The following is a 288,358-nucleotide window of genomic DNA, read 5'->3' as shown; positions in this document are numbered from 1 at the left end:
GAAGCCCCAGCTCTTGTGGCCCAGGACGAAGAGTACGATGATTTATAGCGATATTTGAGGTGCATTTATGAGCCAAGTTCTTAATGCTCTAACGTTCTCCTAAGCAAATAAAACTGAAAATTGTGATAATTTTGATAATGCTTTATGGAGCTAACACTACCAGGACGTGGTAAATAAACAAAAAATAAATTCTTTGATAAAGGCCTGTACGCTGCACTTGTGCTGCTCATTTATTTCATGCTGTCCATTTTCTCAGTGCAGTGTCTTCTTTGATATGCATATTTCTGGCTCATTACATACTTTGCTTCGGTTCACAATTCTTCTTTTAGCTATATTTCATCCACTTTCCTGCCATAATCTCTATTCAAACGTAATTTGTGTAATTTTGCTTTGTCCGGGCTCCTGCAATGTTCTTTTTATTTTTATTTAGAACATACTGCAGGCCTACAGTAGGCCCAAGCAGGAGGGGCGAATACATAATATATGCAAAAAAGAACAGGTTTAGCAAAATTGAAAAATGTTAAATACAAGTTGTAACACAAAATACAGCAATAAATACAAGGCTCAGATGCAAAAGTATATATGAATGATGTGAAGACCTGTTTCAAGCTGTTGCACTATAATTCAGTCTAACCTCCTCGATCACGATCACCTAAGCCTTTCCTTATCTGTTGCCATACTTTTTTATGGAAACACTTAAAAACAAAGCACCATGATCTATTTCAGTATTGTTTTATTTGCCGATCTAATTTTTTCGAAGATAACATGGGATACCAACTCCCCTTTAATGTCCCCGTTCTCGTCTCGAAGTCGCGAATTTTTAGATGTGCGCTCAGTATTCTCGTTAGTGCATTTGTGCTCACAAGGGACTATAACAGCCAACGCGGCTAATACGCTAGATTTAATCCTGACAAATCGATCTGACATAGTCTCACCTATTACATACCTGCCAGGCATCAGCGACCACTTGCTAATGCACTATGGCATTAATCTAGCCACTCCGAACACTAACAAAAAGAAAAAAAATAATAATACGAGACTACAATGGAGCAAATTTTCAGGCGATAAATAATGAACTATTTTTTTTATCGATGCTTTCCCATAGCTTTGGTGTCCGCAGCATTCAAACCAACTGGAGCATGTTCACAGCTATAATCACCCAACTCACAGAACAATACACTCCTGAACGCACTGCTACCACCCACTCAATAGCTCCCTAGTGTAATAATCACATTAAACGTTTATCTAACAAAAAGAAAGCCTCTACCGCATCGCAAAGTTCTCGCCAACTAGTGAGCGATCGGACTTCGTATTCAGCGGCTTCCAACATGTATGTTCAGGCGCTCAAAAGCGCTAAAAGCACTTCCACTCACATGTAACCACCAATGTCAAAAATTCTGGCGGGTCATTAATCCTTCCACCGACGATAGTTTTGCGTTATCTGACCCGTTAGGCGACCTCATCCCTTCCGACGTTCGCGTCACGATTCTTAACCGCGTAATCACTGACAACTTTACACCCATATCTGATGTATACATATGCCTACAACTCACCACTTCAACTATGTTTTCATGCCACCTATAACTGTTGCTCCTACTGGTGTGAATAAGCTTATTGATGGACTCAGTGTTCATTCCGCTCCGGGTTATGACTGCGTTACTTAAAAAGCACTGCAGCTTATTCGCCCATTATACTAACCAAACTTTTCCAGCATTGACCAGTCAACGCTGCTACTGAGTGGAAGATCGGAAAGGTGGTTACAGTCTACAAATCCGGCAGCAAATCATCCCCTATTAATTATCGTCCCATATCCCTTACCAATACTTGACCCAAAATGTTCAAACATATAATATTCACCAACCTTGTTAACTTCCTTTCATTGAACAACTTTTTATGTCAGCGCAACATTGTTTTCGAAAACTTTACTCTTGCGAAACACAGTTAATATAGTTTACACATGCATTGCACTGTATTCTAGACCTATCATCACTAACTGGCTGTATATTTCTGAATTTTTCAAAGGCTTTCGACGATGTATGTCACAACCTTTTGGCTCACAAACTAAAACATCTTAATATTGACTGTAACTTATTGAAATGGATTGAATGTCTACTTAATCGCTCACAATTAGTTATTGCTTACGGTTATAACACCTGTTTTACAGAGGTGTCTTCCGGAGTTCCACAAGGTTCAGTTCTTGGACCCTAGCTACTGTTCCTGATCTAACATTAATGATCCCCGCTCTCTTATGGATTCTCATATTCACCTATTCGCTGATGTTTGCGTCATTTTTAGAGAAATAACCAACACTAACAACCTTACATTACTTCAGTCAGTGGCGGTCACAGAGAGTGGTTTTAGGGGGAGCGGACAGACTGCTGTATATAAAAAAAGAAAAAATAGAAACAACGATTTTTCATTTTATTTGCACAAAATTTTTTTTGCGCTTTGTTATTGAAAAATAAATGGCGAAACGTATAGACGTTATACCATTACTCAATCTTTGAATGTTAACGTTTACGCGAGCAATATTCATTTCGATACCAGGGGAAACGAGTCGACGTCTGAGATAATTGCCACGACATGTCCACTAAGGTCAAAGCACCTGCCCGGCCATTTCACCAGTGGGGTTAGCGGCCTTCATTTATCAGTTCTGGGAAGTGGCTTAATTTGTTCTGCCCTCAGTCCCCAAGGCGGCTGGTCGGCGCTCCTTGTCAAGCCAGAAAGGGATGGTCCCCTCGCTTGCGTCGCTGTGTCCCTGGTGGGATAAAGACATGAATGGGTGGCTCCCCCCCCCCCCCCCCCCCCTCCTCCCGCCGACGAGGTTGTTGGCCACCGCAACCGCAGGTAAATGGCACCGCCGTCGCCGCCGCGCCGGCGGCATGGCAAGACAACGGTGGCGGGAACTTGATTACTTTTGTATTTTGTAAACAGTGTACAAAGCTCTCCCCTGTCCTTTCTTGCTGTCGCTCCCCTCTATACTTCTCCTTACTATCCTCTCCCTTTCCCTGTCGTTTCCGCCGGCTGCAGCTCGGCTGCTTAAGATATTAGATAGCAATTGCCGCAGCCGGCAACACTCTTTTGCTTCCTTTTTTTTTTAAATAAACCACTACCACCAAGGCAGGAACACGATACCTATCAACGTGTAGAACGTGGAATTGTGTGAAATAAGACAGCCGCTAACAAGGTGAACGTACAAAGCAGGGGACTACTTGACGAGACCGCCACTGACTTCAGTGCGAAGAATGGTGAATGCAGCTATATATGAACAAATGCAAAGTCATGCGTGTATCTAGAAAAACTTCCGTCCCACCTCACTACTACATCGATAACATTTCGTTGGAATCAGCCTCATCATATAAGTGCATCGGCGTCCACATTACTTATCTTAACTGGTCTCTTCATACCGAGAACATAATTGAAAATGCTAATCGCATGCTTTGCTACTTACGTCGCAACTTCTTTAACGTTCCTTCCAATTTGAAACTACTGCTTTATCAAACACTAATACGATAAAAACTCGAGCATGCAACACGTGTATGGCGCCCTGCTCATGACTTCATTAATGATCTTGAGCTGGTGCAAAATAACTCTGTGCGTTTAATCCTTGTTAACTACAACCGCACAGCTATGAAGTCTAATATCTGCCTCCCATAACTGACATCGCGTAGAAAAGTGTTTCGTATCACCCTGTTCCACAAGCTGTACCATCATCCCGCTCTTCGTGATCACCTCATCCCCCGTACAATTTCTGTATCCCGCCGCATTGATCATGATCACAAAGTTGGAAGTATGTCATGCAACAGAAAATGCTGCTCGCAGTCATTCCTGCCGCGAACCTCATGCGACTGGAACCACCTTACCGCAGAAGTTGCCGGCACTGAAAATTACGAGCAGTTCCGCGTAGCACTAGCTAACATTGTATATTCAGGCGCTGTTTAATGTTCATGTAATCAACTGTATTTTTCTCTCAGTTTTCGTATATTTACCATTCCCCCTGTGTAATGCCACTAGCCCGTTGTGCTCTAAGCGGTGCGGGCCGGGCTCTATTATTTTACTTTCCTTTTAGACAAGCCCACCCTAACATCTGTGTAATACCACTGGCCTTGAGGGGTAAATAAATAAATAAACAAACAGAGTAATATGCAAGCCTCTCACACAACATTCACTAATATTTCTTTCTTTCTGTAATAACAATTTGTAGACAGCCTAAAGGCTCATATTTCACTGACGTGAAGGTTCATTTTTCAGTCACAGTTCCATACTGTAGAGCGCAGGATAGCGCTTGTGCTGCATAGTTATTCTTCTGTGTGTGTCATTGTAGGCGCTATTGTTTGTTTTCTCAAGTACTATGCACCGTGTATCCCAAACTGAAGTTCTTCTAAATCTTCTTTGATATTAGCAGTTGCAAATTCAAGCCTTCTGTAGGATTTGAAGGAGGCCCAAGGAGACGAGGACTAATTTTATGCATATGCAAATGTAAACAGCTAATCTATCTGTACTATTGTAACTTGCATTCTCTTTTTTGCTTTATGTGCTGTTCTTATATTTCGTGCCATAATGCTGAATGTCGTGATTTTTGTATGTATTATAGTGTAAATTGATACTGTATGTCTGCTGTCAAAGTGTTTTCTTTTTCTTTACTGTAATGCGCGATTGTAATGTTTATCTCTTATATTGTTTGGTGTACTTTCCATGTTCTTTTAAAGTACCAACTTGTTTTTCCTACGTTCAAAACTGTCATCTAATGGTCCCCTGGGCCTTGTCAAGCTGTGTGCACAGCTTTTAGCCCAGGGTGACCAGCCAGATTTTTCTGGTAAATAAAGTGCATTGACTGATTTATTAATTCATTGATATGCAACTTACAAATGATTGGAAATGAGGGGAACATGTGCACAGGGCGGAAAGCGCGTGGTCTGCCAGGAAACACTGAGGTGGCCCCGAGAAGGGCCTTTAGTAAGGACGACATCCGTTTTGTGCCTCTTCACTAAGCAGCGACGACACGGCGTGCGCAGTCCTCGTTTTGCACGAGCTGTCGAAGCAATCCTTGGTAAAAAAAAACACGAGGGAACAAAGTCGTGCTGTGTATGCAGATGCGATCGCCTCGTGGTTCCATTCACGGCGAACAACCATCCGGCAAGCCTGGCTCTTTCGACGGATTCAGGAAACGACTGAAAAGAACAAAAGTAAGGAGCGAAGAAAGGTGCACTGCTTACAGGTTAGAACACAAAAACAAAGCTAGGCGCTGCACTCGGTTAACCCATTCAACGAGGCGTGGCGTGAGCTTTAAATCCGATTTCGACAAGGCGTGAGAAGTCGCTAAAGAAGCAAAGGCACACTGCACTGAATGAATGATATAGATAGACTAAGCGCAAGTCATAACTTCTCTAAAGCCACACTGCACTCGTTTAACCCTGCAACGAGGTTTAGCGCGGGTTCTGATGTCTGGCGCCGATTTCGACAAAGAGAGGGAACACGGCCGCGAGATTGATGCCCGCAATCTTCCAGGAAGCAATGAAGCGGCCCTGAAAAGGGCCGTTTGGAGCAGCTCTTCAACGTCAACCTACAGCGGCGTGGCGGCGAGCAGTAGGCCCAGCGTCCGCGGCGAACAATGACATCGGCTTCCGAGAAGCATATCCAGGGAACGACGCTGCAAAAAAAAAAAAAAAAGTTTCGTTACAAGCACCGCAATTTGGTGAGTCCTCAATGCACGAGAAAACTTGCGACAATGTAGTTCAGTCCTTACCTCAGGGTTGAGAATGCGCACCCCCGACAAGCGCGTCAGCGTAGCTGTCAAACGGCGGTCCTCAAAGCGCGCCTGATGCGGATCCTTGTAGTGCCGCGGCAAAAACTTTAAATACGAGCACGACACTAGCCACGTGCTCCTGGGGAAACGGCGAAAGCCGCAAGCAAAAACTGCACAGAAATTTCAGCTGGCTGTCGCCGCCGAGCGCACCACGCACGAACGCCATAGCTGCACACGCCTCGAAACGAGCGCGCCGAGGATCACGAAACGAATGCAGCATGCCCGCTCACCACGCACGCGCGGCGGGTGCACCTAGCGATTCCCCAGGCGCTCTAGGGAGAGGTCGAGAAAGGCGCGCTGACGCCACGTCCGGTTGAGAACGAGGGCGAAGTCAAAAAACGTCACGGAGAAGCGCATCCCATCGACCAATCAGCGTTTCCAGCCTGCCGTCCCGCAAACGCTTCTCTGCGGAAACGTAGCGCCCTCGTGCGGTGGCGTTGGCAGCTTCTCGCAGAGTAGGACGATGTGCTCCGTTGTTTCGTCGTGCTCTCCGCAGGCTCTGCACTGGGTGCATTCGACTGTAGTGTCGAAGCGCTTGCGGTACACAAGCGTTGGCATGGCACCCGCGCGTGCCTCAAACAACAGGCGGCTGCCTAGCGTAAGGCTAAATGGAGGAAGACGATCCTCATGTCACGTGACTTTTAATGACGTCATTCCAAAATGGCGTTTGTTTAGGTACATTTCTGGGTACTTTTTGTTGCAAAATTAGGTAAAAATGGCGTCGCAAAATTTTGAAACGTCCCTAGCCATAGTTCCTAGGTCGCTGGCGTCTCCACGGTTGCCACGGTGACCATCGCTGTCATCGCCAACGCCACGGTGGTTTGTTGACATGGCTGCGATGGCTGTTTACCGCGCGGTGCATTGACGTGTGGAGTAAGTGCTGCCGTGAAAGTCATCAACAAAGGTTGGTGCAATGGCGAGTAATATTGACCGCGCTAACGTCCGGACTTGTACCCCAGTGCCCTAGTGTTGTCTTTATTATGGAAGTTTGCAGTGCGACCCAGCCGTGGTATGATATCGGAAGCCCCTAGAGACGTTTTGCAAGGCGGTGCTTGACTGAATTTGAGGTCACTTCAGTTCTCTTCGGCACCTTTCGGTATTGTATCTCATGTTTGAACATTGCCTCCTCTAGAAGGAGGCAATGGTTTGAAGCATTGGATGAGTGTCGAAAATTATGTTTCCTTGTGTTGCGCGTAACTGATTCTGACCTGTACGTACTGATAGGATGAGCTCGTATGCATAAAAATGGTGGGTACTGCGAGCCATTTGGCAGTTGCGGTGCATATATGCTATGTTCCTGGAGTCCTGCATGTGTGCCCACCGGCGACAAGCTATGCTAAAAAAAAAAAATTAAATGCGGAAGGAAGGCGGACTGGACGTACACGCTAGCCATTGAAAGGACAACACATCTTCCATCTTAATGTTTAATATGCCTGCAGTGTCTACCCACAAACTAGCCAAGCTGTAATGGATTACTTCGCGTTGACACCCATGTTGCGCAAAGCACGCGATAGGCCACAGCTGCTTTGTACGACGCCGTAGCGTTGCTCACGACGCATCGTGCCACATGAACTATGGTACGCCGCTTTCTTCGCTGATAGGCGTTTAGCAAATGTCGTAGTATGGTCACACCACCGAACCTTTGAATATCTGGAAAGCTGCTTTTCTTTTATCTAATTGGTGAAGTGTTTTTATACTCATCAAGTAGAACGTGTGCTTCTTGGTGTATTTCTTTTAACGTTCAGCATTGGAATAAAGCCAGACAAGGCCGAAACTTGTTTTGCTTGCTCTGTCATTTCTGTAATGGTTTGTGATGAAGTGGGAGGCTTGACTTAGGCTTTCAGCATCCGCGTAGCCAGTGTGGCCCTTGGGTTTGTTTGGGAACGATGTTGGGTTATTGCAGGGTAAGTAAAACACAACACAAAGAGAAACGTAAACACTCCGGATGATCAGTTTCTTGCACTTTCTGTGTGTTACATTTTCTGAGCTTCAATTTCTAGACGCCATGAATGCATTCCAAATTTCACAGCTGTTTTTTCTGCTGCAGCAGTTAGTAAAAACATTGACTGATAGGCAAGTTGGTATGACATAATAAGGCAAAAACAGCAGACCTGCATAAGGAAGATGCTGTGTCTTGTCTCATCTTCCTTGATCCTTGTGCAGGTGCAGTGTTTTAGCCTTATTAGTAAAAGTATGTTGTACAGGGACGTTGGATGCCATGCATGCCGTAATGCGCTGCGTTAACTTTGTGCTAGCATTTGTAGCTAGAAGGGTTTCTTTTTGACATTAGCATTGTATAAGTGAATATAATTTGTGCGCATACATGAATAGCATGCTGGCTTGGCCTTATGTAGGCGACTGCATCATTACGAAGTGTATGAGGTGTCACATTAATTGCACGCCTGCTTTTACTGCACGTTGCCAGTTTTGAGGGGAACATCTGTTTTGTGTGGAGTCAGCAGTGACTAGGCAAGCGACCTTTAAATGCAAATAAGCTTGCTCCATAGATGGCAGCTCTGTGGGGCAATGGACACACACAAAAAAAAAAGAGTAGCCATGACCTTTCAATATAAAGTGAAGAAGCAGCATAAACCAAACATCAACACGCCATGCATGTGACATGCTTCTCTGCATACAGTGAAGAGCTTAAAAATGCATGAAATGTAAACATGGCTTGTCTGCTTATATTTGGTTGTTCCTTTTAGAGGGAAGCATTTTGACAAATTTTTCTCTGGTTTATGGCAAACAACGTCTAAAGGAGTGTGGGATTTCAGTAAGGAAACATTTACAGTTGGCCACATAAGTTTGAAGTATTCAAATTAGAAGGTCTGAAAAAGCTCTGTGCCTTTTCTTTCTAGCTGCATTCTAATTTTCATTCTTCGCTTGCCATGCTGCTGAATGGGTGGGTCTGCTGGTTCCTGAATTACTGTTTTTGTAATGTGCACAGTCAGAACATGTGTATATCACGAGTATGAGGCAACATATTTAAAAGCACAATGTGAAAAGAGCTTGTGGATGCATTTTTGAAGGTTGGCAGCTCAGTTCGCTGATATGTATAGGTAATTTTTATATTGTCAAGGCCCAGTAGGTATTAAAGGAGTAGAGACAACAAAATTTTAGTTGTTTCTTTCGGTTAGAATGATGCACAGTACAGCTGCATGGATTGCGACGACAAGAGGCGATATATTTATAATTGCATTTTTTCTCTCGCACTGCTTTAGCTTAAACAACCGAAAGACGACTGTGATGTCAGGAATGTGTTCAGGTCATGTGAGGCATACAAAGACAGCAGTATTGTTGCAGCTTTGTTCATTGTTATTTGCATCAACTCGTACACAAACCTGTCTAAGAGTTGGAGTCACATAAAGTGAACAGGCAGCGATTATATCTCTTTTTGCATGCCTCATGTGACCTGAACATGTATCTGACTTCAGAGCAGTCATTCGGCTGTTAAAAACCGAAACCAGATGACACGAGAAAAAAAAATTAAATTGTAAATTATTTAGCTGACAAAGTTAAAATCCTTGTGTACAGCATTGCCTAGTGCATCACTGTAAAGAGAAATGTGTATCCAAAAATTTGGTTTCTCTACTCCATTAAATATGTGGCCCATGACATGTTTGTGGCAGACCTTTGAGTTCATCATTCTTTTATGAGAGTTGTGAAACTGGCTCACTAGAGTGTAGCATATCAGGAGTCAGAGTGTTACTGGAGTACTCTGACCTCATGGTGATTAAAATAGAAGAAAACTAGTTGAGTCCACAAAGAATGAGGTGCTCCTTTCAGAAGCAGAGCTGCTGTGAAGAATGTTGTATGAAAAGACAACCATCAGCTCTTTGCTACATTTCAGTTTATTATTTTCTTGAAGACCTAGTAATGGGTATTACAGAAATGATAAGAGGTACGTTACAGAAATAATTGGTACCTGCATATTAGCACGACAAGGGGTGACTAATAAAATTTTTGTAGGGGTCTATAGAATTTTGTCTCCATCGAAATGCGACCGCCACAGCCGGGATCGAACCCACGTCTTTCGGGTCAGCAGCCAAGCACCATAACCTCTGAGGCACCGCGGCGGCCAGTGATTTTCTATTACTGGCCCTCGGTACGGTGGGTTCACGGTTTTGCGGTAGAAATGTTATTGGTGTATGCCTGTTGTGTGTATATTGGCTGAATATTTTTGTTCAAAGTAGTGCAAAATTTGTGAGTTCTTTTTTCTCTTAGAATCCACAATTCATACTTTGGCAGCTGTTACACTTCTATGACACGTTGATAAAACTAGCCAAAAATTATAAGCTTAAGCGTGTAGCAAACCAAGAAGGGCATGGGACTATTATAGTAATTTAGATGGAGTGGAGAAGTTGTCTATCGTTAATTTTTAGATTGCAGATATAGTAAAAGTAGACGATACCTAGGCAACATGTAAGACATGAAGCAGAGACCTGGACTTTTGGTTGCTTATAATGTGGTCAGCCGTTGCCCCGCTGCAATGGCTGAGTGGTTCCCGCTGCTGTTCCCAAGGACGGGTTCGATCCCAGTTGCGGCAGCTGCCTATCAGTGGAGGCGAAATGCTAGGCGCCTGTGTACTGAGTGACATCAGTGCTCGATAAAGAGCCCCATGTGGTCAAAATTAATCCGTAGCGCTGCACTATGGCGTTCCTCATAACCCATGTTGCCTTCGGACATTAAACCCCATATTCTATACCATACCATAGCTTTGACGTGTTCTGTGTGCTTGACCATTTAAGCTGCAGTAATTGCTGAGCATTTGTTAAGTTTTCATGAGTATTTTTATGTGCAAATGCACAATGTGTGACGGGGTGCATATCGATAATTACGTATGCATGGCACTCATGCTAAGACTGGCGTGCATGTGAATATTTGTGTCCATCGTGTAAATAAACGGAAGTTGCATAAATAGTGAACTAAATGTAGTGTCAAAATGTCTGTGAAGAAAAAATTCTCATGTTTGCATGTGCTGTTGAGTCATTTTGATTGTAATGGCAAGCGTGGTTACGTTCAAGATTGCAGCAATATCTCGGCACATTATGACTTTGAATGGTAAAATTTTGTCTGTCTTGCATCCGTTGCAGTTTCAAGTAAGGTGGACGCACACAGTTTCAACATTGCTGCCAACATGATTTGTGTGAATGGCTTTATTGTACACTGTTGGGAGTAAGGCTTCTAGTCCATCTGAAGTGCTCTGATGAAAAATACCTTTTATAATGGTACTTGTGGTTCTTTCATGTCATTAAAACTAAACTCAAATAATAAATAATGTGAGTTTGAGCTGCATAAGTGAAGTTATGTGACCGCTTTGTTCATGACAGTACATTTGGTTCGGTTCAATCCGCTACAATGATAGAAGACCATTCTGCTTTGAAACAGCAAATTGACATGCATTCAAGCTTGGGATGAGCAACAAGAGAGAAAGCGTGCATATTGTTGACGATGCAATGTTGACCCTTAAGTGCCCCTGTTACGTTTTCAGTTTTCTTGCCTTAATTTTCTTATGGTCGCACTGGTATAGAAAACTGCCAAAAAATAGTCGCACGTCCTAGCTTTAGTCAGAACTAGAGATGTAAAATTTCAAGAAATTTTGAACGGCATGAAAAAAACCATTCTTTTCAGGGTTTTTTTCATGAAAAATTGGAAATTTTGAAAAACGTGTTAAAAACAGATTTATTTGCAACAGCACAACGATCAATAATAATGCTCCGAAGTTCAGTCGAATATGCTATTATAAATGCCATATTCTGAAACGAACTTCTTGTTCTATTGCACCGAAAAGATAAATAATTATTTGCACTCCAGGCGAATATGGAGATATAAATATCGTATTTGTGGAACGAACTTCTTGTTCCATTGCACCGACAAAGGGAACATGAAAACTGATCTATAAGACACTCCATATCGAATTCAGAGTCACTGCCGCTGGATGCGGCACTACGCGAAGCAGCGTGGATTGAAGTTGTGTCCACAGCTAGGTTCGACTGCACATACACGAGCTTTCGAACGCGGTCTCCTGAAAGCCTGTTGCGAATCCTTGTATGGACGTTTCCGAAACGTGACCAGTTTCGTTCGCAGCTGGCGGATGATGGTGGTATCTGCAGCAGTGGGCAAGCCAGAGGAGTTAGCGGCTGGTTGGTGCAAAGGCCTTGCCACCAGGTAGATGGGGCCACGTGCTTCGCTGAGCCCCAGACCCCTGTACTGGATCAAATTCCTGCGGATGTCCTGTACTCTGCTACGTTGGAAATCAAGAAGCTAGGCTTGTATTTGGCTGGAACGGCTTACGTGCACAGCAGCCTATGCTATTTATGCCGTGTGTGTCGCGCTGTAGAATTTGCAGTCATTTTGTTCTACTTCAGCCGTGAGTTCAAGCATTAGTGTTTTTAAGTCAAGCCTGGATCTTATGTGTCACCTGGCCTCCAACCCGCGTACTCGCAGCACGAACGTTTTAAAAGCTCTACCTGGCACCGGCGATGACGACTGCTCTCCAATCGTTCAACGATGCAAACTGTTATGGTTTTCAAAGCAAAAACAAAAACCTAAACTGAAAGCAAGAAATCATAGAACCTTAAAATTGCATTGTGAAATTTACGATGTTTTTTTCCATTTTTTTTCGTCTGAAAAAAACGAAAAAAACCGGTTTTTTTTCCAAAATTGCAGTGTTTTTTCAGGCCTTCACATCTCTAGTCAAAACCAAGGAGAAGAAAACATGCATATTTATATTTTTGTTTTATTTTTATGAATCAATTTTATTGGCGTTTCCTTTGAATGAGTGTGTTGATTTTCGTCAACTGCATAAACGACTTTCTTATTTATGTTGCAATTTTTAACGTCTAATGCTTTTTTTTTCTAGTTTATTGCTGGTTTCGGCTATTTGTATTTACTTTTCTTTGAGGGAACGCGCGATGATGATGATGCTAGCGCTCTTACAGCGCCTCCTACAGTCAGTTAGCAAAGAAGGCAAAGAAGAAAAAAACAACATGGCGGTTGTTTACGTACGTTCGAATCGCGGTCCGCGGCTGTTGCAAGTGAAGTATTCGTCGGTGTCTCGTCTTTGTGGCGTGTGTAGTTCTTTAAATTTGCCCCTATTTTGTTTGTGACCAGTAGACCGCCTATGGAATGCGTGTTTACCTCCCATGCGTCCCTAAAGGTGAGTGAGCAGGACGCAAGCCCGCGCCGTCCAGTACTGGCGTCCCTGATCTGGGTGTTTCCAGCTCATTCTGGAAAATATCTGTGCATATAACTCTTGTTATAATCATCACGATGCAGTGCGTGGGCTGTGATATGTCGTCACATTGACTTTCTCGTGATGCAAGGGTTGGAGAACATTGCAGCATGTCGTTTCCAGACCACCTTCGATCCTTCAAGACACTGATCTGGACACCGAATAGTGACAGTACCAGTTGACGACTGTTGTGGGTGCGAGGTGGCGTAGATCTGCTAGATCACAGAGAGAAGCAATTGCCGGCAGAATAATCGCAAGACTAACCCACCTGTGGCTCGCAACCACCTCAGTGGACTGAAAAATGCTCGGGACAGAGCGAAGCAATAAAGCTGCACGGTGCGAACGCTATAGATACGTTGCTTACGTCTCATGTAGTACCTATCTGAATTAAATGTTCTGGAATGCACTTGCAGTGTGTACTTCTGCTCTTGGGGCCGAGTCGTCCTTCATGGCGCAGAAAGAGTGCACTGAACGCATGTGCATACGCTGGGCGGCGCACCTTAAAAATAAAATTGTTTCCATGTTCACTGCATGTTTTCAAAGGCACATGAGTTCTAAGGTAATCCTCTGAGTTCTCGTTCTGCTGGTATAGTCATATTTGGTTTTTGCAATCAATGACTCTGTGCCCACATACTGTCAAAAAGAAAGATTTGTCAGATCTTTCTCAGCCAGAGATGATGTGCTGGCATGCATAAATTGATATATAGCATCGTAATAGTGTGACACTGAACACTTTATTAAGATGTAATAGCAAGTAATTTCGATGTTTGTGTAAGCCAGTGTATTTGCCTTCATTGAAAAAGATATTCAAGAAAGTGTTTTGGTGTTCGTATGAGGCGGGACAGAACTTGTCTATACAAAGTATGTGATAGCCAAGTGCTCAGGGCCAAATGTCACCTATCACTGCCTCTCGCTGGGGCAGGTGGCTCTCTGGAATTCTTTACTTCAGCATACTGCAAAACTAAAATATGTGAAGAGCTGTGCTCAAATTTTGCTTTACCGACTGTAGTTATTGGCTGTTGATTTTTTTTTTTTTGCACGTGGTTTACTGCTGATACAATAACACACATGGCTCAGTCTGTGCATTGTACTGCGTGCTACTTACTGCATGCAATGTGCAATGCTTCAAAAGCAAAGGTTCGGGCAAGTTGTTTGTTCTAGTTAAGGTTGGTCGCCGAACAGAAAGGGACGACACGGGAACCGGACACACAGCACCGACTGTCGAGATTTCTGTCAGTGCTGTGTGTCCGGTTCTCATGTTCATGCTGTCTTTATTTCTTTGCAATGTGACCAACCTTAGCTTCAAAAGCAGTCTTCGCACTATGTATAGGGAGGGTGCACAGAGAGGGCCTGGTAATAAGCGTGTTCATTTCGTGCTCGTGTCTGTGTACAGCACCTGGTGCTAACTGCTCGCTATACTGCACATTTCAATTTAGGTGCCAAATATACTTCCTTGTGATGCAGTGTGTGCACACCAGGGAATGATCTCGCATGTTGCATGGTACAGCGAGTACTCTTTTCCTTAACATGTAACAAACTGTAGCTGTCTTTCAAAAATATCATTTTAGTGCATCAGCATCAGAACCCCCCATGTTGGAATAATCCGTCGGTCTGAAGCCTCAGGTGACAGAGTGGAGGGAGTGAAATCCACCTTCACGAAATTGCAGGGAAGAGGGAAGAAGAGAGGGCGGGAGGAGGCGGTTGGCAAGCGGTTGCAAATCTGAGTCGAAGGGTGGAGAGAGTGGATGTGTCACTGATGGATGGGATTTCATCGGGTGAGTGGAGTGGGGGTGTCACGTAGTGATTGATGGTACCCATTCGTACAGTCTGACCCTGTCAGCGGCTGCTTGGTCCGGCAGGAACATAATGCTAACTTTGGCTTATGGGGTTTAACGTCCCAAAGCGACTCGGGCTATGAGGGGCGCCACAGTGGAGGGATCCAGTAATTTCAACCAACAGTGGCCCTTAACGTGCTCCGACATCGCACAGCATGTGGGCCTGTTGTGTGTCACCATCGGAATACAACTGCCGCAGGCGGGGTCATACCAGCGTCTAATGGAATTTGTTTAATTTTGTCGTTACACTCACAGTAAGATTAGTCTTTCCCAAGTACAAGTTGTATTTAATGTCAGAGTCCAAGGAAGGGCAGCTTTCCAAAGCCACAGCTGGGCTTGTACAGCGTAATTAAGCAGCATTAACATCCTTTAGAATCAATTAACGTGTTTGTACTATGATTACACAATGGACACAGTATTTATCAAGGCAAACAATGGCAGCGTATATATGCCTGCAAATGTTTAAATCAAGAATAGTATCTGCTAGCTTATTAAAAATATATCATTTATAAAATGACCGTCCAACTTCTCAGAAGTACCAAATCTGTGGAGAAATACAAATTGCAGATTGCCAATATGCCTAGGAAAATACATTTTGACTGTCAAAAAAGGATTAGGAGCACTTTATTATTAACTACGCGAGGATTGTGGAAAGATGGGTCGGGTCACACCCAATAGTGCAAAACATGAACCCTTGGAAAAGATGCGAAGTTGTGGCGCCTATGCACTCATATGCTGTGCATAATGGGCTGCCTTGCATTACCATAACCTGTCCAGGTAGACTGCCACAAGTCAATAAAAATCTCCGATATATACAACCGCAGTTTTCAGTTAGGTAGACATTTTATTTGTGACATTCTTAATCTAGCTGGCAGGCTATCACCAGCCCGAGGTGAATGTGACGTGCAGGATGAAACGGGTGCCATATGTGGATACTGGAGTAAATGTGATGTGATGAGCCTTGGGAGCATTCCTCTTCACATGGCGCCAGGCAGTCTTGCGGCCACATAATACAGCTGACAGTGCTTCATTCTGTAACCTGTAATACCGCAGTTACTTGCATCATGGATGCAGTTTCTTGTGGGAAAAAATTAGAATGGTAAGTTTGGTGCATTTATTACATGGTGTAAAACATGGTGTGGTCAGTTGAACTTTCCCCAGATTTTGATGATTGATGTAGGGAAAGCATTTATTATGCAAATGCATCCATTATTTAAGTAAATATGGTGTACAAAAACCTGGAATGGAAACAGAAATCAGCATCTGCAGGATTGAAACAGATTCCTAACAACTTTGGCGCAGCACCATACCCATGACTGCCAAGCCACATTTTAGCCCCTAGCCTTTCACTCTACACTGTCCTTAATCTGTTCATTCCCAATGGGCCAGACATGAGGCCGTATGGCACTCGGGTATCCGTATCTGCCTATATGGACATGCCACGTTGTCTACACAGCTTTTTAAACACTTGTAGCAACAGTGTCAGTTTTCTCAGAAGCATGAAACTTTGTTACGATTAGTTTTATGACGCACCCAGCACATTAACAGGCATTCTAGCCAAATTATAATTTCGTTGCAGTTGGGCTTTGAAGCATTTTTCATTAATGAGTAAAAAGGAAATGACATTAACTGGGCACTATATGTTTCATCTAAGCTGCCTTCTCGACAAATAGGGGCATTTTAGAATTTCTAGGCAACAAAGTTGGCACAGTGTTCCCATCACACAACAGAAGGCTCATTGCTTGGAAGGCTGGTGGAGAGACACTGTGTAAGAGCCAAGCAAGTTCATTTATGAAGTGCTTTATCATGTGAGGGAAGGCTATTCACGGCTGTTTCTACCATGGCAATATAAGTTCGTGTCACAAATTGCACCAGCAATGTTCTGAAAAATGAGTAATACTGTTTTTCTGTTGCAGCAGTATTCTCTTTGCAAAATAAGATGAATAGTAGTTTTGCGCTGCAGCTTTCAGTGTGCAAGATGACAGCTACGGCTTAGCCTTTTGTCAAGAATACTTTTTCTCATATGCATTGCAGAACTGTAGAACCACATATTGTCAACTGTCCTAAAAGGCAAGGTGTGTTGCTGGGCGAGTTGGTTGGGGTACATCTTGAGAAAAACAGCACTTGCAGACAAAGGAAACGAGAAGGACACACAACTGCGCTGTTTTTTTTTTTGTGTCCTTCTTGTTCTGGTCCTTTGTCTGCAAGCGCTGTTTTTCTCAAGATGTCCTAAAAGGGCGGTGCACTGTGACAGCACGACGCAACAAAGAGGAATGCAGCATGGAGCGACACTTCATACTAATTTTATTGAAGAGCGCATGCCTCTATGAGTGCATCACATGCAGACAAAATGAAATCAAGCAGGGATGACGAAGAAATAAAATTATAGTGAATGCAAGGCAGGTATGAACAAGAAAATGAGTGCACTAATTTCCCAAAGATGAAAAATGTTTGCCAATTGTCAGAAGTTCTCTGTTGAGCAGTGCCAGAGAGGGCGTACTCACACAAGCAGATTCTGAGTAGGGAATGAGGGGCCTGAAATATCTCAATTTCTTAATTGTCGGGTTTAACATTCGGGAGCGGCACATGGGCTATGAGGGACACCATAATGGAGGTCTCTGGATTAATTTACACCACCTGGGGGCCTTTAATGCACGCTGACTTTGCACAGCACATGGCCATCTTTGTATTTTGCCTCCACTGAAATGTGGCCGCTATGGCTGGATCAAACCCACAGCCTTCGTGTAAGCAGTCTAAGAACGCCAGAGCCACTGAGGCGCCGTGGCGGGATGAGTTCTCCATTCCTAGGAGGAAAGTTTCGGGAAAAAGGAATGACTAGAAAAGAAATACCAGAGGCCTGTAGTGCACCCTCAATGGTGCTGCTTGATATGGGATATGATGGCGCACCTTTCTCATGACCATGTGGGCTTCAAGAAAATTAGCAAATGACACTCCTCTTCCTTGCTGTGTCTTGAGCTTGCTATGCTAAAGCACTTTGTCAGAATAGCCCGCCAACTAGCTCATAACATAATCCTAATCCCTCACCTGAAATCTGCCATCTTCAGCTGGCAGGGCCTACAAATGCCAGCACAGTCAAATGCTACTTTCTGGCTGCTCTGCATCTGGCACGAGTGTAGCTCCATTATAGCAACAGCATGCATGTGCTTGCACATGTGCACATGCGTTGCATGGTCAACACGTACTGTACTTGTGTACACGTTGTGGCAAGCCTCGCACTGCTCACAATGAATCTCACAGCCACTGCACGATTTGCTAGTTCTTTCCACTGTGTGCTTGAAGTTCACCAAACTTTGTGACTTTACATGCCACTGGCCATCTCCCACTCTCTCAGTACTGGACTTAGAAAGCTCAATCCCCACTTTATGCTTCCTAAATAGGGCAGATTTGCGGTGGTCTGCTCCTCCTTTGACACCTGTTGTAAAGTTTTTCGGATGTGAAATTGAAGAGTACTTTGATTAATGTATCCAATCACCCATTTACCTTGCCACCAAAGTGAGAGTACTTCAGTGCCTTGTGCATTGACTCCAAGTGATTATTTGTTGTTAATCCAATGTACTGCCGATAGCAGTAAGCCCACTGACATGCCCTCTTTGCGTATGTTTTCTCAAAATTTCTGACAAAGCCAAAGGCAATTAAGCTGATGCTCTTTGGAGTGGATACCAAGAAGTGCAGGGAGCAACTGTTGAGAGTCAGTCTCATCTGTCCACTTCATCAGAGTGTGCAGCATGTCCCTTGTTGTACTCCTGCAGTCCTTGTTTGCGACTGTATTCAGGTGCGTGCTCCAGTTGTGTAGCACCTGCCAGCTGCAAAGCAGTCGACTCCTCAAGGGACCCATCACCTGCTCCCATGCACTGCCATAAACAGGGGCATCATCAGACATAAATGCCTGACACTGTATTGTGTTTTTTTTCTTTGATGGCCTCGCAAAACCTCACCACAGTGCCCGTGTTCACCCTTTTTGAAATCAAGTAGGCACACGGGATACCAAAGGCATCTTGAGAAATTGTGAGCAGGGTTGTCAGTTGGAGTTAGTACTTATTTATGCCATGGGTGGAGTCAGTGCACAGTTTCGCTGCCCCCAATTCATAAAGGAGCTCTCGTTGTGGGAACGTCATTAATGCTAGCTCAAAGTCACCATCATGACTGTTGGGGTCACCCTTCTTCCTGTAATACAACAGTGGCGACGACTCATTTTTTGCCCTCATTTCTTCGACCCATAATTCAACACTCTTAAAATCGTCTGGATCTCTCTGCTCTGTTTTTCCAATCCTAAACTTATCTGCAATGTTACGAAGGTCCTTAGTGGTCACAAGTTGCATCCGTGGGCTTGATCCACTTGTACCTGCTCGGATGTTTGTGCACAATGGTTTTTTCTGGCATTCCTTCTGCTAACCGGCCTGAAAATGGTACAGAAAAAAACTGTTAACATCTCTGGCTCATCTGCCTACAGCCATGTAATAAAGTGACAAATACTTCTGGTCGGATTCCTTCGTCTTCCACTTTGTTCCTTTTCACAGGTGACACACAGTTCATCTTACTTTCATTTCACTTTTGTGGCACTGCAAAGCACACAACAAAATGGTTGTTTCAAAGCCAGATGGACTTTATTTTTATGAGCTTGAGTGTTTAAACTTGCATACTGCAATGCAAAACAGGGAAGTTATATACAGCGTGTTATAAATGCAGAATATAACAGCACTGAAAATGTGGACAAGAAAAGAATAAGGACATGTGCTTCTCATCCTGTCCCATTTCATTCTGCATATTCAAAAAATGCACCGATTCGCCTGACAGCAACCTTTAAAGGAGTAGAGACACCAAATTTTTGAACGCGAACTTTGTTTCTTTGGACTTGTGCACAAGACAATAGTGTGCACGAGTCACAATGTAGAATTCACTTACGCCAGGTGAATAATTTCTAAGTGAATATTTTTCTCATGCTGTTTCAGTTTCAACACCTGAATGACTGCTGCTAAGTCAGAGACAATTGGAGGGCATGCCAGTCATACATAAACTGAAATATAAATGCTGCTTGTTCATTTTTTTTTTTTGCGATTTCAACTCTTGTGCAGGCTTGTGTTTTATGTTAGTGGTTTTTGAGGAAAGGAAATGGTGCAGTAACTGCCTCAACCATGCCATGAAGGAAAGGAGTGAAAGAAGCAAGAGAGAAAGGTGCTGTAGTGGAGGGCTCCGTAATAATTTCGACCGCCTGGGGATCTTTGGGCACTGCACAGCACGTGGGCACCTCTTGCCTCCATCGAAACTCAGCTGCCGCAACCGGGTTCTAACCCGGGTACTCCAGCTTAGTAGCTGAACACTCAAACCACAGCCGTTCCTGCGAGCGTTACTGATGAAGTGCCAAAACAGCCAAATAATTCTAATTAATGAAAGTTCACTGCAGACGATCTGTCTTATGAGAAAAAACATGGCCCTTATACAACCATTAGACTGGTGGCGTTGCTTTGATCAGCAACAAAATGCCTACGCTTTTGACAGGCAGCCAAAAAAAGAGGCTAGCATCGAGTGCAACTGTCAGTCATTCAAGACACGTTTCATAGAGCTCAAGCCGACTTCTTACGGATAAAGTTCAACGTCAGCCGATTGAGCGACAGACCTAGGATAGTCAATGAAACCAGCAGAAAAACAAAAGAACAAGACATTGGAGTAGTTCAGTGCTAGACGACATTCCTAATTATGTTCAGTTCGAAAGACTGGACCCCTTCCACAAAGCATCTCTAAACTAAACGGCATGAAGTTCGTACAGACTGTGCTGTGCATGCAATGTGCCGTGGATCAATTGTTTTTCACCCTTCGATGCGACCAAGTAGGCTCAAGTGAATTGCACTACAGTCAGATACAACTCGAGAACGAAGTGGCAGATGGCCCTTAAAGAAGACCCCCCCAGTCAATGGCGTCAGCTGATTTTCATCAGTTAACCCAATTAAAGCCATAACTAATCCCCTTTCATCTGCCACCCTCCTGCAGTGCTACCCCCTAGGATTAACCATGACATCATGAGAATCGGTCGACGCCATTGGATGGCAGGCTTCCTTTGAGGGGCATTGGCCACTGGGTTCTTAAGCTGTGCCCTACTATAACTTCTTCCGCCCCCTCGTTTTGTGGGACATGCCTTCTCCCACTTTACAATAGGCATTTTCGTGTTGTCCCACCTCTTTTGTGCCATAGATGCATCGCAGAAGAATAAAAATCATTGAAATGATCACTCGAGTTAATGAGCAATATCTTCCCCCTAAAATACATTTCTATTGCACTTTCGTCTCCCATTTATGAAAGGTTGGTGGAGTGTAGCTTCTAAACGTTTTCACATTCCGGTACAGTCAACACAGCATGCACAAATGCTTTGTACAAGAGGAGTGGCTAACCTGCAAGCCCTCTGGCATCATCCTGGGATAGCCTTTGGTGGCAGGCCTCATTGAAGTGTCCGTAGTGTTTCTTTTGAAACACTACATATACCTTGCCCTCTTTCTCCATGACCTCTAGAGTAGCAAAGCAGTGTTTGCTGATTTTGCAGCTTCCTTGCCACTTTTCCTGCCTTTGGCGCTGTTCTATAGGAAGCTCTTCGTACGAGCCGGAACGGTGGCAGTGCAGGTAGCGTTTAAAAACCCTTGGTGCACATTCCTTCTTTCCTGTAGAAGCTATAAAATGGCAGCAAGTTTTGCTTTCTTCTCCGTCTTTCCAGGCGCAAAATCCTGAAACAGAAAGATTGTAAACATAACTAAGCACTCCACATAGTATTAGTTAATTATTAGTGTGAAAGCACAATTCCGAACGGTCAACCCCGAGCAAGATCCTGCGATGTGTATGTGGGTTTGTGCCAAGAGCATAGCAACGGCGACATAGCAACCACAGCCTCACAGCAGCATTGCAACATAGTTATGACACGATGCCAACATATGATGTTAAGTCCATGACCACTCATGACTAAAAAAAAATTTTTAAAAATTGAGGCGTGAACAAAGGTGGGCTCCATTTTGATAAAAACGTGTACACAATGATAGCACATGAATAACGGCATAAGGCATCCTTAGAAAGTCAACAGTAAAGTAACAAGACAAGGCAATGTTCATGAAATTCTGCTTTTGCACGTTTATAAAATTTTGGCAAAACTTCTCTGTCAATTTTTTGTGTATCACACTACTTTCATTTTTTGAAAAGCAAGGCCAAATTAAAGTTTGTACTTTTTACATACACTAATGAAAAATGCATGTGCTATGGAGTGGGCACATATGCAGTACTCTCGCACTACTACTGGCGCTCTGCCTCTGCCAAGTGCGCATGACAATCACAGATTTAGCTTCAAATTTTTAGCCTTTTGCCTGCAGTGCAGAACTGCATTTCCCAGCTTTTTTATTGTTAAAAATTTATCAGTCATTCGCTTACTGTTTTTTCCTGCTATAGCGCATGGGGAACAATTTTTGGAGAAAATTATTAAGTTCAGGTTAAGTTATTACACGGACTGTTACATGGAAGTATTTCAATTTTACTACACCCTGCAAAAACTCATTCCTGCACAGCAACCTTTTACATGGCCCTGTCCTTTGACCACATATTCAGGTCAGCGCTGTTAACTTCTAAAGGCAGAACAATGCTGGGCATTCTTCCTACACACTTCTGCGTGTTGCGATTGCCATGGCTTCAGCGCTGCTAAGCCAGTGCATGCCGCGACAATGTTGTGTGTCCTGTCGAGACATTGCAGGTGCCTGCAACAAAGCATAAGCAAGGCCTGTAGCAGCGAGTCTGCTGCAAGGACCAGTTTTTTTCCTACAGTGGCCACTTTAAATATGAAAGAGAGTGCACTGCTTGTCACTTGCTTGTCAAGTGACAAGCAAGCTTGTCACAGCTTGTCAGGACACCAAAAAAAAATTCTGCAGACACACATAAGACTGCTTACCAGCGAGAATGCCAAAGCATTAAAGTGCACAGTCATGCTATGTTGCAGAATGACGAGTCATGAGTGCAAGGCATGACTACGCAACTTTGTACAAACTCTGCACACCTTATGTTACTAGTAAAGTGCTGAGTCATGCTACACTTCAGAATGATTAGGAGTCAAAACTATGACTACCTAAACTTTGTACAAACTATACACCTTACATTACAAATAAGTGCAAAATGACTATGACAAGTCATGGCTTTCAAAGGTTATAGTACTACGTTACGTTTCACATTTCACTCGAATGCCCGCAAAGGCTACCTCTGCAGATCTGTTGCACTAGACTAAGCCCATTGAAATCTTCATGGTTCCTTTAAAAAACGTGCATGTCATCGCTAAGTTTTTGTGCACAAAACCACGTGCAAGTTTCCCCAGGTGAGTGTAAGCCCGTAAATAAAAAAAAAAGAACGCGCTTTGTGTTTACAAAGTTAAAATGCGCGCACTCGAAAAGTCAATAAACTGCAACTTTTCAATCGGTAATCTAAGCGCGCGACTGCATCCCGCTTTGGCCCTTTATTGCTTTAATCACAGCGTGCGTGCATGCAGACTTCGTTTCTTACCTTTATTAGAGTCGAAGACTAGATTCTCCACCTCTTCCTCGAAGTCGTGGTGCCGTCGCAGGTCACGAAGGGCGACAAAATGCTTCGGACGTAAGTCGCACAAGAACGGCCGTGCCTTACTACATGTTGTTGTTGTGACTGGGAGAAGGATGCATGGGCCTGCCTACAGGCTCCCAAAGCATCGCCGGGTGGCGCTGCTGCGCCTGATGTGCAGCGCCATCTATGGGAGAAAAGTAGAAACTGGGGCGCTGCTCGCTGCTCGCGCTGCTTTCACCACGCTTCTTTGCACGCGCGCTTCCTTGCACGTGCGCGCGCCCGCGCTGTCGCGATGTGTCGCCTGCATGAGCCCCAATAAGATCGTTCAGACTGACGCGCAGTACTGCAATGCAAACTTAATTAAAGGGGGGAAACTGATTAGTCGCGTCTACTGTGTGGAGCAGACGGTCGACGATGAGGAGGCCCATTTGACTGTAAAATGCGTTTCTCGAGTGAGTATTAACGTCGTACTGTATGACATGTAACTAGAGGTAAGTCCACGGTATAATTATATGCTCGAAATATGCGAAGTACTATCAGCTGTGAGAAATAAAGCGAGACACTTGTTGATCGTAGTTGTCAGTTGTTGCATGCGATGCGCAGGGCGATCCACTTACGTGCGAGTCGAAAGGACATGCGACCAGGCAACAGTTCGTCAACATTCTACTCCACCTTGGGGGAACCCCCTAAACATTTGACCACCATTGTTCACACTTGCAAGTGCGACCTGCGGGTCGCCTTCTTGCTTGAAACGAAAACTCTCCGGAATAACATTGCTTGCGCGCTTTCGAGAATTTCGTCTGCTTTGACCGCGTCTCCTGCACTCGCGCTCGGTGCGATTCTCAATGCACTACGGTGACCAGGAGGATGTCGTGACGGTATTGATGTGCACCGCAGTCGTATAAGCGTCATGATGACAGCGACAGCGGCGCGCTTTTTAGGGCCGGCCTGCCGACCTGTTTGCCTGCCGCCGCCGTCAGAAAAATACGCCAATATTGTTTGTTCGCGTTCATACCAAACCCTGGAGTAGAGCAACGTCAAAAATGAATCATTTTTGAGGATCGTTGGCCAATACCGAGCTGCTGGTAGAAGCGATAACTGCGATACAAGCATATTTCTTTTCCAAAGCCGCTTTGCTGATGCCCAGTGCTGCTCGCCTGTTGTTACCTGGCTCCGCAGTTAAAGGCATCACGGAAATCGGTCACGTCTTTGTTTTATTATGTGACGGTGAACATAGTAAAACGGTGACGCGAGTAGCACCTTTATTACAGCGCTGGCCAGTTCCGAAGTGCCCTCAGCTACAGCATCGGTGCGAAATGATTAGGCTTAGCGACGACTACGGCAGCGAGGGAGCAGCGCAGCTCGTCGCCCGGCGTGGCCGCGGGCGACGTCGTTGCCGAAAGCTCTACTGTCCGCGGACGGCGTCATTGCCAAAAGCTCCACTGTCTCGCCGATTAGTTCAGCGGCTTGCGACTCCCAGTCGCAAGGCTGGAAAATCGAGCAGCGAGCGACTTGCCTGCGCGTCGTCTGTCACTTTTTTCGTGCATGGTAGGGACAGACTCACTGGCTCTCCGAAGAGCGCGGCCGCATACTCGCGTGTTCGCGGTAAGAGTGGATCACCGTGTACATACTCTTTGGTTTTTACATTACGGCCTTCGTACTACCTCCTTTTTGCTTCGCTGAGACCGCGTCTGTCAGCGCGAAGATTGCGCCAAGCGCGACTCTCCCGTCGCACGTGCACACAAAGCTAGCAGGGCGTCTGCTACGGCGCCGCCCCGAGTTTCCGCTGCTCGCCGCTGCGGCGCTGGCGTCGCGCTCCCAAACTTGAGCTTGGGTTCCCTACTGGCTGGTGCCGAGCCACCACCGCTGCCGCGTGCAGATAGAGGAGAGATCAGAGGAAAGAGAAAAAGAAAAGACGCGTCGCAGCAACAACCGCGTCCTTCCCCATGAATATCCTTGATGGGTGTTTTTAAATTACTAGTATTGAAGAACGCCTTGTCGCAAACCGCTGAAGCAAGGCCATCGCACGTGTCCGTCTGCATGCTCAAGGCAAAAAAAATAAAAAAAAAACAAGCGAGCAAGAAATGCACCTTGGGATACCTTGGGATATTGAGCAAGGATTTTCAAGAAGAGTTGAGATTTTCCCTGTCGGTTGAAGCGCAGTGTTCCCCAAAAGTCCCCACAGAGTGACGTAGAGTAGAGCAGTGACGTCTGTTCTCGGTTGGCCAATCGCAACGAGGATCACCTTCCTCTGAATACGCCCTCCGGGCTGCCTACACTGTTGTCGTAGAAGTTCTCAACGCAGATGTCCTGCTTGGCTGCCCGGTACACTTCCAGTGTCGACTTCCCCTCCATGGCAGCCCTCCACGCCTCTCGCTCCTGCGCATGCACTTGGGTATTAACTGCCTTGGCCCATTTCCTCGCGTTGTCGGCTTGTACTTCATTTCTGAAGAAGCCGAACTTGCGACGAAGGTGTTGGAGCCGCTTCACCCATGTAGTCCGCAGGCAGTATTGACTTACATAGTCAAAGACTCTGCGCGCCCATCGATTTTTGTGCATCAGGCGCAGCCGGCCGTCGTAGGCTATTTTGCTTCTTGCCTCGCGAGCCTCGAAGGTAGACCAACCGAGGTCTCCCTGCACTGCCTCGTTAGCCACCCGCCCATGACACCCCGGCGCCAGACGTCCCACCGCTCGCTGACCACGCTCGAGCCATTCCCTTGTGGGCGCTGTCACGCAGATAACTGAGTTTGCAAATGACAATGCGGGCACATGAACTGCCTTCCACAGCTCGCGGACCATAACAAATCGATTGCAGCCCCATAGGCACCGCCTTCTCAATATGTTTCCCGCTCGCTGCGAAGCTTGTTTCAAGTGTTCCTCATGTTTTGCAGCATATTCTGGCTGCGTGCTGAACCTAATGCCTAGGTATCGGTATTCAGTTGCCATCTCGAGGACGTCCCCGTTTGGTAGGTGGACCGGCTGCTCGGCGTCCAGCGGCGCTGAAAAACACAGCACCGCCGACTTCTTTGAGTTGAAGCTCAGGCCAAGTGGCGCCATGGTCTCAGCGCATATGTTGATGAGAGCCTGGAGGTCCGCATTGGTTTCTGCCATTAATACTACATCATCGGCAAAGACTAGGCCCGCGGTAATATCCATCGGTCCTTTACACCACCGTGAAGCCGCTCATAGCCGCTCCCTCCCGCGGCGACGGGAAACCAAAACCGAAAAGCTTTGCAGCAGTGGTACCCGTCGCGCCATCTCGTACCGACCGGAGAAACCCAGCTGTGCTGAGCAAATCATCTTTGCTTGGTGCTGTCTGCTGCGAAGCAGCGCAGGACATCAACGAAAGTGTGGTCGTACAGCGATCAAAAGAAGGCCATGGCCGTGACTTGGCTATGCGAGCCTAAGTCCTCCTACGCCGCAGCTCTATGTGCTCCACCCTCCCCGGTAAAGGGCTCGTTCACGGAGGAAGGAAAAATCCTTCCTCCATGGGCTCGTTTCTCCGGTAAGTGCAAGATGGCGCCACGGGTACCAGTGCCGCGAAGTCTCTCTGTTTTGGTTTTGAAGCGAAAAGCTTCACTAGGCTCGTCAACATGGAGGAAAAAAAAACTAAGGAGGGAGCATGACGTCACGCGGCCAGCGTTCGCAAGCCGAGTGTTTTGAAGTCGTTTTCTCCCTCAGTTTTTCGCTCCCCGAGCCGGTCCTTTATGTTTTGATTCCGGTATGTTTTAGTGCGCGCGTATGCGCGACCTGCGGCGCGGGCGTCTACAGCAAGGAAGTTGATCTACAGTTAGTCTGCCGCGCTAATCGGCGCATGCGCGCGCGTAGCGGGGCTAGACTTTACCGCACGCTATCACGTGGTGCGATCACGGGGGGGGGGGACACACACTCTTTTTTTTTTTGCTATATCTTTACTTGTTAATTATCGCCGGACGCTCCCTCCTCAGTTTTTTTTCCTCCATGCTCGTCAACAACGCGCTTCGCGTGAGCCACTCCTCGGCGCCGCCGCGGCGCGCTATAGCTACGTCGCCACTTCTCTCTCCTCGCCACCGGCTTACCCCTGGCCGCTGCCACGCGGTCGCCGCCGCCGTCCCAAGACGAGAAGGTTCTTTCTCAAGGCGTTGCGAGAACGCGTGAGCGGCAGCGGCGGCCATAAAAGAGGCCGCGCGCTACGTCGCCACTTCTCCTCCTCGCCACCGTTTTACCCTTCGCCGCTGCCGCATGGTCGCCGCCGCCGTCCCAAGAGGATAAGGTTCTTTCGCAAGGCTAGCAAGGCTGCAAGGCGTTGCGAGAACGCGTGAGCGGCGGCGGCGGCCGTAGAAGAGGCGCAGACATTCGCCATGGAATGAAGAAAAGAAGACCCAGAAGTGGTAGCAAGGGAGTTGGCTACTGCGCGCTCGCCTCCTCGCCACCGTTTTGCCCTTTCGTTGCAGCCGCGTGCTTACCACAGTTGCCACGCATGCGGACGGAGGGCTAATAACGCGCTTGCCTACACCGTTATCGTGGTGCTCCCAGTGCATTAATTGTGCGCGAACTGCGACAGCCATGACGTCAAACAAAGCATAACTGCAGCTTTTCGCTTGTATATCCAGGCTTAACCAGAGCTAAGCCACTGCCAAATTTTTTTTCCGTCGCCGCAGACAATAGGGATTTCCAAATAATTTTGACCGAATCAGGCAAGTACCCCACCTAAATGTAGTATAAAACAAAACTGACCGCCAAATGCAACCTCTGTGCGAAATTTGAGCCCGAGCAAACGTGCGATTAGGTTGAGATAATTTTTTTCCCCGATTTTTCTGCATGCCCAAACCATGTGGAAGGTGTCGGCCACCTCCCCACAGAATGAGCAGCTGCCGTCAAAAGAAGGTTTGGTTTGGTTTGTTCAGATTTAACGTCCCGAAGCATCTCTATGAGAGACGCCGAAGGGCTCCGGAAATTTCGACCACCTGGGATTCTTTAACGTGCACTGACATCGCACAGTACACGGGCCTCTAGAATTTCGCCTTCATCGAAATTCAGCCGCCGCGGACGGGATCGAACCCTCGTCTTTTGGGTCAGCAGCCGAGCGCCGAAACCACTGAGCCACCGCGGCGGGGCAATCAAAAGAAGGATTAAAGTGCTTGAGAACCGCCGGGCACAGCAGGGTGTTTGTAAAGAGCCTGAGGAGAATTCGTTCATCAGCTTTACCCAGTCCTTTCATAGGAACTGGGTATCGCCGGTGTTCGACACGATAGTGCTCAGTAATGTCTTTAAAAGAAAGGAGAAGGCTGTGATATCTGGGTTAAGCTCCTCCCAAGGGACGCCTGGTGCCCGGTGAGTGAGAGTCCGGCTAAAGCCTTGAATGCTGGTCATAAAGAGTAAAAATATAGTAAAAAGGAGAGAGTCGGTGCAGTGATCCATAGAGTTTCTTAACCAAGACCTAGTGAACTACAACCAGCCCAGATGCAAGCGCGCATGTTCTAGTTCATGCACTGATCTCCACTGCGAGTTCATGCCCTTTGCCGAAGAGCAGCGTGATGGCCTCCATCATTATTTTGTTTCAAACAAGGCAAGTGTATCGTCTATCCACGTCATCATTATCAGCCATTACGTTTCTTACCAGAGCCATTTTTTTTTAACTACACTGGTTACACTAGTGTAGCAAGCATCTTTTTTTTTGGCAAGTGTAGCTTGGAGGAAGCATAGAGTTATTATATACCAATTATACCAACCAAGATCCGCCCACCGACATGAACGCATTTTTTTACGCGTAGCACGAGAACCACACTTTCTACACCGCTTTCTTTGGAGGTGTAGGCTAACAGACGAAAAAAGAAGGCGCGCACTTCAAACGCACAACGACATTTTATGACGCTAAATGCCGCCAGCGGTTGTAGCGCAGCCATGAAGGAAAATGAGCGCAGCCTCGCAAATCTGTGAAGTTCGTCCGCGCAGCATTATGGCGGTGCACCCACGCGACAAACAGTGGCAACCTTACCTTCTACGAAGATGAAATCACACGACCAAAAGAGCGTATTTTAGTCTGCTGAACGCTACTTCGCGTTTAGGTAAGCCGCGTTCGTTCGGTTGGTATCTGCGTTGAGCCACCCACGTGAAAAATGTATTTTGCATACATTATACCGTACTGTGCGTTTTTATCGTAAAGACTTGCAAAAATTTTGCCGCCTCAACCGCTCGATCATTTGCGGTGAAACTGCACACAGAGCTTGCGCAATAAGGTAACTTTTGTATCGTAGCAAGTTTTACAACGGTACTTACTTAGTTGAGCCGTGCATGATACGAAATCGTAGTTGTCTGCGTAGAGATCGTCGAACCAAAACCCGCAGACGCCGGTTTTTCGCTGAAAGGCGGCAGTGGCGCCATCTGTTTTGAGCAGTGAAAAGCGTCACGACAAGGTGCCGCGGCGATTTTGCAAATAATATCATCTGAAAGGTAAAGCCTCGTTAAATCAGTTGTTCTGATATTTCTTTTCTCTCAGTTAGCCGAAAAAAAAAACGGCATATTCAAAGGGCACGGTACAGTGTAGGCACGCGCTTCATGCAACGCTCACCTCGGCTACCTCGGCCCCTTGTCGTGACGCTTTTCACTGTATGGCGTCAAGGCTGCCAGAACCGAGGCCCTCGCTAAGCAATTAAGCAAACAAGAGAAGGGGATGAGGGGCTCATAATAAATATGAAAGAAGCCAACAGCCACAGAAACCAAGGGGCACAGGGGATTTTTTTTTAATTTATTTATTTTGTGGTGTTGATCAATTTAGAATATTACTGAATATGTTATCGCTGGCAGCCTTGACGCCATTGGAGGCATAAGAGGGTTCTCACGCAGCTTCCACCCTCTCCGTTCAATGACGTTCTACGTCACACCTGCGGTAACTCAGGACGTTCCACGTCCGCCGCTTATGAACTTGGGTGGTGCTGATGAACACTCTCAAGGTTAGGTTACTTGTAAACATAAATACCCCCGAAGGCAGAAGAACTGACAGCCGTCGCCATAGCTCAGAGGTAGAGCACCGGACGCGTAATTCGGAAGTCGTGGGTTCGGATCCCAACGGCGGCATGTGGTTGTTTTTTCTTCTGCTTTTCCAATCAATTAGCTTTAAGCGATAACATATTCAGTAATATTCTAAATTTATCAACACCACAAAATAAATTAATTAAAAAAAAATCCCCTGTGCCCCTTGGTTTCTGTGGCTGTTGGGTTCTTTCATATTTATAACGAGCCCCTCATCCCCTTCTCTTGTTTGCTTAATTGCTTACCGAGGGCCTCGGTTCTGGCAGCCTTGACGCCATAGGAGGCATAAGAGGGTTCTCACGCAGCTTCCACCCTCTCCGTTCGATGACGTTCTACGTCACACCTGCGGTAACTAAGACGTTCCACGCCCGCCGCTTATGAACTTGGGTAGCGCTGATGAACACTCTCAAGGTTAGGTTACTTGTAAACATAAATACCCCCGAAGGCAGAAGAATTGACAGCCGTCGTCGTAGCTCAGAGGTAGAGCACCGGACGCGTAATTCGGAGGTCGTCGGTTCGGATCCCACCGGCGGCATGTGGTTGTTTTTTCTTCTGTTTTTCCAATCAATTAGCTTTAAGCGATAACATATTCAGTAATATTCTAAATTGATCAACACCACAAAATAAATAAATTAAAAAAAAATCCCCTGTGCCCCTTGGTTTCTGTGGCTGTTGGCTTCTTTCATATTTATAACGAGCCCCTCATCCCCTTCTCTTGTTTGCTTAATTGCTTAGCGAGGGCCTCGGTTCTGGCAGCCTTGACGCCATAGGAGGCATAAGAGGGTTCTCACGCAGCTTCCACCCTCTCCGTTCGATGACGTTCTACGTCACACCTGCGGTAACTAAGACGTTCCACGCCCGCCGCTTATGAACTTGGGTAGCGCTGATGAACACTCTCAAGGTTAGGTTACTTGTAAACATAAATACCCCCGAAGGCAGAAGAATTGACAGCCGTCGTCGTAGCTCAGAGGTAGAGCACCGGTCGCGTAATTCGGAGGTCGTCGGTTCGGATCCCACCGGCGGCATGTGGTTGTTTTTTCTTCTGTTTTTCCAATCAAGTAGCTTTAAGCGATAACATATTCAGTAATATTCTAAATTGATCAACACCACAAAATAAATAAATTAAAAAAAAATCCCCTGTGCCCCTTGGTTTCTGTGGCTGTTGGCTTCTTTCAATTGATGCCTGTGGTTATGTTGAAAAATAATTTGATGCATTCATTACATACACTAGATAGAACACAGCATTAAAATGATGCACGACACTGTGAAACTTGTACTGCAGCCACTGGGTACTCCTAAACTTCTAGAAGTCTGAAAAGCTACAGTCATATTTATTTTGCACAATACTAGATCTGTGGATGTGAAACATGGTATGTTGCCATGCTACAAAGGGTGGATTTATGGAGGGGAGCAGTCACATTTTAAACATGTATTTCTTGGACTTTTTTCATTGAGAAAAAGCTGTTCAGAATGGTTATCCTATGTAAAATTTCACTCTTTTGGAGGAGGGCGATACCGTACAAATATTTCCGATGTCTCCAGTACATGAACAACGGTGAGAAACCAAGCGCCACTCGCACTGGAGTCTCTTTGGGCCAGCTCCTTCGCTGGGTTTGAAACTTGCGCGGAGAAATGTTTGCAAACAAGAGCTCTTTTCCGGCTTCAAACAATGTCACGTGACGGCCTCTCTATTTTTTTCATAGAGGAAGGACCCTGCACTCGTGCCTTCTGCATTTGTTCGATAATGGTTTTTTTATCTTGTCACGGATTATTTCTCTTTGTGCCCCCCCTCTTTGTATATAATAATACATGTTCGTGGAATAAACCTCAGTTGAAGTCCGGCGTTCGTCCTGTCTCGTCTACCTTCGTCCGTGTCTTTTTTAGCCGCTGGAATGTCTCAGAATGGATTGGACAGTTATTACTTCGACTAATATATGCAGATGATATAGTGCTAATGGCTGACAATAAGGAAGGCTTGCAGAGGTTGATGGACATCTGTGGTACAGAGGGAGATAGATTAGGTTTCAAGTTTAGTAAGGAAAAGTCTGCAGTCATGGCATCTAACAATGAGGGCGGCAAGCATAGGATACAGGAGATAATGCTAGAGGTAGTGGATAAGTACAAGTATCTTGTGGTGTGGATAAATAAATAACGGTGCTGAGTATCTGATGGAGCATGAAAAATATGCAATGACGAAAGGTAGTAGGAACACAGCTGTCATAAAAAATGGAGCATTGTGGAATTACAATAGGCATGAAGAAGTGAAAGGAATCTGGAAAGGAGTGACGGTCCCTAGTCTGACTTTTGGCAATGCGGTCCTGTGCATGAGACCAGAGGTTCAAGCAAGGTTAGAAATCATCAAGCAGCATGGGTCGGGAGGCTTGCTTTGGGAGCACATGGCAATACACTGAATCAGCAGGTACAGGTGATATGGGATGGGCGTCATTTGAGAGCAGAGAAGCTAGCAGCAAGATAGAATCTAGGACCAACTTAGAGAAATGGTGGAAAAGCAGTGGGCTAGGAAAGTTTTCAGTTACTTGTACAAGAGGAATGTCGACACAAAATGGAGAAAGTGAACCAGAAAACTGACAGCAGTTGGGGGAAAATCAGGAATTACCAGTTAAGAAAAAGGTTAAAGAAACAGAGAGGGCTCAGAGGAAAACAGGGATGCTGACGAATTCAGCATTGGGAACACACAGAATGTTTAAAGAGGAAATTGTCAAATAAAATATCTACGAAATGTTTAAACAGGAAATGGACAAAGAAAGTATCTACGATAATCCTACGGGAAACTCTTCTTTGTTTGCGGCCCGGAGAGGAGTATTGCAGCCTAAGACATATCAAGTCAGGTTCCATGAGATAGACATGCTATGCAGTGTGTGTGGAGAGGAGGAGGAAACGGCTGGACACTTGACACTTTTTCTGTAAAGGGCTTCGCCCTACACTTGAAAGCAGCCGGGCTGATTTATTCAAAGCATTGGGGTTTAAGGACAGTGAGAAAAAATAAGATTTCAAGCATGTAGAAATAGCCAAGCAAGGCTACCTGATTGGTGGTTAAAATCAAGATGAGTGAAATTTCAGGAGTCATGGCTAGGTGGCATGAGTCACCGCCTAATTTAAAGGGTTAAGCAAGCATGCATCCGTCCGTCAGTCGTAGTCAACCAATCACATGAGAAGGGCCGGCATACAAAAGAATAAAAACCAGTTGGCACCGAGACTCCGAGCCACGTGCATCGTCTGTTTTCCTTGCACATGCCACCAGCACTCTTGGGAGACTGCACACCCAACAACGTTGATCATTAAAGCCCCTACTCCGAGGATGCTTGATGGGCGCACATGCCAGAGCCAGTCTGCGCATCGATGAAGTGCAAGATGTGTGCAGGGGTGAGTGCAGTGCCCACTCAAAGTGGCACACCGGTTACAACAATCAAAGGACCGCACAGTGCTGGGGCGAGTGCGAACTGTTCTTTTCTTCACAGATCAAGGGTGCTGGAGCGAGAGGGGGGAGCAAACCAGCACCAGGCACATGGAGATGCGTGCCCCTTTTCGATGCCTGCAGCGGTGCGGACAGCCTGCAAATTTCCATCGAGGCACCAAGCCATGTGCGAAATGTTTTAAATGTTTTCGGTGAGCTTTTTTGACTCGCATTATACACAGATGAGTTGTTTATTTTTGGTTTTTGCTCTCTGGAAACCAGGTCAAAGCATTTGAAGCTTTCACGTGCAGCGCTCTCAAGATCAGTACTACTGTCTCGTAAGAATGACGCTGTACTGCGATCTTGTCACAGCCATAAAAAAAGTCATAAAATGAAGCCAAAGGATCGAAATAAAAGCCAGTCATGTGCGCAATATATTTACAGGTTTGACAGCCAGCAATAAAACGAATCTCTAGTATTATCCACACATATATAAATGTTCACCTGTCTTTCTTTTCCAGGGGTTTGTTATGAGGCAGTCTTCTTCTTGCCATATATCAGCTGCTTCTGGACCTTCTTGGGGTTGAGGCCATAGGCTTTGAGCCTGTTGGCAGAAACCTTGAAGGCTGGTGCCAGGCTGCTCGGTTTATTGGTGGGCCCTGAAGTGCCATTTGCCTTCTTCCTTTTCCGCTTCTTCCTGCTTGCTGGCAATGGACAACTGGCTGTTGTCCGCGTAATCCCATCCTTATCCGTTCCACTACCAGTGCCACACATCTCCAACGGTGCTGAGCCTTGACTGAGCATGGCAGATGAATCTGGATTTACGCTTTGTGTTGAACTGCTGAGCGCATTCTTTCTGCCCACTGCCTTCAACTTCCTTGGAGGTTCAGAGGAATCGCTGGTGGCAGTGCTCGTTCCAGGCTGTAAATCACCACCAGATGTAGAGTAATCACAAGGGGAGGTCTTCCTTTTGCCCTTCCTTTGGCCAGAGGTCGTAGTGTTCGACACAGCTGGGTTGAGAGTTGCTGTTTCTGACAAGCTTTCAGAGGCCTCCGCATGTTCTGAAGAATTCTCACTGGTGCCATTAGCCAGTCCCAGTTTCTTCTTTCTCCGTCTCCTCTTTCTGCCCCCTTCCTGCTCCTCAGATGGCGTTGCTTGGTTTGTGTCAGTGCTGAAAGAGGAATTATGTTGTGCTGAACTTGAGTCATCACAAGGGGGTGCTAATCACTTAGACGATGATGGTGCAACAATCACACAGGACATAATGTGAAAAGTTGTTGCAGCTAACATGAGGCTGGCAAGTGCAGGTTACAAAGCGCGTCAAAATTATGACACAGCAGGAATCCTGACTTCTGAGACAGCAGGGTACCTGGCTGTGATGCCATCTTTGCCTCCTCCAGTACCAACAGGGTACTGCACAAAGTCCTTCAGCAAAAAAATGGCTAGATTAATGTACCCCTGTCACTTCCACAATATAAAGTTGTACTTTGTAAAAATGCACATCCCTTTGCCATCTGGTCAATAACTTTGGCTGCATGAACTAAAATAATAATAGGAATGAATGGTTTCAGGCTCCTAGTACTTACGTCTCAGCTCCGTACAAACTGGGAAAGATCTTGCACTTCAGGTACAAGTTGGAGGCTCGCTCCTGGAATGTGCGGTAGTCCTGCATCTCTTCATTTTCAGTCCTACCCCGAGAGGCAAAAAAAGAACAGGCTACGCTGAAGAAACTGCAACTTTCATACAGCTGTAACACCAAGTGGACTCAAACCGGTATAAAACAAGTATGAAATGTTTGCAAGTAAAAAAAAGACAATTGTTCAAAGTGTGGATATGAGACTTCACACCTCTCACTTGTTGGCCTCTTCTGGCAAAGATGAAAAGAACGTGGCAAACTGCACTTTTCACCTATCAACCAGCTTTTTTTTTCTTCCATATTTAAGCGATAATACTCTTGTACAAAAGTTTGCATTCAGCACCCCCGCCATTATATAATACTACCCTCCAAATTGTCGGCCTCCAAGCAATGCGCGGTGAGTAACTATGTTGAAATCCTGTGTACTTGCAAGCACCAGAATATAAATAAAGCACATGCATGATCACATTACACAAGGCAGGCTCAGTTCTCTTATGTGAGCTGAAACATTGCAACAGAAAAGAGGCTGGCTTTGTGGACAGAATGCTGCTATTGTCTCACCTGTACTGGCAGGTTTTCTTCACAGAACACCATCGATTCAGCTCCTTGTCCTTAGCTGAAAGAATCTGCAATGGTAGAGACAAGACTGCTTACGTGTGAGAAAACATAAGCCCGCTCACTCTGTGAACGTAGTCGCCGCGCGCTCCCACGTGATGTAACCCAGTGCCACACAGCTGGCAATTATACCTCTGCATGGCTCCAAGTAACTGCCGCTATGCCGCCGCCGCACTCCTTCTGATCAGCGCGCTGATTCGCCTTACGGATATGAAGCGAGAGCTAATGGGTTAACGTCCATATATGCAGAACTGGTCTTTCTCTACTTAACATTCATAGATCCCTGGGAGTCCTGATACCATTCCTGGCGCAGTGGTACAGTGGTTAAGCAGTGCACCACTGCCGCCGGAATTTGTGCAATCCAGGTTGCTCTTCCCGAGCAAACTCGCATGACCATACCTTGACCATCAACTGCCAGGTTGCATAAGTAAGGCTTACGCCTTAAAACAAGGTCACCCTTTGGTTTGTATCTCCCAGCAAGCATGTCTGAAAACGATAGTACCCAGCAAGAAGCATGGCGCATGCATTTACCTCTTCAACAGTCAGGCCAAAATCGTTGGGTACAACAGGACGGTACCGAAAACGGGTCGGCATTCCACCAACAATGTCCTCAAAGTCCAGTTTGTAGTACTCGTCAAAATACTCCTCAAATGACTTGGTCGCTGCAAGGAAATCAAACAAATACCAGGGTCCAGTGTCCACTTAATTCTGGCAGTCACAGATTAAGAAAAAGCTTAGCCGCACATCCTGCACAGCAAAAGTCATCGGCTGCTCTTGTAACAATGAGGTTTACAATGAAAAGGATCACGGGAAAGTATGGTCCTCGTTTCAGAAACCTTGATTCTATTTGAATACTCACCTGCCCTCAATGAAATATGCGGCACTGGGATGCCAGCTATAGCACTCTTCGTGCATATGCTAGTAAGTAGAAGTGTTTGTGATCTGCCCTAGAATGCAGGCCACGGCTCCACGTGGCCTCTTTCATACTCAACACAAATTGGGCTTTTTTGGTGCTTCGTTTTCCTCGCTCCTAACTGCTTTCTCCAGGATGTCTTGCTAGTGACTTTTGTCTAGGAGTCATGACTCAAAACAAAGAAAAAAGTGCATCCCTTTCATGTAAAAATGCTCTGCACATAACACTACCAACATTTTTGCCAAACATAATTTGTTATCTGGCAGTCCTGAAAGGGTGCTTTTGAAAGCTAGCTTTTGCATCCACACAAACTTAAGGTTTGGTAAATCAATGTCGTATGGGTTGCAAAAAGCTTTAAATCCACACCAATAGCTTAATGAACATCCACCAAAAACCTGGTCTGCTTTAGCTTCTGCTGGACAAATGAAACAGCAACTTGGACATTACCAGTCAATGCATAAATGTTGGCAGTGCAATGGCAGCCAGCAAAACCCATGGCAAAATGGTACATATTTTTTGAATTCCCAATGCAAGTGTAGATAGGAATACACAGTAAATTAAAAGGACACAAAGGTGTGGCTGAAGAAAATTTTCACCACTCTTCCAATTTAACCTTGTACCTGGACATCAGAGACATTTAGTAGAGCCTACGCAGACATACGCAAAGGCATAGAGAACGCTATAAAATAGCGTCCTTCGTACTGCGCATGCGCCGAATGCTATTTCAAATCCAGGTTTTACGTTCGCATTACATACCCTGTTTTTCGAATTTAGTGTGCGAGCTCTTGCTTACGCTAGGAAAAATAGCCTTGTCAACATGGCGGCACCCACGTCTCCTGCTTTGTAGAGAATTCGTCAATGTTATTGGGTTTTTAGGCATATTCACTGCCCTTAAATCGTTTGCGTGATATTCGCTTTGCCTCCTCTCGCCGACAGCAGAATGAATGAGGGATAAGGAGAGGGCTGAGTCGGGCTGGTTGGTTCATGTTGAATGGTACGGCAAAACAGCGCTGACGGACAGGACGGAAGAAGATGAGACACACACATGCGCTGTCTGTCTCATCTTCTTCCGTCCCGTCCGTCAGCGCTGTTTTGCCGTACCATTCAAAATGAGGGATAAACTTGCCCTATTTTTGGTTCTGTGTAAATGGTTCAGTCGTTCTTAACCCTAATACGGGCACTTTCGATCGCGATCGAGTCGATCGAAATCGAACTCGATGCAGATCCGGCGTTGCTACACGGCGAATTCAATCGCGATCGACCGCGATCCTGCTCAACCGCATGGAGCACGATCGAGGGTTGCGGGATGCGTTGACAAGATGGCGGCGCCCTGCTCGCCCGCTTCGGAATAAATACATGTGACCACTGGATTCTTCGCCGTGACAGCTCGCTCAAATGGTAGCGGTTCGCTTTTATTTTGCACACTCTCGCCCACGCGTAGAGGTTTAAGCGATAACTAGCCCCTGTTTTTCAGATAATCTGGAGATTTTCAAGCTCTTAGGCCTAACTAAATGCAGTGTGTTTACCTCGCAAGAGCGACACCTGGTGAAGCAGTTGTCTTGCTTTTAGTCAGTTGTTACATTTTCTACCATTTGCAGTTTTTCTTCTTGGAACGAAAAAAAGGCTTGCAATGCACAGACCCTAGCTACCAGTAATTACGGAAGAAAACTTCTTCATCACAGAGTTGATGTGCTTTGGCGCCTTGTCACTAGATGGCGCTACCGTTCACGCGTGCACCGAGCGTTGTTTTGCTGCTGTTCGCTATCGAGTCCACTGCTGGTTGCAGCAGAAAGTAATTAAGCTGCTTTTTCTGCTCATAGTTTGAAATTTTCAGAATAAAATTTTTTTAACGATTGTTATTTTTAATTTATCAGAAATCGATAGCGATGATGACAGTAGGCGCAGCGCCATCTTGTATGTAGCAATCTAACTAGTTGATCGGAATCGAGTGGATACGTGTAGCAGCTGTCCGCCTCGATCGCACTTGAAACTTCAACCACGTTCGAGACCGATCGCGATCCGAAGTGCCCGTGTGACAGGGGTATAACAAGACACCGCCGAATGTGGATTGGCTTGATTTGGATTTTTATGCCAAGGTAGTCATAGCCTTGCCAAATGTAATTATTTCGGCAGTAGGCAGAAGGGTCCGAAAGAACTCAATATGATGTTTTTAAAAACCTTGCTCGGTTCAGTTACCTAAAAGAAATTAGGCCCTGGCTTTACTGAAATCGCCGTGGAACTGGCTATCCACACAATAAGACTTGGATAACCTTGGCTAAGTGCAAAAAATGTGTCACAAAATATTTTCACATTTTAACACCAGATGGCGCTACTGCAGCCTGCGTTATCGTTGCATTTGGGTCGGCACACGATAAACTAAAAGTGCTCATGCGATTTACACTCTAGCCTCCAACTAAATGCTTGCGTATAACGCTATACTAGAAGTCTCTATCACAAGCCAGGCATCTGATTGTACGGCCTATTTAGGTTTCACAATTGGCATGGGAGATGCAGGAGCACACATTTTTAACACAGTAGCATTAAGGCTCCCGTTTAGCCAGGAACCCAGCAGCATACAAAAAAACAGAGACTGGTCGAAAAGGTAGTGATGTTACAAATGGAGCAGTGGGTTTGTAAAGTGCTTCAAACACCACATAAATTGTGAGTGTAAGATTGCAACACGACTCAAACGTCATTATGACATGCAAGAATCTCAGGTAAATTAAATGCGAACTGATGCGAACTGAACCTATCAGACACGATACCCCCAGGCCATTGAGGCCTGTTCGTTCGACTTGGTTAAAGGAAGGCCTGGTGCGCCTGGTACAACAGTGTCCGTGTCTGCGAAATGATATGCAAAAAGGACCCCAGGCCCCTGAAGAGAGCCAGTAACGCTATCGCTCATACCCTCATAGGGGTCATGATATCATTTTTCAGGCTCAAGCTGTTTATTGCATTTTGTTCGCTATGCATCTCAAAATAACTGGGCAAAATATGAGCTCGTTTGGTGCAGCGAGTAATTTGTAAATAAGTTCTCCTGAATTGTGTGACAGTCAGGCAATACTGGCGCACTCGCAATCCATGACGACATTAACTGATGGCCACGTGCTTGTTCAAGACTGAACGACTGAACTGCGTGAGGTGAGCGTTGGGGAGTGGGTTGTCCGGGCAAGGGGTGCGGGGGGGGGGGGGGGGGGGGGGAGTCACGACGGGGGCACAAAGGCCTGTGTCCTTCCCTTTTCTGTCTTGCTTCTGCCCAATCTTAGCGACTTCATCACAATGTGCCACAGCCGGACTCGTGTAGCTGTGCTCTGCTCTGCACCGACCATGCATGCGGCAGTTTTGCAACAAACGACTGCACATGATGTCACCCAGCTGCTTCAATATGGCCGCTGTAACCAGTGGGAGAGGCTTAGAGTCGATAACTTTGAATAGCAGTTTCTAGCTCGAATGCATGCGTAGAGCCCTACTTCCTTTTTAAGTACACATAACGTTATGGCCAGTACCTGCAACAAAAAACCACGATAGGCCACGATAGGCCGCGTAATGACCCCTTTAAGGGGGGCTTAACAGTTAGCTGCATCATGGGTCACTGGTGGGTCACATTGTGTACTCATTCTGTGCGGCAATGAATACCGAGTCGCGCAATGAATCCGTGCATCAGCTGATTCAGCCTGCGAAAAGCACACATGCCATGTCACCGTTTCCATTCGCTGGCTGTTCCAAGGAGTGTGGCTCCCTGTGCATTGTAGCTGTGCACTGTCATGATGCAGCCAAGAAAATTAAAGGCGGCCCACCTTAAGTGTCCCTCAAATTTTTAAACAAGCCCGTGGAATAGTAATATGAGCTTACTTACAGGGATCGAAGACTGGTTTTTTCTTGCTTACAGCCTTGGCAAAATGGGACTTTTTGCGGCGCTTTTCTTTCATTTCACTCGTCCACTCTGATTCCTGGAAGAATGAGACTGTCTTAGTACGCTACGCAGACAGCTAAAAATGCAAAATGACAAAGTCAGCTTGCAACATATGACTGTGGAGCTTGATTTCATTTTTAACTCTTTCGTTACCACGCCACTGTGCTTCGATCACCGGCGATCGAAAAATTCGAAGCGCTACGGCAGCGCGACCGCGGCCGCTACGGACTTGCTGAGTCATTTGGTTTGTTGTTCGCACATTGAACTTCAACTTCGTGTTTAGTTTATACTTTTGCCAAAAAGCGGCAATTTTTGAGACGTGCTTGAAGTTGGGGGTGCGGCGTTGGGCGCTCCGAACAAGCCGTCATCATCGGGAATGGCGCTCGCTTGAAAAAACCCCGTTCCACTCAATTCCGCTGCGTTTGCACCACATATTTTTGATGTATCAATTAGCACAGACGCTGACGATGATGCTGTATCGTCAGGTATTGTTTCGAAGCTCAAACTGGCCAACGAGAGCCCAGAACGCTCGCCTGTGCGTTCAGATTCCTCGTTCCGGTCTGTTTGTGCGAACCGAAGCTCCTCATTATAGCCGTTACGGTGATGTGGCGCCATCTAAGTTGTTCTTCAGAGACTGCAGTTTCGGTTTCTGCGTAGAGTGCAATTTTCCCATGACGCGCAAATTTTTGAAACGCCCTTGAAGCGGAGGGTACGGCGCGGACGCTCCGTGCATGGCGTCGGGTGCGCGGACGGCGCGCGCTCGGAAAAACCTTGCTGCGCGCAATTCTACTGCGTTGACTGCAATTATTATCTATGCTACGAGTAGCAGAGTCTCTGGTGACGATGTTGCATTGTCGGATTTTGGTTCAGACGCTGTAACTGCGCAAACCAATCCCGCAACGTTGGACTGATAGTTTCGCTTTCTTTTTCCTGTCCGCTTGTGCGGGCGCATCTGGTTTGTTGCTCAGACGGTTAGTTCCATTTTCGGCCTAGTTTGTAATTTCCCCGCCGGTCGTGCATTTTTGAGTGCCCTTGGAGCATAGGCTTATTGCAACATAATACGCGGTGAGGATGGCGTCACATCGAGGTCGGGCGCTTCGCGCACTCGGCAAGAGTCCCGCTACACATGATTCTTCAGCCTCTGCAGCTGATTTTCAAGATCCTCCGAGCAGCAGTGACTCGGACGAAGATGTTGCAACGTTGGATTTCGATTCTGCAGCTACATCGCAGCTATGCTTATCGCATACTATATATTGCAATATCGCACCTATACTTTGTTGAGTTTTATTTTATTTTATTTTCAATTTTTGATGTAAATTAAATAAGTTTTGATTTGTATTTTTTAAACCACGCTTACCAAGCTTTCGTTTGGCGCATAACATTACACTTCCAATTTTTTTTTTGATGGACTGTAAAAATCATATCAAGGGCACTCTCAAATGAGCCTTTTCAAGAGGCATAAAGAAAAAAAATTCTAGCTCGAAAACTATTCAAGTTATCATTTTCAAACTTTAATGCCATGTTTTAGAAAGAATTTGAATTGTTTTGTAATTTCTAGAATTTTTTTAGTACAAGTGTTTGGAAAGTTATTGTCATATAAACACAAAACTTTTGTTCTTTTTTATTTTTTGTTGTGTTTACTGATTTTTTTTTCACAGCATTTCAAGCAAAATATGCGTTCAAATAAATTTCATTATAAAGCGCATTCTATCTCAATTATTGTTATGCATTTTATATAATTTTATCTATCACACTTTTTCTAAAAAAAAATTTTTGTCTGAGACACAGCAAACATAAACAGCAGACATGAAAAAGGGTTTGTTACGAGTGACCCCTGTGCCAAGCTCAGAGTGGAAACATTTTGGCAACTTATAAAAATGCACACATGCACACAGTAGCGTGCAGCTCAACAGCGGCACTGGTACCAGTTTGCAAGCTCATTAAGGAAACCCACTTGAACCTCAACATAAGTAACATGGATATCTTTAATTATTGGTTGAATTGAACACTTCTTAAATATTCTTAACAAACACATTCAATGCCAAACACGGTTGGCCAGAAAATGATATACAGAACTGCCCAATCCCAAGCGACGTCCAACCGAATGGCAGGCAGCAGGCTTCTCTGCATTACATAAGTGACTGGTGGTGAAGCGGCAAGCGGTCATGCCAATTTTTTCCCTTTTATTGCTCGCTAGTGTTCTGATCTCAAACTCGTCTACAGCCACAACGGAAAGGGTTGGCAGCCAGATGGTCAGCCTATGCTCATGCCTCTTGCACCTGTTGTAGCCTGGCAGAATAACTATCCTGTGCTCACATCAGCTGTCACAGAGGTGGTGAGAACGGAGACAGCTGTCACTCTGATGCACCATCTTCCACAAGGCATGGCTGTTAAGCAAGGAAACCAGTCTAGCTGGCACTCAACCTGACAGCGCTGTGCAGAAAAGTGAACCTAATTGGTGCCTTGTTTTTCGCGGCCTCCCTCTCCTCTTATCTTCCTTCACTGATTTAACTGCACTGCTTGAGTGTGTCTTTCACTGCATTTTACACAACAAACTTGGCTACAGTTAAACCTGAATATAAAGAAAAAACACCAATGTTTTCATTATATGCAGTTTTCGCAAGCAGACCAAGGGTACAATGCAGAACAGAAACCAAAATAATAAATAAATGTAGGTTAAGTCACATTGCAAATGTTTACAGAAAACCCCATTACTTGAAGTCATAAACGCAGAGCAACAATTTGATGCAGCAGCAACTGCAATTACCCGCCGCAGCTCACATAACGACAAGTGGGGGAGGCTGAGGCAGAGTGCATGCATTCGCACGTGTGCAGTGACTACTACTATGTTATGGGAGTGGCTGGTGGATGATGGAATAGGATTCAAAGGACAACAGAGGAGAGGAGGGTGTCAGTTGGGTAAGAGAGAAAGGGAAGGAGCAAGGAAACAATGCTCTCCTTCCTCCATGCCCGTCTCAGTCTACCCACCACTGTTGTCCCAATGGATGCGTGAGAGCTATCAACACGCAGTGATGGGCGTGCAATACTCGTGGCGTGTGTTTTTCGCTGCTTTTGAGCACAAACAGATGCGTCGACGGTGCTGGATCATGGCGCGTTTTGTCGTTTGTTGCAATCGCAGGCGTTCCTCCCGAGTCAATTTGTGGCTTATCGTCATGAACCTTTTCCGTCAAATTTCGTAACTCAGCACAAACAGATAATCGGCGTAGCGAGTTTGTTGGATCAGGTCAACCGCCGCAAAACCTTCATCACATGGAGGTCTCAAATACACACGCACTTCAATGGGCTGGCACTGGGGAATCGAAAAACTTACTAATATCAAGGAATTCACTATATGGAGGTTTGTTAAATCCAGGTGTAACTGTATCCAACTATCTTATGGTTTTTAACGTTTTAGGTAGAACTAGGTTCAACTCTACCCCATAAATGCTTCATCTTAAATGCGAATGGTGCCCTGATGCCCAATTGTGGCCCTTTTCTCCAAGAATTTCACCCCAAAGAAAGCCGAGCACCAGGCCAGGGGAATGCTTGTACCCACTGAAAAACCAGTGGGCATCCGGCAGCACTGAGGATTGAACCCTGCACCTCCCACATGCTAGGTGGATGCCTCACCACAAGGCCATTCGATGGAGGCAAAATTCGAGAGGCCCGTGTAGTACTGTGCGATGTCAGCGCACGTTCAAGAATCCCCAGGTGGTCAAAATTTCCGGAGCCCTTCTCTACGGCATCCCTCATAACCTGAATCGCTTTGGGACGCTAGCCCCCATTAACCAAACCAAACGTAAATGCTGAAGCTGGCATCTGTATGTTGAAACCAATTTACTTGCACACCAGTAGCTCAAGGACACTAAGAACAAAATAATGAAAGAAAGTGCCAGTACCAGCCCTGCATCCACAGGGCTGGTGGAGACCACTGAGCAACTCCTTTCCTCCCCAAGTGCTTATTGCAAAGAGCATCCGCACCCGAACAGCCAATGCTCTTTTTTTTTGTTGTTGCTGTTGTTCAATGCAGTGCCATGCGGAAAAGAAGCTCAAGAATGGAAGGTGGTAACTTTCTGTCGTACATAACTGTATGTCATGGATACAGCTATTCAGCAGACGGGGGACGGAAAGAGGTGCTCGTTATGACATGCATGACGGAAGCCAACAGTGATAGAAAGTGATAAGGGTTTTTTTTTGTAATATGTGGTTTTTCATCAACGGGATATTAATAAAACCAGAAGAAAAAAACAACCACATACCGCCGATGGGATCCAAACCCACGACTTCCAAATTTTGGGTTCGGTGCTCTACCAACAGAGCTACGGCGATGGCTGTCGGGGGCATTTATGTGCAGTACAACCGAATCTTGAGAGTGTTCACCAGCGCCACGCTCGTCCATAGCAGCGGGCGTAGTGCGCCCTGTGTTACCGGATGCAAGAGCACTGGACGTGAAATTTGGAAGTCGTGGGTTCGGATCCCACCGGCGGCATGTGGTTGTTTTCTCTTCAGCTCTTGTGAATCAAAAATTTAAAAAAAAGGAGACATCCCCTATGCTCCTTGGTTTCAGTGACTACTGGCTTCCGTCATGTATGGATGTAGCTAATTGAGTAAACGACTATAGTCGGATACAACTTAAGAAGGCAGCGGCTTTTCCCCGTCAAAGGACCCCCCTCAAGCCAATGGCGTCGGCCGATTCTCATGACCCTGCTGGGGTGACAATGCAGGGAGCGGTGCCACAATGGAGAGAGGGGTCTATCCCCGACTATGGAGGGAGGGGACCATCCCCTTTTATCTGCCACTACCTGCTTTGTGACACTAGCACGGTAAGAATCGGCAGACGCCACTGGCTGGAAGGGGCTCCTTTGACGGGGAAAAGCCGCCTCACTCTTAAGTTGTATCCAACTATAGGTAAGCAGAGAAGCCAATGGGAGCAAGCATGGCCCGCTAGCGTACTCACATCCTCGTCGTCCCCAGCTTCAGCAAAATCACCGGGGTAAGAGTCATCGACGTTTTCCGTCCACTTCTGTTCGCCCTCAGCACATTCGTCCTCCTCACCACCTTGCCACTGGTCCCAATCTTCCACTGTAATACACCCCCAATTAAACAGCTGAGTAAAGAATACCTCAGCGAAGCAGCACTACAGTCAAGTATGTTTCAAAAACGACTGTTTTTAAACACCACTGTAGGGGGGGGGGCACAGGCTCTGTCAGGCATTTTGCCTTTACCTCTGCCCCCTACATGGAGAGAATCCATGAAACAATAAACATTCAAACTTGAAATGCACAGTGTCCACTACTGCTCGGTCAGCATCCTACCATAATTTACAGTTAGATGTCAAACTAGAAACTTCAAAAAACCTGAAATTACTTCATGGCAGAAATGTTGGTGAATCAACCAAACAAACGGTACCACTACGACTCAATTCTGGTGCAACAAAGCAAAACGTCAATTTTACCAAATTATGCCAATGTTTGCTTGCATACGTTATTTATGAAGAGATGTATAGGAGCTTATCTGCATTATGTTTGGCCACATACTGCTGGCTTTCATGTGAACCTGTTCCCTCCAAGTGGCATAAAAATGTTTTCCATTGAAAGTGCAACAATATGCTGCATTTCAATTTCATGTCTCAAAACTGTGTCAACAACCATGGGCGTAAGACAAAAAATTTCGTTGTGGGAACACAGTACCTTTACTGGACGACCTTTGCGATTACTGTATAGTATTGCCATGTAAAAGACGAATGACCACCTATATAGCCCCTGCTGGCCAAAAAGAAAGCTGACTCCAAATATAAGTGGACGAGAAATTACTACCCTACAGAAGTCCTTCAAATTATCCAAGTTCGAATTATCGAGGCTTTAGTGTATATCACAATGAAAGGCCGGAACCGCGGCTTCTACCAACAGACACAACACAACGCTGCACTGAAGATAAACAAAAGAAAATGCAGCAAGTTTTGGAGTGGCAGTTTTTTCAAAAGCCACATCAGCCCACCCAAATCTTTTAATGAAATATGCTGATCATCAGAACTCAGATTATTAAGGCACTCACAGTCAGCATGTTGTCAATCAGGCAATGAAACAAATTACACGACACACTGAACACTGTTTATTGGTGACGAAGGTTTTCCCATATTATAAAGAAACGGCAAGTGCTGCACAGCTAGAGCCACAGTAGTAAATTATAAAAACTGAGATTGCTAAAAAGATAAAGGAATGACAGAAAGAGGATAAAACAAACCCAACCCAAAAGAAGCCAAACGCTGATGATGTAAACCATCCACCACAGGATGGGTCCCACAGAATCAGCAGTTCCAGTTCACTATCTGACAATGACAGTGAAACATTGCTTACACATTTCTTCGAACCTGCAGATGTAATCATTCAGGCTTCAATGATTTCTCTTTTTTTTGATTTTTGCACTGACTATGGATGAGGTTCTATCAAACAGAGGCCTACAGCCTTTGCAACGAACACAATGCGTTGCCAGCTCGCACGGGTGATTAATTAGACAGCACTTGTTTTCAAGCTCCCCATATCTCAAATATCTCTCTGTATGACCACCCTACAGCATTCCGCATGCCAGTGGGATGCAGTATACGAATACAACTTCGCAGTCACACTCGACAAAGCGCTTCTGGCGCTTGACGACACAGGTGGAACCTCTGACGGCTTCGCCTTCACTATTCCCTTCAGCACACAATCCTGAAAGTTTTTTACTTGCTGGGAAGACGACTAGTACATCATGTCTAACTGCAATTTTCTATAGGCCGTGGAAAACAATATGTATATATGTATGTACGATGTACAACCAACTAGGTCCGGTTCTCGCACTTTTATGTTATCAATGTTTTTCTCATTGAAAAACATTGCTATCAATAATGGTCCCACAACCCAGTATTGCTATAATAGTTGACCCAAAATTCGGGCGGCTGATTTTCGGACATGCTTGATTATTCAGACTATTCTGCGGCACTGCAACATAGCCCATAGAGCCCATGTATAAAAGCGCCTGAAATTTCGGACGCACCACAATTGACTGCTCGATTTTTTGGACCTCGTTCGCACTCACTGCCATATAATGTGTACAGTGGAACCTCATTAATTCAAACTGCAGGCGAGATTGAAAACTTGAATCAACAAAATGAAATTCAAGCTTAAAGAGACCCCGCAGTGATTTTGATCGGCATATTCTAGTGCAACAGATCTACAGAGGTGGCCTTTGCGGGTATTCGAGTCAAGTTTGAAAGCTCTGCGTGGGCCCTATAATTTAGAAATAATTTTTTAAAATCTATGTTTGCAACAGCTCGCAACCGATTAGGGCGACACCTCACCACACCGCGTCGCCCACCCCGATGATGTCAGTGGGCAGACCGGCCAGCTTCAAGACTCGCCCATGTTATAGCGTGTGGTCGCGTTATCAGTCGCGGAAGCATTGCCCGCCTTTTGAGTGCATGACGTCAAGGTCGGCGATATATATATCTGTACTGCGTCGTGAATAAACATTCAGTTGTTTCCAGGATGCCCTTGTGATAAGTTATATCATTTGGCGACGAGGGTGTCTACGTCCCGCGTAGGCATGCAGCAACAGGCGCCGGGTTGGCAGTGCAGGCACAGAAACGAACGGCAAGAGCAGCTTTTGTCTGGCACTCGAAGCCATTAGCGAAGTACGTACTCCGGGACATCGTTCCTGACCACTGACCGACGCCTGGGATTACCGACGGGTGGCAGCGTCAAACGACCACTGAAAAAGGACGGAGAAGCGCCGACCAAAGCGGACTACGCAAAGGAAGGAGCCAAGCTGATGAGTACTGCGTTTTCTTTTCGGCTACGGAATGTCACACGTAGGAAGGATAGCAGAGTTCGACCCCAAAACACAGAACATTGAATCATACCTCGAAAGATTTGAGCAGTTCATATTGGCGAACGACATAACCGACGAAAAAGAGTTACCAGTATTTTTAACAGTAATCGGCCCGGAAGCGTACGAAGTCTTGAAGAGCTTGGTTGTGCCGGCGTCGCCAAGCGAGAAGCCTTACGCCGAGGTTTCCAAGTTGTTGAAAGACCATTACAGCCCCAAGAGCTCAGTGATAGCAGAGCGCTGCAAATTTAACCGGAGTGTTCAGAATGAGCATGAAAGCGTGGAAGACTTCATAGTCGAGTTGAAGCATTTGGCGAGGAAGTGCGAATACGGCGAATTTTTGCAACATGCCCTGCGCGACCGGCTAGTTGCAGGCATATGCAATGAAGAGAGTCAGCGTGCCTTATTCGCCGTGGATAACCTGACGTTTGAAGGCGCCTGCAAAGTCGCACTCGATAGAGAACTAGCAAAACGGAACACGGCGCTAATGCAAGCGAGAGACCAAGAGGCGTCGCTAAACGCGGTCAGCAGACATTCGCTAGGGAGGTCTAAAGAAGTGCAACGTGACCAAGGTCAGAAGAGAGAGAAATGTGGAAGGTGTGGCAAAGGACATTCATCTGACGCGAGTTGGTACAAAAACTTTGTTTGCCGGAAATGCTCAAGAGAAGGACATCTGAAAAAAAAACGTGTCCGAACGGGGAAAGTCGTTACCGGAGAACGAATACCCTAAAGTGTTCTGACGAAGACGATGAACAGGAAGTCTATCATATCATAAACTCCAACCATTTAGGTTACGAAGTGAATGTGCAAGTTGAAGGGAAAGACTTAAGCATGCAGATTGACACTAGGGCGGCTGTCACAATTATCCCTGAGAGTGTATACAAGTCTCTTTTTCCGCATGTAAAGTGCCAACCCTCTAAAATGTCTCTCCGCACGTACACTCGAGAACAAATACGTCTTAAGGGGCAGTGTGAGGTATCTGTTCGGTACAAGAACCAAAGAGCCACTTTACCATTGATAATTTTCAAGAACAACGGAAGGAAACTTCCAGCGCTCCTGGGGCAAAATTGGTTGGAATACCTAAAGCTCGACTGGCCTGAAATTGGTCAAATTACGTCTGAAGATAGGGTGCGAGCACTAGAGAAGAAGTATCCTTCCGTTTTTACCGACGCCCTAGGTACCATACAGAAGTTTGAGGCGCAGGTAGTGTTGCGAACAGGCTGCGATCCAGTTTCCTGCCGCGCAAGACCCGTTCCTTTCGCTCTTCGAGAGAAGGTAACAGACCAGCTGAACAGCATGGTGGAAAAAGGAATTCTTCGCCAAGTCGTGCACAGTGACTGGGCAACGCCGTTAGTTATTGTTCCGAAACAAGACGGCAGTCTCCGATTGTGTGGCGATTACAAAATGACCATGAACCCGGTCATGAAAACCGATCATTATTCCTTACCCAGGCCAGAGGATCTGTATTGGCAAATCACAGGAGGCAAGGTGTTTTGTGTCCTTGACCTATCTACCATGTATCAGCAGGTTCCTCTTAAACCAGAGTCACGACCACTTTTGACCATTATTACCAGCTTGGGACTTTTCCGAGTTTCAGCGCCTTCCCTATGATGTGGCCAGTGCACTAGCGATTTTTCAATCCATGATGGACGTGGTTTTGAAAGACATTCCGCACGTCGGATGCTACATTGATGATGTAATCACGGCGCGGTCAGACACGGCGGACTGCCAAAAGACCCTTGAACGTGTCCTGGATAGGTTGCAAGAGCACGGTATCACGCTGAAAATAGCGAAGTGCCGTTTCTTTCAAAATGCCGTGACATACTTGGGCCACACGGTAAACTCACAGGGAATTTATCCCACAGACGCAAAGAAGACGCCAATTTTGGAGGCACCGGAACCCACCACCGTGACAGAACTAAGGGCTTACTTAGGCATGCTGAACTTCTATTCTAAATTCCTAAAGAATGGTTCCACCGTCGCAGAGCCGCTGTATCGGCTATTAAGGAAAGGTCAAAAATGGTCATGGACAGAGGAATGCCATCAGGCTTTTACCGCAACAAAAGAGCTGCTCGCTAGCAGCCAGGTACTGACGTTCTACGATGTAGATAAGCCGATAGCGATGCTTTGTGACGCGTCAGCGTATGGCTTGGGGGCGGTTGTCTTCCATGAAACGGCTGCCGGCGATGAAAGGCCGATAGCATTCGCGTCCAGAACGCTCACAGCAGCCGAGCAAAAGTACGCGCAGTGCGAGCGCGAAGCATTAGCTTTGATCTTTGGGCTTAGAAGATTTCATCGCTGCCTGTACGGTAGGATTTTCACGATCTACACAGACCACCAACCACTACTAGGCATTTTAGGGCAGGAGAAGCCAACGCCTACGTTAGCCGCAGCGCGAATGCAGCGATGGGCTAAGATACTGGCAGCATACAAGTACCGCCTCCGGTACCGCCGGGGGAAAGATGTACAAGTGGCCGACGCACTTTCCAGATTACCACTGTCAGTCAAAGCTGAGGAAGTTCCAAGGGAGTGTCTCACAGTGCTCCAATGCCTGTCGATAACGGCCGCTGACATTGCTAAAGCGACAAGGCGAAACTGGGCTTTGTCTCGTGTAAAAGAGTTCACCCTGAACGGTTGGCCTAGGCAGTATGCAGATCAACTTGGAGCCTATTACAGGCGTCGCGATGAACTTTCACTGGAACAGGGTTGTGTAACCTGGGGTGCTAGAGTGGTGATTCCGGAAGAAATGACGGATCACGTGATGAACTTGCTGCATGAGGAGCATCCAGGCACCAGTCGCATGAAGATGCTGGCTAGGAGTTTCGTTTGGTGGCCTGGCATTGATCTGGCCATCGAGTAGCACATAGTAAGGTGTAAAATCTGCCAGGCGGTTCAACCCGCCGCTCAGCCTGTACCACTGCAGCCGTGGAACTATCGAGCAAAGTGTTGGGGCCGCGTGCATGCAGATTTTGCCTCCAAAGGCTCTCATGTGTTTCTTGTCTTAGTGGATGCATTTTCCAAGTGGGTCGAAGCGTGCCTGATGTCCTCAACATCCACCTCGAAAACTATTGACAAACTCCGCAGTATCTTTGCAGCGTACGGCTTGCCTGATGTCCTAGTCAGCGATAACGGTCCCCAGTTGATGTCCTCAGAGTTTGCCGAATTCTTGTCTCGGAATGGAATCAAACACATCCGTTCTCCTCCTTACCATGCTGCGTCAAACGGCACTGCGGAACGCACAGTGCAAACGCTAAAGAAAGCATTGCTCAAGCAGGTGCTCGAATGTGAGGTTTCTGGTGCGCCCTGTTCACTCCAGGAGGGACTTGACAGTTTCCTAATGAGCTACCGCAACACTCCAAGCAGCGTGTCTGGCCGCACACCCGCCGAGCTGTTCCTGAAGCGCCATCCCCGCACAAAGCTGTCGCTACTCAAACCAGACTTTCACAATGCTATGCAAAATAAGCAGGCACATTTGAAGGAACAGCGTGAGTGACGCGAGGAACTGAGCGGGTGTTTGATGTGGGGGACCCTGTGTTCGTGAAATCAGTGCGTGGTGAGCGTGTATCGTGGGAAGAAGGCATCGTGTGTCAAGTGGTGAGTGCGGTGACCTACATGGTGAAAGTGTGGAACCAGCTTCGCTTTGTGCACGCCGACCACTTGTGTCCTCGGCATGCAGATCCCATCTCGAGTCCTGCGTGTCCAGTGCTGCCGGAGCAACGACCATCGCCATGTACTGACGTCCCCGCGGAAGTGCCGTTAACCGCGACTGTCCCGGAAGAGCTTGTGACTGCACCGCCAAACACAGAGCCAGTACAAGACGCGACGGGTGCAACGCCTGACATAGAATCGGCGGTTCCTGCGGCAGACCTGAGTTTCAAGTCTCCACGAGCTGCCGAGACGGCACTTCCGCCAGTCACAACGGGAAATGTTATAGCGTGTGGTCGCGTTATCAGTCGCGGAAGCATTGCCCGCCTTTTGAGTGCATGACGTCAAGGTCGGCGATATATATATATCTGTACTGCGTCGTGAATAAACGTACAGTTTTCCAGGATGCCCTTGTGATAAGTGATATCAGCCCAGGCATCCCCCACCGGCGTCTTCAGGGTGAGGGAAGCAGCACGGTGAGGTGCTGCCCTAATCGATTGCAAGCTGTTGTGAACATAAATTTTTAAAAATTATTTCTAAATTATGGGGTCCACGCAGAGCTTTCAAGCTTGACTCGAATACCAGCAAAGGCCACATATGCAAATCTGTTGCACTAGAATACGCCCATCGGAATCCTTTCAGGCTCCCATTAAAAGGATCCTCTTAGATCTCGAGGCAGAAATTCTGCGCGAGTCTGAACATTGCACCCGTGTGGTTTTGAATTCATACTGTTCTTGAACATCGTCTGCCGCACAATCTTGAACAACAGTCAGAGCAGAGTTAGCAAAACTCATCTGTGCCGAGTCTTTCATTGCGAATACGGGAAGAGGTAGCAGCGAAACACATAGGAGGCGTATGGCTTCATGGAGATGGTGAGTGCAGAAGAAAATGGTGGTACATTTCAAAGAGAGTTCAACATACCCGCGGCAAAACGCACCGCAACCCTGACTTTTCTATTGGAAAACCGTAAACAATTGTGGCTTCGATGACAGGCAGGACACCTCTCAGTATATGCAGGCCACCGCAGAGTGCATATTGCCAGATATGATGCCTATTTTGGCTCTAGTCACTAGGCCTAATAACGAGGGCCAGCACTGACAGTGCTTTCTTCGACCGTTTATTGGTTCTTATCGTTTCACCATCTTTGTGTTCTCGTTCCAAGCCCTTCTTGCTTCAAGTACAGCACAGTTCCTGCAGCAGCGAATTCACTTTCGCATCGAGACTTTGTCCCAACCCATGCGTTCATCGGCGGCACACCGAGGGCAGCACAACCAGGCTGAGCTCGCAAAAGCGTCCGCTGCCCAACTGACCTCTGTGCACATGAAGCGAGGCGAAGTTTAGTCACAAGGATCTTCAGAATGCACACAACCCCTCCCTCCCTTCCTCCGCCATATTGGCAATAAGTTTATTATTTTTTCGATAAAATTTGATTTTCCGGACTGCCCAATTTTTCGGTCGTTTTCATGGACCCTAGAGTGTCCGAAACATCGGTCATCGATGTATATGTTTTAAAAACTAAATATATTCTAAAAACAGTAGTTGTGCATGAAGCACAACTACAGTGCAAGTTCATTAACAGCAGCAAAGAACAATGGAAATTACAAAGTATAGTATGAAATCGTCACCCGCTCACTTACATCCTAGTTCTTCATCCACAGGGTCCTCTGGTTTCACTTCTTCAGCTTCCTGCTCATAGTACTCATTGTTGAAGATAGCCTGGACACAAGAAGAATGAGCGTAAGAATGTGCTGTTGCACAATCAACCACACTGTAATCTATGTACTCTGTTGGGTCACCTCCAAAAAAAAAGCGTGAGGGAAGCGGGTATTATGGACAATGAAACAAGCTATGGAAAGAAAAATGATAGGTGTAACGTTAAGAGATCGGAAGCGGGCGGATTGAATGAAAGAACAAACACGCGTTAATGATATCCTAGTTGAAATCGAGAGGAAGAAGTGGGCTGGGGCAGGGCATGTAATGCGAAGGTAAGATAACCGATGGTCGTTAAGGGTGAAGGACTGGATTTCAAGAAAACAGCGTAGCAGGGGGCGGCAGGCAGTTAGGGGATGGATGACGGTTTAGTTGGTTGGTTTATGGGGTTTAACATCCCAAAGTGACTCAGCTATGGGGGACACCTCAGTGAAGGGCTCTGGATAATTTCGGCCACCTGGGGTTCTTTAATTGCACTCACATTGCACAGTACACTGGCCTCTTAACATTCTGACACCATCGAAATGCGACGGCTGCGGCCAGGATCAAACCTGCGCATTTCAAATCAGCAGGCGGGCATCGTAACCACTGAGCCTCATCGGCAGCTAGGCGGGCGGATGAGATAAAGAGGTTTGAGGGGGATAACGTGGTCACCGCTGGCACAGGACAGGCTTAAGTTGAGAGATATGGGAGAGGCCTTTTCCCTGCAGTGGGCGTAGGCAAGATGATGATGATGATCTCCCCCCGACAGGTAATCCGAACAGCTGTTCGTGCAATAGTCAATTCTTCAAACTTAGCAGGACCCAAGAAATAGTCCGAATAATCTAAGAGTCCGAAAAATCCACAAACATAAAAGAATCACCTTGCTGAAAAAAAAAAAAAAAAGCGCGGCTTGAAAAATCCTTCATTTTGCCATTACCCATGTTCCACTTTCCAAGCAATAATGTTAACAAAAATTTGAACCAGTTATACTTTTGTTATGTCTGCAGTGTACTTGGCTGCTCCATGCCTCATGTCATTGACACTGAAATGTGTGATAAGCACAAACAGATTCTGTACCAGCGCACTGCAATGCATGCCCACACGAGGCAAGGACAGAGCCTGTTTCCTAGGGCAACAATAGTTATAAAGACTGAAAGGGGGAACAGCGTGGGTAAATCCAGCTTTACTGTAAGAAGAATCTCTACCTGCTCCCCATGCCCACACCGTGGATGGCAGTGTCCGAGCCGCGGAGGACAGTTCTGCTGCCCCATTATGAATGTGAACGTGCGCTTAGGCAAACACGCTCGTTGTGGGCCACTTCAAAGGGGTTGAAGACTGTGCCACTAATGAGTGGCAACAATTAGGAACAGGCTCTGCCACGTCTATCCAAACCAATCTGTCAGAGTGAATCCGCTTGAATCTAAGATGGCACCTTTCAAGGTGGCAAACAGTCAACTGGCCACAGCATCAATGCTACGTTCAGACAAAAATCAGCTGGCGACTGTAGCAACAACCTCAAGGCTGAATCCACAATTCACAATTTCTTTAGAACGTTCAATGCGGCAGTGATTCTCACAGCCTTTATTCTTGCGCATCATGACACAACCGTGAGCCTCCGGCGAAGTCAACTTAGTGCAACAGATGGCGACAGCAACCTAGCATGCATGCTTTTCACAGGCTGTTCGAAAAATCTGGGCTCTCCCCCAGCTTCATTGTGTATTTGTGCCACACAGCAGGAATACAAGGCGTGACCTATGACACAGTGAACGTTCAGTGATGAAATTTGAGTGGCCATGTAAAACCACATGGACATGGCATGTATTGAGGGGCAAAAAAAAATTCACCTCAAGGAAGTGACTGATGGCACTAGACAAACAAATTCTTTTTATTGTACACAAACTTATGTTCTTTTCCTTTTTCCAATGCCTGTAACAGATTCAGAGTGAAGTTACTGAGAAAGCGTGGAATGCCAGATCCTATCAAGATCGTCTTGTAACCAGCTTCAGTGACTGCTACAAAAAGCGCAGCATCATTATCTAGCCATAAATAAAGTGAAACTAACATGCTGCTGAAACAAGGCACAGAATGATAAGAATGAAATCCAAACTAAGTCTCATGAAGCTACCAATGAATGCGCCATCACTTTCCTGTTGTTCACTTGAACACGCATCTTGAACAATCCCGAAAACTGTGCAAAGCTGTGAGCACTTATCACTCACATTCATGCGTCGGTCGTACTCCTGGGGGTCAAAGTCTCCCTCAATGTCAGCATCTGCAAAGCCGACCTGTTCGTTTCCTGTGACCTCCTTGAGCCTCTCAAGCTTCTCAAGGATCTCCTTCTTCTTGAGGGCTTTCAACCGATTGATTTCTTCTCTTTTCTGCTCTTTTTCCTGCAAAAAAGGCCAAAAAGATGCGCCAAACTCTTGCAAACACTAAAACTAAGACTAATGGGAAACAGAGCCATTTGTTTCTGCACAAATTCAGCATCCAGCCTACTGATGTTTCACCAATATTTTGCCTGGTAACAACATTGGTAAAATATAATGCTGTATGAAAATTTCAACGAAAATCTGGCTCCAGTCCAACTAGAAGCCGCAGTAACGGACAGCAGAAACACTCATAGGCAATCCTCGGTGGATTGTTTGAATGCATTAGCAGAAAAATGTTTGTTATAGCTGAGGCTGGCACAGCACAGCGTATTATAGCCACTGTGGTACACTTAGGTTCATTATATCCGAGGTCCATGCACCAAGTTCGTTACGTCCGAAGTCCACACATGAAAGATCATTATATCCGAGGTGGCATACTTAGGTTTGTTATATCTGAGGTGGCAAACAGTAAAACCTCGTTAATTCGAAGTCAATGGGACCGCGAAAAATATTTCAACAAATCAGGTTTCTGAATTACCCGACAGAGCAAAAAAAAATGTGACTAAGGCAAAAAAATTGTGTTGTGGGAACGCACTGCCAGATAATAGTTCACCGTCCAATTCGTAGCTCTTGCTGGCCAAAAAGAGTTGAGTGCAATTACAGGCTCCCCCGCTTCATCCCACTGCCTCACTTTGTTCTTAGGGCAGGCCCGTGTTTTGGTGGTCCACAAGCTGTAGCTTAGATGGCTTTCATGCTGGCAGTACTAGGGCTTCGGCACTTTGCATATCAAGCATCAGCGCCACATCGCTTCACCAGTTTACGGTGAAATTGGGGTAAGGCATAACACCCCCCATCTTTTAATGCATCATAATTAAGGGACAGCAGAAATTCTTTAAATTATCTGGGATTTCGAATTATCAAAGTTTTGCTGTACTTAGGTTTGGTATATCTGAGGTTAGCTCACTGAAGTTCGCTATATCAGAGGTGGCACAATACGGTTTGTTATATCCGAGGTGGCATAATAAAGTTTGTTAAATCCAAGGTAGTGTACTCAGTTCGTATAGGTAGTATATCGTATAAATGCGTGTAAGGGACACACCTATGTATGAGCCGCACCCTGTTTTCCGAAGAAAATATTAAAAAATATATATATATGTGTAAGGTCTGCACCCAAACTTTCCACAACCCAAGTGGGAATAGCCTTCAAAATGCATGCGCCGTGGCCTTCGCGATCAGCTCCAGCTGCGAGCAATGGTGCGCTTGATTGCGGAGGCCACGTGAGCGCATAGAGCTTTCAGGTGCCACCAACGGATGGTGCCCAAGACTGCAGCTCATCATCATCATCCTAAACTTTTTCCTCTGCCACAAGTTCCCGCTATCCACACTGGCATCAGTATCACCACCTCCAGCTGCCAAAGGCATGGGAATTGCGATAGCATGTCAGTTGATTGTATAGTTGTGGCTTTTGCGTGCTGCCGCCAAGCGTTGCAGTTTCAGCACGATGGGCAAGCACCTTAATAGCTACGCAGCTGGGAGTTAGCTCTCAAACACAGCAAGCTTGTGACAGGCAGGAAATTCGACGTGGCCAAGAAGTGCGTCCGATGACAGTGCAGTTAAAAGGATGCATTGAGAAACACAAGCTGCAAAAAATGCACTTCAAGAGACAAGCTGTGCGAGATTCGCGAACTGGAAGAAGAGCTGCTCTATTATGTGATGGAAGTGCAGAACTACAGTGACGTGCTGACAGTGGACATGATGTGTGGCTTCTTGTGGGATGAGCGTGCATCAGAGCACAGCACCAGCTCGGAGTTCAAATACTCCGCGAGTGACAACTCGACATAGAATAAATGCCGCTGATTCCCTGATTAGTATGTTTTTACTCTAAAAAAAAAAAATTTTTTTTGCACGTTGCATGTATGGGCCGCACCCCAAAAATTGGCCCTCAAATCTGGGAAAAAAAAAAGTGCGACCATTACATGCGTTTCTACCTGCCACTGACAGATGGTGGTCACCATTTCCACTTGCACAGACCCTTGTAATGCTAACGCAATAAAACAAGCACAGCAAAGATTTGCGGAGACGCTGGCCATGAGGGTGGCCAGCGCCTGAAACCACTCTGGGCAGCCCAGCTGATTACTATGGAGACAACCACTGCTTACCTGCAGTTTCCTCTCCCTCACTTCCTGCCTCTTGATTTTCCGCCGGTCGTCTTTCCGCCGCATGGAGTCCTGCATTGTTCTGGGGTACTTCTTGATCTGCCAACAAAACATGATGAGAAAACGGCAATTGCCCAGATGATCGTAACAGAAGAGGCAAGTGTCAATACAGCCAGGACACTGCCCTACTGCGTACACACACACTGATATGCCCATCTGTCCACAACATTGTGCAGCTTCATTAAAATTCATTTTCCACAGCTCTGCATCCCAAGGTCACATCAGGAAGACTACTCTGTCAGCAGCAGATATGAGCACATGTGTAAAGGGTGCACGATTCTGCTACAGTACCACATGCCATTTTTGGCAGGGGCACTTTTACAGTTCCTCAAGAGAGAGAAGACGATCATTCAGTGCAAAATTACCAGCCTTGTGTGCAGATACAATTGTGCTGTTGAACTTCAATATCACTCAGAGAGGCCTAGAAAAAGCCCCAGAAAAAGCAAACGATACAACTTCACCACCCCTGGACTAGATGGTTGACAAAGACGCTTCTAGTCACTTGACGAGCTGAACCTTTTCCCTGTTCACAATCAGCTTACCAATACAATAACAGGCTGTTATAATCAAGCCATGACTGGTGTGACACTGCACCTGCAATACAGCAACTCCAGCATGAAACGAAATTTAATGTGCAGAATGCGCCATGCTTGTCGAGAGCCATCTGGCCGCAGTCTCCGGCCACAAGAACTCCACATCTTGAACCCGGCAATTGCTGCCAAATAAACCTTCCTTGCACTGCAGCATTTCACAAAGCTTAAGGGGGGAGGCTACCCTTGAGCATCAACTTTTTTATTTCTTGAGATATCTGGATGAAATTTTCAGGGTAAGCTTGTAGCACAAACATTTGAAGAACTACCAAGTTTCATGGAGCTGTGCCCACTGGTTCTCAAGTTACATGAGTATATCAAGGTGGTTTACATGGGTTCCTTGGGACATGCCTGGAAAATCTGCAAAATGTGCTGGCACTTTGAAATTCAGCACAGTCATTCCTGGATAGGTACCCCAGGGCAAGACAAGGCCCTTTTTGTAAATTTCTTTGCTGAAAAGTTTTAGCACAGCCCTGAATTTAGTGTTACTTATTAGACCTTCATTAACCAAATTTTAATTGTTTATTACAAATTCCAGAGACAATATCTTAAAAAAACGGGCTTGTCTTGCCCTCAGAAATTTATTCAGGTATGGTGCAAAAGAAACCCCATGAAATTCTGATAAGTGGTTCCCAAGATATGGCTTTCCCTAGCAGCCACGCCAGGCAAAATATTGATTCTGAGAAAATGGCCTTAGAAGATTGAGAGAACACCAACTTTTTTGTTTCTTGAGATATCTTGATGAAATTTTCAGGGTAGGCTCACAGCATAAACACCTGAAGAATTACTAAGTTTCACAGAGTTGCGCCCTCTGGTTCTGAAGTTACAGGAGTATATCGAGGTGGTTTACAAGGGTTCTTTGGGACAGGCCAGGAGAATATGCAGAATGTGTTGGCACTATGAAGTTAATTTATGATAATTCCTGAATAGGCACCTCAGGCAACAACAAGGCCCTGCGAAAATTCTTTGCTAAAAAATTTTAGCACATCACTGAATTTAATTACTACTTAGACATGCACTAATTAACCAAATTTTATTTATCAACAATTCCAAACACAATATTTCAATAAATTGGCTTTTCTTGCCCCCAAAATTTATTTATGTATAGGGTAAAAAGACCACACAGAAATCCGATGAGTGGTTTATGAGATATGCTGGGGTGAGCAGCCATACAAGGAAAAAAATAAAAAATTCACAGAAAATGACCCTCAAAAGTTGTGACATTTCCAGGTCTAAAACGATCCCGCTGAATAGCTGGAGCTGTCTCCGTGCTTTCTTTTTTTTTTTTTTGCCGCCTCTGAGTTGTCATTTCATTCTGTTCCTCAGCCTTGCCCATGCGCAGGGCGTCTTTCTCCGCCGCCGACTGACCCGTACATATCTAGAACGCTGGACGCGTCGATGCAGTCGTCGGCAGCGCGCTTCGCCATGCGGATAGACCTCATAGAATGCGTCCGTGCACCGAACGCGTGTCGCGTCTTGAATTTCGTTGTAGGCATCGTGACCGACCGTGCAACGATCAACAAGCTACACGACACTGTTCAAAGGGCGTGGCGACAGACTGTAAAGACGGCGATCGCAGAAATGGCGAAAGGCGAACACACCGCACAAAGGAGAGCGAGCAGCCGGAGCAGACGACGCGCAGGGAGCAGCCGGCGGAGACCATCGCGTCAGCGCGCGCAGCAGCCAATAGCAGCCGCCCGTTCCCCCGCGTTCTCGAGGAGCGCGCGCTTGGTCCAATCGTAGCCTCGGATTTCGGACGCGGGAAACTCGAAAGCAGCCGCGAGGCCCCCAATCAAAAGCTAGCCACGCCTCGAGCACGCAGCCGCCGTCGCCGCCGCCGGCAGTAAAGAAAAGCGCAAGGATTCACGAACAAAACAAGACCAAAATGGTGGCGCTCGGTTCAGCGTGTGAGGAATGGCACCTGCGCGAAGTTGGGGCATTTTCGGCGCTTGCTCGCGGCTCAGGGGCCGCCGTGGCTTGTTATATTTCTAATTTTCAATATTTCTACGGCAAATTAGGCATTGATAATTACAGAAAAGGTAGTTTATAACATATACAAACGGACTATATACTTTTCCAAAAATTGACTTTTTCGCGATTTTTCGGTTTTCAAAGGTAGCGTCCCCCCATAAAGGACAACACACATAAGATGCTGTATCCCCCAAACACCGTATTACACAGGAGGTGGCCAGCAATGGAATGGGTGACTCACGAACTCCGAGTCTGGCTCTTCGAAGCGGTAGTTGAACTTGTGCTCAAACACCTCCTGCTCCTCCAGGGTCGCCTCATCCGCACTCAGGTCTTCCTGGTCGTCCAGCTGGGCCGGGGGGGCCAACTGGTTCTGCCCCAGGTAGCGCTTGTTGAGGATGTAGTCCCGGAGGAACTCCTCCGACTTCTCCAAATTGCTGCTGTTCCAATAGCTGCGAAGGTAACCCTACAAGCAAGCAAGCAAGCAGGTGCTGCGTCCCGATGCAAGTCCAAATGTAAGCAGCATGCAAGAGGTTCTATGCACTTTTATGCCTGCCATCTGATTCAGAATGCAATAAAAAATGTGGCAGTCATGATGGTGGTGGTGATGATGGCCACCATTACAAGCCAGATTATGCCCACTGAAGAACAAAAGCCTGGCCTATCTCAGCACACACTTCCCAACCCCATCTCTCCATTTACATTTGGCTGCCCCTGGCTACACTTGCTTTGGAATCAATTCCTTTGTCCAGTCATCTGCTCCCCGCACTGCATGACCCACTGAGCTCCCTTCTTTCCCCCCTTGAATCTCCCTAGGATGTCACTTAAGTTTATTGTGCAATCCGCGCCACTCTCTTTTGTGAACCTTGCAGCTCCTGCACGAGTGGCAGAAAGTGGTGATGGCCAACAAGAGCCTCCACTCTATATATATATACCGCATTGATGGCATTACCTGTGAGAGCTAACATTATCCCGCATAGTGGGCAGCCCCATGGAAGATGAAAGATTTCGGCTGATTCGACACAATGGTCAGCACCTAACAAGTCAGTCCTCCCTCTGCCTTCCATTAGGTTACCCGTTACAGCCTCTCTAGTATATACTGTATTTACTTGGGTATTTATTGGCGCAGCTGTGTCACCACGTGCGGCTGCAAAAGGTAAGTGGTGTCGAAAAAGGTCGGTAATTCACTTGTACAGTATAAGCTCGTTAATTCGAACTTCACGGGACCGGGGAAAAAAGTTCGAATTAACCGATGTTTGAATTATCCGATGTTCGAATTATCGAATGGCCGCGAAAAAACTGACAAGAACCTTTGCATTACTGTATATGTACCGGTAGTTACTCGCATAACGAACCCACTCACATAATGAACCCATCCACCCCCGATATTTGCTTAAGAATTTGAAAAAAAAAAAAAGAAAGTGTCGTTAATGCTTCCCTCCGTTTCGCATGTCAGGGTCCACAACGCATTTCTTGGCAGCGCGCCAAGATGCTGCGCAGCGTGTATTTACTTTTGACGTTGGTTCTAGCAAGGGGGAAGCGAACTTTGGCAGAGTGCCAGCGCTTGTCTGGTTGTGCAAGCCTCGTTTTCAGTACTTTGCCTTATCGTGCGATGGGCGACTGGGGCAAACGCTGTCTACTGCCACTCAATCATTGGAACGCGCATAGCAGCAAACGCCTTTTGCAGCGAACAATGCTAAAACAGCGTCATGATCGCGGCTGACCGCATGCTTCCATTGGCGTCTTATGGGTGGAAGGATGGAGGCTGATCGCGTACTTCCGTTGGCGTCTGATGGGTGGAAGGATGAACGACACTTGCACAGAAAAAAAAAGGGGTTTTTCGCACGTAATTTGTAGCGCCCATCTGAAGTCACAGCCTTTCATGGGCGTTGGCTGGGACCGTGCTGACAGTACTTATCCGTATTTCCGAATTAACAGGGCTCCAATTAACGAGTATTTAGTTGCGAGTTCCGGAAGTTGCGCGGAAAAGAGGGTAGGCAGCCGCCACCGCGGCCACTAACCCCTACCCTTTGGTGCCGCCGGCCGCAGCGCCGGTGATGGCGCCATTTAAGCTTTACCCACTCTTCCACGGTTTTACCTAGTTCCATCTTCTGTCCCCGTTTAGGACATGTCGTGCGCAGCCTCTAACTATGCGGAGGTGCTTTTTTTTTTTTTGGCCACATGCTGTGTGCCAAGCTGCCCAGACGCGGTGGTGCGTAGTTCGAATTATCAACAGGCTTTTTTATACACAGATCTCTATGGAGATTGGCCGGACCAAGTAGTGCAGTTCGAATTATCTGAGAATTCAAATTATCAAGGTTCGAATTAACGAGCTTTCACTGTATATTGGTTCCAGCAAAGAAGAGTCAATTGTGCGCCTTTACCTGGCAGTGTGCAACATAGCAATGACACTGTCTTTGCTATGACAATGTCTTTGCTATGTTGGAATGCATTTCAGCAAAGCAAGTCATAAGACTCTTCTGAATACCAACCGATTTTGTCTCGACCAACAAGACAAAACAAGTGAGCCTCAAGCAAGGTGTCAGTGAGCGATAAGCAGTGTGAACAAACATTTTGGCAGAGAACAGTTGTGAGCAGAACTTGGATTGAAATGCACACATAAGCATCTAGCTTGCACCTGAGCAGGGGGAACTGCTTGTGAATTTTGAAGAGAATACAGATAAGTTCCCCTTTAATTTTTTCCCCTAGATTTGTAACTATCGCCCTGTGGTTCGCTTCCCTGCAATGCACCCTCCTTAGCTTGGTTAGTTATCTGAACTAACAAGGGAGGGCGCCGGTGTCGCAGCGCCACGGATGGAGTGATTGCTGTGCGCAAGCGCAGGGAAGACGGCCCTCTTCGGCTCAGGGCCCTTCGGCTCACGCGCAGTGCTCCGCTCTTCGCTGGCAGGGCGAACGGTGAAGCCTCGTGGGGAGGACGCTCTCCCGCATCTTGTTTCGTCCGACTGCAGAGCTGCGCCCAGCTCTAGCATGGGTGAATGTTCGCTCGTAACCCTGCTGGTGAGTCGGACGTTCTCGATTCCTTAGCAATTTTTTTGCAGGGAGGACGTATCTCTTCCCTATCAAAACCCCACAAATCACTACAGTGGTATTGTTGCAAACCATCAACACAGCATGCAAATGCCAATATTTCAATCTGCACATACCAGCTTTTCAGCATCTTTCGAGTGCTGTATCTTGTTGACTTCACCCTTCAGCCATAGCCTGTATTCTTCTTCAGCAGCATCCTTCAGGAAAGAAAAATCATGCCCTTCAACATTAGGCACGCGCGCACACGCACACACATGCACTTCCAATGACGGCCTCCTTTAACTGGTATGCTTGCACTTGAATGTGTTGAATTATCACGCACAAAGGAAAACACTGACCTGAAAGCTAGAGACACAAAAAAATGAAAAGCTTAACTCTGGCCATTTGTTCCTTACCTGAATAGGCAGTTACAAAGGCTTCCACATTCAACTCTGCACAGCTTTGCATGCCTTTCTTACATTAGTGGGAAAAAAAAACCTTTTGAAGGTGCCACAATAGCATCAATACGCATACAATAGTTAAGTGTGTTCAAAGTGAACACTAGCAAGCAATAAAGCTTATGGCATGCATTACACGAAGTGAACGAAAGTGACTCATTAAGACCAGAGAAATATAAGGAAGTCCTGCCCTTCAGATGAAGCTGCAACATTGAAATCATAAATACATTATAGGCTCTAGATATGTGAGCCACATCCAAGTCATTGAAAAGAATCTAAAAAAAAGGCAAGAGAGCGTGCAGTTGGGACAGTTGGTAAATGCTAGAATAACAAGAAACAGCACAGATATGAGATATTAACTTTTTCTTTACTGCGCCATAGGTCATCGGTCACATATATAAAAGAGAGAGAGAACAAGAACAGAACTAGGAACAAGCGCAGTGTGGAGCACATCCTACACCTACCACCACTTCATGTCCGCACATGACTGCTTTCTCTAGTGGCACAGCAGTCATACTGGCCAACTTGAAAGGTCACAAAACGTGCAGTGTAGTATCATGTGCGCAGCTGCAAATCACAAGAATGGTAGCCAAGAACATGCGCAACGTTTTGTTTAAATTAATTCTTTAGTAACCAAGTTTTGTTTTGCTCTATTCTTTTTTTGTGTGTTAGCAGCATATTTAACGAATAAATTTTTGAAAAGTTTTCCACATACCGACTGTTGCGCAAATCAGAGAAAATCGAAGAAAAATTCTCTCGGCTTAACTGCGCGTTTGTTCGGGCTCAAATTTCGCACAGAGGTTGCATTTAGTGGTCAGTTTTGTTTTATACTACATTTAGGTGGGGTACTTGCCTGATTCGGGCAGAATTATTTGGAAATCCCCATCGTCTGTGGCGACGGAGAACCAAAATCGAAAGACTTCGCAGCAATGGTACGCGTGGCGCCATCTCGCAGCCATCGGAGAAACGAGCTCTCCACTTAGCACAGCTGGGTTTCTCCGGTGGGTGCGAGATGGCGCTACGGGTACCATTGCTGCGATGTCTTTCAGTTTTGGATCGTCGTCGCCACATACGATGGGGATTTCCAAAAATTTCTGACTGAATCAGGCAAGTACCCCACCTAAATGTAGTATAAAACAAAACTGACCACCAAATGCAACCTCTGTGCGAAATTTGAGCCCAAACAAACGCGCGGTTAAGCCGAGAGAATTTTTTTTCGATTTTCTCTGATTTACGCAACACGCGTTACAACTGTGGCGTTTTTTGAGTTCAGAAGTACATTCAATGAGCTACAGTCTGATGTATTACAATCCACAGTGCATTAAGCACTTCTCGAAAAAATAATTTTTATTTCAACAAACTCAAAATCAGTTATTTTTATGAGGTAAGGGAAGAGTTAAGTTATGAAGATGATGTTAGCCACACAAGGAGACTGGCATGTGACAGTGACATGGATCTCAGAGGCCAGGCTACAGTGCCATAAACTTCAACACAGTGGCAACCAGTCTGGCTCCAGTATGGATGTCACAAGTAGGATGAAAATGTTTAAAATCATTTTTTCAGCCATAAATGCCCGGCAAATGCCAACATACTGCGCTTACCTGTCCCTCCTTACTCCGCTTGGCAGTCTTCAGGAGCGATCCACCATCATCCTCATCAGAGTCCACAAGCGCTGCCTTGAAGCTGCACGCCCCAAAAGGAAAAGAAGAAAATCATTTCTCATGCAGAAGAATAATAATCGAATTCCACTAAAATCCCCACCTGAAGCCTTCCATTCTTGGATAGTGAATTTTACAAAAAGACAACAGCAAAAAAGAAAAAGAAAAAGAGGGGGAGGGGGCAAGAGTTCTCTCTCACTTTACTGGATTGTTCCACATCATAGTTTATTTCCTTGAATTATTAGGGTGTCTTGTCAGAAACAGACAGCAAAGACATCTACAAAGAGTGATGATCAAAAATTTCTGTTCTCTAATGTCTAAAAGTTAGTTGCAGACAACCATGGATTAACACACAAATTTCTCAGCAGCCAAACTTCTTTCGAGATGTAGGAATATTGCTTCCAGCAAAACATTGCTCGGTACCAAGCCTACGACACACAGTTCTTGGCAGTACACTGTCAGCAGGGGGATGACAAGTAAACAATTTCCACTAAAAGTGTATTGCCATATTTAATGCAGCAACCGATCCTTCAAGGGGTTCGTTCACATTAAAATATAAGTTACGAGACAAGTACAAATATATACATCTTACACCTAGGAGCCACATTGCAAAAATGGAGTAGTTCAGCCAGTTCCCTAATGGGTGTGCTGTCTGAAAACCTAACACAGACCAGCTACGTTCTAGAAATTTAAAAAGCATACGAACTGAACAGACAAGCACCTTCCCAATATATTTTGCCGCAAATTGCCCACCTCTGCCAGTACCAGAAATTGCCTGGCAGCTGTTTTGTCACAGGTCAATCATAGCATATTACTTGGCATAAAGCAGTTTATCTACCTTCCAACCATGTTGCCTCAAGCATCCAAGGACCAGAACGACCTTCCCACCAGCAATGTAAGCTACTGTAACCATGAAAGCTTCGAGTACATCACCAAACAACTCACCTGCAAATGTGAACACTCATTCCTCTAGTGAGGTAGTTTCACGGGGTGTATGACGCGCAGATAAAAAAAAAAAATAGATGAAAATGACAAACCTTCTTTTCAGCTGCTCTTCTTCAGCAGTGGTAGCATACTGTCCCTGCTTGTGATGCACTGGCCCGGTACCATCGTCCTCATCACCCGACAATACTCTGCGTCACAAGATAAAAGCAACCATGCTTCAACCTTTTTTCCAGGAACGCATGGAATTACCTGCTATACACAGGACCAAGTGAGAAGCAAGTCGCTTAAATTTATCAGCCAGCAACCAGCCGAGCTAATTAGCAACACGCACAAGTCAAATGATTTCCAAGGAATCAAGAGGAACCTGAAAGATGACCATTTTTTCCAAGCACTATCATTCACACACATCCTCTGGCTGTCCTGCCATCCCGAAGCAAACTGTGCACAATCTTCCCTTGAAACTGCACCCTAACACAAGGCATCATACTTATCACTTTGTAAATGTTAACCATTTTGAGACATAAAATACAGTTTTTAAATGCGACCATCAATGTAGCAGTTTTCAAGGAGATTTTTTTTTATTTTGTACTGCTTGCAAAGAGTCCAATTTATTTTGTGGCAACTGATTCGCAACCAAAGAATGAAACATTCAAATCTTAGTATCCTGCTAACTCCGCAAACTTGATTCCCACTTGTACAAGAATTTCATGAGGTCCTCTTTACCCACAGCACAAAAGGTGCACACACTGGTGGAGTGACCAGTTCTACAATTAGTGTTTCTCAAATACACTGCAGCTATCCAAATGAATCACAACGGAAGTGATATTTGCATAAATCTGTTTTCTTGCTGGTACAGACCAAGTTCAGGCCATCCAGTGACAAAAAACTGCAAAATTCTGAACACCTATAACTTTTAGTTGACTACTTACGAGAGCTCCAAAGAATCTGAAATGACACTGTGACAGATTTATGGTGCCACTTGACATCTAGTTCCTTGCACTCCTGAAAAACTCATGGTGTCCGTAAATAGCATTCCGAAGGCTGCTGCAAAATGCTTACCCCTGTTTCTCTACAATTAGTTTTCTCTCATAGTCCTTCAGGAACATGGGTTTGTCCTTTTTCTTTCTTTCCTTCTTTTGCTCACTCGAGTCTCCTGAAAAGTTGGAAGTGGTGCAACAAAGATGGGCAAAAGATTTATGCAATCAATTTTGGCTGACTGGTCATCAAACTGCCTTACCATTGATTGCAACCATGTTTAAAAGACCCAACATGCCCCCATGCTTCCTCATGTAAACAACGCCCATTGTTTTATACTTGAAATGTCAAATATTGAATAGCTTGAGCTGCAGAAAATCCCCAACAGGTAGATTACAAAAGCTATTGGTAAGCTAAAGCCAGAAATAGAGTGCTCACAGGCATGAGCCTCTTAAACCTGCTCTGAGCATACAAACCCTACACTCACAAACAGAACTGCAAAGGAAAAGCAACACTACAGGAATGCAATGGGCACGGATGGCCTGCATGAGATGTCAGAGGCACCAAGACTCCATTAGGCAAGTAATGATAAACAGATTAGAAGAATCAACAAGATTTCATAACAATCCTGAGCCAACAACACGGAGGCCAATGTGACGTGTAAGGCAATAGTGCCGCAGGGAGAATCTGAAGGAAAGAGAAAATGGCAAACACATTCAGTCAAACTGAGCAGCTCTGCGCTGCTATACGCAGCTTAAGCTAATCAGCAGCCAAATGCACAAAAGTTTTCACTGGAAAACACCAACGCACAGGAATGCAGGGAGGCTGATACATACAAGGGTGTCTCTTTAGCAGTGCTCTTCGAAAGAAAGCTACGATCGAGTGCGTAGAGGTACACTTGATGGAAGGAAGGATACTAGCGTTTCGGCGACACTATGCCCCACTTTACTGAGATCAATGGCGTGAGGCGTCCTTAACCAGGAGTGAGTTTTTAACCGAACGCCGAGAAATAGTTGAAACTCACAACGTAATCACAAAGCAGCAACACGCCATGCCATTTTACACATCTAGCTTGAGCACTACAAGTCCGAAGGTCCTCACCTGTGGACTCGAAAAACACCGTATCCTTGTCGTAAATCTTCGGGTCTTTGCTTTTAAGCGCGCTGAGAGTCTCCAGGAACTTTTTCTCAAGGGCCGGAGTGAGCTCCTGTCAGAAATAACCCAGGCAGGGATCGCAAAACACTGGTAGCACCTAGAGGTTGACTAAACGAAACGCAGTGCGCTCACCTCTGCATCCTCATCCTCAGATTCCGATGAACTAGACGAAGAATCCAAGGTGACATCCTCCCCGTATTTGTCCTTCACTGCACGCAAACAGGTGAAATGGCGTCTTTAGGCTTTCCAGAGCGAATAAACGGCTACACAGGAGAGTTAATAAGCGTATCCAAGGCAACAAGCCACGTTTCGCCGCCAAGCAAAAGCGTGGTCGTAAACACGTGTTGCGCATTAAGCCACAGTAGTCAGGAGCAAAAAGGGCTAATTTACTAACGTTTCTGAAGTTCTTCTTTCTCCCTCCACCTGTTGTAGTTCTTGGCGTAGTCCTCATTGAGCTTAAGTTCAGCAATATTGCCGGAATCGCTGTCACTGCCATCGAAAAGGTCAGCCATAGTTGAGTGCGCGGATGGATGAATGGATGGATCATAGAGCTAATATGGATGGATGGATGATAATGGCTTTACTCTATGGCTTTACCCTTTGGATTGGGCAGCAGCTTGCGCCGCCTAGCCTATATGTCCCTATCTGCCTCAAAAGGCAGAGTTGTATCATCATCTGCCTGACTACACCCACTGCAGGGCAAAGGCCTCTCCCATGTCTCTCCAATTAACCCTGTCCTTTGTCAGTTGCCGCCACTGTATCCCCGCAAACTTCTTAATCTCATCCTCCCGCCTAACTTTCTGCCGTCCCCTGCTACGTTTGCTTTCTCTTGGAATCCACTCCGTTATCTTGCCTTCCAGCGGTTATCTTGCCTTCGCAAAGCCCATTTCTTCCTCTTGATTTCAACTAAGATGTCATTAACCCACTCCCGCCCGCTTTCGATCTCTTAACGTTACACCTATCATTTTCCTTTCCATAGCTCGCTGCGTTGTTCTTAAAGGGTCCCTGAAAGGGGTGTCTGAGGTTGGCAAACAAATACTTGCATTATGTAGAGCGTAGGCCACTGAACGTTCATGCCGCGTACAATACATCAAAGGCGAGTAGATAATTTACAATACATTTTCAAAAACTACCTCTCCCGAGCCTCGCGGCGACCAGCGGCGGTGAACTTCCGCCCGAATCTGTACTCATTACGTCAGTTTGTACTCTTTACGTCACAAGTGCTGGGCTATGATTGGTTCGCGGTGCCAACGTGAAATCACGCATTTAACAAACTAGAAGCTCTAGATACTTCACACTCTTACTCTTTTCGGAAACATTTCGCATTTCAGCAAGCAGAGTTGTCGTTTATATGCATGTTTACGCAGTTATTGTGTGTTCGGTGTCAGAAATTAGTACTGCACTTCCGGTTTACAATGTTTTCGTCTGCTCGTGCCGCTTGTGTCACTCCGCCGGCGCCGACGTCGAACCGAATCGAGAATCGAGGTGCGATTTGGAGTCACCGCACTACTGATTTCTGTCGCGACCTCCGTCGCATGCGCAATCAAAATGGACCGGCCGTGCTGTGTCGTTGGTTGCAAAGCCAGGGTTCGGCAAGATGTTGCCCTTCGGTACTGTCTGCCGAAAGATGGAAGTGAGCGAGCCGTCGTCGTCGTCAGGATTCAGCGCTCGATTTCTGAACGGCGTGTCCTTAAAAGCTTGGCCGACGCGCTGCACCGATCGTCGCTTGCGAACTGCCGCCCCACTACAAGCAGGGAGACACGGGGCGGTGAGCATCGCTGCGCCGCCCTACCCAAGCTCCGCTCACAACCGGTGTCGCACTTCGCCGCCGTGCAGCAATGCCTGAGCGCTGCTTGGGATGGTGTACAAATATCACAAGGCAAGACCGCCTTGTTATCAGAAATACTTCTCGAGCAGCGACAAAGCACGCCTGCTTATGTTGCGAGCTTTCGGCAACGGCACCGCTCGCGGGCGCTCAGGGCGACGAGCTCTGCTGCTGCCTGGCTGCCGTGGTCGTCGCTAGGCCTATTGCCTCTTCGGCATCGAAGCTGCAGCGGCCGGCGCTTCGGAAGTCGCCTGAGCTATAATACAAGGCTTACTCTACACATCGCTTTTCAGTCAACAGCATCATCTCACAATAAAATAATAGTATGGTCACTTTCCGCGACTCCTTCTGCAGCGAAGCGAGCGGGCGCCAGGCGAGTCGGAGCCCACGTCGGGCCAGCGGCAGCTGCGAGACGGTTGTGGCAAGAAATTTGCTCGTATCACAGTCGTTACCTTTACCAGCAGCTCAGTATTGGTCAGCGATCCTCAAAAATGACACATTTTTCACATTTCTTATCCCAGGGTTTATTATTTACGTCAAGAACACACTTTAGCTCGTTTTTATGTCGCCGGCAGACGGGATCCAGGCTGGCCGGCCGGCCGGCATGCTCGGCGTACATCACGTTCGCACAAGAAAATGCAAAGCAGCCATGATACCAGCGAGGATGCTTCCTAGATTCGAGCAACGAAAATATGTCTGTGCAAAAGTGGATCTTTCGGCAACGACACCGCCTGCGGCAACGCCGCGCGACGAACTGCGCGCTGGTCCCAGGCTGCCCTAGTCGTCGCTAGGCCTATCTGGTTTCGCATTGAAACCGCAGCTGACGGCGCTCCGGAAGTTGCCTGCGCTATAATAAAAGGCCTACTATTCACATCGCTTTACTGCGAACTCGTCCCATAATAAAAGATATGTTCGATTTCCACGATGCCTTCAGCAACGGAGCTAGCAGACGGTAGGCGAACCGCACCAAGTAGCAGCAGCACCAAATCGGCTGTTGGATGAAATTTGCTTGTATCGCAGTCATCACTTTTACCAGCAACTCGGTATTGGCCAACGATCGTCAGAAATTATGCATTTTTGACATGCATCTATCCAAGGGCTTGCTATGGACGAGAACAAACAATACTAGCGCGTTTTTCAGTCGCCGGTGGCCGGCATCAAGGCTGGCAGGCCGGTCCGGCGTGGCTCGGCCCCGAGCGCCCTGAGCAGCGCGCTGTACGGCATCATGACGCTGCCGCTCTCCGCACTCGTATTGGCTCCCGCTTCCCGTCGTTGCGTTTTCCGCGCGCGGCTTGTCGTAGACATCCAGCAGGTTGGACGCAGGCGACGAGCTGCGATCGGTTGTTACGACGTCGTTCACAACTGCGCGCCGCAGCGAATCGCACACACTTTTCGCGCATGTGTCCCCGCCTTAAGGCTGAAATCCCATTTCGGCACTCATCCGCAAAAGTCGTTCCTTCAGCTCGGGGTCTATAGTACGAGAGAAGCCGCAGCGAGGGTTGCGAGACACAGGTGAACATAGCAGACAGCGGGAAAGCGAGCGAGCGAGCGATCGAGCGAAAGAGCGCGTCAACCGGAAGTAAACAAACCGATCTCGTCGATGACGTATTTGTGGGCGGAGCATGGTCCCGGCCTGTAATCTTTATTTTTTTATGGTTTGCTCCGGTGTACGAGTTGAGAGGGAAAAGGCTGGTGGTCATTTTTAATAGCCATTATCTCTGGTTCCGCACAAGGTAGATCAAAAATTTTTGCAGTAGGATGATGGATCGTTCAATGTCTATCAATACTTCGACTTCTCTTTGCCTACATGGACACCGTTTCAGGGACCCTTTAACTTAAGCTGAACCCTCTTTGTTAGCCTCCACGTTTCTGCCCCATAGTGAGTACCGGTAGGATACAGCTGTTGTATACTTTTCTCCTGAGGGATATTGGTAAGCTACCATTCATGATCTGAGAGAACCTGCCATATGCGCTCCACCCTATTCTTATTCTTCTAGTTATTTCCCTCTCATGATCCGGATCTGCGGTCACCACCTGCCCTAAGTAGACATATTCTCTTACTACTTCCAGCACCTCGCTACCAATAGCGAACTGCTGTTCCCTTGCTAGGCTATTGAACATTACTTTGGTTTTCTGCATGTTAGTTCTAAGCCCCACCGTTCTACTCTGCCTGTCTAACTGATTGATCATGCTTTGCAGCTCTTGTCCTGAGTGGCTTAGCAAGGCAATGTCATCAGCGAATCGCAAATTACTCAGGTATTATCCATTAACTCTTATCCCCAACTGTTCCCATTTCCCCGGAATACCTTCTGTAAGCAGGCAGTGAAGAGCATTGGCGAGATCGTGTCTCCCTGCCTGACACCTTTCCGTATTGGAATTTTATTGCTGACTTTATGGAGAACTATAGTAGCTGTGCAATCGTTATAAATATCTTCCAATATTTTCACATAGCACTCTTCTACACCCTAATTCCGCAATGCCTGCATGACAGCTGAGGTTTCCACTGAGTCAAATGCTTTCTCGTAATCAATGAAGGCTATATATAGGGGTTGGTTATATTTTGAGCATTTCTCTATCACGTGATTGATAGTGTGAATGTGATCTATTGTCGAGCATCCTTTACGAAAGCCTGCCTGATCATTTGGTTGACTAAAGTCCAAGGTTGTCCTGACTCTATTACCGATTACCTTAGTAAATACCTTGTAGGCAACGGACAATAAGCTGATTGGTCTGTAATTCTTCAAGTCCTTGACGTCTCCTTTCTTATGAATTAAGATAATGTTAGCGTTCTTCCAAGCTTCTGGTACTCTCGAGGTCACAAGGCATTGAGTATACAGGGTGGCTAGTTTTTGTAGCACAATCTTTCCTCCGTCCTTCAACAAATCTGCTGGTACCTGATCCTCACCAGCTGCTTTCCCTCTTTGCATTGCTCCTAAGGCTTTCTTTATTTCCTCCTTCGTTACTGGCAGGATGTCCCATTGCTGCTCGACTGCCTCCCTCAGTAACTTGATGATTAGATTCGCTACTGTATAGATTTTTGTAGAACTCTTCGGCTAATTCAACTATCTTATCCATATTGCTGATGACATTGCCCTGTTTGTCTTTTAGCGCATACATCTGGTTTTTACCTATGCCCAGTTTTCTCCTCGCTGATTTTAGGCTACCTCCGTTCCTTAGAGCATGCTCGATTTTCTCCATGTTGTGGGTTTCTACGTGGACACAGGCCACCACCCACCGCGGGTTCGAGCTTCGCGCGAGCCAAGGGCCCCGATCAGCCGTCACCACACGACTGCAAGGGCGTCCGCAGAATTTTTTGCAGGGGGGGGCCCATTGGTTGTTGGCGCCGGAGGGGGGGGGGGGGGGTATATTCGTAGCGAAAAGGCACTATTTGCGGAGTAAATTTATTTATTTATATATAAATAAAAAATAAGTAAAATACACACATGAAAGAAAATTACAAGCAGCAAATTAAAGCGCGGATTGTAGAGATACATTGGAGTTTATCAACAAAGAAACAATTAAAATTAATAAAAATGCAAAAAGATACTATCAGTACTCGAAGTGCTCAGTCTTACTGCATACGGGTTCTCGACTCACCCGAATTGATGACCAGCACACAGCGCAATATGTTCACAAACACGCAACTACAGTCACTCAGTCAGTCTTCCTTGAACAGCAACTGTAGGCGCCTCGGATTTTTCTGGGCGAATTGCGTAGTTACACGGGTGATAAATTCATTTCTGTGCTTCATTACACGCTCTCAGTGCACAGTCATCATATATATTGATTGGAAAAATGGTTGAACGAGTACGTTGAAAACAAAAGATGACTATATATACAACGAAAACTTATTTACAAGATAAATGCACGCTCGCAGCTTCATACACCTCGCTCCATCTTGCTCGCGCATCCGCACAGTCCAGCAACCGCACACACACTGCTCGCCGCTCGTCGTTTTCTCGTCCGCTGTCTTGGTTGTTCTCACCTTCGTTGACAACCCGCCACTAAAAACACCGAAGCACAAACACAGAGGCGCGCACACGTGCAAGGGCTTACTTGCCACAATATCCACGAATGCGCACTTTTGGGGTGTAAGGAACGCCGCGCGACTTCCGAGGGGAAGGGACACCCGCAACTAATTCGGCCGGAAAATTTGTTTTTGTGCTTTTATGGGGTTCAGAGCCCCAAAACGACTCAGGCTATGAGGGACGGAGTAGTACAGAGTTTCGGATAATGTCGACCACCTGGGTCTCTTTACCATGCACTGACACGCACAGTACATGGGCGCTGTTGTGATTTGAGGCCCAGCCAGAGGTGACAGGCGAGCCAGGCAGGCGCCATCGGGCTGCGTTGACCAAAGGCGCTGGTTTTCGGAGAAGACGCAAGGAACGCTGGTGTGGGGGCGCCTCTGGAGACTGCGTCGCCGTGAACAAAAGCAGCTAATCCCCTTTGCCGAAGGTTCTGAAAGCGGCGCTTCTACCGCACCGAGCTCTCCCGTGGATCGGAGGAGACAGCGCGCGGCGGCGGCGCCAACTCGTCGCCCGCTTGCCCCTGAGCAGCCCGACAAAGCGGGGGTGGACACGGCTGATTTGTCCTTCCCCCCTCAAGAATTCATCGGTGGCCGGCGTACGAACGTATCATGATTATAGCGAGCGACCTGTGCCCTGTGCACTGTCTGCCTCCGTGTCGCTATCTCTCTAAAGATCAAAGAAACAGACACCCATCTCAAGACGGCTCGAAGCACATGCTCGCCGGTGCCGCTGCATGTCTGCAACAGGTCGTCCTTCAGCAGAGCTGGCGGTGGCGTGGTTTGAAAACGGCGGAACGACGCGCGCCCGGACGCGGCATTTCGCAGATGTGACCAAGCGTCGAAGCGGGGCTGCTTTTACCCTTTTGGCTGAGCGCACCACCGCCCCTGGCGTGCGGCCATCACTCACGGTTCGAGTGAGTGATTTTCCAGGGGGGTGCAGCCGCCCCCCCTTGCCCCCCCCTCCGGACGCCCATGCACGACTGGGACACCGATGCGGTGCGCTCAACCTCCGCTGGGAGGAGAGCGATTCGCCTCAAAGAATAGGCCTCCAAGTTCACAAAGGAGACGTTTATTCACGTCGTCCATCAGCAGTACACACACACTCAATCGTCACCCCGTCCCGGGGGCGCGCGAGGAGCAAGGCTCCGCTGCGCGCACGAAGCGACTCGAGCAATGCGCGCCGCTAGCACGCCGCTGCAGGAGAATGTCCCCGCGGCAGTGCTGTGATCTCCCTCTCGTGTCGACCGTTGGGCCGGTTGCGAGAGAGAGTGGGCAATCAACGCAAGGTACGCCTGTCGGAGGTCGCTGGACCCCGCTGGACAGGCTCGAGCCGCTGCAGGTCGGAGGACACGTGCGGGCGAGCTCGAGTAAGCACTGGTCCGAACGGCAAAGGCCGGCACGGACAAACAGTAGCGTACGCACCTTACGCTGTCTCCGAGGGATCTCTCTCTGGGCCCCGCTCGGACGGTCGCGCGGTGCGCGGCCGGCCAAACGGGTCCCGAATTCCCGCCAAAAGGCGCCAATGGCAAAGGCCGTTGGGGAGCCGGGGCGGAGCTGTGGCCAAATGACAGTGATTAGTCACCTAGCCGCCTCTCCACCGCCTGAGGCGGGAGCAAGGGAAAGAGGAGAAACAACGCGGGAAGCCGGCACAGCCGCGCAGAGGCAACGGCGGAAAGCCAGGATTCCCACAATGTTAAACTTTCTTATGTCGGCTACCTTGCGCTTATTTATTAACTTCGATAGCTCTGCTAGTTCTAACCTCTCTGTGGAGTTAGACGTCCTCATGCTTTGACGTTTCTTAATCAGATCTTTAGTCTCCTGAGATAGCTTGCTGGTATCCTGTCGAACAATCGTACCATCTACTTCTGCGGCGCACTCTGTAACGATAGCTGTAAGATTATCATTCATTGTTTCAACACTACGGTCGTCTTCTTCAGTTAAAGCGGAAAATCTGTTTTGCAGCGACATTCTGAATTCCTCTACCTTCCCTCTCAATGCTAACTTTCTCTTCACCAGTTTCCTCCGTTCCCTCTTCAAGTATAAGCTAACACGAGACCTTACCATTCTGCGGTCGCTACAACGGACCTTACCGAGGACCTCCACATCCTCTACGATGCCAGGGTGTGCACACAGTATGAAGTCTATTTCTTTAAAATTTCACCAGCGCTGCGACTAGGAACAAGAACAGAGAAGGAAGACAAGGACAAGCGCTACTAACAACTGAAAGTTTATTTGAAAAAACACAGATTATATGCACACAACTGACAACCCAAAGCGCCTGCGCTTCCCGCAAAAAGCACGCAAAAGAAAGTTAAGAATCTAGATACAAAATTTCACATTCATGTAAGTTTACAGATGGTGTGCTAACGCACGTGTCGCTGTTCTTGTGAATGTGATAGGCTTCACACAACTCCCTAGTCAGCTGATCTGGATGTCTGAATTTAATCTTTGCCCTGTTAAGCAGTGGAAAGCATGCTTTTTTATTAGACACACCGGGTTTGTTCAGATGACAATCTCTGTAATGAAGGGACAGATTTCATTACAGAGATTGTCATCTGAACAAACCCGGTGTGTCTAATAAAAAAGCATGCTTTCCACTGCAAATTCAGACATCCAGATCAGCTGACTAGGGAGTTGTGTGAAGTCTATCACATTCACAAGAACAGCGACACGTGCGTTAGCACACCATCTGTAAACTTACATGAATGTGAAATTTTGTATCTTGATTCTTAACTTTCTTTTGCGTGCTTTTTACGGGAAGCGCAGGCGCTTTGGGTTGTCAGTTGTGTGCATATAATCTGTGTTTTTTCAAATAAACTTTCAGTTGTTAGTAGCGCTTGTCCTTGTCTTCCTTCTCTGTTCTTGTTCCTAGTCGCAGCGCTGGTGAAATTTTAAAGATGTACAGTCTTTGTCAAAAGTTTAGAGCCCAGGGGGTTCACTTCCAAGCTTTATACTGGCACTCCAGGAGCATTCATGGAAGCCCTACCTATTGCAGGAGGCAGTACCAGAAATCTTATGTCCAGGAAATTTGGAGCGCTAGAGATTCATTAAGAACGACACAGTGTGGCTGAAAAGAAAACCCTCTGGGCTCCAAACTTTTGAAAAAGGCTGTACCAACTAGCTCAAACCACCATTTTGCTCCGAAGTCTATTTCATTTTTAGTCTCAGCATTGGGACTCTTCCACGTCCACTTCCTGTTTGCTCGTTTGCGGAAGAAGGTATTCATAATCCGTAAATTATTTCTATCTGCGAACTCTACTAATAACTCTCCCCTACTGTTCCTAGAACCTATGCCATAGTCACCTACCGCCTTGTCTCCAGCCTGCTTTCTACCTACCTTTGCATTAAAGTCGCCCATCAGTACTAGTGTACTGTGATTTTACTTTGGTCATTGCCGATTCCACATCCTCATAGAAGCTTTCAACTATCTGGTCAACATGGCTTGATGTAGGCGCGTAGGCCTGCACCACCTTCAGCTTGTACCTCTTATTAAGCCTAATTACGATAGCTGCCACTCTCTCGTTAATACTGTAAAACTCCTCGATGTTGCCAGCTATATCCTGATTAATGAGGAATCCCACACCTAGTTCTCGCCTATCTGCTAATCCACGATAGCAAAGTACATGCCCGCCCTTTAGTACTGTATACGCCTCATCTGTCCTCCTAACCTCACTAAGCCCTATGACATCCCATTTAATACCGGCTAATTCCTCCAATAGCACTGCTAAGCTAGCCTCACTTGATAAGGTTCTTGCGTTAAACATTGCCAGGTTCAGTTTCCTGGTTGTATAACATCTAATAAAAAAATTAACTGCAAATAAGAGCTACGTTTGAGCTCTTATTTCTAAAAAAATGGTTAATTTTTGCATCTTTTACTTGAGGCCACTAGCATTGCGACCTTCATGTAGCGATTTAAAAAAAAAAAGAAACAAAAACATTTCTACAGTTTGAATTTTTGTCTGAAGGTGACGCTACACTCGAGATCTAGCTGCTAAAGTGAGGTTTAACTCTGCGAAGGTCCCGTCATGCTTGTTGGAAGTGGATGGGAAAGGCGTGACATTGATGAAGGGGAGGTTGGAAGATTAGTGGAAGAAATCAAGGAAGGGGTGAATTTGGAGGGGAAAAAGATATCCAAACTAGAGATTGTAAGAGCGAAATTGAAAGCAAGGGAAAAGGAAAATCAAATAACCATTGGGGAAATGGGACGCTTGCATTCCTCCCGTTAGTGGGGTGGCTTGAGAAAAATTGACATCTCATCTCTGTAGTAAAATGGCAGTTTGGGCGAGTTGGTTAAGCATCTTGTAAAAAGCAGGATAGTAACCGGGTGCATGAGTATGGCGTTAAAGAAATCCTGTTTATTTATTGAACCTCACAGGCCCGAACGGGCATTGTGTGAGGGGTTTACAGTATCAAAAAGGATTTCAGCAACAAGAGGCAAACACTGGGTATATAAGTATCAAAACAGAACATAATTCACAAGAACTAACAGAAAACTAAATCGTACAGGCGCGGCCATAAGTAAACGGAGCACGCTATTGCGTTCGAACTGCAATCACGCTTTCTCCATTGGTAATGAAGAAGCGTTGTTTGTCTACAAGGAAGCCCACCAACCTCCGCTACCAGCATGCGCGTACCACTGCTGGAAGTTTCAATTAGGTGACGCGTGAAAAATATTCGAAGACAGTTGCGTGCTCCGTTTACTTTTGTCCGCGCCTGTACCTACACAGCGTAATACTTACAGGTGCATACATACATATACACAGAAAAATAAGGCTAACATGGTAACACATGTACGTTGTACAAAATAACACATGTACTTAGCGCTAGCAGTATAAGTTTAACACGTGTTCACGGAATGACGCAGGGTTAGGTAACGATGCAATTGCATCAGGAAGATCATTCCAGAGTGAAATGGCACGAGGAAGTGCAGATGAATTGAACGCTTTTGTACGGCCGAAAATGCGAGAAAAACTAAGATGATTATGCAAGCGTCGAGACGTGCGCAGTGGATTGCTGAGTGGCAGAGGTGATGGTCTATCTGTGTACACGTACTTGTGTATCAAGCATAGAAGCGCGACTTGGCGGCGTTTTTCTAAGGGCGGGAGATCGTGTTCTTTTTTCATTTCAGACACACTTGATTGGCGGGTATAATTGTTAGAAATAAATCTGGCAGCTCTGTTTTGTATCAATTCTAATTTTAAGTTCAGATAGTTTTGATGTGGTGACCATATCGGAGATGCATATTCAAGCTGGGGGCGAACGTAAGTCACGTAAGCTAACTTGCGAACATGCGCAGGCGCATTTTTTAGGTTGCGGCGGAGATAACCAAGCGAGCGAGATGCTTTAGCACAGATGGAAGTGATATGCTCGGTCCATGAGAGGTTCTCATAAAATGAAGCCTCTGCGCCCAGGTACACCGCTGTAAGCTGGCCGGTTTCCCGGACTCAGTTCTTGTGTCGTGTGCGGAAAAGATCCTGAAAAAATTGAAAACCTCCGAACGTGACTCCGAGCAGCGCTCCAGTGTGGACGATAGAACAAAGAATATAGCTTTAATGCCGTACGTACATTCCCTTTCGCACAGATTTAAGAAAGTGGGGGCCAAGTATGGTGTCAACGTTGTGTTCTCGGCTCCTAATAAGGTAGGCAAGGTGGGGACAGCTGTTCAAAGGAAGAGAGATGGAATGGGAAAGAAAACAGGGTGTAAAATTAATCATGCAAACAAGTTCGTCTCGTGTAAGGTCACTGGTCTACCAGATTCCTCTGTCCTGTGGCCGTACTTATATTGGCCAGACAGGTCGTTGCATTAATGTACGGCTTTTGGAGCACCAAAATTCTTTGGGAAAGTGTTCAACAAACTTGGCCAAGCATTGTCTCGAGTGTAAGTGCACCCCGTTTTTCGTTGACACCGAAGTCTTGTTCATACATAACGATCGTAGCACGAGGGAAGTAGCAGAGGCATTTCATATCTTGAGAAAAGGAAACGGATGTGTAAGCCAGCCTTCAGTAGCATTGTCCTCTAAGGAAATGAAGTTGCTAAACAGTGGTTAGCACCGATAATCACACGTGCGATTACGAGACATTTTATTACCCGACAAGTGTATTTTTGACAAAGCGCATGCGCGGGCTTTCTTGACGTCCTGCCTTGAAAAGCAGCGTGTTTTTCCAATAAACGCAGTTGCAAGTTCAGCGCCGTGTGTGTCTTCTCTCCGTTCTCGTCCTGTGTACCGGATAAACAAATATTAGCTCTATGCAAAAAATAGAACTCGGCTAGAAGAAGTCGCATTGCTAGTGGCCTCTATTAAAAATTGCAAAAATGAAGCATTTTTTAGTACTAAATGCGCGAACGAAAGTCAAATTTGTAATTAGTTGTTTTTATTACTACAAATTAAAACGAAATCTTTTCAGCCAGATTACGAGGGACGTTTTATTACCCCCGTTAGTGTAGCGACTTCAGACAAACTGACATGTCACCCCTCTTGCATGAAACTTCGTACAACTTGTGGATAAACAGCGAGAAGTCGCATTGCTAGTGGCCTCTGTTAGAAGTTGCAAAGTTTAAGCATAATTTTTAGAACTAAATACGCAAATCGCTTAATTTTGCTATTAGTTGTTTTTTATTATTACAAAAACAATGCCTTCTATGGCAGATTACAAGGGACGCTTGCATTTATCCTGTTAGTATAGTGGCTTCAGACAAATTGACGTGTCATCCCTCTTGCATGATACTTTGTACAACAAGCGGATAAACAAAACATAACGTCCTTCAATGAAGGACTATGGTAGAACTCGACGAGGAGAAGTCGCATTGCTAGTGGCCTGTTGCAAAAAGTAATGGCATCTTCGATAAACTCGCACCAGAATTGCCCCAGTACTAAGAGTACCCAGTTCTTTCCTTCCTCCATGCCCAGTACCACTGCGGCGCTCAAGGACCCGCGGTAGTGGAGCTCCAAGCCGGGGCAACCAACGTTTATAGATGGGGGCAACATCGAATAAACTGCATCGCGCCAGTGCCCGTTCCGAGCGCCGCCTTGCGTGAGTAGGTGGCGTTGGACCGGAATTGCGAATACCGTCAACTGCTTTCTTGGCGCTTTTTTATGCGAAGCATACTACTTTAGCTACCACTTCAGCCCTTCACCGTGGTTATGCGCCTCCAAATCACGTGATACATGACGCCACACCACGTGACACGATGACGTCACGACAGTAGAGAAACGGGGGCCCACCTCGCGCCGTCGCTGTGATTGTGCGCCTCCAAATCACGTGATACATGATGTCACACCACGTGACACGATGACGTCACGGCAGTGGAGAAACGGGGGCCCACCTCGCGCCGTCGCTGTGGTTGTGCGCCTCCAAATCACTTGATACATGACGTCACACCACGTGACACGATGACGTCACGACAGTGGAGAAACGGGGGCCCACCTCGCGCCGTCGCTGTGGTTGTGTGCCTCCAAATTACGCGACACGATGATGCTTCGCATTCTCCAGGCTTAACCAAGTTAAGCCTCAGCCATTTTTTGCATGCAGCGACAGCCCAAGGCAATTTTTTCTTCTGAAACGTCAGTGGTAACCGTTAATGTCGCTATGGTCGGCAAGGCGCGCGCCGTCTTACCATGTTTGTCAAATGAGCTTTTAAAAGAGCTAATAGCTGGTGAGTCGCTTTTGGTCCAAGAAAATCACGCTCGTATTCCGGTTCGAGCTACGCAATGTGTGGTCGCAAGACAACTGAAATCTGCTATCCAGCATATGAATGGAAGTGTACCCAGATTTCATGATGTTAGGGAAATGATATAGATTGCGTACGGCAACACCATATAATGCTTTAACGTGCTGCAGCAACTGCAAGCCGCGCGTCTTGAGCGTATATGTGCTTTACTTGCTGCGGGCCGATATTCCAATAGACAGCGGTCGCAACTGTCTAGCCGCACAAGTTTGAAATTAGGTTTTGCATCCCAATTTTATTTGTCCATAAAGTTCTCAACCTTTGGCCATTCATTGCCTTCACTTTCTTTTAGCAATGCCAGTATTTCTTCATCTTCGCTGTCAGAAGTGCTTGATCAGGCCTTTCCCGTGCGGACGCCATTTGTCGTCTGCTTGTCTGCTGCAACGCCTGCTGAGATTGCTCTCATGCACACCGCCAATTTTGTCGGTGCGCCTTGCCGACACACATCCCATACCTCCGGTCCGGACCATCCGCCATAGTTCTGGGTATGGTAATACAGAACAACACGCAAAACTCGGAGGCCATTCAGCGCCTCCGCACCGCAGCCAATCAGATCAACGGCCTTATCCGCAGCATCGGCACCCGCCGCAGAGGTATAAAGGAGGGTGACCTCTGTAAGCTCACGCAAGCTTTCCTCATTAGCAGGATAGTGTACTCCTACCCCTACTATCACCTTCGCCGGAAGGACGAGGATGCTGTGAACAGCATTATACGTTCAGCGTACAAAACGGCACTGGAGCTACCCCAGTACGCCAGCACACATCATCTCCCCCAACTCGGAATCTGCAACACGCTGACAGAACTCATAGGCACACAAGACCGCCCAAATCCACAGCCTCTCCCGCACCAAGCACGGGCGACTCATACTTGACCGTCTGAACATCAACCCCATAGGCGACGTCCACCCCACGGCGCCCATTCCGATAGGCGTCCATAGCCGCCTAGACATAAAACCAATCCCCAAAAACCTGATACGCGCCGTCAGCTGAAAGCCCTAGCACTAGATGCCACATACCTTGCCGACGAACACGCAATATACGTGGACGCTGCACGGCAAAATGCGAACACATACGTGGCTTGCGCAACCGCGCCACAATCCACAAGATAATAGTGGATCTAGGTAATAGTATGACACACTATGGCGTGGGGCGCGCCGTTTGACGGCTCTTCTCTGAAGCAGCATATATACACGCACACACGGAGAACAGCGTTTTGGATTAAAATAACTTAGTAGTGCCACTCTGTGTTCCCGAAAAAATCCGACTGTCCCGCACCAAATAGCTCACCGGCCCATGGTGCTTTGAGTGTCCATGGTGGCTGAAGTGCAGCGTCGCCAGCTTTCCCTCCAGGTAATAGTAAGAAACTCTATGGTAACAAGTAAGAGAGGGGGCCGAAAATAGAAAAAAAACCTATTCAGGCTAATACAAGCCTTCATAATCAGCAAAACCAGCTACGCCACGCCGCACTTAATTTTAAAAGCAACAGAGAGAAACAATATTGACACTCACATAAGGAAATGCATCAATAAAGCGTTCGGGCTACCCCTATGCGCATCTTCGGAGAAACTCCAAGCCCTCGGGATGCACAATACTTTCGGAGAACCAGGAAAGGCATAACACATGCGGGCAGAGCCACTCTAGCCAAAATCGGACTCAAAGCAGACGGGGCCATATAAGAAAGGGAGGAAATTAACAAGGAGAACCGGAGTCGCATTAGGATCTCGCCTTTCCCAGGTGATCGAAAATATTCCGGAGACCTTCACTACGGCACTCTCTTTCTTCTTTCACTCCCACCTTCATCCCTTCCCTTACGGCGGGTTCAGGTGTCCACCGAGATAAGTGAGAAAGCTAGGTACTGCGCCATTTCCTTTCCTCAAAAACAAATTTATTTATTTACTCAGTGGACGCCTGCACCACGCTTTCAGGTACATACACGGGGTGGTGAAAGTGAGATATGGGCTGCATGCGTTAGCGCTGACAACGTTGTGGCAGAGACGCGGCACTGCAGCAACAGGCAGCAGTGTTCATTGGGTGAGCAAACTCTCGCGATCAACCATGAACTGCCACCTGCCAGTGTGGGCTCGCTGCTTATCCAGTGTCCGGAACGCACTCAACATTACAGACGCCAAGCCGCGTATAGTTGACCGATACGCCATAGCTTACGCTTTCTAACCAGGTTCAGCTGTAGTTAAACCGTACCTAATTTTTGAAGCGAAAAGCTTCACTACGGGGGTCGGAAGCGAGCTTCGCGTATGCCGTATGCTGTGAAACCGAATGGCGAGTTCTGCGCATGCGCGAAACCGAGTGACGTCACGCGCGGCGCAGGTGGCCGCAGCCGTCGCCGCGTCACTACCTAAAAAGAAACTGCGTCCAGGCTGGGAATCAAACCAGGGCCTTTCGGATTTGAAGCGGAGACGCTACCACTCCGCCACGATTGCTCAAGGTTTTGTTGTGGCGCCCAGGAAAGCTCGAACCCGGGCTCCATTTGGTAGCGTGTTGTGTCGTCGGGCTGAGGAAAGTCTGAAGTTTCGAAGGTTGGGGATACGAAAACAAGCAAGTTTAATGGCACTTTTTTAAGACACTTATTTACATAAAGAAAGGCAGAAAAGCAAAGAAACAAAAATTAAGAGTTCAAAGCGTCGAGCGACTTGATGAGCCTGTTACCCAAGGCCCAGAGCGTTCGTTCTCACTTAGGGCGCTGGTTAAATAGCCTAAGGCTCCACCCCTTCACCAGGTGGAATTTCAACACGACACACAGGTCGGCACAACACAACACAGCAAACGAAGACACCTTTCGCAGAGTCCACGCGTGGGAACTGGCGAGGAGGAAACGTAAGTCTGCCGCTCTTTCGCACTGCGGTGCAACACTACCGCGAACAGCACGTGTCTATCGAACACAGGTGTGGCATGATGGCGCCGCGGCCGCAGCTGCGCTGGCTTCCTCGGAATCGTTCCGGGTCCTCTCAGACGAGGTGAATCCTTTCTTCCCTTGTCGTCCGTCCATCGTCGGTCGCTTCTAGAAGGGAAGGTCGTTCGCACCGAGCCGAGCGTGGGAACAGCTTCTTCGACCATTCCCCAGCTAGTCGTACTTTTTGGTGAGGTCAAACGACATATCGAAATTTCCGCTGCTGAATCCGCCACCGTGATCGTCGCGGATCTCAAGTTGAGTCGTAACAGCTTGAGCATGAATAAAGGCGCCTCTAGTGAATGCATGGGTTTCATAAATAAAATAAAAAAAAATAAAAAGCCAAAACAATAAGAACATTAAAAAGCATTAAAAAAGGAAGACAAATAAGAAATGAAATAAAAAATGTAATGTGCAGAAAACAAGAACAATACAAATAATAAGAAAAATGGAAACAAAACAAAATGAAAACAAAAATACATAATAAGCTTGGATAAAATAAAACAAAAAATAAAAACAACAAAAGATAAGCACAGTAAACTGAAAGATATAAAATATTAAAAAATTAATAAAAGACAAAGTGCGCCGGGAAACTCATATCTCGGTGGACACCCGAACCGCGCCGTAAGGGCCATAAGGAAAATGAATCGAAATGAAAATTGGTTTTTAGAAAAGGAAATGCCTTTCTCTCGTATCTTGGAAAATTTCCAGCTCACACAGGACAGGGACAAAGAAGCGTGCGCTGGAAATTTTCCAACATGCTGTACCAATTAGCACGAATGTCAGTTTTATCACCTCTCATATCTTGGTGTACACCGAAAGAAATGGACACCACAGCACATGCCTCTAAAGCAACTTTCTAAGACAGCACCGTATTCACTACACGCGCGTCTCCTCCTCCGCCTCTGTACAGGCAGTGTGTGGATGTCCGAACGCCTCCACCGTTATCGTGGTGCTCCCAGTGCATGTGCGCCAACTGCGACAGCCATGCCGTCAAACCAAGCGTAACTGAACCTTTTCGCTTGTATGTCCAGGATTAACCACAGCTAGGTCACTGCCAAATTTCTTCTGTAGCGAGAGCTACACTGTGCTGCCCAGTCGAGCATTTCGCCGTGAGCCTGGGAGGCCGATAGTGCGTATGCGCGAAACAGGAGCAACAGGTGCGCGGCACATAACGTCAGAGTTTGCCGCTGCCTCCGCAATCCGTCAATCCGATGCAAGCACAACTGGAAATTTGACACTAACGTAGAGGGGAAATCACTTCCAAAGGTAGATCAAATCAGAATCTTAGGGTTATTTATTCAGGATAATGGATATAATGATGGGGCAATCAAAAGGCTCGAGGGATTTGCCACGCAAGCCCTTGGCATATTTAGAAGGGTCGCGCTGAAAGGACGAGGCCTGAAGGAAAGAAGCTTCCTTAAACTAATTCAAGCATACGTAATAAGCCGCGTGAGTTATGCCACACCTTTCTTAAACTTAGGGCTGAGGAGAAGAAGAAACTAGACTCGCTCATTCGACGGTGCATAAAGAGGGCCCTGGGCTTACCCATTAGCACCTCCACAGAGAAGCTGCTCTCTATGGGAGTGCACATAGCTGGGACGAAATAGCGGAGGCTGTGAGAATTTCATAGCTCGAAAGATTAAGCCGAACAACCACAGGCAGAACCATCCTTGAATGGTAGGCCTGCAAACAGATAGGGGACTACGAGTCATATCGAGCATTCTGCAGGACTGCCGAGAAAATCTAATTATCCCCCCACTGCCTCGTAACATGCATCCCATATTCAACACTGAAAGGAGGGAGAAGAGATCAGAAGCACTAATCAGACGCTTCGATCCGATCGACAGCAAGTCAGTTGCGTACGTGGACACTCAAGTGGCAGGTCGGCTGCGGCGGTCGCCCGCGGTGCCCCCGTATCGGCAGCCGCCATTAGAAGCCGCAACGCGGAAACAGCTGAAGAAGTTGCGATAGCGCTTGCTTGCGTTGGAACGGAAGCCAATTTTATAATTAGCGATAGCAAAACGGCCATCTATAGTTTTGGAAAGGGTAGGATCTCGCCGGAAGCGGCAAGGATTCTGGCCAGTAGACAGCTAAACAGAAAAGTTAGCCTAATTTGGACTCCCGCACACGCGTCCATTCCTGGCAACAACGCGGCCCACGAGTTAGCCCGAGCTCTCTACTTCCGGGTAGCTGTGGAGCCGCCCGACTGCCGGATCATGGATGAGCGTCTGCAAAATTATACGGAAATTGTTGAAAATTATAGGTTACAAAGGAGACTGGTGTCACCACCGGATAAAAGGCTAAACAATAGGGAGGCAATTGTATGGCGACGCCTCTAAGCTGGGAACTTCATAAACCCGGTCTGAGCATATCATGCTCATAGAGATAACAAAGAAAACGATAAGTGCAAGCAGTGTGGGGCGAGAGGGACCCTCGACCACATAATCTGGGAATGCGCTAGCTCTCCAGGGGCTAACGAAAACATAAAATGTAGAGAAACCTGGGAAGCCCTGCAGCGGAGCGAGGCCCCTGCTTCACAGCAACAAAGCCATCCACAATACATAAATCAGATCAGGGATGGGTGTCCACTCCCACTCGAATGGAAAACATTACTTGTAACGTTCATCCCCAAAGCAGGTAAAGCCGTGACTACGGACAACTTGAGACCCATCTCATTGACCTCGTGTGTGGCAAAGCTCATGGAGACGATGGCTCGGGATCGCCTCTCTCCATACATGGAGGGTAAGGGCTTCTTTGCAGACACTATGTTCGGGTTCCGCCCGCACATGTCTGCACAGGATGTCCTACTCCAACTAGACAGAGGCATAATACGACCCACAGCCATGCAACAAAACGACAAGGCCATTCTCGCCCTCGATCTTAAGGGGGCGTTTGACAATGTTAAACATGGCACCATACTCTCTAACTCTCTAACTTGAACACCACTAACTGCGGGGCGAAGGTCTTCGCATATGTCAGAGACTTCCTCTCTGCGCGTCAGGCACTCCTCTGGATCGAGGACGAGGAATACGGCCCGTACTCTATGGGTACACGAGGTACACCACAGGGGGCGGTGTTATCACCGCTCCTTTTCAACATCGCCATGATGCACCTGCCCGGCCGACTGGCTCAGGTGGAGGGCATATAACACGCACTCTACGCAGACGACAATCTGGACCGCCGAGGGGAGCCTTGGGGAGATGGAGGACCGCCTTCAGCAGGCCGCCTCCATAGTCGATGCATATGCTGCCGACTGTGGTCTCCAATATTCTCCCGCCAAATCAGAGCTTCTACACGTCAGGACAAACCACAAGGACAACAAGTCTCTACACATATCTCTGTCCGGCGGCCCCATCATAGAAGTGGCAGAGCTCCGGATCCTGGGTCTGCTCATCAATAACAAACTTAGGCCGGACTCTGATATAGCGAAACTCAAGAGCATAGGTGAACAGGTAGGGCGCATGATCCACCGTGTTTCCAACAAGCGGGGTGGTCTGCGGGGCAGGGACGCGCTACGGCTCGCCCATGCCTTCGTGACCAGCCGGATCCTCTACGCCGTGCCGTACCTACGCAACACCAAACGACAAGACGAGCGCATTGACGCCATCATCAGGAAGGCAACAAAGCGAACACTGGACCTCCCGGTGACTACCTCCAACGCCAAACTGAAGGCGTTGGGAGTGGTAAACTCCTATCAGGAGTTGCGGGAGGCCCACCTCGTGAACCAATATACGCGGCTATCGCAGATGGTTCCTGGGCGCCGCCTGCTAAACCGCTTACACATCCAACACACATGCATATCAGAGGGGACGGAGAACATCCCGGTGCTGTGGCGCCACATGCTCTGGGTCGCTCCGCTCCCGCGTAACATGGACATAACTTCGCATGAAGGCAGACGACAAGCGCGGGTTCGCACGCTTGAGAGGCAATATGGATATAAAGAGGGCGTCTACTACGTGGACATCACAAAGCCGTCGCCCGCGGGATTCTTCATGGCTGCCGTAGTCCATCGGGGAATGAATGTCGATGGGCTATCTTTTCGGGCCCCAAATTCAACACGAGCGGAGGAAGTCGCAATAGCTCTCGCTGCCGCCGATCCAGAAACAAGAATGGTTATCACAGACTCTCGCCGGGCCTGTGAACATTATCTTGCCGGCGAAATATCACCTCTTGCCTCCCAAATTCTAAGACGCGCTCCCGCCGCTCCAACTCGCACTAAAGTGATCTGGGCTCCTGGCCACCAGGGTCTACGAGGCAATGAGGCCGCTGATGCGGCCGCCCGAGCGCTCACACACCGGGCTCCTCATCCTAGCTCTCCTGGCTCAGAAGCTCATAAACCGCTTCTGCCGTTCCGCGATATCCTAATTCATTATTGCGACAGCCACCGTCTCTACCCGGCACCTGCCAAGGGGCTGAGTAAGGCGGAGGAGCGAACTCTGCGGCACCTGCAGACAGGAACTCTTCTCTGTCCTGCCATAGCAAAACACTTCGATCCGAACACAGATGGGCGCTGCCCGCACTGTGGAGAGATCTGCGATATCTTTCACATGGTGTGGGCATGTACTCAGAATCCTCACCTTCCCCCTTCCCCACCCGAGAGGCATGGAAGACTGCCCTCCTCAACTGCTCCACACTGGAGACTCAAAGGGCTCTAGCAAAGCGGGCGCAAGACAGGGCCTCGTCGTGCGGTGTCCCGTACTAAGGATACCGACCATGCAGCAGGGTTTTTTGACCCTCAAACTCTCTTTGAATATTAAAGTTTTCACCACCACCACCACCGCCTGGTGGAAGAAGCCGCGAGGAATCAAGACCTCTTCGCCTGCTTCTAATCGCGGAGGTCCCGGACCCCGTCACCAAGGCCTGCGTGCCGGGGACGGGGAGTAGGGGGCTTCCTTATCTGGCGGAAAATAAAGTTGATATCATCATCATCTGCCTCCGCGCGAGGAGCCGCGCCGACCCGACTACGCCCGCCGGAGCCGCGCGGGAGTGCGCATGCGCGGCAACCGGAAAAGGGCAGCAGGTGCGCGGAGCCGTAGCTCGCGCTACGTATATCCTGGCATAGCTGAGCTAAGCCGCTGGCAATTTTTTTAACCGTAATTGGCGATGTTCCGTCGAGTCGGCTGGTTGAGCCACAATGCTGAAGAATGCAGCGGCATAAGTTTCCACAAGTTTATCGTGGTCAGGTAGGGCCGAAAGCGATGGGCAGCGGCCGCTGAGCGGGACAAGGTCGCCGGCGGATCAGCTGCGCGTATATAGTATTGCATTTCTGCATCGAAATCTGCAATCCGCATGGTTGCTCTTCACTTGCGCGGCGAACAGTGCGAGAATCACTGTCTGCAACTAGTTCGCGTTCTGTCAAGCTCTCATTATGAGAAGTTCAGACGCGATGTTCCGTGTTCGTGTGATCGTACATTGATGGCAGGGGCTGTTTTCAGACGCCGACCGCCCTCACTACGTCCCGAGCCTCTCTTCACGCAAAACAACAACACTGAACACAACAACAACAATCACTGAACCGCAAACAGCGAAGTTTGAAGCAGCACTGTGAATTCATGCAGAGCTATTATCCAGATTGCCTGAATTTTGCAATTGCAGGCGGATCAGAACCTGGCGAAAACAGCAAATACCGCAGGAAAAGCCGCTGTGATTAAGCAGAATAAGGCACGCATTTAAATGCGGATTTTAAAATAAGCAGAATGGCTTAAAATGTCTAACTGTGCAGAGCAAACGTAAATTTCGTTGGAAGCTCGAGGAAAACGACTACGTATGCGCTTGTGCAGTTCTACCTAAGCCAAAAGGGCACAAAGAGAATTCCTGAGGACAATAGCGGTGAAGCGACTGCTACCGGAAATGTCTATGTTGTCAAACAGAATAAAACATTTAAGTTGGCTGCGCACTTGAGAAAGTTCCAAAAAACTGAGAGATCGCACTTGCTTGCCTTACTCAAGGTAGCTCTGAGGCGTCCAGTAATATTCCGCGTACACCGAAGTGAAGTGGTTAGGCGAAAGCAGGGAGCACATCACAAGGCTCGCCATGTGGACAAGCTGCTTCGCGTAATGCATTCCGTCGTAATATTTCTTGTACTTAGCAATCGGGCGTATGCTCTATCGGTCCAGAAGGGGGATTGTAGACGATGCAGCGCTCCACCGTGCAGGCAATATTTCGTCTAGCGAACAGATTGAAAAAATTCTGTACTACTCTCCGGGCATCAACAAACAATGTTTCGAACCAGAAGAGACGCGCACGCTTTGAAATATTCGCGTCGCTAGCGACTGCAGCGGCACCTTTGTTTACAAACATGACACTTGTCTATAAGAGTGGTGATGAGTAATGGTCAAAACTAGCAGTTTTTTTCAGTCTCTCCAACTCACGTTGGCACTTGAAGGCCAGTGGAACTGGTCGACTCTTGAGAAACACCGGTTGGGCGCGTCTTTCAGTTCGATGTGGTCCGTTGAAGCCAGTAAGGTCCCTGTGGAACACCTCGAACAACCGCGAGGGCACGTCTTCCACGTTCATGTACTAAGAAAAGGAACGCCGACCAAAGGTTGTTGTTAATACGAAGACGTTTCGGCTTCCACACGGAAGCCTTGGTCACTGGGCGGAAAGCCCGAAGCACAAAGCGTAAGTGCGTTGCAGTAATCGCCCCAAGCATCTTACGTACGTAGGTTATAGATTGGTTCTGAAGGAGCTAAACACCGCAGCAGACACGGGACAGAGAAAGAAGACGACACAGGGCGGTACTTGCAACTGTCGTCTTCTTTGTCTGTCCCGTGTCTGCTGCGGTGTTTAGCTCCTTCATGTCTCACCAAATGGCCTACACATCTACCCTCCTAAGATTGGTTCTTTCTGCTGTTTGTATTATCAGGGCCAGATATGAACGTGACAGCCAGTTCTTTTCTCTTGCGATGACTGATGCTTCTTCCCAGGCTATTTTGTGCGTCGCTGCTTCCACGTGTTCCGCAAGTGGATTAGATGCAATCCTCTTGTTCCTGACGTCGTTCTTGAGGTCCCTCAATCGTCTTTCGAAATTCCCGCTCTCGCCGATACAGCAGTAGTCGTAATCTGCGCAGGGAATCTTATATATGACGTCAGGAAACTTCTTTGTTCATCTTGTCTTTGACGGCAACCAGCTCGTTCTTCCGCTTGCACGCAGGAACGTGACCGACGTGCACACCGTAAGTACAGTCTTTGTCAAAAGTTTAGGGCCCAGGGGGTTTGCTTCTAAGCCTCGCAGTGGGACTCCTGTATCATTCGTGGAAGTCCTACCCATTGGAGGAGCAGAAAATTTGGAGCGCTGGAGATGCATTACGAGCCAGACAGTGCGCTTCAGAAGCAAACCACCTGGGCTCCAAACTTTTGACAAAAGTTGCACGTAGAACGCGAGCCAAAGACTCGCTCACGCCCGGCGCATATAGCGAGTCTTTGGCTTGTTGGCTTCACCAGAGTTACGTTGAACCCGTACGCTTCTCCGCCGCAACAACTTAACCAGAGGCCTGCTCTTTTCTGCTCTCCTTTTGTTATCTTGTTCGCTTCGCAGAACATTTCCAGCCGCTTGACGCATTCGTGCCATGACGCGTTCGTGCCGAGACATCACTCGCCAATCCTGCCGACGGCCATCGCCTCACTGGTGGTGTTGGTGGAAAACATTTCAGGTTGTTTTCAGGAGAGAGTGGTGACTGGCCTTAAGGGCCAGCCCCTTAAGAATTCTTGAAGGGGTCCCTAGTCCGGGACCCCCGTGGCTTCCGCGGCAGCTCGGGCCCTGTCCACGAGAGCTCGTTGGCTCTCTAAGGTAGAGCAGGGCATGCAGCCTCCCAGCTCTCTCGGGTAGTGAGGGGAAAGGGGGGTAAGCGGGGTTAGAGGGGCATGCCTGTGGTACATGTCGGAGAAACCACAATGTGGGCATTCCCCGTTAAAAGCCGGACTGAAATATTGCGCAGCACTGCCGGGCACAGTACCGTGTTGGTATATAATTAAGCGAAGGAGACAGCGCTCCTCGCTTTTGGTTAGCCCTTTCGGTTGTGCTTGGTTTGATATAATTGAACAATGTATTTGTAAATTATAGCCGGGTTAGGTTCTGATACCTCAGGTGATGATAACCCGGAAGTCTGGCTCTACAGCGGCGAGTGCTATGGCGTGTGGAATGTTGGGGGGCACGGAAGGTGGGCCCCCGAACGTACGTGTTTGGATGGATTACTGCGGCCGTATGCCATCCCCCGTGGTGTGAGCCAGCAACATCCGTGTAGAAGACTCCGTGGCGAGAGCCGTAGTGATCGTCGAGGGCCGTCGCGCGCGCAGTTCGACGACCCCCGTGAGACTTCTTTGTATTGTTTTGTGGAAGAGGTTGGACCTGTAGCCAGTCCTCTGGAACCTTGGTCTTTTCCTCTGCTTGTACTTTGTAGGCAATGTGCAGGCGCTCTATGACGCTTTTGTCGGCTGACGATTTGTTTAACCTCAAGTACAGGTTGTTTAAGTGCGCCTCGTGTAGCTCCGCAAAGGTGTTGGTCATCCCGAGATCGATGAGCTCGCCGAAATCTCGAGTCACTAATAATCCAGACTACGCCTAACACAATAAATAAGAATGATGGCAGATTGCACCCTATCTACGCTAAATGTCTAAAAACGATACTAACCGCTACAAAAAGCCCGGGACGTCGAGCCGGTTGCTCATTGTGAACAAGGGAGCCGTAGCGCTCCCGAAACGTCATTTTTGTTTTTGTTTGACCATGCTCAGTGACCAGTGAATCTCATCATCGATGAGCCGTTGATTGGACGTCGTTATTGGGAGGTCGAAGGCGCGCTTATAGATTTTGCGGTGGATCACATCTAGGGCATTCTGGTCACATTTCCACAAGTGAAGGTAGGGTGCCGAATAGTGAATCCAGCTGGGTACGCATGCATGGGCCAGCCTCAGGGCGTCTTTGCATTGTAACCCCCTTTTGTTAGATAGCCGACGCGGCCCACCTGGCCTCCACTCCGTCGCTGCCTCGTCGCCAACTGTCGACGACTTCCCACCGGGGAGCGCACTACCCTAGGTGAACTACTGCACATACGCCTGAACAGTAACTCTGAGCTGAACTGCAAATACGTCAACTACCTTATTACATCAGAAGAATGGCCTGAGGGGCGAGTTGGTGCATGATGAAATGAACGGCGGCGCAACAAGAAGAACACAACAAGAGAGGGGACACCACATGCGCACGTGGTGCGCATGTGGTGTCCCCTCTCTTGTTGTGTTCTTCTTGTTGCGCCGCCGTTCATTTTACCTTATTACATGCTCGCTGACGACGCTTTGTCGAGAGCGCTATACGCAGTCTCTCAGCCACATGACCCAAGCCATAAATCTTTCACATGCTTTAATCCCGTGACTGCGCAGAGCATATTTTCGACAGAATCCGCTTTCACCGGAGGCGTTCCCCACGAAATGGAGTTAGAGGTGTCTAGATTTCAAGGGAAGGGGGATGTGTTGAGGGCAGAGGAGAGAGTCATTTTTATTTTTTTACTCTTGTCTGATGTGTCGTGTAGGACTAGCAACGTTTATGACTCCAATACTCTTGACAAGGATGACTAAAATTCTATGTCGTGTATAAAAAAAAATAAATTCGTTACGAATTAAGGGGGTGCGTTCAGGAAACCAAGGGGGTGTGCACTCCCCTCTAGGAGGTTTGACTTATGGGGGTTTAACATCCTAAAGCGACTCAGGATATATGAGGGACGCCGCAGCGGGGGGTTCCGGAAAATTTCTACTACGTGGGGTTCTTTCGCACAGTACACGGGCCTCTACCATTTCGCCTCCATTGAAATGCGACCGTCTCAACCGAGGTCAAACCCGCGTCTTACGGGTCAGCAGCCGAGCACCATAACCACTGATGAGCCATCGCGGCGTCTTGTGTAAGAGGGCGTGTAGGGAAATCAGTGGCTCTCCTGAGAAACGGCATAAGGCGTGGCAGCGTTTTCTGTTCTCTCTGCTCCCCCCCCCCCCCCCTACTTAGCCTCTCTCTCTTTCTTTGTGGGTAAATCGTCACGCGTGTTAGCTGAGGCGACAGAGCTCTATACCCGGAACACCCACACTCTATGCAGTATAGTGCATGGCGTCTGTTCGCACAAGGTATCGCACCTTGCGCACCTTCGTCTAACGGCATGCATGCGACGCGGCCAGAGTCAGAGCACAACTGCCCGCAGCAGGTGGCGGAACAATGGGCGAGGCGCCGCGAAGGCAGTCTGGTCTCACAAATGCTCTGAGCAAGTCGTCAAATGCGGAGTCGATCGATGGCTGCGACCACGTATTGCATGTGTTTATGCATCATTTCACACGTACGGCAATGGCATGCTTTGAATCAACCAGATCTGCGTTTTTGTTGTTTTTTTTTAGCAAATTTGCGTTTGAGCTATACATAGAGCTAATATACCAACGGAGCTATATTCGTGGTTCTGCATTGCAGGGCATTGTCACTATCGACGTCATTCTCTGGGGTGCGGCATCGTAGTCTATACCGCACACTTTTCGCACGAGAGGAACTTTGCTTTTGCGAGCAGGACAACTGAAGCACAGTGGGGAGTGACCGTGCCGCCGTCCTGGCGCACCCAATCGGCCAGAACCTCAGAGTGTCGATGAGCACTACTCTGTTGCTGCGTGCTGGCACGGGGTTCGCAACTGCGCTTCGTTGATGCCGGGGAGGGCGCGTGACAAGAAAAATACAAATTACGCAAAAGCGCACAAAAGAACTCGGGCTGCGGGTTTATTTCGGGCGCTTCGGGAACCAAGGCTTCCTTCCTTCGCACCGCTCTCCGCCGTTCTTGACGCCGCCGCCCTTTCCTCCTCGCAGCTCGGCAGCGGTTGAGGCGCTCCCTTGGACTCCATGTTTTACTGCGCAACATTCTGATCGGCTCAAGATTTAGTCGGTTAAATTTGTCGCGCCACCTGTGGGGATAAAATTAAACTACTTACTAATATTAACGAGTTAATTAATTGAGCTAAATGCTCACGCATGAGCTCACTGGCGATACCTGCGTCGGCTAGTGTCCGGATTATGGCCACCGGAGGCGCTCGGGTTTTCGAAGTGCGGCTTTGCAACCTGGTGTGATCTAAAGAAAAACTGTTTCCTCCTCTCCTCGTTGGCGCGCCTTGTTCATTTTCTGGAGGCCTCCTCCAAGTCCCCGGCGTGTGTCTGCATGGCGGCTTCCACTCGCTCGCGGTCGACCACTCAGCTGCTGCGCCCCTCTCGCGGTAAGAGAACTTTTCTTTTGCCAGCTAACTCGGCCGTACGAAGCCTGACCTGTGCGCCAATCCGTCGATCACGCTTTTAGAAGGTGACACTTCGATGACCTCGCGGTAGATTCGATGGCGCGGTGCTTGTGCGCAGGTGTATCGGAGCTGTGCGTGTGTGCTGGCGGACGGTTTGCCGCGTGACAGTTTGCCGGGCTCCGCTGCGCACCGCACAAGGACTCGTGTGTTTGTAGTTTGTTGCACCTCTACGTACTCGCGTGCGCGCTCGGGCGCGTCCCTGAACAAGACAAATCATTTCTTTTCCGGTGCCAAATTGAAGGTAGTAGAGTTGCTCAGACGAGGACGCTCCTGGGAAATTAATGAACTGGCCAGCATGCGAGCGTGATTTCAGAATCACTAGCTATTTATTTATGCGGTGCATTCGGGTCGGGACTGGTGTCTCTCACGGTTTCTTGAATTTGTCGAATTCGACAAAAGTGTCGTTGTATGGTAATGAATGAAATGTCACTGCTCGCGCTGTTGAAGACGGGAACCCGTTTTCACTGCTGCTGTGCTGGTAGAGCGGATTTGGTGCACTGGGAGGCATTTGTATATTGTGTATTGCAAAGTTAGTACTAACCTTGCGTTTGTACTAAGCAGCTTTACGTACTTTTGGACTTCGTATGCTGCTACTTGTGCTTCAGGAAAGCCAAAAAGAAAGTTCCTTATTGGGAAGCGACCTCGCGCTTTGGGTAACCGAGAAAACTGTGATCGCATGAGGTGGAAGAGAATCAGCTGCACAACGGAGTGCGGATGCTCGATTGCTTTGTGCAAGGCGTCGTGTCTCAGGAAAAAAAAAAAAGGAAGCTGTTTCGTTAAAACCGATATTCCGTTGTAGCTGACGCTTATCTACAGAGCATGCTGGGAGATCGATATATGCTTTCGTTACATTGGTTACCCATTTGTGCACGGTCCTTTTGAAGACTTCGTTCACAAAATCTTAAAAGGCTTGCTTCGAGGCGTCTGTTATCGCTCTTTGATCCTACGCAGCACGTAGTTGTTGCAAGATGCTGGGAAATTGTCGTCGTTAACGTCCCTTCCACAGCGCGCCGCCGCGGTGGCTCAGTGGCTATGGTGCTCGGCTGCTGCCCCAAAAGAAGCGGGTTCGATCCCGGCCGCGGCGGCTGGAATTTCTTTGGAGGAGAAATTCTAGAGGCCCGTGTACTGTGCGATGTCAGTGCACGTTAAAGAACCCCAGGTGGTCGAAATTTCCGGAGCCCTTCACTACGGCGTCTCTCATAGCCTCAGTCGCTTTGGGACGTTAAACCCCATAAACCAAACCAAAACCTTCCACAGCGCTCTCGGGGTGTCAACGAAGGCTGTCACCTGACCCTACTGACAGAAAACAATGTTATCAGATGGGCAGGGAGAGGGTGCACTATGTAATGTACCACCACTGGGTCACGCGCGGTCCAGTGTGGCGCGGTCTGCGTAGGCGTGTGGAATGCGGTGTAAAGTTAGGTGTAACGTTAAGAGATCGGAAGCGGGCGGAGTGGGTGAGGTAACAAATGCGGGTTAATGACATCCTAGTTCAGATCGATAGGAAGAAGTGGCTTGGGCAGGGCATATGTAATGCGAAGGCAAGATAACGGCTGATCCTTAAGGGTAACGGAGTGGATTCCAAGAGAAGGCAAGCGTAGCAGGGGCGGCAGAAAGTTAGGTGGGCAGATGAGATTAAGAAGTTTGCGAGGATACGGTGGCCACAGCTGGCACAGTACAGCGGTTAATTGGAGAGACTTGGGAGAGGCATTTTCCCTGCAGTGCGCGTAGTCAGGCTAATAATGATGGTGATGATGTTGATGAAATACCAGTATTGGTCATGTGGCCCATGATGCTGCTGCTTTGCTCTTAGCGTTTTGCGTGCTTGTGGTTTCGCGTGTCTGGTTTTCTTTATTTTCTCTTTTCCTTTTCGAATGCCTGATTGTCGCGCTTGCTGTAGGCACAATGTGCGCATGTGCAGATCATTCAACCCACTTTTCCGTCACAGGTCATCTGCACAAGCAGCCTGGTCATATCAGATCGTCTCCTTGATTCGCGTCATGTCGCGGTTTTTTATGCTGTGCATTTTTTTCTTCCATAATGTTTGTCCCGCTCCTGCCTATAGGCCTTCTTGAAGGTTGACAGTAATTCTGAAGTAAAATAAATAAATTCAATGGATCCTCTACTTCCCCATCACCCACCCATGACCCACGCGCCAAGCTGGGCTGCTAACAACTGTGAGTATAAAGGAAAAAAATGGCTGGTGGTTAACTCTGGTTAACCAAATGGTGTTGCGAAAACAACGTGGCTTCTTTCAGTCTAGCCGACTCGTCGCTCTCCATAACGGCTCACCTCCCGCTACGCCGGACCGTATATGTAATGTACACAAACTGCGACACCTACTTTCCTCTACCGCGCATGCACACAACTGGCGAAGCGAGCGGCAGCGGCTCCGCGCGAAAGCAGCACTACGCCAGCCAGTTCGCCTCGTCGCGTAACGGCCGTGGCCGCACTCTGACCTCGAGCCGTTGCCTAGCAACCGCCGATGCAGGTGGCGCGCCAACAGCTGCGGCGGTTGCTAGGCAACGGCTCGAGGTGAGAGTGCGGCCACGGCCGTTACGCGACGAGGCGAACTGGCTGGCGTAGTGTTGCTTTCGCAACAGCATCAAACAAAAAAGGTCGACAGAAAAGGTACGCAAAGATTGGTTGGTTTATGTGGTTTAAAGGGCAACTCCGGCGATTTTTCGATGTGCATCGATTGAAATGAAATTTTAAGTCTGTATTCTTTATGATAGTCTGATGCCTCGTGTAAAATTTCGCACCTGAAACCGGCGTAGTTTTTCCGCAAGCGAATTTTAAAGACAAGCGCTCCTCGACGCGAGCTGACGCGAGCGGCACCCACTGATCGAGCAACTTCTACAGGCCACCCTGTTCTGTGACGTCACTGGCGGGGCGGCGTGTCAAGCTGGTTGGGCGCGCGCTGGCGCTGGCAGTGCAGGGGAAAACTGAAAATTGGTTTTGAGGAAAGTAAATGACGCAGTAATGGACACCCGAACCGCGACGTAAGGGTGGAGTGAAAGAAGAAAGAGGTCCGTAGTGGAGCTCTCGGGAATTATTTCGACCGCATGTGCAATTTCGCGCCATCTCAACGTGCCTCATGTATGTGTACGCCAGAGTGATAGGTCACGGCAACTTCTGTTGTGCTGTGGGGTGCACAAATTCTTGATCTGTGACAACGGGCGTGATCTAGTGTAGGTTTCCTAGCGATAAGAACCTTCGCGACAAGTTGGTGGGAGCAGTCCGCCGTGTAAACTGGTCTCCGAGGAAGCATTCCCGCTTGTGCTCGGAACATTTCGCGCCAGATTGCTATGAAGACAGCGTGTACTTCAAAGAGAGCTTTGGACTCGCTAAGGCTTTGTTCAACTGGTGCTTGAAGGCATATTCTGTGCCAACGTTATTCGAGTACAACCGTCTATCGCAGCGGCCAGCTGAACGAAGCGCGGCCGCCAAGAAGAAGCGGTATGTTGGATTGTAGAAATGTATCTGGCGTGAACTCATTTCCAAAAGCTCGCCGTCGAGATAAAGCTTCGCAGAGAGGACTGTTGGTGGTGCATGCCCCTGTAAGGACGTTGTGCACCGCCGCAACGTTCCGGCAGCAGATTCTTTCATCAGGCTGGGTCGGCCGGCAGTGGCCACACGAACAGCTATCGGCGGGAGCATATCATTAACTTTTGTTCTGACGACTCTGTCACAAATGCATGCACGAGAAATGACTCAAGTAATCACTTCTCCGAGTTCAGACCGTCTCCGTGCTGCAGGTGACGCGGCCTGTTGTGCGACTCGGCTGGCTCGCGCGGCTGTGGATCATACCTGAAAGGCGACTCGTCCAGTCCAAAATCGTCGAATGAGTCGTCTATTCTAAAGACTCGCTGGTCTCGGAAAAGCTGTCCTCCGCGCTTTCAGTCATGTTGGCAGCGCGGCTCAGGGTAGTTGTGATATCTTCGGGGACTTCACAGCGTGGCGAACCCGCTCGTGACGTTACAGTCAATACCGCACGAAGGCACCACCCCGGTTTCGGTTTTGCGGTTTCGGTTTCGAGTTTTGCGTTTTTTGCTGTTTAAAAATTATTTTACGGTTGCTTTTGAAAACCTTGTATCGTACACATTACAGGAGGTTCTTAGGAACACAAAACAGCCATTAACTTAAAATGGCTGAAAAATCGCCGGAGTTGCCCTTTAACGTCCAAAAGCGACTGAGGCTATGAGAGACGCCGTAGTGGAGGGCTCCGGAAATTTCGACCACCTGGGGTTCTTTAACGTGCACTGACATCGCACAGTACACGGGCCTCGAATTTCTCCTCCAAAGAAATTCAACCGCCGCGGCCGGGATCGAACCCGCGTCTTTCGGGCCAGCAGCCGAGCACCATAGCCACTGAGCCACCGCGGCGGCGGTGTGCAAAGAGAGAGGAACAACTTTATCGCCATAGAATGGCGGGATAGGTTGGCTGGTGTGGACCCCAGGTGGAGGCGACTTGCTGGGCCCATGAAACGAGTGCCTGGCCTTCGGAGGAGTTGGTTCCATCCCTCCTGGGGGGAGGGAGCTGCCAGTAAGGTCCGAGGGTGCGGGTTTCTCGCGCAATCCCAGAGGATGTGCGCCTGGGTGGCGATTTGTCCTGGGTAACAATTTTGGCAGGCGGGGTCGTATTCCCCGTCCGCGATGAATGATAGTCTAGAATGGCTAAGGATGGAGTGTGTCTGCAACCTGCGGAGCAAGGTGGCTTGCGCTCGATTTAACGTCTCGTCTCTCTGTGGAGGTTGGCGATTTCGGCAAAGGTCTGGGGAGCCTCGGCAAGAGCGCCTGGGTCCGTGGGGCCGGCCGCCCGGTTGGTTAGTCCTCGGGCTAGCCGGTCGACCCCTTCGTTTCCAGAGTTTCTCGCGTGGGCGGGTTCCCAGACCAGGTTGATCTTATGCTCGGGAGTGCAGCCGCGAAGTATGAGTGCAGCGGGGTGGCAGATAAAACCTACCGAGTAATTTTAGATCGCTCTTTTGGAGTCGATTAGGACTGTGTACCTACGTGGGTCAGTGATGGCCAGCGCGATGGCGGTGGTTTCTTCCGCCGCTCTGGGAGAGTATAGGCTCGTACCGTGGCGGTGATGACGAGAGTGGATTGTGGCGTGGTTGCACAAGCCACGTATGTGTTTGCATTTTGCCGTGCAGCGTCCATATATATTGCTGCGTGCTCGTCGGGGTGGCATCCAGTGCTTGGGCTTTGAAGAGCGTACGTTGTTGGGCTAGTCGGTCAATCATGGCAAATAAAAGGGGGTACTGTCAATTATGCCCGTGTCTCTTATTTTCCTTGGGCTTTGAGCTGGCGGCGCGTATCATGGCGGCCAGGCAGCATGTTTTTGGGGATTGGTTTGATGACAAGGCGGCTATGGACCCCTATCGGAATGGGAGCCGTGGGGTCGACGTCGCCTATGTGGGGTTGATGTTGAGACGATCAAGTATGAGCCGGAAGGTGTGTAAACGGCAACAAAAGGCTAACTTGAGGCTTAACGGGCGTCAAGGAACTGGTAATTAAGAAATGTTATTTCATTTGGGAATAACGTGAGGGATGGTGTCCTGACACAGGCTTGATTTTTCTGGCGAATGATGAAGGCTTCGCAGATTTCGTGTGCGCGCGTTGATATTTCTCCAAGATGCGTGTTCGGAGATAAAAGCAGTCTTGGCAACTGGCGCAGTATACAGCTATAGGCTGTTGTCGCTCCTGGAGAACTGGCGTCGTCGCTCGTCGTGTCATTCCTGCCGTTGGCGATTCGTACGAAGGACCAACCGGACGGCATATATGTATACCGGAGCATGCCAACAGACCGATTTCACGAGCAGTTGAGCTACGCCACCACTGCCGCGATGCACTCTGGGTGTTGTACTCCGTCGGTGCATGCATGGCGTGCGCGCGAGAAGCAGTCATGTTTGCGTTAGTTTACTTGCATGAATTCTGGATTTGTGGGATTAACCAGTCATGTGTTCCGACAGCTGCGTGAAGCAGATGGACATTGATTTTCCGTATTCTCGAAAAGAACCAACGGTCCCCAGTGTTTTGCACAGAAGCAGAGGCAGCTGAAGAAGCCCTCTTCGGCATATTCTAATCTGGCCCACTGAAAACCTGTTTTCTCACTGAACACACGCATTTGTCACAGTTCTGTTGAACAAGACGGCATAGATTGTTCGTACTGCTCAGATTTCTTGCTGCTGAGCCTTCTAGCGCTTTGTGAATATATTTATATGTTTAGAGTGAATTAAACAACCGCATTGTCATTATTAGGAAAGGAGAAATGGGCAAGAACATTCTATATGACATAGCTTGGATGCCTAGATGGATAGGGCAAAATGAGATAGCAAACAATATAAGCACTGTTTGAGAGCGCTCAAACACGTGCGCAGATATGGAGAGAAATGTTCTGCTGGAAAAAACGAGCACAAGTAATAAGCGAGTAATTGCTCATATTTTAACAGGAAGGTTCGCGTAACAAGCGCCGCGTTGCCGCCGACCAGCTGCGATTAGCACAGCACGACCCCTCGAAACTCCGTTGTGGCGGCTGTTTCCTTTTGCTGAGCGCAATAAATAACAAAACAACACTGCGGAAAGGAGGGTTGTCGTGCCGCGGCCGCTCGATCTCCCGTAGATCGTGCAGACGACGCCGCGGTGGACTGCATGATGACGCTTCCGGTTAACGCCTTTGTGAAATCTGTCTACTCTCTAGGAGCGGCAGCAGGCGGCTAAACGGAAGGGATGTAGTGCAACAGATCTGTACAGGTGTTCTTTGTGGACACTCGAGTCAAATTTGACAAGTCTGCGTGGACCCTATATTTTATAAATCATTTTTAAAACGATTAGGGCGACACCTCACCTCCCCTGACGTCAGGCTGCAGGCGAGCCTTCAACTTGACAAGCAAAGACAAATCGTATGACGCCACCCGGAGCGCTTACGACGAACTGTTCGATGCGAATATAGTCGGGAATACTGCCTTCACATTGAGGTCAGCCTCCAGTGATGGATATATGAGATGAATAAAATTACCTCAGGTTGCGGCGCTGGGCTTGACCGCTTGATGACGGCTCCGTATTTTCGCGACTTTTCCGCGCACAAAGAACGTAGAGGAATTACCTATCCGTCTGGCTTAGGTTAATATTAATATGATAGCATTTAGGCTGTCGTCTAGCAAAAAAATTTCCGGCTTCTCCGTAACGAAATTCCCTCATTGATCAATTCCCTCATTACCTATCAGGGTCACGTGACTCCAAATGACCAATCAGAGAGAACTGCTAAATTTGAAGTTCCCCACGAAATTTCCTGATTGCTCGAGCGAGGTGATGTGGCCTTGTGACTTCATCCAAAATCCTTACGAAATTTTCTGATTGGTCGAAGAGGCCACGTTACCTTGTGATGTCATCACGGCCTGCCCATCGTGGGAGGGGATCGTGAGTCAACTGCCCACCGTTGCCAATTTCAATGCAGTCACCAGCTGTACACCGTGCGCTGCCCGTATAGCCTTAACCTGAGCTCGGAAAGAGCAAGCTGGGTCTCACGAGCGCCACTGGTGGCTCTGTTTTAAACAGCCACTTGCCAGTAGGGTCATGAAGGGATTGAGAGGGAGGTGACGTATTCAGCACCGCCTGACCACCAGTGGAGCAATCATAGCGCACCGTTAAAGTTGAAAATGTGAGGGTCCCCTAAATTTGGACGTTGGCCCACACCCAAAAATTCCCAAGTTCCCCCTAAATTTTGGAAGCCCACCCCATAATATGGATTAATGTGGATTAGTAGGTCAGATTAGTATAATTCCATATGATAATGCAATGGAAGGTACTCAAACATTTTAGAAGTTGATGACTTAAGCTTACCATATCCCTTTCGGCCCTGGATTTTTTATTTCGGCCGTCGATTTTTTTGCTGCGCGTTTTTACAATGCCTAAGGCCCCATAACCACGCAGTAAAAATTTAAAGCTTGTGGTGCGAGTATTAATCGATTTACAGGTATGGTGTCAAAATCGGACATCAGGGCTCAATGGGTGTAAAATGCTAGTGGGACCGTTTTGGTAACCGCAACCGACAAGAAAGAAATTAAGGAAACAATTTCTTATTTTGCAGTATGGAGACCTATAAAGAAGTTTTTTTTGCCTTATAAGGGATAGATAATCTCGCAGTTTCCACAAAAAACTTCGCTCGCTCCTGTTTACCTTGCGTTTTGTATCATACCTCCGCTTTCTTGTTCCTGCCAGGTTTGTGTTCCAGCTTGTGTACTTCACGTCAACAGCTCACCTGTTCAAAACTTGTGTAGCCTTCCTGGAAGGCGACTATGGTCAAGATAAAGGCTTTCCTCGAATCTGTAACGCCCTCCTCTATCGAGCTTCAGGAAGCACTTCCGTAGCTGCCAGCGCGAAGGTCGGCAAATCTAAGTTCTAAGCTTGCGCGCCACACTGCATCTCGCTTGCGCTTGTTTTCAAACCAGCTGTTTGCTATAGAATAATTCATAAAGTGGAACATAATCTTGTCGTGTCTGTGTCTTGACCGAATGCTGTTCCCTACAGGTGACATGAAATTCCCTTTCATCCATAGGCTTATGAGTTCGGGATATCTCTCGGCCGGGGAGAAATCAGAAGCTGATTATCAGCACACCAAATGCGCTTTCTCAAGAAAACACAGCCTGCATTGATCCGAGCGTCGAGGGCGCGCCTCACGTGCTGCACGAGCGGCGGAGCGCGAGTTTCAGTGTAAATACTCCGGTTGCTTCTTGCAGCTCAGTGTCGATGCTCACAGCTCACGGGAGGAAAAGAGAGGTAAAAAAAAGGAATAAAAGCGCTAGGTCAGGCGTGCATTTGTTCTCGCTATTCCTTTGGTCCGGTTGCAGTTCGCCGACATCTGCATGGTCATTTCCAGGCTCAATCCGAATATTCACCATGTATAACTGCGAAAATTTCTATATTCCAATTCATCAAAAAGCAAATTTTAAGATTTTGTCCATTTTCTGTAATGAACATTCACGTCAGCAGTCCAAAAGGCCGTTATTATAGGTGCATCTGCTAAAATACTAGCAGATTCTATTCTACAAAGATGACCCTTCATCACTCAATGGCCACCGCTGGTAACCGTTGAGCCCTGATGGTGTCAAAATCGCACATGTCAAAAATGTGTTAAAACGCAGCGTCTACGCATTCAGTAATATTTCCGACGGGGATGAGAGCTTGGATAGGCGTTTCACACAACATATAAAAATCAGAGCGCAGAAGAGCGAATGGTTAGTGAGATAAAAATGAACAAATTTGCTACACCTCGGCTTCTTCACTCCATGCCTCCCGTGCTGCTACTTCTTCTTCCTTAGACCGCACAGCTCATTGGAAGTCTGTGAACAGCGATGTCGATAGCAGCAGGGATCCCTAAGGAACTACTGTATTAAAAATTAATTGCATTTTCTTCTGGTACTGAGACGTGAGCGTAATATTTGTGTTGTGGTGTCAATTGACACCGCCAGGGCCGAAAGGGATATAAGGGAAACGGAACCGGTTCCAACTGGAGTTTTGGAGGGAAAATCGCAAGAATAACATTGGACACTCAATGTAGACACGAGAGCAGGCAACCACCTAAATGCTATATCGCACTTTATTCTTTAAAAATGTGGTTAAGAAGGCCGGCCCCCAGGTTTTTTTTTTATTTAGTGTCCCTTAGTGGTATACCACGACTTTCCCTTCTACCTCCTCCTGTACTCCTCACAGTTAATCCCAAGGCGGCCCCTCTTTTTCTCTTCCTTCTTGCACTTGCTCCTTCATCCCTTCCCTGACGGCGCGATGAGGCATCCACCGAGACAACAACGTCGAAGGCATTTATGTATAAAGTTTACTTCGGCAAAGTGCGTCGTTGCATTCATAGTGAGTTGCGTCGTGAGTATAATCCGCGTAGTGCATCCCGGCTAGGAAGAATAAAAAGAAAGAGTTGTTTGATGAATGTACGCGTGCTGCTTTGTTCACTCACGGCTTTGGTACGTTCCCGATGACGGCAGAGCACACTGAACCTCGAAAGAACGAAACAGCGCAACCAAAACGAAGGACCAGGGAAAGGAAAGACACGCAAAGGAAAGAAAATAACTTTTCCTTTGTTCTTTCGAGATGCTATAAAAAGTGACCCACTACTCTATGTTGCCACGCTGAACCGTGTAAGTGTAAATGAAGAGGTGCTCGTGGGCGGGGCAGTTCAACAGAGGCCAGCAACAACAGCGGCGAACAGCATGGAACGGATTGGCAGAGGTTACCGGGGATGTTGCGGGTCGGTTTGGACCATCTCAAGTGGAACCTACGTGCGAGTGCGACGTCGTTGACGCGCCTGAATGATTCTTGCACAAGCCGGTGGTTACAGTGAGAACGTTCTGTAGATTACGTACAACTGTAGCTCCGATGAGGCTACGGAAAATTGTCTTTAACTGTTACGAGTTTACTTGCAGCTGCGTTCTCCCCCGTTATATGCTTATGCACAATGCATGGTTTTTCTCACTGTGGAGTTTGGAGGAACAACTTCAAACTTGTTTGGAGTTACTCCACGGTCTGACGAATGTGTGGTCCTTGGTGTACCGACTTGAACGTGCGGGATGTACGTCACGATGTCCTTGCGGGAGCAGGAGTGAAATCAGTCTGCACTGCGTAACGCCTGCACCTAAGTTCACTGGCTATTATTATAGGTAGTATCGACGATGTACAGGCGCGGACAAAAGTGAACGGAGCGCGCAACTGTCTTCGAATATTTTCCATGCGTCACCTAATTGAAATTTCCAGCAGTGGTGCGCGCATGCTGGTAGCGGAGGTTGATGGGCTTCCTTGTAGGCAAACAACGCTTCTTCATTAGCAATGGAGAAAGCGTGATTGCACTTCGAACGCAATAGCGTGCTCCGTTTACTTATGGCCGCGCCTGTACCAACCTTGTATCGACGCCGCTCTGTCTGCATGCGATGAGGATGCCGACAGCGTCGGCGAGGGTCCCGAGAAGCCTCGATACACGCATAGTGTAGTTGGAATCGTGGTCACGTGACCATGAACACAGCCTGCACAAAGCTGCACGAGAGCTGCGCTTACGCGGTATGCTGGTTATTTGGTTGGGATAGAGGTGCTATTTACGAAGGTTCCTACAATAGAGCTGCATAATGGTGAGAAAATTTAGAAGGGGAATTTCTTCGCTGATTACACTGTAAATAAATAGTCAGGAAATATAATAAAATGCATGACTTGTTTTTAAATTTTTCAGTATGAATACAAATATAGTGCCTTTTATTGTATTTCTCAACATATAAACGAGTATCATAGAAACATGTCTGTTCACAATACAAATGGCAATTTAAATGCAGTAGCAAAAGGTTAGGGGGGACTTTGGTTAGAGAGAGGGTATAAGGTTAGGTTATAGCTGAAGTGTGGTGTGATCATTGCAACAGTTGACCTCTTTGATGGATTCGGGCCCTAGCATAAACGTTGCGTGAACTACGCGAGGAGCTCTTCCTCGCACCTACACCCCCTCCCACCATACTCGTCAACTTCTACCCCCCCCCCCTCCCCCCAAACAAAATTCCCTCCTACCCCACCTTTTCGACTTCCTCCATACCATCACTTCCCCGCTCCTTGTGGCAGGCGACTTCAACGCACCACACACACAGCGGCGCTACAGAACCACACACAAAGCAGGACGCTTACTCCATAATCACATATACTCTCGACACTACTCCTTGCTGAATGACTTTTTACGCCCCACTAGACAGGGTTCCTCCTATCACAGAGACACCACACCCGACCTGACCTTCGCTCTACACATTCCTAAGAATAGAATATGCTTGGACAGGTTGGTTGTTCATTGTAACACAGTAATCATAGATAAGGAACAACGCAGGACAAAGACGAGACGGGACAAGCGCTAACTTTCAACACAGCGGATTTATTGCAGATCAGGAGCATATGTACACTACTGATACAGCAGATCGAAAGAAGAAGAAACAAACAAAATGTCACACGCCGTCATGCCATGAAATCGAGCTCTTCGATAATGCCACGGACGGTCTGCTCACGCATTGACCTCCTGCCCGCGCTATCTCACACGCTTCCTTGATTTCTCTGGTCAAGTCGTTATGGTGTCGATACAAAACGACTGTCTTGTCGAACAGGGGGTGGCAAGGTGGTACTGCGTCCCATTTTTTTGCAATGGGCCGCCAGATGGCCGTCTGTGGTGATGTTACCAACTTTATTGTTGTGCACTAGGAGGTGCACATTCAGACACGTGTATTGAGAGCCGACCGCATGAAAGTGGAATCCATCAGGGCGCACGTCTTGCGACAGCCATCCAAGTTCACCGGCAGGGTTTTTGGTAGCGTACGTTGCACAAGGGCAGGATAGCATCGCTCGACAACTATAGAGGCGATTAATGGGCGACAGTAGTTTGGATGGAATGCGCAAAATGTCATAATTTACGTCGCCGAGCTCTTTGACCAAGTAAAATCTGCGGATGTGTAGCGTGTATACATGCCTTCAAGAGAGAGAGTTTAATATTAAAACTTCATTTTCCACAAAGCGCGATAAGCGTGGAATTATTACGCATATTTTCTGTGTGCAGCCTGAATTCGTGCACAATTAACCGCCTATCCCCAGCCTTGTAAAGCGCTTTGCTTTCAAATGCCCAAAATAATTCCTTTTCAACTTTATCTCCAGGCGTCTTTTAAGAGACGTGACTTTGGTTCATTTGGAATTTTCTTTCGCCGATGAATTACCTACTACATCGCTCTTATTCACTTGTGTTTCCTTCCCTGCTTCTCCTTACTTCGCCTCAACCGCTCGGCGGCGGCGGGTTGCGTTGCGCGCTCTCACGCGGCGTTGAGTTTTTCAACCGCACTGCCAGGTGTCACCCTCTGTGGCGCTGGAGTGGAGGGTCTTGTATCGCGGGCCGGTGGCTTCTGCCAAGATGTCGACATGGACGCATTGTTGCACGTCTAGACATGGAGGCAAGGGACTCACGGAAGTAGAGGCGTTGCCGCTAAAGGTGAGACTTGAGAGAGAGAGAGAGAAAGAAAAGGGATTCACGAAACACAGCCGTCCTAAAAGACTCCCCGACTCTTCATGCCTCTTTATGGATGGAAATAAGCGAAAGGCATGGAAGTTTTTTTTTTTTTTTCATTTAGAATTCTTTTGTGTTCTCTGTATGTGGCAGTGAGCACTTTTGTTTGAAATTAAATATGTATCCGAATGGGCCGGACGACAGCAGCAGCGCACAGGGGGGGAGGGGGGAGGGGAGTTACTTTGAATGCCAGCGAGAGCTGTTGCGATAAGCGACGCTTGCAAGAATAAGCGCGCCTTGCTCCCGTTTTCCTGAGTTTCTTTTTTCAAGCACGAATTGCCCAATGCGGGGTTGGCCAAGTACACCTGGATTCACAGTTGGCACGGGCTTTGGATGCGAAAAACGCTGTTCGCGTCGCTTGCCGCGTCCAAGAAATCCGACGACGGAGCTTGAGACTTCCTGGCTGCGAAACCGTGTACCGAAAGAGTGGAGAGAGCTGGAAGCGCGGGCTCTTGTTTCGAACAGCGATACGGACGCGCGCTGTCAAGATTATTCCCACCTTCATGGGAGAAGACGTATGCGCCATTTGGCTTCGTGGGGGGGGGGGCTTAGCCAGCTCATTGTTGGAGAGGAGGGAGAAGCCGTTTCCATCAACGAGAAATTTCAAGCCGTGAAAAAGCCCATTTCTTCGACGAAGAAAGTAAAAAAAAAAAATTAATTGCGCCAAGAGCGCCTTAGATTTGAAAGCTGCCCTAACACCACAGCGCATGTGGGTAGATTTCACGCATGGCCTCTATAGAAATGACGATGTTACGGCTCGGACCTGGCCGCAGCGGGTACATGCGAATAACGTCACTTGGATAGTCAGCAAGTTTGTTTTTTCCTGACGGCAGATGCGGCAGGCGCTGAGTAGAGGTTAGAAGAGATGGAGTACGCCGTCGAGGCCGAGTTCCTGCGGGGCGGTGTCGCTGACGAGGCGGACACCGAGGAACCCAAGGCGTTCATCGGCTTCTGGCCGCGGGCGCTGGTTGACGACGCCCCGGACGTGGAACAGGGCCCGTGGGCATCGCTCCCGGACGTCCTGCTGGAGACCGTGTACAGCATGGTTCCCATCGCCGACCGGTACGCCATGTCGCAGGTAGGCCTTTGCTCCCTTGGGAGCGAGGTAACATGCCTGGTCGGCGCTCTATATAGTCCGGCAGCTACCGGTCGGTCACTCCAATCGCGACGCCCAACTCACGGGGCAGTTCACACGCAGTCGATGTAACTGCATGACGGCAACGTGAGCGTGCACTGCTGTCTCTGGTTTCAGAGACCGGAGCAAAGGCCTTTGCTCCGTGTGCAGTTTGGCGCAGAGGCATTGCACGTAAAATTCCGAAACTATGTATTAGAAACGGCCTAAACCTTAAAAAAAAAGCTAAAAAGAATGCACCTCGAGAAACAGAGCATGCCTGAGAAAAACAGATCTCCGTTGGCAGCACCCCTGCAGACCAGCACGGGCGCGCATACAGAGGCGAAGTGAAATCATTGCAGGGTGTAAGAAGGGGTAAAATAAGTAACAGTAAAACGCCATATATACGAACAAAGCACTAAAAAATAAAGTCAAACGAATTCAATGTTTTCTTCTGTTAATGTATTCTTAAGCCACGTTTTGGGAGTTGGCTTGCTGAAATGTGGCAGCTTCTCAGTGATAGTGACGGTATTTGGAACTGTGTGTGTTGCCTTCCGTAATTTTTCCTAGCCATGGGTGCTTCCCTGCAATGTGCACGGAAGAAGAACTCGGCCAAGGAGTTCGCGGTGCTGTAAAGTGTGTTGTTTTGGATGAGTTGCAAGGGACTGTAATTATCAGTGAATATTTTTTGGAGAGGATCTGTGGGTAAACATTGTGCCTACAATAGTTCTAATATACACCCAAGACTCGCTTCTGCGGAGTGATTAGCTGATGAAGGGTTTTATGCGTGGTTGCTCCCCAGATACGCGAGCAATAAGACATCCTTTAATAGAAAAGTGTGTAGCATATATAGTGAAGTTTTCAGCTGTAGTGGAATCACTGGGCTTAGTTTACTGCAGAGATAACATACCGCCCTGTTTAACTCAGTTAGAAACGCTGTGAGCTAAATTTACGTTCACAGGACAGAAGCGGTCAGCCCTTGTGACCATAATACGGAAAACCTGCTGCAAAGTCAGGGACAAAGACAGAGACCGGGCCATTGGGGAAGGTGTCGCGTGCCTCAACAAATCGCTGAGTACCGCCACTCAGTATAGCCCCGCCAAGTTTATGAAGTCGTCTGACCCTGCAGTCAGACAGGAGGCTGACAAAGAAGGCGGTTTTTTGTTGTCATGCCGAGTGGTGTATACCTTCGAGGAGAAAGCCATCAAGAAAAAAAAGAGGCCAGTCAACTTGAACCGCACGAAACAAAAACGTGCCGCACTCAAACTGCTCGCAGGGAGGAATCACTGCTGTCAAGGAAGGGACGCCCACTACGCGCCGTTTTGTCGGATGGGGATGCGAGTTGCACTTCTGTCATCTCTCCTTTCCCCTGTGAGCGCCAATTTAGTGCGCAGCGTTTCTAAAAGATCAAGCACCAACTAGCCCACACGAAAGTCTTACTTCACTCAGCTGCCAGTTTCGACCTGCCAACAATCTCTGACTAGTTGTCGTGAAAGCACCCGCCTAAAACTGTCTGAATGTTTACTGGAAAAAAGTTATGTCACTCTCGGTGGTCATTGGCTTACTAATCGGGCGTATTTTGTCCTCCTGGTATTCAGCCGCAAATTCCTCTTGTTAAGCCAGCCGGAAAGGAGTTTCAAGCAATGATTAACATCGTTTTGAAGCTTGGTCAGTGGGCTCACAAAGCAACTTAAAATCGACAGCGCCCATAGATACTTCCGCCCCTTTCGGAGAGGGCCCTTCTGACCGCGATACTTGCGCCCCTTCCTGAGCACTCGGGTATCCCGCAGTCCACCGGCAGAACGATAAAAGTCCGAAAATAGACCTCCGCTGGAACACCTTTCTTTACTTTAGCACACGGCGACGTTTGTTGATTGACATCTACATATCGGTATACCGGTCAGATAAGTTGTGAAGGGACACAACGTAAATTAAGAACGGGACAGAAGGGAACAGACGTGTAGCAGCAGCAGCAGCAGCGGCCTGACGCCGCAGTTTGTCGCCCCCAAAGAGTATGAGGCCGGCACGATGAAGGAAATGATTGATTTACTCATACTTTTTAGGTGCGACACACACACGAACGCTGACTAGCAAATGGATGTATCGATAGAGCGAGCGCAGAAGTACACGGTAAGAGGCTTGCGCACAAGCAGAAAACGTCATCAAGGAAAGCTCGTCATTCAGGAATTAAGATACGCCAACTCGAGGCGGGACAGCGAGGCTGAAGGCGTACATGATGCCCGCCTACGAGCGGTAGCACAAGCTTTAAAGATTTCCCTTCATGATCATCATCATTCATTAATGCGAAAACATTTCTAGGCTATGTCGGCGAGGTCGTGTCACCAAAACGTGTCCACAAAACGTGCCCGAAGCCGTTGTGACGTTCTCAGGAGAGAAACTAATGGTTGTGATCGATAGAGGATGGTGGGAAGATGCTGCGCAAAAAAAATTATGTCGTTAGGATGATTAGCAAATTAATTCTACACAAAAATGTCGAAAAGACGACGCAATAGCGCGGACGTCGATATAGTGAGTGGACGGGGATACACCCGTGGATGGCAAAATAGTAGAAAAATAGGCAAAGAAGTGAAAATAAAGTTTGAAATGAACTGAATTGTATTTGATGAATGATAACTAATCGAACAAAATGTTTAATTGATATGGATTAATTAGTTAATTAGTTTAGTTTAGTTTTAGTTTATTAGTGTTTAACGTCCCAAAACAACTCAGGCTATGAGGGACGCCGCAGTGAAGGGCTCCGGAAATTTGGACCACCTGGGGTTCTTTAACGTGCACTGACATCGCACAGTACACGGGCCTCTAGAATTTCGCCTCCATCGAAATTCGGCAGCCGCATCCGGGATTGAACCCGCGTCTTTCGGGTCAGCAGCCGAGCGCCGTAACCACTGAGCCACCGCGGCGGGTAATTAGCTAATTATTTATCAGCAAAAAAACATTGGACGGTTGAATAGGCTGGACGGGGATATAGTAAGTGGGAGAAAAACAACCAGGTGCCAAGTTTGAAAAACCAAAATGGTTGATTGAGATAAAAGAAGGTATAATCAGAGTAAATGAATCGATCTTTAATTAAAGCATAAGATAATTACGCTAATTCAGTAGTTTGATAAAAAGAGGCAAAGAGAGGCGGCGAGTGCCGAGGAGGCGTCAATGCTTTCGCATTCTCCCAATGTGGTGTGCCGCAGTGATCTCTAGTTTTTTATACATAAGGAGGAAACGACAAAGTAAATGCAATGCAAAGAGAATTAGACAATGCTAATAAAATACGATACAGTGTAATGTGATACAATAAATACAGTGTGAATGCTAGAATACGATGCTCGTCAATGCAGAGTGGCAGATAGGCTGCAGGGGAAAAAGAAAATTTTACCACACAAAGCACTGGGTTGGCGACGGATATTCAATGATTTATTCGCCAAAAAGGTCGATTAATGCCTGTCGTGCTTGTTGGCAATGTCCGGTAGCTGGTTCCAGTTTTCTATTGCAGTTGGTACGAAAAAAAGATTTATTTAACGCTATTGTTGATCCGTGCTAACGCCGAAGGCTCAGGGAATTTAAAGAGGCGACGTGATGTTCTAATGGGGGCTAGAAATAATGTCTCACGGAGGGCAAGAAAGTTCTCACATAATTTGTGAAAGAGGCATAGCGTAGATAGTCGGATGGCTGGTTGGTCTCGTCAGATGCCCGTCGATGGCGACAAATAACGATGGCACGTTGGTCGATGATCGTATACGCGGTTAGCAGTAGGAAGGGCACTTCGCGTCTTCGGCCGGCGACACGTTGCCGGTTGGGACAGCAGTTCCAACTTTTTGAGAGACAAAATTGATTTATTGAATACGAGACCAAAATACAAGTACGAAGAGAAAAGGCTGTTTAAAGGAGCGCTGTACAAAAGCGGCCGAGTCTGGGGCTCGGCGCACTCCTTTTCGCTGTTTGTTAGTAGCGGGTCTTAATCCCTTCGATAATTGGGCGGTGTTTTAGTAAATCAGCTCTCGCACAATTTCTACCAATACCGGTGCAGTGGCACTGTACATACAAGTGGGCGGAGCCCAGTGCTCGCCAGAGCCCGACTCAGCGGACCGCGCACTTTTCCTGGAACATGCCACCTATCGAGGCGCCAGCAAAGCGCTTAGCTCCACCGCTTAGCTCGACAGTCGGGTGGTTTCAGAAGTCGCCCACCTTATTGACCCCCTCCCCCCACTTGGGAGCTCATCGCTTTTCAATGTAAAACGGTCGTCGGCCCTTTGCGACCCTGACAAGTTACTGCCGAAAGGGGGGAAAGGAGCTACTGGCGCCGTAGGCTTCTAGCTTAACCGCAGTGTTGCGTTCTTTCGGCGGTGCTGAAGTGGTTCAAGGTTAAGCGTTATTTGATCCCGCTAATACTGTTATTTCTATCATAATTTGATGTGATGTATACCGGCTGCGCGGTTCTAAGGTGCCAAGTATATAGGCTTGATGAGGGTTCCACATATATCAGATGCATGTTCAAGCTTTGTGCGGGTTTCATATGCTAACTATCGAACAGTCGGAGGGGCCAGGTACAGCGATCTTCTGGTGAGGCCGAGTGGTTTAGGCGCACTGGCTGCTAATTCCAGTATTGCTCTGACCGGGTTGGTTCGCTCGAGGTACCGGTAGGACTGGACTTTCGTTGGGGTGTTTGGTTGCAAGGAATGGGCGCAACTGAGGTTAGATTGTTTTCGAGTCACCTGCGTGCACTGGCACTTTGAGTTGTTCAGTTGCATAAGCCAATCTGAGCACCACCGTTCGATTATGTTCGAATCGTTCTGGAGCGATAATTGATCCCTGTTGCGGCGATAGAGGATGAAATCATCTGCAAAGAGGCGAATAGTGGACGATATAAGGAAAGATCAGTGATGAAGATGAGTAAGAAAAGAGGGCCAAGAACTGACCTTTGGCTTAGGCTTATTGGCTTATTGGAGGTTAACGTCTCAAAGCGACTATGGCTATGAGGGGTGCACCAGAAATTACTTTAGTAGCGCGTGAAGATTCATTGTCCATTCCTGAAAACCATCTCTTTAAGAAAACAGTGTGTCCATGTTAAAATGAGAGGGTCGATGGACAGTCTGGACAATTTGGACATGAGATGGTGATGAGGTACGCGATCAAAAGCCTTAGAAAAATCTAAAAAAAGATATGTCGGTTTGGAATGAAGAGTCCATATTTAGGTGAAGGATGACGCACCGATCAAAAGGTGGCAAGCACTCTTCGCAGCTTTTGTAGTGAAGCGCCAGGATGCTGTTGGGACGAATCTCTGAAGCGGTCATTTATGCATTGCCCCGTTTGCCCAACATATGAGGCGCCGCACGAAAAGGGCACTTGCTACGTGCGCTGCTTTTCGGGTTTATTTCGGTAGGCTTGAGGTACCACGACACATGTTTCAATAATGTTACTTTATGCTTTTAGATGTTTCGCACGTGTTTATATTCTTTCACATCCCGAGAAGCCCGCCTTTTCATCGGCCGATTTCACCCTGTTTTCATTGATTGTTCAGCCGTATTCACGCACCTGTTTTCTCGCGGTTCGCGTTTAACTGATTCTGTTTTTTTTTTCGTGTTTCTTGTTTTTTGGTTCATTTCTGTCGGTAGTAGAAGACGGCACATGGACGTTTTGACTTCGACTGCATCACGTGAAACAAAATATGTCTACAAATACCCCCCTTGTTTTTCAGTAAAGCGCAGTTGAAAGTAAGCGCTTCCCTGTCTGTTCTCGTCTGCGTTATAGCTGCTTCAGTTGGTGGTGGCATGGTCTTCAATTGGCCCCAACGGTGCCGTCTTTCGTCGTTGACACTCAGTACATGTTTCCATGCGACGCCGGTTGTGACCAGTATCTTGAATGCGGCGGGTGAACCCGAGCCGGGGCTGGTTCGTCGTGCTAATTAGCCTACAGAATTTCTTCTCGTAGGCTGTTCGGCACGACGAGGAGGTACGCGGACTTGTTGGGGGCCAAGTTCTTCACGAGGATGCTATTTTTTAGGCACAGAGACGTTAAGCCGCGCTTGAACGCTGCTGGAGGTGAAGAAGCCTTGCCTTCCGGATAGGCAACCAAAACCAACTACAACGATCTGTAAAAATGTGGAAGGAGTTGCGCGTGGCGGCGATAAATCGAGATAAGTCTGGGCGCGTCTCGCATCACAAACGAAACGGCAAAGCCGCGTGCCGGCGGCTCTGAACGTGAACTGGCAAACAGTGCAAATATTCGCGGCGGCATAAACAACCCTGCATATAGCCTTCACACATCACGAGAAAGCATTTAACTCGGTTGAAACCTCAGCCGTCATGCGTATAACCAGGGTGCAGAAGAGACATATGTAGTGAAAAATGTCTGCACAGTCACGATAGTCGTATAAATAAAGGTGTCAGGCAGCGAGGAACTATCTGTATACAAAAGGTTCACTGCATGTGCAGTCAGCGAACTGAATTTGGAAGATCTGGAGACAGAAGGCTATGGAGAATACCGTGTCAATCTTCGATTTGCTTATGGCATTGCCTTGCTAAGTAACTAACGAGACGAATTACAAACCATGATGTAGAACCTAGAGAGGCAAAGCAGAACGGTGAGTCTGAAAATTAATATGAAGAAGTCTAAAGTAACGTTCAGGAGTCTCGGAAGGGAAGCACCGGAAATGGTAAGAGTGACCACAGGCAGTGGAATATCAAGGAGAATAAGAACGAGATGAAGGCAAGTACTCTCATCATGAACTGCAGTCTACCCCTCAAGAGGAAAGTATATGACAGCTGTACTTAACGGCGCTACAATGCCCCCTGGGTCACGGTGTGAACTTGGAGACAGGGCAAGGGAGCGTTGAGAATCCAGTGGGCGGATGAGACGGGGATAAGGCGCAGATGGGTTGTTCGCGTACACGCAGGTGTGCCGCAACTGGTACCGTGTATTCTACTCGCCCCAAGTGTGGTCCGTGTTCATCCTCGACGACCGGACCATGACGCGGCGCAAGTTCAACTACTACATGGGCTACCAGCACCTGCTGGACCATTACCGGACGCAGATCTGCGTGCACAAGATCGGCCGGCACATCCGGCACCTGCTCATTCCTGCCATGTCCAACTTCTTCAACCTGTACGAGTTCATGGTGATCATGGCGTACTTTGGTGAGCGAAACAACGCGCTGGGCCACCTGCGACGCTTCGACTTCACCTTCGGCTGCCACCTGCTCGGCTCCTCCGAAGGTCAGCGGCCGCAGGACAGCGTGTTCGGCACGGGCGGTAAGCTGCTCGAGTCGCTGAAGCGTCTCATGTGCTGCTTCACGGGTCTGCGCCACCTCGCCCTCACGGACCTGCTCCTGGAGCCGCACGAGGCCAAGTTTCTGCTCGACGACGTGGCCGAGATCTGCATGACCACGCTGCGCACGCTGAGGCTCATCAACTGCTCCAAGGAGCCGTACCCGTTCCTGCACGCCGGCGTGTTCCTCAACCTGACCGCCCTGTACATCTCGCCGCAGCACCTGGACGACGACCTGGTGACCCTGCTCAGTTACACGGCTCTCCGGGACCTGCACCTCATCCAGACGACGTACACGGAGATGGGGCTGCGCGTGTCGCCCCGCGTCTGGAGGGAATGCAGGAGGGCTGCGCCGAGGCTCCGGGTGCACCTTTCGGTCGAGGGCACCGCAGCCAAGGAGGTGAGCTGGCATGCTGTGCGACGTTATGAAGGAATTTCTTTCTGTGGTTGGACAGCTTTAAATCTGCGTGCTTTCCAAGTAAAAGAAATAAATATTGGAGAAACAAATACCTTAACCGTGTTATATATACTTGGAATTTCAGCGCCTTGCCTTGCTGGAGCCACCTTTTCTGCGAATGGCATTAGTATACCCAGCTTGTAATGGTTTTCATAGCATGGAGCTAAGAAGTTTGCCACAAAGCATGCTCCCCTTGCTGATGTCAGGTCGTCCAAAGAAAACCTTTTCTTTGTTCGCAGCTCATATGGCAAGAATATGCACCAGTGCATTCCGTAATCTACAAGACTCCGTATAACCAAGTTGGCCCAGAGTCTGCTCTGACGGCTGCCACGTATTACCCCGAAGATCTGAGGATATACGCCTTCCTTGGGTTGCCAAGATTCCACATGGCCAAGCGCTTTGTCGACAGACCAGACTCTGCACTGGTAAGTGTCGTCCATTTCGTTCCCGGCACGGGCAGTGAAGGGGTCTCATTCTGAAGCATCGTGCAGGCGTCTTTTCAAAGTGCATTGTATGAAACCGCCGTAGTCGGACACGACTCATGCACGAAGCGGCAGATGACTCTCAACGGAGGCCCTTCTAGCTGTGGCGTCGACCCGTCGTCAAGGTCGCCATATTTCGCTTTCCATCTGCGATGCACTTGCAAGATGTTAGAACGCGGCGTCATAGCAGCCTCTTTTGGGGCCATTGGCCGCTTCGCTCTGCAGTTGTCTCTTGTTGCGAGTACAAAAGACACCGAAAGTACATATATACGCGGGAAATATTCCAACATGTTGCAATGTAGGAAAATAATGTTCATGTGAACCTGCTGGGATAAGGGAGATAAAGAGATGGGGAGGGCTACCTTGACGGTAAGGCTATTAGGAAGCAGCGATAAGGGCTTCGTTCGCTATGCACTAATGGAAAGGAATAACAAATGATTATGTGATTGGGGCTCGTGATTGGGGGATCGTGCAGTCGACCGACGGAAGCTCCGAGCCACCAGCGTGCAATTAAAGTGACGCGCCCGGAGCGGAGCTCATCACCAGACATCATGCTGCTTTGTCCAGTATTTGACGCACTTTCTCGCTGCACCGAAACTGCGTGCGCTCTTCCTCATCTTTTTTAATCCCTCAAACAAACAAAAGCAGTTGGAGTTGTACGCGAGTAATTACGGCAATAATAGTTAAAGGTCATGCAGTGGACTCGGTTTGTGATGGCGATGTTGAGGTGCGAAAAAGCGTTTAGTTCGTGGAGTCTATGGACTTGATGCGCAGGATGCTGTCCGGAGAACAGTGCGCTTTGGCAGCTGCTAGCGCTCAAGGCCGCCTGCACGGTTGCGCCGACGCCCGGCTTACTGTGTTGGCAGCACTACTAGCCACCGTCCGCGATGTCAGAGTGGCCAGCGTCGCGATAACCGCGCTGTTTTAGTTTTAGCTCCCAACATCCTCAGAGGCAGTTCGAGTCCGGGACTCGCCGGTGGAACAGCTAGCTGGATCCTGGAAGCTTCGCCCACCAGGTGTCCCACATCCTTTGCGAGCCTCGTCCCCCGGCCTCCATGAAGCGCCCGGCTGGCGCCTATCGTTTTTTTCGGAGGTGCAATACTCCGCTCCGGGCCGCCCTGTTCCTTGTGAACCCTCGCCAAATAGGCTGGGGCAAACCATTTCCTCAACTTCTGCGTAAATCGAAAACTGGTGCTCCTTTTCTGGCGTTCCCTCACCTTATTTTTATGTCCCTTTCTCAGGAGTCAGGCCTGGGGCCGTATTCTGGAACTTTTTTTTAGCAAGCGGCGACCAGTAACAGCAGAAAAAGAAACCAAATAAAGCTTGATACAGTTTTTCCCCCATGGACGTTTTATCGCTGCTGTTGTCCCAGGACCCGCATGGAATGCAGTCAGTATGCCGAGTCTCCGGGCTGTATATTTTCGCCTTAGCAAGTTGCCTACGCACCTCTTCGCTCGCAGGTGCTGCTCTGCCGCTCGTGCCAGCGACTGGAGACGCTCGTGGTTCGCGAGCGCATCTCGACGGCCACCGTGCTGCTGCTGGCCTACCACGGCCGCTCGCTGCGGCGCTTCATCGTGCGCGGCAACGCGGTGATCAAGAAGTGCGACTGGCCCCGCAACCCGGACTGGAGCGACGAGTTCTACGCGTGGCTCCGGCACACGTCCCAGTCGTACGACGCGGTGTGCCAGGAGGTGTCGCAGATGCTGGGCTTCCCCTGGGCGCCCCTCACGGACAAGCAGTTCAAGGCCATCGTCATGCACGGCACCGGGGGCAAGGATTTCTACCCGGTGTCGCCGCAGTCGTCCGTGGGCGAGTTCCGCTTCCAGGCCGCCGAACACCGGCTCTCCTTCTCCTCGAGTGGCTCCTTTTCGCCCATCTGAGGGCGTCGGCTGTGATTCGTCCGCTCGCTGTCTGGGACTGCACAAGCTGTGAAATGTTTGCCTCATTTTTTTTGTCGCCTTTATAGGTGCAAAGCGTCCCATGAAAGCCTTGGACCCCGTTCTTTTGTTTCCGAGCTTGAGCACCTTTTTTGCCATTACCGTGCTTCAAAAGAGACAGGAAAAAAGAAACAATGCAAGAGCATGAAAAAACCAAACATACGAACCAGAAATAGCCTGGATGGATGAATGTAGTTCAATGATTCGTCTACTTAATTCATGGACTGCTTCTCCCTCTTCATGACACACGAGCATGCACGCACCAGCTTTAGCATGCCCGTAGTGTCACTGACGACAGAAAGCTGCTGTTAGTCAACTGCCTTAGACATGGCGCCCCATGGGCGGGCGCCTGTCGTAGCAATGCTGAAACTGGAGTGGAATCCCGAAGAAAAGGCAGCTTTTTTGAAATATGGTTCAGGGTCACTTTTACCTACCATTGATATCATGTGATGTGTTTTGAGTAGCGCAGATGGACACGCGTGCTCTGTTGTTCTTTCAGCGTATCTACGCTGCAGAATTCCACTTAACACAGGAAGTGACAGACCTTCCGTTGATCGCATTTCCCAAGCAATTTTTCTTGCAGCTTGCTTGTGCCAATTGTGTTGTTAGGCTCTCAGTGCGTCATAGTTTTTTATTCTGGTTTGCGCTTTTTTTTTACTGCATTTGCGGCAGTTTTTTTTCTTCTGCGAGGTGTGTACTGAATTGTTTGCATGATTCTTAGATTTGTTAGTAAATGGCGCGGCAGCGAATACTTTAATTTTGCGTTCTTCTGTCCTGCCTCCTCAGCATCAGTTCAGTTAAGCAAGGTTCGTAACATTTTCACAGCGTCTTTCTCTGGCCTGACCACTGTTACTTCCTTGTTTTAAAAATGTGACGCTGGCTTGTGGAGCAATGGCTTCAGACTTTGCGATTAGTAGCCCAACAAAAGTGCAGAGGCAGCTTTTCACCATTACTCTTGCCTTTATTGCTGGAGGTACTTTTGCAGCCTATTTGATGAGCGTATTTTTCTACGGTCACCATTTGGACGTTTGAAGAATAAACTGTCGCCTGTGTCCTGTTGCTCACTGATGAGCTGGAACAAATACGTTCACCTACATTTCTCATGCAGCGGCATAATCGTCAATGTAAGAGTCGAAAATTTGTGTTCTATATAGTCGCGCCAACACGCCAGGAGTTATTTTAGCGGGAACACTTGCCTCTGAATTAACGCCATGAAGCAGAGTTCTCGCTCCAAATTAAGGCACTGGTCTCTGGGTGGCAAACGTAGAAAATGGGCGCCTAAGCATTGAATACTATTTCGAACAGCCTCGTGAGCTGAGTGCCATGATTTCGTGTGGACTGTGGGGTGCGTGCAGCCGGCGGCGAAGATGAGTCTCCGTGCGTCACTTGTACGCAACCCGTGTCCCATGGAGTTGCAGCCACGGAGGGTTCGGGCGAAATCGGCAAGGCTCGTTAGAAATTTGTCAGCACAAAATAGAAGGCACTGCGCAAAACTACTACTACCTAAAGGTAGGGTGTACTTCTTCTAGTACACCCTAGTAATAGTAAGAAACTCTATGATGGATGGTGGCTGGATGGTGAGCACCGCACCACCTTGCCTAGCATAGATAGATAGATACAGAGAGGGGAGAAAGGCAGGGATGTTAACCAGAAAGATTTCCGGCTGGCTACCCTGCACCGGGAAAGGGAATGAGGGGATTAAATGCCTAGCGTAGAGTTCCTCACTATTACCTAGATAGAAATCTGGCGGCGCTGCACTTCAGCTACCATGGACGCTCAAAGCATAGGGTGAGCTACCTGGTGCGGGTCACTAGGATTTTTTTGAGAACACAAAGTGGCACTTATAAGCTGTTTTATTCCAAAAAACGCTGTTCTCCGTGTGTGCGCGCATACGAGCTGCTTCAGAGAAGAGCTGTCAAATGGCGCGCCTTGCGCGCAGACGACTTAGGCTTGAACGTAGTGCGCAAACGCCATAGTAGCAAAACACAACAGCACACGACGCCAATAAAAGGTTTCTTTTTTCCGAAATGCCATAAAAAACTTCTTAAAACGTTTAAGCAACAGCATTTCTTAAAAACATATTTGTGTTTATAAGTGCGTCTGTTAAGCACGAAATATTAGTTTCTGTAGTGTTCAATACTTGGTCAAAAGGAGAGCTAGCCATCTATTATTTTGGACAAACTTTGCATTTACATGCTTTTCTGCTCGTTTGTTGCAATTTATAGACAGATTATTGAATGCTAAGGTATTCTTGATTATCGAACAGCGTTTATTTTTGCATTACTATCTGGCCAAAAGTTGTCGTTCTGCAGTCGGTAGCTCATCGGCTCATGTAAGTAGCGAAAAGCTTTGAACTTTCCGGCACTTGTCCTCTCCTAGCGCGCCGCACTGGAGTCCCAAAGGGCTCTAGTAGGGCGGGCGCGAGACGGGGCCTCGTCGTGCGGTGTCCCGGACAAAGGATACCGACCATGCCGCAGGGTTTTTTTTTTTTACCCTCAAGCTCTCTTTGATTATTAAAGTTTTTCACCACCACCACCGCCGGGTAATCGAGCCTCTCATTGGCTGAGGCGCCATGGTCACGTGTTAGCGCGCTTTTTGGCTCCGCAGCAGACGCCGGCGCCATTGCCGGGACTTCATTTCGCAACACAGCTTTGGCGGGAGCGTTTTCCCATCTTTATATTCTAGTTCACTATACCCATCTTTGATGGTGTCTACGCGCAGCGGCGACGCCGAGCTTTTGTTGCGCTTGCGGGTGCAACAGCCGAGGAGGCAGTGGTAAAGGTTTTTCGTCATTCCGTCCGCAAAAAGCAATGCGGCTCGCCGAAAGGTTTGGCTGCATAGGATCGGCCGGGAAAGCATCGATAATGAGCTGGATCCCTGTCTTTACGATGCGAGTGCCGCTCTTCAGTTGTCAGTCGCGTTTTTTTTTTTTCCCGGAGGATTTGTTGTGAAGCGCGAGCGACTGCAGTCTTTCTTCGCACTTAATGCCGTCTGGCATGATTGTCGATGGATTCGTTCGCTCGCGGGCTACGAAAGCCTTGCTTTTCGTTGTCTTAGCCCCGCCGTTCACGCTGCTGGCTCTGCTAGGCTCTGCAGGCGTAGCTTTGATGCAGCGCGCGTTACGTGGCGTATTCGTGATTGATGTCGGATTAGTTCGCGGGCTGGACTCAGAACTTGGGCTTCATTTTGTTTGAAGTCTGCTGTTTACGCGGCTCGCGGTGCAGGTCTAGCTAGCTTTCATGTTGCGCGCATCGCTGGACGTATTTGTTTTGTTGCAATTGGACTTCTTCGCACACGAACTCGATTCCAAAGAGGTGGTTCTTGCTGTTGAAGCCCCCGCTGTTCATGCTACTCGCGGTGCAGGACTAGCATTCATGCTGCGTGCACTGCTGACCGTATTTGTTCTGGCAGGGTTCATACCAAAATCGGTCGTTACTGTGCCCAGGAATAGCGACCGAACTATCGCTTGAATATTCGATATCTGCTTGGATAATACTTAAGAATGCATGCGAGGACCTCCGTCAAACATAGTTGCATACATTTTTTTTTTGTGTTTTCAACTTTCGCGTGAAGCAACTTCCTAAACGGACAACGTTTTGCTTCGAACTAGACTGAGTGAGTTTTTGTTTTTCAGCTCAAATTTTTTTCGCGCTGCTTCGACCGAAAGCGATTAATGAACTGCAGCAGTCCAGGTACAGTAGCCACTGTAGTCCAGGCTGCTGCGCATTATGCATGGCAATTACACGATTGAAGACAGTGTCCTCTTATAAGCCATTATTGCGTATGCTGAGCCAAGATGACAATCACTTAAACAAACATTAGAGTGGGTCGTAAAGCGCTGTAGCTGCGCGCGATGCAGCGGTCAAAAGCCTTTTTTGATTGCTGTTACTCAACCCATACAATTAACCCTAAATTCTTCTCGTCACAACCGTGTAACAATGCGCAACTAGGGCATCGTATTCACCTAGGTATTTACAAACGAACAGTAAGAGACTACCGTCAGTCGGTTCCTTTCAACGTTAGCCTGCGAAGTGTCCGAGATACATAATAACTCCGAAATAACAGCTCAGCTTTCCTGCCATAAAAAAAAAAATTACAACTTAGGTAAGTAGGAACCTACGCAGAGCCGATTGCACGAGCAAACGGGCTTTTGAGAGAATATAGTATGGCAGCATTACACCGCCATCCATTCATATAAAGCCTCGGCCGCATGTCTATTCGTACGTCGTACCACTTCCTATTGGCGGAGTTACTTTTTGATTAAGATTTGGCAAAAGGCGCCGGTCGAAAAACAATATTCCGAGGGTGTTCACTGCTGTGCCGCGAGCTCGCTCGCGCATGCTATTTCCACCGTGTGCACCGCAATCAAAGCGATCGCAGTTCAAAAAGTTCCGATAAAGCAGTGCAGCATAGGTCAGGGCAGTTGTTTGAGTATACCTATAATTTTTTAATCTCGCCGCCAAGCATACGCATTTAACCACAAGCCACCTTTGGACGCTGCGGCGGTGGCCTACACAGACGCCTGTCTCACGGAAACCGCGGGCTCCACAGCAGCCTTCTTCCTCCACCCTTCCCTCTCTACAACCAGCACTCACACAACCGGTCCATACACCTCCCCACCCTCCACGCTCGCCCTAGAAATACACGGGATCACCGATGCCATCACACACTTTGCCACCCTACCAAGGGCGTCCGCAGAACTTTTTCCAGGGGGGTGCACCCGATGTCTGGGGATGGGGGAAGCGGTAGGTTTGTAGTTGTTTTCTACTAGGGCATAAATAATATCCGTAATTCCAAGGGGGGGCAACCGCCCCCCCTTGCCCCCCCTTCCGGACGCCCATGCACCCTACCCCCCGCCCCCCAATACGTTGTTTATACAGACTCGCAGGCAGCTCTGCGTGCCTTCCATGAAAGAGCCCCCTCCCTTTCCCTACTCGGTCGGCCTTAGATGCCGCCCTCTCAGGATTAAGCCCACGACCGGTGACCCTTCGGTGGATCCCTGGTCACATGGGCATCCCCGGCAATGAGCTGGCTCACCAGCTTGCCTGCGAAACTATACACCGGGCGCCGGGGATCCCATGGACGAGCCCACCGACGGAGCTGGGGGTCAGGGCTTACAAACGTACTGTCGACGAATACTACGCGCAGCAAAAATTGGATTTAGCTGATTTACCACCACCGCACCCATCCTTATCGATCCGTGAAGCTCGCATTCTTCGCCGAATACAGTTTAATCTCCTACATACACCAGCCAAACTTTACCTATACCGGTACACTTCCACACCTCAGTGCCCAAACTGTCCACACACATATGCAGACATAGAACACTGCCTTACACAGTGCCACGCAGCCTTCCAGTCCCCCGCCTATCCTTTCCCCCCACCCCCACCGTGGCCCATCTGGCTCGCCTCCCTGGATCTGAGACTGCAACGTGCCCTCGTCGCCTTGGCCCAGGATGTACTGAACGCCTAATAGAAAGGATGTTCGAATAAAAATGTCACACCACCACCACCCATAACATGATCGCATTGCGGCTGAATCGAAGGCAGAAAATGCAAACAGTTGATTCAAGCGGGCGGTCCACTGAGCGCCAAAGCGCGAGCATTGAGGAACAACACTCTGAGGATATTCTCGACCGCGCACGCCACTTCCACCACTTGCACCGAATCAAATCGATCGCAGTACAAAAAGTTTCGATAAATGAATCCAACGCTGCTGGGGGCAGTTATTTGAGTAACTAACTTTTTAATCTCCCATGCCATGATCTCATTTCGAGCGAAGCCAAGGCAGAAAACGCACGCGCGGTCTACTGCGCGCCAGAGGGCGAGCGTTGGGAGCGTCTGCTAGCTTCACCCGACCTAGGTGCCGCCACCGTCGGCGCCCGGGAGGAGCCGAAAGAAGGAGCGCCGGCATAGGAGGAGGAGGGACGAGATGTCGTTACTTTTAGTTATAGTGAACTATACCCATGGAGGCTGCAGTAGTCTTGAGGGAGCCCCATGCAAACTCCCATAGGCGGGGCGCCAGCTTTCCCTCTAGGTATAAGAAACTTTAGGTCTGGGACATGTCGTCCAACTTCCGGTGGCTTCATCAGCGCCCGCTCCAGAAAGCGGCATTAAAGCCATAATGCGGCTTCATCTCCACTAGGGGGCTGAATGACGCATCGGGCGCCCGCATAGCATGGGCGCCAGAAAGTGAAGCCACCGGCATCGGCCCCTCGACCCAGAAGTCAGCATTTGGCAGTGCATGAAATCGGACCTCAGCACTAAGCGCAGCTCCTTGGCGCCCGTTTTTTTGTTTCGCGGCGTCGCCGTTGTCCGTCGTAACTGGCAACGGACACCTTAGTCGCGCTTTAAGCTGCGAAACGAATGGAACGGGAGCTTGAAAAGCAAAGTAAAGGCGCATAACTTTCCTCTTGGAACAGCGGACACACAAGTCGTGCTTTAAGGACGTGGCGGTAAAATTGGTTTTTGAGGAAAAGAAATGGAGCAGTATAAGTCTCACATATATCGGTGGACACCTGAACGCGCAGTTCCAAGGAAGGGAGGAAGGTGGGAGTGAAGGAGGAAATAGAGAGAGAGAGAGATACCGTAGTGGAGGTCTCCGTGATAATTTCGGCCACTTGGGGATCTTTAACGTGCGCTGACATCGCACAGCACACGGGCGCATTTCGCGTTCCGCCTCCATCGAAACGCGGCCGCCGCGGTCGGGTTCGAACCTGGACGAGCGCCTTAACCACTGAGCCACCGCGGCGGGAGGCGGTATAGTGACGTATGTGCGCTGCATGCGTTGACATTGACAACATTGTGCCAGAAACGCGGCGCTATAGGGCTGAAGTCATAGTGCGCATAACTGGCTCCATGGGTCAATGGACGCCTGAATCGCGCTTATAGGTACGCGGGGTGATGGCAGAGAGGTGTGGGCTGCAGGCATTGGCAACGCAATGCCAGAAACGCGGCGCTGAAGCCATAGGCCGTCGGCGTTCATTGTGTTCATTGGCGTTGGCGTAGACAACGTTTAACACTGCGATGCGCATAACTGGCTCCCGGGGTCAGTGGACGCCTGAATCGCGCTTATAGGTAGGTGGGGTGATGGAAGAGAGATGTAGGCTGCGTGCGTTAGCGCTGACAACGGCGAGCGAACTCTCGCGATCAACCATTAGGGCCATTTTTGATTGCGAAAGCAATACTACGCTAGGTTTAGAGCCGTCAGCGTGGTCCCGGCGGTAACCACGTTTGACCTTTAGACGACCCCCGTAGTGACGTCACACCGAGTGGAGGAAAAACTGGAGACCAGCTCGGCTCGTCGGCGCGGTCCCAGGGTAACCACGGCTCGCCACGCATCTGCTGCGCAACGCAGCCGCGAGGAGTCATCATCATCATCAAAACGTTTATTTCCACCGAAATGAGACTCCTTTTGGACCCCCCGGCACGCAGGCCTAAGGGAGCCCTACTTAGGAGCCTCGCAAACTAAGGTCTGGTGAAGACACATTGTCGCTTCACGGCCTCAGCCGCCAGCCGCGAGGAGGCGCTCGCTGTGGTGACGTCACACCAAGCGGAGAGAAAACTGGAGACCAGCTCGGCTTGTCACCGCAGTCCCAAGGTAACCACGCCGCTGCTGCTCTCTCTCTCTCTCCTTCCCTTCCTCTCTCTGAGAGAAGATTACGTGTGGATGTGTATATGTAAGGTGTTTCGACCAAGGCCTCGTTTGCTTTCGCAACCTACCGGGCTTAACCAAGCTAAGCCTCTGCCATTTTTTTTTACCTACACTGGCTACACTAGTGTAGCCAGTGTTTGGTTGGTTGGTTTATGGGGTTTACCGTCCCAAAGCGACTAAGGCTATGAGAGACGCCGTAGTGGAGGGCTCCGGAGTGTTTCATAATTTCATGATACACTTGCTACACTAGTGTAGCCAGTGTACGTAAAAATAAATGCCCCTATTAACGGCCACCTGCCAAGGTGGCAGGGTGGGTGGGGACTTTAATGTACACATAAAGACTGTGGGGATACACATGAATCCCCTGCCCCATTGTAACGGCCGCGCGTAATTATCACGCGATGTTATGCGCGCGCCGTTATGCGCGCGCCGTTCGGGAGGTTTTGTGAGGGAGGGCACTAACGCCACCCCCACTTCCTTTCGCTCCCCGCCGCGACGCGGCCGCGGAGACTTTCCCTCTTTCCCCTCTTACAAGGGAGAGACCTCCTCTCCACAGCCTGGGAGAAGGCGCGTTCCTTCCGAGGCTCGCTCGTCTTCTGGCGGGAGCCGTGCACACGCACAGATCAGAGATCTGCCACGGAGGCCGCTGCCCTTATCGCCCGGCCACCGCGTGTGACTTGACCGCCGCGGGCCGTGAGCGAGGAACCACGCGAGGTGAGCGGAACCTTCTTCCCCCAAATTTTTGCGTGCGTTCTTTCCTTTGTGTTTTTCACCCCCGTACGCGAGCGGAACACTCTCCCTCGTTACGGCGGTTGTATTGTTGCTGCTGCATTGTATTGCTCGGGAGCAATAAACGCTCATCCGAGTAGCATACTCGTGTTTGTCCCCTCTGGCCCGAACCCGCCGTGGTTGCGACTTACCGCACCGCGGGTTGGGGGTCACAGCTCTGACTGCTAGGGCTGGCGCGCTGGTGCTAGAGAGCGACAACTGCTTCTAGCCCTTTGATCGTTATCACAAGAATAACCCCCATAAGAAAAACAGGAATTTCATACCACTTTTGCGGGAGAACATCCCGTTCCTCTCGCTCGTAACGCCTCCCACGGCTATGACAACCTCGCGAAATAGTTGCACAGACCTCGTCTTTGAGAACTAGGCATTGGTGCATAAAGTCGAGCATATAATCATGATAATCAAGAACTGTTAGTGGAGTGTTTCTCTAAGAAGGAATATGAGTGAAAAATAACGTTGTCTGTAATTGTACAGTCAGGCCGGAATGAAACGCGAACACGCATATGTCATACATTTCTACTTTGCAGCGAAATATTCCTTTACAACCTATTTACGATTATGCCCTTCGGCAGACCCTTTATCCAGACACATGAATCAGGCTAGCTGCACACTACAGCTGAAAGTAGGCAGGTAAAATATTTTGTTTTCCTGACATGCGCTGTTCGCGTTTCATTCCGGCCTGACTGTACATACATGTCTTGCTTGAATTATTTGCCTAAGTCTGTCGAAGCGCTGAAACAGCTGATGAGCTGCGCTCAAATTTCGCATTAGGAAGCAACGTAATCGTCGGCAATTTTGTTGTGGAAGCAACACTACGCTAGGTGTGAGCGATTTCGCGGAGCCTCGGAGAGCCGCAACTGCGCATGCGCGAGGAGCGAGTGTGAAACAGTTAACTGCGTAATTTCCTTTCCTCAAATACAGTTTTCGTTTTCTTCATTACGGCCCCTCTTTCTTCTTTCACTCCCACTTCCTCCCTTCCTCTACAAACGTATGACGGGTGTCCACCGAGATATGTGAGACAGTTACTGCGTAATTTACTTTCCTCAAATACAATTTTCATTTTCTTCATTACGGCTCCTCTTTCTTCTTTCACTCCCACTTCCCCCCTTCCTGTACGGTGCGGTTCAGGTGTCCACCGAGATGACAGAGAATTATTGCGCCATTTCCTTTCCTCAAAAAGCGTTGCGTTCAAAGGGCAAGGCATCGCGCCGAACGGGTGGTGGCGTTCCGTGGACTCCCTGGCAGCGCTACAACACGCTGTCGCGTTCCACTCTCAAAGGCGAAGCTTAAGCGTCATTAATTAGCAGTTAATTAATATTAGGCATCAATTAGTAATTGTCATTAATTAGTAATTCGTTCTTAATTATGTATGACGTCATCCAGTGGTGACGTCACCAGTGCCACAGAGGCAGTCAAAGTGGTGCGGAAAAGAGCAAGGCATGGTGCAGTAATTCTCTGTCATCTCGGTGGACACCCGAACCACAGGAAGGGAGGAACGCCACCACCCCTTTCGGCGCGATGCCTTGCCCTTTGAACGCAACGCTTTTTGAGGAAAGGAAATTCTCTGTCATCTCGGTGGACCCCGCCTGCAGACAGGAACTCTTCTCTGTCCTGCCATAGCAAAACACTTCGACCCGAACACAGATGGGCGCTGCCCGCACTGTGGAGAGATGTACTGTGGAGAGATGAGGATGTACTCAGAATCCTCACCTTCCCCCTTCCCCCAACCCCACCCGAGAGGCATGGGAGACTGCCCTCCTCAACTGCTCCACACTGGAGTCCCAAAGGGCTCTAGTAAAGCGGGCGCGAGACGGGGCCTCGTCGTGCGGTACCCCGGACTAAGGATACCGACCATGTAGCGGGGTCTTCTGATCCCCAAACTCTCTGAGTATTAAAAATGTTTGTCACCACCACCACCGAACCGCACCGTACAGGAAGGGCGGAAGTGGGAGTGAAAGAAGAGGGAAACTTCTAGACAAACATCCGTTAGCGTCAGCCGCTCGTTTTGGCGTTACCGAGGCACACCAGCACGTGGGGGCCCTCGTGTGGTGAGTATAATGCCATGTAAAACAAATGGGCAAAACTTTGATAAACATAAGCTTTACTAAGAGCACTACCAAGACACACCACCAGCCAAACCCGGCGCAGCCAGGGGTATTGCTTTCGCAACTTACCGGGCTTAACCAAGCTAAGCCTCTGCCAAATATTTTTGTTTAAATACTTTAAACATATCTATTTCAGTTCGTTTTCGTTTTCCACTTGGCATTTCGTCTTTTCGCCGCTCTCGTCTTTTTCTATGACAATGCCTACCTGTTGCGCCCTCAACTGCATGAGGAGACCAGCAAAGTCTTCGGGAAACACGTTTCAAAAATGAGGGTCCATTGCATTGCAATGGAACGGCACTATAGTAGGCGGCTGGTCGTCGCGCGCAAAGCAGTGCATATACGGAGCCTCGTCCGCTCAGCTCTGCGTCGTCCCGTTGCTTTGAACATTACTTTGGTGTGCAGAAAACCAAAGTAATGTTCAACCGTCTAGCAAGGGAATTGGTAGCGAGGTGCAATTGGTCGCAATTGGTAGCGATCGAGGTGCTGGAAGTATAGTTAAGGAATATGTCTACTTCGGGCAGGTAGTGACCGCTGATCCGGATCATGAGAGGGAAATAACCAGAAGGATAAGAATAGGGTGGAGCGCATATGGCAGGGTCTCTCAGATCATGAATGGCAGTTTACCAGTATCCCTCAAGAGAAAATTATACAACAGCTGTATCTTAACGGTACTCATCTATGGAGCAGGAACAGAGAGACTTACGAAGAGGGTTCAGCTTAACGAGCTATGGAAAGAAAAATGATAGGTGTAACATTAAGAGATCGGAAACGGGCGGAGTGGGTGAGGTCGACATCCTTGTCGAAATCAAGAGGAAGAAATGGGCTTGGGCAGGGCATGTAACGCGAAGGCAAGATAACCGCTGGTCCTTAAGGGTAATGGATAGGATTCCAAGAGAAGGCGAGCGTAGCAGGGGGGGGGGGGGCAGAAAGTTAGGTGGGCGTATGAGATTAAGAAGTTTGCGTGGATACGGTGGCCGCAACTGGCAAAGGAGAGGCCTTTGCACTGCAGTCGGCTTAGTCAGGTTGCATGATTATGATGATGATGACGTTCCCGCGCTCTAAGCCCAAGTTATACCATTAGTGGGGTATAGATTTAAGAAATAATAGGTGGAAACCTTCTCTAGGCAGCCGACTTTGCAGTGACCCCGTTACCGAATCATGTGTCGACCGAACCTGCGCAAGGGCGCGGCTACTCGGTTGAGCTGCCGACCGTGTTCTGCTGGTTCACATAAGAGCGTCCGAAAGGTATGGTACTGCTTTTTCGATGTACCAATATTATGCCACGAGTGGGCTTTTATTTGTGATGCTTGGTGCAGTTGATTCCTAACAGCGCTTGTCAGTCGTGTCTTCATCGGTTTATGCATGCATGCATGGTTGATGGAGGTTTAACGTGCCAGCCGTATAGGCAAGGTCTCCGTAAATTTCGGCCACTTGGGGTTCTTTAACGTGCACTGACATCGCACAGTACGGGTCTCTAGAATTTCGACTCCATCGATAATCTACCGCTGCGCCCGGGATCGAGCACGCGTCTTTCGGGTCAGCACTCAGCAGCCGAGCGCCATAACCACTGAGCCGTCAGTCGTTTCTCACGCGCTGTGCAGCTGAAACGTTGCTGTTAGGCCAAGATAAAAGCATGTGTGGAAAGTAAATGCCATCTTATAGCAATAAACACAAGCCGCCATCGATGAGACGAGAGGACGAGACATCGGCCGCCTGCAACTCGAGCGGTTCTTCGAGGGGCGAATGTCAGGATTTCCATCATCGTTCACCTTTTCTTTGCTGCTGAAAAATTCGGTGTTAAGATGACCTTACCCTCATTGTCATTCCACCACTGGTCCTTTACGCTCGGAAGACAAGAACCTGGCAAGAACGTAGTGATTTATGCCCGTATATCCCTTTGCCGCGGTAAGGTACGTGAGACCTACATGGCTGTTTTCTTCGGTTTCTTTGAAATTACAGGGTGCTCAGTGGCCACATTTCTCGTGTTCAGCTTGCTTATTTTTTTATATAACAGCAGACATTACACAAGCACAACAAAACTGAAAATGAAAGGGCGAAAGACGTGACACTTTCATCGATTCAATTACACAACAGACACCGGAGTTTTGGGACATGCCGTTATCTTCCGGTGCTTCGCTAGCGCCCGCTTCGGAAAGCGGGAATCATAGAGGAAGGAAATAACTTTCCTCCATGGCGGGAATAGTGTTCCCGTTTCTAGCATAGAGGCTCCTATAAAAAAATAGGAAGCAGACCAGAAGTTCACCCTTATGGAGGAAGGGAATGCGGCATGCATTGCAGACACATAATAGCTCTATGACAGACACCATAGAGTTAATATAACCAACTGGCAGACACCTAGTCGATCTAGTGGAGATCAGTGGCTTTAACAGTTTGAAGTGAAAATAAATCTTTCTACAGTCCGTAAGTGCTTAGTGAAAAATGAAAGTATGAAGGTACATTTTGTTAATTGTTTTTATGCTGTTGCTTTGTTTATTTTGAACGTTTTGAATTTAGTATTATAATAACAAATTAGTACTTTATTTAGCCATTTGGCGCTGCAGTCGCTAACGGCTGCTTGCTACGCGCGCGAAGTGAACGCTGCTGAACCGCTGAACCGAACGTTTCGAACGTTTCTCTGTGCTCTTTGTTTCCCGCGTCACATCACGCTGCTGTTAGCAGTTTTCCCGCGATATCTTTTACTACGAGCGCTGTGTTGAAATGTGGACCCCGTTTTCCGCAAGAGTAAGTCACCTTCCATTTCTCTTAAGTGTTGAAAGAATCACCCTTACTGCGGACGCTAATGCGCCTGATTGAACCGTCGGCCTGTGTGTCGCTGCTTTGGTTTGCAAATCACAAAGCAGTATCAGTCAATGCTTTAAGTAAAAAAGTGTAACACTAGATGTATTAAAACGTTGCGGGTTTGCAAATCACAAAGCAGCATCAGCCAGTGGTTTACATACCAAAGTGTAACGGATGTGTTAAAACATTGCGTTTGCATGTGTTCGAGCTTTCGTTAAATGGGTACAGGTCGCTCTCACATATTTAGCGTCCTCTGTGACCTAGCTGCTTTATTTGCCAAGGCTGCTAATAGGTTTGAACCCTATTAAAATCAAGTGTTATCATTTGTGCTGGCAACGTGACATAGCTTCAAAGCCTTGTAAACACTGGTAGGAAAGGCGCGAATTTTTCCGTACATTGCTTGGGGTCTGCTCGTTTGCATTCTGGCAGGATTTTGTTTGCCATTCTGGCCTCTTCAGTGTTCCAATTAACCTGCCATGATTGCCATCAATGATCGTGTAAGAAGGCTTTGGTACAGTTGCGGAATGGAATAGTGTTCATTATCATGTAGTGATCATGAAACCCGTGGTCGTGGCTTTGTGGCTTTGCGTATCGCCTCCGATCCTAAGGTCGCGGGTTTTTCGATGCCGCCCGCGGCGGCCGTATGTCGATAAAGTCGGAGTACAGAAACACCCGTGTGCTATGCGAAGTCAGGGCACGTTAAAGAACCCCTAGCCCAAATTAAACCGGAGCCCTCCACTGCATCGTCCCTCGTTGCCCATGTGTCGCTTCGGGACGTTAAACTTGGTAATTTACGATTTATAAGTAATCAGGAAGCGAAAGTTGTATAGGTTCCTTGAAATCCCGTGACTGCATGCATAAACCAAGCAAGCCAAGAATGAACTCAAGCAGTATATTGTTGATAGCTTGTTTTGTGGCAGGTCATGGTGAAAATATGGATACTTTGTCGATTAACTATGATTGCCTGATTTCAGTTGATCTGTGCAGGGCTGCTCTGAGACAGTTCATCTGCTGTTTTGCCCTGTTATATGCCAAGTTGCTAAAAGCTTATGTAAGCTTTGTGCTCTGCCTTAGGCCTGGAGGTAGTTATGAACCCAGAGGAAAAATAAAGGAGCTGAGGGAATCTGGACAATCTGGGTGCATTACTGCATGGACTTGCCAAGCTTTTGTTTCATTGTGATTGAGAGCTCCTGAACTGAGGTAGTCTACTCGGTGGTGCTGCTCTGTATGTGAGCTGGCTGCTTGATGATGTAAGGACCCCTTTGCAGGCAGGGCTCCTTAAATTTTTTGGTAAAGCATTGCACCGTGCACAGGTGGCATTGTCCCTGCTTCACTTTATGCATTTCTTTTGGGGCACATGCTGTTAAAAAGTGGCTTCCGGAGGCCTGCTGGTCTGCTCAACTTCTAAAGTTTTAGTAAGCACTGCTCATGGCTGATGCTGTTTTTTTTTCACTTCATGCTTTTCTGTATAAAGGCAGGCTGCTTGCTACAATTTGTTTCACAAATCCTGTTTGCTTGACCTTACATTTTGGTTTTGTAAGACCTGCTACAGTTGGCCAGAAGAGCAATGGCTTGGGCTGTTTTCATGCAGATTCATTGTGGCAGCTTGTGCATGACTATTAAATGACACTTCGTGCATAGCAAGAGCAAACCAAGAACACAAGCCATTTAATGTTGATGGCTTATTTTGTAGAAGGTGAGAGGAAAACATAGTAGAACAATAGTGTTATAGTGTGGTTAGGGAACTCATTTTTGTGTGGCTGCTCTGGGCTAATTTGTCTGTTGTTTGCTCACTTGCATGCCTAGTTCCTGAAGCTTAAATTTGTATACTGCCTGAGGTCTGCCCAAAGGAAAAATAAAGTGGTTGAAGGAATTATGAAAACTTGTCTGTGATGAAGGCAGACAAAGACACGTCCTCTTGTCGAAACATTGGCAAGCACCCCGACGCTTTCCCTTCCCTTGTTCACTTTGTGATTGTTGAGAGCCATCTGCCTGCCATGGACTCAGAAGAACAGAAGCAGGTGAAGACTGGCTTACCGGTGTGTAGCTGCCTCCATGCATCTACTGTAGCGTTCAATGTCGGATGTGCTACTCTTTTCTTGCAATGCATTTCATGCTTACGCTTACTCTTGATGACGAGATGGGCTGCAAATGACCTTCCGGTCAACTTGCAGGCACACGTGTGGCCTTGTCGATCAGATCACTTTTTCATCAGCACAATGCCGGAACTCTGAGTTTTTTCATCTTCTGCCGACGCGAAAATGTCTTAGTGCTTGGTGCTGGAAATAAACCAGTTGTACTACAGACATGCGTTTATCAACGTTGTTATCCCTTCGCGCAGCATGCATGACTAAGGGATAACAGGGAACAAAGGGAAACAGGGCTCCGGATAATTTTGACCTTAGCATACAACTTCAATGTGTACTGAGCAGAGCGTCGCGCCAGAATTTTTTTGGGTTCAATTTCCCGGGTTCGGCTCCGGAGCAAACCGGTTCAAATGGGTGTAGGACCAAAGAAATTCTGAGCATAGATGGATTTTAATCAGTGTTGTTATGCTGTTTACATTTCTCTTTGATATTGGTAATTGAAATAACAAAAATGCAAAATCCGTTTATAATACGAGATGTTTCACTTTGCTCACATTAGCTTACTGTCCATAGCAAAAAGGAATTTACTGCAAGAGCTACAAAATCAAATGGACTCAAAATTAATGTAAGCCAACTATGTATATACGCCAGAATCCATCTGATGAGGTCCAAGCGAAAAGCTTGTAGATTTTGCATCTACAGAACCTTCCAACTTCAGTAGTTTGAGAGGCCCTGTCACTTGAGTAATATGTCTCCCCTGAAGCTTTGGTCAGTCGGGAATTTCTGCTACAGAGTACTTACACAGGTGCTGTCATGACCGCTGCATGCACCCTGTAGGTTACCGCACACTATTGTGAGAGGTAGATTGCCTGTGTCAGCAGATATATATATACAGACAGTTTTTCCGTCGCCCTAAAAACCATGGGGTACATGTGCTACATAGAATTTTTGTGACTTTTCTGGGGCGCTATCAAAGGGAGCCTATGCGTCGATGGAATTTTTCGCTCCCTTGATATAGTCTGGTGACCCTCCGGTGAACTTCAGGGCTTGTTTCAGGGTTTTTATTTTTCGAAACCACTAACCACTCCATAATTCCTGGCTCCGTGCTTAACCAGTGACAGTACTGACATCCAAGGGATGTCCCTGCAAAATCTTGAAAGGACATGCGGATATCCCCAGGAAGTGTGGAGAAACTCCCGTGGGCATCCCTGACATATCCTTTTGGCTGCACTTTTTATATCCAAGGGAGGTCCGTAGGAAATCCCTGAAGATTTTCATAGGTTTTAACTAGGACATATTGGTTACTGGTCAAATAACAGTAAATTTTCCTGAGGATTTTAGTGTGCCCAAGAGAAAAAATTGCTTGGCCAACGTGGAAGTACTTGCGAAGCCTAATTTACCTTTTCTACGATTTAGATGTGGAGAAATGACTTTGGGTGATTAGAGTGGTGTAGTTGCTTGGCCCAGCGCTGTCATTTTGTGGGTAAAATCTGCATAGCACCACACGTTGGCACAGCGAACGCATATAACAACATGCAAAATGCAGATCAGGCTACAGAAACGCTACAAATCAGGAGTCAGGCAGCACCAACATATGCTGTGCATACACCCAAAGAACAAAGCAGGAGTCATGCAGCAGCAGCATATGCTGTGCATACCCCTAAGAAAGAATTTCCATGAGCTTATGTACCCCAAATCTATGATGTACCCTCCTTGTGGAGCCAGTGGCTCTTACACATTAAGCAATATATTATTTCACTCAATTAGGAATTTGTGATGACACAAACAAAAAATGAGTGGTCCATGCTGTAGACATCTTCTATCAGAAAAAACCTAAGTCCACTCTGCCATCTTTGTTGCGAGCGTTACGCAGATGTAATGAGATGTGATTCAAGTCCCTGAAGATTTTCATAGGTTTTAACAAGGACATATCTGTTACTGGTCAAATAACAATAAATTTTCCTGAGGATTTTAGTTGGCCCAAGAGAAAAAATTGCTTGGCCAACGTGTAAGTACTTGCGAAGCCTAATTGACCATGTTGTGATGTGATCCATGTTGTAATTATCTTCTATCAGAAAAAAAACCTAAGTCCACTCCACCATCTTTGTTGCGAACATTATGCAGACGTAATGAGACGTGATTCAAGTAAATGTCTGTAATGACACATGAACAAGATATCCAATGGATATCATTTCAGGACATCTCTACTGAAAGAATGCATATCAATTTAGTGTTAATATCACCCGAATGGGATATCTACCGGATAACGTGCCAGTACATTTAAAACGAGGACTTGCCATGAACATCCTTCACTAGTACTCAAAGGCGCTAGGATATTTGGATAAGATTCAGATATCCGTGGGATATCCCTGGGACTTAGGCAACTGTGGCGTGTCTTTTTCTGAACATAGTTGTGAGCGAATTTTGTGCTGTACATTCGGTTTTCTCACTCTTTGCTTGTAGCATATGCGTTGATAGAAATTTTTTTCTCTTGATTTAGTCTGGTGAATCTGTCTTCCATGAACTTGTTTCAGGGTTTTTATTTTTCAAAACAAGAAACAGCCCCTTCCTGCCACTGTGCTTAATAAGGTGACCAAGTGGTGATCTGTCCTTTTTTTTTTGGACAGTATTTTCCAGCGGTGCTGTTTGCAATAACATTTCAGAGCGAAAAATTTCTTTCATTCCTCCTTATGCCTGGCATCCGGGGTGTGGAATCGCCTTCCTGCATCATTTGCACTAACTGATGGTCACCATTTATTCAAGCATGCATTATGACTATTGTATGACTATCAGCTCTTTGTATACTATGCTCATATTGTTATGTTTCTTTTATAACTACTCCCCTGTTTAATGCCTTTATGGCCCTGAGGGTATTTGAAGTAATAACATTGATGTACATTTGTGTACATGTAAACAGGAAGGAAAAAATCTGACAATTTATGCAGGGGAGTCAGACAAGGGAAGCACAAAAGGCAGAAGGTAGCCTGCAATCAAAAGTCATTGAGGAAATGGCATCCTGTGCAGATATTCTCAAAAAGCCTGCTGGCACACTTCAAGGAAAAAAAAGTTTCTTAGGTAGGCAAGACAGTGAAGGCCCCTTGAGCCCCTTCCATCTCATAACACATGCTGTGTGCCCTAGTTTTTATGTGACAGCGTAAAGCGCTCGTTTTGCTGAAAACCTGGCATAGCCTTTCGTCCGGCGTCAGTTGGAAAAAATCGCGGAATTAAGTTTGTGGTTTAATGTCCCAGACTCAGGCTATGAGGGGTGCTGTAGTGGAGGGCTCCGGAAATTTCGACCACCTGGGGTTCTTTAACGTGCACTGACATCGCACAGTACATGGCCCTCTAGCATTTCATGTCCAGTAAAATGCGACCGCTGCGGCTGGGATCGAACCTGCATTTTGGGTCAGCAGCTGAGCGCGCGCGCACGCACGCACGCACGCACGCACACGCGCACACACACACACACACCAGGTGTCCCAGCTAAATGTAACCAAGCTTTTAAAAAACACACGGTGTCCTAGCCGTCTCAAACCAAATGAGGGTTGTTTAGAGTTGCGTGACCTAATCTGCAGTATTTTTTCGTTCTTCAAGGTTGACTAATCAGTTAAGCTTAATTAACAAACTTTTTAATTATTGACTTGAGGAACAAAGTGTCAATGGAAAAGTTGTAGATTGCATTGAGAAGCAGCTTACTGAGACATTTGCAGCAAAGTAATATTTACGTAAAGTAGTTTTTTTACCGGCCTTTAACCATAACCCGCACAATAAGAAAAAGCTTTCACATGACAACTGTGCCACTTCAACGTCCCAAGACGCGCCTTAAAGAATAAAATCCATTTTTTCTGAAGTCCTCTCCTCGATGAGACTTTGGGTGCACATTGGGACAGAGAAGTGAGCGAGCAGCTGGTCACGTGACAACTTTCTTTTAAGGCCAATAAATTAATCTTGAAAAATTTAGCGCGACACACAAGGACCGAAAGAGTAGACGACACGAGCGCTGACAACTGGAAGTTTATTCGAAAACACGTAGAATTATAAAGGAAGAAAGTGCGATAAAATCGTTGGTCAAAAACCAAAAGAAGAAAACTAGACACAACAGTCACCGCCAGCTCCTGCTATCAAGGCGCAAAGCACTTGTCCAGATAAGCTACCTCTTTTTCCCGTATAGTAACGGACGGTTTGGCCACGCACGTGTTATGAGCCTTGGCGATACTATATGCCTCGTAAATTTCCCTACACAACACGTTGTCATTCTTGTACTCAATCGTAGTGTTGTCAAGGATCGGCGTGCACTTGCTGGTCCCGAGATCCTTGCACTCACGGCAGTGCAAAACAAGGTTCGAAGACACCGGTTTCCTGCAGTCCAGTGAATTCTTGTGCTCCTGCAGCCGCACATTGATGCACCTACCCGTTTGGCCGTAATACACCTTCCCGCAGGCCAATGGCACCTTGTACACAACCCCCTTTTCGCAGGCGGTGAAATCGCTGGCATGACTGGCAGTACACTCCCGCGGGGATTTTCGAGGCAGAGTCTTGTCTAGCCTGTTCCGAACTGCCGCGCACACTCTCCCGACCTTGTTATCAGCTGAAAAAACCAGCTGCACATCATGCTTAGCTGCAATCTTCCGTAGTCGATGAGACAGCCCGTGTATGTATGGCATACATGCAACCTTCTGGCGTGGCCGGTCCGCTGGTTCCTGAACCGAGGGAAAAGCCTCGCGCTTCAGTTTTAGCAATAGTCGCTCCGTAAGCCGGGCAAGATGCTTTTGAGGGTAACCAGCTTCTTGTAGTCTGGCCACTTGCCTCAAAAAACCTTCCTCAAGTCGGTGGGGACACGACTGCCTCAGGGCTGTGGTCATACCGGACATGGCTATGCCATCCTTGACAAGTCTTGAATGCTGGGACTGGAAGTTTAGAAGGGGCTTCCCCGCCTTTGGAGCATACACCCAGCAAACATGCTGATTGGTTAACTTCAACTCCAGGTCCAAAAACCGGATACAACCCTCTCTTGGCACTTCAAAAGTGAAGTTGAGGCCCTGACCTCTATCCTTGAAGATCTTGAGAATATCAGGCGTCGTTCGGATGCTACTGGCCCCTTTGATGAAGACAAGGTAGTCGTCTACATACCTGAAAATTCGTCTTGTGACGTCCTTCAAATCAGCTTCCAGATTCCTGTCTACCTTCGATAGAAAAATATCACTGAGAATTGGAGCAACCCGAGAGCCGATACACACTCCCGAACGTTGAACGTACACCTTGTTTTCCCACATGATGAAGGTCGATTCTAGGTAGGCTGAAAGTAGCTCGAGGAAACTCTCCACCGTCATGCTGCAGGCGTTTCTGAAGGCGATCTCATCATTGTCTTCGACGATGCATTCCTGGACGCACTTCATTAAGGTAGCATGGGGAAGGGAATAGAAAAGATCCTCAACGTCAACGCTAAGTACATTACAATTTCCAGGGTTCTGCTGCGACTACTCTACTAGTCGCACTACTCTACTAGTCTACTCTTTCGGTCCTTGTGTGTCGCGCTAAATTTTTCAAGATGTATGTTAACCAACTCGCCCAGTCTGCAGTATTGCCAATAAATTAAGCTAAGTAAATTGTAACTTGACGGAAACCGCACAACTAGCGGTTTTTCGAGGTGGTCTAAAACTTTTGCATTGACACTTTTTTCCTCAAGTTAATAATTAAAAAGTTAGCTAATTAAACTTAACTAATTAATTAACTTTGAAGAGCGAAAAAAATACTCAAGACTAGGCCACGCGACTATGAATAACCCTGAGGTGGTTTCACTAGACTAGGACACTTCGCCTTTTTTAAAAGTTTGGTTACATTTAGCTGGGACACCCGGTATATATATACACACAGGGTGTTTCACCTAATACTTTCTGCAATTTTTAAAAATAAGCTATTAGAATTAGATGCGCGCTTTTTCTGGCATAGCATTGTCAGTGGTGTAGTACATCATAATGCAGCTAAAACGTGCTAACTAGCAGGCTTGTTAACCAATATTTAATAGTTAACTTTTAAACTATTACCGTTGAGCTTCTTAATTATTGAGAGGCATGTAGCCCCCCGTAAGTGATGACCATATCCGTTTTTAGAATTTTGAGAGCGCGATTCCGTTTTTAGAATTTCGAGAGCGCGATTATCCTCGGCGCTGTGGCCCAACAAATTTTGGCTATTTCGACGAGTTACATGCACTGGAGAGGTTGCTTTGCCTGCAAGCTTCTCAAACCGCATGTATTTTGGCGCGATGTAGGCGAAATTTGTTGGGCCACAGCGCCGAGGATAATCGCGTTCTCGAAATTCTAAAAACGGATATGGACATCACTTACGGTGGGCTACATGCCTCTCAATAATTAAGGAGCCCAACGGTAATAGTTTAAAAGTTTATTAAATATTGGTTAACAAGCCTGCTAGTTAGCACGTCTTAGCTACATTATGATGTACTACACCACTGACAATGCTATGCCAGAAAAAGCGCGCATCTAATTCAAATAGCTTATTTTTAAAAATTGCAGAAAGTCTTAGGTGAAACACCCTGTATATATATATATATATATATATATATATATATATATATATATATATATATATATATATATACACATACATACATACATACATACATACTGCCACCATAGGAAGTGCAGTTCAGTTATTCATTGCAAGACAAGAGGCTGCTCGTGAAGGGCAACCTGGTTCTCACAAGTCCCACCGATGGCAGCACCTGCCACCATTGCAAGGCAGTGGCGCATTGCTTAACTGCTGCACCACTGTGCCAGGAGTGATACGAGAACGCCCAGGGATATACGAATGTAAAGTAGAAAATGACCAATCCTGCATGTATGGGCATTAAAGCATTATTGCTATCCAAACAGCTTCCATCCATGAACAATGGCTCCAAACATCATAACCGAAGTGGTAGCGCACCTAATTCGCATTTGGCCTAGATATGCATATTGACTGTCAATTCATTTTTTGTCTTCAGTGTTTTTTCTTGTTGCTGATTATTACAGCTATGTACACAGTTTTTGTGGATTTTTTTTAGCTTCTTTTTCAGGCCATTTTGATTGTTCTGTACTCACTGATATATAGGCATAACAGTCCCAATAGTAGGTTGGGGCAACCTAAAAAGATTGGAAAATAATAAGCCCCTGCCTGCACCACACATGTATAAATAGTTAACTAAAGTTACAACATGAAAAATGTTGTTGGAGCTTCTGTCATGAAGCAGCAGGAGACTGTGGTGGTAAAAAATTATGCATACAGCAGCCAGCCAAAATGTTAGGGCCTTTGCAGTGTCCATCATGGCACACACAATTCCTCTAGGAGCTGACTGCACTGAAATTTCTGCCGGTCTGTTGAGGTCACAAAGAGTGCGAATGTACACATTTCTACCCTGTGTGTATGCAGAGTCGCATCAGTGTTGCTTCCTCCAAATTGATTACTGTGAACTTTGGAAGTGACTCTATAAAATAGTCCTGGAGTCATTCCGAGCTCACTTGTCAGTGTCAGCTTATTGTCAAATTTGATCCCAGCATTCATGAAATAAAGTGTTTGGGTCCCACATCTTTGCCCAGGAATGGTGAGCGAGATCCTTGCATTCTGTTGTGGGTGGCATTCTAGTGCAAAGGCAGATGAAAATGTTTCGACTTTCATGCAGATTTTCCGTAGATCATCACAGTGGTGTAAGCATCCACCTCACACGGAGGAGGTGCCGGATTCAATCCCCAGTGCCGCTGAGTGCCTACCGTTGATGTAATTGGTACAAGCTGTGCTAGGCTTCTTTAAAGTGAAATGCCTGGAAAATGGACCTCTGACCCCACCCTGAGTGGACAAACGAGAGCCTTGTCATGGCGCTCTTTGGCCAAATTCATCATCTTGAACATGTTTCATATCATAACATTTTATTTGGCTGAAGGCGCAGACAGTGTGCCAGTCAAAGCCTACTGGAATGAGACTGAATATTGCATCCACTTCCTTTTAAAAGCGCCGCCCTTTAGCATCACCTGCTGTAATGATGCACAAGGAAGATGAAAACAACGGCCACAAACCATGCCCAATCTAAGTAACAGGAGGAAATCCAGCTATGTATAACAAAATGTGAACAGTATATGCGTCTTCCTTTAATAAAACACTCGTGTACAATGATAGAACACATATTCAGTTAAAGCATTAAATGTACTCTTGTCCAATATGTGTCTCTCACTTTGCAATGAACAGCTCAAACAGACAAACAAAAAAAGTAGAGAAATAACAGACTAGCTCAACTCGTTGCAGGAACTGTAGGCAACTCTGTTCAATTATGTCCATTGCACAGGCAGAAACAAGAGAAGCAGAGGAAAGGAACATGGAATGAACAACTTGAGCACATTTTCTGCATTAAACCTTCAAGACTGTGAGCCGACACATTGGTCAGAACTCTCTGTTAGATGTACTCTTGCACATTCTTCACTAGGTGGCATTTTGAGATTCACCGAAGACCACTAACCACTCTAAAAAAAAAAAATGCAGCAAGCAAGTCTTTTCAGCTACTTGAAGCAGAGTGTATCAGTGAGCAGAATGGATTCAAGGAGCATGCAATGAGAAGCGAGCTGGTGCTGCGATGTGACTGGGGACATAAAACTGTGTTCATCCTGTCTCTGCCTTGGCTGCAGGCGCAGTTCCATGTTCTCAGTATCACCATAATCATCAGCCAGATGATGTCCAGTGCAGAGCCTCTTCTGGTGCTTAACCCTGTCCAGTGCCAGCTGCAGCCATCCCATCCCACTGCACCGTGGTGAGAAGTGGGCCAGTTGCCTGTTTTAAGCTGAAATTCTTGCAAGTTTAGAAATGTAGGAAAGGAAAAATAGGAAGCCAAACCAGCGTTCAACAGATCGACATTTCACTTCTTTTTGCCTCGAATATTTATGCAAGCTTCAATTCCCCATTGCTGAGCAATGGCTTTGCCAGACTTTCACATTTTTCATGCTGGTACAAACTTGGCAGTTTTGACACTGAATTAATGAACCTTTCTTATGTTTTTGAGAGGGACATTTGCAATTGGCTGGCTGTGGTCTGCTTCTGGTCAAGCATGATAGCCAGCATCCGAGAATATCCAATCATGAAACTATGTCCTACAAGCAGATTGATAAAGTTGCTGCCTGGTTTTTGCTCTACTGACAATCCCTATGAATTCAGAACACACCCTAGAGATTTTGTGGGAGTGTATACATGACAGCACTGGATTATAGCTTGGAGGTGTACAAAAGATGATGCCCTCAGTGGCAAGCCAAAAGCTGTCATCCAAGTCTGAGAATATGAGAAATGCAAAGGCATACAACTCAAATGGCATGGCTCCTCAATGCAGAAGCAATGCATCCTGAAGCTTTCAGATGTAAATTACACCAGAGATTCAATAATTGCCAAGCCAGTGTTGTGACAACATAAACAACTGGACATCAGGATCAGTGCGCCGAATGCTGAACGGTTCAGCAAAAGAAAAATGCAACAGTACTGATGGCTTCTCAGAGCTAGACAGAAGGACACACACCTAAAAAAAAAAAAACATTCTTTACTTATATCCCGAAATAGGCAGATGTTGGTATGCAAAGCTGTGCAGATTTAGGAGTCAGAGCATGGCTGAGCGTGTTTGTGAAGCCTAATATTTGCCAGTTTGCACAATAGGACATAATTACGATATATACTCTGAGGCTAACAATTGTAAACTATCTTGCCAGAGCATTTGTATGTTTAAACATTCCAGTTAGTAGTTACCCAACATGGGGCACTGTGCTTGTTCTCTGATAACCACAGTGCTGAAAGTCTGGCTGCTAAGAAATGTCACGATCACGGTGCTTTGCTATGGGTTCCAGTAATGGGCTGCAACAACAAACAAGCAAGCAGCTAGTGACCAACTTAACTCGCTCAGGTGTCGTAATATTCTTAAGAATTCAGAAACCTTCTCATCAACACAACTTCAGCAAAAGTATGCATAAAATTTTGAAAAGAATGCGCATAGAAATAAACTTTCATCATCTGCTATTATTCTTTCAAGTCTCGTGTTGATATGCAACTGGTATAGTTACGACAAAAATTAACCTGATATTCCTGCTTGTAAAACACAGGCTAGAAGATGGACAGCAAAGTAAAAAAAAGAGTGAAGAAGCTAAGAAAGACTGAATTAAATTTTTGCTTGGTTAATTAATAGCTGCTTAACATTTTTTCACTCCACACACGTTAACACTGCCATGCCTTGAACCTCTCACAATTGGCACAAAATGCTTTCTCCAGAACTTCACAGAGCAACGCAGAGACTAAAAAACATCTTTCCTGTTTCCAAGGTCAAAGTTTCTGATGTCAGTTTCTACAGAACAGCCGTCACGTGCCATTTCTGTTGCATCCAAGCTAATAACAATAAACTTCCCAATGCTTCCAACAGCTGCACGTTACTCTGCCTTGGGGTAACAAATTTCTAACAACACAGCTTGCAATGTGTGAGCCACTAATGTAAAGTGCTGCTGACAATGGGCGTACTATCTGTACAACAGCGACATGGTGCCTAACACGGACTCTCAATTCCTCTACGGCATTAACACACCAGTTAAATGTGCTGGATTCTACCTCCATTTGTTGAAAAACATAAACTGCATCCAACAAAGCCTCTGCATAGTTGTCATGGCATGCACAAAAAAAGCCTTAGCTTGGATGAAACAAGTGTAAAGTTACCAGAAACTAGCTTATTTTGTTGTGCACTCTGTAAGAGCACTGCAGTTACTAAGGAAGCTGGAAAGTTAATGCGACACAGTGTTCGTTCGCTAGTGATGACCCAGCTCTTCAGAAAGGTGAACTCTGCATGTAATCACAGTGTCAGGCCCATGGATTCAGGACGAAACAAAGGTATTAAGGCTTATTTTTCATCCATAGTGTATGTACCATCACACCAAAATGCAGCAGGAAGCCACGCAAGGGACGGCCATTCGAGAGCAGTTTGGTTCCAAGGATTATGCTCTGGTTTGCTCCTTCGTCACTCCTAGGTATGAACACATTAAAGCCAGCAGGTGTAATAACCCACTCCACCCTGCTGTCTATCAAGAAGCTTTTCTTCCCCACATGCCTGCACCTTCGGCCAGCACTAGAGTGATCCGAGTAACAAACTGGCCACCACTTGTGGACTTATCCTTAAAACAAGTTTGTACATAACGCACTCGCCAACGTTCAGGACAATCCAAGTTCCAGTTAACAGCTCCCTGGCTTTTGCCACGGCGTGTGTGTGACCACAGGCGTCCAACAACCATTCAAAAGACAAGAGTGTAGATTATGCATGCATTCGCTATGCTACCCTATCACAAACGATTGCAGCGAAAGCTGCTAGAGAGATGTGTGTTCCCAGTTGCCTTCTTGCAAAGACAGTGAAAGAGCATCTCCTCTGGTTATAGCAACATATTTCTCTTGTCAAGCCATGACACAGCCCGAGCTCAAACTACACTGTTCACAACAGTTAAAGAACAACGTATTGTACCCCCACAGCAAAACTAGCTAGTGATGGTGACCCCAAGAACCACTGTCAACTTTGGAGGATTTATATCGACACACACACGCACACGTATGCATGCACACACACTGCACACACACACACACAGGAAAAAAAAAGATCCAATCCTCCTTCCCTTCTTCAATAATTTAAAGCAAAAAGGTGAACAATGGTCAGTTACCTGATATTTACAGACCCTTTACAAGGAGCTCTACACTCGAAGACTTGTCCCACATAAGGTCATCTCTCATGTCAACGCCAAACTTTGCTGCTCTCAAAGGCCTGCACTTTTAGCACTTGGCTGTTATGGTTTCAGGAATGACGAACATGCTCTAGATGTTTTGACTATGTACATGTGGATGACTTGAGGCAGGCCTGTTTTGAAGATGCCACCAGCAAGCATTTGTGGCCCATGAACTGTGGCTCTTGCAGAAGCAATGGGTTGACCTGTCTACTAATCAAGGCTGCTGCACAAGCAAATCCCACAAGCGCGATGATCTGAAGCGAGCTAGGTCGTGTGACCAGGCGCCGACCTTGGCTTTGTGCTGCTGCAAACTGCCTTTTTTGCATAATCCAGGAACCAGCTCCCAAGTCCAAGGCCCATGCACTCACGCAGAGGCGTGAAGGGCACCTCAAGCACAGTTGGCACTAGTGATACCTAGCAGAAGCTGCATGACAGACACCCACTGCAAAGCTGGAACTGTGCATGTGCAGGGAGTGATGATGTCGCTGCAACATGCCAGACACAAAGCTCAGAACTCTACCTCTGCCATTCTGTGCAGAACCGAGGGGGGGGGGGGTGAGAGAAAGAGCAAGAAATGCGCCTTTGCTCCTGCACACAATGCGGCACTCTCTGCATTAACAATAGACTAAAACTACGTTGTTGTCACACAAGTTGACAACTACTGCTGTTGATTAACTTGAGGCAGCAAGGCATGGTGTCACTTCAAAGGAAGGCAGGATAATCCATCCCTGTGATTCGTCCTCGTCACATTGCGGCTTTGGCTTCTGCTTTGCTGAGTAGAACTGCTGCAGAGACAGTGCGCGAGTTGTGGCCTGCTCTGGCTATGGGCTGTAGTAGTACCACTTTGCTGGGTTGTTTGCGTTGGCCTTAGACATGAAGCTAGCTCGTGATGTCAACTTCCGTGCAAGGTGGCATTTCAGAATTTTGCCTGCATGTTCCTCCAAGTATTGGCTTACAGGCGGGCTCGACTACGGGGGATAACAGTGCTAAACATAGCATTACTGTGTGACTAGCAGCAGATTGCACTTCAAAACAGTGTTGTGACTTTGCAAACAGCTCATTCTTTGCGAAGGTCATGACTACTGAACTTCTGGTGCAGCGTGCAATTGTCTGCCCGATTCTGATAAACGTGCACATGTGCACACAAACTATTTTGCTTTGGAATGAGAAAATGCTCAACCAATTGTAGGATGACAGCCAGCTTCACATTCTCGTGGGAAGGGTTTCACAGCCTTCCCAAGTAACACCTTAAACCAGACTTCTTGCAGGAAATGTGGGGGAAATCATGTCATGGGGTCTGACTCGGCTCAGTGTTCCAGCTCCGTCTTACCTCATTACCGACAAAAAGGAAAGGATCGTCATGTGACACCGAACATGTCCATGCAACTAGCCAGCAGCCCTGAAAGTGTTGTGTACATGTCATTGAAGCTCTCTGCTGAACATTCCTGGGGCCAAGCATGGAGATGACTTAGAGGTATTGTAGCACTTCACTGCTCAAAGTTCAAAACGTCCACAGGATCGCAATGACTAGAGTGATGTGCCAAACTCTGGGGGAGTCGGAGCCTGCTTCACCCGAGGCGATGGCGAAGGGGTGAGGGGCGGCTCCCCTCCATTGGAACTGTCCACCACGCCTTCCAGAGAGCTCAGAGGCGGTGGGTGGTTTGAGGACTTTTTGAGAATGCCCCTTATACGAGTATCACTGCCACCTGGAGACGTGGGCGTGGGTGGGGGCGGGTGTGGGCAGCCCAGAGTGTTGGACCCCGGTGGAGAGAGTGTGCTTCCCGCCGAAGATGACAGCATGCACTGTGTGCGCGACGAAGATCCGTCTCGCTCCCGCTGGTAGAGCCTTTTTGCAGTCTGCCCCAGTCGGAGCACCTGTACAACAAACAAGGCAGAGAGAATGTAGTCCCCCAAGGTGGAGTAGATTTGTAATAAGGGAGCAATTACTCATTGACATCCACCCAAGTGCAGCCATATAGCTACAAAGGAAAGCTATACAGCTTTCTCAGTAACTTCGCAGTCAAAGAAATATTCGTCCTGGTCTGGGGTTCGAACCTGTGACCACCACTTCGCCAGAGCCGTTGCTCTGCCAAATGAGCTAACTGGTGCGGCAAGCTTATATAATAGGGGGGAGACAGCGAATTGATCAATAACTTGAAGTGGGAGCATAGTGAGTCACTGTGACTAACTCTGCTCAACAGCAACAGGCTTTTCCCACATGCAACTTAGTAGAACTCCCAGTGCTTGCTTTCAGTATGTCTTACTTTTGCCAACATATTGTGTCCCATGACTATGGTATGAAATGAGATGACCTGCGTGAGAGCTGCTGGGGCTAGTGTCCGAAGTAAGTAGACTAAACTCTAAGCAAGTGGGAGGTGCTGCACATATGGCCTCTCCTCCTCACTTCAGAGGTGTGCATGCAGGCACCCTTTTTTTTCCCATTTCCTATTCTTTTTGTGCACGATGCTTGCTGCCTTGTGCCAACTACCTCAACAAAATTTAACTCTTTCCTTACCGCGCCCATTGAGCATCGTTAGCCCGCTAACGATCATTTCATGCCCCGATTTCAGAACCTTCTGCGTTGCTAATGGCCACGCTGCAGATGTAGGTTGCAGGCCAGGAACCAAAGTTTTGTTTCCGATGTAGTTTTCTTTTGTCCCGCGAGGGGGCACTTTCTAACGCGCTGCGAAGAAATGAAGACGCGGACCTGCGCTCATTGCTCGCCATGTTGCCCGCAGATGACGCCTTCGCCGCTCGACTTCGGAGCCTTCCGCGTTGCTTACAGGCACGATGCGCATCGGGCTTGTAGCCGGAGAACTGAAGTTTTGTTTCCGATATAGTTTTTTTTACCGCTACAAAACGGCATTTTTGAACGCACTCCGAGGATGCGGTACCATCAAAGTCGCTTGGCAGTCTCCGCATGCACGGCACGCGCTCTAAGACATAGCAAATCTCAGGACTCCGTTTCGTCTGCGAGTGATTTAATCGACGTCGTGTGCAACAACGAGCCTGAAAATGGCGCAAGGCGCTGAAGATGATTCAGTTTTCACATCGGTGATGATGGAAACCAGCCTGAAACACAGGTGGCCACACTCCGATGCACAACTATAGGGTTTCCAATTATTGTTTTGTAGCAACAATACTATTCAAGATAGAAATGATTTTTTTTTTTGCAAAGAGTGGCCAATAGAGTAACAAACATCTTGCATATTTCAAAAAATTTTTAACATTTTTTTTCTTTTTAAACACAAGCGTGTTTTTGCAAGTTTTGTTGAATTTTTTCTAAAATCTCGTTTTTAGCCAATAAAAGTTTTTGTTGCAACATGGAATTTGTTGTTTAAACGTTTATTAATAGAAAGCACCTTTATTCAGCTCTGTTTTCTGGTATTGCAATCAATATTGAATGCAATAGTTCTTACAGAAAATGGTCATTTTCCCCATGGTAGGGAAAGAGTTAAGGAATAATGTCGCTTGCTGCAAAAATTAGCAGCAGGTTAGAAAACAAGAACATAAAACTAACCTGCTTCATGCAAGAGCGGCTCTCGTTGTCCACTTTACGAAGCATGTCCATCCTTGACTCTACAATGCTGGCATTCCATAGAAAATGCTCAGCGGCCTTTAAGAGAGAACAAAGGAAAAAATATCAATAAATAGAGTACTTACTCACCAAAGAGTAGAACTATTCCCTTAAATCACTAAGGGAGTTGTCACTACTCCCTTGGAAAATCACAGCACAAACAGAAAAAAGATGAAGCAAACAATGGATGCCTTGCTTCGTTTTTCATCTGTGCGTGCTGTTATTTCCCATGATGCATAACCAACTAGCTCAACTGTGTAACTGTCACTTCCTTACTAAATTAAAAGTAGTTATTACTCCTGTACAGAATTGAGGCAGTAAACATATAGAGTTAGTGCAAAAGTTAAACAGAAATGAAAAAGAATGCAAGCAGAATGGGGCCAGACTCCATATCAACAATGAAATGACTCACCTTCTCAGCCTTCTTTCCTTTAAGGCCAGCAACTGCACATACTTCATTCAGATCCTCAGAGAAACTCCCCATTGTCTGGTACAGCTCATTCATCTGCAAAACAAGTGCACTCTTTCGTGTGTAACAAACAGGCCAGTCTTTTCTTCCGAACTTGCAGCGTCTGCAATGCCTGTGGAATTACTCGAGCATTGAAGCTTAGCGCTTATATGCTAACATCACATGCTCACTGCGGCAGCGATTTTCGGAGCCCTAATTCTTGTGTGTCGTGGGCCACCCTTAGATTTGTGACCCCCTGTCCAGCAAAGCCAACTCATTGGAACCGACAATAGACTGACACTAGCAAGTGCATTTTTAGCAGGTTTCTTGAATAACCTGATCTTTGCCAAAGGCACTACTTCATGCTGCTGCACAGCGTGTATACACCCACCCATGGTACAGTGAACATGTTAAATGCATGACAACTTGTGCATGCTGTTACCACCATAGCCCTCTACCTACACATAACTTTAGGGAAAATTTTATTCTTGAAGAGAATGCCCTGAACATTTAGTAAAAAGGTGCTTCACATCCAAGGTAAACAGTCACTGTTTGTTTGTGCCAACCTCGCAGCAAGAACTGGCATGTAATTTCCTATCATGTGCAGAAAAATTCGAGCAGAGATTTTTTTTGCACTGTATACTACGGAACAACCTTTGAAGCCTGTTGACCTCAGAAAGCTCAAACTGACTGACCGATACAACCTCTACAACTCAGCCTATAACAAAGGGTTGAACTTTTCGGTTTTTATTTTTCAAAAATTTGGCGGACTTTCGCTTTTAGTTTTTTTTTCAACAAATATTATTTTCTATATAAGAAATTATCACTTTCTTTCGGTGAGATATATGCTGTTGCCATGACATCAAAAGTGGCAAGCAGTTTACATTAACTTTTTTTTTTAAACCAGCTGCTCATGTAGCAGTTTGTAGCACATCAATGGCCGTCTTAAGAGCTGTCTCTGCAGAAGAAAGTCACATAGCAGTAACAAAAAGTAAAAATGTCAAAGTGAAATGACTGGGCCTTGAGCCAAAATGTAAGTGCATTTCTACAATTTGACTGTCACATTCTGGTTGCACTCTGGGCTAAACAAGAGGACTGCGCACCCTATGCTCCGCGTATTGAGGCAGCGACGGAGCTGCTGCCTAACCGTCGCGGAAGCCAGAACGTGACACCTTCGTGCCGTTTATGCATGGTTTCGCATAGACGGTTATAGTTAGTTTTGAATGTCCTTGTATACAGTGGAAAAATAAACGAAGCGACGACCCCAATTCAGTGATAAGTCTGAGCAGACGGCACTACGTTAGCCGGTAGCACTTTGCTAAGTGGTCGAGCTTTCCTGTTTGCAACGGCATGCCTGAATTCATGGATCAATGCCTCATAACTCACAGTCCCTGTACTAAATTCCCAAGATACCTTTGTCTCACCAAGTAACTGGTTCAAGAATTTTTTTAGTTTTCTGCTGTGACCTACTCTAACTGGTACTAAATAACCAGTTAGTTGTGACATGCATGCAAGAAACACTGACCCTTTTCAGTTAAAATCGAATTTTAAAAAATGAATTTGGTGTGCATTTACCGGTGTCTTTTGGTTCAAACCGAAAAGTACGACTCCTACCAATAACCATGACTAAATTTAATGTTGTAGTTTACCTACCTAATAAACCCAGCCTTTCTGGCTAGCGAACTCCACTGGCCGATGTGTAGCTATCTAGATCAATGTCATATAAACACCGCTGACTAACACACATCTTTCGTTAAGTACATTCCGAACCAGCCATTACTAATGCCAGCTCTTTCCTTATGGGGCGACAGCTTTCTTTTTTTTAATTTTGTGCTTTCACATCAGTACATGTAATTTTTGAAATGTTCAGAAAAGTTTTGAAAAACTTCGCATCCCTTTTCTTATGATGCCAGCGAATAAAGACGGAAAAGGTTAGGTGAGAGGCACGTGTAAAATGTTAGTGCTGAAAATGCTAGTATTGTCTTTTTCCTCAGTTTTTTTTCCCACAAAGAACAGGCTGCTTACTGCTGAGGAGATATAATAGTAGTACATAGTAAAAACACATTCGTGCGAGATAAGCACGGAAACAAGAACCGCCTGGTTTCATTCATTTGCACAGAGTGACATCACAATCATGCTACCCAAACAGGAACACAGGAAAGATGACGTACTGTCTTGAAAACAGGCTGTGATGCTTCAGCAATGGCTTTGCACTCGGCCAGTACCTGTAAACAAAGTAAAGAGCATCCATTTTGGGAGCCAATATGCTTCAGTGCAAATCTCCACCATGCTGACTCTACAGGAACTAACGATTTACTAAAATGTGACATGATTTTGTGCTTGAAATTTTATTTGCTTTATTGTGTTATGATCAGGCTTAACACTGCTGGATGAATGAAAAATTCATTATCATGAGCCTAACTAGGCCCATGGCAGCTCTCCCGTATCTCTCCAATTAACTCTCTCCTTTGCCAGCTGCGGCCACCATATTCCCACAGACTTCTTAATCTCATCCGCCCACCTAACTTTCTGCTGCCCCCAGCTATGCCTGCCTTCTCTTGGAATCTAGTCCGTTACCCTTTTAAGGACCAGTGGTTATGTTGCCTTCGCATTACACGCCCTGCCCAAGCCCATTTCTTCCTTTTGATTTCGACCAGGATGTTATTAATCCGCGTTTGTATCCTCACCCGCTCTCCTGCTTGCGGTCTCTTAACCTTACACCGATCATTCTCCTTTCCATAGCTCGCTGCGTTGTCTTTAACTGAAGCTGCTCTTAGTAATAAACTCCTGCTCATACTTTAAGGTCAGACACTTTTATAATTATTGAATGTTTTAAATATCATCAGCTGGCAAGATTTTCTTTTGCTGGCTTTCGTTTTTTCCTTGCTGGATAGTGACAGAGTCGTGGACTCCTTATTAAGGCTGCTCTGTACTTTGTACTTCGGAGGCCTCCTTGGGCTTTCACCTCCTGCATTATGTTTTCTAAACTGACCTTTCTGTCGACTTGGACATTTGTCATAAGGCTAGATATCTTAGCTAGAAGAGGTCATGTACCATAGCCATGTACACATATATAAATTTATCATGTATTGTACATGATTTAAGACTTGTACAGTGTTCTCAAACAGAAAGTCCCAGCATAACTGCAGTTCCATTGCACCATTAAGACACACATTACGTTACATTTGCACTTGGAACAGCCAATGCCAACCCTTCCCTTCCCTTGCCTATTTGTTCTTTGTTTTTTGGTTAGGACACATGCAACAATGTTTACAGACGCAACAAAACAGAGGTTGCATTGAAGAACATGAAATAATGAACTCACCTTATCAAATGCTATGACTAGTTTTGATGCCTTGACAGACGGTTCACCTTGCACCTTGAACACTGGGCACTGAAACATGAAATAAAAACACATCAAAAAACCCAGTGGTAAACCTTCAAGGCGAAATGTAATCAATTACTACAGCTGCGCTCTGTAAAAACTTCAGAGGAAAGTTTATTTCCAGAAGAAAAATAATTTGTCCTGTGGGAAGCCACAAAATCTGCAGTTTATTTTTCTGTGTGTGTATCTCTAGGCGTGGAAGATAGCATGCTTTAAGTGTGCTGCATTCATTGTTTGACACAGGTCTTCTGAATGCAAAACTTCTCTTTTAGTAGCCTGAGTATGGCCAGCAGTGCTAGCAATGTACTCGCTGACAATTATCTGCAGTTTGAATTACCAGATATACTCTACACTATCAGTCTGAGTTAACCGGTTTCTCTTTTTCATAACAATGTACAGGTGCCTGTCACAATTTTCTAACGTGGTTGTATCAGGTGGTGTTGGGGCAATGGAAAAATGAGCATTCACGCACAGGGAACAAGACAGCCCGTACCCCTTTCTCTTCGGCGATGCTGATTCCGACCACTTCGGGCGCCGAGGCGAGGCGCAGAGCCGCGGCCCGCAGGCACTGGGCCAAGTTCGCACTGCTTGGCAGGCCGCACTCCTCACAGCAGTCCAGCATGGCCCGGTCCAGGGATCCCTTGAGCCGCTGACATTCGTTCAATGCCCCTGATGCACCCTGCAATACATCCAGCCTGAGCACTGCTTTGTTTTTGGAGCATCATCACATATCACAGCCATCTGACTGTTTGTCATTCTACCTTGCTATGTCATTAGTCATGTGAGCCACTTTACACATGACCACGAAGCCCTTATACACGACCTCCTTAAAAAGCACAGCCCAGCTCTGACGCTGGAACTCGTGTCCCACCATGTGAATGCCTTTTAACTGGCAGCTTTTCTTCCTTGTTGCCTTTTGCTTTCGTCCTTCGGGGGTGTCTTCTAGTGTGTGCCATTCGTTCAGTGCATCAGTGCAACTATCCCGTTGTGTGCTCTGCTCGGTGTCGCGCTACGCAAGACCCTTCTAAAAATGTGGACCACAGCGGTGGCCTAGTCGTTTGAGCATCTGCCTCGCATGTGGAAGGTGTGGGGTTCGATCCCCAGTGTCACTGGTGACACAATGGGTACCAGCCAGAGTTGCCAGATGCCGCCGAGTAAATAAGCAAATAACCACCCCAAAACAAGCCCAAAAAAAGCGGCGCGACTTTTGCTAAGAAGCCCAAAAGAAGCGGACGATAACAAACTTTCTCATTCTTGAAAATCGTTTAATTATAGTATCCAAAAATCGCAGAAATACGAAGGGAAGGTGGTCAAATTACTTTATTTTGAACAGCGACGATATCCACGAGATTGATCGAAAACACTCATGTACTTTTTAACATTGTCCCCATGGTAGCCTGCACCCTGTTCATTGCGCGTTTGCCAGTATACATGAATGAAGTTTCTTGTTGACTCCTTCCAACGTATGTTTAATTTCACGGCTCAACTACACACAGTCATCGTCGGTAGTGTTCGACCCATCAGGCAAATCCTCCGCATCCACATCGGAACCATACATGTTTTTAGAGTTGAATAGCTGCAACATTTTTAATGTCGGTTGAAAGTCCCGGCAGCAATTACCTCAAAACTCGTTTGCCATATTTCGGGCACTTCGAAGCCAATTTGCACAAAGAACACCGGCAACACACTACGACATAGACAACCACGAGTGCTGGCAAGGCGTCAAATTATTGATGAATGGAGAGGGACTGTTTCGTACTTTGTGACTCCTGCTACTACTGCGTATATTTAACGACAAACGCGCGTGATGGGCTTTAAAATAACAATATTTGCAGGAAAAGTGCAAGTAAGCCCCAAAAAACGCGACAAGCGTCTGTAAAAATTTACAAGCGACTCGGTGAAAAAAGAAGCCCAAATTCGCTTATATTAAGCGGAACTGGCAACCCTGGTACCAGCTTCCCCTGGCCTGGTGCTCGGCTTATTCAGGGTGAAACGCTTGGGAAATGGCTCTTTGACCCCACCTTGAGCAAACGAAAAATACCTTGTGCCATGGCGCTCTTTGGCCACGAATGCCCTTGCGCCATAAAAATTCATCACCATCATCTAAAGATATGAACCCCAGCTTGAAGGTTTGCTAACAAAGTGGTTAAGAAAAAGACTCTTTGAAGGAGTGCTTGAAAACAAGGAACTGGGATTCCAGTATGTACGCAGCCACTCGGACAGCTCTGCTGAGCAGACAAGGGAACTGAAAACAGGGGCCTGTTACGATGCACGTGAAGGAAGCCAGCAGTCACCAAAACCAAGGAACATCGGGCAATTTTTTATTTGTGGTGTTGACTAATGAGAGATTAATATAATAATTATTTTACCATAAATTGATAAGAAAGCACGAGAAAAAGAAAAAACAACCACACGCCAGCAGTGGGATTAATGATATTGGTTCTGGAATAACTGTATGCATGTGACCGTGTTTTATACAGGGAATTTCAAAATGATTCAGACCGATTAGCTTCACAGTCAGGCCTCGACAGTAACCTCGTTGGTGACAAAACTGGCTTATGTGTCTAAACATTTTTAAGTGTTGCTATATCCAATTCACCAGGTAACCCTGTGCAGTCGCATTACCACATTAATGGTCAGCCCCTTACCCATGTTAATGAAGCTAAATACCTATGCGTCACTTGTTCTCCAGATTTATCATGGAATCGTCACATTCAATATATAACCCAGAATGCAGGACGCGTTCTTAACTTTATGAAATGAAATTTTAATAAAGGACACGTTAAGGAAGCACTGTATATAACCAGTGTCTGGCCTCTCCTCGAATATGCCTGCATTGTGTGGGACCCACACTAACGACGACCTGTTCCTGTGCCGTGAACAATCTCTCCTTACATCTTTGCAGGACTCACACCGTCAGATAAAAACAGATATTTACAGGCACCAAGTTACATGTCAGAGCAACTTTGTCACAGCTTAGGAAATCGTTCCTCGCATATCGGTATACAAGAATTCGTATTAGAGCGCAGCTCTTAGACACCCGTTTCTGCGTTTCACAAAGTCACCGTTGTCTGCTGTAACCAGCAGTGGACACCCTTTAAGCTGCGAAAGCAATGGAGCGGGAGCTTGGAAAGGAGAAAGTAAAAGCGCCACCTCCTCCCCTCCTTAGCAACCGGCGCGCCAGTGGGGGGCGCAGCTGTGCATAGCAACCGTGACGTCACACAGTCGTCGTAGAACGAGCGCGCGTGCGTCGGCGGTGGCAGCTACACTGCCGCTCCATCGCCAGACGTCTTGTTGCAGTCGAGTGAGTGAGACGCATGGCTCCGAAGCGGCCCAGTGATTCCGTGCCAAGCGGTTCGGGGAAGCGGCAGTGGGTTTACCACAAGGCTTTCGCCGAGCACACTTTAGAATTTCCAATGTGTCTTCGGTATTTTTCTGAGGAAAGGAAATGCGCAGTATCTGTCTCACACATCTCAGTGGACACCTGAACCAGAGGGAAGGTGCATAACTGCCCTCTTCGAACAGTGGACATTGTGCTTTAAGCTATGTGGTGGTAGTGGCAGATGTGCGCTGCATGCTTTGGCATTGACAGCATTGTGCCAGAAACGCTGCCACCTGCCAGGGTGGGTGGGGACTTTGATGTAGATTTAAAGACAAGCAGGAATTTCTTACCACTTATACGGGAGAACATCCCGTTCCTCTCACTCGTAACGGCTCCCACAGCTGTGACAACCTTGCAAAATACTTGCGCAGGCCTCGTCTTTGAGAACCAGGCACTGGTGCAGCAAGCCGAGCATATATCCATCTATTTCTCCACCCACAAAGCTTCCTTCATGACAATCAAGAACTGCTAATGGAGTGTTTCTTGAAGAAGGAATATGTGTGAAAAAAATAACAAGTTGTCTGTAATTGTACATACATGCCTTGCTCGAATTCTTTGCCTCAATCTATCGAAAAGCTGGAGCAGCTGATGAGCTGTGCTCAAATTTTGCATTAGGAAGCAACGTAATCGTAGGCAATTTTTTTTTCCACGCACTATCAATCAGAGGAATCGTCTGCGTCCTGATGTCATTGAAACTGTTGATCGCGCAAGGTTTTCCGATGCACTTAGTCAATTGTATAGCTTTGTCCAATTCTGGGTTTGGTGGCGTCCACTTGTTCTTGGCCTGTGTTTGCTGGTTTTGTTTATTTTTTCTTTTCTTATGCAGTGAAGTGTTTGTCTGTTTTTGCACACCTCCTACAGTAATGCTCACCAGGGTGACATGGAGGTACTTGAATAAGTAAATGAATAAATAATGACCCACCAGAGCACCATACACGAAATTTGGATGGCATGGCTTTGTGTCCCACCGGTGGCATATGCTTTTTTTTTCTGCTTTCTTATCAACTATCTATCAAAATAATTTACACCATTAACCTTCCGTTGCTCAATGCCATAAATTAAAAAAACAAAAAACTCCTATGCTCCTTGGTTTCAGCAACTGTAGGTTCCTTCATGAATACTATGAACTGTGACTTTTACAGAAATCCAAGGTACACATTGTGAAATTTTCGGCAGACATTTTAAGGCACAGCTATTCATTCAAGCATTCCTTTCTGTGTTAATTAACCCCTTTCAGACAGCAAGACACCGTCAAAGATATGATACTCTCATGAAATGGTACGCTGCCATTTGCTCGCTTTGGTGGAACTGCTCCACAAACAGTCGATTCACAATTCGCAGTCTACCGACATACATGAGCTCACTGTTGACACAGATTGACACGAACAAAATTGTTTGAAAACAAAACCCAACATAAAAGTTGTGTTGCGGGCCGATTTTCAAGTGGCTGCAATAAAATGGAGAGGAGTTGGTACCGTTTTTCCTCCTGGAAAGAAACAAGAAGCACTAGCAGTACGAGACACCAACTCACTTTGAACGCTTCGTCAAGGTGACGAATGCCAACGTGCCTCATCTCGGCCTGGGGCCTTGTCTGCCACGATCGTTTCCTCCTCAGTTTCTGAGAGAACGATGAAAAAGCAAGACATCAGTACAGTGCAGGCTTTAAAGACACTGCCACTGCAGTCTTCTTTGCATCATATTCTTAATCTTTGACAGCCTTCAACCCTTTTTCCGCAGACACAAGGCAAGCAGTCATGAGCACACTGAATTCTCACGACTCTGTAACCGCTTAGTATGCTGCCAGACGGGGCACGACAACAACTCTGCATGGCTGCTTGAAGAAAATTGCTACTTTTGTTTCACATTTTGCTTATCGCACCTGACCATGTTCTGATTGGACTTAGAATGTCTCAGTACAAGGAGAGAGACAAGTACAGTAGTATAAAAGTGTGAAAGGCTTTCCGAGCTTACTATCAAACAGTCATCCACAGTCCCTTCTTCGTAAAAAAAAAACACAAAATGTGAAAGCACAAAAGTAAAATGTGGGTTTGTGCGTGCACGAGAGAGAGGAATGTATAAATGGCACTTTGCAAGGCATGCCTTCTATAACACATTCTGAATGACTGCACGTTAAGGACAATAAACAACTCACTATTCAATCTGCTTGATTTCTGTCAAAACTTCAACAAACATCTTGCGCATGATTTCAACCAATTGCCCCTTACTGTTAAAGAAGAAAAAAATAAATAAATGCCAAGCTCTCTTTATCCTCCTCAATTCTACAACTGTAACTCAGGTCACCAAGTACAATTACTTAGGCGTAATATCATTAATGACCTGCTCACATGGAGCGACCACATTTGTCATACAACTTCTTCTGCAATGAAAAAACTGGGGCATTTACATAGGTTAAGGGGAACACCAAGCAATGCGAAGAAATTAGCTTACGAATCCATTGTTCGGCCGAAACTCGAGTACGCTGCCGTGGTGTGGGACCCTCACACAATAAAAGACATTGCACAAGTAGAAAAAGTTCAAAGGCGTGCTGTGCGCTTCATTTACAATAAATATAAAACCTCCGAATCTCCATCTCTCCTTATGCAATCAAACCAGATAAAACCTCTCAGCATCCGAAGAAAGATAGTAAGAATAGAATTTTTGTACTGTTTAATTCAGGGAAAGTTTGGCATCTTGGCAACTCCTTATGTTACTCAATCATCAGCTCGAAAAACGCGACACACACACAACTACAGCTAACTCCTCAGTTCCCATAAGTTTTCATTTTTCCTAAAACAATCAGTGATTGGAACTCACTACCTGGAGAGGTTTTTACGTGCGCTAACTTCAAGGAGGACCAATGTCTTTTAACCACTGAAAATGCCCATCTGAAACTTGCATTTGTGACTATTTTAGGTCTGATGAAGATGTATCTCTGAGTGCTTTTATGTCTGCATACATGAATTTTAAACATATGTATGTACGTAAGCTGTTATATGTTCAATGCTCTGTAACCATTTCTTGTAATTTGCTTTTGCCCTCTCTGCTTGGACCAAAAAGGTCTGCAGTATCATGTAAATAAAATCCTTGTGCATTTTTAACTCACTAAATGAGGGCAGGATTTGAAAGACTTAAAAAGAAAAAGCTGAGTACCAGGCACACAAGTTTTTTTTTTGTAAAGTGCCAAATCCACCTTGACAGAAATAGAGGAAACTGCAGAATTTTTTATCCGTAAAGTGCCAAATCCACCTTGACAGAAATAGAGGAAACTGCAGAATTTTTTATCCACAGCAACGCAATAGAAAATACTAGTGACATGCCCATTTAATTTTTATAGTTCTTTAAAAGAAAAGTCTATGGACAAATTAAAGCTGAACTTCACTTAAGTTTGCTGTCTGAATTTGGCTCATTTCGGGGAAAAAAAAAGAAAACTCCTCACATTCTGTGATAAAATCTCCGGAAATTGCACTTGCGTGTGAGCTATTCATACAATTGGTGATTGTTTTTGTTTAGCCACATTTATTAATTTCTGAGTATTGTAAACAAATAAGAAGCCTGAATGAAAATAAGAGTGAGACCAGTCAAGTGGCACCTTATGGTCCCTGCCAGTTTCCGCTTGCCCAGGCCCTGCTTCAGGCTAGGAATTATAATTGCTGCACAGCCGGCCTACCTTGTCCCCCGACCGGGTGCTCATGGTGATGTGCAGAAAGAGGGACGAGTTCCTGAGCACCTTGCCGGTGTCGGATGTGAGCTGAACGTGGCGGTAGCCTGAAATGTGGTGCAAGAAAATGTGAGGTCAAAGCATTTGTATTCTGTAAGTAGTTGCAATTGGTGAACGTGATTTTAATGTGAAAAACACATTTGTTCATATGTGGCATATACACATTTCAGAGAAGTCAAATAAGCTGCCAAATAATGTTCTATATGCCAGCTGAAAAAGGGAACTGGTTGGAAATACTTCACCTGTTCTAAGGCTTGACACTGGTATTGAATGTTGGCCAATGAAGTCATCGCCAATGAACTCATCATCCAGGACGGCAAGCCGCAGCACGGCAAGCTCCGGGGCACCCATAGTGAACTCGAAACACTCATCAAAGATTGGTGAATGGCCTAGCAAAAAAAGGAAAGAATTACAATGTCTGAAATTCAAGGGCTGCTGTTCTGTGTGAAAAAGGCTGAGAGAAGTTTCAAAAGCTTTAGGAACTATAGAAACCTTTGACATATTCAACGAGTTCCATGGACAAAAAGAGGTCATGGTGGACCTCTGTGATTCACCTGTTTTACAGATCTGCCTCTACGACCAAACATAATCTGTCTGCAGCCCTTCTGTGACTGTCAATGAACACTACAAAGCTGAACTACTCAGTATTTATCTGAAGTGAATAAAAGGGCCCATTTCTTCTATATTTACTGACTGCAGCTCTTTGCACTAACAAACAGCCAAAGCTTTGCACTGCTATAACACATGCAGCTGATAAGCACTATGGTCAGAAAAATTGTGCACACAAGCATGCACACAAAAAGGAGCGAGCCAATGCTGTTTTAATCATGCTAACCTTCGTTGGAAACTGTCTTGGTGCGTGCTTCAGCGCAGTCTGTTGGAATGCCAAATACCTGCACTGTTACGTAGGGGTCGATTGCGGTGGCCTTGCTCGAAGCACCCCTCGGCAGTGGCAGCTGCTGGCCGCTGATTATCTGTCCAACAGAGAGACCATAAATAAGCTAACATTGGGCCAAATGAGGAGGTGAGGGTGAAACAGGTCCTCATGTGGTTGAGGACATCCACTCTGCAGAACCTTACTGCAAGAATACTGACAGAGGACAGACTACACTGTGGACAGCCGCTAGATTATAACGGCAAAAAATCTCCTCAAGCCAAATCTGGCACCATGCCACCCCCAATCAGCGGCCTAGCTTGTATGGTATGGCAACTGGGGCAAGCTAGCAGCGGTTCAATATCCGAGTCCCAGCATAACACAAAGCTCTCTTGTGGTGAAACATTTCAGGAGGCTGAGCACAGGCTTTTTTTCCTGTATACAATTTGCTTGGCTCAAGTACTTGGAATTCTTAGTTACAGCCACAGTGCCTAATTTGATAAGATAACACGGCGCTTGTTAAAGACTCATGAAATCAAACCGCCTTATGTAGGTATATTGCACCACGTACAGCTCGAACAAATAAGCACCAGCCATTTGCAATGACCCTGAATTCAAGCCTCCTCTGTCAACTGAGAGAGCAAAAAAGATATCACGCACCTTCACGCGGAGGTAGAGGGGCTCATTGTCGGAGAATGTCTCCCGGCGGTAAGCGTTGAACACAGACCATGGCTGGCGCAGGCAGGGCGGCTTGAGGACGTAACCGCAGCCGCCGTTCTGACGAAACCAGCCGCGGTGCAGGTCCATTGACACGCCAGAGGTCTGGACATTCATGGCCGCTGCAGCAGAGTGACATGGGCTATTAATGGCGAGCATTATCTGGCTTCTGCAAAGCCCTTCTTGTAGTGCCCAGAAATGTGGACAGTGAAAACATCACCACTGCACTCGCATGCAACTGGTGCGTTCCCCAGCCCCCTCTTGCTTCCACCCAGTTGAAATTTACAATCATTCTGTGGTCCTTTGCTCACTTGTGATAGGTGTTAACTGCTAGGACTTTGATGCAGCTGCAGCAGCTCTAGAACACTTGCACTGCAGAAATGACTCCGTACTGGGCAGTTTTTTCAACTTAACAGAAGGATGTCAAATGTATTGAATGCAAATTTAGTGTGAAAAGGCCAGTGCATTACTGCTAACTGAAAGGTTCTCTCTAGCGAAGTACCACACGATTAATAAGATTTCATAACAGCTTAAAAATTTGCAGACAGCTTAACACGCTTCGATGGTGAACTCTATATGCAATTTTGATTGCATGTCAGTCAACTTCAGATCTGTACAGTTCATGCCTAAGCACACTTTGCAGTTTGCAACAGCAAAATACAGTAGAATCTCGATGATACAATCACAGCTGATACGAATTTGTAAAAATCCCTGTGTACCATGGGCAGAATCCTAGGTTTGCCAAACTCTCTCGCGCCACCACGGATGATATGAACGCGTGAGCTGCGGTGGCATCCCTGAGCCCCAAGTGTCGCCTGCACACTGTTGATGGGCAATGGCTGGTCGCACGGTACGCACTGCAAGCAGTGGGTGGTAGCGTGTGGCCGTAAGTGAATCCCTTCAGCTGCAAACAGACACATTTCCCGTGCATATGGATTTTGTTTGCTTTGGAAGATTCATGCCACTTTGTGTCCCTAATGCTGGGCCTGAATTCAGAAGTTGCCACTGCTTGCTGGCAGTTTCGTCCAACAGGCAGGCAGGCTAAACAAGGTTTGCAGAACTCCTGCCCTGTAGCAGCTTACCCATCTGGAAACCACATGCCCACAGTTCCAGCGGGTTGTAGTTGCTCGAGTCGACTCGGCTGGCGGTTGGCGAGACGTGCGCCAGGAAACGGCGAGTGTGAGCGGCCACTTCATCGGCCAGGGCATGGCCAAGTTTGAGGGCAGATGTCTCACTGAATGCACACACCTCATTCTCTGCCTCTGCGAGTCACAAGTGGCAAAAAAATAGCGTCAAATGCCATTTCACACATAGAAAGCTGCTGGACAAACAGCTATGCACCAGTGTTTGTTTTATTGCATGGAGAGAAGAAAAAACAAACTTGTGAACAAGACTTCGTTTATCATACTGGTCAAAAATGCAGGTTTGGTAAAAAGCTTGGTAAACGGTGCTTACCAGAAGCAATTTACAAGCGAGGCACCGACTTTTTATGGCACCGCTCACACTCGTTTGCCTCTCGCATGCTGCACGTGGTGACACGGCCGTGCCGACCTTCCCAGGCCGGCCCTGCGCACACCTGCTTGCGCGGCAGGGAGCGCTGAGAGGAGTACAAGTTTCCTTTCAAAAGTCCGGGTAAAAAAGTCGGGGGTGTGCAAATTACGCGCAGGTGGAAATTACATGAGTAAATAAATTAATAGCTGTTTGTTTACTTCCTGTCACTCCAGCTTCGAAGGCCGGCTAGTACAAGAGTTGGAGTAAATTATAAAGATGACGCAGAGAATATAATGGCATTCTTGTGTGCCTCACGTGACTTAAAGCCTATCAGCGACATCACAGCCACCACTGCACAAATGAAATTGGAGCCAGATGAGGATCCATGATTATTAATGCCTTGCTCATTCAAAAAAAAGAATGCAAAAAGATTTTGTCTCCATTCCTTTATAAATAAGTTCTTGCTTTGTTGGTGTCTATTTGGCAGCAGGAGGCACTGTTATTGCAAAGAAATTTCGAATTATAGTTGGAACATTTTTTTTCCCCCACTCCAATTTAAACTTGCAACACTGATGTCAAGTTTCGTAGTTTTGCTTCATTTAATTTTTCCTCACGTAGTTTTTGTTTTTGTCTTCTCTGAGTGATAACAGTGCACTGACAGTAGCAATACAACCTAATAGAGCATTCAGGCACATCATCTATCGAACCCTGTATTTAAAGGGGGACGCAGCTTTGAAATCGGAAAAATAGCCAAAAACAGAATTTTTTATTTGTTGTATCTGCTTGTAGTCTCGTTTTTTTATGCTGTCCTAAAGTTTCATAGCTGAAATTGACGGGAAACTACTTTAAAAAGACTATTTCATGAACCACGGTGGCAGTGGATTGTGGGGAAACGCTCAAAGAGTGGCTCTTCATTTTCTGCCTAGACACTCGCCTTGCGGAGCAAACTTCTTCACGAATGTTTTGTCTATTTTGACCCTGCTTGTTTTGTTTCACTGCTAAGACCACTGTGCAGATCATGAACTTCTTCTTTTTCTTTTTTTTTCAAATATGTGAATCTTAAATTTCTTGTCTTAAATTTTCTTCTCACTCTACATATGTCAACAGACACTGCATCACAAAAATTCAAAACCAAAATTTGTACTCTGTGTGAGTACATTCTTTCAACATTAAGATCATCTTCCTCAGTTAAAGCCGAATATCTGTTCTAAAGCGATATCCTGAATTCCTGTACTTTCCCTCTTACCGCTAACTCATTAATGGACTTAGCTTCACTAATTTCTTCCATTCCCTCTTCAAGTCTGAGCTGATTCGAGACCCTGCCATCCTGTGGTTGCTACAACACACCTTTCCGATGACCTCCACATCCTGCACGATGCCAGGGTGAGCGCATAGTATACAGTCTATTTCATTTTTAGTCACACCATTGGGGCTCTTCCATGTCCATTTCCTGTAGGCTCGTTTGCGGAAGAAAGTATTCATGATCCGTAAATTATTTCTCTCCGCGAACTAATCACTCCCCTTAATTGCTATTCCTTGAGCCTATGCCATAGTCGACTACCGCGCGGTCTCCGGCCTGCTTCTTGTCTACCTTCGCATTAAGTCACCATTAGTACAGTGTACTGTGATTTTACTTTGTTTATTGCCGATTCCATGTCTTCATAGAAGATTTCAAAGATATGGTCATCATGGCTGGATGTAGGTGCATAGGCTTGCACCACATTCAGCTTGTACCACTTATTAAGCCTAATTACAATACCTTCCACCCTCTTGTTAATATTATAGAACTCCTCTGTATTACCAGCTATATCTGGACTGATGAGAAATCCCACACCTAGTTCTTGTCTGTCTGCTAATCCACGATAGCACAGTATGTGCCTGCCCCTTAGTACTGTATACGCCTCATCTGTCCTTCGAACCTCACTAAGCCCTCTGACATCCCATTTAATACCCACTAGTTCCTCCAACAGCACAGCTAAGCTAGCCTCACTGGATAAGGTTCTAGCGTTCAACATCGCCAGGTTCAGTTTCCAATGGCGGCCTGTCCGGAGCCAGAGATTCTTAGCACCCTCCGCTGCGTCACAAGTCTGACCGCCGCCTTGGTCAGTTGCTCCGCAGCCGCTGGGGACTGAGGGCCGAGGGTTAATTGGTTAATCTGTACTTGGGGCTTTTTAAAGCCAAACATATCTGCTAAAAATGAAAACTGCTGTTTCTACAAAACTGCGGCAAAACTGAGCATTACGGCAGTTAGTAGGCTACAAGTTAACTAAAGTAATCTTGAGCACATTGTCACAAAATGGGAGACAACATCTGTGAAGTGTACTTACGGGACTGTTGGGAAGCTGTAAAGTCGGTGAAGTGTACCCTGGACAACACAACCATGTCAGACAGTGATTTGATAAGCTTCAACTTCTTGGGAGACTCCTGTGGAGCATTGAAAAGAAAAAAAGTGGTAGGGTTTTAAAGAAGCGAAACTGAGCAGACCTGCGAAAGCATGTGTTTAGCCTGGCTGGCTCATGGTTTTGCTTTGCTGGATCGTCTGCACGTCAGGCGATAATCTGACTGAGGTATCAGATCGTATGCAATGTCCTTCATACACATCACTGCAAAGAAGAAGAAAACATGGCACCAAATTTACGTGTCTGTACTCCTTTAAGCAGCGCCAACTTCTCCTCCTCCGCCATGGAACACCGATCAGGTGCCTCAAGAAGTGGTTAAGTGGCAATTTTGAAGTTCCAAGTTGGCAGCTTTGTGAGCAGAAGCAACAAGTGCCAGTAAAAAGTTAGCAGTGTTTGCTGTGCAGACAATGCCAAGAAATTAGAGAGAGTTGATAGGAGCGAGAGCACCCACATTTGTCAGTGCAACAGAAGAAAGAGTTTTTGACTAATAATTTCTCCCAACATTTGCATCCTTCTTTTCCCCAAAGCAGCAACACAGTGACAACGAATAGGGTACGCAGTGGCTGCCACCCGCTGCTGGGCAGCACTGCCACTGTCAGCTTCCTTCACTCGCATTCGAATGCAAGCATGATGGGGGCAGCTAAGTGATGCTATGTGGCAAGTGTTTCATAGCGAGAGCTGTTAAGGGCACATTTTGCGTTTCTGCAGCGTAACTAGGCGTAACATGAAGGAAAAATGAGGAGCAAAGGAAAGTGACACCATATGCCGCGCTATGGATATGTAGCAGCCTCTGCGCGCAGTGGCAATAACTCCTGTGGGCGCAGAGGGCGCGACCGAGTTGTGTGGAAAACGGTGCATGCACCAGCAGAGCTAGCTGTTACTGAATGCAGTGTTACACAGGCATGCTTTCTTATTTTTACTTTTAGCATCCGATGTAAAGTGGACATGCTGCCACGTTGTTTCCACTGAGCTTCACAACAATACGCAACAGCCCCGAAGAACACAAATTCATGCCTGAAAAGTGCACTGTGGAGGCAGAAGCCATCTTCAGTGGTGAATCAGAGAGCGGTGGTGCGGCATTAGTGAATCCTGTTGCTGATTGGTGTGGCTGATGGCTGCTCTTTAATCTGCCTCTTTTAGTATTGTGTGCCATCATTTCCAAGCGTCAAATGACTAAGTACAAGCAGTGCACCTGCACCACTTACCGAATGATTGCTGTTTTTGTCCACAAAGTCATCCTCTTCTGATATTTCTGCCTCTTCAGAATTGTTGGGGAGCTTCTTGCTCTGGAAGAGGGAATACGCTTGTTCACATCCTGAATATAAGTTTCTCTAGCACTGGCTACAATAGTTAAACTGGAAAGTCAAAAAGTAGGCATGTATGCCATAATGTATCGGTGGGACACATGGCTGTTTCACAGAATGCTGCACAGCAAAGGATATGTGGGAACTTTTTAATATAGTACATTCTGAAAGAAATGTATCGAAAGAATTTCCATAGAAATCTGCCAGAATGTGGGGCTTCAATCTATCTGAATTAGCATTTTTTGGTTTGTCTCAAATTTCCCCAAAACTTAACCTAGTAAAACCAAACCTCTTGAAATTTTTAATCTAGTGGACAAGTAACAACTTCCCAACCGACAGGCATGGAATTTGAAATCTCAGGATGAATGTGGCCCAACCATAGAATGGAAGGGTTAGCTGATGCACTGAAATGCTTGGGGCTGGAACTTGTGCTCCATGTCTCAGACTCCCATTCTAAACCAACCAGCATACTTTCCAGCTCAATATAAGAGGGAACATTTAGCTGACAGAGGATTATCTATGATGTCCTTTTTTTATTACAACTTAAAAAAAGGGTAGTTCAAGGTCCACTTTTCAACGAGAGAAGTTGTTAGGAAATGCCGGAAAACCATTTCTAAATATACTGACTGGGCACAACTTGAAAGAGAACTGGTGCTTCCCTTTTGCAAGGGACCACATACACACACAGCACACATACTCAGCACAGGTGTCATGTACGAAACACTTTCCCAATGAACCAATGGTACAGCGACTGGAGTCGTGGACCTACAGCACTCTACCTTTATGATGATTTTCTTTTTCAGTGCCTGAGGCGACAGTTTGGTGGTGAACTCGGGCCCGTCACGGCCGGGCAAGTAGAGCAGGTCGCCGAGCTTTTCCCTGAGCAGGGCCACGACCTCTTCCTGAGCCTCAGGGGGACAGTGGTTCTCGAGGTGCAGGACAAGTGGGTACCTGGAAATGGGATTGCGCTGAGCTGCAAGGGGATCCACTGCAGTGTACGCTGAACCATTCCATCTGTTCGCACTATTGCAATGGATTAAGGTCTTCCATTCGCTACCAGGCAAGCTTAAACCAGTTTGTGTTGTGTACATGTGGCATGCTAATCATGCAGCACACAATTCTCAGTAGGCCTAGCCTTGACATATGCCATTCTTAATCCAAAACTAAAGCAGTCAAGGAAACTAAAGGAAGGAAAAAAGCAAGGATCTGTGATTAGAAAACAGCAGTAAGGAGTGGTCTCGCTTCCCATGAATATGGAATGCCAACTTATCCCTGCTGCATAAAGCCATGAAAGACATGAGAGCGCAAAACGGGGACACGGACGAGGAAGGGAACAGGACGAGCGCTGCACTTTCAACAGGATTTATTCAGGGAAGCACGTTTAAATAGCCTTTGCTCTTATCCATGCTCTTGATCGCAGACAATCGCCTCTCACAGATACGCATCAAGAAACAGCATTTCACTGTGGCGAAGAACAACTGACGTGTCACTAATACAACTATCACCTCGTTTCTTGATATAGAAGGCTTCCACAAGCTCACGTTCAGTCCTATCTCGGCTTTTCAATAGCACTTTGCAATCATATAGTCGAGGCTTGCAGGCTACACGCTTCTCTTTCGAGCAGGCTTGGCAGTGGTCTGGAAGATGTCCTCTCTTGTTTAAAGAATTCTTGTGTTCAAGCAGGCGCTCATTCAGACAACGGCCGGTTTGTCCAACGTACACCTTGCCGCATGTAAGCGGGAACTCATAGACTACTGCTTTCTTGCAGCCAACATGTGGCATTCGGTGTCTGATAGTGCACTCTTGTACTTTTGTTCTTCCAATCCGTGAACACATTCCGGCGAGTTTTCGCGGCGCTGAAAATACTACATCGACGCCATACTTATTGGCCACCTTCTTCAGGTTATGAGAAGTGTGGTGTACATAAGGTACAACTTCCGGCCTTGCCTGCTTTTTTTCTTGAGGTCGGTTGTTTTCCTTGCTGCCCTTCAGCTTTTTCAGCAAGGTCTGCGCCACGGAGAGTGCTTAGCTTCCGCACTAAAGAAGTCTTGCCACCATGCCATGCACGCAAGCTATGCTTCCCAGGTGTCCAGGCTGCAGAAAGCAGGCTTCCCGGCTTCCCTGGTTCTCTCCGTGGCGCAGACCTTGCTGAAAAAGCTGAAGGGCAGCAAGGAAAACAACCGACCTCAAGAAAAAAAGCAGGCAAGGCCGGAAGTTGTACCTTATGTACACCACACTTCTCATAACCTGAAGAAGGTGGCCAATAAGTATGGCGTCGATGTAGTATTTTCAGCGCCGCGAAAACTCGCCGGAATGTGTTCACGGATTGGAAGAACAAAAGTACAAGAGTGCACTATCAGACACCGAATGCCACATGTTGGCTGCAAGAAAGCAGTAGTCTATGAGTTCCCGCTTACATGCGGCAAGGTGTACGTTGGACAAACCGGCCGTTGTCTGAATGAGCGCCTGCTTGAACACAAGAATTCTTTAAACAAGAGAGGACATCTTCCAGACCACTGCCAAGCCTGCTCGAAAGAGAAGCGTGTAGCCTGCAAGCCTCGACTATATGATTGCAAAGTGCTATTGAAAAGCCGAGATAGGACTGAACGTGAGCTTGTGGAAGCCTTCTATATCAAGAAACGAGGTGATAGTTGTATTAGTGACACGTCAGTTGTTCTTCGCCACAGTGAAATGCTGTTTCTTGATGCGTATCTGTGAGAGGCGATTGTCTGCGATCAAGAGCATGGATAAGAGCAAAGGCTATTTAAACGTGCTTCCCTGAATAAATCCTGTTGAAAGTGCAGCGCTCGTCCTGTTCCCTTCCTCGTCCGTGTCCCCGTTTTGCGCTCTCATGTCTTTCACGAATATGCACCAACAAGCCCAGTTTCAAGTACTTCTTTGCATAAAGCCATACCAGCAAACAGGCAACAAGCAGAGAAAAATAGAACGTTGTTAGTCTTCCACTGAATTGCATGCTTCAGTATTGTGCATTAAAATTATGTTTTTGTTGGACTGGTAGAAAAATGCCTCTTGCTTCCAAAATTCATGCATTCCCTCAAACAACTTTTTGTTTCCGGAAATGCATGCTAAGGCCGTGTGAGATACCTTCCACAACTGCCAACAAGTGGCTAGCCTTCAGGATGGATGACTCCCACAGAGGCCTTGTGCATTCAAAACAGCTATGCCAGGATACGAGGACGCCTGTCTGACAAATCGTGCTACTTACTCAGAAGTCTGGAAAGCGAACTCTCGAACTGTGTCCAGCACTGAGCTGAGTGGAACTTTTCCCGTCAGCGTGTTGCCGTGAAAGACAACGGGTCCTTCGGGGCCACTCCAGCAGTCCACTGCAGAGTGCACAAAAGTGGCAGGGACCACTCATTCAACAACACGGCGTAACATGAAATCACACCCACTGCAGCTGGATTTTGGGAACTAGAAATCATGCCCTTTTCCCATTCAATTCCAGCTGGAAATTTTCTAACTCAGGCTGGAAATTCAACTGGAAAAGTGCTTTTTCAGCTGGAAGTAGTGCCTCCATATTCATGTGGGATGGCATGAGAAAGACTCCAGTCAGTTACTTATTGGTCTACTCCCACATGACAAGTGCACTACCCAAGAAGGTAAGTTTGATCTATTTCTGTTTCTTGATAAGAATATTGCCCATCGCTCTGTTGACCGCAAGCATGAAGTGCGCGTTCTGCATGGCTGCCCTAGCCAGTTCATCCCTAAATTAACTGACAATTGGAATCACTTTTAGGGCAGCCATTGAAGAGCACCGTTTTTCCCTATATCTGTTCACTGCACTCTCCTCCATGAAACCTGCTGGGCCTAAAGGGTGTAAAAATAATTGTAATACATTGCAATGCAATCTAATGTTCACCTTTGACTAGACGGCAGCCTTGGCTGAGTGCTTGAGCATAGCCATCTGCACTTGAAGGCCCTTTTAGTTGATCCTCCATAAGGTATCTGCATGACAGTAGTGAATGCAAACACAAGACGTCATATAAAAGCTTTTATCAGCACAGGACTCTGCTGCTGTGATCGTCAACTCTCATGTAAAAGCAAAAAAGAGAGAAACAAAGCCATTCAGGTCCACAAAAAACATGTAAAGCAGCCACCATAATAAACTCAAGCTAAATCATGTCTCGATGTTCCACTGAGTCCTCTACATTCCACAGGCTGCTGCTAGCCTTTGGAAGGAAACAAAGATGTTGTCTGAAAGCTTTGTTATGACAGATCACAAAATAGAAAAAAGTGGAAAAAAAAAAAAAGGTGCTAATGTGCAGGAGGTACAGGAGACCAAAGAATGCTAAGCACTACTTGGAAGCCTCACAATGACACTGCTATATAAGGGAAGCCAGAAAGGAGGAGCTCACGTGTTGTGTGAGGAAGATATAAAGTAGTGGCACAGAGGCAGTTCCATGTCCTGGAACACCTGCTTGTGTGCCTGGTCCATTAGGCTGCACTCGTCCGACAGCAAGAATAGCGTGAACCCTGTCAGGGAAAGGCAGGGAGCTGAGCCATATTGCTGGGCACGTGTCATGGGTAGCAATGAGGAAAGCTCACCGTCCAGGAGCATCTGCCTATTCTTCTTGGCCTCCTCCGAGGGTTCGTAGCGCTGTATCAGCTTAAGGCAGTCGTCAACAGTGATGTTCTCAAACTGGCAGGAAAAAAAAAGGAACAATAATTTAGAACCCCATGCACATCTGCATATTGTCTGCACTAAAAATGCTACTCAGGGCCAGATAGCCAGCAACAAAAGGAACATGCTCTGAAGGTGAAATAAGCACGTTAAAATTAGTTTCTATATTTGTTTCAGCTGCAATAGAAAAACTTCTCTCAGCCAGCCCAGCTTAACAAGTTTTTTATATGTTGCATGGTTCCACAAAAGGTACTACCTCTTTTCAATAGGCCCGGGCGCTGTTCGTGCCAGTCCCATTGGCTTCTTTTTCTCAATGCCCACACTTTACACCTTTGGTGCTACATATTCTGCTTACAAGCTCCAATTATAATATCTAACTCAAATTTCTATGTGCACATGCCTCAACGTGCCGGAAAGCTGCTTCAGAGCACTTCAGTCAGTCAATCTCAGAGGTTTACAAAGTGCCTACCTCCTGTTCACCTTCAAGGAAGAACTGAAGGTCCTCAACAGTGAGGTAGTCCTTTCCAGAATATCTGCAAAAGTCGACCAGAACAGTGTGAAAAATTGCAGAACTGTTTACGGTAGCATCTGAAATGCCACTCACCTGACCATGAGAAAGTACACCTCAGGGCGTGTAGCCAGCTCCTTGAAAAGGCTCACGAACTGAGTCCTGTCTATCCTCCCTCGGTCCTGTTCCGTCTTCCCAACATCAAACTCCTACCAAATGCAATGGTGGCACCAGTTAACAGAAGCTGCATTCAAGTTGTTCTTTGTCGGAACGACACACCATGTGTTATCTAGGAGTTTTGTTCCCAACATAGAAGCTTTAGCTGGGTGGGATTGCAACTTGAGGAAGTGTAAAGACAAGTGCTAAACAATTTGCCAACACAACACAGGGAAAGAAACTGTGCAGGAAATATTAAATAAACCCATGCAGGTGCAAAATGCATAACGAGCTGCACAAAGCAGAGTTGCAATAACAGATTTCAAATATTAAGCTTCAACCAGTGCTTGAAATTGGCTGTCATTAACTTTTCCTGCAATTCCAATCAGTTATTGAGTGAAGAAAAAAATAAATACTGAAAACATTGCTCTCGCACTAGAAAAGGGGCATACTAGAAGCAATCCTACATCTCACGGAATAACCAGATGATTATGAAGCAGTATATATATTCAGGCTTACCACTTTTTAACTGACATTTAACTAGATTAAAATAAAATGCAAATAACAGGTCTCATTTCTATTTCAGTTCCTGAAATCTGTGTACCATGCCCATAAATTAATGTGCAAATTATAAAAAAATAAACCACTCGGCAGCCTTCGAGAACCACTGTGCATGCAGAAGAACTAAGCAGCAGTTCAGCATGCAGTGTCGACGAGACTGATTTAACGTTCATTCTCGTCAGCATGGGCTTTTCTTTTGGCGCTGCTGTGATGAGCTGACCGTGAAACCTGTTTCCAATGCCTGTCAACTGTACTGCAAAACGCAAGACGACACACACTGTCACAAAGGCTATGCTTAGTTTTGCAGGTACGAGTTTGCCCAACAAACTGTTCTCAGAAACTCTGCATTGCTACTGCCCCTATGCTGCCACCACTACAAGAAAGCGTCGTGCACAATGCTGTTAAAGCAACCAAAAGAAAGCGCATGGCAAAATATGTGCCAAACTGACAATGGCAACACAAAACAACGGCCTTGAGGTAACAGCAAAAGTCGGCACTGAGCTTCTGCTTGTGCTGCTTATGCTTGTTCCAGCTCCATAAGACTTTTGTCACAACCAAAATACGTAAGCTTAGAATTTTACAGAGGGTATCTACCCGAACCCTGAAAGTAGCATTCACGACGTGGGGCAAATGACTTCAAGCACATAAGATACATAACCTCACTTATAATGAATATGTGCTCACAATTACTAGGCCGCTTTTAGGAATGTCAGTCCTGTCAGAGCTGAGTAATCATGGCGAAGGTGCAGAAAGTTTCAAGCTTACCATCATTTTCTGTTTCAGCCGGACAACGCTGAGCTGGCTGTTGAGTTTCTGAACCAGTGCTATGGTCTCCACTTCGTCCAGGAGGCCCTTTCTCTCGGTGTCTGCCTTCTCAAACATCTCCTGCAGCCACCTGGTTGTTGGCCGAGTCAAGGAGCAACACCGTTCCCACTCACACAAGCTCTCTACAGCGCAGTGGTATCCTGCTCAGGTCCCAAGCGTGTGAATTCTCGGAACATTCACCAGAGTGCATTCCGATTAAACGCCAAGACAAGGGCCAATATTTGTCTGCATCATTAACAACCTGACAGTGCCAGTTCCTTCTGCACAGTTTCTGTGAACAGCACTAGCTTGCAGTCTGTGCTGTTAATATGCTGTTGGTGCTGACACTAACTCTCCACACTCAGATATGATGATTAGTATACTTATACTGAATTTTGCTATTAAAGATCAACCTCCAACTTAATACACCAGAGCACTATTCAGGACACAGTGCCGTCAGTATTCACAAGCACCATTTTATAAACTTGATATGTGATGCAATAGTTCATGTTCATGTAAACAAAATTTTAAACATTAAAACTGCACATCCACTCTTTAATACGGTTGCTTTGACTCTGAATAAAAAAGTCTGATGGTCCTATTTCCAAACTCACACCTCAGAACAAGAGAACTGGCTGCCACACAGCTCAAGGAAACATTCGGAGAGTTGAGCAATGTTGAGACACAACAGGTGCAGTGAAAAATCAAAGGAAAGCTGAAGTTGGTGACCACACCGATAATGACATCAGCTGTATTCCTTGCATATCATGGGTTTGCTGTCGCCTGTAGCATAAGACATCAGCTGTGGGCGTGATAAGCTGTTCTCTTTGATGTGACGTAGCCTCTTGCTGCACTCTGCACATGTGTATGCAGCCGCATGTGCCACGATGTGGTCATGCATCTATTGACCACAACAGAAGCACGACCATGGTCACGTTCCACGCACACAAAAGAACTCCACTTTTCTTCTCTCTGTTCTCTTTCACTTAGGGTGCCTTGATGCAGCTTCCTTTCACTTTCCTAATCCCCCTCCCCCAAATGTTGGGTAGCCAACCAAGCACATGTCTCGTTGACCTCGCTGCCCTATGTTTCTTCTTTCTTTGTGCAATCCAGTTCAACACAACAGACGACAGCCAGCAACAGGCTGTTGCCTGGGCAGCTATAGGTGATTTTCACGAAACTGATGCCACGATGCTGCGGTGCCGCGAAGTAGTCTAAGAAGGATCGGCAGCGCGCATAAGCAATTGTTTGCTACTTTGCGAGTGCTTTGTCGTGCATGCAGACAATGTTACCGTAACTTCCCAGCAAAAATATTGGCAGTTTTCACAACAGATGCCACATGCTGTGGCCATGCCACGATCCTGTCTCCGGAGTACGTACTAGCCCGACAGATTTGCGCTGCTGGTGCTGTGTAGCAAGCACCTTCAGATGTCGTCCTCATGGCACAAAGAAAGCTCGGCAGCACTGCCACACGTCTTTTTGTAAGTCAACGAGATGGAAAAGCCGGCATGCAGTGTTATTTTGCTTACGCCCTGCTATAAGGAGGATACAACAGCTGCTAACACTGGGCCACAGTCCACGGCCTCCTGTGTTATTCTACTGGCCAATCGCAGCAGTAAATAAAATCAGCTTTTTAACGTCGGACTGCATTGATCAAGCCAAGTATCAAAACTCTACAGCATGCAATTTTTTTCTTGCGAGAAGCTTCTTGTTTAGGTTGGCAAACAGCGCACTACTTTTTTGTCGTGGACGAATCCTGTGTGGCAGTCCTGAATGTGGGCGGAAGGCAGCTCTGGGCAGAGAGTTCCTTAGCAACATAACCAGAGGGAAAGCTGGCTGTGCTACACTTCATCCATCAAGGAGAGGCAAAAGGATGCCGGGCAGATGGGGCGTCTTACTTGCTATGCATAGTTTGCATTAACGTCACAACGGCTGCCATCTTTGGGCCCACAAAATGTGGCGAAAGCCTGGCTGTTTTCCTAATCCACTCATCGTCAACCAGTTACTTTTTAGGTCTCCTCACTTTGGCTGCACTTTATGCACAGCTCAGGCGGTGCAGCACTCGATTTGCCAGTACAGCTAGCGCCGCCTGCACTTCAGAGGTGCTTGACGCACTCCGTAGCAGACAGCCCCGCAGCTGTACTAGTTTTAGTACACGGCGTTGAGATGGCTGCCTACCAAATGCTAGATGTGACACCTGTGCTGTGCACAGCTGAAATGACTGTGTGCAAATCTGCATGAATGCGTGCAAATCTGCATGCATGCGTTTTTGACCACGTCTATGTAACCAACTGGCTGATAGGTGCACTGCGTATGGGCTCTCCCTCTCTGTCCAGCCTCACACAATATTTTGTGTACCATTTATTTTTTGTGTGCAATAAAAAAAAAAAAAGGTTATAATTACACACAGTACAATGGAACGTTTGTATAAGAGACAGATGGCGAGTGCTGTTGATTTTTAATATGTGAGTGACTGCAACGTTTATGATGACTCACTACGACTCATTATCCGCACTTGTGCTTACAGTAGCGACTGGCTTTGAGGCCGCCAGTCAGTCCTGTCTTCGGCTGCTAGTCTGCCCACACCCACCTTTGCCTGCCAGTCAGTTTCTGACAGTCACTCCACCGCCACCAGCCGTCAACAGTGAACACAAGTTCAAATATTAGTCAGAGTTATCGATCGAGCAACTCGCGCAAGAACATTCCTCTGCTACGGAATGTGCTGGTGTTTTTCATGCGTGCAGAACTGTGCTAGTTCTCTTGAACACTGTGCATTTGTTTGAAGTGGCGCACCTCATGGCAGCAGCCATGAAACTCGTCAATTCAAAAGTTGTGAAGAATTTGACTACGCCTTTTTTGCTCTGTTGTGCAAAGTAGTGCGCGAGTCGACCGTCACACAGTCTGCGGGTACCTCATTGAACAGGTGACAGTGAAATATGAACTTTGAATTAGGGAGGATATTCAGACTGTCGCGTGAGACTTCAAACAGTTTATGCGCGTGGTTTGGGCTGTTACCGTTCTACCTGAAAAGTGTCCCCAGATGTCTGCCGATTACAGCAGATGGAACGGCTAGGGTGATAATTGTGGCAGGCCATTGTGACTGCTGCCACGATGCAGCCGTAATACTGAAAAAATTATATTTTGTCGTAATCTAAGCTGCAATTAAAGCACATTTTATTTTATCCTCTCAGCATTTTATACTTTCATATTGGTGCTTATTCCACCGTGGTGGCTCAGTGGCTATGGCGCTCTGCTGCTGACTCGAAAGACGAGGGTTCGATCCCAGCTGCAGCGGTTGAACTTCGATGGAGGCAAAATTCTAGAGGCCCGTGTACTGTGCGATGTCAGTGCACGTTAAAGAACCCCAGGTGGTGGCAATTTCCGGAGTCCTCTACTACGCCGTCCTTCATAGCCTGAGTTGCTTTGGGATGATAAAGTGGCATAAATCAAACCAAACCATTCCAAAAACTCGTGTTTCAAAGTCCGCAAAATAAAAACCTGTAGTAAAGAGACCCCTGCTACCTGTGTGTGCCGACACACAATACTGTCGAGTTCTCACAGCATCGTAATACAGACGTGAGCAGGCTTGTGTCGGAGCGCTCGAGTGGTCTTCTGCAGAGCAAGCGCAGAGAAATTTTACAGCAGGCACTGCATTTCACAGCTAGTGCTCATGGTGAAATGAAGCCGCATGGAAATAAAAGCAATGAACGAGCACATTGCTGTTAACCCACTACTTGCACAGCATGATTTGTTCCGCAGCATTGCTCCAGCGCTCTAAACAAGTCTCCTGACGAATGTATACACATTGCATGCTCATGAAGTGACGGCCACGCGCAAATGCTGGTGGGGTTCAGCCTGCTGAATTAAAATAAGCCAGTCGAATGCAAAACCATCGTGAACAATTTTCTTTCAACGTTATGCAATGATTTCGCAAAGCCCTGCTTACCTAAACAATACAACGGTAAACCCGAGACATGCTTGCATTTTTCTGACTCCCACCATGTGGAAACACTCTGTGTTGATGATTCTGACATCGTCAAAAGCATCCCAAAGGGAGGCGACGATCACGTGTGGTTCCGCTTGCACAACTGCATAATGTGTTTGCTACATATAGTAAAGTGCAGATTACACGTGTCGCACAGTAAAATGTCAGCATCTCCACAAAACGGATTCGTGAATGTGAGAAACGTAGACCTATGATTTTGTACTGCAATTGCCAGCCAGATGCTGTATGAGCCAGAACAGAGACTGCGTCTATTCTTCCCAACAGCTGGCTCCCAGTGGTTCAGTGCCTGTGACAGCACTGCATTGCAGCTTACTGAACTACTACAGTGGCAGGCTCCAACTTCTTTATTCCGCCATGTATTTGCATGGTAAAGTTCTTTCTATACTTCACAAGAACCCCATCCTTCCACAAGAAAGGCATGAATGGCTGCAACCAAGCTTGCATGTTTCAGTAACTGTGAGAGACCTACTGTAATGATACTCCTATGGGGTGTTAAAAAAAAAAAAGTGTTCCAAACTTTGCCTTACCCTCCACTGCCATCAAACTTGCTTTTGGGACACCAATACCTGCTGTCTACATTGTATCTGTGTATTAACTGCAAAAAATATTGAGGAACCTTGAAAGAATTTTGACTGCATCAAGAGCATATAGCTTATTTTGTTGCATGTCATTATTAGCACCTCAACATGGAGAACCTGTTTCATCTCAAGAAATAAACACACGTCAAGGGTCTCACACACACGTCAATTATAAAAGATAAGTGGAGAGCACCGAGCAGCTATGATAAAGCTGGGTCCATTGCGCATGTACATGCTAATCTGTTATCACAGCCTGGAAAGAACGTAAGCAAGACGTCGTTTGTCTAGGACATTCTTATCTTTGTCCAAATTGCCCCACAATTCGTCCAGTGCAAGATTCTTAAAGGGGAGGTGTGCCAAAGGGTGTGTGGAGCTATAAAGTGCCAATGGGGGCAAAAGCTGATAACAAGGATACTTCTCTCGCATCCGTTGGCGTTCATCCAGGTTGTCAGGTGCTGCAAGAAATGGAAGGAAACCATGTCCTGTGGTTACTGAGCGCTCAGAGTTTGTTTCACAAGCCTGTAGAGAATGTAGTCGTGTGTAATCAATGCTGCAGCAGTAGGCATATTGAATACACAGGCAGCGGTAAAACATGCTAATAAAAAAGCATCCCAGAAAAGCCTGCCCACACAAGGTAGCAGAAAAAATCCACAAAAAAAAAGGCAATTCTGTCATCCTGGAAAGAAGTTTAGCATCCTCTCAAAAATGAAGGATGAAAGAAAATGATCATGAGGCACACACAAACATGCTAATAATAATAAAAATTGCTAAAGTTGAGATAAAAGGACAGCGCTTACTAAATGGCAGGACAACAGTGCTGCGATTTGTAGTGGCATTTACTTTCATTTCACTTGCGTGCTTCCTTCATTCCTGACATTACCTCGATTTTAAAATAAAAAAACCTCTTAAGTTAGAAGCTGACACCATGACTTTTCATTCTGGCTTCCAAAAAATAAAGACAACAGGTACAGTACGAAAAGAAAAAAAAAAAATGGTCCAGATACATAGCATAAAAAAGAAAAATTGGGTTAAAAACAATCTGAAAAGCATGAAGCAAAACAGCAAATGCTTGACCATAAGGGCCTTAAGTGCAGAAGGTCGTACTCTCCTGCAACAGACGCCTAAAGCCGTTTCACCAGTGAGCGCCCTGAACAATACCTGAGCCCTGCAACACACAAAGGAGCATCGGAAGAGAGGAAAGGGGTCTGACTCGGGTGCCACAAGGAGCACTGCTTTGGAAAAAAACAAGTCCTCATGCCCCAAGAAAAAGAAAAAGAGAAGAGGGAAAAGCACGGAGAAGAAAGTGACACAAATGAAAGGAGAACAACACACCACTTCTTGGCTGAGAGCTCATTCCTCAATCAAGTGCGCCTGTCACTTTCAAACACGAGTCACTGACGGGAAGGTCACGCAAAAAAAAGGAGATTGCGCAAACGTGCCTTGGAGCAGAAAAAGACAGTCGAAGGAGCTGAATGGGCCACTTTAAAAGTTTTAAAGCCAGAGTGAATAAGAAAAAAAATTGGCAACATACAAAAAAGTTATACATGCAAAAAAAGGCACTCTCGTGAAACCTCACCACAGTGAAATGCCCACTCATCTGTGTCTAGGACTATGAAGGCAGGGCAAATCCCAGCAGTGAAGTGCTGCAGTGTTTTGATGCCAAGAAAGGCTGCGTGAAAATACTACAGACCAATTTTGGATCGTCGACTCTATTTCTATGGCAATTTCCATGAATACTCACGGTGGTGAAAGGTCGACAAAATGTTTCACCAAAGCTCAAGCAAATTCAGCTCATGATAAACTTTTAACAAGCAAAACATAGCTAGCTGTTGAGCTCCACACTCAAAGATGAGAAAAGGCAACAGCTACTATTAGTGTATCCTTAAACGTGACCAAATAAGTTTAGCCTCAAAGGACAACTCTATTAGGTTCTTGGTCTCAGTAAAATCTCACAGCAAAAGATGCTTCTGACAAATCTGGATAACTGACATCATAGCTGTCTTGAAGCACACCTTATCAGAGCCACTGTGTTGTTTATTTTTTATACCTCTACAGATTACCGCAGCTCATGGAGAAGGTGGGTTCGTATATACACAATCCACTTCCCCATAGAAAAAATGGGGGGCCTACTTCCCTTGTAAAAAATCTATTTTCAGAGATGTAGCATCTGACTGTGACACACCTTGCGAGGTAAAGCTTATTCTCTCTTTTCCAGATGACAGAGCGATTAAAGGTGAGAGACAAATGTGGACAAACGCAGATGCTTTTGGTGTTGAAAGACAGGAAAAAGGGCATTGCACACTGACACTCTGTAAAAAAAAAAAAATGCAAGTTCATTTGTAAGCTTGAGCTGCTTACATAACTTCCCTAACTTGTACTGAATAAATGACAGACAAGTGCGGAAAAACTGATGCTCCAGGATAAGCAGCACGAGAATAATTCACAAATGCTTACATCGGTTGGCTGCGATGAGCATGTTCAGTCCCGTGACCCAGAAGTTGGCTTCATCCGGGGTCGAGGCCACAAGGTCAAGCGATTCAAAGTCATCGCCGTAAATGACCGAGAAGACACAGTCCTCAGAGTAACACCCGGCCACCTCCTTGTCTCTCAGCACATCGGTGCTCTTGCCGATGCGGATTTCTCGTATGGAGCGTATGGATACTGAAAACAGGGGAGGCCTTGAGACTGGGCGTCCAGATGCGGAAATTTTAGTGAATCACGGTCAGTGTTTGCAAGCAATGAACTTCAACAGGGCTGTTTGCGTTCTGCTTTCGTTCGAGTGCAGATTCCAGAGATATTCCATAACTCTAACAGTGCCTCAAGGGCAGATGTGGTAAATTAAGATATCTTAGTTTTCACATAAAGTTGGGAGTGCTTGTGTCATTAATTATGCAGATACTGGAAAATATAATTTGCAGATTTCTCTCATACTTCTGCAATATTTTGATTTCACATATACATATTTTAGTACCCTAAGCCACCCCATTATAAATGTCAAAAGGACAAAAACATGATGTTTATGCTGAATTAATCACAAATACCTGCTTTATATCAAGCCTTACTTGATGATAGCAGAAGAGCAACTGTAAGTCATACGTTGACAGGCTATCCGTTTCTATGAAATTATTAAAAAAACAATGAAGGAAAATGAGAAAATAAAAACAAAGCCTTATAGCTTTATAACTGTCTCAGGACTAATTTGTAATCAAGAAAAAACATCACTGTTTGCTTGGAAGTAGTGATGGGCTGAATGCAACCAACAGCTCAAAATATAGGAGCTCAAAAGAGTAATGCCATGCGTTATGTTTTATGTTCGCTTGCTTTGCTGGGTCCACTGCACACCCAGGATGCAACAACAGGGCTTGGTGGGAACAGCAAACGTAAAGCTCTTCAATGGCAAGATGATCAGGCAAAACATACAAAGCAAATAATTTGCTCTTCGTCTAGGAATCAGTGCTATACTTTTACAAAAGCAGGAGCCACTACATGCTGCTGCTAAAAGATATCCCCACGGCCTCTCGATGACACGCCCGATGTCCAAACCATGATCTGAAGAGGCTGAAACTTTGCATTTTAAACACAGCAACTATTGCGAGGAGAGTAGCAAGAGCTGCTCCTCAACAAATTATTTAGGTGGCAAGCTTTGCTTCACTACAATGGCTTCTCAAGCCCTTTTCATCCAAGAGAAAGTGTGCACTTTGCAAGAAGGCCGATTTTGAGGGCAGCTTCCCAAAAGGAAGGTGGCTGCTGTACATTCACACACAAAGTTTCATTCCGTTATTTTGCACATGAACCTATAAAGGCCCACGGAAAACGGTTGACCACAGATTAACAAAAACGACAACAGTAGATATGAACCAAGGTAGCCAGCACCTCGTGTGCCAAGTTTTCAATGCAACAGCATTAAAAGCCTCAATATGCCACCAGTCATAAAATTGGCTGGAGGGCTGCCACAGTGCCAACTCGTAAGGTGGGCACAAGAAGTGCATGCTCATGACATTACATGTGCATCAGCAATTGAGGCATGTTTAATAATTCAACGCAGTGCAACAGCTTACTGCACTGGTGCCATGCTTTCATACCTTCCTTAACGGAAATAAGGTGTAATTTCCGATCAAAGAGGGAAATTCTCCTTGAAATGGGTGTCACAGAAGAGATGGGTTTAACAATATATTCAAAAGTAAGAATATCTGTGCATGCAACATGAAGGTGCGTCACAAATTAGTTCTGCTGAAAAGTGGGGCCCTGCAGTGTTTGCATGCAGATCTGGGACATGAGTGCACCCACATCCGATGGAGCACAACACCACAACTTACGCCTCGCCTTGTTGGACTTCTTTGACGAGGGGACCCACTTGATGGCTGAGAGATCTTCCTCCAGCGTGAAGTAGCGGCGGTACTGGCGTGAGCTGGCCCTGATCTTCAGCAGACTGCTGCCAGTGATCATGAATTGCAGGCAGTCATGGGCTGCGCCAGAACGGACAGAAACATTGAAGGGCCAGGCAAGGCCTTGGTGATAACGAACTGTGCTGTCATCAGACGCTCTTAGTTCAAACTGCACACATTCAGCTCATTAAGGCTGCACTTCTAATCCAGAAGCACCAAGGAAGGAGTGGCTAGTGAGAAAGGAGGCACCTGAGGCGACAACAAAGCCAGTCAGCCATTCTATCGTCTTGGCTGGCCGGGAAATGGAATGGACACGTGGAGCATTTTACCATTAGGCTTTTTTCCTTTTCTCTGGACTACCTCCTTTTTCTTTCCTTTAGTGCTGTCAAGTCATTCCAAAACATGATGCTGGTAGTGTATGCCAAGAAAACAACGTGGACACGACAGAAAAAAAAGAGAGATATTTAAAATTAACAAAACTGCTCCTTCTTACATCACACATTCGCGTTGTTTTCTCGGAAGTCAGAATTGTGTGTGTCCTTTTCTTCTATGCAGCTAGCACTTTCCAAAAATGTAAAAATGCTTTCTTAACATGGTCTTTCATCGACTAGCTCAATTACATTCAGTCACCAGGTAGTATAGTGAGTGCATTAAAAGGGAGAGGCATGGTGTTCAATCACGAAAATCTTGTAAAAAGTAGAATATTAGAAAACAGCAGATTCAGAACCTACAAGGCCTTTTCAATCGCATCCCAAAAATTTTCTGCAGGGAACAGCCCCAAAGTTATCCTAAAAAATGTTTTTGTGACCGTGGGTGGCAAAAACTCACTGCAATCTCCGTAAAAACGGTCAATATTAGCAAGCACGAAGCCTTGGCTCCTCCACTGCTGCTTGCGACAAGTTTGGTATCAGTGAAAAACTTTTTGCACCTGTTCTCCTCCTGTTAGAACCACCTGTCTACAATCACAAATAAGCAAAGAGATAAATGACAACGCTGCAGCCTCTGCAAAGCCACTGCCATGAACGGCCATGAACAGCTCGCATATAACTTCAGTGCCAGTTTTTTTCAAGTGTTTTTTAACCCCACTGGTCTGCTTGTAGAAAGCATAACATGACAACAGCTTAATGGATTTTCATGAGGCTTGTTGCATTGTATTTCTTGATAAATTCTTTATGCAGTGGCATTCCTATGTTTTCGAATTACTTATTTTTTACTCTGCAACCACTCTAACATGATGCTAATGAGTGCATTATATAAGCATGAATATGATGTTCTGGGCAGAAAAAAATCAGGTTGATGTCACTGCATGAACCATTCTTTTGGCTAAAAGTTAAGAGCGACTCTAGGCTGCTACCATGCTCGATGTGACGCCAGGCTTTCTGCAACTTTGGTATAGCAATTAAGCACACAAAAAATAAAAAGAAAACCTAAAATTTATAAAAAATTATTAAATTATAAAAATTTATAAGATCAGAACAACTGAAGGTACATGAGTGAAAATTTATATTTAATCATTTAGTGCACTTCCCAATAAGCTTACCACATTTCATTGCTTTATGCCAAAAATAAAAAAATTTTCTCCCAAACCCGCATCCCCCACCCAAGCTTTAGCCAGGACTCCAAATAATATCACTTGTTTCTTCTTCCTTCTTTGCAGACGTAACTAATACCATAACCAATTTATTTAAATAAATGAATAAATCTGATTCTGCAACTGAGTAAATTAGGAGGCTACCATATGCTCACGGCTGCAAGTGTTTGTTTTGCCCGAGTTCCAATAAGGCTCTCGTCCTGCTAGCCTTTTCACCTCTGATGACACAGGTTTTCGTGAGATAATTTCTTGCAGCCTTTTCTGCGCATACAACATTCACATCTGGATGCATGTCGTGGGTTCTCCAGTCGTTGAGCAGCTGCCAAAGCTACACATCAGCAAGAGGCACACCAAGGCCTGTGGTTAACAAACAAATCTGAAGCAGTGAGACTGCATCCTCTGTCCCCTTCTCAAGGCTGGCACAATTTTCTGCACATTTTTTATCTGAGAGACTTGTCAACAATGCTCTCAGTTTTCAAGAAGTCTTGGTAAGAATTATGAAGCTATTGCTATGGTTTGCTGTGAGTACTAGGCTGCTCTACCAGAAGAACAAGCAAGCACATTTTTTTCCCATGTTAAGCTTTCTCAGTGCCAAATGAATGATCGCTACGATCATGTGGGCAATTGATCCTAATCAGTCATCGATTACACCACAGTTTATACTTCTGTTGTACTTCATGGGAAATGTTGTTAAAATTCCACATACATTTTAACTGCCATGTGGCGTTCAGGCATTTTAGATTTTGTGACTGTATTGTTCTTATTTAATTTAATATCACCATACTTTATATTAGCTGCATTATTGAACTCTTTTTTTTTTTCTGTACGAACAAGTTGGTGCCCTTTAAGAGGCCTTCTGGTTCCCAGAAATTCCAGATGCACAATCTGCACAGCCGTAGACATGGAATGTGGTCTGCTCTTCATTTTCCAACTCACCGCTGCAGATCTTCCGTTCGGCAGGTAAGCTTGTTCCACTGTGAAATGACACCGACTTGGGAATCATCTGGGCTTGGTTGAGAGACAGCGTTCCACTGCTGTCCCTCCTCTCCCTCACTCCAGAGGTGGTGAACTGCACCCGTAGCACCGAGTCCGCATCTGTGGATGCAAGACTGCCCTTGGCACTCTCGTGAGAGTCGGAATCCGATGAGCACACCACACTGTTTACAGAAGCACTGATTGCACACTGATCTAGCTTCGTGGCAGCTTCATGGAAAGCTGGACGGTGTTTCTCACTAGATGGCGGGGTCGCCACCCTGACCTCTATTGCGTTGCCATCGCCACTGCTTTGCACTGATGACCGAGAATCGGGGTGGCTCGCTGTTGCCAGATGTGGTGGAACCTCAGGCACGGTGCCTTGCATCGCTGTTTCACTGCTAGTTACTCCTCTGCTGTGCTGTGAGGAGATTCCATTTGGTGACAGCTTGCCTGCCTCTGCGTCGGTCTGAGCAGGCTCTGGTACCCGTGTGGAGCCTGCAGCATGGCTTGGCGTGCTTTTCAAAGTTTCGGGCACTGGACCTGCTTTCTTGGCAGGAGAGGAACATGGCTGCATAGAAGAAACCACAGGGACACTTAGGGTTCGACTCACGTCAACGTACACTTTTGGCACCACAGGTTGCGAGCACGGCTTATCGCTGTTGGAGCGACGCAACGCAACAGTTTCGTTTTCTTGCTTTGCAGGTGGTTTCCTTCCGGCTGAGGTAGGCAAAGCGATGCCTTGCTGAGTAGGAGCACAGCCATCTGGCCCAGAGGAGCTGGCCAAGGATCCGGGGTCCGAGCCTGTCCTAGACGATGATTCGTTTGGCTTTGACGGTGTGGATTTTGCACCGAGTGGAGGATGCAACACGTAAGCTGTAGCCGTTGAACAACTTGAGTCGAGTTTTGAATTGCTGGTGGGCGATGGAAGAGCAGCTGCATCTGTGGACGCACATACACTGTCATGCTCATCTGTACTTGCTACTGTTGACTTCTGCCCAAATGGGACGTTGTTCTGCTTTGGTGGATTATCCCTGCCACTCATCCTGGTCCTTTCTTGGGCATTGTGCCAAGACCAAGTTTGTGGTGGCTGGTGCAAGCGGAGCAGCGGCAGCTACAAAGGAAGAAACAAAGACCGTGCAAGCAGTTCAAAAGCAGTTGAGCAGGCCTCTTTTGTGATATGCAAATTCCTAATGTGCCTCTTTTCCCAGCTTTTAAAAGTATGCGACATGCCTCATGCCACATAAATACTAAAATAAGTTCAGTAGTAGTAAAATGGCTGATAAACAACCGCTGCACATATATCTTTTTCAGCTTGATGGCAATAAATACCTGATATTTTTATACAAGCTGTGCAGTTAAATGTGCATTATAACCGGCATGTCTTCGTGATTGGTGAAATGATGCCCGACTGCTTCGAACATTTACATAAACCAGTGGGGACCGACCACATCCAGTCTGGTAATCATAAAGCTTAATTTCTGGACAAAAGCATTCGTGCCACGCGTGTTTAGTCCCAAATCCGAGTGAAACATCCACATAATGCGCACGAAATAGCGAACTAAAGTTCCTACCAGAAATGATGATGCGCGCGCTCACACGCCACGCAATGCTGCACACGGGCTGCGCGAGTAGCAAGCGGGTCAGGCAGGCACTCGCAAAATGCCCAAGCACCGCGCCTTCTGCCGCCGCGGCCAAGCGCCAACTGTCGGCAACATCGTTCGCCCCCAAACGGAACGGGCGTGTGTATACACAAGAAATGCTGTTCGGGCATTGCTTGGGGCTGTCCGGTGCTAGCGCGCTCACGTTGCTTGCAGCTAATCGTAAGCGCTAACATATACTGGCTGTTCAATAAAAACGCCCGGGTACGCGTCCGAGTCGAATCGATTAAACAAGCATAAAACGGTCACCCGCATATGTGCGCGGCGCGTCTGGAACGGCAAGCAACACCGCAACCGCTCGATCGTCGAGCAGCGATACTGCGAAGCCGTTTTTACGTCCGCGTGCTTCTTTTTCACTTGACCCCGAAAAGAAGGGTGTCACCAAACGAGCGAGAACCACGCGCAGCGAAGAACCCGCTCAGCTGCAGCAGAGGCGAGCGCTGTCAGCGCGGCCTCGCGCTTAGGAGGAGATTCGCGGTCACGCCTGATACAGACTCCCCACCTCCCCGGGGCGCGACAAAAACGCCACGAAGAAAAAGGTGTGAGTTCGTGCAGTGTCCGTGAACCTAAGCAGCAAATGCGAGAGGGAAAAAAAATCCGTTGGCGTGCGTAGCAGCTGCGGCGAGACGCGAGGTCTCGCGCGCTAACAGCTGCTGCGCGGTTAGGAAGAGCATCTCAGCCTCGACGCATGCGAAGGAACTGTGTCGCCCGGAGCACAGACACCACCGGCTCGCGCGCATCCGCGTTGCTCATCACTTGTGGGGCTGTTTTCGCTCCCAACCGGCAGGAAAACTAACCGGTACGTCACAGCCTGACCCGTAATGGGATCACGGATACGCGGGTGTTACCGTTACACGATCGTCGCCGTCCTCCGCTTCGCCGTCGGTCAGTCGATGCGCGCGATGTCCGGGCGCGCGCGGACATGCTGCCGACGGCAACACAAAAGCCAAGGAGCAAAAAAGGAGGAGGAAAGGGCGATTGCGTTTCCGTGCACATAGAATACGAAACCACTGTCACACGATCCCTGCTTTCAGCAACGGCGGCAGGATGCGCGCGTCGTCTTCACCACCGGATCCAGCAATAATCGGTTGAGCCGAGAAATCCCGAACGCAGCACAGGGAGATCCATATTTTCGCGTATTTTTTCGTTACCTTGGCCAGAACGATCAGAAGAGTTGACGCCGATCCTTGGCGGCATGATGATGGTCGTGGCTGGAAAACATTCGGGCACTCAGTTCGCGTGTCGTGTGGCCGAGAGCGAAAAAGCCGCTGCCGCCGCGGACGACTCCAAGCTGCTCCGACGGCGGTGGCAGCAGCGGCAGCGGGGCGAGATTCTACAACTACGGGAAAGAAAGGAGGGGAGGAAGAGAGACTGCCGAAAGAAAAAAAAAAGAAGATGGCGATCGCAGCGCCGCTTGAGCGGCCGCCAGGGACGGACGGACGGACGGGCGAGACCTCAAGAAGCGGTGAGGGGCGGCCGTTGCGAGCGGCGTTGCTGCAACGGTGCTTGCAAGATCCACCAGCACGCTGCTACGGCGACGGGTTACCGCTACGCTCGAAGCAAAATACGAACCCCTAAAGACGAATGAGTTGTAGCGAGCGCGCGCGCGTGCACGGGTTCTCGGAGAGGATAGCGCGATCGCTCCCTTGCCTCTCCTCCCAGAGCCGCGCGCGTCGCAAGTAGAACTTCTGCTTTGCTGCACCTTGACCGTTCTTTATTATTTCACCGTCGAAATGACACCTGGTGTTTTACTTCTGTTCGGTTCACAGTTCCACAGCTGCCACAAACAAGGCACAAGCTAGGACTCTGACGCGGAAGCACTAGGAGCTTCTCGAGCTTTTGAAAGGTCAAGGCTAGAGGACTTGTTCGGGTCTGATACAAATTGGGTTGCCGCGCTTCCTTGCTTTTAGTCATGTTTGCCCTGGATTCCAGAAATGCGCAACGCTGTCGAAAGCAGCTCTGATCAAGCGTAGTACCAGTCAAAAGACAATGCACGCCCGTATATGACCTTGGGCTGCGCATTTGTGGGCGCTTTGCTCCTTTGGTTCGCGATGGTTCTCCACAGATAAGACGGGCTCGAGTGCGTGCAGATCTAGAACGTTCTTCAAATGTTGCCTGTCAGGTTGTTTCACCTAAGACTACACAATCTTTAAAGAATAGGCTTTTTGAGTTAGCGCTTTTTTCGGCATAGCATTGTAACCGGTGTAGTACATCAGCATACAGCTGAGATGTCCTATCTAGCAGGCTGGTTAATAATATTGATAAGTTAACTTTTTAACTATTACTTTTAGGCTTCTTAATTATTGAGAGGCGTGTAGTCCACCGTAAGTAATATATCCATACCAGATTTTAGACGAAAACTCGGCACTGTGGCCTACCAAATTTTTGCTCTTTCGACGATTTACGTGCACTGGAGAGGTTGCTTTGCCTGCAAGCTTCTCGAAAGCGCATGTATTTTCAAATTCAAATTTATTTAGCATCAACAATGATGTTACAAAACTCGTGATGCTACGGGGTGCTAGCAAAAAGCCTGTAACGGCTTGACAAAGGCCAGCACCACGTTCACAGAGCAATACAGCAGTGGACAAAAAGAGATAGCGATATAAAGAAAAGCAATATATATATGGCGACGGCTTTACATGATCATAAAAACACGTTAAGTGATCGGGATAACATTGCGGGTTCATAATTGCAAGTGTTAATGTCTTGAGTAATTACACATACACTGATTGATAGATCACTTGGACGGGTTATCAGAAGAGAAGAGCGTGTGGTAGTGTGTACATCAGCATTTGGCGGCCATAGTTAGTACGGGTGTGAGGAATCTTCCATGTCTGACTGCTTCGTGTGCTATATATGCTTTCGCAAATGGAGACAGGGTCGCAAGGTTTTCAAGGAAAGGGTCATTATTTAGACATGTTACATTTCTCACCACCTTTAAAAATGGCAGTAACTTTGACCACTTGGAGCCGGCGAGGAAATTGGCCGCATGAAAATATTTGATTAATGATGTACTCTAAAACAGGGGCTATAATAGTTGCAACATGTTTAAGTGGCCGAATCTGCAAACCATCTACATCAGTACTGGTAGTATTGTTTAGAGATAAGATTGTAGACACAACCTCATCTGCAGTTACTGGGAATAAAAATGCAGTCTCTTCTGTTGGTTGGTGCATAAATTTCATGCAGCTTGGGTCATGATGGCTATTTCCCACAGATGTGAAGAAATCATTAAAAGCTTTAGCTAATTCTTCTCCTGCTAGAGTTGTGCCATTCATACTTATCTCCATCGGGCTATCAATTGCACCAGTGTGCCGATTTAGGAGTGTATTTAATATTTTCCAAATTATTTCCGGAGTTTGCTTCGTGCCCTGCATGAAAAGGTTTTCAAAGTACTCTTTTTTAATTCTCCGTAATATGCTGTTCGTCCTGTTTCTGTGTTTTTTGAAGTAATCTAAATCGTTTTCGTTTCTGGACTTTAAAAACTTTTGATAAAGAACATTTTTCAGCTTTATAGCTTTGACACATTCAGCTGTAATCCAAGGTTTGCGTGCTTTGCGTGGCCGCTTGCGAGCTTTGAAGGGAAAGCAATCATTATATACCTTTATAAATTTGTCTATGAAGATGTTATAAGCCTCCTCCGCATCAGCGCTTGAAAGAACACTCTCCCATGATATCTCTAAAACTAAATTATAAAAAGACCCCAGGGTATCTTATTTATCTCCCGGAATGTACTTACAGTCGGTCTCGCGTCTTTTAATTGCAACTTTTTATGACTAAGCACTAAATATATAGGTAAATGGTCACCAATGTGTGTTTGAAAGAACACCTGAACTGATGGGCACATTTGTAGCATTGGTGATAAAAATGTCAACGAGTGTAGATGTATCCCGCTCTATACGAGTTGGTTGTTCTATGAGATTAATAAAAGCAGGATTTAGCCAAAATTTGTCGGACCACAGCGCCGACGGTAACCGCGTTCACGAAATTCTAAAAACTGGTATGGATATTACTTACGATGGGCTACGCACCTCTCAATAATAACGGAGCCAACGGTAATAGCTAAAAGGTTAACTTATCAATATTGGCTAACCAGCCTGCTAGTTAGACATCTTAAATGTATTCTGATGCACTACACCGCTGACCATGCTGTGCCGAAAAAGCGGTCGTATAGCTAAAAAAAACCTATACTTAAAAATTGTATAAAGTATTAGGTGGAATACCCTGTATATAGACTCTAGTATAATGTTGGACTATTCCATTTCATCGGTATTATCATTATTACTAGCAACGAGAAAACGAAATAGGTAGATCTTATGTCAGATTCAGTAATCGCAGCTATAGCGTATCGGGTTCTACCAAATAACCTGAGGAGGTATACCGTTATTTGCATGCCGGCAACTTCTTAGCACCATTTCGCCGGTCGGCCTTTCGGTAGCAGCCCCAGTCGCCACATCGCGACAGTGGTGATGTGAAAACGGAGAATAAAGCCATTAGTTGTTATCACATTTATAACTGCAATTTGAGAGAAAATTTTCGGCTGGCTCTTTGTATATCTGTGAAGAATGGAAGTTTTGACTCGAAGGTTGGACGGGAAAGGGCTTGAGCAGTAGGTCCGTTCCCTTCTCAACCTCGAAGCCAAGTTCACAGAGTAATCGATCGCGACGCCTTCAGCAAAGCTCAGTTTCCCGATATCCATGCAGTGCCAGGAGACGTGGCATGCCCACTGTCGAAGAGAGCTCCGCGCTTTGTGTGTTCTCGGCCCGGGGTAGTTTATACAGCATATGCCCGAGTGCGCAGCCAAGTGAATAGTCTCGATATGTTTGCCTCGGGAATGGCCTGTCCGCGAAAATGCAGCAGTTGCGCGTGGGAGTAATTCGGCCGCGTGAGAAAACAAGGGTGTTTTTTCAGGGCGTTTTTTCATGGAAAACGAACGACTGCCATTTCGAAAGAAATAGCAGCGCCCGGTTACTGGTTGGGGGAAATGATTTCCTATTCGTAATCTTTCACTGGCCTGAAGGGCGTGGCATTGAAATGAGCTTACTGGTTGCTGTCTCTACATATATGGCTGGAACACTGCTGATTTCTCCAAGCTCAGTTCCTGCCATTGAACCTTATACTCATGTATCATCTCGTGCTTAAAAATAGACATTTACATCTTTTGACGGCAGGTGTGATCGAGTAACGTGTCTAAGAGCAATTTTCAACACGACAGTTGAAATCTAAATGCGATGCGTAGGCATGCTCCTGTACGGATGAGGCCAGAGCTGTTCAAGGAATCGTACACAATCCAGTATATGTCAATACAGTCGTTTCTACTCCGTAGATCGAAATATTTACAGACGGACCAACACGCTAATTGCCCGAGATGACGAAGTGCGAGTTTTCCAACAGTCGCCGGAATATATCATGGGCAGTATTCCCGTGAATTTTCTGTTCGGCGACGCATTGGTGGCCACGCTTACAGGACGTGGTCGACTCGATCCTTCCTTCCCCGATGGCGGTCGCAGGACGCAAAGCGCGCAGTCGGTCCGCTGCTGCAGATCACGGGGCCCGGCCGCTCATTGGGCTTCGATTGGCACTCGAAATAACGCGCCGTTTATCGATGTGCCCGGCCGACCCTTCGGTGCCCTTGGCAGGCGGGGTTCGCCTCTTGTTTCCTCCCTTGCGTGGCAGGCGGCGCTGTCGCTGTAGACGTCGTAGTATATGCGATCAGGCACGTATGTGCAGTCTTTGCCAAAAGTAACCAGGCTTTCCCTAAGGTCTAAAAGTTATTTGAAGGTGAGGACAGGGGTTCCTCTTACCATACAGAGATTTAGAGTTTGAGGGCTGGTTTAAATATACGACTGAGAAGCAAAAACCATGCAGCCTGGTTACTTTTGACAAAGACTGTACCTCCTGTTAACAGGTACCTCCTGTACCTGTTGACTGCGCAGGAGGTGTTGTGTATTCCTTGCCACTGTCATGTGGTAAGGTGTACGTAGGCCAAACCGGGAGGTGCCTAAATGAGAGGCTACGGGAGCACAATAGGAATATAGAAAATAAAAAAGGTAATCTTTCAGAACACTGTGAGGAATGTAAACCAGATGCATGCATGCCGAAGTTTGATGAATGCCAGGTGATTAACAAGAGCAGGAAACAGCTAACACGGGAGATTGTTGAAGCAAAACGAATAAAAAACTTAGAAGATAAGTGTGTAAGCATCCCATCTGTATATTTATCAAAGAAGGAGATGATTTTTCTTGATGGCTTGTACAAAATGTGAAAAGTGACTTGCGGTGTGATAGGCTCGTGGGAAGATATTTTGATGCTTGCGCAGTATTTAAAAACTGTTTGTGCATTAAATAAAGATTCAGTTGAAAGTAATAGCGCATGTGTTGTCGTCTTCGTTGTGTCCTCGTATCGAGCGCTACAGTTTTTCATCATGAGCAACCAACTCGCCCAAACATCCACCCTGATACTGTACCTCCCCCGCCAGCTAGAAGAAATTACCTTGGGCCCCTCCCGAAAAACCCGCCGCGGTGGCTCGGTGGTTAGAGCGCTCGGCTTCTGAGCCGCGGAGTATCTGGATTCGAACCCGACCGCGGAGCCGCGTCTCGATGGAGGTGGAACGCAAAAGGCGCCCGTGTGCCATGCGATGTCAGTGTACGTTAACGATCCCCACGTGGTCGAAATTATTCCGGACCCTTCCACTACAGCACCTCTTCCTTCCTTTCTTCTTTAACTCCCTCCTCCTTCCCTTACGGCGCGGTTCGGGTGTCCACCGAAATATGTGAGACAGGTACTCCGCCATTTCCTTTCTTCAAAAACCATTTTTTTTATCGCACAGATCAATTCGATTTCGAAAGTAAAAACAACCTAGGATACATGACGACGCGCCAAATCACGCACAAGTGGCGCTTCGCGCGTCTCAGAAAATACCGGCTCCACAAATTCCGGACAGCCGCAGCGGTGCACGAATAGCCTTTATTACGGCCGCGCACATTCGCACGTTGAGGGCGTCGGCACAAATGTTTTAAGGCGAAAGCCTTTAATGCCTCATACTGCCGTGACCAAGACGAGTTAGCAAATGTGTCCGCGTTCCGGATGCATGCCTTATATGGGCATATGCCAATCAACAGCCAATCGATACTTAATCGGATGCAATCGAAATACATCGGAACATGATACAAAGGGATTTCATGATATTATTGTACTTAATAACTAACTGGTAATTAGTAGTAGTTGAGAAGTGACATGTGGGACTGTGCACTGCGCCTATACCTTAACTAACACTAATTAATCAGTGTACTAGTTAAGGTCACGTTAACTATCACTAACCATACATTAACTAGCATCACGAAGTCTGCAAGTCATGCTTAACTATCATTAACCATCATTAATAGACGTTTCTATGCGTCAGCGGTTCCTTTTACCAGCACAATTGCTGGTGAAATATCTGTTCTGCTTTCCCAAGCGCACGGAGCTTGCGTCTCTGAGCACAGGGCAAAGGCAGAGGCGACTGGTAGATTGTGCAATAACGAACGAAGGGCATCAGAAACGGTTTCAAGTTCGCTCGTGCGCAGCGAAATGTTTTTAGACCGGTGCGTATGAAGAACATGAGGGTTTTTTGTTTGTTTGTTTTCTTTAAAAGGGGCTTCCTAGGCTGCTTATAAAAGTGGTGTTGTTTTTCTTTCTGCTCTCTAATCAATTATATTTCAGCAATATAATAATTGCATTAATAATTTCACGTGGATCAACACCTCAGACAAAACATAGCACTCGCGGTAATACAGGGCGTACTAGGTCCGCCACTATGGACGAGGGCGGCGGTGGTGAACACTCTCAAGGTTCGGTTTCACTGCACATAAATACCTATAAAAGCAGACGATCGGACAGCCATCGTCGTAGCTCAATTGGTAGAGCACCGAACGCGAAATTCGGAGGTCATGGGTTCGGATCCCACCGGTGGCATGTAGTTTGTTTTTTTTTTTCTTCTGCTTTCTAATCAATGAAATTTAAACGATAGATTAGTTACACTATTAATCTCCTATTGATCAGGACTGAAACATTGACGTCGCCAGGGCCGACAGCGTATAATGCACTACCGGCCGTGTCGGTCTCGGCAGTGAAGTCTGTTCGGTTCAAGGCAGGGCGTCGCTGTTCCGCCAGGTTGCTTGTGCTGGTGTCAGAGGTATGGCGTCAAAGGTCTAATCGAAGTCGTTGTTCGCAAAATTATCAGGACTGCCCAGCTGACGAACTAGCCTAGTTTCCTTTTCCTCGGATGTTTTTGGCTGTTCACTGCAGTCTTGTGTACGTACACTGCATGCCTATAATCGTGGTATGCGTTACACATGTTGCCCAGGTTGGGCTTGAAAGAATTAAGTAGCCTCAGTACACGACGATGATGATTAAAGCATTCTGATTGGGGCTGAAGGTCCGCTTCCGGCGATCCACTGGCAGCCGCTCTAGCCCTGCTCCTGCTCAACTGTCGGCTCCGGGCTGAACAGCATTTCCTCCCGCCGCCGCTCAGTCGCCGCTTTCCCTGTTTCCCTGATGTCCTGGCAGGCCCGTGTGGCACTGTGCGCATTGTGGCTGATGGTCTTCCGGGTAGACTGCGTGAGGCCCTTTACGTGTGAAGGGTACCTGTGTGAGTACATGGGCTGATGTGGCAACTCCCGCAAGAAGAAGAGCTTATCGAAGCAGTCGCCTTGTATGCGGTCCCCGTGCAGTGTTTGTTGCGCTTGGACACGGCTTGGGGGCTTCTTCTGGACTTCAGTTGTCCAACGGACCGGTAGTTTTCAATTAATATAATCGCCGTTTTGCTTCTCGAGAAAAATAATCGCCACTAAAGAAAAAAAAATGCATTCCTGCAGCAGTGTACAATCCTGCGTTTGAGCGGAAACGACTGCTGGTTTTTATAGTTAGTTATTTACAAATTTTTTGACGCTTTAAGGCTGACGGAGCGGTTCTGTGAAGCTTGTCGCATATAGCGGGAGGCTACAGATTTTATTCTTTTTTGAACTACCAGGAGTCCTCTGACATGCACCGAAAGCTGAATACACGATGACGTCAGTGCGGAACACTTTACAAGACCCCCATAAAAATGCGTCGGGGCATTCAGCTCGCTCGCGGAGCTGTTTGGGTTGCCCCCATGCTGCTCTGCCATTATCGCGCAGCAAGGGGTTCTGACGAAAGCCACTCGGAGGAAGAAAAAAAAAAACGTTGTTGCAAAGCGTTCAGGTCGCGACAAGAGCGTCCACGTGATGGTCCGATGCATTTTCGCACCGAATATGCGCCCAATACCCTGCCACTATAGTATGCGCGGTGGCGATCGGCCAGCCGCATTTATTTGTTTCTGTGTAGCACTGATTCATTTTATTACTCTAAAGGCCCGAGGACGAGTCAGAGGGGAATGGATAACATTTCAAAGTTGTTGACCAGAAAGCGGCAAAAATATAACAGGTACGTACAAAAACAGGAAATAGTAGCGAAGAGTAAGCGCAATAGCATGTAAATGGGGCCGGCTGTAACCGTCTAAAGCGCCTCAGTTTCGTCGTCTCTACAGATGCGATCTTAAAAACCGCATCGGCAGGACTTGCGCCACTGCTGCATACGCTGTGTGCGGAGCGTGGTGCTGTGCAGCGAAGCGCGATTAGCAGGGAAAAATGCAAACGACCGGTCGTTCCGCGAGCTGAAACATTTGAGCGGCGTTTAATCATCGGCCAGGCTCGTCGCGTTCCCGTCCACGCGAAGTGCAGCCCGGGGCAGTGGGGCCGGAATGTCGACGGGGCGGCTCCTTCCTTACGTGCTCCAGGTGGATAGCTCAGTCTGTATCACGATGAACCAGCTAGCGCGCACCCCAGTTCTGGCTAGAGGGACAGTAAACGATTTCAAGTTTTCTGCATGCGTGCGTTAGACCAAACGCATCTCATCCTCCGGGCTGTTAACAGCAAACTGAGGATGGCCCAGCGAGCAAAGTGGTGTCAAAAATGCGCAGCCCTTCGAAATCTTGAGCTTCTGAGTGGCAGGAGTTCTGATCGCCGTTAGGGCAATGCTGTCGATGCGAACACGAATCGCAGTGCTTGGCCCACACGCAGACACTGTGGTGTTCGAGTCCAGCTTTCATGGACGCCACTTTTGCCTGTGGGCATTGCTATGAGTACATTGATCGGAGTGGCCCCGCCGCGGTGGCTCTGTGGTTGCGGCGCTCGACTGCTGACCCGAAAGACGCGGGTTCGATCCCGTGGGCTGTGCGATCTCAGTGCACGTTAAAGAACCCCAGTTGGTAGAAATTTCCGGAGCCCTTCACTACGGCGTCCCTCATAGCCTTTGTTGCTCTGGGACGTTAAACCCCAACAAGCAAACAAACCAACAAGCAAACCAACAAACCAACAAACCAACCAACAAACCAACAAACCAACAAACAAACCATCAAACAAGCCAACAAACAAACAAACAAACATTGATCGGAATGGCGTTTCCAACAGTAATTAGTAGAAAGCTACATGCGGATGCACTGATTGTTATGATGCAAGCTTACGATATGCGAAAAGAAAAATGTGTTCATAAACAACCTCCCGTTGAAAGATAGCGCTTGTCCAGAATTTCTCGCTATGTGCACACGACAAAAGCTGTACGTGAACGCCTTGAGTTACGGTCTGAGCATTCATTCATTCATCTTTTTTTACCCATAAATCTGCTGGGCCATCTGGGCTAGACGCTGTATTCAGCTTGACGAGGCTCAGGTAACCCTTTCGAGGCAGGGCGGACCGCACCCCGGAATGAAAGGTTAGCATTGAAACGTTGAGAGAAGAACACAATTTGCACGAAACAATGGAAGCACATATCCGTGAGGAACTGAAAACGCGAAACAAAAAAAAAATAATAAGCTTGGTTACAGATTAAAGAAAAAAAAGACCGAATAGAAATACAAGACAAAATATCTGATCAGTAACCTTTTTTTTTTTTGCAAAACTAGAATCTTGTTTAAATTTTCTTTAGCTGTTGTCAGCTACACCACACCAAACTGCAATAATCACTGTGTGATGCGAACAACGCGTGATGCATTGCAGTGTTATTGCAGGGCGCCGGTCCGCGGCACTGCACCAGCTGCGGATGAAAGTTTCTCAGTGATTTCTCGCGATGTAAATCCTATGTTAAATTTGAAGAGAACGTAAGTCAGGAACCGTGTGGTGCTCAACAACTTCAATCTCCTGTCCGCGGCGTTTAATTTGGTGAACATTTTACTTAAACCACGGAAAAAGTTAATGTTTGCTTTACTTTGTGTTCAGGATAAATGCTATTCAAAGCGCAGCCTTGATTCGGCGTTCGTAGCGGGGGCGCCCAGCAGTTTCCGGTGCAGCGAGAATGGGCGCAGTGATCGTCGAAGCAGCGCGAGATGCAGACAGAGGAGGATGCCCGTCGAGCCAGCTCCTTCGGGGCACGCAACTTTCTGCGCAGCCGTGCCGTGGATCGGTTTTAGAGCGCAGCTCTTTGGCGTCCGTTCCTGGGTTTCGCGTCGTCGTCGGCGTTGTCGTCGGCCTCGTAACCAGCTCCGCCCCCCTTTCATCCCCCCAGCGCTAGCAGCGACCGACTGCTACCGCTGGATGCCGCTGACGCCGCTAGAGAGTCAAGATAACGTGACTGCATAGAACACCGTCGCCGCCATGCAGAAAGAGGAGGAAAGGGTTCCCCCCCCCCCCCCCCCCCTGTTCTTGTGTGGCGGATAGGGTGCTCTTCAGTTGCCGACGCGCCGGTTATTTCACGTAGGCCCCGGCACGTCGACGAATACGTGACCACCTTCCCACGGCTAGACCTGGTTCTTAGCGCTGCGGAAGCGAGGGTATCATATTGTTTGTGTCGGCATCGGCGGCGTTGTCCCTGAAACCAACTCCGCAGCTGGGGTTGGCTCACTATCGAAAAGGTGAAACAGCTTATTTGCTGCGCTCAAATTTCGCATTAGGAAGTAACGTAATCGTCGGTAATTTTTTTATCCCACGAGCCAGATAGATGGACAAGCGGACGGACGACTATCATCCCCTTAGTTGAGGCGGCGACTGTGCCAACATCGCCCGCTTCCTAATGAAACCACTATTTCGCTACGCTTCACAAATACTGGAACGAAGAATGCAGCTTTAAATCACCTGCTCGAAAACAGGACGGACACTGCCCGCCTTTCCTTCGTTTCTGACCCCGCACCTACAATGTTAGCTGCACAGATTCATTTATCGCAACTACCAGAAAGCGTCTAAGATGTTTGCAGTGGCCTGCGATCTGCAAGAACGTACTTCCCTTCCATGTTGTCCATGCACAAAGAGCAGCAGATATTAGCCAGCCACATCAGCGATCGATGCCTCCAACTAAGTCCATTATACTGCCACGGCTGACGCGACGATCTGGAAATTCTTCCAAGCCTCGGAAGCGCTCGGTTTTTCAAAAATGTACTGTGCTGAGTTCCACGAACTGGCTGAAGAGCATTGGTCCGCCGTCGGTAATTTAACGCGGTTCGTGTTTCCTCTCAAAGAAGGAAAATAAGAGACTTTCAGCGCACTTTTCATCGGTTTTCAACAAAAGCCTATTGAAAATGATTGCCTTTCAGAGAGGTTTTCTTGTGAGAGCCCGCTGATCTGCTGGATGGTCTTTCCGCACTCGAGGGCATAAAGTAAACCCGCAGAAAAGAAAAGTTAATATGGCACGACAACTCCGCGGAACGAATATATGTGTTCGGATATATAGCGTGCTGCTCTTACCGTCCTGCCGAGTTTTACGAGGCGTCCCTGCTTGCCTCTTTTCTTCTCTCGTATGACGCACATTTTGTCATTTTCCCCAGCCCTGTCGGCGCGTGAACTGAAAGTAGGCGGGGGCGCGAGCAGCATGTTGACCGGTACAGAGTGCGATAGGAATGGAGGAAAAGAAGAAAGGAAAAAAAGATGAAAACGAGTGAGCTCTTCATGGCGGCTCTTCTCGGAGTGACCTTTTAGCGCTGCAGAAAGCCTCTCACGTACGCAGTTTACCATTTATTTATTTTTTGTTTGTTGCGACTACGAAATGCCTTGCGAACGTAAAGAATATTCAAAAAGTTGATATGCTCTTTTTGACTGGTGTAATGTTCCCCGTTTTTCGTGTGTGTAGCGAATATGTAGAGACGAAACCAATATTCGAATGGGGAGCGATTCAACCCTTTGCTTTATTTTGTTGAAAATTGGTTGTATGGAAAGGAAATGACGCAGTAACTGTCGCACATATCTCGGTGGACACCCGAGCCGCGCCGTAGGGGAAGGAATGAAGGAGGGAGTGAAAGAAGGAAGAAAGAAAGAGGATGCCGTAGTGGAGGGCCCCGGTATAATTTCGACCGCCTGGGGATCTTCAACGTGCCCTGACATCGCACTGCGCACGGGCGCCTTTTGCGCTTCGCCTCCATCGAAACGCGACGGTCGGTTTCGAACCCGGGTACTCCGGCTCAGTAGCCTATCTGCGTTTTTATTTACGAGTTCTGAGAAATAAGCAAAATGGCTTCTATGTTGCCGTTTGAGCAGGTACAGAATCTTCCACAGCAGAAGGCCTATAGACTGCGATGGACAAATGCTTTATGTACTTCCGGCGAGGGAAGGCATGAGGCCCGATATCGCCGGGTCATTTACTTTTCCTTTTGACAGGCGATGTGCACTGAAAAGACACTATGAATTAAAAACAGGATCGCCAACCAAAGACACGGAGGAAGTGAGGGGGGGGGGGGGGGGGGGGGGGGGTACGAGCCAGCAATCCCAGCAACGTTTGCTGAGTCAGTTATGCTGTAAATTCCTGTCTACTATAGAGAACTTTAATTATTAAAGAATGGTTTTTGCCTGTATTCACAAGTGCGTTCTGTTGCAATCTTTGCTTATTGTTCTTGAGGTGGTATATCTTTGTTTTAGCCTTTTTTATTTTGTGCTTTCTAAAGCGGACGTCAGAACTGCCCCTGTAAATCAGATGTCTGAGCCTACTCCAGCTGAACTTAAGCAGCTTGTTGCCCAGGTAACCATTCCAGGAGTGTGCATACGTCTATAAGAGATGAATTCAATTGAACTGAACTGAGTCTTGATTGCACCGTTCAGACACATCAGCAGAAAGGTCCGATGCTTAGCGCGGCTTCTGTAAAAAAGGCGATAGTGCTAACACCCCTCTCAGAGTCAAATTAATGCCACAGAAAAGCAACTTGAGTTAATATTGATTTCACACCACAGAAAATTGAGAGAAGCTCTGCTTGCGCAAATTAAACGAGTAGTTCGTTCACTTTAATTCAGTTACCTTGTCCTCTTGGTTCATGCTTACCGAGAGCCTGACTTTGAAAGCAGAGCTTTCTCGCCGTCATGTCCCGTTGCGGCTGAGGACGAGGTTGCGGGTTCGATAACCGGTTGCATTCGTTATGACTGAGATGCTTCCGTGTGCACAGAGCATTCGGCGCCCAAACGAACAGCTCCAGCGTGCCGGGAGCGGGGGGCTCCTTCGCGCGCTCAGTGTACCCGCCACCGCTGCGCGTGCGCAGTAGGCGTATACGTCCCCGATATGCGGAACACGTCTAGTATTTGAAAGGAGTCTGGTCAGATGCCGGTTTCACGTACGGGATCCGCGCATGCGCAGTGGCAAGCGCGTGGCCTCTGCGTGCGCGCAGCAGGCGTACGTAAAAGCAGTATATCTACGTCTCCGCTCAGGTATGCCAAATCTCCCTTCTGAAGCCTTCCATCAAGGCGTCCGTAATACCGCATCTTTAGGATGCGAGGGATTTCAAATTTTTGGTGTGATATAGCTTTCCTTTTTTTCATTCGTGATATATACGGGGTAGGGGCGTTCTGATAAACAGCGAGAGGTTAACACAGGGACGGTACTGCCACGGAAGTTTTGCAATTTCGCACGTGAATACGAACGAGAGAGATGCGTGCACAAGCGAAGAAGAGAGCAGGGGTCCGGAAAAGGCATGCCTGTGACGTGGCCGATGACGTAGCCGCATGGGCACCGATCGAGCATGCCGCCCAGCGAAACCTGCGTGGCGGCGAAGCTGACAACCAAGCTAGCTCGCCGAGTCGTTTTCTGTGGCAGGCGTGGCTTCCGAGCGTTGGAGGCACGTCTTAGAAATCCTGGCCGGGAACTTCAGCCTGTGCGTGCAATCAAGGCTCCGTCGAAGCGCGGCCGCCGCGGTCGGGTTCGCACCCGGGTACTTCGGCTCGGTACACGAGCGCCTTAACCACTGTTCATGCAATAAATAAATAAAAAAGCTGTGGTGTAGCTTTCTTTCGCAGCCGTATGGCTGCATGCGCTTGGGATAATGCTAATGAGTGATTACTATCTTATTAGAAATCTTCTCTACCTTGGGGGAGGGATTCCCATAAACATCGGACCAATTTTATACACGCTTAAGAAGGGCCCGGTATACCGCAGCGGTGGCCCAGTGGTTTGAGCGGCTGCCAGGAGGTGCGGGGCTCGACCTCCAGTGGCGCCGGGTACCCACCGGTTAAACAAAGGGACACAAGCCCTGGCCTAGACTTCTATGGGACGAAATGCTTGGGAAATGGGTTTTTGACCCAACCTTGAGCAGACGAAAACACCTTGTGGCTACAGGTGCCGTAAACATTCGTCGTCGTCAGCATCTGTCGTCTGCGGCTCTAGGCTGTCGCCCAGAGGACTGCACAGCACTAGCGGAAGCGAGCGCGGATGGGACACTGGCACTTTGGACCGCTTCTGTGTCCGTGCCCGTCTCAGAGAATGCCATCCAAGGGTTGGAACTATAGTGCCAGCCGGTGACTCATGGCTGTGTAAACTAAGTGTGCTGTGAGACAAAACGAACGAGCAGAGGCAGAAGAAGGCTAACTCGTCAGGGGAGTGTAATTTCTTCCTCTTCCTTTGTTTGGCTGCGGCGATACTTGCGCACAACTTTGTGCCCTGCACGATGAGAGGGCATTCATTGTGCTGCTCCGTTTCTGTGATGCCGGGCTGACGGCGGGGGTTCCAGATATAGCTCGAGTGTCGGAAAGATAGCGAAGGCGTGAGCATTGACCCTTTGTTGACTCGGATGTGATTAGCAAGCGGAACCGATTAGAGACTTCCTCGATAGCGGAGGGCCATGAGCGTATACTGGCAACCCCCTTCTTTCTTGCTCTCTACAGCAAAACGTCAAGGCTAATTCACCGCAGTGCTGTTTTCTTGGTGCGCTAAATTAGCCTCTCAGTGCTGGCTGCTGGGCGGCACTCCGTGCCGGTGCTCCTTGCTCCTCCAGCGAGGCCGCGCGATGGCCTTCTTTATCGGCAGTGTCCTGGCCGGGATATTGTTTGCAGGTAACCATGGCACCATCTCTGGGAGAAACAAAGCTCTCGTGACATAACAGTGAATGAAAAAATTCACCAACTATTCAGGGCGCGCCCAAACCTGGGGGAACATGCACGGTGGTACCAGCCAACCGTTTCGGAACTACGACGGTTTGAAAACTGTTAATTGCCTTATACCGGTCGCTCGTGTGGCTGGTTCAAGGCTGAAGGCAATTTTTTTTCAAAGGATGCGAGAAAAGGGCCAGAGCGTGCTCATCGTGCGGTAATTCACCTGATCGGCACCATTGCTTGCGAGCGAAACTGCATATTCTGGAAGTGTGGAACAGCCTCTCGAGCAGCGGCCCAGCTTGATCTTCCGACACTTCTTACCGCCCGTGGTTGGCCAGCTTTTGCAAAACGTCTTGTCGAGTTTGTGATAGAATTGCGTTTCTCATAGCAATGATCATTTGGTGAAGTTTTGCGACGATCGACTTTATCCGCGGCACTGGCCAGTGTGACAGTATACGACTCATCTTCACATAAAGGAGAGGGAGAGCAGACAAAACCCAGCGTCCGTGTTGTCCTCTGTTTTATGTGTGCACTGGTGTTACGAACCACCAACTAGCCCAGCTGTCTACGTCCAGTGTGACAACGGGTTTTTTTTTGCCGAGGCAGTTCCAGTCGAGCTTCTGGCGAGTTTCGCGTGATATTGGAACGCATCCGCGCGAGCAGAATTTTAATCCGAATACGCGAGAAGGCTTGGATAAGAACTCTCTGGTTAAACACGTCTAATTCATCTACTTTCTGTGGGCATAAACAGCTTCCGTAGTTGTTTTAAGTATTTGTGTTGCATATCCTTTTAAATAAAAGCAAAAAATCTCTCACTTAAATGGTCCCAGCCGCGGCGGCCGTATTTCGATGGAGGTGAAATACAAATACAATACGCCCGTGTGCTGTGCGCCTTGTGGTGCCTCAAGGGTGTCCTGTGGTGTTGTCTGCCGTATTATTTCCGCAGTTGTGAACAGTTATAAATTCATCGATAAATCGTGCCTCAATCCTGAACATAAAATATCACACCAATAGAGAACTCGATCAGCTACTGTCCGTCTAAATTCAGATCTTTCGATGCATGATAAAACCTTTCTTTCTTTCAATAAGACCTTTGTTTTCTTTTTTCAATAAAAAATTCAGTTTCGAGTCAGCGCTCGTCTTTGTGTCCTCTTGCTTCGTCTGTCGTCTTGTTCGCGCTGTTCCCTCCCACGATGCAACAAAATGAATTAGATTCTTTCCAGGTTCTCTCTTATTCGATTTCTTTTAACTCGTAGTGCCTATTGCGGGAAAGAGACTTGCTCGAGAAAACTTAATTTTTCCAAGGCCGCTCCTTGGCCATGGCATAAATCACTGGTGACATCTAAAGCTAAAGCAAATTTTCTGGCGTGCACTGACTGCTTTCGCAGTAAGTTCAGAATTTAGTGTAGTTTTTCTTCTCTGACTGTCGGTCAGTCCTGCTTTCTTTTCCTACGCGATCCCGACAGGCCAGAAAAAAAAAAAAAAGGACGAAACAGGAAAACAAGCCAGTCACCGAGAACAATGAACAGAAGGCTCTCCGGTATCTGCGCGTTTCATCTTGCTCTCCCCCCCCATCAGTTTTCCCGCCGTTCTCGTGATTTCCGGATGGCCTTGTCACTCACTTAAGCTCAGCGGTCGCAGACTAGAAAAAAACAGAGCACATTAAGAGTCTTCGGTTGTTGTCGGACATCCGGGCACTCTTCCAATCAGGCCTAATTTCGGAAAGCGCCCCGCTGATTTTCGTGGCTTTGTGATCTCGCCCATTCCCCATGCGGACGCACACAGGCAACGCATGAGAAAATTCGACCTTGGGTTTTGGTCTCACGTATTAGGAAGGCATCGGTAATTCTGGCTGTGTTTCGAAAAAGATGGTGTTATGACAAAGCTAAATTCGCAACGAGTTTGTCTTGGAGTTTCGAAAGCGCAGCACGAATAATTTGAAGATGAAATCCAGTAGTAAAGTGTGGCCAGGTATCTTTGTTCGTTCTTCTCTTGACGTTTTTATTTCTGGAACCGGCGCTTTGGGCTGTAACGGAAACGCCATCGCTGGGTGCTGCTGCCATTGGTTTTGACTGTCCATGGTTATGCAGGGCGCACCAATATTCCGGCCTGCGGGAAACATGGCGACACGGCTTTCCAGTCGAAACGTGGCCTCGGCATTCAGAAACGTTGTTATCTACATACTTTCTGTGGCGTGCTCAGAAGCAGGCCTGTCCTTGCGCTGAACCAGGGCCACACGTATGGCACGTTGTCCGGTTGTATGTAACGTGTTGTGCTGTCGGAAAAATTGGCCTTGACCAACCTTACACGAAAAGATGCCGATAAGAAGAGGAAATACTGGGGGGCCCTTTTCGGGCTGTCAGGGCTGCACGTGTGGGGCTTCAGCCGGGTGAGGTCAGGGGTGGGCAAGGCCAGCATAGCCGGAAAAAAGGTGTGGAGCATAACTGCAAAGGATTCCAACGAAGCAAGCAACGTAAAGAGGGAGTTCGCCGCTATTCTGCGGTATGTGCGTAATGACGAGGCATGGCTGGGTATGATATAGTATGGCGAGGTGTTTTATGGTATAGCGTAGTGTGGCCTGATGTGGTATACGGTATAATAATCATCATCAGCCTGACCAAGCCCATTGCAGGGCAGAGACCTCTCCCATGTCTCTCCAGTTAACCCTGTCCTTTGCCAGTTATTCAAGAAGCAGCGGCCTTTTTCTTTTTGTTCGTTAATTGTATTTCATTCTGTAACTCTACACGGATAAGCACATTACACTCGCGCATTCGGGTGCTTCCGACGTATTGAAAGGGCCGTGGGTCAAACCGTTTGTTTTTGATCTAACTTTGCGAAGTGAAAAAAACAACAACAAAAAAGCCAGTACTACCGCACAGGTGCCGACATTCCCCTTCTTCCGAGAGAGGCAGTCTGAGTGGCACTGAGGTAGTTAGCTCCAATTAGCGATTCATTACGAGACGTTCGGTGCTGGCCGTCAGTCTGGCATACGACTAGCTCCGTCTCTGCTTTAGGTCAGCTCCCTCCCACCTCAATTTACCCTCATGTATATCTAGGAGGCGTAGCGCCTACACGAGGGCAGCAGAAGCCATCGAACCAATCAGACCTAATTAACGTAATCAGCCTCGCGTGCAGGCAGGTGGAGAGGAATGGGCGCGCGGCCAAAGTATCCGCGCCGATTGACGTGATACGTGTATGCGGGCCAATGGGTGCGCAGCGCAGTCTCCTAACGTGGGCATACCGTGCGCTGTGATGCAGTGCCTTCGATTTCGGCTGAGCGCCCTTATTAAAGTCGGACACCGCCTTGAAAGCTATAGAGCCTGGCGCCGGCCACGTCTGCGCGTGAAAAGGTTGGAGATTTGTTGGGCTCGGCGGCCAGTGGCAGCAATATTCGGCGACAGAATTCGCTGTCGTCGCCGAAGCACGCGCCAGTCGTCACGGCTCCTTGCATTCGCGTTTTCTGTGGCAGTTCCACCCTGCGGCAGCTTGCACTGTGCTGCTCGTCACTACGGGGCCGGGATATGGGGAGAAATCCGTCGTACATCACACGCACTGTGCACACACATACAGACACAGGCACACGCAAGAGCGCGTAGAGGAGGAAAAGAGCACGGACGGCGTAGTGAGAGTACGGCATTCAATTCGCTCGGCCATTCCGTTCTCAACTACTCCGAAGTTGGTCGTTGATTGCGTGCGCACGACGGCTTCCCTCGAAGTGCTTTTGCTTTCACCCCTGAACATACACGCGCCGTAATTCTCTTCCGCTCGACCCTGCTGGTCGGAGAGGCGGAGTCCAATCAGCGCATACGAAGGGAACGGCCGCTGTAAACAATCCCCTCTAATGATGTCGAGGAAGGCGGACGGTGTCGCCCCGCTTCTTTTTCCCGGTCGATGTTCGAGGAGTTGTGCGGCAGTCGAGGCGTACACCGCGATTTCTTCATGTATGGCAGAGTGCCTTCGCCTTGAGTAACCTTCTTCTCTTCTCAGGTTAGACGTTATGGTAAAATGAAGTGCAAGCTTCACGTGGCTCGGTTTGGTACGGTATGGATTCGTACAGACAGCACAGCATAGTGTGGCGTGTATGCAGAGTTCAGTCGTGCCTACGACTGCACGGTATTCACATATCGTGCAGTCCGTCAAAGCACGGAGATGTAGGGAATACTGTACCTTGCGCAAAGTTGCTCGCAGACGCTTTCTGCCGGTGTTAATGAGGAGCAGCGCACTGCGTTATCGACGCTGCGCAGCCATGCCTATATGCAGGACGCCATGGATCCGTAGAGTGGGCTCGAAAGTGAAGCCGGACGCAGGCAGGTTTCGGGGCAAAAGCTACGAAAGGGATCTAGGGAATGAAAACTTGGCTGAAAAAGAAAATCGCGATAAACGTACGTGTGCGCGAAGCCCTGCAGCGCACGCAGGATTAATTAGAGCCGCGTGCACTCGAGGCTCGTTGCTGCTTACGCCGGCGTGGCCCACCCTGCATCCGTCCCGCTTCTCTTCGTCGCTTATAGGACGGAGCGTCGTCGTCCCTCACCGCCAGCTGCTGCATGTGCAGCCTGTATCGGATCGCAACGGTGGCTCTCGACAGCATGGCGACCGTAACAAGTGTGGATAGCGGGCATACGCACTGCGCATGTCAGGCACACTGTAATCGAACTACCACGTGAGTCTCATCCACTGCCTTCTCTGCAACATCCTGCGCATGCGCTGCTGGCGGCCGCCAGGCTATGGGCTGCAACTCTAATATGGCGCTTCGCGCGCAAGTGCAGGTGCCCGCAAAAGTTTTTGGAACAAGGGAACCCGCTGCGGTGGCTGTGTCGGGTTCGGCAGCAGAGCTCAAGGTAGCGGGTTCGAATTTCGGATGCAGCGGTCGCATTTCGATCGGGAAGAAATGTGAAAAAAAGATGTGCCGCGCAATGCCACTGCACGGTAAAGAACCAAAGGTGGTGGAAATTTGTGTGAGCTCTCTCTCTCTGCATTTTTTTCACTCCCTTCCTGCCGTTCAGGGTACGTTGGAAGCGAGGCACTCCTTTCCTTCCCTCACAGGCATCCACAATGAACGAGACTGCGCTTTTCCTCTCTCCGTCAAACATTCACAGCTCCGTCTCTTTCTTCGCTCGGAGAACACTACGCGCTTCACAGCCTGGCGAGAGTTGAAGGGTCCACTTTTCTGCGGGACGTGCACAACGCACTTCTTCCCGTGGCTTCCGTGTTTCCTCTGCAGGCACCACTGGTGCAAGTGCAAGGAAGCAATTAGCCCAGGGGGAGCGTCACGGAGCAGTTCTGGAGCCCGGACCACAGTGGGTTCCACCGGCCAGGCCAGGTGCCCCAGCAGCCGACCTGGCACCAACCGGTAACCTTGCGAATGCCACACACTCCCTCCTCAGTTTTCGTCTACGGGCGAAAGATGTAGATGCCTCGCACCTGACGTCGTCGCAGGCGGCACAATAGCCCATCTACGAGCAATGAAGCGAGCAGTGGGCGGCGCTGAGTCACCACCACCGAGGACGCAGATGCGCAGTGCCTTTCGCCGTTGTCATGGGTGGCCAGCGCCCACTGGTAATGCACAGTCCGCATTATGCGCAAAAATGTGCGGAAATCTGCGCCATATGTTTGCCCTATATTCTTGATATCATCCGCGTGTGACTCCACGTCATTTTCACATCGTAGTCATATCTTCGACCTTTCCGTGTGCCTTGTCCGTATGACTCCGTGCGGACCAAATGCTCGGAGGCATACGGACGTAATTGTGGAACCATCATCGCAGAACGCTTGTTCAGGGGTCGCAATCACTGCGACTTCTGCGCGAGTCGGCTATAGCTTGGATAGGGAACGATTACTGTTTGGGTGAGAGATAGTTAGAGAGACGCGCGCAGAAATGGCGCGAGAAAGTAGTCGCTATTACGATGCCGTTATCGGTAGCCGTGCGGCTACGCTGTGGTGCTATATATCTAGTCGCGCCATTGTCGCTGGATTTCCTCGTCAAACGTGGAGCCGCGGAGGGCAGGAGAGTAGGCACTGCAGCTGACCGGGTTACAAGAGGTGTGCCAGCTGCTTGCATGACATAGCCAGTCTTCCGCGCACGCTGAGGAGAACGTCGTGCGTGTATTCACCTTGCTTTCGTCCTCGTCTGTTTACGATGACTTAATTACCGCAGCTCCGCATACGACACGTTGTAGTCCCATTTCCTGCGGCTGCCACTTTTTTTTTTTTTTTTCCCCTCGTTATCGCTTCGGCAGCTTTGCCCAAAAGGTCGCCGTTCCTTGTGTAAATGCGCGTTTCCTACGCATGCGAAAACCCGCAGACGTCCCCTTCCTGTCTTCTTACGGGCGCCATTCCTGACAGTAAGACATGATGTTGGGCTAGTCGGTTCATGGTTAGAGCGAAACAAAACTGCGCGAAGACGACGGGACAAAAGAAAGGCACGAATACACACACACAAAGCGCAGTGTGTGTGTGCGCTTTGTGTGTGTGTATTCGTGCCTTTCTTTTGTCCCGTCGTCTTCGCGCAGTTTTGTTTCATTCCTGACAGCCCACTTCTGGGAAGCATTCAAAGGTGTGCGTGTCTTGTATTTGTTGCGTGTTGTACTTCGTTGTCCTTTTCAGTGTATAAATGCCTGCTAACAGTCTAACGGACATACAAAACGCTGTGGGTATAACATGTGCGTTGTGAACACCTGTCTTTCGGCATTCTCATTTGGAGTACGTCACGCCCATACAGCCAGCCCAGAATTATAAAAGACTCTCTGAATCGGATTTCATGTATAACTTTTACTTCATCTTCGATAACTGTGTGAGAACAAAATAAAAAAAAACGATGAATTGATATCATTAGCAACATCTCCATACATTTCAGCGTTATAACGAAAACGATACCGACTTGATCTCGTGGTATCTGATTGGAGCGACGTACGGCGGCGGCCTCCGCGGTCCGTGAAATCGAAAGCATGCTGTACGCAGTTTATAATGCAAACCAAAGAGATGCAATTTATGTAGTTTATCAACGAACTCTGGCGTATATAGTTTACCTTGCTAATTATTTGACTTCTTTGTAGAGTTGCCGATGAGCAAGAAGTGTGCCATGACGTCATATCAGTCCGTTTGATTGTCACACTGGCCTGCCTCGGATTCAGTGTACGGTAGTGGATAACTGCTGAGCAACGCCTCTGACGTTTGGGTATCTGTCCTTGCGGTTGATGTTTTGGGTATTATTTGTATCAGATCAGTCACCATTCTCGTGACCTCAGTGTCGACAAAAATGTAATAGTGCATATCTTTCCAATCGGGTAATGAAACTGCCCACTTTACTGATAGATTGATTGGGCGCATAACAAAGTCTCCGTCCTCTCTTTCGGTTCGTATCTGGAGGAACCGGTACTGCGTGCAGTCAAGTGATGCGGTGTACTGCCGTAACAGCTAGCGACCACGTCCTGCGCTGCCAGCGTCTAGAGCAGCAGACAGAAGGTTAGCGGAAAAGGCGGGGACAGGAAGACAAATGAAAGAGAGAGGGAGAGAGAGAAAGAAAACACACGCGAAAGAAAATGGAGGCGCAGTAGGCAAACGCTTGCTCGTAAGTGCGGCGCTTGCGGCGAAGACATTTCCGCTCAGCGGGCGAGGGGGCGAGTACGCTAACCGCTGACATGTCGGACGGAGTTGTACAAAAGAGGGAAAGAAACAAAACAAATGGAAGGGCGTCGGAAGAGGGCGAAGAAGAGGAGGCGGTTAGCGAGGAACAGAGGGGAAGAGAAAAGATAGAGGAGAGAGAAAAAGCTCACTATAATATCTAACAATATTTCAATTTTAAAAATTTTTGTCCGGGAATGTTGGACATGCGTTACCGCCACAACTGGCACACAAGAGCTTCCAATGCGGCAAAAAAAAAACACAAAAAAAAACCTCTCATAACTTTCGGAGTAAAAAAGCGGTTTAGGCCAATAACATTGTACTGCATCGTACGGTCAGCTGGAGTGGACAGTGCGCGAAGTTGTTCTTTTTCATTCCGCGAAGCATGCGTGGCTGTTCCCGACCGAGCTTCCTGTAGTAAATGATATCCTGCGTGACTCGCAGGATCTCACTTTCCTGGATATCCTCTTCCGTGCTCGGAAGGTCGCGTTCCGAGACGACTTCCCAGACAACACCTCGAGCGTCGCGCGCGCGGCTCCGAAGGCCATTCGCAGCATTCACAAAAGTGTGTAATAAGAGTACCTTTTGCTGGGCTAGTTGGTGTGACATTGTGTAGAATTTAGCGCTGTTTTTTCTTTTCTGAACACAGTGTAATAAGAGCGTGCATAGCAATAAATAAATAAATAAAATAAATAAATAAATAAATAAATAAATAAATAAATAAATAAATAAATAAATAAATAAATAAATAAATAAATAAATAAATAAATAAATAAATAAATAAATAAATAAATAAATAAATAAATAAATAAATAAATGAGGGGATGCTTCATTTCGAAGGTGCGGCTGACTAGCGCTTTCCTCGTTGGTTACGGTGAAGGGCTGCAGTGCCGTCGGCTAGCACGACTTTACGGAGTATTGGAATAAAAAGGGCCCCGCCATCTGTGCGAGTTTTAAGCAGTTAATCCACCGCAGTATGCTGGGAAGACGAGGTTTCTTTCTTGGATTCTGCCTCTGAATCAACTATGAACAACACCATCTGCCGTGCTAGTTGGTTGCGATCCATATGTGTCAGCAGCGCGAACACGAAACAGAGAGGAGGAGGAGAAGGTAGTGCTGAGCTCAGAGCTGCGGTCAGAGCTCAGCGCTCTGTACCATCTTCTCCTCCTTCCTGTTTCGTGTTCGCGCTGCTGACACACATACATCTGAATCAACGCAGATGAAATTATTTTAATAGTGCGCTTTTCACTCCTTCAGTAAATTGAGCCCAAGTTCGAGGTTGGCATGGAAACTTTCTCCGTATTTTCTACTCATACCCAAGTCGCTGCATATACAGTAAGATTTGGCCTACGCAATACACTCCGGCGTCTCTCATAGCCTGAGTCGCTTTGGGACGTTAAACCCTATAAACCAAACCAATCCAACCAATACACTCCAGAATGTGTGTGGTGCGGAGAGATAGCCACCCTCTACCACACCACATGGGGCTGCCGGGCGAGCCCGATAGAGCCCAAAATTACAAAGCCGTTAGTCGAGCAGTGGGAGGAGCTTCTGTCCAGCTCCGACCCGCAAGATCAGCTTGCTCTGGTTGAGCGGGCCGAGGAGGCAGCGAGAACCAGTGGGATCCTGTACCTAGGACCTGCTGCTCAAGGCCCTAAACCCCGTCCCATTTTGCGGAATAGAGTTTTATATTACTACTACTCTTCGCGGCTCGGCTCGAGAAGAGTGCACGTCTCACTACCGCCAATCTTCCCAGAATCTCCGCGGCGGATGAAGTACAGTGGGGCCGGCTTTCAGGCACTGCTGCACGAATCCACGCATTCGGGGTGGAATTCACTTCGAGCTGCCGACGAGCGATTTTCGCCTATGGACCAGCGCTTTCAGTGCGGTGGCCGCAAGGTTTCATCGAACGCGCGTTCATGGTGCCCCGCTAACGTTAACTCGCGTTGCATAATATCGCTTTGAGCTCGAAAAACCGTGTACGGCTGCAGTGATTCTCTGCGGTCATTTCGTCGTAACACTTCCAGCAGCTATGATACGGCCCTTGTGTATGGCCAGTGCGGACTTTATAGCACTCCCAACTGAGCGCTACTCTGCCTACAGGCAGACGGAGGAGAGGGAAGACCACGCGTGCGGCCTGAGACCGCGCCGCGGGACTCGTCGGTAGAAGCGGACGACCGTTTTTGGAGCGCTTATTGTGGAAATATTGAAGGTCCATTCGTCTGGTATGAAGCAAAGCCTTTCCTTTAAAGTGTTTCCATCGATCGCATCGAGCAATTAAGGCAGCCATAGAAAACCAATGGGGAATATGCTTTTGACGATAGCAAGGACGTTAATAGAAAAAAAAAAAAATTGAAGACTGCCGTCGGGTGATCTGCCGATATATTGACTGTGATAGTGAAATCTTACATGATATGAAAAACTTGCGTTCATGAACGGTTTCCCGCTCAAAAACGCTTTCGTCTGGGACTGTTGGGTGTGAGCAGTACACAAGTGCACAGACAACTCGACGGTAGTAATCGGAGTAAGCATGGTCGCAGTGATGGCGCTCATGTTCATATCGCAGGAGGACTTGACCAGTAAGGGGAGAGGTGTCGGTGCAGCATCACTAGCAGCAACCATAGTAGTCGTAGTAATCGTAGAAGTAGGAACGCCAGCGGCGGTCTATATAGTGACAGCAGTGACATCTGTAATATTTTTAACGGCTTTACTGGGAGGAGTGATATTGGGAATTGTGTTGGGTTTTGCTCGTGGTGCTAGTAGTTTGTATTAGTAGGAGTAATAATAATGGTCGTACAGTAGTATGTCTTAAAGTAATAAAGTGAAGTGAAGTAGTGGTAGTAGCGACAGTAGTAGTATGTCTAGCTGTAGCGTTGCTGGTAAAATTAGGAGTATGGTAGTCGCAGTAGTAGCAACGATATCACTGGCAGTCAATTGCTTTACCAAGGTAAACGGTGGGGCTGTTGGTGCACGATCTTTCTGGTGGAAACAGTGCTCACACAGCAAGGATCTACGTCTCTACTTGTGCTCCGTCCTGTGTGAGCACTGTTCTTACCAAGAAGATAGCAGGGAGCATTTGCAGTGAGGTCAGCTCTCCCGACAGCAAAATGCTCACCGGACACCTCAAGAACTCTTCTAAGCACATTAAACACGAACCAACAACAAAGCGAGAAGATTTTAGCTGATTTCCATCGAAGGCACGAATATTTTCTTTGAACAGTGTTAACCAACGTCGCCTCCGTTTGCTCTCATGTTTTTCTGTCAGCAATTCAGTTCGCGTTTCACTTGCTGCTGACAGTACATCCTATCGGCTGTGATCTTAACTTCACTTCGTATTTTTCCTTTCCATCGTATTTGATGCGAAACTGCCTTTTGGTGCCCCGAGGTCATTTGCATTTCTACAGGCTTAGCGGTGCTTTGCTGATGCCACGTTCAGTACCTCCATAAAAAGGTCAGCGTAGTGGCTGCAGTTTAGAAAGCGAGCTTGCCCACTTCTGCCCCGAGTTCCCTCGCGGCCATCACGACAATGTCACTCGATTGTCGCCCATCGGAGGAGCCGGCGTTTCCTTTGCTTGTCTCCAGCGTGGCGTTGACTCGAGCCGCTAACGGCCCCCTCTATACTGACGGGCCCGCTCTTCTTTCGGTCGCGGGGTCGTCTTCGTGTACGCCGCGCTTTTTATGGCTGCGGTGGGAGGCCCGGCTCGCTTCTCGCTTTATTCGCGGCTGCTTGATTCCGCTCGCTCGGCCGTCCCCCCCCCCCCCCCCCCCCCCCCCGACCAGCTTGGGCAAAGGCTGGGGACGAGTGCGCTGTCTTGCGCCGAGTGGGAAAAGCGCGTGTTACTAGTAGGTGTTGGCTCTGGATATTCTCTATAGACTCGCAACGTGCTCTTTGTTTTCGGATATATTAGACATTCCGGTTTACTGTTGTCAGGCTAAGGCGAAGCGTTAATTTTTAACGCTAGGTGTTCATCCGAACACAGGCGGAAAAGAAAAAAAATATAGCTGACGTGTCGGCTATTTTTACTCAGGCTGCATGCAGCAGATCCCTGGCCTCCATTACTCTGATGCATTTAAATGAAAATGGCAGTTAATATCGAAGTGAACTTGGCACTCATTTAACCGCCCTTATTTAACCGCCGAGTAGAGAGCCGAGTGAGACGAAACAGTCGGCGTGTTTGCTGTCTGTTGACGGTACAGCATGTCGCCTTTCCCGTTTCGTATGTATACTGGGCCCAAAGTAAAGGGTGACAGCTTCACACGGAGTTTACCCTCCTAAATGCTAAAAGCAGCAATATGTTCTAAAAATTGCCGGAAAAGAACGAATGGGACGCCTAAACATTTCAGCTGGTCGGTTGCGGGTGAGTTTGATATGAGCATTCGCGTCACGCTTCTTCTGGTGGTGTTACAGTCAAATGCTGCAGGATTTGTAACTTAATATATTTCAGCACGAAACATCGTCTCGAACTCGCACGCGCCATGGTACAACGCCCATATAAAAAGATTATCAAAGAAGAAAAAACGGCTTTATCGCACCGCAAAACTTTCATCAGCTACTTCGCGCTGGGCTGCTTACAAAGCTGCCTCCAAAACATACATAGCCGCCCTAAAAAAGGCCAAAGAACATTTCCTATCTAACACCTTACCGGACATGCTACAAACAAATCCTAGTAAGTTTTGGGTAGTCATTAATCCCACAGCCAGCAATCTATTACTTTGATAGACTCGCGTGGTGATCCAATTGATAATAATACCTGTTCTACTGTATTAAACGATACTTTTGTTAATAATTTTTCATCCCACAGCCCCACCCGTCTTCCTGATGTACATCATCATGATTACTCGATGACGCCTCCTCTGACTGTTGACCCAGCCGGTGTTGCTCGGCTAATTAGTACTCTGAAAGATCATTCCAGTCCAGGATACGACATCGTTAATGCTAAATTCTTAAAAAATACTTGTGTCTATAACTCAGTTATTTTAACTCATATATTTCACCAGTCAGTGGACACAGGCACACTACCTGAACAATGGAAAGTCCGGGAGGATCGTTCCACTTCACAAATCTGGGAGCAAGACTTCTGCTGCTAATTATCGCCCCATATCTATCACTAGCACATGTTGCAAACTGCTCGAGCATATCATATTCGCTACACTTCTGAACTTTCTCGAAAGCAATTCGTTTTTCTCCTCTGTACAACATGGTTTCCGAAAATCATATTTTTGTGATACTCAACTAATTTCTTTCACAAACAGCTTGCAACATATACTTGACAGGTCATCAGCCGCTGATTGCATTTTTTTAGACTTTTCAAAAGCATTTGATAAGGTTTGCCATTACTTACTTCAGAAATTACGTCACCTAAATATTGACAATAACTTGTTCAAATGGATTGAATGCTTTCTGATTAATCGTTCCCAATTTGTCGCTGCTAATGGTCGCAAGTCACCGTTTGTTAATGTACTTTCTGGTGTTCCACAAGGTTCCGTTCTCGGACCATTACTGTTCTTAATTTATATCAGTTATCTTCCTTCTCATGTGTCCTCTAACATACATTTATTCGCCGACGACTGTGTGATGTTTCGCGAGATTAAAATTGATAATGTTGTTAACATCCTACAGCGCGACCTTACGGCTATAGTTAATTGGTGCAATCAGTGGCTAATGGAACTAAACTTTAACAAATGCAAGGTCTTGCATGTATCCCGTTCTGCTAATCCGTCTCCCGTATTCTATTTGAATGACATTCCACTTGAAAGCGTCAATTTTTATAAATACCCAGGCATTCACATTACATCTAACCTATCTTGGAGGCTTCACATAGATTACATAATCAATAACGCTAATAAAACTTTAGGTTATCTGCGACGTAATTTTTCCCGCGCACCTTCTTCTTTGAAATCAGTTCTTTATAAAACGTTAATACTTCCTAAGCTAGAATACTCAACAGCAGTGTGGGATCCCAGCCATGACTACTTAATTACTTCGCTTGAACGTGTTCAAAATAACTCCGCTCGCTTCATTCTTTCTAAATATAATCGAGGAGCTAGCATAACGGAAATGAAAGCTAACCTTAGCCTTAAGTCATTGGCTTCGCAACGAAAAATTGGCCGGCTAACTCTATTTCACAAGTTATATTATCACTCCAGCCTACACAACAATTTCTTTCATAGACCCTATTACCTATCACGCCGCATTGATCATCCCCACAAAGTTGCCATCCCTTTATGCAAAACAGTTTCTTTCTTACGCTCATTTGTTCCCCGTACTTCTAAGGAATGGAACGATCTTCCTGATGAAATTGTATCAATCACTAACGTAAATAACTTTCGCAAAGCTTTGGCTGGTGTTGTATGAACTCTGACGATTTTGTTCTGCACTAATGTATTTTTGTCTTAGCTAGCATTGTATACAAAGGATTAATCTTTATGTACCCGTTTCCTTTTTCTCCATTGTTTATTCTATACTTTCTGCCTGCTCCCCTCTGCAATGCCTGCAAGGCCCTGAGGGTAAAATGAAATAAATAAATAAATAAGTGACGGAAAGTTGGGCCAGTCGGTTGTGCATGTACATCTCAGCGCAAGACAGCAAGGACGACAGGCTAGAAGACGAAACGACCGCTCGTCCGTTCTTGTAGTCTGTCGTCTGTCTTGCGCAATGTTGTATATATGCAGGACTTATAAGTAGGCTGCCAGCCAATGAAGAGCCGTTTCTTGCGTGCGCGACAGGGGCAGTCCCTGATTGGCTGGGTATGGCTTCAGCTTCTACAACGTGCGTGGTTCTAATCTGATGCAGCTGTGAACTTGTGCTGTCAGTAAGGGAAGACAGAAGAAGAAGATGACTTCATTTAATAGTTGCCGCCATGAGAGACTATGTTCAGGGTTTCCGTTTTCACGCTTGTTAACTGAAAAAAGGAAACAACTTGCGCAGTTTGTCATGGAGGGTGCTAGAGTGAGGTGCGCCCTTGGGCAAACCGGTTCTTGTAATCAACCACGTCGAGCAGTGAAACGTGATGCGGCGAGGAATCTTGTAATCAACCACGTCGAGCAGTGAAACGTGATGCGGCGAGGAAAGAAAAAAAAAAGAGAACAGGCTCTAGAGCGTCCCTTGTAAAGCTTGCACGTGGACGTGTGGAATAATTTATCGCACGTCGGTCCCATTCAGCAAAGGTGACAGCAGTTTTTTGACGCCGGCAGCGGGTAGCTGTTACATGCCTGAACAGCCGCGGACTGCGGCTTGTTGCACTCATTACACTATATCAGGCACATGCGTTATAAACACGTTATTTTTCTGTTGGCTTTTTTGCCGCCATATATCGCAGTTCGTGCCTGTACTTCGCTTCTCCGAAACAGCATGGCGCTGCTTACCGTCTAACGGCACTTTTACTGAAGCTTTATTAAAGCTTCTCTGATGATAACCGCCTATAGAAAACCTTCGAGTGACATCCTTCGCTCCTGTCAGGAGGAGCTGGTAGTGGGCGGTCATGGGGGGCACGCGGCACAACTGCCCCTCTTCCCTGAAGTGGTGGGCTTGTCAGGCCTCAGTGCGGGACATTTTCCATGCATAGTGCTGCGTCGCGGTAACGTTTTTGTTATTTCGCCATCGCTGGGGGCAGAGAAAAGTGTCGGGAGTTTTATTTAATTTTTTACACTGAGGCGGCGTGAGCGGTTGAGGTGCAACAAAAGCCACCATGGTTTGCACAGGGTCGAAAGAAGGTCTGCAGCGGGCAATGATCAGTATTGCTGGGACTCTTCTATCATTTAATAATGCGCAGAGGCAGGAGACAATTGCTGCAAACATTTCCCTAGTCCGTCGGAGCATTTTTGCTCTTTGGAGTTTACTAAGAACATTCGGGACAAGTTCATTCTTTAACTCATTCATTTGTTCATTCACTTCTATTCATTTTTCCGTACGTATGATATTTTCATTCATTCATTCATTCATTCATTCATTCATTCATTCATTCATTCATTCATTCATTCATTCATTCATTCATTCATTCATTCATTCATTCATTCATTCATTCATTCATTCAATCGCTCTTTCGTTTGTTCCTTCGTTCGTTCGCTCATTCATTCGTTGATCGTTCTTTCATTTCTCCGCTCATACGGTAGTTGATTCATTCTTCTTTTTATTGTTGCGCATGAGCATAACGCTGTAATGCATCTTCACGCAGGTGCGCAGTACAAGGGCGCGTGTCTCGCGGACGAACGAATGATTCCGGCAGCTCCTTCGCGGAGGCGCCCGACGCTGCACTTGCGCTACACGCGAGCAGATTCCCGCCGCGGAGGAGAAATTCTAGAGGCCCGTGTACTGTGCGATGTCAGTGCACGTTAAAGAACCCCAGGTGGTGGAAATTTCCGGAGCCCTCCACTACGGCGTCCCTCGTAGCCTGAGTTGCTTTGGGACGTTAAACCCCAATAAACCAAACCAAACCAAACCGGATTCGACTTGTTTCCTTCCTTCGGTTCGGGCTCGAGCACGGAAATGGAATGAGGGAGGAGCAACCCGGAGACCCCGCTTTCCCATCTCCAAGACTTTACTGCCCTCCAGCCACATTATAATACACCTCGGTGCGCTGCCCTCCAAGTCCCTCTTTCCATACCGCTTCTTAGGCTGCCTCATTTCAGCTACGGTTCCTTATATTTACCATTACCACCCTCGCCCGGCCTCGTTTCTTTCCGGATCATTTCATGTAGGTGATCTTTTTCGTCCCGGTCTTTGATGTCTCCCCTCGGTTCTTCGCTAATCCTTCCCTAAGTATTTCTGCTTTCTGCACATGCCCTTCCCTGTCTGCCTCTAAGCCTTTTCCCTCCTAATTTTCTAAACTTGCCATGAATACTTTTTCCCTTGTCGCATGCCCTATGCTTTGTGAGTCGGATGTTTACTTCTTAGCCGCTTTTCCTTTCGCATTTTCCTGTCACAAGTGTCGTTCCGCGCGCACTTCACTAGCTGCCTCTCAGTCCCTCCTTTCCTCAATGCTTCCGCAGTTTTGCTCTCCCTTATGACCTTCTTAAAATGCCCTCCCTCATCTGCCTCTTAGACCTCCATCGACTGCTCTCTCCGTACTCCTTTCATAGGTGCTTCTGCTCTCGTCACATTTCGTTCTTCCACTCCCGCTTCCCTAAAACCTCCCGTTAATCCTCCTTCCCCATCGCCGATACGAGTCCATACTTACCGCGGTGCACCCATGCATTTGCTTGAATTTCCGGGCGAGTTATGAAGGAGCCGAGCGCAGCGGCGGCGATGTCGAAAATAGCGCACCCCCTCACTGCGGTCAGCGCTTCGCTCCCCCCCCCCCCCCCTTCCCTCGCGTGTGGCCAAACCGCTTCCTGGCCGTTCCCCAAAACGGGGCCTCAATCGGGAGACCGAGCAGAGAAGCGATCCCTAGGGGCAACCGCTTGGACGTCAGACACGACGCTTTTCCTCACTTGCCCTCTCCCTGGGAAAGATGGGGGAAGAAACGGAACACGACAGCAGAGGCAAAGGACAGAGAAGAAGACGCCGGGAACGAGGGAAGAGAGTATAAGGAAAAAAGAGAAATGCGGAAGACGCAGCGCTCCTCATTCGATCTTTCGTAGGGAAGGATAAGGAAAAATGGAGCACAACGTAGGAGGAAAAGAATACAAGCACGAAAAGAGGCAACGAATGAAGGAAAAAGGGGGAAGCGACGCACGGCACCCTAGCCCGGAACAATCCTTCGTCCGACGCACCGTCCTCCCTATTCGTGAGTCCCTGGCCCGTTGCCTTCGATATAGCAGCCGCCCACGCGAACTTATTTGCGACGAGCGTGTCGGCGACTGACATCACGCAGGCGCCTGGTGACGTCATGAAAAGAGTAAAGGTTTAGACGAAGGACAGCGGTGGGGAGGTAGTAACGCCGGTAGATCTGCGATTCTCACTGGGGAGCAGCGCGTTCGTTCAACCCATTTCTCTCGCCTGCAATTCTTGCGTCACGCGACCATGCTGCTGTTCATGCTGTCGACGTAAGAAGGGGATTCGAGGCTCACACGGGACGCTGTTCGTTTAAGGCGCCGCTAGGAAGCAGAGGAACGCGGCGGCTGCTTTTCAACGCGGAAGGCGAGCCCCTGCGCAGACCCACCTTTTCGCACGTCACAAAAGCACTTGCGTGTCCGACAGGTCCGACTGACGCCCCCCTGTGTCACGAGACGATGCATTTTCGAATCAGAGGCCTGCGAAATATTCTAAAACTCATGTTAAGCCGTATTCATTGTTCACGTCTCGTCTAACACGTACACAAAGTAGCTGGGCGACACTGTCAGCTAAGTTTGCTGAACTTTTGATGATTACTTCTTTACACGCAATAATTATCATTAGCGGCCTCGTGAGCGTGGACGTATACGCTTTCGTATGGCCATTAGGCTAACTTCGCTGCCGTCTTGGTTTTCAGACCAATTCGGCCTCGCACAACTGACTGCCAGCCATCCGGGTTAGCGTAGTTGGCAGGGCGACTTCTTCCGTGTAACGGTGATCCCAGGTTCGTGCCCTGGGTCAGGACGAATTTTTCAAGCGCCAATATTTGGGAAAGCTGCGTGGCTCTCCGCCGTGGCCGTGTGGCTGCTCTCAGGCAGGTGACCGATTAAGCAACAACCACGCGTAAAACCACTCGCTGCCGAGGCGTCGCCAGCGGCGTTCAGGTGCGCTTTCGCCTAATCTCGAGGGCGCAGCCGGCGGGAATTTCTCCCAGCGAACCGGATCGGCAGAGGATTAGGCTGTCCGCTCTGGCCAATCTGCGTGCAGTGTGGCATGCCTTGCAGGACGCTGGGCTGGGATCGTGACACCGAGGCCAGAAGGAACACCCTGCCAAAGAACACCCAACAGGAAGGCTGTAATTATATTTTCCGAAGGTAGAAGATCTCCTATGCAAACTAAACACCATTTTTAAACATCCTTGCTTGGTTAGTTGGTTTGCCAGTTTGTTTCCTATAATTCAACTAATTCCTGTCCTGCCGGTATATTATCTGGTGTTCTTCAAGGGTCTGGGCTTGATCCTTTATTATTCCTAACATGGGCGTCCGGAAGGGGGGGCAAGGGGAAGCGGAAACTAAGCTATTAATGTACAAATCCTTAGTTCGTCCCGTAACTGAATACGCGCTCCCGTCTGGAACCCTCATAAACAATCTAAAGTTGACCTAATCGAGAGCATTAAAAAAAAAGCAATCAGGTTCATGTATTGTCGGTACGATTGCCATTTTCCTTCTTGTGCCTTGTCCTCCTTGAATCTAATTCCCCTGTCCGTGCGACGTCACGTGGATTTACTGAAGCTTCCCCACTGCATCGTCAGTTCACATTATCATGTCACACCTTATGTCTGTCTTACCCCCGATATTCTTCGATCAACCGAGAGTCGCCATAGCCTGAATGTTAAGCCATACTTCACTCGTATTAGTAATTTCGAACACAGTTTTTTTCCTTGGACAGTTGAACACGAACTCATTTCCTGACTTAACGCAGTCTCTTGCATTAAACTCATTTCAGAGCGCAGCTCTGTGGCGCCCGTTCCTGCGTTTCGCGGCGTCGCCGTTGTCCCTCGTAACCGGCTCCGCAGCCGGGGCAGCCCGCTGCTCCAGCTGCGCGCGCTCCCGCGGCCTCCCGGTGATTTAATTGCTCCCTTCGCTCCTCCTCCAATGCCACCCCTGTGCGGCGGCAATCGGAGCGCCGGATCGGCGGATCTCGATATGTGCACCGCCCGAGCCGGAACGCATAGCCGCCGCCGTTCGCCACTGCGAAACGCCTGCCTGTATAAATAGTTTATTCTCCGCCAGTTATCTCCGAGCCACGAGCGGCACAACCCGTGGAAGTCCTTCGTCTGCCGCTGCTGCTAAACCAGCTGCCAGAGCAGAGGCCCAGCGCCATCGCCGCCAGAATCCAGAGGTGCGTGCCGCCGAAGCAGAAGCTTACCGTCGCCGCCGTCGAATTCTTTGCCTCAGTCTACCGAAAAGCTGGAACAGCTGATGAGCTGCGCTCAAATTTCGCATTAGGAAGTAACGTAATCGTCGGCAAATTTTTTAACAGCTATCGATGCCATATGTTGTTTCCTTTCTAAGCTGTGTTCATCGTGTATAGCTTCAATTTATTAGTTACAGCGTCTCTGTCACAATATTCGTGCTACATATACATACATACATACAAGTTTTATTCTCCACAAAGAAGTGGAAGGAGGCGGAGGGAAAAGCCGTACATTTGCGGCTTGAAAAATCCTCCGCCCCCTTACAGTGTATACAGCAGCAGAGTGGGGCAATAAACAGTCGAACAATATGCAAACATGTTAGATTTTTGTGTGTGTGTGTGTGTGTTGTACTCTGATGTTTTTGTATGAATTTTTAACCCCACTCCTGCAATAACCCCAGTAGGGGCTGCAGTATGTACAAATAATACAGACAATAATAATGCAATTTCGCCCTTTCGAGGGCGAGAGTACATTATTATTATACGACCGCAACAATGAAGAGAAATTCAATATTTTCTTGTGAGCATATTGCTAGTCGAGACGTTCCCAAAACCCGAAGAAATAAACCCGAGTTCCGTGCCCAACGTACACACTCTCATACCCTCGATTTGAAGTCATGCTGCTGACGTGACCATAAAAAAACTATAATATAAAAGAGAAAAACTAATCTCGCCTGGTGCTCGGCCGCTTCGGTGTGCAATGCTTGGAGAACGGGTCTCTGAGTCCACCTTGTGTAGACGGAAAATACCTTGTGCCCTTGGCGCTTTATGGCCAAGCTCCCCTTGCGCCATAAAAATCTATCATCATCATCATCAAAAAGTATAAACTGCTCTCCCGCTTTGTTAACCTCTGGTTTCGTGATTAAAGCTTCCGCCGATACCCAGCAAGCGGCTGACGTCTGGAGTGAAATGTGCCCGATCAGCTGTGAGACCTTTGGTGCCCTCCCGAATTTTATCTCTGATGCGTTGGATGCACAGGTTGGAAGCCCCTTTTCGCCAACTGCGTCGGCACCAACGCCCAGTGACTCGTACACACTCACCGTCTTCAGCCTCATTAGTCGACAGCCGTACGCGTAGGGGGCGATCTACTAAGATGCTCTCCCCGGAGGCTGATTGCATTGGTGGAGGAATGGAAAGGGAAGGCGGGGAGAGGAGGCACAGCCGGCAAGTTCCGTTTTCTCGACGCTTCTCCGCAGCGCATCGCTAATTATTTCTCTTCCCGTCCACGCCTCTTTCGTCTCCGCGTTCGCCGGTCCCTTCGGGCTGAATCCCCTTCCTGCAGGCTTTCCCTCGTCACGCGAGGTCGTCGCGAGTCGAGCCAGAGCCGAGTGCGGAGCCATTCCAAGACTGCATTTTCGCGGGCGGCTCACAGCTCGCAATGCGCTGCGAGGAACCGCACCTGGCGTCGACTGAAAGCGAGCTCGTACCATTTATAGGCCGTCGTTTTAATCGCGTCAGTTGCCAAACTCTGTCTCGTATCTGATCATCGCATAGTCATTAGTTTCATCAGCGTGCGTATAAAGTTGGCAGGTGTACTCGCCACCTGTGCTCAACTGCATCGACCATTGGCTTTCCTGTTTACGTTGCTCAGGTGTTAATTCCAGAGATATGGCGCACAGGATTTGAGAGTTTTAGGTTCTGAACCTTACAACGTTCCGGATGTTGGATTCGCGATGGTGCAGGTGGCTGCAGGTGGTTTCAAACGAACCCTGCTCTTGGGGGGTTGGCGGCAGTGCATCGAAAGCACTGCGTTTGCACTTCGCAGAGTGACCTCCTCAACTTCGGCGGAGCTGGATTTGGCACTGGGGTAGGGAGGGAGGGGCGACGGAGCCTGTCTTCCCAGTTCAATTGTCGCCGACTCGCGGGCGCGACGTTATCGCGTCGCTTTTCGCCGGCGCATACCTCGCTCCAGTGTATATTCGTTCTCCGCCCGATCCCAGAAGATGAGTGAGAGCCTTCCCCTGTCGTAAACGATCTACGTCACCGCTGTGTGTCGTCACCAATAATTGCCGCGTGCACATGATGGCCAATGAGAAGTGGTCAGCAGTACTGATGGCAGTGTTGATGACGTATGACGTGGCAGTATTGATGACGGCGTGCGGCAATAGCCATGACGACAACAGCAACAGTGGTGGCAGTAGTGAAGAGGGGGCTCTAGTTGACTGAACCCCGGACACGACGCGATGGCTAATACTCGTCCACGTTTTGATGGGGCTGAATGCATAAGAAAACACATAAAAATGACAATGCACTTGCATGAAAAGGCATCGTGCCTATCGGCCGCCTCCTTTTATGTCCCACTCGATCGAAATTGATCCGGAAAGTGCAGCCTGCTTGTTCCTCGTATTCATATAAAGTATACCTGCAGCCTGCAAACATAACGTAGGCTTTACCTTTATCTCGCCCTATCCTTATCTTATCTCATGTCTAATATTCTGTTGTTGGCTTGTCTGCCCCACTTGTCGTTGCGGCTGACATTGCCACGGTAAGTGCGCGGGTGGGCAACTCCCCGAGCAATTACGGTACCCACTGCCATTTTTGCTTCCCTCGGTTTCCCGGCTCGCGCTGAGCAGCCACTTGTGGATTTCTTTTCGCGCCCAGGGGCCTCTTATCGCTTTCTGCTGTGCTGTGTCTACCGGAGTCACCCGGCGAGGGAGTGTTATTGCACCCGACCGCAGCCCAGAGACACGTCCTTCCCCAGGGTTTACGCTCGGCGCCCGCGCATTATCGACCCGCCAGGGGTGCAGAGAAAGTTTCAGACACTGAGCTTGATACGGCGCCCTACTGAATGGCACAGTCTCTTTTTCTCCGTGCTTTTGTTATCTCCCGCATCTCGGAGGACATAAGCTTGTCTCGTGGCGTGATTGAGGGGATGTGAGTAAAGCTTATCGCGAATGACATATGAAGTAAGAAAAAAAGAGGCCTAAGCTAAAATGGCAAGAAGTAAAGGAATGCAAAAAGAGCGGAAACACAGCAAGCGAAGCATGAGGTATAAGCAAAAAATAACGAGCAAAGATCCGCTCTCTCCTTTGGACCAACCGGAGCTCGCGTTAACCACGAATGACCGAGCGTGGGGGGTACAGCGTGCGATCGGCTTAAGCGAATAACCGCTTATTAGTTTAGCCATGCTTTTAGAGCGCGGTGCCTTTAGACGTTCCGTTATCGGTACCGTACTAACGCGAATCCAAGCATCCCACCTTCCTTTCAGCGAGACCGGATTTTCGTAGTTTCAGAACAGCGCCTGCGGATAGCGCATGTTCAAACGTTACAATTTTACGCTGTACGGACTATCTGCATGTACGGCGTGCTTCTGTTTTCAAGGTCACCTATAACGACGCGCAATGCTCGAAGAGAAGGCGTTTTTGACGGTTTTACTTGCCCTACGCTTTCATTACTTTCGCACGTCCCTCTTGCTGAATGCGTGCCTACTGGACCTCATTGGCATCCTGGCATGGATGAATACCGCTGTCGCGGTTCGCCTCTTTAGCAAATAAAGTTAAAATAAATAAAAATACCGGCAAAGACCGCCCATGCATTTCGGCTTACATTCCATACGTAACCGCGTATAGCCTAGACTACGTAGATGGCCGCTTGTAATAGGCTACTGATGCTGCCTGGATGAGCTTGGAAGAAGAGTAAATCAATTAAAGGGGCCCTGAAACACTCCACTGAATAAAGTTTCGATGGGATGTGAGAGGACTCCGCTTTACGAATATCGTCCAGCAGGGGTCTTCCGAATGCAATAAGAACGTTCTTGCGAGCTAGTTGGGTCATTCTAGACAAAAGGTAGGACTGCGCGGATGAGACAGGACAGGTGAAAGAGGAAGGCCTGTGTTGTACCTCTTTCAGCTGTCCTGTCCCATTTGCGCAGTTTGTGAGGACTTGAATTCACGCGTCTTCGCGCTTTCCTCCCGCCATATTTTGCGCACTCAAAGGCGGGGGGGCTCCTCCGCCGGCCTCTGCCGGACTGCCGAGGAGCGCGGGAATTCCCCGGGGACGGAGGCCGCGGTCACGGGCCTCTGGAGGGACAGAGATGGTTGAAACGGTGGGGGGACTCGAGTCGCCGCCGGAAAGGGCCAGCCAACTTTCGAGCGCCACCGTGGGTTCCCTGCTTCGTGCAGAAGTGTGTTCTTTGGCCCAGATGTTCATGACAACACGATCTTGCGACTGAGCGAGCTTATTCACGGCGCTCAAAAGGTGTTGCAGGGACCCTTCAAGAAGAAACGATTTTTTTTTTTACATCACTTTAAAGAGAAAGAAGGAACTGATGAAGGGGCAGGGACCAACAATAAACGGGCTTCTTTTTTTATGGTTATTTGTTATGAACATGTGGAAATTAATTTTTGTAGCATTTGCACTCGGCGTTTAATTTTTTTCCCTCGCGAGTTTCCCCGGCGGACTGCGCATCGGGTGAGGACAAAAGCAATGAGGTATTCTACAGCAGAGCCCAGCGGACTGTGCCGCTGAGAGCGCAGTGCAGCCCAGAAACTGTGCCGTGCTGGTCGTAAGGAGATACCACTCCGCGAGTCTTGTGCGCAAGCTGCCCTGGACAACCTTCAGAAAGGACGCACTTTGAGAACGCCCCCCTCCCATCTCTCTCTCCATGACTCCGACCCCCCTTCCCACTGCCTTATTTAGTCCATCTACACTGTGACCTTTGAGGGCGGAATGCCAGGAAAGAAAGAAAGAAAGGCTGTAAGCACTTCTCACTACCGCACCATGTAAAAAGGGGGCACCAAAAGGCAATATGCATACACTGACGACGTTCATAAACAACCCGTATTAATATAATAAAAGGGCGTTACATAATACGCCACGTGCACGCATGGTCTCGATGTCCCTTCATCTTAGTCCGGCTTTCATGTCCAATATTTGTTTCGTGTGCTAAAATAGTAGTTATAGAGCCAGCCGCGCGGGTCTCAGTGCAGCGAGGGATTCGCTCCTGCTTATTTTGACCTGAACATTTTCTCTACCCTTGTTTACTGCAGAGTAGGTGAGGAGCAGGGTAGCTGAGAACACAGTTTACAATTTGCATGTTGGATGGTTGGCTCTATATATAGGGATCCATGCGCCCTGCGACATTCGAGCGGTGTTTGAAGTCCCCGTTTTAGGATAAAATTTGCAAAATATACGAAAGTCGCTGCATCAGAATCCGCAAAAAATTCACGATATACAGGCATCGAAAAATCTCATTTGTAAAGGCCTGAAGTGATCTTCACCGTAAAATCCACTGGACAAAGGAAGAAAGAGTCATGTAGATTATGCGTTAATGTCTCGTGTACCAATGACACCCGCAGAGTCGGCGCAGCGCTGGTTTCTGAATATATAGGTCGCCTGTTCACCTTTCCAGACTGAATAGTGCTACAAAGAATTTTTTATGCTTTAGCTTTATTACCTGGCGAATGGCTTGGACCGATTTTCATTTCCTTTTATTTTGCAAGGGTTAGGTGCAGGTTGGAAGTGAGCAAACTTTAGAAGGGTCTGGCAGACATACGGCTGACGCTCCCTATACGTAGGCGCCGTGCTAATGAAAAACAGAAAGCAACAACGGGAGGGCGCTGTCTAAATTCGCGTTTCTACGGTACCCATAAACGCACCGAGCGCGTGCGCTATGATAGCGGAAGTGAGCGCTCTTTATTGGTTTAGAAGCTCGTGCCGTGCCGGCCGCTCTGCGCTGGGCACGAGAAGCCCAGAGACTCGTAAAGAGGTTAAGGGGGAGAGAGTGCGGTACAAAGGGAGGGAGAGAGAGAAACACTTTGCGTGCGCAGCTCTGTGCAAAGGAGGAAGAGAAGCCGAGACCGACAGCGCCAGTGGCGGGAAAACAAGGGAAGATGGGTACGTGCGGAAGGGAGAGAAAAAAAAATGCCGTTTTTGTTTTGGGGACCTCTTGTCAGAAACAAAATGCTTCCCCTTCACCTCCCTTTACAACTTGCATTATGCGCCGTGCGTGCTGCCATTTTTCAGTTCGTCCGCACATACTTTCTTTCCTGTTCGCACCATTTTCCTTTCCCCACGAGTTCCCCACACACCGCCGGAGAAAGCGCCTGTCGTCGTGCGCAATGAATTTCGCCCCCCCCCCCCCCTCTGCCGCTCGGTGTGCCGCTCGGTGTCGTGTCTCACGACTGCGTCGAGCTGAGCGAAGCTGCGGAACGCGTGTCGCCATGTCTGTGGTTGAGAAAAAAAAATGGAAGCGTCCAGTTGTTTGGTACTGGTATATGTTTATTTTACAGTGAAGAAAGGAACAGCACTGGACAGCGCCGGATGCCCGTCGCGCGCACATAAAAGCTCGTATATTTCCTCGGAGCGCCTGCTTTTCACACGTGCTTGTTGTGCAAGATCAAGAAGCAGCCCGGGGGAAGAAACGTTCAAGTAGAGAAAAGTAGCTGCGGGAATTCTTCGCATATCGACAAAGTCAAAGCGAGCGTATGCACACGCCGCTCACAAACGCAGCGTTCGTCCGTGTTTTTTGCGTGTTCCTTCTACTTGTGTTCGTGCTTCTTCGCTGCAATATGAATCAAGCATGACTACAAATGCCGGCAGCTTTAACTTGTACGAAAGGTTGGCAGAGCGTTAGAGTCGCTAATTTTCATCGTCGTCATCAGCAAGACTACGCTCACTTCAGAGCAAAGCCCTCTCCCATGTCTCTGCAATTGACCCTTGTCCTGTGCCAACTGCGGCCACCGTATCCCCGGAAAACTTCTCAATCTCATCCGCCCACCTATCTATCTGCCGCGCCTGCTACGCTCGCCTTTTCTCGGAGTCCACTCCGTTACCCTTAAAGGGGCTGCGAAACACTGCCTGGGGGAATACCGGCTATACTTCAGGTGGGTTCTTTATGTCACACAGATGCTGACTTAAAATGAATTACAGGAATCGATGCACAGGAACGGGAGTTCTTCAGTGAAGAAATTTCAAAATACAAGCAAACAAAACGCTGCCCTCAACTCGATTTTGGCGGGGCTTCCCACTCCTATTTCGCTCTCCCTATGACGGCACCTGGCGCAACCAATCAAAACAGCCAGCCAGAGCACGTCGCGGAAGTTTGTACTCCATGGTTGCCTGCTCTCTGTAACTCGTTCTTGCTGAGACTGGCAGCGTTGTTTCCATGCCAGAGCGCCCCTGGTGGTGTATTTTTATTTTACTTGCTTTGCAGGGCTTTTATCTAAGACAAACAAGTTGTTTTTGTTGATCTAATATAAAACGCAGACAGGTGACAAAATGTGTCTCTATTTATTCACGCAATTTGCAGTATATTTACTGTTTGTCCGATCATCAAGCTCGCGCCAGGTGATGTCATATCCGCTGCTAAAAACCCGCCACTGTGTGGCGACACCATCAGAGCCATGAAGTTGTTTTTGGGAGGACATTAAAATATTAAAAAACGGAATATACGCGGTATTACCGACGCTAATAGCACCATTATAACTCACTGCATGCAATCAACAGGCAAAACAGTTAACTTAGATTGTGTTTCTGGGCCCCTTTAAGGATCAGCAGTTATCTTGCCTTCGTATTACATGCATTGCGCAGTCCTATTTCTTCATTTTGGTTTCGACTACGATGTCATTAATCCGCGTTTATTCCCTCAATCACTCTATCCGCTTCCGGTCTCTTAAAGTTACTCCTGTCATTTTTCTTTCCATAGCTCACTGCGTTGTCCTTAACTTAAGCTGAACCCTCTTCGTTAGCCTCCACATTTCTGCCCCAAAGGTGGGTACCGGTAAGATACAGGTGTTGCATACTTTTCCCTCGAGGGATATTGGTAAACTGCCATTCATGATCTGAGAGAACCTGCCGTATGCGCTCCACCCCATTCGTATCCTTCTAGTTATTTCCCTCTCATGATCCGGATCATCGGTCACTACCTGCCCGAAGTAGACGTATTCCTTTACTGCTTCCGGCACCTCGCTAGCAACTGTAAACTGTTATTCCCTTCCGAGACGTTTCACATTACTTCGGTTTTCTGCATGTTAATTTTTAGCCCCACTTTTCTGCTCTGCCGGACTAACTCATTGGTCATGCTTTGCAGTTCATTTCCTGAGTGACCCTGTATAGGGGTTGGTTATATTGTTCACATTTCCCCACACCCTCATTCGTAGCAAACACAACATTAGGGAGCCAGCTTATAGATCCCAGGGCTTATGGGCGCTTGAAAGTTTTCATCGGGGCTTAAAGTCAGGGGGCCTCAGACCTCCCACCTCTATTGCCAACGGATATCTGAAACCTCCCGCGCTAGAATGTAGGGACTGCATGATTCCGAGCAGGCTATCATTTTTAATTCTTCTTGTCAGTGGGAACATTTGTGCTCTCTTGTTTAGAAAATTTCAGTGGGATTTTTAGTAAGAACCATCAGCATGTTTTCTTAACCCAGGCTGAGACAAATACAAAGTCGGCAGTACTACACAAATGCTGGAAGAAAAGGGGAAACCCCTGCCCTCACACGGCGAGTCAGTGGCCGCTCAGCTCCCAGGCTGCGCAGCAACGCGCAACAGCGACGAGCACCAAGAGGTGGTCTCTGCCCTTTGCGTAAAACGATGTGCAGTATATGCCGCCAGCCGCTCTCTTCCTTTTTATTTCCCTCTCCGCCTGCGCTCAAATCACCAGAGACCCCTGTTCGATGGAGCCAGACTTTAAGCACTAGGTTTCATGTGCTTTATTTTAATGATCGAAAACGAAAATCTTGGCCATAACTGTGCCGAAGCCGATTTTTGTCACAACAAAATACACGGCACTCAATGCAGAATACATAAACTGCGTATGCATCAAAGAAAAGAAGGGTAAATATAGAAATTTACGGCACGAGAAAAATTGCACTCGCAGTGTTTTCTAGAAGGAGCTGATCCATTTGTATGGCGTCGGTACACGTTGCAGGGAGCCGGACTACAGAGGAGGCGGCATCCCGCGGTTGCCCCACTCTCGCTTGTCGCTGCTTTTCTGCAGTCGTCAGCGAAGCGGTTCATTACAGCTGGCGATATTGCGAAATGCTTTGGCGATAAGCGCAGGGAAATCGCGGTTATTCGCGTATGCCGCGGAAATGTATTGATCCCTTCGCAACGTCATTTCCCCAAAGGAAAAAACAGCGATAAAAAGACTGGGAAGGCGAAGATGAAAACTTTATTTGTAACTAGGGAGTTTTGGACACGTCGGTCCTTGGGCCCCCGCACGGCCCCACTGCACTCAAACGTTCATGTCCCGGAGGCTCATGACGCTGGCAGCCCGGCCGGTGGCGATGGCTTGCTTGGCCGGGTCCTCGGAGCGCAGTAGGGTCTCCCAAGCCTCCCAAGTAGAAAGACGACAACTGAGCGACTTGTGAAAAGTCACCGTAACGTGCAGGCGAGGGTATGGGACAAATAACGACGAAACGGAAAAGAAAAACAGTGTCCTCTGTTCGTCGCAGCGTGCAGCGTTGAATTATAAAAAAAGGCGACTGCGTCATCGCACTGAATCCGCTGAGATAGCAGGCGAAGAAACGTCTAGCCGCCAGTTCTACTGGTTAAAAACCTCTTTGCCCTTGCAAAGAGAGGTGCGATAAGACCGAGGCATTAAAGAAAGGCATCCAGCGCTTGCAGTCTGCGGCCGGGCGGCTCGCTAATGCCATGCGCAGTGGTGCGGAAGTTCGCCGGCAGGTTCGGAAAGCTGTTCGCTCGTAAAAGTGGTCTCTGGTTGGTCGCCTGTTTGGTTGGTTATCTCTGGTGTGCCGACAAATCTGCAGAGAGTTTCGGAATAGCGCAGCCTAGACGTGTACCGGGTGACATTTGTGTGCATGCGCATAGGGCAGTGGCCACTACGCATGCGCCGCGGGAGTCTCCACTTGTTCCTAATCACACCGCCTGGTCCACCGAGTCTCTTGGGGAAGCGCAGACACAAAGCGAGAGAGATTGGGCCCGTTGAATGTCAACGCTATGTGCGCACTGCGGGAGGGAACAGCTTGGGCCGAGCAGTCCGACTCGCCGCGCTGGCTGACGAAACGGCCGGCCCGATAGTTCATACTTGCGGGTGGGGAGACGGGATTAAAAGGGAAAGATGGAGAAGCGCGGGATTGCGGAAGCTTGCCGCCCGGACGAATGCAGAGACAGAATAGGGGAGCCAAACAGGATTACCAAGCGGCGGTTCGCGCGCAAACTAAGCCTCGAGGACGGCTCGGTGGCCTTGCCGGTTTCGGTTCTTTTATTTCGCTAAACGGCTTACACGCGTCCACGTCCCTTCTGTCCCCAGAACCGTGCAGCGGCAGCCGAAGGCTGGCTGTGCGGCCAATCATTCGCTCCGCATTCACGAACAAACGTAGTTTGCAAACTCAGCCAGCACCTAGCCGGCGTCGATACGGCGGCAAGTATGCGCCTGCTTGCAACTAGAACCGTGCAGCGGTAGCCGAGGACACGGCTGGTTTTGCAGCTAATCGCTCACTCCGCACTCACCGTGATATTCACGAGCAGAAATGGCTATCTAGCATAGCAAGCACCTGCCCCCTGAAAAATACCTGTGACAGCAAATATAGTGATCATGCGAGAGCGACACTAAAAAATCACCGCTTGGTTGCAGCCGACGCCATCTGCGTCGCTTCGAGTACACTGCACGGTACCAGAAAGACAAAAAAAAACCAAAACAGCGGAGCCTCTTCTCCCCTTTTCTTTCCTCTTCCTCCTCTCACGCTTCCCCATCCAATACAAGCAAATCTGGACTGACCGTGGGGGCTATTGTCAGCGCGCCTAGCCGAAATGGCTGCCTACGGATTTGTTCACTGTTTCTTTGTGGTTCGGCACGGGGGAGGGTGAGGCTGGCTGTCCAGCTTTTCTTGGCATTCATAGCTGTGCTTGCCGCGTTAACTCGCATATAAGCTGCGGCATTCAGCTCAGCGTTCTCATTTCAGCCAAAGCTGCCGCATTTAGATACCAGTTCGCAGCGCATTTCTTTTCCCCTGTGCGTCCAACTGGAAGAAGGTGTTGCGGACGCTGTTAATTTGTAAATTAATTAATTCATACAATAGGGGGCACTAACTGATCACCCACCCGCCGCGGTAGCGCAGTGGTTACGGTGCTCAGCTGCTGAAACGAAAGACGCGGGTTCGATCCCGGCCGTGGCGACCGCATTTCGTTGGAGACGAAATGCTAGAATCCCGTGTACTGAGCGATGTCAGTGCACGTTAAAGAACCCCGGGTGATCGAAATTTCCGGAGCCCTCCACTACGGCATCCCTTATAGCCTGAGTCGCTTTGGGACGTTAAACCCCATTAACCAAACGAACTGATCACTGTGAGAAATGCTTGATTTCCGTTCTCATGAAAGGAACCAATGCATTCTTATGCCTTGGCTCGCGCTGAGTGTAAATATGAGTGTAATAATATTTCCTGTACCAGTGTATTTTGTTGGTCACTCCCAAGGTGTCTGTGTTGCTAAAGCAGTGCTGTATTTTGAACTGTTCTTCGCGTTCGTCGCGCGTTCTTCTACAACGTTTCTCTTCATCCTTAGCTTCCGCGTGGTTTTTTTCTGAGTACATTGCATCATTTGTTGTTATGTATGATTTTTTCCCCTACAACAATGCCCCAGTGTGTGCCCCAGTGTAGGTATTTAAATAAATAAATAAATTAATTAATTAAAATTCACAGAACCGTTTCATGTGCTGAGAAAGACCGTGACGGCGATCATGGATGTTACTCCCATCAGTTACAGGCTACAGCTACATCGATAACTGCAATTTTTGCCCACTGCGAACGCAGCCTACTTGCGTGCAGGTGAATGCGGTACTTGTCGCTTTCGCTTCTCCTGCGCTGCCTGTGTCCGCAGTGCGGGCTGTATGGCGACTATGCCTTCTACCACTGAGCGCAAGCAGGGTTCTTAAGCTGCATAGCTGCGGCTTTGTTTCCTCGTGCCTTGCCTTTGCAGCAGCGCTCGGAAGCGTGTGTGTTCCTTCCAAAAAAAAAAAACAATGTCTCCAGGTGTACACCGTTACACCTGCGGACTTGAAGGATGCATACCGTGTAACGATGAGCTTGCCAACCGTTCCGAGACCCGGTTTCTAAAATGCATTTTTATTGCCAAAGCAATACTACGCTCATCAACGACTTTTCGCGTAGCGGCGGCCGGCAGCCACGCGTCACATTTAGAATGACATATGACGTCACGTCATTCCTAGTGACGTCATAGCGTGACGTCATACAAGGGTGAGAGATGGGCTACCAAGTCGAGTCGTCGCGCAGCGGCGGCCGGTAGCCACGCGTCACATTTAGAATGGCCTCTGACGTCATGCCATGCCTAGTGACGTCATAGCGTGACGTCATACCAGGGTGGGAAATGGGCTACCAAGCCGAGTCGTCGCTCAGCGGCGGCCGGTAGACACGCGTGACCTGTATAGACGCGGCGCACTGCGTTCCTTCTTTAGACGCGGCGCGCCGCGTTCCTTCCGTTAGAGGCGCTACGCTCGCTTTCGCAACCTACCAGGCTTAACCAAAGCTAAGCCCCCGCCAATTTTTTTCCCCATCTTTTGTTGTGAGCGTTGCCTCAAAGAAAAATCGAAAACAAGCGCCTAATAAAAAGAGCAGCGCTTTGTTTTCCCTTCGTCTCCTGCAATTCTCACCCTCACCCCTCGTTTCCTTGTTCTCTCTGCAGCGACTTCCAGATATCCAGTCTTAACTTAGCGGTCGTCTATTTTTGTTCGTCTTCCGTTCTCCATGCGGTACCGGCCGCTTGTTACTTTGTTGTGCCGGATTATTCCATCTTTATCGTTTCCATGTGGGCAGAGTAATGCTTTATCGCCATCCAAGAGCGGATACTGTGTTTTGTCACTCTGTACATGCTTCCGTGTTTTCCCAGGTCCTCTTCACTCCCTTGCGCCTGTTCCTTCCGCTATCGCCCGGGTAATCGCACCCGCTGTCTGAGAACGTATCGGTTATAAGGGAGTAATAAGGGAGTTATAGATCAATTCGTTCTCGCCCTACCATAAGCTTGCCGTCCCGGTTAGCTCAATTGGTAGAGCGACTGCTCCGGTGTGGCGGTGGTCCCGGGTTCGAACCCCGGACCAGGACGAATTTTTCTTTCAGCTTTCACAGCTTTCACAGAAACTACGAAGTTTCTGTGAAAGCTGTATAGCTTTCCTTTGTGGCCGTATGGCTGCGCTCGGGTGGACGTCAATGAGTAATTACTCCCTTATAACAAATCTACTCCACCTTGGGGGATTCCCCTAAAATATTTGGTCAAAACGTATCGGGTGGCGGCGAAATTATCCACGTTGCGTAAATTACGCGCAGGGGAGAAACAAGCAAAAGTGCACAAGGAGTCCCTGAGCTATAGAGAAAGGAAACTCCCTCCCCCGTTTGCTTGTATTTGCGTTTTCTCTCTCCTCCTCTACATCCGCTGCCATCTGACCAGCGCGGATGCAGAGTAAGACCGACGCTCAATGAACGGTGGACGTTCATAGTTCGTGCTGTAGCCAGCGCTCACAATGAACGCTGAACGCAGTATGTTTTTTCGGCGAATAACAGTCCTTACATGAGACAGAGGAGAGTCGGGACACGACTCTTACTGACTACCCCATTTTATCGCGTGTTGGTCAGTTGTATCTCGCGATTGTGCAGGAAAGGGAAGATACTCAAATAACATAACAAATACCAAAAAGTAACGACGTGCGGCGTCGCAGAGATATTCAATTTCTTTGTCACGAGACTTTCATTCGCTCATCTAAAAAATCTATCTTCCACGAAGACTCGCCGACTGATCGCGAACGCATGAATGCCCGGTCGTCGATATATGAAAAGCTTCTGCAGTCTCCTTCTTCACTCGATCCCGGTGGTGGAACAAAATAAATGGCGGAGTTGCGCTTGCTGCAGCTGGGACAATGGAACGATAAGTTGCTCGGCGTCGAGGCAGTTGGCATGCTACCTTCAAACGTCGTCCACTATTCCGACCTTGCAGGTAACGAACGGTGATACACATTTTTGTTTTCCTTCGGTGTTGCCGTACTGCGAATTTCTTCTTCTGGCGCTGTTATGTGACCTTCTCGCCTTCTGCTGAACTGAGGCCGGCCGGTTCCTGCCGCTGTTCCTGCCCTGTTGCCTCCTATGGTCTCCTTCCTCTTCTCTCATCTACGGTGAGGCCGTTCCACGTTTTGGGGTTTTAGCCAAGTGTTTTTTTTTTTATTGCTGAACCGATAGTTAGGTTTAATGTACAGGTGTCGTCAGAAGTAAATGGAAGGCAATATTAAAGAAAAAATTTAATAATTTCCCCCAATTCATGCGTCCTTGAATACATATGTACTGTCTAATATCAATTGTGCGCATTGCACTGTGCACCAACAAACATATGAACCATTATGCTTTAAAGAAATTAAATTTTTTTGACGAAGTCGCCTTCCATTTACTTTTGACGGCGAGTGTACCTTAGGCCTCGAGCAATGCCTTTAGCTTCCCCGGGTGGGGGTCCGGCTCCCTAGTTCGCCAGCCTGCCGGCCCAAAGTTCGCCCCTGGATTCTTTCGGACGGAATGGCGTCAGTGACATTCCAGTGGCGCTTGTACCCATTGGAGACGGGGCCCTAAAATTGAAAAAATTCTAAAATGCTCCAGGAGCAGCTGAGGGCTGCTACCAGCCGCCACCTGGAGATCTCTGAAGTACGCCCTTTCGGCCGTAGGGACATTCTGTGCAGATCCTCGGATGTGTAGTCGGAGTTGCTGCATTTCACATCCTTTTCATCATTTTCAGTTAAGCCCTTCATTCCAGAGCAACTCGCATGTTCTAAAGGTATCATCCGCGGCGTCGACCCATCGGCCTCTCCTCAGGAACTGCTTGACGACTTTCAGGACGCCGGTGTTGGCGTGTTATCAGAAATGCTGATGGCTCCTGTGTGCTGACAGAGTCTGTGATTGCAACACTTGCAGGATCTTCGTGCCCGTCTGAGCTTAAGGTTTGGCCCATAGTGTACCGCGTCGACCCGCTACAACCTCGTCCTTTGCAATGCAGGGATTGCTGGCGCTTTGGTCACAGCAGCAAAGCTTGCAAATCTGCGACGCGTTGCCGACTGTGCGGGGCGAACCATTCTGCAGACCTCTGCACATCTGAGGGGCCCACCTGCCCCCGGCTGGGGACGTTGGCTGTCCTAAAAGCTCTGATGAGCAGAATGTTCTGGACATCATCCCACGGAGAAGGTGCTCTAGAGCTGATGCTTGCGCACCATTAGACCGGAAGAGGCATTCTTATGCGGGTCTTGCTAGGTCATCTGAGTCTGAGGTAGAGGCGTTGCTGACAAAGTCTGTGGTCTCAGCTGTCGAGAAGGCGCTCGCAGGCGTTGTGGACCGTACGCTGGCTGCCTTCAGTGAAGCTCTATCCCAGGTCATTTCCAGTCAGGTTGCTCCTTCTTCCCGTTCCTTCATCCAGTCCACATCACAGCCTCTCTGGTGTCTCTCCCCTGGCTCCTGTTCCTCGTTTGTGACCGCACATGGTGCAGGGGATACCAGCCTCTCTACCGTTTGCACTACGGACGCGTCGAGGTGGCGAACCCTTCCCAGAAGCGTCGAGCTCCTTTCTATCCGTCAAAGTCTGCCCTCAAAACAAACCTCAAACAAAAGCAAGTGAGGTTCCCCCAGTATCCGCATAACACCGATGTGTTTAAGGAGGCTGTCACAGCCTCTCCGCTTTTACAGTAACCGTGGCAGGGCTAAACGCCCTACCGTGGAATTGCCGTTCAGTTGCATCTTCTTTTCACGATTTGCAGAACCTTATCTCACAATTCGACCCAGACGTAATTTTACTTCAAGAAACTTGGATTACTCCTATTAGGTCATTCTGTCTCAAAAATTTCCGGGTATTCCGAGCCGATCGCAGTTGCGGCCCGGCTGGTGACTTATAAACATTAATTTTTTTTTTATTTTTTCATCGGGCGCACGTGTCACACCAAATTCAAAAACCTGACTGCGAATTGTTGGCTGTTGATATCGCAATTGCACAGTGTGCTCCCCTTACCGTTGCTAATGTCTACTTTCCTTCAGATATCCACAGTATAGATCATTTAAACGTTCTTGTGCGTTCTAACAACAGAGTGGTGATTGTTGGTGATTTCAGTTCTCATCACGTAATTTGGGGTTTTCTATAGATGCAAGCGGGCAGCTTCTTTGGTCACGGATGTCGGCAAGGAACGTGCGGTGCTGCAACAGTTCAGGAGTTACTTACATGCGTTCTGATTCTCGGTCTGTCATTGACTTAACATTGGCAGTGAACGTGGTGCAGGTTTCTTCGTGGTGTGCAGTGGATTGTGGTACTTCCAGTCATCACTTTCCGATAACTTTCACCATAGTAGTTTGTCCCCTCACTGCGACTGCTTCTCCACAAAAATTCGTAAACCACACACACACTTTTCAAAAAACTTGTGCAATCCTCTTCCTCCATTGCATCATCTGTGAACTTGGATTAGCAAGTTGGAGCAACTTGGAGGAAGTTCTCTATTCCATGTTAGAGGCCTCTGAGCGATCCGTGTTCACGGTGCAGTCTACAGTCAAAAACAAACAGCCCTCCCTGTGGTGGAATGATGAGTGTGAGAGAGTTGATCGACTTAGAAAAGCTGCCTGCAAAAGCCTGTCTCATAACCATTGCCTGCGGAATTGCTTAAATTACAAATTTTTCGTGGCTTCATTTAGAAGGACCATTGGTAAGGCGAAGGAGTACCATGCGAATTTGAACAGTTATCTATCAAGCCCAAATAACCGCAAAACTTTGTACCGATTCATGGAGCGCAACCATAATTCGCCATCCTCTCATGTTAATGTTACAGAGTCAGTGGTGTTACCATCCCAGGATGCAAAAAAAAAAAAACATCTTGACCAGAGAGCACAAGGCCTCCCTGCGCTTTCAAGCGCGGTTGGTGGTTCCATTCGTCCTACCCCCTCCGCGCGCAGACTTCATTGCAGTTGCACCCTCTGAATTGTTTTCCATAGTTCATCATCATCATCATCATCATCAGCCTGACTACACACACTGCAGGGCAAAGGCCTCTCCCATGTCTCTCCAATTAACCCTGTCTTTTGTCAGTTGCCGCCACTGTATCCCCGCAAACTTCTTAATCTCATCCGCCCACCTAACTTTCTGCCGTCCCCTGCTACGTTTTCTTTCTCTTGGAATCCACTCCGTTACCCTTAAGGACCAGCGGTTACCTTGCCTTCGCATTACATGCCCTGCCCAAGCCCATTTCTTCCTCTTGATTTCATTTAAGATGTCATTAACCCGCGTTTGTTCCCTCACCCATTCCGCCCTCTTCCGATCTCAACGTTACACCTATCATTTTCCTTTCCATAGCTCGCTGCGTTGTTCTTAACTTAAGCTGAACCCTCTTTGTTAGCCTCCACGTTTCTGCCCCATAGGTGAGTACCGGTAGGATACAGTTGTTGTATACTTTTATCTTCAGGGATATTGGTAAGCTACCATTCATGATCTGAGAGAACCTGCCATATGCGCTCCACCCCATCTTTCCATAGTTACTAGCCTCAAACCTGCATCTCTTGGATACGATGGGGTCTCTTTCGGTATGTTGAAGTCTCTTGTGGAAGGCTTTACCTCTGATGTGTTGCATATTGTAAATGTGTCCCTTGAGAATGTGGCTCCCTCCTGAATGGAAAAATTGCGAAAATAATCTTACTTCTCAAAGATCCTAAGAAGGGTTTTGTAACTGATAACATTCGTCCGACTTCCTTCTTGTCTAATTCAGTAAAAACTTATTGAAAGCATTCTTCACAGCCGTCTTACAGATCACGTTATTGCATTACAAGCCTTCAGTGCTCGTGGGCACTCGATCTGGACTGCTCATTTAGATTTGGAAAGCAGAATTAGGGTTGCAATGGAGAAGAAAGAGGTCGCAGCTTTAGTCACTTTGGATATCGCTAAAGCATATGACAGCGTAGAGCATTCTGAACAAGCTTGACGAAATTCGGCCGCCTTTTTACATTCTTGCATCGGTGCAGGAATTCCTAAAAAATAGACGTTTCTTCGTTTCCGACGGTTCTTTTACTTCTGAAACCCTTTCTCAGACTAGAGGTGTGCCTCAGGGATCGGTTCTGTCTCCTTTACTTTTTAACATACTTATGCAGGGCATACCTAGTCAGGGGGACAACAAAGTGTATGTGTATGCGGACGACCTAGCCTTTTTTTGCTTCTGACAATCACTCATTTCACGCCTACCTGAATGCCCTGGAAGTATGGCTGGGTAAGTTACATTTGGTTCTCAACGATAGCAAATCTTCCATTCTCGTTTTTCCTACAGAGTCTCCTCTTTATATCTGTCCACTTGTATCGTGGCGCCCAAATCTCGCAAGTTGAGTCCTTAAAGGGAAACTGCATAGGTTTTAGAAATCAACGAGCTTAAGAGGGTCGAATGTGTGAAACTTGCAGGTAAAGCATGCGCAGTCTTTTGGGCTAGCACTTGAAATAGGGAAGTAATCGCCGATTAAAATACGGACGCCCTTCAAGGTTCTCCGCAGCGCACAGCGCCAAGTGGGGGAGCGCATGATGACGTCATCGAAGGTATCGCTACATTTCCAACTCACAAACGCCTGCTTTGAAGGGGGGAAAAAAAAAACGCGACCCAAGGCGAACCCTGCCGAGAGTTGTTTGGCAGCGTCTAAGGAGGCAAGGCAAGGTGTGGCTGACCACAGCGATAATTTGAAATCATACTTTCCGTGACGTCATGCTAAGTTTTTCTGCACTTCTCTGGTGCATTGAGGAGAAGCGCAAAATTCAATCGTCGATTACGTCACTATTTTAAATGCTAGTGCAAAACACTTGGCATGCTTTACCTTATGGGGTCACTCGCGTGCAGCCGGCCGGGAAGGCGCGCTTCCGTGCCAGGTATGCGCGGGCGTTCTCGTGTCCCCAACCCGTGGCGCAAAGTCACAGCCACGGTGGGTTCGGACGAAGTAGGCAACGAACAGAGTACGCTAGGAAGCCGTTTATTTACCTAGCGCAAGGCAAAGCACACTGCGGAAGAATGTTCTATCCGATAATAGATGGTTCAGCAGCTTACCAGGTCGTCGTCGACCGGCGGTGGATAATCCGGGAGGGCGCGGGCAGGACGGGGTCGGCGGGGCAGAGCGGCAGTAGCCCCGCGGCGAGAGGAGAGGGCGAGTCCCCCGTTCCCGCGCGAACTTCGCCTTTTAACCCCTACGACATTGCCTCCCTCTTGAGCAACTTGTTGCAATCAGGAGGAGTCGTTCACCCCTTCCCTAAGACGCCAGAGCGTAGGCATGACGTCACGTCCGAGTTGGGGTGAGGAGAGTTGCCGGGTGCCCTCCTCTCCCCATTCCCTGCGGTGTGCGCTCTCGTCTCGTGACTCGGCGCGGGGCGGCGAGGGATATCTGTATATCCCACAACCTACAGCCTGTATAAATTTGAATCCTTGAATATCGCGAAATGCTCAGAAAAGTGATGCAGTTGCCCTTTAAAGTACCTAGGCATAATATATATGACCCTCATCTAGACTGGCGACCTCATATCAGAAGTATAGTTTTCAAAGGTGAGCGAGCCCTCGGTCACCTGGCTCGAATCAGCAATAAGAAATTCGGTAGGCGCAGAGACACTTTCTTATTTCTCTATAAGACTTACGTAAGAGCAATTTTGGAGTTCGGTTGTGTTCTGTCCTCCGGTTGTCCTCGATACAAAATTCAACATCTGGTTCTTTTGGAGAGGCGCGCTCTACGGCTTTGCGCTTGCGTTTGCCAAAATCAGTGGCAAATTGCGTCCTCTTTCAGGCGAGGAAGCTCGCCTACGGGACTTGAACTCTCGCTTCCAGCTTCTCACAGTGCGTACCTTCTTACGGGGACTTGAGCCTATGCCTGGAGTGGCTCCTCCATTTTTTTCTTGGACTAACCCAGCTTTGTTTCTAGGTAAACATTGGCCGCTCTACAAACTGCGCACTTGTCTAGAATTGCAGTCTCGCTTAGGTCCGTGCAATGCGTTAGCAATGTGCAGGCTGCAGTAGCTGTTCGCTTCGACCATACGCTACCGCTATATGCAAAGCACTTATCTGCCAACGTGCTAACCGGTCTACTGGAGCAACATCTGTTCTAGTATTTATTTATTTATTTTATTTATTTCTGATACCCTCATGGCCCACAGGGCATTATTGAGGGGAGTGGTACATAGATATAAGATGAAACTGTTACAAAAAGGGGGTTAACGCATACATAGGCATGCCTACAAAAAATGATACGCATGATTGCAAAAAAAAAACTAGCTGCAAGAAAATACATGATTCAAAAAAGCGAAACAATACAATAATTAGGAATACCAACACCAAAACGAATAAATTCACAAAGACAGTCAAAAAACATTTCATGGAAACACAAAGATATGAACTAGAACATCACCCTACGTAGAAACATTGAACGGGTACGATGGCAGAAGGCTATTAACAGAACAAAGTGCATGCGAAAAAAAAAAGGAACAGGGCTAAATACACAATATACAAAACGAAGTGAACCAACTGAGGCTATGGTAAACCATATTGTAATGACAACAGTGCCCTAAACTCATCAAGGTCCTTTGCAGCTACAATATGTGGTGGTGGGTGGTTCCACTCCGACGATGTTTTTGGGATAAAGGAATTTATGCAGGATGTTGTCCGGCAACGAGGACCGCCAACTTTCCGTGAGTGATCGATGCGGGATGAAACATATGTTGGTGTTGTGATCAATGCTTCTTTCAGAGTAGAGTTCATGCTGTAAATTTAAAAAAACAGACACAGACGGGACATTTTTCTGCGCAGAGCAAGAGCCATGCCGTTATTTTCACAGATGCCATTCAACAAGGCGAAAAAGCAGCAGTACTTGTTTATTCCCACACACTATAGATTGGTGTTATTCTATTCGGGTCCCTGATTATACACCAATTTTCGCTGCTGAATTTCTCGCTATTGGTTTGGCCCTTCAACAAGTTCCCCGCAATATTTCTCATGTAATCATTCTATCGGATTGTCTCTCTCAGTCTTGGCGGCGCTTGAAAGTTCGGGAACTAGTCCCTTGTACCGATCCCTAATGTACTTTGTGCCACTTCATGTGCAAGAAGTGCGCTTTCAGTGGATCCCAGGGCGCTGTGGCATTACTTAAAATTCGATGGACGATTTCTTAGCGAAATCAGGCATCAATGGGCACGTTGCCCGCGTCGTTCCGAACCTCGCCCTGCTGACCACGACCCATTATGAAGGTTACCTAAGCCATGAACCCATCCCTGGTACAGCGGATTTCGAACATTTAAAATTCCCATGGAACATACGCTATTGCGCATCCAGGCAATGTGAGGTTTCCATGACGCTGTTGCCCTGCAGGATTCCTCGCCTTAATCTATATTTATGGCGTTCTGGGTTCACGCCGTCGAATCTACGTGCATCATGCGGCGACGTTGAAACGATAGATCATTTCATCCTCTACTGCCGGCATCTTGCACGGCAGAGAATTCAGTTTGTGCAAAATTCTTTCGCTCAATTAGGGCTGCCGTTTACTCTTCCCGTCCTTCGCTGCAACCGTCAAAAGGCGTGCCTTTAAGCAGGTGTGTCAGCTTATTCACAAGTTTATTATTGAAACCGGGACATTTTTCTGTTAACTTCTCGATGCCTTTACTTCTCTCACAAAATTAATTTATTTCTGATTATTGCTTTAAAATTCAGTTATTCAATTCACACCGCTTTGTTTCCTCGATTTGCATTCCGATTTCCTCAAGATCTCTCAGAATTCATGATTTTTTTTCACAGGTTCCTGTATTTATATTTAAGAGCCGCTTCAGATAAACCTGGATGAGTTTTTTTCTTGTTTGGATCTGCACCAAACCCTGGCCAATCCCCCACCGTGGGTATCTGCCATCGTTTTTGAGGCAACGACAACAACGACCTGCTCTTCGAAGAAGGAAAACCAGACGCGCGCTGTGAGCCCGCTGTGCGTGACGAAGCCGGCGCCCGTTGTCGGCGCTTGCGTAAGTTGCAAAGTGTGTCAGGCGAGGGAGAGGGGAAGCGAAGCGGAGGTGTGGGAGAGGAATCGCTGGTCGGGTTTGTTTTCTCGCTTCTGTACTTGGTTGCGTAATATCCTGAAGACCCGCAGCGTGGACGCTGGCCCTCTTCGCTCCACGCGTCGACGTCGTAAGCGCCAGCGGCCCCGCGGCTTGACGCGAACGTCAGCCGAGAGCGGGGCCAGTTTTCCGGTTACGGGACCAACAACAACCTTCAGACTGCAATTTTGTAACGTGGGCTCAGTTGCACAACAGTAGTGTCGTACAGAAATGCACGCTTTACAAGCGACTGAAAGAAAGTGGCAGGAATGGCTGTTTCTCGTGGAAAGCAGCGATAAGACGACCGCCCGCCAAAAGTAAAACTTGAACGAGCAGATGGGCCAGGGAGTTGATGGATGAGAGAGGGAAATAGGAGGAAGGCAATGCGGTGAGGATGGCCAGAGCAAATTACCGGTTTGCTACCCTGCACTTAGCAAAAGGGATGCGGAAAGAAAAAAAAAAAAACACGTAAAGTTAAATGGAAGTGTGAAGTGAGGGCGAAGAGACCTTGAAAAATCAAACGGAAGGCAAAGCGAGGTGAAGGAATGGCAGAACCTTCTGCTGATGTGTCAAAACCTGCCGCTCCATTGTTTTGCCACCTTCTCCGTTGCCATTTTTCGGTCGGTGATTCGAATGGCACTCGAAATGCTTCGTATTTGTGGTTCGTGCGCACACACCTCTAACATCTCTTGTTTCTCCAAACTGACGCTAGGTGGAGCTCAACTCCAACCCTCTCTTTCGAATTCTGTGTAACAAATTTACTCCCCTGGCAACGGTCTTGCGAGCGAATGTTTCCTAACTTGGGCGGAGGCAGTCCGTCTCCGCAAGTGCTGCTTTTGGGCCGAGAGAGCTCGTGCTCCTGTCGTTACATCGGCCTTCTCACCATCATCAGAAGACTGGATATGCGCTGTGTCGTAAGTTACCTCCTTTGTTTGCGCAGCGACAGTGAGTCCACTGCCACTGTGCCTGGGATACTCGAGAGCAAATACACTGAGTGGCCCCGTTACAACCTTGCCAGCCAGAAACGGCAGGAATGTCTCGTCGTCTCAAACAACCGGCTCTGAAGACCGTATGTGTCAGATATCGCGCAGCCTTCGTCTAGCTCCCTTAGTATGCCGAAAGAAAAAGCTCAAAAGAACGCGTAATTAGGAATCTCGTCCCCCTCCCCCCTTCTTTTCCGGCTCCTTCGCGTCGTCTTTGAAAGGCGTGAATACTTAATCAACAACCGCTTGTGACGCTATCAAAATCGATGAAGCATGGCATGATGATGGCTCCGCGCATTCCGCCCAAATGCTATTCTGAGTTTGTTTTTTTTTATTATTGTCGTGGACCAAATAGTTGTGGCATACTTGCTAGCTCCCGTGAGCGCTGCACGTTTACTCCCAGGCAGACCTGTGCTCGGAGCGGGCGCACGCACGGCCCTTCGCATCGGAAGTTCTAAGCAGCCGCATGCAGTCGTTCAACGGCACCATCCGCAGACACTCTCGGCTGCTTGAGTTTGCTGGACCACCGCGGTGCGATTTATTTTCCTCCAATATTAGACAGGTTAAAGCACAGATGGCAATAAAAAGCTGCCAGTTTCCCGCACGGTTGCTGTCTGCATTACGATAACATGTTTCAGCCAGTTCAGCTCTCAACTTCGGACACGGCAGTTACAGACGGGACGGCACGGAGCAATGGTAATTTATACTTACTTTTAACACCGTGTCGGGTTGGTTTTTCGGACATCCGGCTGTGTCGTCGTGCTAGTAGAGCGAGAATGAGGTTTTGGTTTCAAGCCTAGTTCTGGGAGCGCATTACCGAGTGAGTGAGTGAGTAGTAATATTGACAAAACGATCTCTGGAGGGGGAAATAAGAAGAAAAACGCTGGTGACAACACCGTGCGCTGCTGTTTTTAATTTCTTTCTTTTCTTTTTCTTCCTTTCTTTCCATTTTTCTTTCTTCCCTTTTCTTCTTCCTTTGTTTCCCTCTTCTTTTGTTTTCTTTCTTTTCTTTTTCTTCCTTTCTTTCCATTTTTCTTTCTTCCCTTTTCTTCTTCCTTTTCCTTCCTTTGTTTCCCTCTTCTTGTGTTTGTTTTCTTTCTTTCTTTCTTTTTACTCGTTCCTTCCTCCCCTTTCTTTCTTTTCTATATTTTTCTTCGCTCTTACGTCCTTTTTGCTAGTTCCATCCTTCCCTTTCTTTCTTTTCTTTCTTTTTTCTTCCCTCTTTCTTCCTTTTCCTTCCTACCTTTCTTCTCCGTACACTATTTCTCATCTCGCTCTCTGTTTATTTAATTGATCTTTCTTTCCCTGTATTCCACCCTTTAGGATTTACTTTTGCCCGGACGCTTTGTTCTGTTTTCCGCGTCTGTGACCCTGTAGTGCGGGCAAGTAGGGCAGCTGCCACTCGATGTCATATACAGGCTGTATCTGCAACCCGAACCTGAAGTTTAATTATAAACGATGCTCGGGGTGAGGACGAATAAAAAAAAATGTACAGTTTCATTTCATTTCATTTATTTTCTCTTTAAGGGCCCGAGGGCATTACATAAGGGGGAGGCGAATTAACATGATGTACAAAATCTTGAACGTGGAAAAATGTGAAGAGCAAAATACAAAATACAACGAAGGCAAACAAAAACAAAAGCAAAAAAATACAGTAAAAAATGCAGACATACATCTAAGTCAAATAACAGCAAACAATCAAGCGCAAGAGAAACAAAATTACACTAAGGCGCAGAAATGCAACTAAACTAAGTAACAAAAGAGCACAAAGGGGACAGTCTATTCAGGATGGCTGAAGTTTTAGCTTATTACGGAATTGTTTTCTGTCTGTGCATTCGGCTATGTTTTCGGGTAAGGAATTCCATAAGACTATTGCATGAGGGAAAAACGAGCTACTCATTGCGAGGGTGCGGGTGGAAATTCGTGCTAGAGACTGGCTGTGGCTTAAACGGCTCCCGGCTCCCAGGCTCCCGATGTGCGCAAGGTAGTCTTTCTTTTTATTAGTTCCTAGTTAAAATAACTGACCACGTTTTCGGCCGCGAGAGACAAGCAGGAGCTGTAGGTGGCCACATTATGGGGAGTTTTTATCCTGAACCATATGGACACCCCCGCCACCATCATCATGAGCCTGGCTACGCCCACTGCAGGGCCAAGGCCTCCCCCAAAAGCCGGAATAAACAACGTTTCCAGACAATGTAGTATCCTAGCCGGCATCGTTTCTTTACCTCGCGTTGAAGCCGAGAAAGGGAACGTGAGAGGTAAAGCTGGCCACGGGCCTGCTAGAGCTTGGCTTTGCTCTCGCACAGGCGATGAAGACAACGCCTCGTTCATTCCACAGTCGCACTGCTGTGCAGTGCGCGCAGCTGCCATCGCCTTTTCGGTCCTGGTTTCGTTTTAATCAGCGCCCCACTCCACCTGTTGACGTCAAACAGCGAAAAGTGCGTGCAGAGCTCATCAAAAGGTCGTCATCCCGATGTCGATGGAAGTAACACAGCGGCTCGGGCCAGTTAGTGGGCGTCCGGTGTGGTGTAACCGGCGCGAACAGAGGCATTATAAAATTGGAGCAAAATGCTTCGCTCGATACGAGAGGCTGCGCTGCTCAAGGTTCTCTCGTAAAAAAAAAAAAAGAAAGAAAGAAAGAACAACGAAACAGAGTCGCCGACGAGTGAAAAATGACCCTTGGCGTTTGGTTTCTCAGCACGGGGGCCGTGTGCACAATGTCACCAGAAGTGGTTTGTCTTATAGCACTGAACGGACGAAAAGGGCGTCGGGATGAAGGGCGGGGAGGAGGAGGAGGAGGAGGAGGATAGGAGGTGGTCGGGAACCTGCGCAGTCCCGGCGGCGGGACTAAATCAAAACTGCTGCCACTCGAGCCGCTACGAACGCGAGAGCACATACTGGACGATTAGAGGCCCGCGTCTGGCTGAAAGGAGACCTTCCTTCCTTCCTCGCCTTGCCCTGTTGCTGCGCCAAATAGCCCAGTCATTGGAGGGGCGTTTGTTCCACCGCGTCCGGAAACCGAAGAGAAGGCGGCTCGCCGGGTTGCTCTGTTGTTGTGAGCCCGCTCCTTGACCGCCTCTTTGTCCCCAGCCGCCTGTTGCGACTGGCGGCGCCGTTCAGTCGTCGAAAGGGTCGATTCTTTTGTGCGAACTTGTTGGCCTGGTCCCCGTCGTCTTCAGCAGCGTCACTCGCGCGTCGGTACCCAAGCCTTCAAGGTGCAAACGACCATCTTCCCTTTCCTGCCTAGCCGTCTAAATCGCCGAGCAAGACGGGCAACAACAGCAGACAGACCCTGCAGTCAGCAGAAGCGCATCGATTACACGCGGTTGCGCCTGCCCAAAAGCGGGACCGAAGACTCCCGCGTTGGCGAGAATCGGAAACCGCCCTTCGACTGGGCTGCCTGGCTAAGGCAGCTCAGCGGAATCCGAGAGCTGACAAGCGCCATCTTCCAGCCTGACTTCCTGGACAATTCATGTGGTCATGCGCGGTCTGTGTGTGACCGACACGGGCACAAGCGGGACGGCGAACATGTCTTTCCCGAGGTGGGTTATGTTGGGACAATAAAATGTTCCGTTATACTCTGTGCGCAATGGCTGTGCATGTACTCCCAAACCTACTAATTAGCCTCCGTTAAATCCGGTTACGGAACGGCTCATCTGCCCCGAATCCCGTTTATCCAAGTTCGCCGACTGTTGTTCAACTCTGGCCAGTATGGGATCAAGGGCCCAGTGGTTAATGTTCCGGTGGAGACGGAAACCGTACCTAGGGCTTTGCCGCGCAAAATCGAGGACGACCATTCTATTCTCGTAAACATTAAGCATAAAATGGTTAGTTAAACTTGCTGCTTTTCGCGCTTGGTTTCAAGAGACATACGCTTATGTCGTGTGTCTGACCAGATTTCTTCATGGCGGACGGGGCTTCACAGGGGAGGAAACATTTGCAAACAGGGTTAAATGATCAGTCATTTTGATTGGAGAAATGCCGCTTGGGGCGGGCCGCTGAAAATGAACTCCTCTATTTATTCTTTAAATAAGCTAAAAGGAACGTGAGTATATCCGGTTTCGATTTCCCCTCGTTTCGATTGAACGTGTGTCATGGGGTCTGTACGATTAGGGGTTTCAGATGTTGCCATGATGCTGTCAGTTGTTCGGCTGCGGCGATCCTCGCCTTGTCCCTTCATGCTAAGGCGTTATTACGAACGTTTTTCACATCACGAGCGTGCTGCACCACCGCTTTTTGTCTATAGCTTCCTGTCTCACAGATGTAAACCCCGTTGCAGCCTGCGCAGGGTAAACAACCCAGCTTGTCCTTCACGCTCACTAGTTGATTTTTTTTTGGAAGAGACATGTGCCACCTGTCGGTCATAATCCCGAAACTTGAACAAGGGGCTACCAGCGAAAACACGGACGGAGGTGATGGGCGCCGGACTTTCAACTGTGCTTTATTGGAGCATACATTGCCGCACTAAACATCCAACGCATGCGCATCTTCAACTCTTCCTACGGCAGGTGAATTGATGAAATGATGACGCGTGGATTGATGTCAGTTTGATCACTTTTTCTTTTTATCTAACCTCCATGTTCCTTGTTCGTTAAACACAAGGACGCATCACTAGGACAACTTTCTTTCTGACTGCCAATATTTAAAGCTTTCAATACTTCCCGCTCATGTCTGGTCCTTGCTGTCCCCAAAACGGTCGCACGATCGAACGTCGGCGCATTTTTTTTCGCAGCTGCGGCAGTGCTCTGCCTTCTGTGGTCCTCGCCTAGGATGCGTTGTGTTCTTGCAGACCATCTTATGAATGCGCCTTTTTGCGTGTCCGCTGGTGCCCCCGTTTTCAAGTTCAACATGCACCGACTGGCCCAGGAGCTGACGTTTTTGCACCTCGTAATCCCGCAAAACACGGGCAAGACATTCACTTGTTCCCGGGACATTCCCCGCAAAGATTTCCCGGAGTTGGTTACGCAATCCCGTGTGCAGACTGGGTCGGTAGAACAGGAAGCTACAAAAAAAGGGGGGGGGGGGGGGGGGGATTGCTGCAGCACGTTCGTGATGCGAAAAACGAAAACGCTCGTCTTTAGCAGAGCGCACGCAGTCGTGAAAGGGGTTGACTGGGACAAGGTGTCAGCCGAAAAGCTGACACCGTCACGGCTGCATCCCTAATGGCACAGCACAAGCCACACCACGCACGTTGAACCGACAGGAGGGAAGTGAAAACCCGATGTACGCACGCTCCTTGCGGCGATCGTTCAGGCGTATTTAAAAACGACCCACTCCTGGTGATGCCTTCATGGCGGACAAGCCCCCGCGCTGGCAGACGAAACGATCTTTTTTTATTTGCTGGCGTCTTTGTTTTGTTTCGCATGGGTATGCACCCGGCCAGTAGGGATTCCGCCACACCCTCAGCTTGACTCAAGGTTCCTTCTGCGACGCATTCAGTAATCGATTACTCTATAATTAGCACAAAATAACCGAGTAATAACACCGAACGAGCCCCGCCGCGGTAGACTTCTACACGCCTCGCTTCTCCTCCCCTTTCCTTCTTCCGAAGTGCGAAACGCCTTGCTTGATCCCCTCAGAATTGCCCGAACGCCTTTGCATATGAAACGGTACGAGTGCTGCGGCGCGTTCAGTGCGAAACGTTTCTCGCCGAGGTCCTGATAAATGAAAAGAAGGAAAAAAATAAGGGGGCTTAGCCATGCTTTGTCACTGTGAATCGCTGAAATAGATTCCTCTATGCGTGAAATGCACAGTTATGTCCGAAGTATGCAGTCATAAACAAAATAGCGAGCCCGTACCGCACGACTGCTTTCGAAAAGGCCCTTTTCAAAAGCGGCCGCATTACCATGCGAAGTCACTGCATGCGAGTCAGGAGTCTCTGATTAGAAACGGGAGGGTCTGCATGAAATGTGTCGTGAATGCATATATCTGGGCTCCGTCTGCCGTGTATAGCATTTCGTCCACAACGTTGTGCAAACACAGAGCTCCAACGATTCTTTCTTTAACTTCGAGCCATGCGGTTCTGGCGGTACGAGGAATTAGCCTTTGCGTCTTACGGCAGCCATCCATTTACGAACACTTCTATCGAAGTCGTAGTTTTAGAAGTATGCATTCATAAGTACCGTGCACCGCCTGTTATGACAAGCTATTCGTAGGAGGTGGGGTGGTTCCTTTTATGAGGCATGAGCTTCTGCTGCTGATGCTTCAAGCGGTCAAAACCATATGAGACGTCATTCGCCGCGGTGACTGAATGACCTACTGCTGACCTACCACGAGGTCCCTGGTTCGATCCCTGAGACCAGTGAATGAAAAAAGAAAAAAAAAAACATTGAATGAGCGAGCGGTATAGAGTGGCCAAAAGTGTCACGAAGGTTTCGATAACAGCAATGCAAACAATGGGAAGTAATAAAATTCTTCGAGTATCCTAAACACACATTTTTTTTTTTTTTTTCGATTGTACAACGGGCAACGTAGCGCGATGGAGCGAGCTTTTCTTGGCGGACAAAACGCGTTGGATGGCGTGATTCCCCCCGATCGATGTTGAGGGCAGAAATAACTGGAAATAAAAACGTGTTAAACGGATCGATGCTGACCGCGGTTATGGTCGATACGAGGGAAGACGTATTGGCAGAAGAACCAATTTGTCGCGCAGTGTAGTGCAGAGGAGGCAGTTAACTGGGACACAATATTAAACGAGGTATTTTTCGGTGCAATTGATGCCCATGATGAGAACTGACTGTTGGGATTCATATTTGTTATAATTTTAGTGCGTTTGTAGTTTAACAAAAATTAAACGGACACAGTTATTCTGACGCTCTAAAATCGCGCTTTTTTGTCTGTAAAATCTCATACTGACGTCTATTATTCTATTTTCTGACGCATTCGTAATTCACACAGAAAGAAATATAAGAAACAAAAGGGACTAGCAAAAGCTACGTCGGAAATAACCAAGCACACGGTGTAGTCGTGAGATTCAATGTAAATTTATTTTGTACCGGTAATAGTAAAACGTATTGCTTCCCCGCGTGCGTACAATGCCGTTAATAACTCGTTTCATGACTAAAAAAAAGTTCTTCGTTAGTTTGTCAGCCTTACATTGATTGATTGATTCACTGATTGATCGGTGGTCGATCAATCGGTCGATCAGTGTATCGATATAACATCGGCGCAGACACAAAAGCAGCGCATGCCTTTTACGATGAGGGAAATTCCGCAGTCTCGGCGTTCGCCGTTGATCTGTCATCCCCGGCGATTTTTCGTTCGCAGTCCGTAATCGTTTCATCAGATTAGTGAGCAAAGCGTATAGCGTGTGTGTTTTTTTTTTCTTATCTCTCTCCAAGTTGTTCTTGAGCTGCTTCTGTGTCTTTCTTATGTTAATACTTTTGATAATGTTAATGTTGACCATGAACCCTGTACTTTGTATTTCTTGTTGATTTTACCGACCACTGTATTATGAAACAACCGTCCCCCCCCCTTATGTAACGCCCTAAGCCAAGGGCCCTTAAGGGTAAATAAATGATGATGACATAATGCTCCTTTTAATCTAACCAGCCCGTTAATCATCAGTTAGGTGGCATTTACACGTAAAAAGTCGATCGGCTGTTTGAACGTTTTGCTTAGTACCTTTCTCCTAAACTAAACCGCTACTTGCTTCTAAGGCTGCTTAGGGCACGTTGCACGCAATGTTCGTTTTTCCTTCCTTTTCTTCTCTCCCCTGTTAACTAAAAAAAAATTGGCAGTGGTTTAGTTCTGGTTAAACCGGGTAAATTGCGTTAGCAATGGTGCGCGCGTTCTTCTGGCGATCCTTCGGCGCGTTGCCTTCGCCTGGTGGCATTGCGGCGTTCCTGAGCAGTCAGGTGCTGAGATTAATCGGTGACCGATGACGTGGAACCACTCTGCGAGGTAGAACATTGTCGCCGAGCTGCATCCTTAGCACGACGCTTCGCAAGACGTTCTTCACGCTGTTCTGGCGTCTCTTGTGCACGTTGTCGCTTTCTCGCTTATTCCTGTCACTACCACTTCTCCTTAGAGGACTGCATAGTAAAGCATTCACGCCAAGGCAAGCACGCATTTATAGACGTTTTACAGCGCGGGAGCATGGGCGCCGCCATATTTGGTCACCTGACCATTCCGCCAAGGTGCCAGGGAGTCCACAGAACGCCATCACCCGTTCGGCTGTACGCCTTGCCCGTCGGTGAATTGATTTTTGAGGAAAGGAAATGTATCTGTCTCGCTTATCTCGGTGAACACCTGAACCTCGCCGTAACGCGAAGGTAGGAAGATAGGAGTGCGCGAAGACACCGTATTCACTAGAGGCGCCTTTGTTCACTCCAAACCATCGAGATGGCATGGCGGAGTGGTTAGCGTGCTCGTCTCACACTGCGGAAACCCTGGTTCGATTCCCCAACTCGACCAGTTTCCTACTCGGTGTTATTGATGTATGTGGTCTGACTAGAAATTAGGCTAATTGCTTAACTATTATTACTCGCTTAGTCATTAATTATCATGCAACTTTCATAGAATTCCTTAAGTCGCGTTCCGCTATCATTCGAATGCCATTCATGTACTGCGCGCCAATGCTGCAAACGCCGGCTTCGAAGGCCAGAAGTGGCGGACCTCCTAGTGGCGCCATCTGTCGTAGACAGAGCAAACTGCTTGGCGCCGCTGCCGCGCGGCGCGCCGACGGCGCTGCCATTTAGCGGGGCGCGGCAGAAGCAACGGCGCGCCACCTGCTTGGCGCAGCGGCTGTTCAAGGTCATCCGTCCCTACCGACCGGATACGCGACGAGGCGAAACCTACAGTAGCATTGCTAACGCAAAAAAAATGGCTGAGGCTTAACTTAGTTAACCCTGGTCAGATGCGAAGCATATTGATGGCTAGGCTTGGTAATAGATGGCTTTCCTTGTTTGAATACTTGGTCATTTTAATACAACCACTAGAAGCCTTCGTCGTGGGGGAAGACAACGGCATGGCTACAGCGGAACGCCGACTAACCCCGAGACGCGCGTTGGGTGAGCGCCTGGATTGCCACGGAAGCCGCGTCCGCCTGCCCGGTGGAGCGAGCGTTTCACCTACACCGAGTGTGAACGCGCGTTCGAAATGCGCGGGAGTGTGACGTCACCATACCACGTGATTCACACGGCGTGCAACCGCAGCGACGGCACAATTCGGAGCCCCGTTTCTCCACTGTCGTGACGTCATCGTGTCACGTGGTGTGACGTCATGTATCACGTGATTTGGAGGCGCACAACCACAGCGACGGCGCGAGGTGGGCCCCCGTTTCTCCACTGTCGTGACGTCATCATGTCACGTGGTGTGACGTCATGTATCACGTGATTTGGAGGCGCACAACCACAGCGACGGCGCGAGGTGGGCCCCCGTTTCTCTACTGTCGTGACGTCATCGTGTCACGTGGTGTGACGTCATGTATCACGTGATTTGGAGGCGCATAACCACGGTGAAGGGCTGAAGTGGTAGCTAAAGTAGTATGCTTCGCATAAAAGGGGAATCAGTGCTCACCAAGGGATTAGAGATGGAGCCCATGTACGCCAGTGCAGTGGCTCCGCGTTCGTCCACTGCGCGCCGTGCTGAGAAGGGTCGAAGGCACCCAGCTCCGGAGTCCAAGGCGCCTGCTGCGATCTGCACGGTTCAAATGACGCCATTTCAGGCTGAGTTCATGTAAGACACCCCTTGAGGTACAGGATGGAACACCGTAAAAGGAGCGCAAGCACGTGAATGAAGTAGCCGTTTTAAACGACAGCCCAACACGGAGTTTCTGATTTAAAAATAATAATAATGAAGAGTGCCTTAGATTTGCATGGCACCGACGTTGTTCCACAAGTATCGAATTAATTAATGGCGTGGGCCTATAAAATGCTGACTCTTGTTTGGATCGTTTGAGTAGAGCGGCATATATTTCTTTCGCTCGTGACAACATCTTACGAAGAAGCGAAGAATTTACGTCGACCACTTTTATCTACTTGCCTAGCACAAACAATGTCTTGGCCTGCAAATTCATTTTAATATTAATTACTTTGTGTTCAAACAACATTTACTGACTATCCTAGCCCATGTTAGGTGAGCTGTGTGTGCTCAAGAGAACATTTCGAGGGGAACGAAATGAAACGTTCCAAGTGTGGCACTGGCAGCGAAAGTAATGTCAATAATGATCTTTAGGTATTAAGGTTTTCCCGCTAGGAACGCGAATTAGTCTGCGTGGGCTGATTGCCGGATTAATGTCCTTCCCTGCCAAGTCGTATCGCTTAATTTCGGAATCAGTATGGGCTTATTGCTGCATTAATGCCTTTGCAGTCAAACAGCGCCAGTCACAGCTTCGCCTCCTTCGCCGTGCAAGGATCCAGCGGCAGTTGCTCTAATGGCGGCCGTCAAGAATAATGGGTTCCTGATTACTCGTGCGCCAACCGAAGCGAGAGGGGCCACTTCCGCGCTCCAGGTGGCGATGCTTGTGATTACGAGACAGAAAACTGCTGCAGCGATCTGCTTTTATACTGGCTTTTCTTTTCACTTAAACTCGCACCTTAATTTTACTCGAATAGTCAGTGGGCTAATATGAAAGTTTCCCATTGCGAAAGCATAGCGTCCGTGTTGTAACTTTATCGTATGCTTTCCAGTTTCAGTGCCGTGGATGCAAAGCGAGTAAGCTGACCGAGGTATTCATCTGTAATGGAGGGTCGAAACGGTTACATCCCTTGAGGGAGGCTGTCTCTGGAGTTTTCATCTGTCCAGCTTGCCACACGAAGGTGAATTTCCACTGGTGTAAACCAGGGGAAAAAAATAGGCAGTGGCTTAGCTCTGGTTAAGCCTGGATATACAAGCGAAAAGCTGCAGTTATTCTTTGTTTGACGTCATGGCTGTCGCAGTTCGCGCACAAGGCACTGGGAGCACCACGATAGCGGTGTAGATTTTGAGCCAACTCCCTCGCTATCACTTCTGGGTCTTCTTTTCTTCCTTCCATGGCGAATGTCTGCGCCTCTTCTACGGCCGCCGCCGCCGCTCACGCGTTATCGCAACGCCTTGCGAAAGAACCTTCTCTTGGGACTGCGGCGGAGACCGCGCGGCAGCGGCGAAGGGTAAACCGGTGGCGAGGAGGAGGAAGGGCGCCCCGCGGCGGCGCCCAGGGGTGGCCCACGCGAAGCGCGGTGTAAAAGTAAAGGCGCCAAAAACCACACACACACACAAGACAAGACACACAAGCGCGGTGTTGACGAGCCTAGTGAAGCTTTTCGCTTAAAAAAAATAGAAGAGTTTCAGGCTGTACGTCTTTCGTCAGTGTGGGCTGCATCGTTCTCCCCCTTCCCCCTTGCCTCCTCCCCGAATGCGGCCACGCACCGATGCACTAGGAATCTCTTGACAACAGATAGCGCCCCACTCTCGAAAGCACTTTTTTTAGGCGTCCGCTCGTTTCAAAGGGAAGGCCGCACTATCATCATCCCTCTGCCCGTCTCGCGAGAAAGCTGGCGAGGTTGGCGGCGTTGCACTTCATCCACAAAGAGAATGCCGGGAAGAGGAGGCTTCGTATCTGCCTTGGCTAGTGTTGGGCAGGAAAAGTGGACTCAGTCGTAACGACAGAACGTTTCTCGAGGAAAACCTCAAAGGGATGCTTTGCTAATTTCTACACTGCCCTAATACTGAACTATCATTCACACTAACTTTGTTAAACGGTAAAAATAAGGGAGTTTAACTTCGCAGGGTGGAGAGCATCCAGGTGCGGTGGCTAGATCTAGCCGCTGTATCGGGGCACAGCCATGCTCTTGGAGGATGAAGCGCTGTGGAAGAAACATGCATAGGTGGTGGCGCCACATTTCTGCCCAAGCAATTTTGAAAAACTTGATGGAATCACGGCGCTGGCAGGAAGCAGACGAGAACAAGGCGGACCCAGAACTGCGGTGTCCCAGCAACACACCGGGCCCTGGTCACGTGTCTCGTGACCTAGGCCTGCATTTCCTGTTCTTACCCCGCCAGCCGCCATGCTGCCGCGAGATTCGAAACTAAGCTCAAACCGAGTTCTGCTCGGGGCCTCCAAGACGCTGCAAAAAGGCAGGTGGTGAGGGGCGAGGCCCTCTAACAAAAGTCCGCTTTGGGGCGGGGCTCGTGGTCGGACATGTCTTGCTCGTGTCGCCGCGACGCCTTGCGACCGCCGTCTTTTGCGCGCCGTGGTTGCCTGCATAGAGGTGCCGCTCAGTTGACGTGACCCGGTCCTGATGGGTCGCACTGTCTTCACGTAGAAAGGCGAAGGCTGGCAGGAGGCTCTCTTCGGAAGTTTGAGCAAAAGAAAACACAAGAAGAATTTCCTGTAGAAGGTATATTAAATGAAGTATTGAATAGTGAGAGCGTTATGCTTGCAAATTGGCGCCTAAGCCAGGAAGCCTTATTGGTGCTCGAAGCGCAACTTCTCGACGTCTGTATGCAGGCAGCTGCGATACGAAAGCGAACAGTCGGTGCGCGTGCATGTGGGATTTTTTTATTCCGGCGCTAAAGTTGGAAACGCCTATTGGGCAATATTCCTCCAGGCGGAAACTGTTCAGGAAAAGAACAACCGAAGCTTGCTTGTCACTCTCGCATAGTATGTGACCACTGCATGGTTCAGTACTCATGTTGCTCGCTTTCATGTCACCGCTGCCTGTACTATCCACGGCCTGCAAGGTGGATGAGTGCAGCCGTGCTGGCGGCCCCCTCGCAGCACACTCGCTCTTGTATTCTTATTACGGAGCACTTCTTGAAAACTGGCTCCCCTGAGTCACGCAGGGAGTTTCTCTGAGAAGCACCACAAGGCGCTGCAGAGCCACGGCAAAAAAATGGAACAAACCGCGCTGAAGCCCCCGCCGGTCGTTGCAATGTCACTCGCAGCAGCGACAGCGTCGAGGAGCCGAGAGTGGAGGGAGGGGGGCGCAGATGAGCTACTGCGGCTCGTTGCCCCTGGAAGATGCGTCACTGTCCTCTTCTCGTGTTGCAATGGTTGCGTCGCCAAGCGGAGCCATTATCTCCGCACTCGATCGAAGGCGTGCCTCTCTCGTTCTATACCGTGTAGCGCCTGGCTCCCCAAACAGTATCGCGGCTCGAGACCGCGCGTGTCGTTGCCTTTCACTGTTTTCTCTTCCATTCACCTCCCTTTCGTCTCCGGTGACCACTCAGCGGGGGTAAGCAATCGGCCATTCGTCAGCGGGTAATCCGACACGCCAGGCCATTCGTCCCTGTGGTATCTCGTATCATCAGAGCGCGGACGCAGCACCAGGCGGGTTCCTGGGATGGGAAATCATTGCCGAGGTGCTTTGCCTATTCTGCCAACCAGCATGGGGACAATGCGCCTGATGAGGTAGCACGGCCTAGGAGAAATTTGCTCGCTCTTTAAGGAGACTTATCGCAACGATTTTTCCATCCGCGTTTGCCTCGCACTTTGGTGCATCACAGTCCAAGCAAAGGAGTTCCTTTCCGCTAAAAAGGAGTTACTATTTGCACTCGAATGAGTTTTTAATCGATTTAATAATAAAAGAAGAAAGGGGAAACAACTAGCGGTGTTCGAATATTAGAAAATTTCGAATAAAAAACGGAATCATTCTATTCGATTCACTACTCGGCGAATCAAACAGTGCATTGTTATCTTCCGTCATCAATAGCAAAAACGCATTTTTCCAAGGTGTATAACTTGATTATGATCGACGCAGTGCGCTGACTTTGTATTGCGATGCCTGAGTGTTTCGTCTTTTGAACAGCCTCAGCTATAACTGCATGTCGCACAGCAGCGCCGCCTCTGGCGCTTCGCTGTTTCGCACGATTGCCCGTTGAATATTCCATTCGTATTCGGTTCGGCTTCTAGCTAAATTATGCTTATTCGGTAGCAAAGCTGCACTATTCGTATTCCATTCGGTTCTCAAAAAGCACTATTCGCGCACGCCTACGACCAACCACCGCAGGGAACGTCGTCAAACAGCGCTTCCTCTTTTTAGCAATAGCTGTTGAAAGCCTGTTGCTGAGGTTGGGCGTCGTAGCAGTAGCGGCAGTAGTAGTCGGCGTAACCGGAAGGTTATGACTACGGTAAGGAAGAGGACAGCACTAACGTCACTCGGGACATCACTGGAACGCATTATGGCAACGCACCTCACTTTAGTGGTCCGAACTAGTGATGCCACGTCTGACAGCGTGGTGATTGCTATTCAGACTATTAGTCTGAAAGAGCAGAATCGGAAGCTGATAAAAGCTGGCTACCCCGAGCACCTTCTGATCTCAGTAGCCGGCTCCCTCTTGAGGAAACTCAAAGGAAGCCAAGTGAGTGCTGCCCCAGACCACCAACACAAAGTCGCTGTGGTGCCGTACCTGCATGCTCTCTCTCACAGGCTCAAAAGAATTGGACACAAGGCAGGTGTCCGAGTGGTGTTCTCGGCGCCCGACAAGCTATCCAAGCTTTGTCGCAGAGTAAATGCCCCGGCTGTGAGAGAGCCAGCCTGCCCTGTTAGGCACCGTGCACCCTTCGTTCCTTGCGAGGTTGGTGTAGTTTACAAGATAGCCTTGAGCTGCGGCAAGGCCTACGTGGGGCAAACCGGACGTTGCCTCAATGAGCGTCTTATGGAGCACTAAAATAATGTTTCGAACACCGTCAAGAAAAACCTGGGTGTTCACTGTTTAAAGGGTCCCTCCGGTTCCTGCGAGCCTTTCCTTCATGACTGCTCGGTCATCGCGAGAAACGCGCATCAATCCACACGCGAAATTATAGAAGCCGCCCACATTCTAAACCTAGGTGAAGATTGTGTTAGCACACCCTCGATAGCGCTAACGAAACGTGAGTTAGATTATTTGAGCCAGGCATAGAGCAATTTTAATGTGTAGGATTTCGAAATTCGTCTTTTAGCTTTTTTACCTTTCGGACAAGGTTGTTTTCTGTCTTCTGCTTTTAACGTTCCTTTTGGTTCTTTCATCAGTTTTAAAAAAATTTTAATGGTCTTTTTGGCCTTTTAGTGCATTTTGTTCACTTGTCATCTCCTGGTGTTTGTTGTCTCTTGTACTGCCTGCTTGCGTCATCCTTTCAAGCGTCATCCTTTTAAGCGTGATCCGTTTAATCGCCCCTCCACTTGTCTTTTTATCTTGTCTAGTTTTCATTTTTTGTTGCCTCCGAGGGTCACCCTTGCCCTCATGTTTTTTTCAATTGCAGTTTGTTATCTTTCTGTCGCGTGCAAGCACAGCAGATGTTACTCATGTCTTCCCGCCCACTTTTCGAACGTATATATATATGTTGCTCCACAATAAAATAATCAGTTGAAGTCAGCGCTGCATCGTCTTGCCTTTCTTTGTCCGTGTCTTAGGAGTGCGCTGTGTTTTTCCTCAACATAAGCGTAGATGCTTAGTGTAAATTTCCAGATGATTCCCAAGGGAGGTAAATATATGACAGTTTCAACTCCTCACCTCAGCTTTTGTTCAGGAGGTCATACTGAACAGGCTTATTAAATGAAGTATGAATGTCAGGCTTCCATGAGATAATAGCTAGTGTTGACTGGACACGTATCTTTGAAGTGGCCGACCCTTTTGCAGCATATTAAGTATTTGAAAACATTATCTAGGATCTGTACGACACGGCATTTCATCTCGTAGAAAGTATATAAAAAAAAACGTTTTTAAATGTCGAAAACATTGGTTTGACAGCACCCTTTTGAAAAGAATAAAACACCGCGATAAGCTTTTCGCAGCCTTCATTAAAACTATAGGCGACTGGAATGTCTCGCTGAGTTTTAGAAAATTCGAAATAAACTAGGTTCTCGTATTAAACAGGCGCGAAACACTATGTACAGAAGTTTGCCAGTGATTTTAATAACGCTCGAAAGGTATGGCAGACTGCAAATGAGCTGATGTCAACACTGTGCACAGGGGGCCTTCGTGAACTGACGGCGCACCATGCTCGGGAGAAAATGCCTGCAGGGAGATTTAGCGGCCACTTTTCAGACTTCGCTGAGTGGTTACGACCGAAGCACGTGCACAGTGTCGAACATCACAAATTCGCTCTTCTGGTTCCCCCTACGACTGACTCTGACATCAACAGCCCACCACTTGATCTGAAGAACAGCGGCGCTTGTGGGGAGGACAACCGGAACCCATAAGTCAGTAGTCGGTCAACCACTCGCTTATATATGCAATTTAATTCAATTATGTTCCGACAAACTAGAAATCGCAAAAGTGTCTGTAATTGACAAAGGAGGCTATCAAAATGGCAGGTAATTACAGGCCTAATTCTGTTTTTCCGAGTTTTTCTAAAGGCCCATCTCCATGGACACATCCGAGGCGCACGAGCGCAACGCCTAGGCGCCCAGCACCGCGCCGGGACAAGCGTCCGAAAACATACGCAACTCGATGGCATGTCGCCTCCTGTCGCTCGTACTTGCGCTCAGCTCAGCTCAGCGAAGAAAACGGCGCAAAGGGCCGTACCGGATGCCAAGAGAACAGCGTTCTCTGATTGGTTACAGCGACCGCAAACCAGCGAGCCGCTTCCGGCGCCGGCGCGAGCGAGGCGCGAATATCTGACGTGGACAGATATTTGCCAAGCGCCAGCGCCAGCTCGCGTCTGCGCCTCGCGCATGCGCAGACTGGCTCCAGCGTACGCTGGTACGCGTAGGCGCTGCGCTCGTGCGCCTCGGATGGGCCCATGGAGATAAGCCTTAATGTCATAGCGCAAGTCATCCATGCGCAGCTCTCAAATTTCTGAGACAAAAATCACATTATCGAGGCCCAACAGTATGGCTTCCAAAAAGAAAAATTGTTGGAATGGTACTGTGAAATGTACAGTAGGAGTATTTCTCGATTTTAAGAAGCCATTTGGATTTATAAAGTATGATATTCTGTTGCAAAAATTATCTCATTATGGAGTTGGAGGAATGACAAGAAGTAATCAACTGCCATATAAGATGTGGCATTTCCCAGGGATCCATACTTGGTCCGCTGTTTTTTGTCATCTACATGAACGACCCCAGACTAGTGATGCAAAACTATCGAAAAATTGACTATCGATAGTGTAAATAAACTATCGATAGTGCTACTATCGATAGTATTATCGATAGTCTACTATCAGTAGTAATACTATCGATTCTACTATCGATATAATTACTATCGATAGTAGAATCGATAGTATTACTATCGATAGTAGAATCGATAGTATTACTATCGATAATGCTGCTATCGATAGTATTACTCGCGATAGTACCGCTATCGGTAGTCTTGCTATCAATAGCGGTACTATCGCTAGTAACACTATCGATAATAACAATACTGATATTATGCATTTGTTAGCCAGCGTTATAACCAAAACATTTGCGGTACCTGATTGGTTTCATGGTCTCTTGAGAATTAACGTTCCTAAGAGACTCAAGCTATGAGGGATAGTGGAGGTCTCCGGGTAAATTTCGACCAGCTGTGGTTTTTTAACATGCACCGGGACAGTTCGGAGCAATACCTGGAACTGCATCCGACGAAAAAACAAACACCACAAGTTGCGCTGGCTTACACGACGACATCGTGCACAGCAGACGCCGTCTTGCTGACGTAACCCCTGAAGAAATGCTTTTCGCACACATGCTTCGCAACTAGGACATTTGCACGCTAACATTTTATCCAGCAACTTTACGTAGGGAACGTCTGCAGAGCTTGGTGACGCGTAGGCCGCGAAAACGGGCGAGTCCTGTCAGATACTCATACCATCACCTCCATACCATACACTCAGGAAACCAAGTTTAGGATGCAGTGGGTTCGCGTGGTTAATTTTATAGTTAGCTGGCGATGCAAGTAACTAATAAATGAAATAAATAGAATCAATAGAACTATATATGACAAGTAGTATCGATATGACTATCGATCGTACTATCAATAACATTATCGAAAGCACTATCGATACTACCATCGATAGCACTACTATCGATAGTACTATCGATAGTCTTTTTTACCATCGATAGTTCGATAGTGAATCAACTATCGATAGTATCGATAGTACTATCGATAGTTTTGCATCACTACGGGCCCACACACCAGACAACTTTATGCGCTGACGTCAAGAGTGTATCTGTTTATGGGAAGGACTTGGATGTCCTTCAAGTGGAAGCAAACAGATGGCGAGCAGGTTTTTCGCGATGGCTTCGGGTGAACGAACTTCAGTTCAGTACGTAGAAAACTAAGTACAGAGGTCAAAACGCATGTCTAGAACACGCTCTGAGCGTGTTTCGGGCGTATCACTCGATAACTAGCTATAAGATATGGTTTAAAATGGTCTGGATGTAAACATGTGCTGTTAAACTCATAGAATTTCATCCTCATTTTTTGCCTCCTTGGTTGCAGCGGCTTTGGGAGCTCCGGAACACAGAATTTGGTTGTTCTAGGCATGTGTTTTGCCCTCTGTATATAGTTTTTCGCTCCGCGAAACAAACTTATCTAAAGAGAAAGCGTAATTAAATTCTAGGATGAAACACTTGAACGAGTAACATCTCATGAATTCCTTGGAGTTTTGTTCCTTGAGAACCGAAATTGGTCTATCCACATTGATAACCTTCGATCAGATCTCGCGGGCTATCGGACTCATTTATTGAATACGGAAACTTTTGCCTCCCTGATCGGGGAAGCTGCTGTACTATGCAATAGTTTATTCTAGAATCCATTATTCTCTTCTTGTGTGGGGGACAACAAAAGCAAATGTAGAAAATGTGCGCCTCCTACAAAAGAAACGCCTGTTGAGAACGCGCATTATGTGCGCCACTCCGCTCCACTTTCCAACAAGAATCGAGTGCCAACTGTTTCCGGGGTTATCGAGACTAGGTTTTCGTTAAGCATTTTTGAACAAATTCAGTCTGATTCTGGTGCCTTTCACCGGGGGCGCCTCTGCAAGGAACATCACTACAATATGCGATACAGCACTTCCGCAAAAGAAAAGGTACACCCAAATAATGCGCACGGAAACTGAGATGTCAAATCTCTCTCTCACTTTCAAAAGCACCACCCTGCTGCATCCACCGTGCTCAAGGAAAGTTTTTCACTTCAGTCTTTTAAGACAAATGTTTTCGTATATCTATTGTCGCTCCATGACATGCACTTGGAACCCTGCGGTCACCTTCTGCTTGTATTCCTTAATCGGTGCTTTTATTCTGCTTCTTTTCTGCGTGATTGCGGCTGTATGAACTCCTCGCATTATATATGGCTTCGTGTGAAGGTTCTGCATTAGCCTGTGTGCTTGGGTTTTGCCTTTTGCTTTTCTTCACGATGATATACCGAGTGCTGTGCCAAACGGGGAACAGGGGATTGGCACATGTCGGGCATGTCGATGCCTTTGTGCCAGCTCCCGTTCCTCTAAACAAATTTGACTGGCGTGAAGGCTCTAGAGATTTGTGGAACGGCATACAGAGTATATATGACACCTAGTACTTGTCTGTAACACGATGTCGCCCTTGGCATCGTTTGTATGTCCAGAGCGCTTTCTCTGCGTGCCAACTGCGTGCCGGGGCAATGTCGCGGCGCAAGGAAGCCCTCGGGTTGAAGACGCGTGAACTCTGGTCACAGTTAGGTTTTTTTCTCCAAATTTTGAGAACAGGTGCGCAGCAAAGAGTACGTAAGCAACTGCGGCGGAGGGTTGCGATACTTTAGTGTTATTTAGAGTTTATGGCGACAACTGAGGGTTATTATGTGATTTAATATCGTAACTGGCTGGGTGGGTTTCGTTTTGAGCCGAGTTGCTTGAGAATCTCTAAAGACATTAAAATGGACTGGCCCCGTAACAGCAACGTATTTTTGCCTCATTGAAAGGTCATCTGCATGCGCACGAAAGCAAGGATCAGGTTGGTGAACGAACTAAACATTCTAAGAAGTATTACTGCTTCGAAATCGTGGGCGGCAGTCGTCTGACTCCACGCCTGGCTGCGGAGGCCGAGTTCTCGCACGAGTGAAACTGAAGGCGCGTTTGCGCTGAGCCTTTAAGGTGCGCATCAAGTCGAAAATGACTCAGGCCCCCTCCACAGCATGGCATCTTTCATAACTCATGGTACAATTGTAGGCCAGGGAATAACGCACAAAAAACACAGCCGTGGAAACGGGCCAGTACAGGAATGAATCCTTCTGGTGAATAAAATGGATGTACAAGTCGTATGAGAGTGACTTATTAGGAAAAGGCAGCCTACCTTGTTGTATCCGCCGAAGATTGAAACCTCCATCGTGCCATGCAATCGTTTCCTACAGTTGGTCATGGAGAAGCGCCTCTCGACAGCTGCAATACTACGCCCACTAGCTGCTTGGACAGAATATTTCCGGGTTGGGACGTAACTATAACTGACGGGTGCCATAATATGAGGACAGTAGAGAGCCCTGCCCGATACAGCCTGTGCGGCAGCACTGGTCACAGCCCATCGCCAACGAAGGCGCGACGGATCGCGTGACGGACAGGTCGAGCAACCGACCGAGCGGGACACGCGCTCGCCACATCTTCCCTCAAAGTAAGGAACAAAAAAGCGAAAAGGGATAAAGCGCGCGAATAAGCGAAAAATGTCGACACTCCAGCTGACCTGAGAAACGTTACGCGTGGAGAGGAGTCGTGGATGGTGAGGCGCTAATCGAAGACGACGACGACCAAGACGACCACGCTCGCAGCCTGGGAAGGACGAGGCAGGTCACCCCGGGGAGCCTCCTTCGCTACGCGCAGGGGATCATCTCCCCCTCTTTGTTTTCTCTGCTGGTATATTGCGGTCACAGCTGCTTTGGGGCAAAGATTGTGGAAGCAAGAAGAGGTGTGAACGGCCAGATAGCAACGGGGCAGCCGTGGGGAGCGGAGGGTAATAAAGGCAATGACGCTGTACAGCCCAAATCAAGTCCTGATAGCGACGGAAGGGCAAACGCGGCGTGTCCCAGCACGCCCCGCTCACGGGTTCGGCACGCGGGGCTCGTCGCCGCGGGACCCGACGCGATTGGTCGCTGCCCAGGGGGCTCGGCCCTCTACTCGCCCACGCGCCTGCGTCTCTGTTATCTTTTTTTCGTCTTGCCGTTGTTTTACGACCTTCATTACCGCCCTCTCTCTTCCCCCGGACCGGGGGGTCATTTGCTGAGGGAAAGGGTTGTGTATATATAACGTTCAGGGCACGGTATGAGGGAAGAGTGGCCTCAATACTCCGTTAGCTTGCAATGCTGCGCAAATTGTCGCCTCAGCTTACCACCAGCGCGGCCGAATTCGCCAAGTGGAGTGATTGCCGTTCGGACGAATCTTGCGATTGGCCGGTGGGCTGGCGAGTCGGGGTGGGCAGCGAGAAGACGGTGGCAACATTAAAGCTTCCTCGGCCGATCGCGGAATGCTCTCAGAGGAGTACGTCCCTAAGTTCCTCGACGGAACCTTTATTTGCTAGCCTGCAGCACTGGTTCGTCATTGGTGGACGGCCAGCTGGGTGTCCTGCCGCTGGCCATAGCGGGACGTATGTGTCGGCGCATTCCGTATCGCTCCTGCGAGCATCCATCTTCGAAGGTTGTTCTCTAAACGCGTGACTGTGCAGGATGTTTCGTGTTATTCAGTTCCAACTTTTGAGAAAGATAAATTTAAACTTAAATAATTCGTTAGTACTCACAGATATTCTTTAGCGATGTTATCTGCCAGGTCGGACCGCCTACCTCAAAAAATGGCTGAGGCTTAACTTGGTTAAGCCTGGAGAATGCGAAGCATCAACGTGTCGCGTAATTTGGAGGCGCACAACCACAGCGACGGCGCGAGGTGGGCCCCCGTTTCTCCACTGTCGTGACGTCATCGTGTCACGTGGTGTGACGTCATGTATCACTTGATTTGGAGGCGCACAACCACAGCGAGGGCGCGAGGTGGGCCCCCGTTTCTCTACTGTCGTGACGTCATCGTGTCACGTGGTGTGACGTCATGTATCACGTGATTTGGAGGCGCATAACCACGGTGAAGGGCTGAAGTGGTAGCTAAAGTAGTATGCTTCGCATAAAACGGCGCTCCGTTTCTATCGTAGCGTTTTCATATTAAAATAAATCTGTATTGAATCAGACGAGACACGACATTCTGCAACGAAATGCCCCACCATTGAATTGGGGGCCGAACTGGGAGCGGAAAGGAAAAACTGTTGGGGACTGGCCCACCAGCTCGTCAGTCGCGATAGCCCGTCGTGCGACGTGCAATGCGCGGCCAGACAAACGCCATTCTAATCGGTGCACTCGCGATGAGGCTTGTGGACAAACAGAGGGCAGCCCGTGAACAACTAGTGCAGAGGATGCGGCACAGCGTCAGCTTGTGAGGAAGTAGCGAACAGCTGAAATGACTGAGCTGGCCGGTCCGAGGGAAAAACGCCGAGTGCTTTCTTCAGCAGGCAACGTCGTATCGTACATAGCTCCTGTGAAGCGGAACGGACGCAAGCACTCCCCTATTTGAAATAGTAAACAGATTATGACGAGCAGTGTAAATGCGAACAGATTACGGTGCAGAGTGCGCAGTTCTGCTTAGCTGTGCTGACCGACACATGTCGTGCAGTGCAGCCGTGGGTGGCCCCCATGGACAAGCGGTGAAGCCGTGCCTCGCTCATCCGTTTTCGTGCCGGGGAGGTCGGTCAGCCGACGCCGCACTCTGCGCCTCGACAGAGACACCGGTTGCTTCAAAACTCCTCAGAGGCCCCTGTTCATTCTCTCGCTTCCGCAACCGAAGGAGTCCAAGCTACACTCGGTGGTTGCGAGCTTGTTCTGCAGCCATGCTCACAACCTGCTGGCGTACGTGCGAAGCCTCATAGGGATAACACCGAGTTGGTGGCGATCTGTGATGCATATAGGAGCGCTTTGAGGAGCAAGAAAAACAGACACAAGCATAGAAAGACGTCCGGCGGACAGGGACAGCTCACCGAAAATGTTACCGCTATTCAAGCATGCTTTATTTTTTTTTTTTTCCCTGCTGCATTCCGGTTATAGCTTGCCTGTTTCCAATGGCCAGTGTGACGTAGCCGTAATGGTGCGCGGTCTCCTTGCGCGTAAACGCCGCTCAGTGAACTGGAATGAGGTGTTTTTATTAGGCAGCATACTGACACGGTCCGGTTGTTTAGGCTACTGCTAAAAAATGGCAAACAAGGCTTTTTTCTTGCCCCGTCGGCGTCCCACCTACTTCTCCCTTGTGGTTAATGTGTGCGTTATGCATGAGACAATCAAGAGACTGCTGAAAGAACCGCTATTTTGCGATTCTTACAGTTCCTGACAGAGGTCATAAATGGTCCAAATATAATTATGCGCCCCGAACTCAGCGATTTGGCCGACGCCACGTCTGCTGTCACGACGCCGTAATACGTGCCAACAGAATGCGTGCTTTGCGGGACGAAGGTAACCAGAGGAGAGGTGAAACGCTTCAATGAAAACCATTAAAGCGCGGGTGGAAGTGTCTGCCATTCCGAAGAGACATCGGAATTCTCGGAAGTAGCACAACAATAGAAACAATGACAGTGTGCCGTGGTTCACCACGCGCCGTGCAGCACACGACCTGATTGTGCGCCGCAGAGGAGGGGGTACGCTATCGAAGATCGTTTCTCAGACTCTGTGGCTCACTCATTGGCTCTAGAACGTTTTTAAAGTAACGATGGACTTTGCTTTCGCTAACAAGCTTTTCTACGCAATGCGCCCTTTATATACGCACTCAGACACCGCACGGTCGCGCACAAAAATGCTCTTTCGCCAGCGACAACAAACTGCCGTCGATTAGTGCAGTGTCAGGCTTGATTAGAGGCATGCGTGGGCGGGCGCGCATTACCGTCATACACAATTAGCCGTCGCTAACTAGCCTACCATTGCCACATGTAGCGACGTAATTAAGCAATGACGCTACACGAGACTGGACGAGTCGTGCTTCTCGATCGAAGCGCTGGCCTTTCTTGTCTCTTTTTTTTTATGTCTATTTTGTTGAGAGTCGGTGCGCACCGGCGGCCTCCCCGTTCCAGCCGCACTGAAACACCTCAAAATGACACCAAGTCCCAAGCGGCGACGTCGCGACTGCGGCACTGTATCGATCAGTTTCGCTGGAGTGAACTGTTCTGTGCACCACCACGCAAAGGGTGCGCCCTCTCTTTGGCATAAAAGCAACGACATCGGTCACCAGGCTGCAAAGCGGTAAGAAGCGAGGCGCACACAACGTCCGACCATGCCTCCTTTGATGCTCGGCAGAGGCCGCCACTCGCTAGCCGTTGCGTTGTGCGCGCTAAATGAGTTCCCTTTCGAACGGCAGGAAACGATTTCGTAAAACAAGAGCGGCGAAAATCAGTTTTTGATTCCGCGGTGCATGGCGCTTAAAGGATGAGTAACTTGCATCATTTCTAATCCGCCATACAGTTCTACGAGCACCACGCGTCAACTGAGGTCCTTAGGGTAGTCCACTGGCATCCTCGGGAGCGTTCCCACCATGGAGGTAAAAAAACTTTCTTCCTCCATGGTTCCCACACAATTCGCCGCTGAGCCGTGATTCCGGATCATCAGTACAGTCCAGGAATTACGGTAATAGGATTAAAAACTTGGGGGGCAGGAGAGAATGAACGGCGCCGTTGAATGGAGAAACGTTCCTCCGAACATCAGTGTTGGTTTCGATCCATCATTGAATTCAGCGACCGCATTTCGGTGCAGTCGGCATGCACACATGCCCGTGCACTTAGCTGTTTTGAACTGGCCGGAGCCGTTCACCTTGCAGCAGCGTGATCGCGGCCTCATAGCCCACGCTGTTGCTAGCTGCCTGTATATTTTTATTACTTCGTGAAATCCCGATTATTAGTTGTTTTCGTTCTCCGTCTCGTCATCTGTGCACGCAGTGTCGCTTAGTGAAATGTGCCCGAGCTACAGCAGGTGTTTCTCAGGCGCTGGACATGAGCCCCGTATTTACTGGCTCGCATTCCATGCGCCTCACTTCAGCGGCAGTGAATGTTCCCCTCCATGTAGCAGCGTACAGCCATGCTCGGGTGAGGCGCGCATGGATGAACGAAGTGGAATATACAAAAACTCGTCTCGCCTGTTGAGCTGCAGCGCTCCCCTGTGCGCCACGCAGCGGAGGAGAGGAGGCCGTGGAAAATGCGCAGCTCAACGTGGCGCTCCTCGCGGGTCGCTCCGTCGCGTTTGCGTTCACACAGAGGAGGGGGCAGGCGCGGCGCCGTCAGATCAGCCGCAGTCAGCGGCCCAGGTTTGGCGTGCTCGTGAGCGTCGGCAGTGGCAGAATGCAGCCGCAGCGGACAAACGACCTACAGCTCCCCCTTGGCGACGCCCGCACCATCGACGGAGCCGCTGCCGGCTTAACGCATCAACGGCTTGTCGCTGAATTGTCCGTGTTAAGCAGTACCGTGCGCGATGCAGGTGTTTTGTATTCAGTGCAGGGTCTGGGCAGCCATAGTGGCGGTCCGTTGCTGGCGAGCCGCGTCATGTCTTCCCTCGGGTAGCCTTTGAGCTGCTGTAGTCGGCAAGACTGGCACTCCCGAGCCCGCTTCGCAAATTTCTGCTTCGCCGTCACCCGCCTGGGCGGTGCGGGGTGGCCTACCCTCGGGGACGGTCTTCGCACAGCACAGCCATCGTTAGGCTTACACGTTCTAGTCGTTTCCTGCGCACGCAGCTGGTACGCCTTTCGCCAAGGGAGAGCTCTTCTACACATTCCTTCACGTGGCTGACATCCTTGGCCAGAATGTACTTGAGCGACTGTGTGGCGAACACCTTAGATTGCGGCAAGCCCACTTTAGCCAATCAATGAGAGCCGAACGCGTTACTGCGGCAAGCTCAGGTAAGCCAAAATACGAAATGAATGGACGCAAGGTCAGGCATTAGGACGCGGCAAAATCAGAAACCACCAAAGGCGAACATATCACTTTAATTGCAAAGGCATTAAAGCATAGTCAGCACTGCTTACGGGGGATCGTAGCATCAAATTGTCTGATCGTATGCTGTTCTTTTTTAAGAAATAAAATCATATCTAGTCAACATTTATTGACATTTACAGTGCTGATGCGTTTGTGGTCCGAGGCTGTCAAGACAGCATTATTGGGCCAGGGAGCTGTTTTGGCAGAGCAAAACACATGAAACACGCATGCAGCATACAGCTATGTCCAGCAACTGCACTCAAAGCTCGCTGTAAGGAAGTGATTTTAGAATGAAATAATGGATATAACGAACGAGTAGCCATCCCCTCTGGAAACAGAAGCCGAAGCATTTAATATCCAATCCCGATTTTCTGGATGCACCAACCACGGCGGTTTCTCCGCTGAATGGGACGCGTAACGCTGTCGCGTTAGTAACAGATCGCCACCGTCACAAGACAGCCTAAATAATAATAATAATAAAAAAATAAACAGGACAGAGGCCTCTCGAATATATCTCATATAAACCCTGATCTCGGTCCCCCGTGGCCGTGACTTGCACTTGACTGTTAATAAATACCACGCTTCAGAGCTCTTTATCCAGTTTACGAGCATGATGTCGGTTTCCGTTGACCTCTGTAATTTGGGTCTAGTGCAAACCATGTGTTCTTTTTCTTTTCACAGCAAGGCCAACTGCGCGTGTGGAGGGTTTCCAGCTGTCTCCGAAAGGCTGAAGCCGCATCCTGTTGTATATATTTTTTAGAACACGCACGTGCAGTATCTCTAACATTGCAAAAGAATAAACTAGAGTACGGCTTGCATTGGGACTGCAGTCTGTCCGCATATCACTCCTCGACGGGTATTCACATTCCTTACATGGTGGCTGCACTCGAAACAGCGGTGGTTGAATATGTAATTAATCTTAACGTGCCCCTTCAGTACCACACATCACCACAAGGGGAAGAATGGAAACATTAGGAGGCGTAGCACAGCAAAGGACGGAACGCAGTTTCTATTTGAAGATAAATTCACTTAGCCGTGCGTACATTCTACTCAGGCTCACGTGGGAAAGAAGTGGGAAACGAGCTTTTCGAGGCTCCTTTAGCCGCGACTAAAAGAGATAGAACACTATTGGTTTTTAGAATGCTGGACGCACTCCTTGGCTGAGAACTGCGGTCTGACATTGACCAGGGTTGCTCGGTCGATGCCACTTATAGCTGCCCGATGCGCCGTAGCTTCCGCTCTGTGGCCAGGTTCAGCAGTAGTTGAACCGCAGCTGATTTTCTTTCCCCGCGTTGCAAAGAGAGCCCACGTGACCATGCGCTCGTGCGCCACGACGGCAGTGCACTCAGACGTAGAGTTTGTGGCCGAAGCCGCGCTTGGTGGTGCCGCGAATGCGACCGCGCCAAAACAGGGCGGTGTACCTCACTTGGCCGCGTTCAGCGCAGACAACGGAAGCAGCGTTGGTTCGCTGCGGCCGCGTTAAATGCAGCGTTTCTAGTCATCGGCCGGGCATTTCGTCTCTCGGGCCGGTGGACGAAAACACCGATTTCGGGATGGAAGCAATGTGTCGGAACGCAAAGATGCCAAATGCGAGGCGCCAGACGCGAAACGCCGTCCGCCGACTGGGAACGCTGTTTCGGCCTGCGTATCGCTGCGTGTCGCTGCTGGCGTATCGCTGCCGAATTCTTACACGTGAACAGTCTTAAGTGTATGTGCCGAATTTTTTCGCGGCTTTCTTTTCAAGCCAGGAAAAGCATCTACATTACCCATGAAATAAAAATGGGTGAATTAGCCTTTTTTTTTTTTTTGGCCACTTGAATTTTCGCCGGAAAAGCAGGAGCCGAAAAACTTATTTATTAATTTCACTAACTATCGAGATGAACAAAGTACAAAAATATCATGACTCACTTCCATTTGCGTAGTCCGGCACGTAATGCGCCAGCCTAGTTCCCCGGTTTCGCGTATTTGTCACCGTCGGCAACCCATACTGCATGCAGTCCGTGCCTCGTGCTACCTTCGTCGTTGTAACCTAAAACTCTCCTACAAGCCAACCAGATGCTGTTATTCAGGGGGGCCCGAACCGTGGTACGCAGGTGGTGCAGAGAATGCGCTATCTGTGGTCTCGTCGCTTGCTTGAGAATTGGTTTTTTCACGAAAGGAAATGGCGCAGTACCTAGCTGTCTCACATATCTCGGTGCACACCTGAACCGCGCCGTAAGGGAAGGGATAAAGGAGGCAGTGAAAGAACAAAGGTGCCGCAGTGGAGGGCTCCGGAATAATTTCGACCGCCTGGAGAGCACACGGACGCCTTTTGCGCCTCCATCGAAACGCGGCCGCCGCGGCCGGGTTCGAACCCGGGTACTCCTGCCCAGTAGCCGAGTGGCAGGCGGGCTCTTGGGTGGGCGCCAGTCTGGAGGGGGCGTAGTGCAACTATCGCGGGCACTCTTTCACCCCGGCGACGACGGAAGGTGTAGGGATGCCTTTTGTTTTTGCTGTACAAACGTTTTTGTACTTGCATCTCGAACGAGGAAACAAGCGATGTCTGCGAACCACAGCCTCCCATGTATACCTTCCCCTCATAGAACGGAGAGGGCGGCCTTCTCGTGGTGGCTGCGAGCCCGCATCAAGAATATTTTCGCCAGCAAAGGGTGAATGCAACCGCGACAGCTGCTGACAGCCTAGCTTGTAGCGCAGCGAAGCACGCCCTTCTCCGTTTATAGAAGCATTTACACGCTGGGCGGACGGTGACGCTGTATTTATAGAGCACAGGGCCGGAACAGACTGTTGCTGGGGCCCGCTTACCATATCTCGCGGCAGTTCGCCAACGCCGACTTTATGAGATGCTTCCGGAAAGGTCGCGGCGCAGACTTGCGCAACGCCCGCTCCTCGTGGGCCTGCAGGTGGCGTGTCGGAGACGCATTATACTGCCGCGGTGGCTCAGCTGCTGTGGGGTTCGGTCGCAGGACCGAATCCCAGTCATCTGCGAGAGATAGAAAGACAAACAGAGAACGCCTGTGCTGTACGCTTAAACCCCGGGTAGTCGAAATGAATACGGTGACCTCCACCGCGGCGTTCCTCACGGCCCATGTGCAGCCTTGAGATGTTGACAACCACGCACCAAATATCATACTGTGCACGCGACGGCAAGCACAAGGACGAGACATGAAGACAGATGAGATGACGTAATGGCTGCTGACCGAGCGCTCCGCCCGCGCCACTGCCGTCGTCTTTCAACGGCAGTACATTGCGGAGGTACGGGGCAGAAAGCGATACAACTTCTGTACTGATTGGTTGAAAAGCTTTCTTTCAGTTCTTTCTTCATGTCGGCCTTTCATATTATCAGGGTGTGTTGGTAAGCCATCTCTGAGCTTATCTTCTGGGAAACGAGCCTGCTCCGCAGTGGATAGTGGATCGGTGACAACTCGCGCGCATTTCGAGGCTGTTTTACTGTGTTCGGGTAGGCGCATGTGCGCAGGCTCGGTGCAGGTCTAAGCTAACTTGCCTACTTCCGATAAAGTTCAATTGTCTGGGCAGCGCCTTGTGTATGCCCCCTCTTGTTCCCTGTTCTGCAAGATGGGCGAGTTGGTTGACGTTCATTTCGAAGGAAGAAAACACAGCACGAACAGGGGCGCGGGGCGAATAATGGGATGGCTGTTTGAGAAATTACCGAGGCCTCTTCTGTGTTGTTGGTTGGTTGGTTTGCGGGGTTTAACGTCCCAAAGCGACTAAGTCTGAAAATGTTTAAAAGTTGTTCCGCCCTGCTCGGAAGGCCGGTTGGTATCGGAGAACGACCAGGTAAAGCTCGTATAGCTTGTGTTCGGGCTAGTTGGTTGTTTGACACTTGAGTACATTGCAGGCGCTGCATATTTTCTCAAGAAAAGAAGCGAGGCCAGGGAAGATGTTCAGCACGTTAAGACACACCTGGTAATCATCACATTATTTAAAATTCTCGCATTGCCCCAGACATCGTTAGTGTTGCGATACATGGATGAGAGAAGAGTGCCACATATTAACATATGCAGGTGCATTATTGTCGCTCAATACACGAACACAAGCGCGGCGCTGAGATAAAATTCAAGCAACCGCATGAAATTTTCGACAAAAATTCCGGCCTTGTCTTGAAACGCAATGACGCCGTTAGCCTTTATGCTCTCCTTGATTGAGCATGAACTGTGAACAGGAAACGGAGCAGACATATACACCTGCAAATATTGCGAACCAAAGTTGGGCAGCAGTCGTGATGTTGTGGCACCTGAGCTCCTTCCGAAAGGGGGCTGATCAATGTGTCAGCACTTGTCAGTGTGCCCAAAATAAAAATAATTTTTCCTCACTACAAGTGTGCGATGTTTTGTTTCTTTTGTAACGATGAATGATTCCAATAATGTCCTTATGTACTCGCGCTGTTTCTCGAATGAACAGCTGCGAGTTGGAGCTTGTCCCCTCTACCTTCGTGGGCTGTCCCACGTGCTGCGCTATGAGGTAACCCGTCTTAACCGTGAGCCAACCAGTCCCAGAGCAAGAGCTGCTCAAGATAGTCTGGAACGCGTTACTATCAGAGGTTATCAGCCTCATGACACATCTGTGCGTTTAAGGCATACTTTATGAACCTTATCTGACCACTGCGACGTCGTATCCCTTTTGCTTCATTGGTTTGGTTGAATATTGTTGAATTATCTGCATTATAACATGCGTACTGGTGTTCTTTATCTTTACCCTGTGGGGTCCTTTGGTCTTTCGCCTGCAATGTTGTCTCTTAATTCCACTCAGGAACGGCGTCTTTGGCTATACATACGAGGTCTGTTAGAAAAGTATCCGACTTTATTTTTTTTTGCGAACACCTGATGGATATGAAACAAGCGCGCTTGCATCAGCCGACCTTGAGCCTTCGTGCGCATGCACGAATTTTTTCACGCCTGCCAATACCGTCAGTCGCTGGGACACAGCGTTTGAGTGAGGCTGTGCGCAGTGCTCTCGTCGGTTTTTTATTGTAAGGAAAATGGCGGAGTGACAGGAGCAGCGCTCCTGCATCAAATTTTGCCATAAACTAGGTGACAGCCAAGTGGAAACCATTCGGAATATTTAGACGACTTTCGGTGACGATGTTATGAGCAGCACACAGGTTAAGCAGTGGTACAATTGGTTTAAAGATGGCCGCACATTGGTGGAGAGCGAGCCATGCTCCGATCGGCCATCAACATGCCGAAATGACCAGGTCATTGCCGAAGTGAACGCTGTGGTGATGCGAGACCGTCGTGTGACTATCTGAGAAATTGCGGAAGAGGTGGACATGAGCATTTTTTCTGCACATTCCATTATCACAGAAGATTTGGCCATGGAGAGAGCTGCGGCGAAATTCGTGCCGAAGCTGCTCACGGTGGAGCAAAAGCAGCTTGGTGTTGAAGCCTCACAGGACATGTTGAGTTCCACAAACAGTGACCCCGACTTCATCAACACCATAATCACTGGTGACGAGTCTTGCGTGAACGGGTACGGCTCGGAAACCAAATACCAGTCGTCACAGTGGAAGCATTCCACGTCACCAAGACCAAAGAAGGCCCGCCAAGAGCGCAGCAATGTGAAAGTGATGCTGACTGCTTTCTTTGACTCCCTCTGTGAGGCACACCACGAGTACGCACCCCACAGGGTCAAACAATGACCAAAGAGTACTACAGGGTGTGGGTTTCTAAGTGGACACGGGCCACCACCCACCGCGGGTTCGAGCTTCGCGCGAGCCAAGGGCCCCGATCAGCCGTCACCACACACCACTGGGACACCGATGCGGCGCACTCAACCTCCGCAGGGAGGAGAGCGATTCGCCGCAAAGAAATAGGCCTCCAAGTTCACACAGGAGACGTTTATTCACGTCGTCCTTCAGCAGTACACAAACACTCAATAGTCACCCCGTCCCGGGGCGCGCGAGGAGCAAGGCTCCGCTGCGCGCACGAAGCGACCAGAGTAATGCGCGCCGCTAACACGCCGCTGCAGGAGAATGTCCCCGCGGCAGTGCTGTGATCTCTCTCTCGTGTCGACCGTTGGGCCGGTTGCGAGAGAGAGTGGGCAATCAACGCAAGGTACGCCTGTCTGAGGTCGCTGGACCCCGCTGGACAGGCTCGAGCCGCTGCAGGTCAGAGGACACGTGCGGGCGAGCTCGAGTAAGCACTGGTCCGAGCGGCAAAGGCCGGCAGGGACAAACAGTAACGTACGCACCTTTCGCTGTCTCGGAGGGATCTCTCTCTCTGGGCCCCCGCTCGGACGGTCGCGCGGCGCGCGGCCGCCCAAAGCGGGGTCCCGAATTCCCGCCAAAAGGCGCCAATGGCAAAGGCCCTTGGGGAGCCGGGGCGGAGCTGTGGCTAAATGACAGTGATTAGTCACCCAGCCGCCTCTCCACCGCCTGAGGCGGGAGCAAGGGAAAGAGGAGAAACAACGCGGGAGGCCGGCTAGCCGCGCAAAGGCGACGGCAGAAAGCCAGGATTCCCACATCCCCCTCTCCTTAAATGCCCTCCTACCCATCGGCAAAGCACGCGGCCAAAATAAAGAAATCAATACACAAAAAAGTAAGCTACACTTCAGTTCCAAAATAAAGAAATGAATACACAAAGCAAAACTAGCTACCCTTCAGTTCCAGCCAGAACAACGTAAGAAAACAAAGGAAAAAACAAGGCAAACACTGACATACGCTTCAGTAAATCAAAACAGCTTGCAGATTATATACACGGTACACAAGAAGATGTGAATACAACTGTACAGCTATGTTACAGGTGGATGCCAGCCTCAAAGTTCGATGGCGCGGCCCTGTGGGCCTGTCGGCGACTCACCGCTCGCAGACTTCCAAGTTGAACGGGTTGGGAGGCCCGACGACTGATGGCGGTCTTCTTTCCGTTGATGTAGGGTGCGTTGATGACGACGGGGCCGCGGCAGAGCACTGACCTCGCGCCCTTGGACACGACATTACGTTCGGGCACAAGAAAGTTAGTGCACCCCTTTCACGCCGGCTGAAACGGGCGAGGACGTTCGGCGGCGTCCTGATGTGTAACCTTGGCCACAGCGAGGGGTCCTTCTCATCCTCGCGCTCACGCAGAAGGACACAAAGGCACAACTCACAGGCGTCGCCTTGGCTCATGGTTACGCGCGCACACAGTCACAGCCACAACCACGCATACACCGGCAAGTGCGCGGACGCTGGTCGGCGACAACGATCCCCTCATCAGAAGCGTCCCTGCAGAGGCGCCGCGGCGAGGGTCAAAGGGTGCACTTTCCGCCCCCCCCCATCGCCCCAAACGCCCCGCCAACTTCTCTGGCTTTCCGCCGTCGCCTTTGCGCTTGCCTTTGATACCAATGGGTATCGGCGCAAGCTCGTCAGACCGTGACGCGTAGGCCTTCAGGTCTATGAACCCCTGCTTGCTCCTGGGGAAAGGCCCCATCAAATCGCAGGTGGCCATCTGCCACGGACGCACACTGTCAATCGGTTGCATCATTCCAGGCGGCTTGCCGCCCCGTGACTTCACCGCTTGACAGACATGGCAGGAACGGCAATAGCGGAAAATGTCACGCTTCATGCCGGGCCACGTCACCGAATGACTCAGTTTTGCAAAAACTTTGGAGCCACTCAGATGACCGGCCAGTGGCTCGTCATTAGAGAATCGCAAAAGTGCGCCTCTTAGACTTTTGGGGATAACCACCTTGAACGGGTCGATGGACTCGTCATCGGTGGCTATGTATTTCAGCACGAGCCCGTCATGGTCCAGCAAATATGAATCCCCGGGGTTCGCCGCGACACACGCTGGCTTCTGCCCCCCTGCGCCCGCTACAATACAAGTAGCGTCACGGCGCTCCGTCTCCCTGAGACCGTCGCTCACCTTGCGACAAAAGGGGTCATTTTGCTGGGCTTTCAGTAGCTCTTACGGCTGAAAACGATTCCAGTCATCCCAGAGGGGAGCATGGTCTCGTCCCCACTCAGGTTTGCAGCCAAAATTTCCGTTCGCGTCGGCACCTCCGAGGCGCTCACGAAGAGCTTTGCCTCTCGTCCGCTTTGCGAAGCGCTGCTCGCCTGGTTAGCGGAATGGGTTAACCCGTTTGCGGGTTCCCCCTCCTTGCCGCCCGGCGGCTCGTCCGCTGTTTCGCCCCCTCCGCCTACAGGCGTCAAGGCGCCGCTGGCGGGTGGGGCACGGGATAGCGCGTCAGCTACCACGTTTGTGCTCCCCTTTCGACACTGCACGGAAAAGTCGTAATGCTGTATCAGGAGAGCCCAGCGCGCCAGCCGACCCGCAGGCTCGCGGAGCCGCATCAGCCAACTGAGCGCACTGCACCCCTGCCTCAGTGGAGGCTTGAGCGGGCTGCACGAACGAGGGAGGCAAGGCTCCTAGTTCGATGAGCGGCGTGGTTTCCACAGGGAACCGGGCCAGCGCCTCGCCGTTCCCAGAGCAGAATTGACTGCTCGCGGGGCACGGCTGCTGCTGTTCGAAACTGCCGGTTGCGGCAGCGTGACACGAACTGCTTTCGCACTGGGCGGAAAGCGTGCACAGCTGAGGCATGCGACCAGCGGATGCACCGCAGGGTGCTTCCGATACAGCTCCAATGGGAGCCGCGTGGTCGACATTTTGGGTTGTGCCGCCGTAAACCCCAATGGGGGCCGCGGCCAACCACGGTGTCTAGCTATTCGAAGGAACAGCAGCCAGCGGATCAAACGACGCTACAACTCCGTAGGGAGCCGACATGTAGCTGCCGAGTGCCGCGCTGGGGGTGGTAGACACGGTGCGCAAGCGTGATCGTCAAGGCGACCTGCTCGGCTAATGTGCCATCAAAGGCGTAAGCGCCAATGACTTAGCACGTTGGGCGCCAGTTGTGGGTTCCTAAGTGGACACAGGCCACCACCCACCGCGGGTTCGAGCTTCGCGCGAGCCAAGGGCCCCGATCAGCCGTCACCACACACACACTGGGACACCGATGCAGTGCACTCAGCCTCCGCTGGGAGGAGAGCGATTCGCCGCAAAGAAATAGGCCTCCAAGTTCACAAAGGAGACGTTTATTCACATCGTCCTCCAGCAGGTACACACACACTCAATAGTCACCCCGTCCCGGGGGCGCGCGAGGAGCAAGGCTCCGCTGCGCGCACGAAGCGACTCGAGCAATGCGCGCCGCTAACACGCCGCTGCAGGAGAATGTCCCCGCGGCAGTGCTGTGATCTCTCTCTCGTGTCGACCGTTGGGCCGGTTGCGAGAGAGAGTGGGCAATCAACATAAGGTACGCCTGTCAGAGGTCGCTGGACCCCGCTGGACAGGCTCGAGCCGCTGCAGGTCAGAGGACACGTGCGGGCGAGCTCGAGTAAGCACTGGTCCGAGCGGCAAGGCCGGCACGGACAAACAGTAACGTACGCACCTTACGCTGTCTCGGAGGGATCTCTCTCCCTGGGCCCCGCTCGGACGGTCGCGCAGTGCGCGGCCGCCCAAAGCGGGTCCCAAATTCCCGCCAAAAGGCGCCAATGGCAAAGGCCATTGGGGAGCCGGGGCGGAGCTGAGGCCAAATGACAGTGATTAGTCACCTAGCCGCCTCTCCACCGCCTGAGGCGGGAGCAAGGGAAAGAGGAGAAACGACGCGGTAGGCCGGCACAGCCGCGCAAAGGCGACGGCGGAAAGCCAGATTCCCACAAGGGATGTCCTCCGTCGCCTACGTGATGCTGTGCGGCGCAAGAAACCGAGTTGAGGTCAACAGGAAAGTGGCGCATCCATCATGACAATGCTCCTGCTCATTCATCGCACTTGATTTAAGTGTTTTTATGCGAGAAACTAGACTCCTGTAGTTCAACAGACTCCTTAATCTCCTGATATTGCCCCCTGCGACTTCTGGCTGTTTCCCAAAACCAAGAGGCCATTGAAAGGAGCGCGATTTCAGACAAGAGAGGGCATTATGGCTGCAACGACAGCTGAGCTAAACTCCTTTCCGAAAGGGGCCTTTTCGGAATACTTCCAACAATGGCAACACCACTGGGATAAGTGTGTGGAGTCCCAAGTAGACTACTTTGAAGGTGACTAGGTTTGCAACGCTCCAGTTATGCCAGATTTTTTTCTTCGGCCAAAGGTCGGATACTTTTCTAACAGACCTCGTATGTGTCTTGTTTTTCAACCTCGCACTAACCTCCGGCCAAGTCCGAGTAGCGTTTGGCAATCCCAGTTGCATAAATGGAGTAAATGAACAGCTATCGGTCGTCTTCTCACAGTCCTCAGGCTCAGCTCGTGGAGATTCATAGCCAGCAGGTTTCAAGGGAGAGGATCTGGGCAGAGACCGACTGAGCGTCACGGTCATCGGGGAGGCAGGTGGCGCCAGCCGCCGGCGCTGCGTATAGGCCTCCTTTGGTATGCCTGGCATCGAGTGCGTGTCTGCGAGTGACACTACCACGCGCGAAACTGCGAGGCACGGTGGAAAGCAGCATTGGTGCGAACTGTTTAGCCTCGGCCTTGCAATGCGGCGCTTGCTTCATATTGTCACGTTGTAGTGACGGCAGTCCAGCGGCCAGGAAGACACCAACCAGTCTTGGAAACGAAGCTCTTTATTTGGGCTGACTTGCGCCCGCAAAAGAACTGAATCCCTCGGCGGCGGCGTAAGCAACAAACGTGCTCGTCGATCTACGAATGCCCGCTGCTCGCGGCATCGTTCAATTTAAAGCCGCCAAGGAAACTTCGAGATAACAGGTCGTGATCATCTCTAGAGTAATCTGGAAACACGTAGATGCAGCTGTTCATGGCTGTGAACAATCGAGATTAGTCCGGTCGCTTCTCGCGTCTCGAACAAAAATGATAACATCCCTTTTCTGCGGCCTTGCGCGAACGAACGGACGCTACAGCGATACGTGGCAATATTCGCGGATCGTGGAATACCGAGGGATGGCTGCCCACGCAAGGTAGCGCATCTTTTTTGATTTGGGCAAAATTTTCATATGCTGCTGCAGCCGGACCTTGATAGGCATTTAGGTTGCCATCCACGAAACAACCGACAAGGCTTTTGCATCAGTCTCTTGGGATCGTACGCCATACCAAACTTAAACTCACTCACGCGAAGGTGACAGCCCTTAGATGATCTAAGAAGCACGACAGCTGCCCACGTTGTCAGTACAGCGCAGACGAAGCTTGTTAGCGGAGTAGTGCTCGCATTTTTTAGCCGTTTGTAAGGGTTTGTTCGCACTATTCCGCATAGCCTGTTGCTGTGACAAATATTCAGCGCTTATCGTAGCTCCTCCCCAACGCTCTGCCACCCTCGCCTTTCATTTCAAAAGTGGCTCGGCAGTAACTTTGTTGCTCTTAACGTTCGCCTCTACGCTTACGGTTTCCACTCTAAAGAAACACGGAGAGTCTTTCCCAACTGTCGGCTCGCTTTATTCGTCTCGGTTTGCCTTCGCGCACTCGCCAGGAACGCAGACCTAACGCAACTAGCTTGTCTCGCAGTAAAAGGAATGGGTATAGTCTGCAAAGCGAAGCCAACCGACGTCGCCCGCTGTTTACAACCAGTGTTGACGATCCCGAACTTCCCGGTGGGGACAAAGAATTCAGCCGCCGAGAGTCGACACCTGAGGCGGCGACGCTTAGCGGAAAAAGCAATAAAGCGAGAAATTTGGGTCACGGCTGTCGATAACTTTGCGCTTGACGGGGCCGGTCGGCGTTTTCCTTAGATGCGAGCAGCTCGGTGCTCGCATTCCCAGGGAAACGGCGCCGCTTTGAAAGCCGTCACAAGTCGAGGATTCCGACGCCAACGGTAATCGTCCCGTGGCGAGGCGAGGAGGGAAGGGCGTTGAACAGAACGAGGCGGAAACCGACGGAGCCTTTGTGGCAGCCCGAGCCGCGCATTTCGTACACGGGGCGCTGTCGACGGGCCCGTAATGCGCCGCCTGATTGCGGGCGATGAGCTGCGGTGGCGACCGGCTTGTGGCGCGGGAAAGAACGAAACAGAGGCGCCGCGGATGCCGCCTTGCGAAACAGCGGGAAACGACGTCGGTTCTGGCTGCCGGATTTGTGGGCGCACCGGCGAAAGGCGGCTGCACCGCGTGCCTCAGTACCGTGCAGCGTTGGTGGGGGCAGGGCTGGCGCGAGCCAATCGCGAGAGCGAGCTGCTAGCAACGTAGTAGACCTGTGTCCTCTCGCTGTGATCCGACACGGGGCGAAATTCCGGGGTTATTACGTAACACCACAACAGGCAGTGACTGCTCACCCCGAGAGCGCCACCTGTTCCCGCAGTCTTATTACCGAAAACCAGGTCTTATTACCGCGGACGACATCTTTGTGTGTGTACGTGCTAATGCACGCACGAACACCTCCCTGAAGAAGTCCCAATCCAGGTGCTGTGACACAAGTACTGAATTGGGTTTCCTCATTAACTTGTTACCTCTTTACTTTTGTGCGCGCTCTGCGCTACACGCTTAAATACAGTCCACCTCCTCTTTATTTGTTTTCATTCTTATTCCACGAGCGAAACTGTTCCCGATAATTCAGTCAACGTTTTTTATTGCGAAAGCAATACTGCGCTAGGTTTTGAGCCTTCAGCGTCGTCCCGGCGGATCCACGTTGGACCTTTAGATTGACCTCTGTTGTGACGTCACGCCAGATGGAGAGAAAACTGGGGCCCAACTCAGCTCGTCGCTGCTGTCCCAGCGGATCCACGCCGCGCTGCTGCCGCGAAAAAAAGGAACAAAAAAATAAATAAATAAGTAAAAAAAAATAAAGAAAAATGAAAAAAAAAATAAAAGCTGAGCATGGTGGCAATTGCCACCACCCCGTTTCAAAGGGGGCGCTCCTATCCATCCATCCAGCGGTTATCCGCAATCGCGGCCGCCGGCTTTGGCCGCGTAGCTCGGAGCTTCTAGGCAATCATCCGTTAGCGTCAGCCGCTCGTTTCGGCGACCGAGGCATCTCCCAGCACGTGGGGGCCCTCGTGGGGTGAGTATAATGCCATGTAAAACAAATGGGCAAAACTTTGGTAAACATAAGCTTTTCTAAGAGCACTACCAAGACACACCACCAGCCAAACTAGGCGCAGCCAGGGCTATTGCTTTCGCAACTTACCGGGCTTAACCAAGCTAAGCCTCTGCCACATTTTTTTTGTTTGGACAGCGAAAGCTCTCCGCAGGAGGGAAACAAGAACGCATTGACGCCTGCGTTGATGTTAGCTCTCTTTCTAGCCGCTCGAAAACAGTGAGAGATCGTATAATTACAAGCCATCTAATAGTTTATAAGAATGAACATTGACGCAAGATAGGCAGCATCGCACATGCTTACAAAATCGCGAACGTAATTGAACAGCAAAACGAGGAACGCTGAGCAACAGAAATGCTCGGTGTTTACATAAGGGTACAGGGACGGTAGATGATTGTCAGGTGAAAAAACTTTCACAGCCATGAGTGCATTTGTCTCCACCTGATTTTACGCTGAAGTCGCTTTCTTTACACAGTGTACGATAGTCATGAAAGCGCCCAACATGGAAAACATACTTGCCCGCCTTTACACCCCTGCATAAGTATGCGGGCCTTGCCTGCCCACGCGTATACACCCTGCAGCATGTAACATAACCGAAGCCCAGTCTGTCTGCCTATGCGCTGTGCGTATCTCGCCTTCCCCGTAGCTTCCACGACGCTGCACGCATGTTTCGGGAGGCAGA

General features: G+C 48.1%; 4 protein-coding genes, 3 long non-coding RNA genes and 1 pseudogene across 20 annotated transcripts; 5 read left to right on the top strand and 3 right to left on the bottom strand.

Annotated features, from left to right (window-relative positions):
* The first annotated feature begins 6,409 nt into the window (after positions 1-6,409).
* Positions 6,410-35,646, top strand: LOC149365265 (uncharacterized). 2 transcript variants are annotated; one of them, XR_016282558.1, is made up of 4 exons: positions 6,410-6,710; positions 33,720-33,841; positions 33,937-34,059; positions 34,155-35,646. It is a non-coding gene; the product is annotated as an uncharacterized LOC149365265 (long non-coding RNA). The 2 variants fall into 2 exon arrangements; XR_016282559.1 differs by lacking the exons at positions 33,720-33,841; positions 33,937-34,059; positions 34,155-35,646 and adding an exon at positions 11,894-13,446.
* On the bottom strand, positions 15,700-23,573 carry LOC149365267 (uncharacterized). 6 transcript variants are annotated; one of them, XR_016282563.1, is made up of 4 exons: positions 23,411-23,573; positions 21,280-21,606; positions 19,370-19,455; positions 15,700-19,293 (listed from the first exon to the last, which is right to left on the bottom strand). It is a non-coding gene; the product is annotated as an uncharacterized LOC149365267 (long non-coding RNA). The 6 variants fall into 6 exon arrangements; XR_016282565.1 differs by having other exon boundaries at positions 15,700-15,914; positions 15,997-21,606; XR_016282561.1 differs by having other exon boundaries at positions 19,370-21,606.
* On the top strand, positions 30,764-33,464 carry LOC149365266 (uncharacterized; annotated as a pseudogene).
* On the bottom strand, positions 34,284-70,062 carry LOC149365263 (protein KRI1 homolog). Its single transcript, XM_089541442.1, has 17 exons — positions 69,905-70,062; positions 69,643-69,719; positions 69,457-69,562; positions 68,440-68,533; positions 67,473-67,568; positions 66,379-66,460; positions 64,457-64,537; positions 61,537-61,758; positions 58,678-58,773; positions 56,369-56,539; positions 54,095-54,173; positions 45,907-46,031; positions 40,893-40,986; positions 36,655-36,785; positions 36,070-36,134; positions 35,459-35,560; positions 34,284-35,043 (listed from the first exon to the last, which is right to left on the bottom strand). Exons 1-17 carry the CDS (start codon positions 70,020-70,022, stop codon positions 34,401-34,403), a joined length of 2,382 nt encoding a protein of 793 aa, XP_089397568.1. The 5' UTR covers positions 70,023-70,062; the 3' UTR covers positions 34,284-34,400.
* Positions 48,439-49,752, top strand: LOC149365264 (uncharacterized). Its single transcript, XM_089541450.1, has one exon. The coding sequence runs from the start codon at positions 48,787-48,789 to the stop codon at positions 49,540-49,542; it is 756 nt and encodes a 251-aa protein (XP_089397576.1). The 5' UTR covers positions 48,439-48,786; the 3' UTR covers positions 49,543-49,752.
* A 26,977-nt stretch (positions 70,063-97,039) lies between the features above and the next one.
* On the top strand, positions 97,040-122,692 carry LOC149365262 (uncharacterized). Of its 2 annotated transcripts, XM_089541427.1 has the most exons (5): positions 97,041-97,222; positions 111,212-111,456; positions 118,394-119,164; positions 119,461-119,646; positions 121,164-122,692. In XM_089541427.1, the coding sequence occupies exons 2-5, from the start codon at positions 111,244-111,246 to the stop codon at positions 121,581-121,583; spliced, it is 1,590 nt and encodes a 529-aa protein (XP_089397553.1). In that variant the 5' UTR covers positions 97,041-97,222; positions 111,212-111,243; the 3' UTR covers positions 121,584-122,692. The 2 variants fall into 2 exon arrangements, with proteins under 2 accessions (XP_089397559.1, XP_089397553.1); XM_089541433.1 differs by lacking the exon at positions 111,212-111,456 and having other exon boundaries at positions 97,040-97,222.
* Positions 122,693-133,165: 10,473 nt separating this feature from the next.
* Positions 133,166-177,366, top strand: LOC149365261 (uncharacterized). 5 transcript variants are annotated; one of them, XR_016282555.1, is made up of 5 exons: positions 133,166-134,929; positions 167,734-167,816; positions 170,940-171,131; positions 173,603-173,756; positions 176,850-177,366. It is a non-coding gene; the product is annotated as an uncharacterized LOC149365261 (long non-coding RNA). The 5 variants fall into 5 exon arrangements; XR_016282553.1 differs by having other exon boundaries at positions 176,787-177,366; XR_016282552.1 differs by lacking the exons at positions 167,734-167,816; positions 170,940-171,131; positions 173,603-173,756 and adding an exon at positions 145,743-145,864.
* LOC149365260 (inactive phospholipase C-like protein 1) lies at positions 145,190-269,566 on the bottom strand. Of its 3 annotated transcripts, XM_089541386.1 has the most exons (28): positions 269,432-269,566; positions 258,420-258,539; positions 188,304-189,453; positions 185,708-185,857; positions 183,846-184,052; positions 181,807-181,846; positions 176,769-176,898; positions 175,383-175,495; positions 175,248-175,311; positions 174,703-174,796; positions 174,513-174,630; positions 174,017-174,102; positions 173,363-173,480; positions 170,916-171,087; positions 170,038-170,118; positions 168,761-168,857; positions 166,025-166,204; positions 164,886-165,064; positions 164,187-164,325; positions 163,594-163,740; positions 163,301-163,398; positions 161,165-161,251; positions 156,745-156,930; positions 156,192-156,260; positions 155,038-155,091; positions 152,831-152,923; positions 152,362-152,457; positions 145,190-150,716 (listed from the first exon to the last, which is right to left on the bottom strand). In XM_089541386.1, the coding sequence occupies exons 2-28, from the start codon at positions 258,441-258,443 to the stop codon at positions 150,369-150,371; spliced, it is 4,320 nt and encodes a 1,439-aa protein (XP_089397512.1). In that variant the 5' UTR covers positions 258,444-258,539; positions 269,432-269,566; the 3' UTR covers positions 145,190-150,368. The 3 variants fall into 3 exon arrangements, with proteins under 3 accessions (XP_089397512.1, XP_089397518.1, XP_089397524.1); XM_089541392.1 differs by lacking the exon at positions 269,432-269,566 and having other exon boundaries at positions 258,420-258,541; XM_089541398.1 differs by lacking the exons at positions 258,420-258,539; positions 269,432-269,566 and adding an exon at positions 190,849-191,077.
* Between the last annotated feature and the right edge of the window lie 18,792 nt (positions 269,567-288,358).

The sequence above is a fragment of the Amblyomma mixtum genome, chromosome 1 (genome assembly GCF_055824585.1).
Source record: "Amblyomma mixtum isolate Tamu chromosome 1, ASM5582458v1, whole genome shotgun sequence".
In the NCBI taxonomy this organism is placed as follows: domain Eukaryota; kingdom Metazoa; phylum Arthropoda; class Arachnida; order Ixodida; family Ixodidae; genus Amblyomma; species Amblyomma mixtum.
The sequence above is the reverse complement of the archived record's forward strand: the minus strand, read 5'-3'. Positions and strand labels throughout refer to the sequence as shown.

What these genes read in the sequence shown, in the direction of transcription:
- LOC149365262 (XM_089541427.1), top strand. Translation starts at nt 111,244, where the DNA reads ATGGAGTACGCCGTCGAGGCCGAGTTCCTGCGGGGCGGTGTCGCTGAC. An exon ending in AGGGCACCGCAGCCAAGGAG is followed by an intron (nt 119,165 to 119,460) that starts GTGAGCTGGCAT and finishes CTTTGTTCGCAG; the next exon opens with CTCATATGGCAAGAATATGC. An exon ending in ACAGACCAGACTCTGCACTG is followed by an intron (nt 119,647 to 121,163) that starts GTAAGTGTCGTC and finishes CTTCGCTCGCAG; the next exon opens with GTGCTGCTCTGCCGCTCGTG.
- LOC149365264 (XM_089541450.1), top strand. Translation starts at nt 48,787, where the DNA reads ATGTCACACGTAGGAAGGATAGCAGAGTTCGACCCCAAAACACAGAAC.
- LOC149365260 (XM_089541386.1), bottom strand. Translation starts at nt 258,443, where the DNA reads ATGGGCTCCATCTCTAATCCCTTG. An exon ending in TAGGCAGATGCTCCTGGACG is followed by an intron (nt 174,631 to 174,702) that starts GTGAGCTTTCCT and finishes TTTCCCTGACAG; the next exon opens with GGTTCACGCTATTCTTGCTG. An exon ending in CCCTCTACCTCCGCGTGAAG is followed by an intron (nt 164,326 to 164,885) that starts GTGCGTGATATC and finishes TCTGTTGGACAG; the next exon opens with ATAATCAGCGGCCAGCAGCT.
- LOC149365263 (XM_089541442.1), bottom strand. Translation starts at nt 70,022, where the DNA reads ATGGCTGACCTTTTCGATGGCAGTGACAGCGATTCCGGCAATATTGCT. An exon ending in AAGAGCCAGACTCGGAGTTC is followed by an intron (nt 58,774 to 61,536) that starts GTGAGTCACCCA and finishes TTTTGTTGGCAG; the next exon opens with ATCAAGAAGTACCCCAGAAC. An exon ending in AGTACGACCGACGCATGAAT is followed by an intron (nt 54,174 to 56,368) that starts GTGAGTGATAAG and finishes TCTTGTGTCCAG; the next exon opens with GCTATCTTCAACAATGAGTA.